Here is a 288358-nt window from a genome sequence, read left to right as displayed (position 1 = left end):
TGTGTAATTTCAGGTCCTCTTAGAAATAGATACCACCTTGGGATTAAATATGCAGAAAGAGTTTTAAGGGAAATATTTGTGAAAGAGAATGGAAAGGGAGCCTGGAAGGCTGGGAGAGCCATGAAGCCACAATTCAGGCTGGTCACCAAGTAAGGGAGAAAAGAGAGGAAGAGAGGAACAGAGGAAAGACAGAAGGAAGGAAGGAAGGGAAGAGGAAAGAAGGGAAGACTGGATGAAAGCATCTTAGACTGCCATCAGCTCTAAGGCAATTTTAGCAAGGCCATTTGAAAGCCCATGAGACAGTGTCATCCGTCAGAGGAGTCCTGCTTCTCCAGGCACAGGCTTGCCACAGTATCCCTGCTGGCTGAGGCATCAGAGGGAACAGACTATGGGAAGTTTGGTCTCAGCCTTCAGGGCCAACATAGATTCCAGAGAGCAGCAGATGGGGCCCTTGGTCAATTAACTTACCTGCCTTCAGAGATGTAAGAAGCACATTCTCATAGCCACCACATTTGGTAAAATCTTTTAGATTAACTTATATTATTCAATCTTGTAGAAACCCTCATCTACATTCACTACCCATGAACAAGAAGATTCATATGCAGCAAATAGCCTTAAATAGTCATTTAAATAGATCCATGCTTTGTGAATGTTTAAGTGCCTCTCTGCTTGCATTATATTTTTGTTTTTTAGGCTGTAACTGTATGCACGTCTAGTAGTAGAAGGACTAGGGACTATTTTGTGGGACTCTTTGGAGTTCCCTGAATATTCCTGTCTGTAAGGAACAATGTAAACTGTTTCAAGATTGTGTCAACATGATGTAAAATTGTGGAGGTAGATATATCTTTACTTTGGGGAATCTCCTTTACTTAAAAAAAGTTTGCATTCATATAGAATTATATTATACACGGGAATTTTTAAATGATTTTGATTCCAGAGCTTTGTCTATTCTGCTTTAAGAGATTGTAAGTATTATAAAATATTATTCTAAGTGATCATAGTTTAATGGGGTTCTGTTTTCAAAAATAAAAAAGGTATGATCTTAATTTTCTGATTCACGGGCATGCTTTCCATCTGCTTTCATTATGTTGATTTAAATATTATATAAAGTTTGATGTATAATTTGTTGACTTAAAATTTATAAATTCTGCCCTTTAAAAATACAAATTTACTGAGAGAAATGGCTACCTCAAGTGGGGAGAAGAAAACTTGGTAACTTGCTAATAACTTTTTTTTTTTTTGTACTAAAGCACTGACCTGTATTTACATCTTTTATCTAGTAGCTAAAATGTGCTCTGCTGGTAGGAACAGCTATTATGTTCCTACCATAGCAATGCTATTCACCCATGCAGAAGCTTCAAGCCCTTGAATCAGTCTGCCCCACAGTAACTATATTTAACCAACTTCTCAAGAATAGGCTATACCATTTCCTATAAGAATATCTGATTGCTGCCTAAGGATAAACTAACACAATAAGAGGCAGATTTTTTTGTAACACAGTACCTCACTTATGAGAGAAAAAGAGAATTGCAAAGAAAAATAATCTATATTTTAAAATTTAAGTCATCCAAAATTCCATTTAGGTATTTATATTACTAATCTGTCATTTACTTTTGTATTGTGAAGACTTATTATAGCCTATATAAATTAGTGATTTTAGCTACAAAATGATTGTCTCATGTGTGTAGTATACAAGCTTGCAAAAATATTTTGAAGTAAAGTTATGGGCTTCTTTTTCCAGCTCTACAGAATGTGAATGAATTGGTCATCTTTTAAGCCTATTACAGATGCTAATTTGCATCTATTAAAACAAATTCCTAAGCCTTGGTGTTCATTTATATTGAGATTTCACATATTTTTCTCATCTTCTTTCTCTCTATGGTGATACAGACACAAAGTCTCTGAGGAAATTTCTCTTAACGCTATTTGGTCACTCATCCATGATGGTCGTTTTTATTCTGCTACAAGACTAGTTTCAATGGAGAAGGACAGTGTTTTCCAAAGTGTGAGCTGTGGACCCATAATTCCCTACACCATAAACTCCAGGGGGGTCTTGTTAAAAATACTGTACAGGTTTCTTGAAGTCACTTCACATGTACTAAGAAAGGAATCATGGTGCAATTCAGGAATCATCATTTTAAGCCAGCAACCCAAGTAAATTTTTTGCCCAAGACAGGTTGAAATGCATCAATGTAAGGTCTGAATTCAAACCTTAGATAGTCGATAAAATAACCTTTTCAAAATATTCATTTATTTGCTTAGTTGTTGGTCTGGCACCAATAATGCTAAAATGTCATTAGAATATTTGGGTTATGTTATACATGTGTGAATCATAATTGGAACAGCTGTAGTTTAAATGGCCTCTTTCTTACTCATATTACCTCTGAGAACATGCAGTGATATCATTGTTAAATATGGAACATTTGTATTACAGAAATTCATTGCAAACTTGACATTTGGGAGGAGTAGTTTAACTGGTAAATTAATCAGTATTTTTGCAAAGTTTGGAGAAAGAGAAGAAGTATTCTACTGAATGATAAGGAATATAGCAGACAACATTTGGCTCAGCTGCCACCTACACATTTTTTTTTCCATGTCATCTATAATAGAGTCATACCATATAATAATTTAATCATTTTTGCCTCATCTAAAATATCATTAAAATTAAATTGTAATAATTTCCAGATTTGAATAACCAAAGACAAATATTTTAACATACCATTTTAAATTAACTAATGGAAGTAATCTCTCTTTCATTTTCTTTGTGGTTAGGTTTATTTTTTCTGGATGATGAAACTACCCGTATAACTGCTGTTTGTGTAAATGAATACTTAGGGATTTCAGCAAATCAGAACTCACTACAAAGAAAAATCAAATACAGCATTTGGGTCAGTTGCTTGCATTTTGGGGTGGTACTTTGTGTAGGGGCTCACACTCTGCATGTGTATGTTTTCAAGATTTCTACTGCTTCTATAGGACCCACCTTCACCTTCACTAATATGTATACAAAAATAACCTAACAGTTATGTGCAAACATGTGAATAACTAAAAAGTATTTCCAAACACAGCCAGTTTTCCTTTATATTTTTAGAGTAATAGCTAGCAAATAGTGAGCAGGAAGTTACGTGTAAGTACACATTTGAATTCATACACATTTGATTCATTGTTTTACTGCTCACAACCAAAAGAGTGTAAGATATTTTTATATATAAATTTATTTTATTTATTTTATTTTTGGCTGTGTTGGGTCTTTTGTTGCTGCGCGCAGGCTTTTCTCTAGCTGTGGCAAGCAGGGGCTACTCTTCGTTGTGATGCGTGGGCTTCTCATTGCGGTGACTTCTCTTGTTGCGGAGCAGGGGCTCTAGGCGCGCGGGCTTCAGTAGTTGCAGCACGCAGGCTCAGTAGTTGGGGCTCATGGGCTCTAGAGCGCAGGCTCAGTAGTTGTGGTGCATGGGCTTAGTTGCTCCGTGGCATGTGGTATCTTCCAGCGCCAGGGCTCAAACCTGTGTCCCCTGCATTGGCAGGTGGATTCTTAACCACTACGACACCAGGGAAGCCCCAAGAGTGTAAGGTTTTAAACTCTTTCATGATTTTGGATTCCAGAAGTACTTTGCAAAGACTAAGAAGTTGAGTGAAATTCCTTATAATCGTGAATAACAAAATCATCATAAATATCATAAATCATATCTGACTGATATAATTTATAAAAAGTATGTGGATAAACTAAAATTCATTGAGAATATACAATGTGCCAGGCACTGAGTTGTTCATGCATGTATATATCATCCCATTAAATTTCATTAAAGAAACACAATCGTACATATTGTACTATAACGTTTTACCAAGACAAATAACTTCTAAAAGATCATTTGTTCATTAAAGCACTGATCCATGCATTACTTGGTCTCCGTTAAACTGACTTAAGTATATTTACATAATGATAATATAGCAAGGATGAAAGTAAAATTATTTATATACATATTATCTATAAATATATCACCACAGATGCAAATACATATAACATTTAGTTAAGGACTTTATTAAAACTCTGTTGGGTTACAAGAAACTGGAATAATTTTTAGGTGAAACACATCGTGGAATCAAAATAAAAATAATTCAAATGTGCCCCCCAAAAGAAGCAAATTTTGACTTTTTAAACTGTTAATAAATGTCCCCAATAATAAATCTTGTCACCTTAATGCAGTAGCACAAAAATTACCACGTTTATGATAATCTAATCCATTTTTCTGCTTTGAACAGTCCTTTTGCAACATATAAACTTATCTGTACAGTTTCAATAAAGAACATACGTAAATATTACAAATATTCAAAGGCAAATGTAGTCAGCTGACATTAATTACCCTGATTAAAATTTTAATGTCTAGGGTTCTACATAATAAACACAGAAAATAAATTAGCCTTAATGTTTGTGGAATGAGTTATTTTAATAATTTTAACAAATCACATTAGAGACACATAAGAACTTAAATAAAATAATGATGCCAATCTAAATACAGCTGGAAGTTTGGATAGGAAAATCAGGATAAGTGATGACTTTAATAAGATTAAATTTTAAAGTAACGGAAAATTCATTCATTCATTCAAAAATATTTATTGAGTGCCTATTATATGCTGTACAAGTTTGTAAATGCTGAGGATAGAGGAGTCAACAAAATAGATCAGATCTCTATTCTCATTATTCCTTGGAACATACATTTTACTTAGGGGCAGTTTTGTAGATAAGATATTTTAAAATTAACGAGTAAATATGGAATATGTTAGATGATAGGAAGTGTTTTAATGAAAAATAAAACAGGTAGGGCTTCCCTGGTGGCGCAGTGGTTGAGAGTCCGCCTGCTGGCAGGGGACACGGGTCCGAGTCCCGGTCCGGGAAGATTCCACATGCCGCAGAGCGGCTGGGCCCGTGAGCCATGGCTGCTGAGCCTGCGCGTCCGGAGCCTGTGCTCCGCAACGGGAGAGGCCACAACAGTGAGAGGCCCGCGTACCGCAAATAAATAAATAAATAAATAAAACAGGTAATACAGTGGTAATCTGGAGGTGGTTCATGCCAGCTCTCTAGAATTGATTATTAATTATTATGTTTTCGGGAATTTTGCAAGCTGTTTCAAGTTTCAACCACTTGTAGCTTGAAGCAAGTTATAATGAGAATATTTTACACTGTAGAAATTAGAAATTGGGAAGTCTACAACAGGGGGCTCTCTTTCCTCTACGCTATCCCAGAGGCTGGTAAACATTTACCATTGGAATCAGATGTACTGGGTCCGGGTGGATATTAATTAAAAGGAGGGAGTCATGCAGGCATTCTTAAACAAAAATCCAAATTAAAAAGTTCTTCTCTTTCTCAATCTGTCATATAATCACTTTAGTTTCCATACTGCTGTGTGTGTGTGTGTACACATACAACTGGTGAACTGAAGAATAGTATAGTTGTTAAAACCAAGTCCTGAAGAAAGTTTTTCTAAGTTTTTAATTCAAATTTCTTTTCCCTTTACTATTTTGTCTCTGAATTTCTGTTGTCTTATCTGTGAAATGGAGATATTAACATAATCTACTGCAAAAGCTGGTTTGTAATGATTCAGTGAAATGAGGTAGGTAACTAATTGTTTAGTAAAAGTTAAATATTACCATCGTTATTAATGCTACTACCGTTCTAATTATCACTCTTACTAATAGCAAGAAAACAATTGTATATTTGAAAGTTGCTAACAGTATATTTTAAAACTTCTCATCACAAGAAAAGAAATTGTAAGTACATACATGAGGTAATGGGTGTTAACTAAACTTACTGTGGTAAACATTTCTCTCTGTCTGTCTCTTTATTTTTATATATATATATATATATATATATACACACACACACATACACACACATTAAATCATTATTTGTATACCTTAAATTAATATAATGTTATATGACAATTATATTTCAATAAAACTGGAAAAGATAGCAAAAAAACACGTTCAAGGATATAGATTGATTTTTCTTTTGTTGCCAATAGCTACAAAATTTACTTAACCAATTTTTCCAGAATAAATAGAATAATAATATAAATATTTAATTTGATAATTGATACATTAATTTGATAATTAATAATTTGATAATTAATATTTAATTAGTAATTATTTGGTGCCACTGTATGGTCAGGCAATTCAAATGGCTGTTCTCTTGCTCTCTGTACATCCCCTGCTCAACCAGGGCCTGCTTCACCTACACCCTAGTCACATGACTGACCTTCGTGCATACGTGCCCCACCCTAACTGGTGATTGTTCTCATCAAAGGGGCAGGGGAGGGCGTGCCCCTCTGCCGGTTTCCCTGGTAACTAATGAGCCAACTTGACTAATTCCCCCTATAACTGGCATCTCCCCTTCCTCCCAGGAAGGAAGACTGCTGTCCTCGTCCTCCGCACATGGTGGGGAGTCGCCCCAGGACCTTGCTTCAGACATGTAAGCTCCCCCATCCACTAAACCACTGATGTCTCTGTCGCCGACTCTGGGCTCTTACTTCGGTCTTAAACCCGAACAGCCACCATGCAAAGCGATTTACTTCCATTAACTCATTTAGTTCTTACAACCACCCAACAAGATAAGCACAATTGTTATCTTCATTTTAAAGATGAAGAAAGTGAGCTTAGGAATGTCAAGTCCGTATCCAGAGAGAGAATCCCAAAGCAGTCCTGAGGGATTTCAAATCCTGTGGTCTCACAGTCTGCATGGAACACTGGCTGAGAAATTCAGTTGCAACAGTACTTAGTAATATTTCCTAAAATAATTAGAAATATTAACTGTTGGAGTTAATTAGAGAATTAACCAAAATTAACTTTTTTTAGTATTTTTCACTTGCTATTAAAATGTTATAAACTTGTGGGTGAAAAATATTTAGTATACTTAGGGAGAATTTTGTATAGTGTATTAATGAGCACTTACCAAAGGATAAGGAATTTATTATATTATATAAATGTTTTAAATGTATTCCAGATCTGACCTAAATTCAGAAATGTTTTCTTTCAAGTCAAAAGGAATTTTAAGGACAATATTAGATTGATTGGGCTGATTCCCAAAGCTTTGCTTTCCTTCATGTTCTTTTTTCAGGACAAGTGGCAGTATTATGAATCAATACCTCAAAGACTGCAGCCTTAACTTAAACTGAAAAGTTATTTTTAAACTGTTTGTGCTTAGTGTTTCTAAATTGTAAAATACACACAAACAGAAACATACCACATAAATCACTATTTAAATATCTTAAATTCAAATGTTTACTTCATAAATCACCCTATTCTGTAGGTGGTCTTCTAAGACCAGCAGATGTATTTTGACATATTTTAAGAAAATGCTTAAAAATTCAGAAAGCATTAAAGTAAGATTTACTAATTTTTATACTTGTTCTGCCTTGTTTTATTTAAATGTATACACGTAGAAACCCTTGCACAAAATCACATACAACTTTACTATTTACCAGAGCTTTGAAAGATGATATTTTTCACGTTGAATTATTCATAAAATCCTAAGGCTAATTTATACGTGAAAGAAAAGAAAAATGTAGCTCTTGCTCATAAATCTTTATTTATGAACAGAAATCTAAAAGATTTATAATCGCTACATTATGGTGAGTTTCTATCATGATGTATTAACTTGCAATCAGACTCAAGTATAGAAGTCCTATAGTGGTAAATAAATCACAGGATATTTGGTTTGGAGAAACCTGTAGGGAGTGGTCATATTCATAACACAGGTGGTAGGAATGAGGGATCCCAATACCCCCTAGGGTTTTTAATTAGGCTGAATGAGCATTCATTTTATTGTGACATAGCCCCACCTCAACACTGTCCTTAAAAAGATATCTCATTGTAAGCCAGTGGTATAGATGTACAAATTTAACACTTAAAACCACAAATCTGGTATTGACTTATATCACTCATGTGTATGAATTCCTCCATGATATTTGGGTCCAAGAAAAAAAATGCAATTGTTTATCTTTCTAAATTAAATTAAATCCCTTAGCTTATATGACCCGAATTGTTAGAAATTTAAACCTTATGTATGTGGGGTTGCTTCTCTTTTCCATTACAATTAAACAGGAATACTGTGTTTTATACCATCAAGCTAATTTGAAGAAGAACATCTTGTTTGTAATTTAGTGTGATTCTTTGAATAGATTTAATGCCTCGGTAGTTCCATCACTTACTTGCTATGTGATCTTGAGCAAATTGTTTTACCTCTCTGTGCCTCAATTCCATAATTTTTCTAATGAAAACAATAATAGTAATTACTTTATAGGAATATTGTAAATATTAATGATTTAATACAGGTAAAGCATTTAGAAAAACTTTTTACACAAAGTATGCACTGAACAAGCATTTGCTTTTACTCATCAAAGCTAGGCCAACTTACTGGAAGCATCCATGTCTGTCCTTTGGATGCAGGCTCATGGGTTTATGATGCTTAGACATCATCTGTCAAGTTTCCACACAGTTTCCCTTCATGGTTTCTTCCACAGTTTGGGTGGAGAATATTTGTTGGGTCTAATTTTCCACTTCTCAAAAATCTTCCCCCTGCCCTCAAGACTTTGCATTTTTGTAAACCTTACATAGTTTCTCAATTATTTGCTCAGTTCTATAATATGTGCAATATTATGTATTAAGAATTTTAAGAAAGATGGGACTTCCCTGGTGGCGCAGTGGTTAAGAATCCGCCTGCCAATGCAGGGGACACGGGTTTGATCCCTAGTCCGGGAAGATCCCACATGCCACAGAGCAACTAGGCCTGTGCGCCACTACTACAGAGCCTGTGCTCTAGAGCCCTTGAGCCACAACTACTGAGCCTGCATGCCACAACCACTGAGCCCGTGTGCCTAGAGCCTGAGCTCCAAAACAAGAGAATCCACCACAATGAGAAGCCCGTGCGCTGCTACGAAGAGTAGCCCCTGCTCCCCGCAACTAGAGAAAGCCCACGTGCAGCAACGAAGGCCCAACACAGCCAAAAATAAATAAAAAATTAATTAATTAAAAAAAAGAATTTTAGGAAAGAAAGCTTCTTAAACTGTCAGTGAGAATGTATTATATATAAAATTTTCAAAAATATAATACAGTCGGATCTTCTTAAGGAGATGATAGTTCATAATTATAAAAAAGTACTGAAGAGGTATTGCTAGTAAATCCTTATTAATGTATCATTTATATATATAAGTATATGAGTATAGTTTTTACACTAACTATATTAAATGTACACAGGTGCTTTTTCCAATAGAGTTATTGTATGTAAAACTATGTCTCAGTATTCTAGAGACATTGTTTAACATACAATAACACAAATATAGTCTTTTATCATTTCCCTAGTCTTTGAGAACCATCATTTTTACAGTTCTTTATAATGTAAAGATAATAAAACACCCATGAGTATTTTATCATGGGTAAACAGTTTCATTTTCTTGAAAGATGAAACTCACTAATCCATAAAGAGTGTTCAGGAATATGTTCTTACCATTGTTCTTGTCTTGAGTTTCTTCTCTGCTCATGAACCACACAGGTGTATGCTGACTCTGGCCTTCTGCTTCCTAGAAGCCCTCTACCCTTAATCTCCAATCACCTTCAATTGTTGGTCTATCCGTCTTGCCATGTTCCCCTGGAGAAAATTCCATAACTGCAATGGGAATTATTCAGAATTCTTTATTGAAGGGCCAGGTAGCTTTCAGCATAGCTGCACAGTGATGGGACAGCAGTTACTGAAGTGGGTTTCACACAGGGTGAGACCCTTTCTGATTATGGACACCCCTTATGTCTTTATTATCTCTCCCCCTTTCCTCAACCAAGTTCCATCCTCCTCTTGAATCCCATTAGTCCCTCGCCACTCTTTGTCTTTTAAAAATTAAGCTTCCTAGGTGTTGGCCAGAAGCTGCAGGAAGCCCTCTTCTAATCATCTGCTCAGTCACTGGGGCATGATGGAGATAGTAATTATCATTCCACAGTTAAGGCAAAAATGAGTGCTCAAAAATCACTCCTGAAACATGCAGAAATATCTTCAGGATAGAGATTGCCTTCACTGTACAGAGTGTGAGAATGTTAAAGGTGGCATAGACACATTTATAGATTATTTATTTTTGTATTTGATGAATCCACACCTCTTTCCCAGGCAAAAGAATCAAGATCTCAAATTGTTTTCTTCTCCTTTTCCTAGTCTTCCAATTTGTGTCTTCCTGCCTATTTCTTCCTTTTTTTCTAAACTTACTGTAGTTATTACTGGCTCACTTTGATATCTTGTAAATTATCTTTGAAGTCAATACACAGTTGTCTGTCAACATGTGATAGATTTTTTTTCTGTCTGAGGTCAAAGATAATCTACTGGTTTTGATAAATGGTTTCCTAACATTTAAAAAATTATAATGCAACCCATAGGAAGGAAAATATTTTATGTTGTCTCTATACTTACACAACACACCCTCCCCACACACAAATGTATGTATGTATGTATAGTGTTTATGTTTGTGTACATACATATATAAACTGAAACAAAAAGTAATGAACCTGTATTTACTCTTATATTCAAACTCTACCTTCTTTGTTTTTTAGTCAAACAGACTCCAGTTTAGTTTAAACTAGTCTTTTGTCTACTGGGAAAAAAACGTACAACTTAAAAGTGGAGAATTATGTTTTATATGGGGCATTGCTGAGGACTATAGCCTGGAAACAGCCTCTCGGATAGCTCTGAGGAACTATTCCAAAGAGGTAAGGGAGGAACCAGGATATATAGGAGTTTTTGCAAAAAAAAAAAAGAAAAAGAAAAAAACCCACATGTAGTTGAACATCTAAAGATTATTGCTGGAACTTTCCTGGTGGTCCAGTGGTTAAGATTCTGTGCTTCCACTGCAGGGGGCACGGGTTTGATCCCTTGTCAGGGAACTAAGATCCCACGTACCATGTGGTGTGACAAAAAAAAAAAAAAAGGATTATTGCTAATCACAAAAAATAGACATCTCAAAGTTAGTGATTTTAGCGCTTTTCTATGTATGGGAAGATTCAAGAATGCACGAGTCTGGATTTATTGAATTTAGTCCTTCGATATGCACCTTAACTATCCTAGGTCAGTAACCTGTTTTTCTCCATCCTGAATTCCCCTCAAGCATACACTCTGGAGGTGGGTTTACAGTGGCTGATGGCTTTATGGCTGAAACCCTTTTGTTTACTGAAATGCCAGGCGACATTCTTTGTCCACACTTTTCTAGTCTAGTATAGTCTTTTACATTCTATCCTATTTTTTATAATATTGGTCAAAATTCAATACCTTGATTCCGAAACCCACTCTTTGTTACAACCTATTTTGAGAAACACTATTCCTGGTCAAATCTTGTAGAGAGAAAAAAATGATAATTTCTGTTTAAATAAGTATTCAACAAGAACTTGGAATCAGTAACTTTAAATTCTCTTAGGAGGATGATATGTAAAGGAGTGAATATTATAAAATAATAAATACCATAAAGAATGGGTATATATATTTTAAAATTCTTGTCACACCAGTATAGTGAAAGGAAAAATATGCAGTGTTTTTATCACAAAACAAACAAAAACTATTTGGAGTACATCATTTTATGAAAAGTTAACTGTGAGATTTATTAATAAGAGGTGAAGAAATTATACAATTTTGATAACGTATTTCTCTTACTTTAAGGGGTCCGTAAACAGCTCTGTTGGTCACCAGATTAGGGTTTGTAACAAAGTAGAGTCCCATTTCAGGCCAAGACCTAATATTCTTTTCCTCTGACACAAACTCCTTCCTCAATGCATATTCAAGCCACTCTGGACATTGCACTATGATGACATGACAGCAGGAGAATGTTTCTGAATTTGTTGCAGGAAGGGGGACCCCTTCCAGGGCCCGAGAGTCGGCTCTTGTCTAACACTTGGAAGTGAATTGTCCTAGGTCACACACGTGCTGACAAAGCAAGAGACTTTATTGGGAAGGGGCGCCCAGGTGGAGAGCAGGAGGCTGAGGGAACCCAGGAGGACTGCTCTGCCACGTGGCTCACAGTCTTGGGTTTTATGGTGATGGGATTAGTTTCCGGGTTGTCCCTGGCAAATCACTCTGACTCAGGGTCCTTCCTGGTGGCACATGCATCGCTCAGCCAAGATGGATTCCAGAGAAGAGGATTCTGGGAGGTTTGGTAGGACATGTCGTCTGGTGTCTACTTTTGACCTTCCCCAAATTCTTCTGGTTGGGGGTGGCTTGTTAGTTCCATGTTCCTTACCAGGACCTCCTGTTTAAGATAATTCATGCAAATGGTTACTGTGGTGCCTGGCCAGGGTGGGCGGTGTCAGTCAGTGTTTCCCCTAACAAATTCATTGCTGCCTAGAGCATTAGGAGATGAACAACTAATTTAGAAAAACATTTTGACAATAAATATAAGATATTGACTTGTAAGAGTTATAAAGAAGTTAGACTTCAGAAAGAAACATCAGGAAACATAGGTATTTTTTTGCATTATTATTTACAATTGCTGAGATATGGAAACAACCTATCTGTGGACAGATGAATGGATAAAGAAATCGTGGTATATACATACAGTGGAATGTTATTCTGCTTTAAAAAAAGGAGGAAATCCTGACATTTGCAAGAACATAGATAAGACTGGAGGACATTAGGCTAAGCAAAATAAGCCAGAGGTTGGGGAGTGGGGGAAATAGGGAGAAGTTGGTAAAAGTGTACCAACTTTCAGCTGTAAGATGAATAAGGTCTGAGGATCTAACGTATGATATAGTGACTCTACATAGTTGATAACACTGGATTGTATAATTGAAATTTTCTGAAAGTAGAACTTAAGTGTTTGTTGTAGAACTGAAGTTTGTGTCTCCCATGCACAGTGAGGCCAAACAAACCAAAAAGGTGCAGTTTGGAGCAGAGCACTTTATTGCAGGGCCAACCAAGGAGAAAGAGTAGCTTATGCCCAAGAGGCGCAAACTCCTGGATGGTTTTTGGGGAAGAGATTTTGTAGGCAGGGTTTGCAGGTAGGTCTGCAGGATGTGGACCTTCCTCTGATTGGTTGGTTGTGAAGTAATAGGATGTTGCTCCTGGAATCTCAGTCATCAGCCTTCTGGTTCCAGCCAATCTGGGGTCTACAGTCTTGTGCTCAGCCTGAACTTACCATCCTCCACCGGGCGGGGGGCCTTTGTTCCTATAGAAGAATCCAGAGATATGTGTTAGATTTCTATGCACATCCCTTGAGGAGAAACCAGGCCCCTGCCCCATCACTGCACTCTTGTTTCGTGACAGCCTTTCCCTTGTTTTTGCATCCCCTCACCCCTCTAAATCAGTAACTGAATCTGCCCTTTGGAACTCAGGGAAGGTCTAGGAGGCTAAAGCCTTTTTTCTACAAATAAGAAATGACGGACCCAGAAAGGCTTTTGTGCCTGGGAGGGCCCCACAGGGGTATAACATATGCTCAATTTAATCTTAGTGTTTTTGGAAGAAAGATCTGTAAATATTGTCATCTATTTAACTTAAGCACGACAGAGGAGTTATTGTCTTGATAAATGAAAATTCTTAGGCAGTGAGGCTGAGAGAATTTTTCTGTTCTAGTGTGACCAAGATTCTTCTTTATCTCGTGTTACTCAAGTATTGTTGATCCTCTTCTATATTGTCCACATTTTCTTTCTCACACCAAATGATTTAAACAGAAAACGTTATTACCTTGAAACAGGACATTCACACTTATCAGTGAAAAATTCTTTCTGTGCATATCTAATTCCTCAAAGAACACTTTAACCAGGACATCTTCATCAGTATTATTTTTAAAATGGTTTTATTTTCCTCCAACATGCTCTTCAGAATACATTTCTCCCTCTCCCCCAGTTATTTTGGTATATTGCTGCAGTAAAGTGGTTTTCCTTTTCGCTGCATATATAGTCTGCGTGTCCATGGCCCTGATCTCTAATAGGGTTATTCATTCCCTCTGAACTTATTTTATGTTTCCTCCAAACACAGTGTTAATTTCCAGATTGAAATCCCAGCCAAAATGAGATTTCCTTCTTCCTCTCCCTGATGCCAAAAACTCGTCCTCTGTGCACCAGTGCTGAAGCAAATCTCAGACACAGAGTTTTGGGTGAAGTAGAAAAGAATAGTTTTATTGCTTTGCCAGGCAAAGGGGGACACAGTGGGTTTGTGCCCTCAAAACTGTGTGTCCCAACCCGAGGGGATTTGGTGAAGAGTTTTAGAGCAGTAGTTCCAGGGCCAGGTTGCTGATAAGGATTAGGGTGTGTGCAGAGCCTGCATTCCTTTAATTTGGCCTCAGGTGATCTCCTGATGAGCTTCTGTGGTTCTGGAGTTATCAAGCTGTGACCTCTCTGGAATGCAGAATGCTTCATCAAGTAGTTAACATCTTCCGTTTGTTAGAGGTTTTTGTTCTGCAGAAGAGCTCAAAGACATTGTTAGGTGTATCCCTTGAGGTGGAAGCAGGAGCCTGTCCCAAGGCTGCACTCTTGTTTCTGGACTGCTCCTCCCTTGTCTCTATATTCCCTCCATTCTCTGGTTAGCAACTGTTTGATCCTGCCCTCTGGAACTCAGGGAAGGTCATGGAGGCTGAAGCCTATTTCCTACAAACAAGAAACAAGGGATACAGAAAAGATTTTGTGCCCAGGAGCCTCACAGGGTGCTGCTCGGTTTCATCCCTATATTCAAGAATGTACAGAAGGGCTTACCTGGTGGTGCAGTGGTTGAGAGTCCGCCTGCCGATGCAAGGGACGCGGGTTCGTGCCCTGGTCTGGGAAGATCCCACATGCCGCGGAGCGGCTAGGCCCGTGAGCCATGGCCGCTGAGCCTGCGCGTCCGGAGCCTGTGCTCCGCAATGGGAGAGGCCACAAGAGTGCGAGGCCCGCATACCGCAAAAAAAAAAAAAAAAAAAAAAAATGTACAGAAATATGGCTGCCATGATATTTTCTGAGTTCTCTCTTCTCAGTACTCCCTCTCAATCTCTTTTCAGTTCAGAGCAATATTATGTGCAATATCATGTGTGTTATACTTTAAAAATCCACTTTATTTTATTCATTTAGATAATGCTACTCAGCCGTAATTGTTCTACAAAGAGTATACCTTAACCTCAAAATCTATCCATATTAAATGCTATAAAATGAATGTCTTGAAGAGTCTGAATAAATCAATATAATTCACTATAAGAATCTCTAAAAAGTGTAAATAAAATTCATATTAATATTTATGTGCATCAAGTACTTGGTAAAATTTAATAAAAGTCATGATAAAAATAAGTGTCATAAAGGAAGATGTTCTCATACTCAACAAATATTTATTTACAGATTTATAGAGCAGTGAAATCCAAAAGGCAGATAGTCAATATAAATATATTTTATTACATTGTCTGTTTGTAGCAGACTTGTTGCTAGATGATACATTTATATTTACTGATAGGACTAAAAGTGAAATGAATAAACAGAATGTGAAGGGATTTTTAATAAGTTTTATTGGTTTATATGACATTTGGAATTTTAAAATTGCATTATTTTACGGGCACTGAGTGCAAATTTTCCCAACAGCATTATAAATATATAGCAAAGACTTTAAAATAAGGCACAGAAATTAATAAATATTTATGGCTTATTGAAATATAATATTTAAAAACAGTAATTAAAGAAGATAATGGTGTTCATACAACCACTGACAGATCTTATTCCTTATTTTTGTGCTTGAATTTTGACTTACATTAGATTCTTATACAATTATTTTATAGCTTTATTTAAAAACTTCAGATTTTAGGTGGCTATGAAAACATATGTAATAAAGATGATTAGTGCTTCCTGATAATCCCATTATAATTCTCTATATAAGAATTTTTCATGGAGAATTTCAAGGCAAATTTCTAAGAAAGAGAATGTAGGCAAATTCCTTTTCTGAAATTTGGGGTGAGAATATGGAATGGCAGTCAAGAATTTTAAGTTTATTCAACTTTTGAGTTTGTGAGAAAAGTTTTATAGCATTTTTTTGGAATAAGATACTGAAGAAAAAGTATAGTGGGTTAAAGAGTAGGAGAAACCAGAGGAAAAGAAAATAGATTTTAGTTCCTTTTGCTCCCACAACCCAGAAGACATAAATAACTCATTTACATGTGAGAGACAGTAAGATTTACCCACTAGTACTGGAACTGCATCTAAGACGCAAGTCAGAGGACAAGGGGTCTTAATATTCACACCTTAGAAAGAAGAGTCAAGGAGCTTCCAAAAAAGTAGAACCAAATTGCACCCTCCCAGCCTTCCCCCCACATCTTTATCCACCAGTCTGCTAACTGCCCAACCTGTCCCCCTCATGGCAGGCCCCCCAAAATAGCAAAAAACATTTTTGTGTTTAGTAACTTCTAGAAAACAGAGTATATTTTTTATAGCAGAATGATTAATAATAATAATGAAACTGCCTTATCATTGAACTGCCCGATTTATTATCTTGTATCAGGGAAAAAAAATCCCCTATTAGAAACATTTTGAGGGAATAGTGGAGTACAAAGTTAGTTCATGATCATGCCTCACAAGTAATCTTCATGTACAACCTAGTAACCTGTGTCCTCTACCAGGAACTCACAACATCCAAAGAGAAAACTAGCATCACAGAGGGAAATGGACAACATTGTAGATGAGACGAGGACACTGGCGCTCAGCAAAATATGACTGGTCATGTATGTAAGAGGATCTTTGTATTGCCTTTTATCCCGTTCTGCTCCACACCAGGGGATCTGGGTAGAGCTTGGGTCTCAGAGCTAGGCAAGGCCCCCTTCATGCCAGAGATGGCTGTGCTGTAGAAGCTGGAGTTAAGAAAACTCTAAAATAGATTTGAGATTAGAATTTTAAACTAGTCTGGATTAATTTTGAATAAACCACATAACCAAAAAATAATGAAATTTAAGTATTAAGTGGACCACTTCTTGGTGCAAATGAAAGGTTGACATTAGCACAAGAAAGGGATGGTTTATGGAGAGTGGCATTTTTGTGATACTTCACTAAGTTGAAACTACCCAATAAACTGATTATATATATTTTGAACTTCAGAATTCAAAGTGATTGAATGGATGGCTCTATGATTAAAATTTTCCTTGAATATCATGTATGTCTGTATTCAAAACAAAAATGAACATTAAAAATTAGTGTCTTATATCTGGAGGTAAATTCCCCTGATGTTTTGTAGTCACACATTTCTTTTGACTTAAATGGTGATGTTGCCTTTGACTTTTAAATCAAATACTGCACTTCCTTAAATGGAAAAAAATGATGGAAGATTTATGACACTTCATATATTGTAAGATAGTTCACTTCAACCTTGTAATTTTTTACAGGTAAAATTTTAAGTAAATGCTTTATTGTACTTTGCCAAATTTATGTTTGAAGCAGCATTTTATGCAGATTATTTCTAGTTGTGAATTATTCTGTCTGATACAACTTGCTTCAACTTATCTGCAATCAATTTTATTGAATTGCGGAACCATCTAGATATGTTATGTTTGATTGCAGCTAGATAATGTTTTTGTTGAAAAATGTTATTTTTTTGTAAGCATTACTTACAATTTTCCCAAGAACAAGCAGTGCCATTTATATGATATATATGAAATGATATAAAGTTACAAGCCTTAAGTTATCTTAGACATTTTACCACCCTCAAGACATCTTATTTTTGATTCACTGTTTTCATTAAGTTCCCTTTTCGACAATAGTGTTTAACTTTAATGTCATTTATTTTTACTTCCATCTGCTCTGAAGGGATTCAATTCTAGTTGGTACCTAGTTATTTTCTTTCAGTTCTATCTTGATGAAAAGTAAACATAAATATATTTTACCACCCAGAAAATTTTACAAAAATATACTGGAAAAAAAAAGCTGTGTGGCATAGAGAAGTGTTAATGTACAATTTCATTCTATATGAAATTATTAGAAGGAGATATTCAATGCACATAAAAATGATCTCTGTTTATGCATAAGTAAGAGTAGTGAACCAAACTGATAGAAAGTTTCAAGACTCCTATTAGGGACTTCCCTGGTGGCACAGTGGTTAAGAATCTGCCTGCCAGTGCAGCAGACACGGGTTCGATCCCTAGTCTGGGAAGATCCCACATGCCATGAAGCAACTAAGCCTGTGTGCAGCAACGAAGACCCAATACAGCCAAAAATAAATAAATAAATAAATTTTTAAAAAGACCCCTACTAAATGATAAATTGAAATTATTTTTGCTTAGAACATTTTGTTTCTCTGTATAAGAGAATATTTCATATATATATATATAATATATATTTCAAGTATATTTCCTATCTATTAGAAGAAAGGAGCCATATTGAAATGGATCTTTAGATGAAAATATGTTTCAGTTTATAATATAGTTGGGGGAAAATGCTGTATTTTAAGTAACAGAAAACACACATCCTATATTCATGTTCATATTTTGTAAAAGTTAAACATAACTTAAAATATGTAATTGATGAGATGAGATGATTGATTACTGTGATAAAATAAACTCTATTCAAAAATCAGGATGACACTCTCAGGCCCTCAACAGCCACTTCTTGTGTTCATTTCTTAAAAACCACTTGTGAGTAATTTGGAGGTATAGGAAACAAAAGAAAGACTCACCAATTTCCTCAGACACCATCAAACTGTCATTGTTACAGTTGGGAAGGCAGATTCTCTGAGTTGCTGACCCAACAAAGATATTATACATTCTTGCTAGCAGAACTGAAATTTTTGGTGGGGACAGAACTGAAATCTTTCAATGTACTCAAAAGCAGTAAATGGCTCATGATTTCTAGTCACTTTAAATTGTCTTTGGCCCCTTTGCTGGATCCTGGCAATTAGACTTAAGAGAAATTATATTGGAGGATCTGGGAAGGAATTTGCTTTTTCATAAGAGAAATGGGCTCCCAGAGAAGCAAGAGACAATTGGAGCTCACCCTGGAGACATAGACAGTTCCGGTAGCCATTACCGGAAATTGCTCCTACCAGGAAGATACTGGTCCTGGCAAGCACCATTTTGGAATCCTCCCTCTAGCTTATCAGCACCAGAACTGGCCCAGACCACCAGCCTGTCAGCACCAGTAATCGGGCACCTCAGGCCATGCAGCTAGCTGGGCTGGGATGCAGCCCCACCCACTAATAGGCCTGCTGCCTTAGGACCCCCTGAGCCCCCAGCTGCTCTAGGACCTGGCCCTACCTACCAGAGGGCCCAGGAACCAGCCTTGCTTATTAGTGTCCCAGCACTAGTGCTGGGACATCCTAAATTCCTGCAGCCAGAAACCCCAGGTCCCAGCCCTACCCATCACTAGCCCTAGGACACTCAGGGCCCAGGCCCCACCCACCAGTGGGCTCATGCCAGCTCTGGAATCACCTATTACAGAGGCCAGAGACCCAGGCATCTACCTCCCCCCACCAGTGGGTAGGCCACAGCCCCACCCACCAGAGGCCACACCAGCTTTGCGCCCCCCTGATCCCTCCAGCCAGTGACCCCAGGACCAGGCTATGCCCATGTGCCAGTTAACTCTAATCCCCAGATCCCCTGAGCACTGGCCATGCCCAAAAGAGAGCTGACACCAGCCCCAGGATGACCACACCCAGAAGCCTGCTGCGCCAAGAACCAGCTCCACCTACCAAGAGGCCAACACCAAACTGCAGGGTCCTGCAGCCAGAGACCTCCAAACATGGCTCTGCCCACCAGCAGGCCAATACTGGCTCCAAGACACCTTGGACCCTTCAGCCAGCCACCCCAGGGTCTACCCTCACTCACAAGCTGGCTGAAACCAACTTAGGGACAACTCAGGCCCTACAGCCAGCCATGTCAAGAACTGGACCCTCCCACCAGCAGGCCAACACTAGATTTGGGACCCCTGTCCCCACAACTGGCAACCCCTGGACTTGGCTCCAGGCAGTGGGCTAGCACTAGACCCAGTATGTCCCAGAGCTCTGCAGCCAGTAGCCACCCCACAAGGCAGGGCCTGGCAACCATTCAGACCAGAGGCCAGTCATGCCTACCAGAACAGTCATAGTAGTCAGACAAGTAAGAGAAATAAAAGAATCCAAAATAGAAAGGAAGAATGAAAACTGTCCCTATTTACAGATGACATGATACTATATATAGAAAAGCCTAAAAATGCCACCATAAAACTACTAAAGCTCATCAGTGAATTAAGTTGCAGGATACAAAATCAATATACAGAAATCTGCTATATTTTTTTACACTAACAATGAATGATCAGAAAGGGAAATTAAGACAACAAGCCCATTCACAGTTGCATCAAAAAGAATAAAATACTTAGGAATAAATCTAAAGAAGGAGGTAAAATCCTATACTCAGAAAATTATAAGACACTGATGAATAAATTTGAAGAGGAGACAAGCAGATGGAAAGATATACTGTGTTCTTGGATTGGAAGAATTAATGTTGTTAAATGACCCTACTACCCAAGGCAATCTACAGATCATGCAATCCCTATCAAAGTACCAAAGACATTTTTCACAGAACTGAAACAAGTAATCCTAAAATTTGTATGAAAATACAAAGGACCCTGATTAGAAAAACTAATCTCAAGAAAGAAGACAGAGCTGGAGGTATCACAGTCTATGATTTCAAACTCTACTACAAAGCCACGGTAATCAAAACAGTATAGTACTGGCACAAAAACAGACACATAGATCAATGGAACTGAATAGAGAGCCCAGAAATGTACCCAAACTTATATAGGCAATTAATCTATGACAAAGGAGGCAAGAATATACGATGAAGAAAAGACGGTCTCTTCTGTAAATGGTGTTGGGAAAACTGGACAGCCACATATGAAAGAATCATACTGGACTAGTTTCTCACATCATGCACAAAAATAAATTCAAAATGGATTAAAGACTTAAATGGAAGACCTGAAGCCATAAAACTTCTAGAAGAAAACATAGGCAGTATGCTCTTTGACGTTGGTTTTAGCAATATTTTTTTGACTAAGTCTTCTCAGGTGAGGGAAACAAAGCAAAAATAAACAAATGGGACTACACCAACTAAAAAGCTTTTGCAGGGCAAAGGAAACTATCAACAATGAAAAGGCCACCTACTGAATGGGAGCAGGTATTTGCAAATGATACATCTGATAAGGGGTTAATATCCAAAATATACAAAAACTCACAGTTCAATGTCCCCCAAACCCCCACACAACTCAATTAAAAAATAGGTAGAGGATCTGAATAGACATTTTTTCAAAGAAGACATACAGATGGCCAGCAGGCACGTGAAAAGATGCTCAACATCACTAATCATCAGGAATATGCAAATCAAAATCACAAAATCACACCTGTCAGAATGGCTGTTATCAAAAAGACAATAATAAGTGTGTATGAGGATGTGGAGAAAAGAGAACCCTCCTATACTGTTGGTGGGAATGTAAATTGGTGCAGTCACTCTGGAAAACAGTATGGAGATTCCTCAAAAGTTTAAAAATAGAACTGCCATATGGCCCAGATATTCCCCTGTTGGGTATTTATTCAAAGAAAATGAAAACAATAATTTGAAGAAATATATACACTACTATATTCATTGCAGCATTATTTACAATTAATTACAATGGCCAATATATCAAAGCAACCTAAGTACCTATGAATAGATGAAAGAAGATGTGGGATATATATATATATATATATATATATATATATATATATATATATATATATATAAAATTCAGCCATAAAATATGAATGAAATCTTGTCATTTGAGACATGATTGGACTTAGAGGGTATTATGCTGAGCGAAATAAATCTGACAGAGAAAGACAAATACAGTATGATTTCACTTATATGTGGAATCTAAAAACAAAACAGATGAACAAACATAACAAAACAGAAACAGAGTCATAGATTTAGAGAACAAACAGGTGGTTTCCAGAGGGGAAGGGAGTGGAGGGAAGAGAGAAGTAGGTGAGGGAGATTAAGAGGTGCAAACTTCCAGTTGCAAAATAAATGAGTCACAGGTATGAAATGTACAGTGTAGGGAATATAGTTAATAATTATGTAATATCTTCCTATGGTCACAGATGGTAACTAGACTTACCATGGTGATCATCTGGAAATGTACAGAAATGCTGAGACACTATGGTTTATAACAGGAACTGACATAGTGTTGTAGGTCAACTACACATCAAGAACAAAGAGGTAACAAACCCACAGAGTAAGTGATAAGGTTTGTGGTTGCCAGAGATGGTGGATGAGGACAGAGGGAATTGGATGAAAGCAGTCAAAAGTTAAAAACTTTCCAGTTATAAGATAAAGAAGCATTAGGGATGTAATGTACAACATGATAAATATAATTAACAAGGCTGTATGTTATATATGAAAGTTTAAGAGAGTAAATACTAAGAATTCTCCTCAGAAGGAAATCATTTTTTTTCCTATTTCTTTAATTTTGTATCTATATGAGATGATGGATATCCACTAAACTTATTATGGTAATCATTTCATGATGTTTGTAAAATAAAATCATTATGCTGTACACCTTACACTTACAGTGCTATATGTCATTTACCTCTCAATAAAACTAGAAGAAAACAAAATTTTTTTAAAAAGAGTGATTAAAATAAAAAAGTAGAGAAATTGATAGTTTCTTCCATAACGAGACATTTTGCCTTCAGTTACAAAGCCCATAGAATGAACATGAAAGAGTGTGAAAAGCAAAAGTCAATATGTTATAGGTGCCAAATGTTCAGAATGAGTCAGTCTTTGGTGGTTGCTTCATTAAAATTTCAGTTGAAAAGATAGAATAAATTTGATTATGATTGCCATGAAATTTGGGGGCAAATACAATGGGATAAGTAGTAAGAAAAAGCAACACTTGTGTCCCCCAAAATAATATGTTGGAGTACTGTCTTAGTCCTTTCAGGCTGCTGTAACATAATATCATAAACTGGGTGGGATATAGGAATAAAGAAAGGAAAACATTATTTCTTAATGTTCTGGAAGCTGTAAGTCCAAGATCAAGGTGCCACCAGATTCAGCACCTTGTGAGAGCTCACTTCATAATTCATAATAGCCTTCTTTTGTGTTCTCACATGGCAGAAGGAGCAAGGGATCTCTGCCGGGTCCCTTGTAAGAGGATTAATCCAGTTCATGAGAGCACCACCCTCATGACCTCAATACTTCCCAAAGGTTCCACCTCCAGATACTATCAGAATGAGGTTAAGTTTCAACATGTGAAGTTTGGGAGGATAGATTCAGTTATAGCAAGTACTAAACCCTAGTACCTCAGAATGCGACTTTATTTTGAGATAGAGACCTTACAGATGTAATCAAGTTAAAATGAGGTTATTAGGATGAGGCTTAATACAATATGACTGGTATATTTATAAAAAGGGGAAAATTTGGACATAAACACAGACGAGCACACACGGAGAACTCATGTGAGGACTGGAGTTATGCTGCCACAAGCCAAGGAACCACCAAAAGCTGGAGCAGAGGCCTGGAATATATCCTCTCTAATGCCTTCATAAGGAGCATAGTTCTACTGTTGCCTTGATTTTAGAACTCTGGCCTCCAGAACGGTGAGACAATATATTTCTAATTATTTTAAAGCACTGGTTTTTGGTACTTTGTTATTCCAGCCCTAGGAAACGAATACAATATTTAAGTATTAAAAGTACAGTAATTTTTATTTAATCAAATAACAGATAAAGTGAATTTTTTTTTTTTTTTTGCAGTACGCAGGCCTCTCACTGTTGTGGCCTCTCCCATTGTGGAGCACAGGCTCTGGACGCGCATGCTCAGCGGCCATGGCTCACGGGCCCAGCCGCTCCACGGCATGTGGGATCTTCCCGGACCGGGGCACTAACCCGTGTCCCCTGCATCGGCAGGCAGACTCTCAACCACTGCGCCACCAGGGAAGCCCAAAGTGAAAAAATTTTTAAATAAATCTTACTAGAAAACATTATTTAGTTGAGCATATTACTCCATATGTAATGAGGGTAATAAATATAACAAACTTTCTAAAATAAGGCTCACATTAATTCTCAGTCTTCTGAAAGTCTATAACAGAAAATCAGCCTTTGTTCATTAGATTCCCAATAGACTTAGGTAGCAATGTAATATCTTTAAATTTCAGTCCATTCACAGTGTACCCTTTAGATCAGTTTACTTTGATATTTTTATAATGCAATCACCTAATCTATTCTTAATCCATGCTTTCTTATTCATTCAGCATAACAATATCACATGATTTATCTTTTGAATAAGGTAATACTTTTCTCAAATTGTATATGAGTCACAGATTGCTTTCTTCAGCAGAGGGAAATGTGAGCTCGTTTCCTGCCAAAGTAACTGCATAAAAAAGAAGCATATTAAGATGGAAGATTTACTTTTTAAAGAAAATGGCATTAAAGGCATTTTTGTTATGAAGGTTGAAAAGGCAAAGATCTAATGTTCATCCATTTAAGGATGACAGGCTAACAGCTAAACAAATAATGAAGACGTCGTACTCTGTTCAACGTTGGCTGGAATAAATTCTGGGGGAGTTTACCAGCAAATCATGTGATTCTACATAAATCAAAAATGTTCAGACAGATTATTTTGTTCAGTTTCCTTGACAGTGAAAAATTCTACTACATTGTGTTACCATATTAAGCATATTAAATTAATAGACATGCTTTGCAAATTAATTATTAAATTATAACAAGTGAAAGAACAGATCTATTCCAAAATTGGGATAATCAAAGCTACAATGATATTCATAATAATTTAAGGATTTTATTAATTGGCTATATGCTATTTCAAACTGTACTGAAGAAAAAAAAAAGGCTGAACCCTCAAAGACTTTTACTTCCCTTGTAAGTTTTTTATGTCCAGTATAGTTGTTTCTCTGTCAGATGCCACAGAATACAACATAGCATAAACAAGATTTTGTGGTTAAATAAAGTTAGAAATGCTATGCACAATATGCTGCACTGCAAATTCACAAAACATATGGGCATATCAAAAGCAAGGAAACATTCTACAGTGAAAACTTTTGTAATCTCATTTAACCCTAAGGTTTCCAAACTTATTCTATTAAGAAATACTAATTTCATGAAACACCTATCAATATCACTAAGAACTGTTTCCCCAGATATGAGAATGTGATATATGAAACTTCAAGAAACTGAAGTCCTTTTTACTGAGTAATAACAGATCATCCCCATAAAATGGATTTACAGAAAAAACTTAAAATTACATATGCCATAGATAGATATTGCCGTAGTATATTCTAGGCCAGGGATCAGCAATCTTTTTAGTAAAGGGCCAAATAGCAAATATTTTAGACTGTAGTGGGAGCTATTCAATTGTCAGAACTACTCAACTTTGCCATAGACAATATGTAAATGAATGACTGTGCCATGTTCCAGTTAAACTATTTGTGGACAGAGAAATTTGAATTTCACATCATTTTCATGTCCCCTAAATTTTATTCTGAATTTCTTTCAACCCTTAAAAAATTTCTTAGCTCACAGTACAACAAGTACAAAAAGTAGCAACAGGCCAGATTTCACCTGTGGGCTGTAGTTTAACAGCCATTATCCTAGAATATTAATCCAATGGATTTTATTTCCCATTTATTTGTGCCTTTTAGAAAGAAATGGAACATTCTTGCATTCAGGCTTAGATTATTTGGGCCAAAAGTTCATGTTCATTTAGGAAGAACAAAGAAGAAAAATGGAAGAGAATGTGATATGATGTATACATCTAAATTCAAATCTATATTTTGCAATGCCATGCTATTGAAATTATAGTGTGGTTTAGTGAATTACATTTATGTCTGCCTATTCCTTGCTAGGTATATATTCAGGCAAGGTCTATTCTTTTATTTTCTTAACATATATGCAGTCTCATGACTTCATGAAAAATAAAATAATACACTGTACCATGGAAAACAAAAGAAAGGGAAATGTAATTTGTGACTTTACTATAATCACATTTAAAATTATGTAGAAGAGCTATTTATTACATGTTAGAAAAATCAGTGTGGAAAAAGATGCATTAATTATACTATGAGTCCTGTGTATTTTTCTGGGACTTCATACTTTAACTCAACCTTATGTTTTAAAAATAATCCAAGTTGAAAACTCTTATTAATAGTGTGTTCATTTTCATTCCTCTGTAGTATTCCAGTATTTTAATATATTATTTATTTATTCCTTCTCCATTACTGGTACTTGTTTGGTTCTCATTTGGTGCCAATATATACAATATTTCTATGAACATTTTGTACATGGATTCCGGTATATCAATGCAAACATTCCTCAAAACATGTATATCTAGTATGAGACTACAGGATATGTATACAGTCTTTGACTGTATTGAAAATAATTTAAAATGAAAGTTTCCCATAGTCGTATGAAGTTATCCTCACAAGATTAGCAAATGCATCTCTCTTTTCCCTCAGCTTGCTAACAATCGGTATTTTCATAACTCATAGTTTTAAAAATCAGAGAGTCCATCTCTCACTATATATTTTTTTCTTGCATTTAATATATATATAGGTATTTCCTAAGTTTCAGTAACAGCTCTATGTAGAGATCTTACAAGCTTATTTCATCTCAACAACATTGTAATGAGATGTTCACTGTCCTTAACCATTTTTATAGATGTAGCAAAGGAAAATAAAATTTCAATGAGGAGAGAGGGCTCAGCAATATCAGAGACTGTCTCTAGGCCCAGAAAGATGAAGTCTGAAAAGAGTCCCTTGGCTTTGGCAACAAAACTTTGATGATCTTTGTTAGAGCGTTTTGATGAGACCTGAAACCAAATTGCAGCAGGCTGAAGAGGGGATGGAAAGGGAGAAAGAGAGCATGTAGGTGACACTTTGAAGTTAGGCCATGGGGAAGAGGAAGAGAGTGAGAAGATGGGCTTGGAAAAAAAGGGTGGATCTCTCTGTTGCGGTACGCGGGCCTCTCACTATTGTGGCCTCTCCCGTCGCGGAGCACAGGCTCCGGACGCGCAGGCTCAGCGGCCATGGCTCACGGGCCCAGCCGCTCCGCGGCATGTGGGATCTTCCCGGACCGGGGAACGAACCCGCGTCCCCTGCATCGGCAGGTGGACTCTCAACCACTGCGCCACCAGGGAAGCCCAGAATTCCTTATTTTTAGTCCTTTTTCCGTTCCAGGATCCCAACCAAGATACTACATTACATTTAGTTGTCATGTCTCCTTAGGCTCTTCTTGGTTGCAAAAAATTCTAAAACTTTCAATGTTTTGGATAATCTTGATAGTTTTGAGGAATATTGATCAGGGATATTGTAAGATGCCCTTCTATTAGAATTTTTTATGATTAGACTGGGGTTTCTTGAGAGGAAGGTCACAGAAGGAAATTGTCAGTTTCATCACATCACATTAAGGGTACACACTATCAATATGACATCTATTGAAGTTAACTTTGGTCACCTGGCTGGCTTAGTGTTTGTTAGGTCTCTTCCCTGTAAAGTTACTCTCCCCCCGCACTCTCTTGATAATATACTCTTTGAAAGGCAGTCACCGTGTACAGCTAAGGAATGGGAAATTATGCTTCCCCTTCTTTAGAGTGGGTTACCTACATCATTGATTTGGGATTCTTCTGAGTGGGACATTTTTCTCCCCTATTCCATTTATTAACTCATTTAATCATTTATTTATATCAGGATGGACTCATGGATATAATTTTATACTTTGAGTTATAATCCAATAGTACTTCATCTATTTTGTTCAAATTGTTCTAGTTTTGGCCATTGGAAGTTCTTTTAGTTGACTCCTTGTGCCCTTTAACATACTTCCATCGTTGTGATTTTTTTGTTTGTTCATTTGTTTGTTTGAAGACTTTCTTACTCACCTGTGCTTAAAGATGCTCCAGTATCATCTTGTTTATTACTTGTCCTAGTCCTATAATCAGCCATTTCTCCCAAGAGTGTTGTTCCTTTCATTGGATAATGGTATTAGAAGCTAACTTTAAGGCAGTAGGCATGTTCATTGCTATTGGTTGTCAATTCTTTGAGGCTCTCTTAGCTGACAGAGCAAGGGGATATATGTGTGCACACTAACCCGTGTATATAGACATATTTATAAGTATGTCAATATATAACCATCTGTATCTATATTCAGTAAAATATGAGTTCTTACAGATGTCTTCAACTCTAAACTGTTACCCTGTGAATAACTCTAGCTTTCTCCCCTTGCTTTTCCCACTCGACGGTGAGAAACTTGATTCTTACTATCTGCCTTTCATTTATTTAATTGTTCAGTTTCAGCATACAAGTATATCAGTGTCTGAATTGTTAACCCACAAGGCCATGGGAAACAACTTTATCCAGTAAAGTGTGGTACTTAGGTGAAGTCCCTTTTGTCTTTAATCTTACTGACTCGATTTATTTCCAGAGTTAACTAAGTCAGCACATTTCCCCCTGACCCCTTCAGTGAGGTTGTTTCATATATTTATAGTACAGTTAGATTCTCTCATCATAGTCTGCATTCTTTCCTGGGATCCTATGGCCTTCTAAATGATGTTTTTAAATTTCATATATTAAGGATCACTCCTTATGTTATAAAGTTCTATTGGTTTTTAGAAATTAATAATGTCGTGTGTCCATAATTATAGTATCATACAGAATATTTACACCACCTTAAAATTCCATATGTTCCAACTTTTCATCTCTCCCTCCCTCCCTTCCCCTGAATCCCTTGAAACCACTGCTTCTATAGTTCTGCTGATTTTTTTCTTTACTGATTCTATAGTTTTGCCTTTTTCAGAATGTTATATAATTGGAGTCATAGCTTAAGTATCCTTTTCATACTAGTTACTTTTAATAGAAGTACGCATTTAAGGTTTGACTATATTTTTACCTGGCTTTATAGCTCATTTCTTTTATTGCTGTATGTTTTTTTGTTGTTTGGATGTACCACAATTTTTTTAAACATTTATCTATTGGAGGACATCTTGGTTGCTTCCAGTTCTGAGCAGTTATGGAAAAAGTTGCTGCAAGCGTTCATTTTAGGTTTGTGTATGTGGATGTAAGTTTTCAACTCATTTGGGTAAATACCCAGGACTGTGATTGTTGGATCATATGATGATACTATATTCAGCTTTGTAACTGTCAAACTGTCTTCCAAACTGTACAACTTTGCATTCCTACCAGCATTGAATGAAAGTTCCTGTTGCTCTGCATCCTTACTAGCCTTTGGATTGTCAGGTTTTTGGATTTTAGCCATTCTAACAGTTATGTAGTGGTATCTCTGAGTTAATTTGCAATTCCCTAATAACAAAAGATGAACATATTTTCATATTCTTATTTGACATATACATATATATATATTCTTTGATGAGTTTTTGCTCATTTTAAAATTCGGTTGTATGTTTTCTTATTGCTAAGTTTCAAGAGTTCTAAGTATATTTTGGATGCAAGTCCTTTATTAGATATGTATCTTGCAAATATTTTTTTGTCTTATGATCCCGTGATAAAGGCTGCCTCTCTCTCTAAATTTACTTAAGTAACAGGAAGGACTCAATAAATTTTTCCTAAGCAAAATGGTCTATTCCAGATGATTGGAACATCTATGACTAAGCATAAAATAAGGGGCAACCATTTAATATATTTGTATAGGGACTAATAGAAGTGGAAGAAGAAAATGTTTAAAATAAGTATTGATACAAATCTTTATATTGAATGCACCATTCGAGTTTTTATTAAGGGACAGGAAGAACAGCCATTGTGGGAGAAATATTACAGGCTCAGTTTTTAGGGGATGATAATAGATCTATGTGAATATGTTTAATATGTTTAATTTAAATATAGAAATGAAGCTCAGAATGTGATAATAATAGAAATGTACATTAGGTAATCATCCCCTCAACGTGAAATTTTTAAACTCTCTTTTTAAATTTTTTAAATCTTAGTCTACATCTTGTCTTAAATTTCTTTCTAAGGTCTACTTAAAAAAAGAATCAACAATTAAAGCTTCTCAATAGCTTCATATAATTTTAATCTTAAAGTCTATTTATCATAGACTACAAGTTAAAAAAAATCACAGAAATTGAGTTCATCTTTTCTCAAAATCATTTTGATAATTTCCTTATTATGAATCATGATAGCATTCTGTTTTTAAATATTTCTTTTTCACAAAGTAATATTCTTTTTATAAAGACTAATATGTATACTAGCATATTCATTTGAGCCAAAAGGGAATTATATCAATTTGTGCTTAGCTTAGATAATTATTTCATTTACTTTATAATTATTATTTTGAGTATGGAATATTCATCATCCAAGAAAAAGTTAAAGCCCATGAAATTCAATTATCATTTGCGCTTCAGATATGCTGCAGCTAGTGGATTGAAACTGTTTTCTATTTAGTGTGTGTGTGTGTGTGTGTGTGTGTGTGTGTGTGTTTAACTTTGAACTTCATAGACAGAAAATACTACCTTAGTACATGTTGTTAATTCTCTTTGTCTTATTTCCCTAATGATAACAAATTAATATCCTCAAGGAAAGCATATAGAAAAGTGCCAACATTTCAAAATACAAAAAATAAATACAATAAATGTGAGACATAAAATAAAACTATAGCAGTGTTTTTGATAATGGAGGTTATCTCTATGTATGGTACCACATGAAGCACCAAGAAGGTAGTCTCTGATTTGAGGAAGAAAATTTTAATGCAGGAAATACAGAAAAAATCCTATTCAATCCCTTTTCCACTTCATATAGGGGTTCTCAAATGCCTTCAGGTATGTTTTGTTTGGCTAGGGAAGTATTTCACTTTGTTATCACTATAAACATTATCAGGTTGGGACTGTACTCCCCAAGATCTCCAATGGCTTGAGCATTCCATTTATCTCTGTGGCTTCTTCAGACATAAACCTTGCCTTTTTGACACCTAAAAGCAATTGGGACAAATGTTACCCAATCCCACGTGGGAATTTTTCACCTTCTATTACCACACCATTTATACCTCCTTTACTTTCTATTTGAGACTTTTTTTTTTTTAAAGAAGGAAGTCTTGGGGCAGAAAAGAAAATTACCTTTTCAAAAATTAAGATTTTGGTGGTATTCGTCAATCTTCCACCTTTGAAATGTTTTTTCTTACTTTTTACTATTTCTATATCTCTTCTTTCCTCTCAATTTCTTATATTGAAATGAACCACACAGATGTTTTCTTACCAACTTCTTACCCATTCTCTCCTCTTTATTCTGTTTATTTTTTACTTGTTTTAATGAAATTGCTAAGCCTTTAAATAAGTTGAAAATTTGCTCTCATTTTCTTCCCATTCCATGGATTTTACTGGTCTATATGGTGCTTTCATAACACCAGCACAAATCTTTGAAATGTGAAAACATTAACAACTCCTGTTTTTCATATAACTTGGATTATAATGAATAATTTCACTTAAAATCAATAAAGAAAAAAGGTAAGAAACAGCAATTTATAATTTATCAGTTGACCATCTCACTGAGTTGGTTGGTATAATATAAGCTTCTTACCTGTGCTTACTGCCAAATGATCTCTTACCATCCATAAAACATTATATGTACAATGAATATAACACAGCAGTTTTCCTCTCACTCATTATTAACATCAGTCTATTAAATTAGAAAGACCATATCTTTCTTCCCCTTTCACATCCATACTTCAGAGCTAACCCCCACCTTGCTCTGCAGAGGGCAGGTAAGATTACATACATGACACCGCTCCATGCCCCCATCAGAGTTGTTTACAAGAGAGATGCCAGATTCAACCCGAGTAACTCCCTCTCACATAATATGAAGTCCGTAGATGAAAAAAATGGGTTTGAATGCCGTAGGTTCTACACAGAAAAATATCATGCAGACTTAGGGTCTAAAGCTACCATTTTAGAGCATACTTGGTAAAACCTAAATAGGCAGGTACATTTGCCAATAAAGAAGTTATGCATAGAGAAATAAAGGAAACAAACTTGCAGGGAGAGTGAGAACAAGAAAGCAAATTTGATTTCTCATCTTCCCCTTTACCAGTCTAAAGTTTTTTATGAGACTTACTTGTAATTCCTTCCCTTATTTGTGGAGGATATTTCTTAATTACTATGAATTCTCCAGTAAGAGGGATATCTTACAAAACAAAATTGTCTGAAATGGATAATCACAATGTTCAGCTGGTTTCAAATTGAAAATGATAGGTAAAATAGAAAATAACTAATAATATTTGGGGAAAACAATAATATAGATGTTGCTTATTAGAAGGCGTTCCCTAACTCTAGTCCTGAAATATATCTTCCTCCTGAAAAAGTGGGCACTTTGCTTAAATCAGTTATGAGATATTCCATAATCTATGTCACTCCTAGAGACTGTAGAAGGACTAAAGTAGACATGATAGAGGGTGACCAGTTGGCAAAACTCCCTTGGCCTTCAGTCATCTCCCCTTTTTCTTTCTTCTTGGCTGTGTATCTCCTAATGCTCAGGGAATTTTGAGCAGGTAACAAGACACAACACTTACCGAAACTGTTCCCAGGAAAACTCTGTTCTGATGCTTACTGAGATCCTAAGCAAATAGCATGAAAACAGGAATAATCCGAAACCATGGTTTAGCTTAGTGTCAAAGACAGGTGCCTAAACTGAAACTGCAAGGACACATACTCAGCCCTTTCTCATCCTATAAAGACCTTGCTAAATTCACTAATTGTTCACAGTTATTTTCGTGTTTTTTACTTTGCATATGCCTTATGATTTCTAAGTAATACATGTGTCATCAAAAAATATATGTTTTATTCCTTTCCCAAAATGACTCTACACATAGACATTTTAATGATGAAGGAAAAGGAGTCAATTAAATGGTTTAACAGTAAAAGGGATGTCTCTTAGTATAAATATAAAATATTATGACATTTTAAGAAAAATCCATGCAACTTTGGTAGACAGCACATAAAATAATTCTTACAATTTGTACACTCCTAATTATGTTTTAACAGCTAGTGATATGCTGCTAATATCTACAAGGAGAATTTCCTAGATCTGTGTGGTCCTGTTTATTACTTTAAAGAAACAAACAAAAAATCAGGAAACAATAATTTCACTCAAAACTTATAAACTAAAGAAAACACTTGCAGAAGTTAAGGAAATAGGCAGTTGCAAATCTGCCTATTCAGACCTGTTAGATCTATTTCCCATATTGGGTCAGAGGTCAAAACACTCTCTTATCTATGATTCTACCATAGATAAGGTTCAAATGGTTGACTTGTTAGATAATTCTAATAGTTTCTAAGTAGACCTAAAGTTACTCCTTTTTATGGTACTACATTTTGTCCTACAAAATTCAATTACACTCAAAAGCAACAATGAATGATAATACTCCTAAGGCGAAGAGTAATGGGTTCCCTCCCTCCTCGGCCCCAGGGTATATTGCCCTGTTGTCAAAATATGAATTGTCTTTTCCCATCCGGCACCTTTTTACGGGGTCTCTCTTTGAGAAAGAATGATTCCCTTCCTTACTGATGTCAGACCTGGGTATGTGACATGCTTTAGACAATAAAAGGTGAAGAGGAGTGAAATGTGCACTTCTGGCTTAAAAGTCAGATGTAGTTCACCCTTATTCTTGTTCTCACAGTGCCATTTCTCATATGTAAGCTGCTCCCTTAGCTCTAGGCCCAGCCTGAAGATGATGTGAGGCAGAGCTGACACTGAACTAGAAAGGCCGTTCAATGTAGAAAAGAAATATTTTTTTTATGGGTGCACTAGTAAGACTTTGTTAACTATAGCATAACCTAGACTAAGTAGTCTGAGAGATGCCCACTCCAATTAATTAGCTTTGTCATAGCAGTGATTGGTTTATGAATCCACATCTGATTCTATTCAGAAACTCTGCTGGAAGCCTCCTGGGGAAGATTCCTTTGTTCCAGTTAGAAGACACTGAAGATAAAGGAAACGGCCCTCTGTCCTTCTGGTGTTTCTGATGTAGTGCCTGTAACTGCTAAAACTGTCCCACATAATCACGGAGGAAGGCGAAACCCAGAGGATCCTAGCAACCAGAACCAGGGCCCTAATTGGCTGGCCTTGAGGTCTATCTTATCTCTAGACATAGTTAAAGTAAAATAATCAATCCTTTTATTTTTCAAGCCAATTTGATTCAAGTTTGACATTTCCTTTTTAGAGTACGATAAGAGAATTACATGCATTCTAACTAGAGTAATGGAAATTTATATATAAATGCAAGAGAATAGATCTTTAAAATGTCACTTTTAGGTCTGTTGTTACATGTTATAATGTAAAAATAACAAGAAAAATCTATTTTTACAAAATACCACTTTACCTCAGTTCCTATGCTTGAGGGTCTCTTGTTTCCATTGTAGCTGGGTGCATAAAATCTAATAACTACGAGAAAGCAGCTTTCAGAGAAGCTTAGCAGCATTGCCAGATGATTTATTTCTGAAAATAGTGTGCAAAGTCACTACATCTCTGTTTCTTTCTTTTTGTTCTTTTTTGAGGTAAAACACTTTAAAGGTGTTCCTGTTTCATAATCAGAGCATTAAGGATTTTGTTGGTGGAACTTTTTGTGAGGATTTTCAATTTTGCAACAGCCAATAAGTGATTGGCAATGAGTCTTGCAGAGCCCTGCAACTCTGAGAACATACAGCATTGCACTTGGCAGAGGTAGATGCTATACTTCAAAAAAATTTCCTGAGTGAAAAATGCAAATTAGCGTAATAGTTTTCTGACTTCAAATTAATTTAACAAGTTGTTGAATATTCAAAAAACAGATAAAATGAAGAACATAGGTTTTTTTTTAAGCACAGAATTCATCTAAATTATGGCTTTCTATATACCATCTAATTTGTTTTATATTTGTATAACACATGGTTGTTGGTGAAGTTGGTGTTTGTATATTATATACACACTCATGCACATTCCCTGTGGGAGAGTGCAATATGAGTAATTTGGGCATCCTTAAGGCCCTGGAGATATAAGATGTAGTTCTTTGTGAAAGAATGCTTGTTCCAGTGTATTTGGAAATGGGTTGCAAGGAATATGATGCTGGGAAAAGGCACCTTAGAGGCAATTAGCACCAGTCATCAGCAGGCTGGTGAGCCACTGGAGGAAAGGAATGTGCTGTTCATTGGAAATAAACCACAAATTATGTCTGTTTTAGTCTATAACCATGAAGCGTCAATGTCAGCTTCAAGGGTGTGTGAGGTGTGCTGTTACACAAGGCTCCACGTTTAGAGGCCCTATGCTTGACTTAATGTCCCACGGTTGCCATCTTGAAATTCTGGGGCCCCACATTCTCACTTGCACTGAGCCTTTATAATTTTGTAGCTAGTCCTACCTGACTTTGACATGCTTCAGTTTTAAAATGTAATGCTCAAGCAACATCGTTGAAGGTAATACTTTAAGGTCTAAAGGATAAAAAGAGATTAGTGCATTCAGTACTGTCCTAATGGTATACCAATGTATATATAGGACCTAATACTTACCTAATGGTAAGATGGAGGTTAATTAATGTTTGTATTATAATGTGTGATGTGAACTTTTGTAAGAAAGCATATATTCCAGGTTCTTAGATGCCATTCTGGTCAAGAGAAGTGATACACTTACAAAAGGTATCCTGATTTTTTTTCCCCCTGTTACATACATTTACAGTAATAAGCTTACTTTATTTTTTTGATGTAGATATCCTCTCAAGTAAGGGTTTTTAGTAAGTATTTTATTAACTAAATATTTATTAAATTATTTTTGTATTAATTTGCTAGTGTTGCCATAACAAAATACCACAGACTGAATGCTTTAAACAACAGAAATTATTTTCTCGCAGATTTGGAGGCTGGAAGTCCAAGGTCAAGGTGTGGACAGGTTTGATTTCCCCTGAGACCGCCCTCCTTGGCTTACAGATGGCTGCCTTCTATCTATGTCCTCACATGATCTTTCCTCTGTGTGTTAGAGCCCCTGGTCTCTCTCTGGGTGTCCAAATTTCCTCTTATTATAAGGACACCAGTCAGATTGGATTACAGCCTACTCCAATAGCCTCATTTTAATTTAACACCTCCTTAAAGGCCCAGTTTCCCAAAGCAGTCACTTTCTAAGGTACAGGGGCTTCAACATACGAATTTGGGAGTGGGGAACACAGTCAGTTCATAACAACTTCTATGCGGCAAATACTTTTGTATGCTCTAGAAATGGAAAGAGAATAATAGTGGAAATTGACCTATAAAATAATTATGATACAAAAAGTTTAAGTGACTCTGCAAGGTGGGCATACAATGGAGGAAATAATTCTTTTTCTTGGAGAATCTAAACAAGAAAGTCCCTAAAGACAGATGAATACAAATACATCAAATAGGAAAAGCATCCACGTAGTAGAATTTACAGGAAAAAAAGCAGAGTGTGAAAGCTTTGGAGTTTTTAAGTGTGTGGCACTAGATTCTCTCATTAAAAATGTACTGCAGAAATATAAATATGAGATGAAAAGCAGGGAAGGAATAAAATATAGGTTAGAGTCAAAATTTATTCAAAATTTACCTGGAAATGGGAGACTACATGCTGTAGAAATAAGAGTAAGGCTGTGTAGTCAGAACATCCTAAATTCAAAATGAATTGATACCACTCAGTTGTGTAAAATTGCACAAATATTTGAATGTCTATGAGCCTTGGTTTCCTTTACTGAATAAAGCACAACAGTGGTACTGTGGCAGAGGTGCCACTCCTTTCAAACATCCATTCTCCTACCTCTTCCATAATAAGAACTTTATTTTTTAGGTTAAAAATTGCTGCCCAAGTAAAACACTGCTTTCTCTAGGTTCTCTTGCAGTTAGTCTGGTCCATGTTTAAGATTCAGCTGCTCTCACGTGCAGTTTTCTGGGAGAGCTCTTAGAGGAGGGCATGTGCTTTCCACCTCTGCTTCCAACTTTAAAGTATAAGGCAGACGTGATGGCTGGTACTCCAGCAGTCTCTTGGACCATGAGGATAAAAGCCATATTTTAGGGATTATAGATTGGAGAAATGGAAGTATAGGGGACTCATGAACAACAGGGTTTGAACTGTGCAGGTCCATTTAAATGCAGACTTTTCCAATAGCAAATACTACACTACTACATGATCCACAGTTGGTTGAATGTGTGAATGTGGAGCTGTAGATTCAGAGGAACCTTGGAAACAGAGGGCCCATTATGAATTATGTGTGGATTTTTGACTGTGCAGAGGCTTGGGCCCCTAAGTTCCCAGCTGTTCAAGGGTCAACTGTAGTCTGGGTCCTGTAGAGTTTTTGGAGGCAAGCCAATATAACACACTTGGTTTGTCTACAGCTACACTTCTTTTAGGTGTAGAGACATAATATTTTATTTGTATTAAGGCTCTGTTCTTTTGCATTTTCTAACACTTCAGTAGTATTGAATCCTTGTAACAACAGTGTTGTTACAAGGGTGCATTAAGAATAAAAATGGCTAGTATACAAGTTCTTTTACTGTCTTTATTGGTAAAAGGGGACATCAAATTCTGATTTTTTCGTTTTTAAAGTGGGACACCAGCATGATAGCAAATCAGTTAAAGAAAAATAACTTTTGTAATGCTCAAAAATATAACCAAGTGGGAAAAGAAGAGGCAATGAGATATTTAGAATATCTCAGAGTCTAAGATATAAAAATATAGAATAACATATTTTTAGATGGATCACTCAGGAATACACAGAAGGAACCAGCAAAAACTTCAGCTCCTCAGGCAGCAGGGACAAGGACCAAGTCTGGGGAACAACAGCATTAAGACTAGAAACATCCATTTGGGATTCAAATTTTGTGACTGGGTTTAGGTAGGTTAGAAGACTTGTTATATTTAAGGAACAGCGAATGTGTGTCTATTACTCAAGTAAACAATCTTTTGAAATATTAATAGGCATGATTTTCTATCTGAATAATAGTTCTTTTTTGATGATCCAATATTCTGGAAGCTGCCTAATTATCATCTTTATTACCCTCTGATCATTTAATATATCACCAAAAAATAGTACTCTATATTTGATTAGAAATTCAAGATGAAATTTTGTTTTACGTATATGTATTTAGATGCCTGGGTAATTTATTGCTAATAAATAACCCTTAGGTTGCCCTAGACATTGAAAAAATTCCACAAATACCTCACAAAATTAGTGATAAGATCAAGAGAGACAGTCAGAGAAATTGTATTGTAAATTGGAAAGTACTAAAGCAAAGTAAAATATCTCTATTACTACCTGTCTCTCTAAAATGCAGTTTCGTCCTTGTAAACGTTGACTAGTCCAATTTGTTGTATATTCGTGATTGTCAAATTATTCAATGCCTATTAAAGTGACATGAAATAGTATGCGATGTCATGCAACTGCTTGGGATGTTTTTTAAATATGTTGACTATGATTTACTCTGGTAGAAAATATATTAATTATTTTGTTTATCTTTAATGCAATATATTATACTCACCAAGCTTGAAAAGGGAGAATGTCAGTTAATCTATTCAGTGGTAATGATTTACAAGATTTAGAGTAAAATACAAATACTAATACAATAGTACTACTAGCCTTTGGTTACAAGGAGAGATTTTTATCAACCAATGAAAATAAAAGGGATTGTTCTATCATTCCTCAAAGGAAACTACTGATTAATTTTTTTTTTTCTTTTTACTGAAAGAAGAAGGAATCTTTGAGAAATTATTTGCAAAGCAAGCAGGAAGATTACCCTCTGCCTGTATATAATAGGTAAAAGGGACATTTCACCAAAGGGTTGCACATTCAAGAACCCTTTAGAAAAATAAAATGGAAAAAATCAAGACACAGCAGCATCAATAAACTTTATAAATTTAAGATTCTGCACAACATATATTAAAATCATTTTCAGAAGTACTGAAGGACACAAAAATTAGATCAATTGGTATTCAACAAAATTAAGAAATTCTGTGCTTCAAAAAACACCATCAAGAAAGTAAAAGGACAACCTACAGACTTAGAGAAAATATTTGTAAGTCATATACCTAAGGAATTTGTATCTAGATTGTAAAAAAGGACTCTTACAACTAAACAGTAAAAACAAAAATAACTCAATTTTTTAAAATGGGTAAAGGATCCAAATAGATATTTCTCTGAAGAAGATATACAAATGACCAATAAGCATGTGAAAAGACAGCATCAACAGCCTCAGGGAAATGCAAGTCAGAACCACAAGGAGAAAACCCTTCACACCTGTTAGAATGACTATACTCAAAAAGGCAGATAATAACAAGTCCTACAGAGGATATGGGGAAATAGGAACCCTGGTGGGAATTTCTTTTTTACAAAAGTGGATAAGGTTAAAATTCTCAGCATTCAGGGAAAATAAAACAAGAAGATAATCTTATTTAAATGTGAAAGCATGAATAGGAACACCAATTTTAAATAGATCTTTCTGGGCAGCTAGTTTGAAATACAAAAAAAAAAGTTTTAATTTAGATAATTAGTTGAAATGATATATATGAAGAATATTCAAACTGAAGATTGGCCTCCCCCCAAAAAAGTGCAGGGTCAAAAAGGGAACATGTTTAAGAACTATGCAATAGAAAATGAAGGTAGAATCAGCTCAGATTACTCTTATCTGGAGACGAAAGATTTGAAATAATTAGTAGGGCAGCTGTTAATAGAATTTTTTTGTTGTTGTAACAAGCTGTTGGTGACAGGGATCTGCACATTTGGTGAGGTTCTATAAGGTAAACTTTAGGAACAAAGTTTACCTTATAACAAAGTTTACCTTATAATGGCAGGATACTGCTCTTCCAGTTTATTAAAGGGATTTAAAAAAATATTTATTTATTTATTTGGTTGCACTGGGTCTTAGTTGTACCATGTGAACTCTTAGTTGTGGCTTGCATGTGGGATCTATTTCCCTGACCAGGGATCAAAACCAGGCCCCCTGCTTTGGGAGCACAGAGTCTTAACCACTGCACCACCGGGGAAGTCCCTAAAAGGATGTTTTTAAATCTAACTTTCCAGCCCTCATTTTCAGTAAATGCTCATTTGCAAGAAAGCATTGTCTTTCTTAAACTTCTCTTCCTTGGCCAGACTGGAGTGTTGGTGGATTCATAGCCTCACAAACTATCCAGTCTCTCTGCCTGGTTCTTGATTATATGTCAATGGCTCAGAGCTAAAAGTGGAATAATAAATAATGAATCATCCTGACAGGTAGAAATGCATACAGTGATTTATAATGGTATTTGTTTATGACAAATTCTTTCCAGATTTGTCCCTTACTCAGTTGTTTTGATTGAGTGTTAAGTCTCATGAAGAAAAACAACACTGCTTAGAAACATTAAATTTCTTTTGCAGAATGTTGATGTCATCTAGTACTTTGTTACATGACTGAAAATATTTGGAATTTATATTACTTATAACTTGATTAAGAAGCACAGTTCAAGAAACTATCTTCAAAGAAAAGGCAACTAATACTTTTCAGTTTATTTATTTATTTTTTAGTTTATTAATATATCATAGTAGCTAAGAAAAATGGAGCATTTGATCATGCTGCAACTATTGTATTATAATTAAATATGAAGTGCTTTTGCCCTGAGTAGTATTAGTACTAAACAAAGATGCCTTCCTTCACAGTTCCCAGGTGCCAGTTGAAATAAATAATGAGATATACATTCCCTTATGTGTTAAGGGAAATCATAAAAATGTGTTTGTATTAACTAGAAATCTTTCCATTTGACAAAAATACATCTTGAACTAAATTAAGCAATAAAAAGGAGAATTGGGTGGCTGTGCAAAACTAAACCATGAAAAGATAGAGCTGAATAACAGTCAGGTTCAGGGCTTCCCTGGTGGCGCAGTGGTTGAGAGTCCGCCTGCCCATGCAGGGGACGCGGGTTCGTGCCCCGGTCCGGGAAGATCCCACATGCCGCGGAGCGGCTGCGCCTGTGAGCCACGGCCGCTGAGCCTGCGCGTCCGGAGCCTGTGCTCCGCGACGGGAGAGGCCACAGCGGTGAGAGGCCCGCGTACCGCAAAAAAAAAAAAAAAAAAAAAAGAGTCAGGTTCAATTGGTTGAGGGGCTATGAATAGTTACAGGATTTCTCCTTCATTTCTCATCTGTGTTGTTCTACGTATTTTATCACCTTTCTCTCCTGGTACAGAGAGATAGTCCAGTCCTGTTTTATGTGTGTAACAATGGCAACTGGTAGCTCTGGATTTTACTAAGGCAGCTTAGAGACACAAAGTAGAGAAGACTTCTCTCTTGAAGCGCTGATATAAAATTCTGGGGATAGACCCTGATTAGCTTTGTAGGAGTCATGTTACTCAGCCTGTGTCAATTTCTGTGGCTTATAATGTTTGGCCCAGCTTAATTATATGGAATTCATCTGAAAAGTCAAGCAACCCAGAAAAAGAAAGCAGAATTGGAGGACTTAGTTTTCCTAGTTGCATCATTTACTGTAAAACTGCAGTAATGAAGACAGTATGGTCCTGGCATATGGACAGACATATGATCAATGGTACAGAACTGAGGGTCAAAAAATAAACCCTTACATTTATAGTCGGCTGACTTTCAACAAAGATGTTAAGAAAATTCAGTGGGAAAGAAATTGTCTTTTCAACAAATTGTGCTGGTACATTTGGTTATCCACATGCGAAATAAATAAAGTAGAAATTGAAGCTGTACTTTACGCCATACACAAAAGCTAACTCAAAGTGTATGGCAGACCTAAATATAAAAGCTAAAACCATAACTCTTAGAAGAAAATATAGAAGTAAATATTTATGATCTTAGGTTTGGCAATGGTTTCTTAAATATGAAGATATTAGTGCAAGCAATAATAGAAAAGAATGATAAAGTAGACTTCATCAAAAAGAAATATGTTTTCTGTTCAAAAGCTACCATGCAGAAAGTGAAAAGATGACAGGGAGAAAATAATTGCACTATATATATATATATATATAATATATATATAATATATATATATATAATATATATATATATATGTATATAAACTATCTTTTTATTATCAGTGGGAAAACACCCAAATCACAAACTGGAGGTAAAATACAGATGAAATGGAAAACATTATGTTGTCACAGTCTCCCCCTTTGGAATGCCACTTTACTATGGAAGTTATTTTACTGGGGCAAACAGAAGATTAAATACTGTATCTTTGATCAGTTTGGAGTCTCTAATTTTTGTAAAATGGAGAATACAAAATTTTCCAATAAACAAACAAAAAGAGCAGCAAAAATCCCTGGTAAAGCTCTGCATTACCAATTAAAGATGGCAAGGGGAAAAAAAAGATACTAGAAACTGGTGGCAAACCAAAGTAAAGGATGAAGGCTTTGGTGCTTTTTCTAAACTTCTGTCCTAAAGTGGTGTTTGTCAATATTTTTCAAGATAAAGATTACTATGAATTTGCCCTATCATCCCAATTCATCTCTACCTTTCGCTATTTCTCTCCACTTCCAAGAAATAAAAGGGAAGCATAGCTCTGTCTGATATCTGTCGTATGACATATATATATATCATAACTGAATTATATCCAGATTAAAAAAACCTCTTACAAGTTAACAATAAAAAGTCAATTCAATTAAAAATGGGCAAAAGAACTCAAGAAACATTTTTTTTTCTAAAGAAGATATACTATGGCCAATATACACATGAAGAAGATACTCAATTAGAAAGTGAAAATCAAAACCACAATGAGATATGACTTCACACTCACCAAGGTGACTATAATAATAATAATTAAAAAAACAGGTGTTGAAAAGATTGTGGAGAAATCAGAACCCTCATGCACTGTTGGAGGGAATATGAAATAATACTATTCCATTGGAAAACAATCAAAATGGTAAATATTTTCTTATCATAAGAGCCAACCATTTTACATCTAAGTGTATATACAAGAGAAATGAAAGCATATGTCCACACAAAGACTTACACTTGAGTTTTCATTACAGCATTATTCAAAATAGCCAAAAAGTGGAAACAACACAACTATCCATCAGGTGATGAATAGGTAAACAAAAGGTAGTATACTTGAATAATAGTCACCAATAAAAAGAAATGAAGTATTGATATATCTTACAACATGGCTGACCCAAAAAACATTATGCCAAGTGAAAGAAGCCAGACACACACAGACACAAAAACACATAATGTATAATTCCAATTGTATAAAATTTAAAAAGAGCAATTATAGGGCTTCCCTGGTGGCCCAGTGGTTGAGAGTCCGCCTGCCGATGCAGGGGACACGGGTTCATGACCCGGTCTGGGAGGATCCCACATGCCGCGGAGCGGCTGGGCCTGTGAGCCATGGCCGCTGAGCCTGCGCATCTGGAGCCTGTGCTCTGCAACAGGAGAGGCCACAGCAGTGAGAGGCCCGCGTACCGCAAAAAAAAAAAAAAAAAAAGAGCAAATATAAAGAGGCAGAAAGTTAGTGAGATTAGTGGTTGCTGAGGGCTTTAAACATGTTTTTTAGGGTGGTGGAAATGGTGGAAATGTAGATTATTACAATGATTGCACAACCTTATCAATATACTAAAATTCATTGCACTATACATTTAAAGTCAAAGTCAAAGTCAAAATTTATGATACATTAATTCTAACTCAGTAACACTGTTTTTAAAAAAGCAAAGGAGATCTAAATGAAACAATTTTTACAGTATCTATTGCCACAACAATGTGCTAATATGCCACAAGAATACCACCTCAAATGCACTGGCTTAAAGCAATAACCATTAATTTAGGTCATGAGTCTATAGGCCAACTGTGTGGGTCTTCTGGTCTCAGGTTGCCTCATTCCTTCATTTGTGGTCAGCTTGATCCAGCTAGGTGGCTGTAGATTTGGGCTGTGTGCTCAACACCAAGTGTGAGCGTGGACTAACTTTCAGCTTGTCTAGGATGGCCTCAGATTTGCATTCTTGTTCCTTCTGCACGTTAGTCCAAGCATATTTTAATGACAGAGAGAGGAAAGCACAAAGAGAAGTGGAAATACATGAACAGGTTTTAAGCTTCTGCTTCTGTCACAACTGCAAACATCTCATTGGCCAAAGCAAATCACGTGGCTAAATTTAAAAACAACGGTGTAAGAAAATATACCCTTATTTCCTTAAAGGAATGGAGGAAGTTGAAAAGTAACTTAAGAAAGCTGATGATAAGACTGGAGAGGACGACTCAGGACAGGCGACGTGGTGACAAATTAAGGAAAAAAAAAAAGCTCTCCCAAGTTAACTTTCAGGTAGATTGCAAAATAACATCACAAAGTATTTTCTTATTCATAGATCCCTCTCTCTCTCACACACACATACACTTACACATACACAGTAAAAACAGAGTAAAAAGGCAAAATTATGTGCCAGAGTAGTCATTTCCAGGGAGAGTATCTAAATTTTAGTTTTTATTGTATTCACATCTTCTTCAATAAATATATGTTTATATGTTTTTAAAGTAAATTTTGTAATTATTTAGTAATTATATAGTAATTTAATAGTAAATAGTAAATATAATTAAAATGTTTTCAGATTTTACAAAAAAATATTTTTGCAATGATTTTAAGTAAAAAGACTCAAAATATAGTTACCCTTAATGACTAAAAAATCACCTAAAATATTAGACATGGAAAGAACTTCAGCACTTCTGAAATCCAATAACTCAACTTATAGGTGAGGAAACTGCACCAAGAAACTTGAGATTTAACTTAGGTAAGACAACTAAAAATCTTTCAAAAGGGCCATCTAAATTCCCAAATCATTGATTGTTTTTGTTGTCATTATAGTAGTTTATTTTTCCTGTACTCTGACAGGCTATTAGGATTAATTTTTAATTAGGCCTATATAAGGATAGTAGGAGTTGGTTTACATCATAAGATCCATCTTCTATATTTTTCCAAATTATAATGGTCTAATAAACTCTAGATAAAGCAGATCGTTTTATATCTTGAAGTTCATACTATCATTTTTATGTATTTTCTTAGTATAATTAAAATGATGTAAGTAACACCATGTCTCTTTCATTTCCCACCTAAACTGGCAGAGAAACCCAATAAAAAAACTTAGAATATAATCTTCTATTTAAAAAAAATTTCAGCACTGGGTCATCGAAACATCTGATACTATGAAAATCACTAAAATCAATGGCTAGACATTAAACAGTGAAGGTGGTCATATAAATATTTATGCTTTTAGGCATTTTTCCTTTTAGAGACTACCAAGAAATCATTAACTGATCACATTCCTTAGCTCTGGTAACTCAATGGTAATATTAGCTTTCTGCAGTTTGGATGTTTTAGACAGCATTTATGATTTTTTATTCAGCATTACAATAACATTCATTCAATGATTCATTCATTCATAAATTCTGAAAATATTTATGGGGTATCTACCATTTTTCTGGTACTATGCGAGGATCTGGGTCATGAATATAACACACCCCTTAACCCATGGTGCTTATAGCCATCACTTAAGGACTTCATTAAAAAGAAACACTGTATTTGTTTAGCCAGAGAGACTTGACTTTCAGGGGAGGAATTTTGTTAGGTAGTATTTCAAGGAGGCCAACACTACTTACAGTAAAGGTAATAATAATTATATGTGTGTGTGTGTATAATTACAATATTAAGCCATTAATAATAAACCTGTATTCAAAGTAATCGTATATATTTATAAATTTATACATATCCAATCAAATAATTTTAACTTTAGAGTCTTATCTCTTTTGGGGCTTGGACTTGTTTTTGTATGTTAGAATCAGATTTAGATTCTGATTTTAAATTGTATTAGAATTTTGTATTTGCAATAATTTTTTAAAATATCTTTTTGCAAAATATGTATTGAGTGTTCTCTCAGTACAGCACCTAATGTGACATAAGTGAACATTTCAACTTTGTCACTCAAGCATCTAGAATAATATTTATGATGACATCAATGTGTTTTTTCTTTTTATTTTTTTTAATTGAAGAAATGAATGACCTGCATTCTAGGCATACCTTTGACTCTTAACATTGATGAAGTTATTTGTTATTAAAGCAGTGAACTAAGGTCCCTTCAAATCTTCATGACCATGGCTACAAATCCAAGAAAAAAGTGAAATCTAATCTAGGAAGTAAATTAGTTGTTTCAAGGTTCCAAGTGAAAGTTTCTTTGTTCTTTCATTTCATGATGCTTGCAGAGTTCTCTTCTCAAATAACACAACAGGAGGTCCCATTACATGGACAGATTCCTTTTTGAGCAATGGCCTAGGCATTGGATAATTGCTCATAAGATAAAGATCTACATTATGAACACTACATAAATCTTTTGTGTAATATTTTACAGATTATGTTTTGTACTTTATTATCTTTGAGCACCCTACGGATATTTTTCAAAACACTTACCTCCCCTTATATTTTCAGGGACGTAAAGTATATAAAGGCTTCTCTGTTGGATGTCCATTATGCAATTCGCATTTAAAAATACTTTTCCAGTCCTTGTTTTGATTTATTTCAAGTCACCTATGTATCCAATGATAAACCAGTTGGTTGCTGACCTTTAAAAATTCCCAGAGCTTTAAGAGAAAACCATAGGGAAACTGTCCAAAATACTGCTCATTTTATTATAAGACTACAGCAATTTTCTTTTGCAAACAATTTGTAAGACTGCAAGCATTTTCAAAAACATTATATAACTAGAATACATACTATTTTAAGTTATATATTTTTATATGTTCCGTACTTCTGTATTCTACTTTTCTGTGACTATTTTATGTATGTATGTATGTATGTATGTACGTATGTATATATAATTGAAAAGGTAAAAAAGCAGTATTATACATTGATGAACTATATTTAAATAATATCAAAAATAGATGACATCTTAACTTGTAAAAATATTTTTTTTAGAAAACAAAATGAAGAGATTGACTCCCAGAATGATGAAATAAGAATCTCTCTCAGAGAGGTGATCCATTCTCTCACAAAAATAATGGAAATACTGGCAAAACAACTAAAATTAAACACTTCATAAATTTGCGAATTGACTGAAAAATAGGAAAAACAATAATGAATCGCTGGTACATGCTACAACATGGGTGAACCTTGAAAGTATTATGTGAAGTGATAGAAAGCCCCTCATAAAACCACATGCATAATGGTTCCATTTCCATAAAATGTCCAGAATAGGCAATTCTATTGAAACAGAAAGTAGATTATTGATTTCCCAGAGCCAGAAGTTGGGAGCGGATATGAGAATGAGCATGTCTGCTAATGTGTATAGTGTTTCATTTTGGAATGAGGAAAATGTTCTAAAATCAGATTTGGGTGGTAGTTGCACATCTCTGTGAACAGAATGTTTTTAAATTGTACTGTATACTTTAAATAAGTGTGCTATATCGTATGTAAATGTTATCTCAATAAAACTGTTAAAAGAAAAGGAAAAAAGCAAGATGATATTCCTAAACTAGCAGGACTTTAAGAACTTTATCACATATCAGGAGATGATATGCATATGCATATGCATATTCTGACTTTGAGATCTCATTTCCATAATAACTATTTGCATTCATTTGATATTAATCCTTTGATAGATGAACACATTGACACTTTCTTCTTTCCTCAGCAGCCCTGATGCTAACAAGGCACTAATTTTTTTGTTGTTTTAGTCTGGATCTGAACCTTCCAGTCCTTACCCATAGTGTATTGCGGTGTTCTTATTTGTGTAGTTAGCTACCCCAAATCTGTCCTCCATTGAGATTCTTTTGAAATGATGCTCATAAAAGTAGTGTTTTCAGCAGACCTTGTATATAAATACTATTTCATTTCTACTCCCAGGCAATGTAAGGAATGAAATAGAATAATGGATTTATAGAATCTTAAGGAACAATCTTTTATATTCCAGATACAGAGCTTTTTATATATTTTGTGTAAAATCATCGGGCTGTATTATATAATAGGTTTAAGAAGACAGTTTCACACACATAAACAGAATTTTAAATACAGTGCCCCACAAAGCACTGTTTGACAAAAAATTTTTAAGCTAAAAGAGAAGTGTTCTAGGCTTAAAATGTGTTTATGAAAAAAATGGATCAAACAAAATTGAAATGCTTTTTTCCTTGGGGACTCAATAATGGAAAGTAAAATTGTAAAACAAGGCAAACCAACAGCAAATTTTTCCTTCTCTTTACCTTTTACCTCTTCATTCCTACTACTTGATAAAAACTACTAGCAATAATTTTACCTCTTTCTTCTACCTTCATATTTCTAAAATGCATGCTACATAGCTATCCTGCTCTTATCTTTTCCTAAAATGTGTTTGTTTATGTTGACCTGTCTCTCACTTTCATTCTCACACACATACAGTTCTTCTCTCCACATGTGATTATTGTTACATCTTAATGTGTTGTCAAATAAATATCCATTGCTTACATTATTATGACTATGCAAATTCTTCTTGTTGCTAAGCCACATAGTAAAATAAGATTACATTTTCTTTCTTATAGATCTTTTTGCTTATATTACAGTTAATGATTGTGTGTGTGTGTGTGTGTGTTGCTTAGTTTTCTATATACTCTTTTCCTGTTTAGTCAAAACTTTCAAGCTGGGCTGGAAAACTTCTCTGAATGTATTTAAACATCCAGTATTCCATAAATCCTTCTTATCCTCCTGTCTATCCTCATCATTTTCCCTAGAACTGCCAGGTTAGTAAGCAATTGGTCTGTTTTTCCAAATATTGCAAGTAATAGTTTTACAAAATATTTTGCCCAACATGTGTCAAGCAATTTCCATGTAGGAATTTAGGTACCAAGGCTCCTTCCACCTCTGGTGCCCTCATTTTTACTTATATGGCCTGCAGTCATTCCTAAATGAAAACAGAGAATGGAGAACCACTGACAGGAAGTGTTTTCTAAGCCAGAAAGTGTGGTGTATCATTTATACCGCCATTCTGTTGGACGCAGCCCAGTCATATAGTTCAGCCAGACTACGAGAGGGTAGGAAAATACATTAGATGTGGGCCAGTCAATGGTAGGAAAGCAAATGTGAGCAGAGCACTAGCTTTCTTTGCCTCCCTGAATTTCAATGGACACCTATACACTACCAAACGTAAGGTAGATAGCTGGTGGGAAGCAGCCACATAGCACAGGGAGATCAGCTGGGTGCTTTGCGACCACCTAGAGGGGTGGGATAGGGAGGGTGGGAGGGAGACGCAAGAGGGAAGAGATATGGGAACATATGTATATGTATAACTGAGTCACTTTGTTATAAAGCAGAAACTAACACACCATTGTAAAGCAATTATGCTCCAATAAAGATGTAAAAAAAATAGTAATAAATAAAAAATAAAAAAAACAATACAAGCATTCCAGAAGATTAAGCAAGTAATTTAGAAGGTGGTTGTGAGGAAACCTTGATCTTCTTCAGTGCTATAATTTAAACCAGAAACCAGTGAAGCAACATCTGTAGAATTTCACATGTAAGAGACTGTGACACAAGAATTTCATAATAAACTAAAACTAAATTGGAAAGCAAGACACATTTTCAAGTACACAAACTCCAAACTCTTTGATTTACTCTTTTGGCAAAAATCCATTTGAAGATGCATACTAACTAATTAAAGATGAATTAATGTAAGGAATTCAGGAAATGGGAGACTAAAAGTAAGAAAATACTGACAATGGGTGTTGTCATCAGTTAAATGTGTAATTAAATTAATGAAATTTATATAGTTATTAACTAATGAATTTGTTCTAGTTAATTAAATATAATGTTATTATGCAGTAATATCACTTTAAAAATAATAAACCCAGATAAAAATCATTGAAAAATATGAACAAGCATGTTAGGGGTTTTGAAAGACAGAAAAAAGGCTGTGATGGTATAATATTTTTCTTATCATTCACATGGGATCAACAGATTGAATTTAGACCTTTGTATATGGAAAACAGGTTTGAGCATACTATATAATGTTAAATATGTTAGCACTTACAGATTTAATTCAAACAATGTATTTAGTAAATCAGGCAGTATTATAAAAACAATCAAAAAACAACATATGTCTAATATAGAATATAGAAAGCTATTAAAATATATTTAATAAAGAAAATAGAAACCTGTTGTCCATATTTATTCTTTATGAATAGTATAATTCAGATCATATATCTCAAAGTAAATTAAACCAATTGACCATCTTTAGCTTTTAACAGGAAATATAAACTCATAGTATTAAACACACACACACACACACACACACACACACACACACAGAAATTGAACTAAGAGCCATGCTTGGAACACAGTGCCTCAAGAGGCTGAAGTTGAACAATGGACAGTGTTCAACCTTGAAATGCAAAATCAAGGGAAACAGATAAAGTTTTTTGTTTTGTTTTGTTTTTTTCGTACGCGGGCCTCTCACTGTTGTGGCCTCTCCCGTTGCGGAGCACAGGCTCCGGACGCGCAGACTCAGCGGCCATGGCTCACGGGCCCAGCCGCTCCACGGCATGTGGGATCCTCCCGGACCGGGGCACAAACCCGTGTCCCCTGCATCGGCAGGCGGACTCTCAACCACGGCGCCACCAGGGAAGCCCACAGATAAAGTTTTAAAATATGAAATACTTGAATTAAAAGAGAAGTGAAAGTTTATCAGGACAAAGAAGGTGACTTTATAATGATAGAAAATATGATAGATCACAAATGTAACTTTTTCTGGTTATATCGTAAATATATGCTATATACAAAATCTTTATATAAGGAATATCCAAGTTTAAATGACAGAAAAACTCAATGAAATAAAAGGTTAAAAAAAGCCTATCGATTTTAATTTGCCTCTTTCAATGTATGATAGATTCACAAGTATATAATTTTTTTTTTTTTTTTTTTTAGCGTTTACACTGTATTCAGTACTCTGCTATGTCAGGATGATGCAGTGAGCATTTTATTTCATGGAGCATATTGTCTAACTGGGGAAATGATCATTAATTAAATAAGTAACACGTTGCAATGTATACTTTCAAAAGGATGTAAGAGCCACAGAGGAATGGAACCTAGTTAAAAGAGAACAGATAACAAAAGCACCTGACTCAGAATACAGAGAGAGTCTCAGAAGTGCTTTTGTTTATATCTGAAAGATGAGTTGTAACTAAAGGCAAAAGATGAAGACTCTTTATAGTCGGAAAGAAAGAACTGCAGGTATACGCTCCAAAGCTGGAACAAACATACAAATACACCCGAGGACAAACAAACAAATCCGAGGAGCTGATGGAAGGCTGGAGTCAAGTGAGTTATTCAGATAAGGCAGCAAGGTGAGCAAGAAACAGAGCATGTGGGGCCGCATGGTTCTAGTTAAGTTAGTTTTGCCTTTATCCTCAGAGGCATGAAGAACTTGATGAAGGATGAATAATGCTCAGTTTTGCATCTTGAAGAGATCACTGAACAACACTGAATGGAGAGGGTCTCAATATGTGCAGAGACTCAGGTAGGAGGCCATCATAGTAGAGCAGTGAGGAAGGATGTTTGACTTCACAATGGAGATGAAGAGGTATGGCGACAAATTAGAGCTACTTTTAGTGGAACTGGAAATGCATTGGGTTTTGGAGGCAAAGGAGAGATGCGTGTCTGAAGAATGGAGCCTTGAGGAATGTACTTTTGCAACTCAGAGATATACATCAAACACTGTGGATCTGTGGTAGAAGGCACCATCTACCTGGCAGAGTGAAAGGCTCTTCTGGGGGCTGGGAATATGCAGGAAGTGCATTGAATTTGGTTTGATTCAGCTTGAGAGGCATAGAAAGTGTAACAAGAGAAGTAAATACCTAAAATAATGTGGCAAAGTGTAAATTGACAGCTAAGTGTAACAGAAAAGAAAAACCAAGAAATGGAATTAATTGTATGTAAGAATTCAGTATATCAAAAATATATCATTTCAAAACATTAAGCAAGGATGGTATATTTATTTATTTATATATCTTTTTTGCAGTACGCGGGCCTCTCACCGCTGTGGCCTCTCCCGTTGCAGAGCACAGGCTCCAGACGCGCAGGCTCAGCGGCCATGTCTCACGGGGCCAGCTGCTCCGCGGCATGTGGGATCTTCCCGGACCGGGGCACGAACCCGTGTCCCCTGCATCGGCAGGCGGACTCTCAACCACTGTGCCACCAGGGAAGCCCCAAGGATGGCATATTTAGATAGCAAAACTCCCATCATCAGTTAATAATTTCATTTGTTGAGGGAAGAAGCATTGAGATATTTATATTAACATCACTCCATTACACTTTTAAATATTAATACAAGGAAAAAAAACCTTCCCAGAAATTATTGGGAAAAAATATCTGCATAATAAAGTTCTCTTTAGATGGGAAAGGTCTTTGTAAGCAAGGCACTGAAAGGAAAAATCAGAAGGAATATTTTAATACATAAGAAATATTTTTAAAATAAATACAGAGATGCTGTAAACATCACAAATTTAGAGGTCTAATGGAAATATCCAATTAATCTACTAACCATGTTATTTATTTTCAAACAGCAATTAAAAAGAAATTAAAGTATAATTAAAAATAAAACTACATATATATCCACAAAAACTTACTTGAAAAAATAATGATTTGGGTAGTTATCTTCTGAAAATCATATGTGAACAAATTAGCAATGCAGATTTTGCATTGCAGTGGAAGGTGGAAAATACTTTACTTAGGGCAGCATGAATATTTTCATGGAAATTTCATGAGTTTTCCAGCCAAACAGACACATTTCATTGTAATTTCAATGAAATTAATAAACATTTGTACCTATATAACTTGACACTCATCTATGTGATGGAACATGTAAAAAGTTTTGTAAGTAAACATTTCATTTGCTTACAAAGTCAATTCAGTGTTTATGTAGCTGCAAATACCATAAGCATTTCACACCTCTAACTTCAGCTGTGAGGGTGTGATACAGGAAAGAACTCTGAAAATGATTACTGAAGATTGGAAAAAAAAACACCCTGGGTATTAAGAAATCTGGATCCTTTTCCTCACTTTATCCTTTTGTAACCTTGGCAAAGCACTTAGCATCTTCAATTCCAGCCATAATCATGCAAGCTGAAGGATCAAAATACATTTTTCCTAAAGTCACCAGCTGTTGCAAAACTCAATAATTTTCTGAAGTTACTTAGGGCCTTAGTGACCTCAACACCTGTTTATAACCTCCAATTTAGGGTTCTTTCTAATAATTCTTCTGACTTCCAGAAGTTGATAGAATTTCCCTTTTTTCTTTGTGCTTTTTTTTTTTTTTTTTTTTACTTCTGTTGTGTATACTTAGCCGCAATAGTCAAAATTATTGCTAAATCAATAATAGTCTCTGCATAGACTGTGCTTAGGAAGGTTAAAATTCCATCAATGCCCCAACAGATTCTGTGTTGGCAGCCATTGCATAAATGCATCCATACTGGGAAAACAAGAACAATGGTCAAGTAGGACCCACACCAGCCTACTGGAGCAGTGGCCCTTGAGAGGAACACTGGGAGGCATAAATGGTCTCAGATGTAAAGCTCTCTCTCTGCCCATTGCATTCTAGGCGAGCACACAGAAGTCTAGCTGAGCCAGGCTACCTACTAAGACTTTGGAGGAAGGACTCTTAAGAGTTGGGGTGGGTGCTTAAGCTATTATACATGAAAAGTGGAGCACTGACCCAGCTCCACTGGGTCAGTATTTTGATTTGGAACCTGGACACACTGGCAATACTTTATTGAGAAATCTTAGCTTGTGCTCTATCACATAGCTCAGTGAATGTGATTACAAGTGGCATTAGCCCTTCAGCCACAACTTGTTTCCACGGAGTTTTCAGAAGAACAACTCCTTTGTGGGTAGTCCCGGATGCATATTGGATTTTCGATATGCATATTCTGTATGGATGTGTAGCTACACTATGTATGCTAGCATAGGTGTATTTGTGCAGAGGTGTATGTTGGAGTGGGGAGGGGTGACTGAGAAAATGAAACTTTCCCTTCAACCTGAGATACACTGGAGAAAAGATGGTGTTCTCTGAAAGCTTAATTGAGGTCTTTACCGAGGTAATTCTTTTTTTTTTTTTAATTAATTAATTTATTTATTGTTGGCTGTGTTGGGTCTTCGTTTCTGTGCGAAGGCTTTCTCTAGCTGCGGCGAGCGGGGGCCACTCTTCATGGCAGTGCGCGGGCCTCTCACTGTCACGGCCTCCCTTGTCACGGAGCACAAGCTCCACACACGCAGGCTCAGTAGTTGTGGCTCATGGGCCTAGTTGCTCCGCAGCATGTGGGATCTGCCCAGACCAGGGCTCGAACCTGTGTCCCCTGCATTGGCAGGCAGACTCTCAACCACTGCGCCACCAGGGAAGCCCTACAGCGGTAATTCTTTTATTTTTATTGAAGTAAAGTTGATTTACAATGTTGTATTAATTACTGCTGTGCAGCAAAGTGATTCAGTTATATATACATTCTTTTTTTTAATATTCTTTTCTTTTGTGGTTTATCATAAGATATTGAACATAGTTCTCTGTGCTATACAGTAGGACCTTGCTGTTCATCCATTTTATATATAAAATGGATATCCATTTTACATCTGCTAACTCCAACCTCACACTCTATCCCTCCCCGAACCCCCTCCCTCTTGGCAACCACCAGTCTGTTCTCTATGTCCATGATTCTGTTTCTGTTTCATAGGTAGGTTCATTTGTGTCATATTTTAGATTCCACATATAAGTAATATCATACAGTATTTGTCTTTCCCTTTCTGACTTACTTCACTTAGTATGATAACCTCTAGTTGCATTCATGTTGCTGCAAATGGCATTATTTCATTCTTTTTTATGGCTGAGTAGTATTCTATTGTATATATCTACCACATCTTTATCTATTCATCTGTCAATGGACATTTAGGTTGTTTCCATGCCTTAGCTATTGTGAATTGTGCTTCTATGAACATAGGGGTGCATATATCTTTTTGAATTATAGTTTTTTTCTGGATATATGCCTTGGAGTGGGATTGCTGGATCATATGGTAATTTTAGAGGTAATTCTTATCTCCAATAGGACATCACGGTTACCTTATCATTGTTTTTGGGGGCCTACTGGCTGTATCTTCACATCTTTTCTAACATCACTTTCAGCCACCCCTCTCATTCATCTAATTTCAGCCGCACTGGCTTCCCTTCTCTCACTTTTTCTTCCTCCAGAGTTTTCTCTTTAAAACTACCAAACTTGAAATACTCTACTGTATGATCTTCACATACTTCCTTCTATTTGTCATTTAATTCTCACCTCACATGTCACCTTCACAGGGTGTCCCTACCAGTCTCTCCAACCTCTAATGTTCTTTACTGTGCTTTTTGCGATCTGAAACAATCTTCAATATTTATACATTTTCTGTCTCCACCTCCAAAAATAGTAATTTCATGAGGAAAGTGATGATATTCACTATTTTATCCCTGTGATCTGGAAGTGCTGAGTCTTAGTTATTCCGTATATTGTTTATTGTCTGAACACATGAGTAGGTGTTCTAGAGGATAGTGAGGGGCTGAGGACTCAAATAGGGATGGGATGACCTCACCTGAATATAAACAGTGGGGTTCTTTACCAGCTGAGAAAGATTGTACAACATGAGGCTGACAACTGTCACCCAGCGTTTGCATCCACAGGAGGCCAACATGACCAGGTAGCACACGTAAAGGAGTAGGAGTCCAGTGCAGAGCCTTGGGGTGATTGGTGACTTTCATCTCTTCTCAAATCTCCCTTAGGGGGAAGCGAAGTGAGAGGTGACAGGAACAGGAGCTACAGCAGGAGGAACCAATGGAGATATCAAAGTTCTTCCATAGCCAAAGAAGTACAAAGCATTCTAAACCACTAATAATAAAGAAAAGAGAGGGCAGAGTCAAAATGGCAGTGTGGGAAGACACCGAGTTAACGTCTCCCCACATCTAGGGCACCTGCCGGCTATTGGTGGGGGACACTGACGCCAAGGAGATGGAAGGAACCCCCAAGTAAACCGGTAGGATGTGGGGGGACAGAGAGGGGAGGAGAAGCGGAGGCCAGACAGGATCGGTGCCCCTGAGGCCAGAGAGATCAGGGGAGGTAGACAGGAGGGGCCCTCCTGGAGGAGTGGGAGAGGAGTGGAGGGCAGTCGTGCGGCCCACTTGGCCCGGGGAGCCTGCTGAGCTCCCAGGCTGGTCCCCTGCCCTCCAAACCCCCTCCAGGCCTCGTGGGCCCTGGGGCATAGGAAGGAGGCCTAGGGGAGAAGAGGAGAGGCAGGTGGGAGGGGCCCTTCCAGACAGGAGGAGCAGGAGAGGAAAGGTGGGCATTTGCCCTGCCCCCTAGAGCCCAGGAAGCCTGCTGGGCTCCCAGGTGAGGTCCGCTGCCCTCTGAGACAAATGGGGGGGTGGCACGCCTGGGCCCCTTCTGTTCCTTGAGCCTAAGCCCCACCCCCCACAGCCCCCAGGGCCTTTTCCAGCCCTGTGGGCCCTGAGTGTAGGCCCCGCCCACCACCCAAACTTTGCCGTTGTTTAGGCCCTGCCTTCCACAGCCAAGGCCTTTTCCCCATTTTTTTTCTTTTCTTTTTTTTTTTCTCTTTTCCCTCCTCCTCTTTTTTTTACTATTCTGTACTGTTGTACCTTCCAGTTGTTGATTCATCTATATTTTTATTTTTATATTCTTTCTAACATATCTGTTAGGTTCCTAGTCTAATTTTATTTTTTACTTTGTTATTGTTCTCTGTTTTTGTTTTTGCTTTTTGCCACCACACATGTCTTGCGGGACCTTGGTTCATGAGCCGGGGGTCGGGCTGAAGCTCCTGTGGTGGGAGCTTTGAGTCCAAACCACTGGACTAACAGAGTACCTCAGACCCCAGGGAATATTCATTGAAGTGAAGTCTCATGGAGGTTCTCATCTCAACACCAAGACCCAACTCTACCCAACAGCCTACAAACTCCAGTGTTGGAAACCTCAGGCCAAACAACCAGTAAGACAGGAACACAATTCCACTCACAGTAAAAAAAAAAAAAAAAAAAAAAGAGACGGCAAAAAATATGTCACAGATGAAGGAGCAACGTAAAAACCTACAAGATGAAATAAATGAAGAAGAAATAGGAAATCTACCTGAAAAAGAATTCAGAGTAATGATAGTAAAGTTGATCCAGAATCTTGGAAATAGAATGGAGGCATGGATTGAGAAGACAGAGAAGTCAAAAGCCTTACAGACAAGCGAAAGCTAAGAGAATTCAGCACCACCAAACCAGCTTTACAACAAATGCTAAAGAAACTTCTCTAGGCAGGGAAACACAAGAGAAGAAAAAGACCCACAAAAACAAACCCAAAACAATTAAGAAAATGGTAGTAGGAACATACATATCAATAATAAGCTTGAATGTAAATGGATTAAATGCCCCAACCAAAAGACACAGACTGGCTGAATGGATACAAAAACAAAACCCATATATATGCTGTCAACAAGAGACCCACTTCAGACCTAGGGACACATAAAGACTGAAGGTGAAGGCATGGAAAAAGATATTCCATGCAAATGGAAATCAAAAGAGAGCTGGAGTAGCAATACTCATATCTGAAAAAATAGACTTTAAAATAAAGACTATTACAAGAGACAAAGAAGGACACTACATAATGATCAAAGGATCAATCCAAGAAGAAGATATAACAATTATAAATGTTTATACACCCAACATAGGAGCACCTCAATACATAAGGCAAATGCTAACCACCATGAAAGGAGAAATCGACAGTAACACAATAATAGTAGGGGACTTTAACACGCCACTTACACCAACGGACAGATCATTGAAGCAGAAAATAAATAAGGAAACACAAGCTTTAAATGACACAAAAGACCAGATAGATTTAATTGAAATTTATAGAACATTCCACCCAAAAGTGGCAGAATACACTTTCTTCTCAAGTGCACATGGAACATTCTCCAGGATAGATCACATCTTGGGTCACAAATCAAGACTTGGAAAATTTAAGAAAATTGAAATCGTATCAAGATCTTTTCTGATCACAACGCTATGAGATTGGAAATCAATTACAGGAAAAAAACTGTAAAAAACACAAATATATGGAAGCTAACCAGTGCACTACTAAATAAAGAGTGCACTAAATAAAGAGATCACTGAAGAAATCAAAGAATAAATTTAAAAAAACATAGAAACAAATGACAATGAAAACACAACCCAAATCCTATGGGACGCAGCAAAAGCAGTTCTAAGAGGGAAGTTTATAGCAATTCAATCTCACCTCAAGAAACAAGAAAAATCTCAAATAAACAATCTAACCCTACACTTAAAACAACTAGAGAAAGAAGAACAAAGAAAATCCAAAGTCAGTGGAAGAAAAGAAATTATAAAGATCAGAGCAGAAATAAATGAAATAGAAATGAAGAAAACAATAGCAAAGATCACTAAAACTAAAAGCTGGTTCTTTGAGAAGATAAACAAAATTGATAAACCCTTAGCCAGACTCATCAAGAAAAAAAGGGAGAGTACACAAATCAATAAAATTAGAAATGAGAAAGGAGAAATCACAACTGACACTGCAGAAATACAAAGAATTATGAGACTATTACACACAACTATATGCCAATAATATGGACAACCATGAACAAATGGAAAAATTCTTGGAAAGATACAATTTTCTAAGACTGAACCAGGAAGAATTAGAAAACATAAACAGACCTGTCTCAAGTAATGAAATTGAAACCATAATTAAAAATCTTCCAACAAACAAAAATCCAGGACCAGATGGCTTCACAGGTGAATTCTATGAAACATTTAAAGAATAGCTAACGGGCTTTCCTGGTGGCGCAGTGGTTGAGAATCTGCCTGCCAATGCAGGGGACACAGGTTCGAGCCCCGGTCTGGGAAGATCCCACATGCCGCGGAGCAACTGGGCCCGTGAGCCACAACTACTGAGACTGCGCGTCTGGAGCCTGTGCTCCACAACAAGAAAGGCCGTGACAGTGAGAGGCCCGTGCACCGCGATGAAGAGTGGCCCCCGCTTGCCACAACTGGAGAAAGCCCTCGCACAGAAACAAGACCCAACACAGCAAAAATAAATTAATTAATTAATAAACTTCTACCCCCAACATCTTCTTAAAAAAAAAAAAAAAAAAAGAGTAGCTAACACTGATCCTTCTCAAACTCTTCCAAAAAATTGCAGAGGGAGAAACACTCCCAAATTCATTCTATGAAGCCACCATCAGCCTGATACCAAAACCAGAAAAAGATATCACAAAAAAAGAAAATTATAGACCAATATCACTGATGAACATAGATGCAAAAATTCTGAACAAAATACTAGCAAACAGAATCCAACAACACATTAAAAGGATCATACACCATGATCAAGTGGGATTTATCCCAAGTAGGCAAGGATTCTTCAATATACGCAAATAAATCAATGTGATACCCCACATTAACAACTTAAGGACTAAAAACCATATGATCATCTCAATAGATGCAGAAAAAGCTTTTGACAAAATTCAACACCCATTTATGATCAAAACTCTCCAGAAAATGGGCGTAGAGGGAACCTACCTCAACATAAAAAGGCCATATATGACAAACCCACAGCAAGCATCATACACAATGGCGAAAAGTGAAAGCATTTCCACTAAGATCAAGAACAAGACAAGGTTGCCCACTCTTGCCAGTCTTATTCAACGTAGTTTTGCAAGTCCTAGCCATGGCAGTCAGAGAAGAAATAGAAATAAAAGGAATACAAATTGGAAAAGAAGAAGTAAAACTGTCACTGTTTGCTGATGACATGATACTATACATAGAAAATTCTAAAAGTGCCACCAGAAAACTACTAGAACTAATCAATGAATTTGGTAAGGTTGCAGGATATAAAATTAATGCACAGAAATCTCTGGCATTTCTATATACCAACAACGAAAAATCAGAAAGAGAAATTAAGGAAACAATCCCATTTACCATCACAACAAAAAGAATAAAATACCTATGAATAAACCTCCCTAAGGAGGCGAAAGACTTGTACTCAGAAAACTATAAGACATTAGTGAAAGAACTTAAAGATGACATAAACAGATGGAGAAATATACCATGTTCTTGGATTGGAAGAACCAATACTGTGAAAATGACTATACTACCCAAAGCAATCTACAGATTCAATGCAATCCCTATCAAACTACCAATGGCATTCTTCACACAATTAGAACAAAAAATTTTATAATTCATATGGAAACACAAAAGACCGTGAATAGCCAAAGCAATATTGAGAAAGAAAAACGGAACTGGAGGAATCAGGCTCCCCAACTTCAAACTATACCACAAAGCTACAGTGATCAAGACAGCATGGTACTGGCATAAGAACAGAAATATAGATCAATGGTACAGGATAGAATGCCCAGAGATAAACCCATGCACATATTGTCACCTAATTTATGACAAGGGAGGCAAGAACACACAATGGAGAAAGGACAGCCTCTTCAATTAGCTGGGAAAATTGGACAGCTACATGTAAAAGAATGAAATTAGAACACTACCTAACATCATACACAAAGATAAACTCAAAATGGATTAAAGACCTAAATGTAAGACCAGACACTATAAAACTCTCAGAGGAAAACAGGAAAAACACTCTTTGATGTAAACCACAGCAAGATCTTTTTTGACCCACCTCCTAGAGTAATGGAAATTAAAACAAAAATAAACAAGTGGGACCTAATGAAACTGAAAAGCTTTTGAACAGCAAAGGAAACCATAAATAAGACAAAAAGACAACACTCAGAATGGGAGAAAATATTTGCAAATGAAACAACAGACAAAGGGATTAATCTCCAAAATATACAAACAGCTCATGGAGCTCAATATCCAAGAAACAAACAATCCAGTTAAAAAATGGGCAGAAGACCTAAATAGACATCTCACCAAGGAAGACATACAGATGGCCAAGAGGCACAAGAAGAGATGCTCAACATCACGTAATTATTAGAGAAATGCAAATCAAAACTACAATGAGGTATCACCTCACGCTGGTCAGAATGACTATTATCAAAAAATCTGGAAAGAATAAATGCTGGAAAGGGTGTGGTGAAAAGGGAACCCTCATGCACTGTTGGTGGGAATGTAAATTGATACAACTGTGGAAAACAGTATGGAGGTTCCTTAAAATACTAAAAATAGGACTACCAGATGACCCAGCAATCCCACTACTGGACATATACCCTGAGAAAACCATAATTGAAAAATAGACATGCACCACAATGTTCATTGCAGCATTATTTACAATAGCCTGGACATAGAACCAACCTAAATGTCCAACAACAGATGAATGGATAAAGAAGATGTGGCACATATATACAGTAGAATATTACTCAGCCATAAAAAGAAATGGAGTTGAGTTATTTGTAGTGAGGTGGATGGACCTAGAGTGTCATACAGAGTGAAGTAAGTCAGAAAGAGAAAAACAAATACTGTATGCTAACGCATATATATGGAATCTAAAAAAAATTTAAAAATCGTACTGATGAACCTGGCAGGAATGGCAGGAATAAAGATGTAGACATCAAGAATGGACTTGTGGACACAGGGTGGGAGCGGGAACCCCACAGGGTGGGGGCGAAGCGAGAGTGGCATGGACATATATACACTACCAAATATGAAATGGATGGCTAGTGGGAAGCAGCTGCATAGCACAAGGAGATCAGCTCGGTGCTTTGTGACCACCTAGAGGGGTGGGATAGGGAGGGTCAGAGGGAGACCCAAGAGGGAGGGGATATGGGGACATGTGTATGCATGTGGCTGATTCTCTTTGGTGTACAACAGAAACTAACAGAGCATTGTGAAGCAAGTATACTCCAATAAAGATCTATTAAAAATAAATAAATAAAATAAAATAAAATGTTTGAGATCAGCAATGTTCAGAGGAAGCATATTACAGCTGACCAAGCAGAAAGGACTTTGGAAATCTCTTTGCCTCCTCTCTGTAATCCCATTGTCCAATTCTCCTCTCATGAGGCAAGAATTTTACCTTCAGGAAGGATGGTTTGGAAATTTTCATTACATCATATCAGTGATTTCACCAGATGTGGTCTTTCCTCCCTTACTTGCTAAATGGCATGATATACAGTTTTTACGTGTATCTGAAGGCTCCAAGGAGGGTCCTGAATACTCTCGATGTAAATAAAGAGTAGACAGGGATGGCCCCCCTTGTTCTGGATGGGGAGAGCTGCCCCAGGATGCTCTCATCACTGATCTCATTTGCATCGCTGCCTCCTGCCCAGTTAGAAGAAGTACCTGAAGGCCTCCTGGGCTGTCAGGGAGGGAATTTGATCACAAACTCTCTGGTGACTTGAGAGATTGAACTGTTTGTATACTTACTGGCTAATGGCACATTATCTTCTACATAGTGTCTGTTCAGATCTTGCCTATTTTTTAACTGGTTTGTGTTTTCCAGAGTGTCTCTTGAACAAGGGTCAGAAAACTACAGCTTGCTGACTGCCTGGCTATTTTTGTAAATATGTTGAATCAAAAGATGCCTGTTAAGAACCCTCCTATATTGTTGGTAGGAATGTAAATTGGTGCAGCCACTATGGAAAACAGTATGGAGGTTCCATAAAAAACTAAAAATAGAGTTGCCATATGATCCAGCAATCCCATTCCTGGGCATATATCCAGACAAAACTCTAATTCAAAAAGATACATGCACCCCAGTGTTCACAGCAGCGCTATTCACAATAGCTAAGACATGGGAACAACCTAAATGTCCATTGACAGATGAATGGATAAAGAAGATGTGGTATACACATACAATAGAATATTACTCTTCCATAAAAAGAACGAAATAATGCCATTTGCAGCAACATAGATGGGCCTCAAGATTTTCATACTAAGTGAAGTAAGCCAGACAGAGAAAGAGAAATACCATATGATAACACTTACATGTGGAATCTAAAATATGACACAAATGAACTTATCTACAAAACGGAAACTGTCTCACAGACATAGAGAACAGACTTGTGGTTTCCAAGGGGGAGGGGACGTGGGGGAGGGATGGATTGGGAGTTTGGGATTAGCAGATGCAAACTATTATATATAGAATAGATAAAAAACAAGGTCCTACTGTAGAGCATAGGTAACTATATTCAATATCCTGTGATAAACCGTGATGAAAAAGAATGTATATATATATATAACTGAATCACTTTGCTGTACAGTAGAAATTAACAACACTGTAAATCAGCTATACATCAATAAAATAAATTTTTAAAAAATTAATAAAAATAATAAAGAAAACTGTTCTCAAACCATAGAAGTTTTTCAGTTATTAGCTTCTGTCTTCACTAAGTAACACAAGAACATATTATTTTATAGTTTTCTTTTTTTTTTCCTCCTGGTGATCTTTAAAACAATGTAAAAACTAAAGGAGTTTAAACAAAAATATTCAAGCAGCTGAACAAAGCCAAATGATTTATTTCCATAACTCCAATGGAATGGAAGTAATTAATTGCTGAGTAAGAATGATATTGTACATTTACATCATGAATTTTTAATCACCAGTTGCGTCTTAAAGTTCCTATACGTGTCACAGCTCACTTACCATTTTGGTAGCATCTTTGGAAGATAGTTTTTTATATCTATGGCTATTCATTGATCTCTTGTCAATTTACACTAGGTTACATTAGCCAGAAAATGCTAAAAAGCATAATTCCGCAAAGTAGGAGAAACACTAAATACTTAGTGTTTAGTGTTTCGAATAATGGAAGTAGGAGAAACACTCAATACTTAATTTACATATTAATTATATCATTTTAGTGCAAATTGTAAGGTTTTGCCTTTTAAACAGGGTCTTCTCTGATTCAGTTTTATGTATTTACAGAATCCCAATGAGCAATTAATTGAGCAAGTTTTCTAGGTTTACCTACTGTCTGAATATATTGATACCCACTGATTTCTTTTTTTTTAATTTCAAGGGTAATTTACAACATTTAATTATAAGTTGGTAAAGAAACATTTCCATGTCTGATTATAACTTTTTTCTTTTTCTTTCCTATATTTAGTTTAAAATATTAATATTTTTCTGACACTAAAATAATCATCAAGAATTTTGACCCATCATATAATAACAATATAATTTTCATCTTTAAATTCATATTTGTATGTCCTTTTCATAAATTCATGTTCTACTATAACCTAAATGTGGTGGGAATAAGATAGTTGAACAATAAAAAACCCCTAACTGCTATGGAAGAGATAGGAATTTGTACAGAATCTAGAATGAGAGGACTTCCCTTGTAATACTCGATTTAGAACCTTCTCTCTTCTCAGGAGGTATCAGAATACTCTTAAAACTCTGCCTCATCAGCAAAATCCAGGGTAGAAAGATTAGAGAGAACCATCCCTGAAAACATAAAATTGAAATTGAGCAGAAAAGAAGGTAAACATCTTTAAAATATATTCTTGAGCTTAAAATATAAACTTTGAGCATTTCAGATAGAAAATGGCAATTCTTTCATTTTGCATAATAGCTCAGTAACACTGCAACCATCAAAACTGGGGGGAAGGGCTTCCCTGGTGGCGCAGTGGTTGAGAGTCCGCCTGCCAATGCAGGGGACACGGGTACGTGCCCCGGTCCGTGAAGATCCCACATGCCGCGGAGCGGCTGGGCCTGTGAGCCATGGCCGCCTGAGCCTGCGCGTCCGGACCCTGTGCTCCGCAACGGGAGAGGCCACAGCAGTGAGAGGCCCGCGTACCGAGAAAAAAATAAAAATAAAACTGGGGAGAAAATGCAACAGGAGAGAGAAGGAAAAGACCAAGAGCCAAGATGATGAAAGAAAAGCAACTTAGACAGAAGCTGAATGTTACTATTCCTCACAGCAACAATTCAACATTTGGTGGCATATTTCAAAAATGCCATTCCTGTCATTCTTAAATAAGCTGTTTGCTTTCTATGAAGATACAAAATAAAGATCACCTAGAGTCAGGTACTTTGACAGCAGAAACCATGTTAGTCTTTTCAGCACTGACTACGTAAAGCAGAGTGCCTGGCCTGTAATATATATTCAAATATATTTATGGAATAAACGGAAAAACAGCACTTGAATGAATGGATGAATTAAAGAAAGAAAAAGAAATCCAGCAGGTATTGGAAAGAGAAATATTTTTCTTCATCTCAACTTATCAAGATTCCAGTGCCACAAATTGGCCAATATAGATAATAGGACACCCTTATGGATGTTCTGTGAAACGAGTATTTTATTATATAAGATTTTGTAATCCAGCATTTCTATTCATTTTATCAGAAAAGATACATATGAGTTTCTTGTTTATTTTAATATTCTGTTTAATATAAATAAGATGATATTTATTTATTAAGAATTGATATGGCATGCCTCAATAATAAGAAGATGCAGGAAAACCTTCATTGCTCTTGAGTCCAATAGTTGGTTTCAGTTAGTGGCTCTGCCAGTTAACTTGATATGTGCCCTTTGGTAATAATTCATCATTCTTAGACTCCAATTCTCACCTGAACATTCATTTCAGTTATTATACTCTTCGTCTCTGGTTGTTCTTTATATTTTCTAACTCTTCGTTAAAAACTTCTAACTTCTTGCTCTGTGCATCCATTCTCTTCCTGAGTTTTTTGATCATCTTTACAATTGCTCTGAACTCTTTCTTGTGTAGGTTGCCCATCTCGACTTCACTCAGCTCTTCTTCTTGGGTTTTATCTTGTTCTTTCATCTGAAACATATTCCTCTGTCGCCTAATTCTGTCTAAGTTGCTATTTGTATTTTTATGTCTATGGTAAATTAGTTATGATTCTCAAACTTGGAGGAGTGGCCTTCTGTAGGAGGCGTCCTGTGCTTCCCAGCAATGCACTCCCCTCTCATCACCCAAGCTGTATGCTTTCGGGGTCCCCCCTAAGAGGGCTACATGGGTCCTTCTGTTGTGGTGGGCTGACTATGCGGGTGCTCTGTTAGGCCCCTAGTCCGGTTGGTTGCCAGGTCCTGCCCTATGTGGATGCTGCTGGCTGCTGTTTAGCAGAGTCTGGTTACAAGGTGGCTGGTTGCAGAATCCTAGGGCGCCCTTGGGGCTAGTGTGGGCTCACTGGTGGCAGGGTCCTGACGACTCCGGGGCTGTTGCCCACCCACTAGCAGATGAGGCCAGACCCTGCTGTTAGCTCTGGGCCATTGGCAGGCAGAGCTGGTTCCTGTAATCTGGCTGCAGGGCCCAGAGATCCTAGAGCTCCTTTCAGATCGTTGGTAGTGGGGGCATTGGTTCCTGACACAGTTGGGTATGGGGTCCTGGGTGTCCCTGAGGTTGCGTTGGCCTGCCAGTGGTCCAAGCCAGAGCCCCGCTGGTGCCAGGGTAGGGTCTGGCCTGTGTTGCAGGCTCATCGTTTTCTTTCTGGTGGCTGCCTCCTAGTGGATGAGGCTGGTCCAGAGGCGTGTGCGGGTTTCCTGGTGGGAGGGGCCAGTGCCTGTCCACTGGTTGGGTGGAGCTGGGCAAGCCCAGATGCAGCTGTAGTGTCTTTAGTCTTTAGGCAGCCTGTCTGCTGCTGGGTGGGGCTGTGACCCCGCCCAGGTAGTTGTTTGCCCCGAGGCGTCCCCGCACCGAGCTTGCAGGCTGTTGGGTGGGGCCGGATCTTGGAGCTAATGAGCCAGGATGTCAGCCGCCGCTGAAGCTCCCCAATGTGTGTCTGCCGCCAGTGCCTGTGTTCCCAGGATGAGCCCCAGACGCTTCCCGCTGCCTCCCTGGAGACTCTCCAAGACCAGCCGGTAGGTCTGGCCCAGGCTCCTATCAAATTACTTCTTTTGCCCTGGGTCCCGGTGCGCATGAGATTTTGTGTGCGCCCTTAAGGGTGAGGTCTCTATTTCCCCCAGTCTTGCGGGGCTCCTGCAGTTAAGCTCCACCAGCCTTCAAAGCCAAATGCTCTGGGGGCTCATCTTCCTGGTGCGGGTCCCAAGGCTGGGGAGCCTGACATGGAGCTCAGAACTCTTGCTTCTGTGGGAGAACCTCTGCAATATAATTATTCTCCAGTGTGTGGGTCGGTCACGCACGGGGGCGGGGGGACGGGATTTGATTATATCGCTAGTGCGTTCCCCCCCACCCCCACCGGTCTTGTGGTTCCTTCTTTATGTCTTTAGCTGTAGAAGATCTTTTCTGGTAGGTTCCAGTGCTTTTAATCAATGGTTGTTTTGCCGATAGTTGTGATTTTGGTGTGCTCGTGAGAGGAGGTGAGCTCAGGCTCTTTCACTTCAGCAAAATGGGCCTCTCGTTCGATAATTCATTTATAATCAGACATTTTATTCCTTATTGAGGCATAAACTATAGTGATTCTTTGTAAGGGCGTTGAAGTATGATTGCCTGAGTTTAAATCCTCTACAGCTCTCTATGCTTTAGTTTCCTCACCTGTAAAATAGGGAGAATAGAAAAGAACTCAGGTGTGAGGATTAAGTATGTTAACATTACAAAGCATACCAGCTGACTCACGTTAGGTACTAAAAAGTTAAAAATCGTAATTACAATAGTGAAAATGACAAAAATATCACTACTACTATAGTAAGCACCTTGCATGGTGGGCATTTTTCTAACTAATTTACACAGATAAAATTAAAGAATGTTACAGGCCTATAAGATATGTACTATTAATTTTCCTAATTTGCAGGCGAGGAATTTGAGGTCTGAAGAAGTAATTTCTCCCGAATTACCCTGTTCATATATATTGTGGTCAGAAGTGGGATTTAATCATTGTCATCTAGAAACTATGCTTTTATCTATTTTCCTATACACCTTTCTCCTGTGGTCTGTGCCCTCAGCTGGTTCACAGTCTAGATTAGAGAAGGGGGGGGTCTAAAATAAGAAATTACAGTAGAAAGTAAAAACGCACACAAGGTTATGTTTAAAGCATAGTCTTCAAAGGCATATGAAAGAAAGTTAACTGTCAGGTGGGTCTTACAGGATGACGGGCATTGTCCACATGAGTAAGAAGGGCATTTGTATACCAGGAAGGGAGACGTACTGTGCAAGGTACATGCAGGTATACGCTGGATGCCAGAGTAAAGGCCGAAAATGCTGTGAGATGAGAGCAGAGGAGGCTAGGAGAACCACTTGGTGATATGACATAAAGGTCTTTAAGATTCATGAAAAAATATTGTACACGCTACACAGAACAATACATTGGCAAAATCTCGTAATACTAGCATAAGAAATGAACAAGTGTGTTCTTGTTTCCCTTTTTTTCAATTAGCAAGCAAACAATACTGTCTATTATTATTATGCAACTCACAACAAAGTGGATGGGATTGGATGGTCTAGGACTGAGATAAGAGTAAGAAGACAAAGCAACTGTTCAAATAAAAACCTAAAGCAATTTAGAGCAATTTAGGCTTTAAAATTAATATGTTTTATACCATTTCTCTGTAAGATTCTCTGTGAGAGATTGGAAGGAGCCTTGGGTCACTCTGAAGTTTCCAGTATGAATGTTTGGATGGATATTTATAGGAGGAATATAGAATAAAGATGTTTTGGAAAGATGAGTTAGATTTTGGAAAGATTCTGGAAAGATGAGTTAGATTTTGAGCATTTGGAACCGTAAATTTTTAGAGACTGTAAGTATGGAAACATGAAGTACCTAGCAGGAAACAAGTTTTGAATCCTAGGGAAAACAAAATAAGAAAAAAAGGTGACGATTGTAGAATAAATGATCTATTATGTACATAGCTGTTATGTCACATAGAGTAACTCTAATAATTGGAATTACTAAAAAAAATATTGTCACCTTCTATTTAGCATGAACTACTAAATTATCCCCGCTACACAGCTATTTTACTTTAACCAATCATTTTCATTGAAAAAACAGATGAGAGTGTTGAACTTTATCTGAGCCTGGGGTTTCTAGAAAGCAGAGATGGCCAAGAACTGCCCCTACCCTTTTGTGTTCTGGAAAAGAGCTAACAAAAGGACCATCCTGCCCTGGCATATTCTGCAGAGTAACTGCCTTCACCCTTCAACTAAGCTTTGGTCTTCATCATTCATTATGATCCCCGTAAGACTCACTCATGACTCCCTTGTTTATCTGCTCTTTATGCCTAGTCCCTCTTCCTTTTCTTTCAAATGATACTTAATATCAAGAGTACTTCCTCGGGCTTCCCTGGTGGCTCAGTGGTTGAGAGTCCGCCTGCCGATGCAGGGGACACGGGTTCGTGTATTGGTCCGGGGGGATCCCACATGCCGCGGAGCGGCTGGGCCCGTAAGCCATGGCCGCTGGGCCTGCGCGTCCGGAGCCTGTGCTCCGCGGCGGAAGGGGCCACAGCTGTGAGAGGCCCGTACCGCAAAAAAAAAAAAAAAAAAAGAATTCATCTCCTTAACTGTTTGATGCTTTTCATCTTTCACGCAGCAGACAATCGATAGTTATTAATTTCCACGGAGAGTAATGGATCTGGATTCACCTCTTAGTTTACCCATTTATTAGCCACATAACACTCAGAAATTTCTTTATTCCTGAATGTTCTTACCTGGAAATTAAGCTTGTACCTTGCCTCAGGTTTAAAGTTTCTTTTGGGAGTTTAAATCAAATGATCTACACTAGAGAGCATGCCTAAATCCTCCCCAAATGAGGATCCTGTTATGTCCAAGACGGTTTGCATGGGACAGTAAGACAGAAAGACATCCTCATTCCATCAATTGTGAAAGTTCACAGTCTGATATTAATCTTTGCTTCCTCCCTTCCTTCATCGCTCATTTTCAATAAGTCACCATATCAGGTTGGTTCTTCCATTTCTTTTCTGACCTAATGCAACAATCTTAGTGTAGTGCTCATAATTTTTGGTTTACTAAAATAGCATTCTAACTGCTATTTCTACTGGAAAAAAATCTCCCTCTCATCCCTATCTACACACTCTTCTCAAAGATGATTTTGTTTGAATGACCATATGAATTTGTCACTCTTCTGCTACATGTTTTTGTGTCCATTAACATTTAGGAAAAAGTTGACATTCTTAACACAGCATTAAGCCCCTTCATGATCTGGCCAATGCTAACATGTTTAGCTTCATTTTTCACAATCTCCATGCCCGTCTTGTCTATGTCTGCAAAATCGAATCAATGACATCCTATACTACAGTCGTAATAAACCACTCTTGAGCCTCCAAATGAAAATTGTTACAACTCTAATTTTACAAAGAGAGAAAACAATCCTTTCCAATATTCAACTGGCTGACTCTTATTGGTCCTGAAAATTTTTCGTGGATAAATTACTCCTCTCAATTTATACACTTATCAAACGGCACTGTTATTTTTTGTTGTTGTGGTTTCTCCCAATAGACCAAACGTATGGAAAGTAGAGCTATTTACTTTACTTATATTTAAATACATAACACCTAGGTGCTTATCACAAAGTAGATGCATTCTGTATAAGAGAGATGTCATGATCTAAAACAACAGGTTAACAGAATAAACCTTGATCCACCTTTCATTAATCAATAAGTAAATTATCAAGTTCATTTTTTGTCTGAATAATATGTTCAGAAAACACCATCAAAATCCTTTACTATACATACAAATGTTATTCACTATGTAAGAAAACATTCAAATATTTTTCAGTTTTAAGCTTACATACAGAAGCTGCATAAGTTTTGACCTAATTTATGTAAACACAATTACATTGTCTCTGTTTGTCTGCACTATGTCACATAAAGGACACCAAATGGATTTCACTAAATTTGGAGGCTATATTTGATATTGTTTGACTTAAGCTATATATTGAATAAATTAGCATCCAGTTTTTGAATATATGAGTAGAAACACACATTTAGGTCATCATGATTGTCCTGAGAAGTAGAACAGCTATTCATTTCACTCATGTTCAGTAACCGTCTACCCTGCGAGGCAGCATATCATATAGGTTCTTAGCAGGCTTCTGCTAAGTCCTACAGACTTTTGTTTTAAAACCCCAATCTCCCATTTCCCAGCTCGGTGGCCTGCGCAATTTAGGTGCCCTCTTTTTGCCTCCAGTTCCTCATTTTAAAAATAATCGGACCTATACTCAATTTATGGATTTATTCTGTGGGTTAAGTAAAATTGCACATCTGTGGTGCAGAACACATGCCTGCCACATAGTTGTAACAGGGAAGAACCTTTGTATTCTATTACAAGTTAATCACTAAAAGGGTGTTGCCTGTAAGCTTAAATTACACATCATGGACCATCTCTGGGATCCTTGCCTCCCAGGTCATGAGCATGAAGCTAAAACACCTTTGTTTAGCTCACAGGAAACATCCTGACCAGGTCCACCTGTGAGTGACTGCAGGGAGGAAGAAATGAACACATCCCTTCCAGAGGCTGACCAGAACCAAGAAATTTTTGACTTTGCTCCCTCCCGTTTTAGTATAAAAGAAGCCTGAATTCTAACTCAGGCAAGATGGTTCTTTGGGGCATGAGCCCACCGTCTTTCGGTCTGCTGGCTATTCCTTGCCCCAGCAACTCATCTCTCAATGAACTGGGCTGTTGTGTGGAGAGCAGCGTGAGCTTGGACTTGGTAACAGTAGCTACTGATTGTTGTTTTGGGGTTGGATTGTTCTAGGGGATGGGTGTCCTGAAAAAATCCAGCCCTCATGTACTGTATACCCTAAAGTAAGGACAGATAGTAATAACATTTGCACATACTAATGCAATATTTCAGTGTTGCAAAAGAGAATATAGTTCTATGGAATCTTATATTAAGGTGAGAGGCAATTAATTGAATTCCAAAAAGGCTTCTCTGAGGAAAATATGAATGACCTGAGAACTTCATTTGATGACGAGAGAAGGAAAAGCATTCCACAGAGAGGTGGCACCATAGGCAAAGTTCCTGTGATGGGAGGGAGACGATGAGAACTAAATGAAGACTATAGTGGCTGGAGGAGAGAGAGCAAAGGAAAAGTATGGGGCTGGATGAGGTTAGAGAATAAATAAGAGCCAGAAAATGCCATTTCCACCAGGGAAGTGTGCCAAGATCAGATATGATTTATTTGAACGATTAATCTGACTTCACTGTGGAAAATGGATTAGGAAAGTGGCTGGAGGAAATATTGATAACCCTGTTAGGAGGTTATTGTATAGTCCAGGAAGGAAATGGTAATTTGTGGATTAGGTCACAGGTACTAAATATGGCAAGAAATGAATGGGTTGAAGAGATATTTAGGAGGCAAAAGTTGTTATTTGTTAATGAATTGTGTTTAGAGGGCAAAAGAGCGGGAACAATCTGAAGTGATGCAGGGGGGAAAAATAACTACAAGAGAGGATACTCGGGTGTGGCATCCTTTTTAAGGTATAAATTTAAGTAGCGGTACAATTTCACCCATGTGTTTAAATAAGAGGATTAAAATGTGCTCTTGTTGTCTGAACTTTGAGACGTTGGACACATTTTTCCATAGAGAATACATTTGATTCTTTTAGTCATGAAGTTAGGAAGCTTGAAAATCATTTATCTAAAAATGAAAGGAAATAAAATGCTATGATACACAATCAAAAAGAACCAAGAAAAAAAGTCATTAATTACATTACAAATGGCATTCCAATATGGACGAAAGCTTGCGAATGTACATATCTGACTTATTCTTTTTTTTTTTTTTTTTTTTTTTTTTGCGGTACACGGGCCTCTCACTGTTGTGGCCCCTCCCGTTGCGGAGCACAGGCTCCGGATGCGCAGGCTCAGCGGCCATGGCTCACGGGCCCAGCCGCTCTGCGGCATGTGGGATCTTCCCGGATCGGGGCATGAACCCGTGTCCTCTGCATCCGCAGGCGGACTCCCAACCACCGCGCCACCAGGGAAGCCCTGACTTTTTCTTTTAATAGTAACTATGCAGATCCTCATCACGACTGTGATCCACAGTAGCGGGGTATTTTGCCTATTCATTTTAATGCAGAGTGATTTTCATTAAAATGCTGTAATGGTTTGAGAAGTAAAGAGCTAAAGTTAAGGGCTTCCCTGAGGGAGCAGTGGTTGAGAGTCCGCCTGACGATACAGGCAGGGGACACTGGTTCCTGCCCCGGACCGGGAAGATCCCACACGCCGCGGAGCGGCTGGGCCCATGAGCCTTGGCCTCTGAGCCTGCGCGTCCAGAGCCTGTGCTCCGCAACGGGAGAGGCTACAACAGTGAGAGGCCCGTGCACCGCAAAAAAAAAAAAAAAAAAAAAAACACTCGGGAGAAAATGCAACAGGAGAGAGAAAGAAAAGACCAAGAGTCAAGATGATGAAAGAAAAGCAACTTAAACAGAAGTTGAATGTTACTATTCCTCACAGCAACAATTCAACATTTGGTTGCATATTTCAAAAATGCCATTCCTGTCATTCTGAAATAAGCTGTTTGCTTTCTATGAAGATACAAAATAAAGATCACCTAGAGTCAGGTACTTTGACAGCAGAAACCATGTTAGTCTTTTCAGCACTGACTACGTAAAGCAGAGTGCCTGGCCTGTAATATATATTCAGATATATTTATGGAATAAATGGGGGAAAAAAGCACTTGAATGAATGGATGAATTAAAGAAAGAAAAAGAAATCCAGCAGGTATTGGAAAGAGAAATATTTTTCTTCATCTCAACTTATCAAGATTCCAGTGCCACAAATTGGCCAATCTAGATAATAGGACACCCTTACGGATGATCTGTGAAACGGTTATTTTATTATCTAAGATTTTGTAATCCAGCATTTCTATTCATTTTATCAGAAAAGATACATACGAGTTTCTTGTTTATTTTAATAATCTGTTTAATATAAATAAGGTGATATTTATTTAGTAAGAATTGATATGGCATGCCTCAAGAATAAGAGGACTCAAGAATAAGAGGACTCAAGAATAAGAAGGAAAACCTTCATTGCTCTTGAGTCCAATATTTGGTTTCACTTCCTGGCTCTGCCAATTAACTTGATATGTGCCCTTTGGTAATAATTCATCATTCTGAGACTCCAATTCTTCATCTCTGAAATGGGAATACAAATACGAACTACTTTAGAGGGTTGTTGTGAGGAATGAATGTGATAATATTGGTAAAATAAATAAATACAATACATATGTACGTGTATATCAGGAGTTTAAATGCAGCCATAGTTTTGTTGCTAATTTTAGATGTCCATGCATGAGACAAAGTTGATTGAAGAATAGTGGGCTTTTAAAAATTATAAATTTATAGCCATTTCCATGCATGTTTCATTTAAGTGGTAAAAAGCCTTTAAAAAAGAGTGATGGGGCTTCCCTGGTGGCGCAGTGGTTGAGAGTCACCCTGCCGATGCAGGGGACACGGGTTCGTGTCCCGGTCCGGGATGATGCCACATGCTGCGGAGCGGCTGGGCCCGTGAGCCACGGCCGCTGAGCCTGCGAGTCCAGAGCCTGTGCCCCACAATGGGAGAGGCCACAACAGTGAGAAGCCCGCGTACCTCAAAAAAAAAAAAGGTGACAATTAGGTTACATCGTTTTTTTCTTCCCAATTTCTACATTTGCAAATGTTAAAATAATGCAATCCTTCAGATGTCTAATGTGAGGGATCAGGTATAGCATTTAAAAGTAAGAATATACTTTACAAATCATGCTGTTAAAAATCTATCTAAAATGCCGTCATAAAATGAAAAATTACCTTCATAAACCCTATACTTCAATAGGATTTGTAAAGGTAATTTGTGCCTAAAATACTTTGAACGAATTTTACCAAAATAAACCTTAATATAGTGAAGACATGAACGAGTAAATCTATATCCCAATTGAAATATTTTTAATTTTAGAATGGGCAAAACACCATTCCCCAAAATTTTTATTTAATTTTTTGAAAAACTTAGTTCAATTTTCTGAAATAGGACAGCTTCTCAAATTTGATAATCTGTCTTCCTTAGAAGGTACCTGCTTCACACCCCAAGTGTCCAATCACCCTAGGTCAGCAATCACAAGGATCTCATAGTACCCACTGCACATTAAGTAGTTATAATTGGTCTGTTTCCTTGTGTATCCTAAATTCCTATTTGATCCAAGCTATATATTTAATCTAATAAATTAGGCTCAAGGCAGTGCATACTGGTTATAGTTGTAGCCTCTATTAGAATCAATATCCTTAATTTTGTATTGTAAACTAAAAATTTAATAATTGCAAAATAGGTGATAGGTTTAGGTACATTAAATTTTGGTCTTATTTAAACCTCACGTGATCATTCATTTCAGTTATTATACTCTTCGTCTCTGGTTGTTCTTTATATTTTCTAACTCTGTTAAAAACTTCTAACTTCTTGCTCTGTGCATCCATTCTCTTCCTGAGTTTTTTGATCATCTTTACAATTGCTCTGAACTCTTTCTTGTGTAGGTTGCCCATCTCGACTTCACTCAGCTCTTCTTCTTGGGTTTTATCTTGTTCTTTCATCTGAAACATATTCCTCTGTCGCCTAATTTTGTCTAAGTTGCTATTTGTATTTTTATGTCTATGGTAAGTTAGTTATGATTCTCAAACTTGGAGGAGTGGCCTTCTGTAGGAGGCGTCCTGTGCTTCCCAGCAATGCACTCCCCTCTCATCACCCAAGCTGTTGGTCTAGGGGTCTCCCCTAAGAGGGCTACATGGGTCCTTCTGTTGTGGTGGGCTGACTATGCGGGTGGTCTGTTAGGCCCCTAGTCCGGTTGGTTGCCAGGTCCTGCCCTATGTGGATGCTGGATGCTGCTGGCTGCTGTTTAGCAGAGTCTGGTTACAAGGTGGCTGGTTGCAGAATCCTAGGGCGCCCTTGGGGCTAGTGCGGGCTCACTGGTGGCAGGGTGTTGCCCACCCACTAGCAGGTGAGGCCAGACCCTGCTGTTAGCTCTGGGCCATTGGCAGGCAGAGCTGGTTCCTGTAATCTGGCTGCAGGGCCCAGAGATCCTAGAGCTCCTTTCAGATCGTTGGTAGTGGGGGCATTGGTTCCTGACACAGTTGGGTATGGGGTCCTGGGTGTCCCTGAGGTTGCGTTGGCCTGCCAGTGGTCCAAGCCAGAGCCCCGCTGGTGCCAGGGTAGGGTCTGGCCTGTGTTGCAGGCTCATCGTTTTCTTTCTGGTGGCTGCCCCCTGGTGGATGAGGCTGGTCCAGAGGCGTGTGCGGGTTTCCTGGTGGGAGGGGCCAGTGCCTGTCCACTGGTTGGGTGGAGCTGGGCAAGCCCAGATGCAGCTGTAGTGTCTTTAGTCTTTAGGCAGCCTGTCTGCTGCTGGGTGGGGCTGTGACCCCGCCCAGGTAGTTGTTTGCCCCGAGGCGTCCCCGCACCGAGCTTGCAGGCTGTTGGGTGGGGCCGGATCTTGGAGCTAATGAGCCAGGATGTCAGCCGCCGCTGAAGCTCCCCAATGTGTGTCTGCCGCCAGTGCCTGTGTTCCCAGGATGGGCCCCAGACGCTTCCCGCTGCCTCCCTGGAGACTCTCCAAGACCAGCCGGTAGGTCTGGCCCAGGCTCCTATCAAATTACTTCTTTTGCCCTGGGTCCCGGTGCGCAAGAGATTTTGTGTGCGCCCTTAAGGGTGAGGTCTCTATTTCCCCCAGTCTTGCGGGGCTCCTGCAGTTAAGCTCCACCAGCCTTCAAAGCCAAATGCTCTGGGGGCTCATCTTCCTGGTGCGGGTCCCAAGGCTGGGGAGCCTGACATGGAGCTCAGAACTCTTGCTTCTGTGGGAGAACCTCTGCAATATAATTATTCTCCAGTGTGTGGGTCGGTCACGCACGGGGGGGGGGGGGATGGGATTTGATTATATCGCTAGTGCGCCCCCCCCACCGGTCTTGTTGTGGTTCCTTCTTTATGTCTTTAGCTGTAGAAGATCTTTTCTGGTAGGTTCCAGTGTTTTTAATCAATGGTTGTTTTGCCGATAGTTGTGATTTTGGTGTGCTCGTGAGAGGAGGTGAGCTCAGGCTCTTTCACTTCAGCAAAATGGGCCTCTCGTTCGATAATTCATTTATAATCAGACATTTTATTCCTTATTGAGGCATAAACTATAGTGATTCTTTGTAAGGGCGTTGAAGTATGATTGCCTGAGTTTAAATCCTCTACAGCTCTCTATGCTTTAGTTTCCTCACCTGTAAAATAGGGAGAATAGAAAAGAACTCAGGTGTGAGGATTAAGTATGTTAACATTACAAAGCATACCAGCTGACTCACATTAGGTACTAAAAAGTTAAAAATCGTAATTACAATAGTGAAAATGACAAAAATATCACTACTACTATAGTAAGCACCTTGCATGGTGGGCATTTTTCTAACTAATTTACACAGATAAAATTAAAGAATGTTACAGGCCTATAAGATATGTACTGTTAATTTCCCTATTTTGCAGGTGAGGAATTTGAGGTCTGAAGAAGTAATTTCTCCCGAATTACCCTGTTCATATATATTGTGGTCAGAAGTGGGATTTAATCATTGTCATCTAGAAACTATGCTTTTATCTATTTTCCTATACACCTTTCTCCTGTGGTCTGTGCCCTCAGCTGGTTCACAGTCTAGATTAGAGAAGGGGGGACTAAAATAAGAAATTACAGTAGAAAGTAAAAACGCACACAAGGTTATGTTTAAAGCAATAGTCTTCAAAGGCATATGAAAGAAAATTAACTGTGAGCTGGGTCTTACAGGATGACAGGCATTGTCCACATGAGTAAGAAGGGCATTTGTATACCAGGAAGGGAGACGTACTGTGCAAGGTACATGCAGGTATACGCTGGATGCCAGAGTAAAGGCTGAAAATGCTGTGAGATGAGAGCAGAGGAGGCTAGGAGAACCACTTGGTGATATGACATAAAGGTCTTTAAGATTCATGAAAAAATATTGTACATGCTACACAGAACAATACATTGGCAAAATCTTGTAATACTAGCATAAGAAATGAACAAGTGTGTTCTTGTTTTCCGTTTTTTCAATTAGCAAGCAAAAAATACTGTCTATTATTACACAACTCACAACAAAGTGGATGGGATTGGATGGTCTAGGACTGAGATAAGAGTAAGAAGACAAAGCAACTGTTCAAATAAAAACCTAAAGCAATTTAGAGCAATTTAGGCTTTAAAATTAATATGTTTTATACCATTTCTCTGTAAGATTCTCTGTGAGAGATTGGAAGGAGCCTTGGGTCACTCTGAAGTTTCCAGTATGAATGTTTGGATGGATATTTATAGGAGGAATATAGAATAAAGATGTTTTGGAAAGATGAGTTAGATTTTGGAAAGATTCTGGAAAGATGAGATAGATTTTGAGCATTTGGAACCGTAAATTTTTAGAGACTGTAAGTATGGAAACATGAAGTACCTAGCAGGAAACAAGTTTTGAATCCTAGGGAAAACAAAATAAGAAAAAAAGGTGACGATTGTAGAATAAATGATCTATTATGTACATAGCTGTTATGTCACATAGAGTAACTCTAATAATTGGAATTACTAAAAAAAATATTGTCACCTTCTATTTAGCATGAACTACTAAATTATCCCCGCTACACAGCTATTTTACTTTAACCAATCATTTTCATTGAAAAAACAGATGAGAGTGTTGAACTTTATCTGAGCCTGGGGTTTCTAGAAAGCAGAGATGGCCAAGAACTGCCCCTACCCTTTTGTGTTCTGGAAAAGAGCTAACAAAAGGACCATCCTGCCCTGGCACATTCTGCAGAGTAACTGCCTTCACCCTTCAACTAAGCTTTGGTCTTCATCATTCATTATGATCCCCGTAAGACTCACTCATGACTCCCTTGTTTATCTGCTCTTTAAGCCCAGTCCCTCTTCCTTTTCTTTCAAATGATACTTAATATCAAGAGTACTTCCTCGGGCTTCCCTGGTGGCGCAGTGGTTGAGAGTCCGCCTGCCGATGCAGGGGTCGCGGGTTCGTGTCTTGGTCCGGGGGGATCCCACATGCCGCGGAGCGGCTGGGCCCGTGAGCCATGGCCGCTGGGCCTGCGCGTCCGGAGCCTGTGCTTTGCGGTGGGAGGGGCCACAGCTGTGAGAGGCCTGTACTGCAAAAAAAAAAAGAAAAAGTCACCTCCTTAACTGTTTGATGCTTTTCATCTTTCACGCAGCAGACAATCGATAGTGATTAATTTCCACGGAGAGTAATGGATCTGGATTCACCTCTTAGTTTACCCATTTATTAGCCACATAACACTCAGAAATTTCTTTATTCCTGAATGTTCTTACCTGGAAATTAAGCTTGTACCTTGCCTCATGTTTAAAGTTTTATTTCTTTTGGGAGTTTAAATCAAATGATCTACACTAGAGAGCATGCCTAAATCCTCCCCAAATGAGGATCCTGTTATGTCCTAGACAGTTTGCATGGGACAGTAAGACAGAAAGACATCCTCATTCCATCAATTGTGACAGTTCACAGTCTGATATGAATCTTTGCTTCCTCCCTTCCTTCATCGCTCATTTTCAATAAGTCACCATATCAGGTTGGTTCTTCCATTTCTTTTCTGACCTAATGCAACAATCTTAGTGTAGTGCTCATAATTTTTGGTTTACTAAAATAGCATTCTAACTGCTATTTCTACTGGAGAAAAATCTCCCTCTCATCCCTATCTATCTACACACTCTTCTCAAAGATGATTTTGTTTGAATGACCATATGAATTTGTCACTCTTCTGCTACATGTTTTTGTGTCCATTAACATTTAGGAAAAAGTTGACATTCTTGACACAGCATTAAGCCCCTTCATGATCTGGCCAATGCTAACATGTTTAGCTTCATTTTTCACGATCTCCATGCCCGTCTTGTCTACGTCTGCAAAATCGAATCAATGACATCCTATACTACAGTCGTAATAAACCACTCTTGAGCCTCCGAATGAAAATTGTTACAACTCTAATTTTACAAAGAGAGAAAACAATGCTTTCCAATATTCAACTGGCTGACTCTTATTGGTCCTGAAAATATTTCGTGGATAAATTACTCCTCTCAATTTATACACTTATCAAACGGCACTGTTATTTTTTGTTGTTGTGGTTTCTCCCAGTAGACCAAACGTGCAGAAAGGCAGAAAGTAGAGCTATTTACTTTACTTATATTTAAATACGTAACACCTAGGTGCTTATCACAAAGTAGATGCATTCTGTATAAGAGATGTCATGATCTAAAACAACAGGTTAACAGAATAAACCTTGATCCACCTTTCATTAATCAATAAGTAAATTATCAAGTTCATTTTTTGTCTGAATAATATGTTCAGAAAACACCATCAAAATCCTTTACTATACATACGAATGTTATTCACTATGTAAGAAAACATTCAAATATTTTTCAGTTTTAAGCTTACATACAGAAGCTGCATAAGTTTTGACCTAATTTATGTAAACACAATTACATTGTCTCTGTTTGTCTGCACTATGTCACATAAAAGACACCAAATGGATTTCACTAAATTTGGAGGCTATATTTGATATTGTTTGATTTAAGCTATATATTGAATAAATTAGCATCCAGTTTTTGAATATATGAGTAGAAACACACATTTAGGTCATCATGATTGTCCTGAGAAGTAGAACAGCTATTCATTTCACTCATGTTCAGTAACCGTCTACCCTGCGAGGCAGCATATCATATAGGTTCTTAGCAGGCTTCTGCTAAGTCCTACAGACTTTTGGTTTAAAACCCAAATCTCCCATTTCCCAGCTCGGTGGCTGCGCAATTTAGGTGCCCTCTTTTTGCCTCCAGTTCCTCATTTTAAAAATAATCGGACCTATACTCAATTTATGGATTTATTCTGTGGGTTAAGTAAAATTACACATCTGCAGTGCAGAACACATGCCTGCCACATAGTTGTAACAGGGAAGAACCTTTGTATTCTATTACAAGTTAATCACTAAAAGGATGTTGCCTATAAGCTTAAATTACACATCGTGGCCCATCTCTGGGATCCTTGCCTCCCAGGTCATGAGCATGAAGCTAAAACACCTTTGTTTAGCTCACAGGAAACATCCTGACCAGGTCCACCTGTGAGTGACTGCAGGGAGGAAGAAATGAACACATCCCTTCCAGAGGCTGACCAGAACCAGGAAATGTTTGACTTTGCTCCCTCCCCTTTTAGTATAAAAGAAGCCTGAATTCTAACTCAGGCAAGATGGTTCTTTGGGGCATGAGCCCACCGTCTTTCGGTCTGCTGGCTATTCCTTGCCCCAGCAACTCATCTCTCAATGAACTGGGCTGTTGTGTGGAGAGCAGCGTGAGCTTGGACTTGGTAACAGTAGCTACTGATTGTTGTTTTGGGCTTGGATTGTTCTAGGGGATGGGTATCCTGAAAAAATCCTGCCCTCATGTACTGTATACCCTAAAGTAAGGACAGATAGTAGTAACATATTTGCACATACTAATGCAATATTTCAGTGTTGCAAAAGAGAATATAGTTCTATGGAATCTTATATTAAGGTGAGAGGCAATTAACTGAATTCCAAAAAGGCTTCTCTGAGGAAAATATGAATGACCTGAGAACTTCATTTGATGACGAGATAAGGAAAAGCATTCCACAGAGAGGTGGCACCATAGGCAAAGTTCCTGTGATGGGAGGGAGACGATGAGAACTAAATGAAGACTATAGTGGCTGGAGGAGAGAGAGCAAAGGAAAGTATGGGGCTGGATGAGGTTAGAGAAATAAAAGCCAGAAAATGCCATTTCCACCAGGGAAGTGTGCCAAGATCAGATATGATTTATTTGAATGATTAATCTGACTTCACTGTGGAAAATGGATTAGGAAAGTGGCTGGAGGAAATATTGATAACCCTGTTAGGAGGTTATTGTATAGTCCAGGAAGGAAATGGTGGTAATTTGTAGATTAGGTCACAGGTACTAAATATGGCAAGAAATGAATGGGTTGGAGAGATATTTAGGAGGCAAAAGTTGTTATTTGTTAATGAATTGTGTTTAGAGGGCAAAAGAGCGGGAACAATCTGAAGTGATGCAGGGGGAAAAAATAACTACAAGAGAGGATACTCAGGTGTGGCATCCTTTTTAAGGTATCAATTTAAGTAGCGGTACAATTTCACCCATGTGTTTAAATAAGAGGAGTAAAATGTGCTCTTGTTGTCTGAACTTTGAGACGTTGGACACAGATTTTTCCATAGAGAATACATTTGATTCTTTTAGTCATGACGTTAGGAAGCTTGAAAATCAATTTTCTAAAAATGAAAGGAAATAAAATGCTATGATACACAATCAAAAAGAACCAAGAAAAAAAGTCATTAATTACATTACAAATGGCATTCCAATATGGATGAAAGCATGCGAATGTAAATATTTGACTTATTATCTTTTTTTTTTTTTTTTTTTTTTTTGCGGTACACGGGCCTCTCACTGTTGTGGCCTCTCCTGTTGCGGAGCACAGGCTCCGGACGGGCAGGCTCAGCGGCCTGACTTATTCTTTTAATAGTAACTATGCCGATCCTCATCACGACTGTGATCCAGAGTAGTGGGGTATTTTTCCTATTCATTTTAATGCAGAGTGATTTTCATTAAAATGCTGTAATTGTTTAAGAAGTAAAGAGCTAAAGTAAAGGGCTTCCCTGGGGGCGCAGTGGTTGAGAGTCCGCCTGCCGTTGCAGGGGATACGGGCTCGTGCCCCGGCGGCGGAGCGGCTGGGCGCGTGAGCTGTGGCCGCTGAGCCTGCGCGTCCGGAGCCTGTGCTCCGCAGGGGGAGAGGCCACAACAGTGAGAGGCCCGTGTACCACAAAAAAATTTTTAAAAGTGAGCTAACGTAAAGACTGCAACCCACTGAAATAGCCTACATTTACCAATTGGAAAAAATTCACCCTACATTTATGTCTCATACTAAATATAAATTGGAGTCTAAATATGCTGTGTATAATAAAATAATATGTAGTGTTAGGGTAATAAGTTATAATTGACATAGTGCTTTCACATAAGTTATTTATGTCTTATAACAGTATTATAAATAGTTATTTTTGACATAATTTTAGAGATTAAAGGACCAACAAGAATTAAAACATCTAAAATCAAGGAGCATATTGTCCCTTGAAACTAAGCCTTCTGCTTTAGATCAATTATTATTATTATTATTTTTGCTGCACCAAACTAGAACTTGTGATATCAACAGGAAATCATAGGCTGTCTGTAAAAGAAACAGTTTAAGTCCATGATTTATAGTTTACAAGGCTAGCAAATGCTCAGCCCTCTTGGACCCTTAGACATCACTAATTAATCATATTCTCTCCTGCTGAACTTGAAAGAAGCTGTGCTCACAACTTTTCTCATTGCAATTTTGTTGGCAATAACTATTACTGGAGCAGAGTTGATGAGGGTGGAGTCTGTCTTCTGTAGCACAAAGAAGGTTGAGAAAATTTTAAGTACAGATTTCCTCTTTGCTTAATTGAGTCTTAGAAGTTTAATTTAAAAATATTCTAATATGAATGATTAAGGGCAATTTAAGAGAATTTAAGTGAATCTTTTCAAAATTTTCCATTTTCTTTAACAGAAAAAAGGACACCAAACTGATAAAGATCACATATCTGACATCTAAGATTATGTAGCGTTGTGACAGCAAAGGTAGGATTTGCACTCAGCTCTATTTGACTTATGAATGAATATATAATTTGCTTCTTACTTTGCCTAGAGGAGAAGTGCAAGTGCACAAGCACAGTAATTCTGCAGTATGTCTCCTAGGTTGTTTTTCACACTTAGCAATATTGCTTCATGCCAGAGGCGTGTAGAGAATGGATTTGGCAACATTCACCATAGTTAAGGCTAAAAGTGGCATATTCAAGCCAAAATGGAAAATTTGCTATGTTCTAATAAATATAAAGACTATCTACATTTTTGAATTCCAAACTTTAAAACTTTCCTTGCTTGCATTTTATTTATAGTAATGGGCAGGTTGACTTTACTGCAAATTTAAAGAGACTATAAGATAAATGAAATCTTAAAACATTTAATTCCACCAAGTCACTCTTCAACACTGTGGTTTCATTCAGTACTGTGTGAGTAGATTTTAGATTAATGAGAAGTATTTACTTTTCAATTCACTCTTTCTTAACAATACTTTTCAGGACTTGGCTGATTTCCAAGAACCAATATTCTAAGTATTTTTAAACATTTTCTAAAACTAGATCAAGTTTACGGAGGTATCCAATTCTAGCGCCTCATATGCGTGTTTAATGAAATGCAAATATAGAGGTTGTGTTTCTTTGTGTACCAACTACAAAAAAAAATGAGTGCATGACAGTAGGCTAATTGGAGATCAAAATATTATTTTATTATGCTAGCCTTGCAAATCAATACTTTTTTTAAACAGAGTCTATCTCAGCATCTGAATCTAACTTTGCTTAACTTCTTTCTCTTTCCCAAGTGATTTTTAATTGCTAGTAAAGGGAAATTTGAGTTGCCACCTTGTACTTCCTTTCCTGTCTTTAAAGTTTTCTTGTATATAGTTGTGCTGTCATTGTTATTACCATTATTAACATTATTACTCATGCGCTAAAATAATGTGCTTAATGCAAGCACACACGTAGTGACCAGTTATGACCGGTTTTAATCTAGCATAATAAGAAATACAAATGCAAACTCACTCAAAGCAATGTAGCTCATATTTTGTGTTCAAAATAATACTGCTGACAGTGTTAGCATGTTCACATTGAGAACAATTAGGGGTAAAATGACAATGTGTGAACTACTCTCCAGTCCAAAGAACAGTGTCCTTTATGAGCAAAAACATGTAATAATAATAACAACAACAACAATAAAAATAAATGTAAGAAGGCAGTATCAATAATGAATGATTGAGTGGGCAGCATTGAAGAGCAGAGGGGCTATTTTCAGAGAGGGAATCTACCAGGTACAGAGAAACTCAATGATGAAACTGTATCAAAGATGAAGGAGTAATCAACTGGACAGTATCACTGCTTGGCCAGAATCATCATCTGGAAAACTGCAGATCGTTCTGTTGTATGTGTGTCAGTGGCAGGGGCAGAAATGGGAAATATGTAGGTTACCTCAAGATTCAATGACTCATTTCCTTACTCTAGTCCAAGAGGGTTTGAAATCCACTGAGAAAAGTTGGGTGGACCAGAGGGAGGCTAAAGGAGCTGAGAACCCAGAGAGTCCAAATTCTTATATTTTGTAGTATTTTAAATGAAGAACTGATTGTCCCCCACCCCCTTTTACCACTAATTTTTGAATGATTTTATGTAGCTTGTTCTGTTCCATGTTACACAACTCTGAGAGTACATTTACGGACCCAATAGAAGAATAGAAAGTACTTGTTTATCTTTGTCATCATTAATCCTTACAGGACTGGCAGCCGTTCTTCAAAATACACTCCCAACCTCATGTCTAATCTATACTCAGTGGTGTTTTAATGGCATTCACAATCAGCCTTCTTAGACATTGAATGATTTGTCACTCTTCTCTTCTGCTCTTGTGGCTTGAGGGGACCTAATGCCAAGATCCATGGTGCTCACACAGGTTGGTCTCACATTGCTACAGCTGCTGCTGCTTCTAAAGAGAGGCTGTGCTAGCCAAATACTGCCTTGAAGCTGAGCTAATTTGGTAAAACCAATCTCCAAATCTATGTTATTGTTAAACTGGAACTGAGCTGAGCTCTCTAGAACCCTTGATAAATCCATACAGTATTGTGTGCTTCCTCATACACCCAACTTCTCAAGTGAGAGAATTTTGGTCGTTAGGTTTTACTCACTCCTTTCTCATACTTAAGATAAAATCCAAATACTTCAGCAATTCATAGAGCTCTTCAAGAATTTCTGCCTAGCTCTTTAGTCTTAATTCTGTCTAATAGTATTTAATAGGACAAACATGCTAAACAGCTTATAAGTTCCCATATATACCATGAACTTTCTTATCTCCAAGTTTTTCAGACTGTTACTTTTACCAAGAATATTTTCTCAACATTTTTTCATATTGTATGATCAATATATTTTATTTTTAGAATTTTTTTAAGTTTACAGAAAAATTGAGCAGACTACTGAGAGTTCCCACTATCCTATTATATTTTTTAAAATGTTTAAAATGCTAAAAATACAAAAAACCATAATCTTCAGAATCTCCACCATCCAGAATTAACCAGTATTGATATTTTATTATTTTCCTCTAGACTTTTTAAAAAGAAAAATCATTCTAGTTTCTGCTTTTTTTGTAAATATGATACAAGGACACTGACAATTATTTAAGCAATTTAGAATATACAGATACAAAAGTAAAACATAAAGCAACACCCCAAATTACAGTACAAGTGACCACTCTTAATATTAGGTGGACTTCATTTTATATCTTTACTTCCAATATAGTAGATACTAGCCATGTATGATTATTGAGCACTTGAGTTGTGGCTAGTGAAAGTGTAAAATTGCATTTCTAATTTTAGTTAATTTCATAAATTTTAATGTAAATAGCCCAATGTGGCTTATGTCTACTGTGTTGGAGAGAGAGCTCTAGACATTATTCAGTGTATATATGCAGAAAAAAACAAAGAAACACTTCCAAAATAGAAACACTTCCAAAAAATGCTGTAGATATTATCTTGAATATTGTAGCATACACTTTATGTTTGATAAAATGAAAAGGGGAAAAATTGTTGATATTCAAATAAATGTGTCTACTAAAGAAGGAATACCACTTTCTGACAGATCTCACTAAGGTTAATAATGTTTGAAAGTTATTAAGGTACTATAGTCAATTACGGTTCTTCTAAGCTTTGTGGTTTAATTGACTCCTTACTAAAAGTGATGATAATAGCAATTGCCTAATTCTCCAATCTCCTCTGCCCTCACTATCATTTTGCTTAGTTATGTCATTATTTTAACGTTGTCCAAGTTCATATAATTTAAATTCTGTTTTGCATCAGAAGTAAATTTTTCAGTAGCAACATTATTTCTGAATGAATTTAATGCTTATAACTAGTCAGTTATTATCACTGTTTTTCCATTTCTAAGTGCTTTAATTCAGTCTTGATTGAATAATAGTTTTACCAAGAGTGATTAATAGATACTGTGTTCGTTCATTTAAAAGAAAATAGTTGAGAATGTCTATTTGTTGCTGTTTATTTTAAATAGCGTTTTGATTAAGTAAACTGTTCTAAAGTTCTATTACAGTATAAACAACCCTAAAACTTAGTGGCTTAAAAGAATAAACATTTAATCTTCTTTCCTCACCATTCTGTGGACCAGGAATGCAGATTTAGAGTCTAGCAGGATGGGTATCTGGGGCCTCATGGAGATGATGGTAACTGCTGAGGCTGGAACACCTAAGATGGCTCTTCACTCATATGCCTGGTACCTCAGTGATACCCCACTTGGTCTCTCTCTCCAAGATAGCCTGGACTTCTTACATTTCAGTAGAACACTCAAAAAGGGAAGAAGTGGTAATGTCATCCCTTATGTAGGCTAAGTGTTTGTCATCCCTTATGTAGGCTAAGTGTTTTTTTTTTTTTTTTTTTTTTTTTGCAGTACACGGGCCTCTCACTGTTGTGGCCTCTCCCGTTGTGGAGCACAGGCTCTGGACGCGCAGGCTCAGCAGCCATGGCTCACGGGCGCAGACGCTCTGCGGCATGTAGGATCTTCCCGGACCGGGGCACGAACCCGTCTCCCCTGCATCAGCAGGCAGACTCTCAGCCACTGCGCCAGGGAAGCCCTAGGCTAAGTTTAAATCTGACACATCATCACTTGCCCTCTTGCTCAAAGGGGTGATGGCATAGACTCCACTTAGAGGAACTAGCATTTGTGCACAGGGAAGGGATTGATGGCAGCCTAATTTGACAGATGCTCTCATGTATACTACTAATTTCCAGTCACGTTTTTCTTCAAAATTTGTGGGTCTTCCCACGTATTACTTCATTATATGTGGTTAAGAAATTTTAAGTCAAGCTGAAATCTTCTCATACCATGCTCCCTGCCCCACATACACATTCTATTTATTTTCTTTTTTAGTATATGTATTTGACAAGTTAGTCTTTGATCCTTAAAAATTAATAGATTAATTAGTGTACATAGCTCCATCTATTCTGGAACTCAGCACTCTTACTGCCTGCAAAGTCATTGTTTCCATACATGCTGGAAATTCTCTTGCGTTATGTCTTTGAAGAGATCTCTATTCCATTTGTTGATTCCCTGACTGTTGGATGGTATCTCTAAATGCTTTAACCTTTATCTTTTTCAGGTGTATGTTATTATTATCTTAATCTTTTCCTATATGATTCAATTGTAGTGCCCTTTTCAATTTATTCAATAAATGCACAATCATGCTGTTTTGGCCCTCTGTTTGCAGTCCCCCTTCTTATCTCATTCTGCTGTTCTATCATCTCCTCTAATTGCTCTTCATATTAAGATAATGTTCTAATGAATTTATTCTTTGTATCCTGCAGTCATATAGGATTATCTTCTCTGAATTGAGATACGTTTTTGTCTAGTTTTCTTTCTTTATTTATTACCCTGCAGTCAGGGTAAGTTACTTTCTTCCTGTAGAATGCATGCATCACTGCCAACCTGTTTATTTTCATCTTGCTTAGGTTTAACTCTTCCCTTAAATGTCTGAGAACATCCTCATTCTACCCTCAAGTTGTGATTTAAGAACAATATATTCCTCTTCTACCAATTTTCTGTTGCCTGAAGGAATGGCAGAGGAGAAAATTTGGGGGAGGTAGTATGCTCTGTTCTCTCTTTGAGATTTTGTTAAAGCTCTTGCACAAATATTCACACTAATTATTTGGTGGAAGGATGAATAATTTTTTGCGGGGATACCCTTGGGCTTAAAATCATTTTGTCATTTTATTCTATAACTCTGGAATCACCTCCATTGTCCACATTCTCTGTTTTTCTATTTTACTATTTCCCCCTAGAATTTTTTCCACTTTTCCTATGTGAAGAGAAAACAAATACACGTAACTACTTAGATTTACCATATTGGAGGTATAGATGAAAATACTGAGTACTGTGTTGACTTATTAGTGTAGGTGCTAATGGATGGAAATAGATTAGAGCTGTTCCTCTCTTCCATATTCTCAGCTATATAATCTATGTCTTTACTTATTAAGTTGAATAATCTCCATTTTCTTGTACAGTTGCTATTAATTAGCTATTGGGGGAAGAGGAAGGAAATCCTACAGGAAGTGTTAATTCACTATTTTAATTCAGAAACACCTTTCTGCATTTTAGCTGAATAATGTTGGACCATCTTTCAGAAATCATGCTAGTATTACATCAGATTCCACTCAGTATGGATTGTGTAGCCCCTTTAGTTTCCCACAGTACAACGAACCACTGATTTTCTATTTGTTTATCTGTCTTACACAGTATATACTGTGAATACTGTAGGGCCGAGGTCTTACTTGTCTCTGATTGCCAGTGCCTACTATGTAATTTAGACTATGTTAGTTTCTCTCAATCTCTCTCTCTCACTTTATCTCTCAAATTTCCTGTTGCCACTTCCCTACATTTCCAGGAGGGAAACAGCAGGATGACTGACACCATGGTGGTGTTCCAGTCTGTCCCACCACTCTGCCTCTGAGGCCTTTCCTTGGAAATAAGTCATGTACCTTACATTTTTGCTTTCCGAAGATTATGGAACTTTTCCATGTAACTAATAAGATTGCCTCAGAGAAAGCCTGGAGATAGACCTTTTGCACCAATTTTGGAGTTTACAAAAAATATACAAATTTTAAGTAAATACAGTTACTTTCAAGCTAGGTTCCAACTATATATAGATACAGATATATACAGATATATATATATCCAACTATATATATATTACATACATACATATACATACATACATAAAATACATATATATGTATGTATGTATTTATATATATTTTTTCCTGAATAAAATATTTAAACTGAGGCGTCTCCACAAAGTAAGCTCCAAGACATTCCGACGGATGATAATGGAAATTACCCATTAATATATTTGTTATTGTTTTGTTTTACTTTTCTCCAACTGTTTATTTGGAAAATGTTCAAACTTATAAAAACGTTGGAAGAATAGTGCAATGAACATTCAAATATACTTCGTTTAGATATACCGATTTGCCACATTTGCATTCTGTCCCTCTTTCTCACGCCGCCTCTTTCTCATTCTCTCTCCAAACTACTTGAAAATACTTTGCATACAGCATAACCCTTCCTCCCTAAAATTTTAACGTGTCCTTGTTAAAATTAAGAGTATTTTTAAAAAGAACCATAATTCCATTTTTTACATCTAGTTTTTCCTCAAAGTTTCAACCCAGGTGCAAAACTTATACTTAGCTGTTTTTGCCTTTTAAATTTCTTTAAATTTAAAATAGTCCTCCAGCTTTTTGGTTTTGTTTCTTTAGCATACTGACTTAAAAAAAAAAAAAAAGAGGGCTTCCCTGGTGGTGCAGTGGTTGAGAGTCCGCCTGTCGATGCAGGGGACGCAGGTTCATGCCTCGGTCCGGGAGGATCCCACATGCTGCAGAGCGGCTGGGCCCGTGAGCCATGGCCGCTGAGCCTGCGCATCCGGAGCCTGTGCTCCGCAACGGGAGAGGCCACAACAGTGAGAGGCCCGCGTAGCGCAAAAAAAAAAAAAAAAAAAAAATGAGTCCAGGCTAGTTGTCATGTGGACATTTTGAATTTGTCTATTTGTGTTCTCATGCTTAGATTCAGGTTAAATATTTCCAGCAAGATTAATTTATAGGAGCTATTGTGTAGTTAATGCATTACATCAGAGGACATATAATGCCATAAAACTACTACTATCAATGCTGAGTTAATTACTTGATTAAGACAATGATCACTGGCACTCTTTATTTAAAGTTATAGTTCCCCTTTATGTTCAGTAAGTAATCTATGAGTGATATTTTGCAACTATGTGAATATCCTCTTTCCCTACAATCCCATATCCCAATTTTAGCATTCATTGATGGTATTTACCTAGATAAGTTATTACACTGGAGATGGCAACATGGCTAATCCTATCTGTTAACTGGAATTTTTCTCAAAGAACTACATCCCCTTCCTATTTCTGCTCCTTTTGAATATCACAATGGACTTATTTTTAAAATTAATATATTATAATCTATTACAATATTTATACTTTTCAATGCTCCAACTATATCAAATTTGGTCAAGAGGAGCCCCTTTAAGTATGTACCTCTGTCCTTTTGATATGACCCCATTAGTGTTTGAGAACCTCTTTGCTAGTAGGGTGCCATTTTTTCTAGTCTACTCTAATGGATAAAGCTAGGAAATATACTTTTAAAATAAATTCATGTTGATATTTCCAATTCAAACTTAACATTACATCATTTTTCCTTAGCTCTTTAAATGCTATATTTCTATTTCTTTTTCTCTCATAGCGAAAATCTTGATCGCTTACAATAATATATTTATTTATTTGTCATCTTATATTGTAAATTCAACAGTTTAAGAATTAAAATAGTATTACAACTAACAATAAACCTATTAGATAAAGTTGAACATTTCCTTGCGGTTCTCTTTCTTCTTAGAATTGATCCCACTAGGATTTTATAGTTAAGACACTGTTTCCAAAGGTACTTGAATTAATTCCTCTCCCTGTGTGGCTATATTATCAATTTAACGTATAAGTTAGAGTCATTTGTTTCTCTTTGTATTTAATTTTAGGGTTTGCTTTTTTAATCTTTTAAAATTTATTTTTTGAATATAGAGAACATTTGCATAGCTCAAATTACAAATTATATTTAAAAATTCTTTGCCCTTCTATCTAGTCCCATTTACACCCAATTGGTAACCATTTTTAGGAGTTTCTGTCTCTTTCCTATGTTGTTGTTTTTTTGTTTTTTGCAAGAATAAGCAAATATATGGTATCTATTCCTATTCGCCCTTCTATTTTTGTACAAAAGGTAGCATACTATATACAATTTGCAACTTGATTTTTTTTTTTTTTTGCTTAAAAATATATCCTCAAAACCACTCCATGTCAGTTCATAGACATGTTCCTCATTCTTTTTTATGGCTTCATAGAAATTCACTGTGTGTCTATACCACAGTTTATTCTGTTCTTTTCCACAAATAAACATTCTAGTTATTTCTCATTTTGCTATTGCTAACAGTGTAACATCGAATAATGTCCATTTTCCCCTCATATGTAGAGATATAGCCTCAGTATAAATTTCTAAAAGTAAGATTGCTCTGAACTATGAGCTTCACAAGTGTTCCTCTGTCCCCTGCCCCACCTTAGGTGGGACAGCATGGCTAGAGTGGGCTGGAGTTGGGTATTTCCCTTCTTCCAGGTCTCTTAGGCTCTGATAATACCCCAATAGGTTAGACCCTGATTGACTAGTTTCTCCTGAGGGCAGACCTTGTTAAAAGCAGAGTACTCTGGCATATTTCAAAATAGTTTCTTTTCCTCTTCCTCTGCCAGAAACATGAGGGGATATTTCTCTGATATTTACTATGAGAATCTGGTCAAGCTCCTGGTGGTAAATCTACAAAATTGTGGGAGACCACCTATGACTGAGTCCCCCTAGATTTTTTAACTCTCAGAGTTTTCATACTGAGCCTCCACAATTCATCAATTACAGTTCAGACTGGACTCTTGTGTTTTCTTGATCTGTTTTTCTACTCTTATCCCCAATACTACACTTAAGTAGTATAGCATTAATATAGTATTTGTTGCGGACCCAGCCCCTAATTCAAATTCCCGGGTGGTAGCAAACAGAAAATAAAAAGGCAGTAGGTAACACCACCTTCTCTTTTCTTTAAATAAGATTGTATAAATTTTGTATCTGTGTACCAGTCCGGATATGAATCATGCCTCTGATTCTTTTTACCTGTGACGATAAGCTTCTCTTTTCAGCATACCACTCTCAACCCCAGGCTAGACTCTCTTTCCCAATGTGGAAGCCACTCTAGATTTTTTTTTACTCTGTCTACCTATCGCATATCTCTAGGCAGAAAACATCTAGCAGCAGCTACAGCTGTTTCCAACCAAAACAGTTGCACATTTATGAGGAGAGAAGTTGTTTTCAAACACGTGAAAATGTAGCAGTTAGATATAATCTTTGCTCTGCTGACTGGGAAAAAAAGGCAAAAAGCTTTTTGTACAATTTTAGAGCTTTGGCTATAATTATGCACATATAAGATGTCAGACAAAATCACCCCTGGAAGCAAAAATAAATGAGTCTGAATCATTTATTAATTAATCATTTATTAATCTTTTTTTTTCTTTTGCCGTTTATTGGAAAAGTAACATTTCCAAAGCTGGTTAATTCATTTAAATTATTATAACTTTGAACAATACTAAGGAAAGAGGTACATTTTATTACTGTTTATTACTATAAGATTATCCTGTTAACAATCAAAGCAATTCTCCATATAAATTGTCTATAGATAAATGCTGTAACTGACAGTCTTATTACCTAATTCTGTTATATGAGTCGACAGTGCTTGTGTATTCTATGATCCTAATATCATAATCTCACAAAATCATAAAATTAGAAGTGATGTTAAAGATAATATAATCTAAATGCCTTATTTTATAAGAGGAATTGGTATCCAAATAAGTTACTAGATCAAGTGATTTGGTCTTACAAGATCACAAAGCTACTTGGTAAAATGTTAGGACTAGAACATGAGTTATCCAATTCACCACTTAGTTTTCTCTCCACTAACTCACATCACCTTCCTAAAACCCTCAGACTAGGAAATGTTTAAGTTTATTCCTATAGAATAATGGTACGAACATAGACTCTCGCCTCCTACTGGCTGTGTGACTTTGGAGGAGTTACTTAACCATCCTGTGACTCAGTTTCCTCATTAGAGAAGGGACAAAAATTAAACTTACTATTTTTTCACTTAAAAAAATAAGAAAAATCAATTGCAGTGACAGTGTATTTTACAGTGCTTTCATGAAACTTCTCCATATGTTTCCAGATATTCCAACCCCTTACTTTCACAGACAGTGATGCCTTTATTTCACAATTTAAAATATCAGTTAAATAATGAAACCACTCTCATTTACTTGTCGTAAGACCAATAAAGTTATATTCTCCAGAAATAATTTTATTTCTCCTGTCCCTTCTCTTACATTTAAATGTAGCACATTAGTTGTACTTTGGAGCTTAACATGTTCTTTTTTTCTGGGGAGTGGGGCAGTTTCTAAATTCAGTTTTCCCCTATTTTCTCTATGTGGCATTTAATCCTTTCTATTAGGATCTTTCCAAAATAATTTAAACTTTCAAAAATCAAACAAACAAACAAAAACCCCTAAGTGATCACAAATACCACATTTCAGCTGTGGACCATTACTGTCTTTCTCATACCTAACATAAGAGTTTTCCACTGTTTCCTTGTCTATTTTGTCATATTCCATTCATGCTACAAGTGATGAAACTTGGATTCAGCCTCAATCCCTCTGCTGTAACTCTTTTTCCTTGTTTAATTCAGTGCTCAGTCTGTGCGTGATCTCTCAGCAGCATTTGGCGTAGCTGACCAAGTCTCTTCCTTTATTTCTCTCCTGTTTTAGGGGGTGTTTTTTTGTTTTGTTTTCATACCAATCTAGTCAGAACACCTAGATCTCCTATTTATTATACTCTTCCTGTATTTGTCCATTTAACTGTCATAGTTTTCAGAATTCTCTCCTATAGTCTTCTCTTTCCCCTTAACATACTCTCCTTGGGAAATATTATTTCTTCCCATGGTTTTAATTACCAGTTATTTCCCATTGTCTCTATCATGGCCTGATATAATTCCAAGCATCTGAACCAAGTATCTTTGAAATATTTCCTTGAATATCCCTCATTGTTAGCTGAATTTTCAGACAAATTTCAGGGAGGTTCTCTTTTCCATGCTAGCCTCTCAATAATTTCTTTTAACAAGTCAGAGAATGATCAGATCTCTTAGAGATAGACAGATACAATTTTCAACAATGTTCTTTTGTTTCTTCTCAAAATAAAAGTAAGTAAAATCATATTACTTGCATTGGTTATTCACAACACATTTGATGAGGTCATGCTTCCTTAACAGGTACAAAGTTCACAGGAAGATGGAAAGAGCCCTCCACGTCAGTTCTGGGGGGATAGATGTAAATATTCATGCGTGATCAGCATTAGGGACACAATCAAGTCAAGGATTCGAACTTTGAGGTAACTCATTTCCTCTTACATTTAAGATGATTACAGCACCAGCATAAAATTACTACTTTTCTTATTAAGAAACTAAGGGATATTGTCTATATTTTTTTAGTAGATGTAGTCCAAAGCAATAAGTATGAAAAATATTATGGCATAATATAAACATATGAAGACTCAAGACAGTCTCATTATTTTATTTTCTTTCCTGATTTCATGTAGATTGTCATTTACCTTTTAGTATATTGTATAGCCTAACTTCCAGGTAACAATTTACTAAGTCAATAGGCTCTCAGATGAATAAAGTATTGTACCCTGGCAACCTTCATCTACTGAAAGAAGATTGGTATGAAGGCCTCTTTCCACATTTTAGTATTATTAGATCTCAAACTGAACCCATGGTCTCCTCCCACTTCTCAATCAGATCCTTCTCGAATCTCATGCAATAGCACAAAAATCTATGGAATACCAAGATACTCTATCAATAAACCCAGGTGCTATTCTAGGGTCTTTCATTTCCTTTGTCCCTTAGTTCATTCATTGATTCAGTCGTTTATTTTTAATTTATCTTTGCATTTTTTCTGTCTCTTAATTATGCTTTTATCCACCATAATTTAGACCTTATGAAGATAATTGTAAAAGGGTTACTTTAGTTGGTCACCCAAGTTCACCACAGCACACATAACCTTAATAATATTTTAATGTTCTTCTGTAACACTTGATTATGTACCTCAAGTCTTTCATTTTTTTAATAAGTATTAATGTGATTTAGTGGGTAACCTTGGTTTTTTTTTTTTTTTTTTTTTGGATGCATTGGGTTTTCGTTGCCATGCACGGGCTTTCTCTAGTTGCGGAGAGTGGGGGCTACTCTTCATTGCAGTGAGCGGGCTTCTCATTGCAGTGGCTTCTCTTGTTGTGGAGCATGGGCTCTAGGCGCACAGGCTTCAGTAGTCGCAGCACATGGGCTCAGTAGGTGTGGCGCACGGGCTTAGTTGCTCCGCAGCATGTGGGATCTTCCCAGACCAGGGATCGCACCCGCATCCCCTGCATTAGCAGGCAGATTCTTAACCACTGTGCCACCAAGGAAGTCCCTCAAGTCTTTTAAATGCTTAAAAGACTTTATGGTGTAGAGTAATTTTCTATTGTAGATCTTAAAATGCCTTGCAGACTCTCATCCTTGAGTACCATAAAGCTACATTTCTTTTTTAAATTTATTTTATTGATGTATAATTGATTTACAATGTTGTATTAATTTCTACTGTAAAGTGGTTCAGTTATATATGTATATTTTTCATATTCTTTTCCATTACAGTTTATTATAGGATATTGAATATAGTTCTCTGTGCTCTACAGTAGGACCTTATTGTTTATCCATTCTATATATAATAGTTTGCATCAGCTAACCCCACACTCCCAATTCATCCCTCCACCACCTCCCTCCCACTTGGGAACCACAAGTGTGTTCTTTATATCTGTGAATCTGTTTCACTTTCATAGATACGTTCATTTGTGTCATAATTTAGATTCCACATATAAGTGATATCATATGATATTTTTCTTTCTCTTTCCAACTCATTTCACTTAGTATGATAATCTCTAGGTTCATCTAGATTGCTGCAAATGGCATTATTTTATTCTTTTTTATGGCTGAGTAATATTCCATTGTATAAATATCAGATCTTCATCCATTCATCTGTAGATGAATATTTAGGTTGTTTCTATGTCTTGGCTACTGTAAACAGTGCTGATATAAACATAGGGATGCATGTATATTTTTGAATTATAGTTTTTTTCTGGCTATATAACCAGGAAAGGGATTGCTGAATCATATGGCAACTCTATTTTTAGTTTCTTGAGGAAACACCATACTGTTTTCCATAGTGGCTGCACCAACGTACATTCCCCTCAGCAGTGCAGGAGGGTTCCCTTTTCTCCACACCCTCTCCAGCATTTGTTATTTGTAGACTTTTTTGATGGTCATTCTGACCAGTGTGAGGTGATACCTCATTGTAGTTTTGATTTGCATTTCTCTAATAATTTGTGATGATGACCATCTTTTCATGTGCCTATTGGCCATATGTATGTCTTCTTTGGAGAAATGTCTATTTAGTTTTTCTAACCATTTTTTGATTGGATTTTTTGTTTTTTGTTATTGAATTGTATGATCTGTTTGTATATTTGGAAATTAAGCCCTTGTTGATCACATCATTTGCAAATATTTTCTCCCATTCTTTAGGTTGTCTTTGTTTTGTTTATGGTTTCCTTTGCTATGCAGAAGCTTGTAAATTTGATTAGGTTCCGTTTGTTTATTTTTGCTTTTATTTCTATTGCCTTGGGAGACTGACCTAAGAACACATTGGTACAATTTATGTCAGAGAATATTTTGCCTATGTTCTCTTCTAGGAGTTTTATGGTGTCCTGTCTTATATTTAAGTCTTTAAGCCATTTTGAGTTTGTTTTTGTGTATGGTGAGAGGATGTGTTCTAACTTCATTGATTTACATGTGGCTGTCCAGCTTTCCCAATACCACTTGCTGAAGAGACTGTGTTTTTCCCATTGTATATTCTTGCCTCCTTTGTTGAAGATTTTTAACCAGAGACAAATTATGGCCACAGGCATTAGTTTCTGCAAAAATCCCCCATGAAAAATGTGTTAATTGACCATAGATGTGTGGGTTTATTTCTGGGCTCTCTATTCTGTTCCATCGATCCATATGTCTGTTTTTGTGCCAGTACCATGCTGTTTTCATTACTGTAGCTTTGTAGTATTGTCTGAAGTCTGGGAGGGTTATGCCTCCTGCTTTGTTCCTTTTCCTCAGGAGTGCTTTCACAATTCTGGGTCTTTTGTGGTTCTATATAAATTTTAGGATTATTTGTTTTAGTTCTGTGAAAAATGTCATGGGTAATTTGTTAGTGATCACATTAAATCTGTAGATTGCTTTGGGTAGTATGGCCATTTTAACAATGTTAACTCTTCCAGTCCAAGGGCATGGGATATCTTTCCATTTCTGTGAATCATCTCCAGTTTCCTTTATTAATGTTTTATAATTCTCAGCTTATAAGTCTTTCACCTCGTTGGTCAGGTTTATTACTAAGTATTTTATATTTTTGGTGTGGTTTTAAAAGGGATTTTTTTTTTTTTTTTTACTTTCCCTTTCTGATATTTCAGTGTTAGTGTAAAGAAATGCAACTGATTTCTGTATGTTAATCTTGTATCCTGCTATCTTGCTGAATTTGTTTGTTTTAGTAGGTTTTGTGTGTTGTCTTTAGGGCTTTCTATATATAGTATCATGTCATCTGCATATAATGATAATTTTACCTCTTCCCTACCAATTTGTATACATTTTATTTATTTTTCTTGTCTGATTGCTTTGGCTAGGACTTCCAATACTATGTTGAATAGAAGTGGTGAGAGTGGGTATACTTGTCTTGTTCCAGATTTTACTGGGAAGGCTTTCAGTTTTTCATCATTGAGTATTATACAGGCTGTGGCTTTGTCATAAATGCCTTTTATTATGTTGGCATATGTTCCCTCTATACCCACTTTGGTAAGAGTTTTTATCATGAACGGATGTTGAATTTTTTTTAAATGTTTAACAGTGGCTTTATCAGGTGAATGCTTGAAAGTACTCAACATTAAATTCAATTTACTTTCCATGTTTGCAAACACATTGTTAGCAAGTCTTAAATATTTCAAATCAGCTAATGCAAAGTACAGAAGGTTTGTTCTCAAATAACTCTTCTGAGCTGACACGAAGACTGAAAGGAGGCTGTGACTTGAGTCCAGGTCTCTAACCAACAATCACTGTATCATCACTGGTGAACTCATGTGAGGGAACTTCAAGGTTGAGAGGTGCAGACTCCTTCCTGATCCTGCCAGGTGCATCATACTGTGACCCATGACAAGGGCAGTAATAACTACCAAAATCTCGTGCATTTGCAATGGGTACACAGCCATGAGTGCAAACACCTGTCAAGATGAGTGCAAACACCTGTCAAGATAACCCATTCAGGTTTCTTTACTCGTTCTAAATCATGATGTATGTCCCTCAACTAGGAAACTTCAATTGCAGTTTCCTCATCAACTTCCTTCTTGGTTCTATAGTGCACAAACATGGGTTTGCCTCTCCATCTGAAAGCCATGTTCTTGCCCTCTGGAATATCAGATAACTTGATTTCAATTTTCGACATGGCCAACACATCAGCAGAAGCACTCATGATGGAAACAAACTGAGAGATGACATCTATCCTCACTGCTCTCTTTTTTTTTCCCTAACATCTTTAGTGGAGTATAATTCCTTTTCAATGGTGTGTTAGTTTCTGCTTTACAACAAAATGAATCAGTTATACATATACATATGTTCCCATATCTCTTCCCTCTTGCATCTCTCTCCTTCCCACCCTCCCTATCCCACCCCTCCAGGCAGTCACAAAGCACTGAGCTGATCTCCCTTTGCTATGCGGCTGCTTCCCACTAGCTACCTACCTTACGTTTGGTAGTGTATATATGTCCATGACTCTCTCTCGCTTTGTCACAGCTTACCCTTCCCTCTCCCCATATCCTCAAGTCCATTCTCTAGTAGGTCTGTGTCTTTATTCCTGTCTTACCCCTAGGTTCTTCATGACATTTTTTTTCTTAAATTCCACATATATGTGTTAGCATACGGTATTTGTCTCTCTCTTTCTGACTTATTCACTCTGTATGACAGACTCTAGGTCTATCCACCTCATTACAAATAGCTCAATGTCGTTTCTTTTTATGGCTGAGTAATATTCCATTGTATATATGTGCCACATCTTCTTTATCCATTCTCACTGCTCTCTTTTGAAGACTTTGTACTATCTAACACTTCAGCATGACAATAGTCAGAGAAGTCAGGCACTTTGATGTCTGTATGGGAATAACAAACAAAAGCAGAGACATTGAGGCCCCCAGAGGCAACCAAAGGCCAGCCCATGGCCTGGCCACTCAGTGACTCAGTGGTCCACAGGAAGGACCACTTCACATCGAGCACTGGTGACTCTGAGGTGGTGGACACTGCAGCCTGCACCAGGAGCTGCAGTGTGCCCACCACCCTGAAGGATGTGGCCAACAGGATGGGTGCAAACAGGGCCCGAGCCTGGATGTTGAATTTTGTCAAATGCTTTTTCTGCATCTATTGAGATGATTATGTGGATTTTGTCTTTTTTGTTGTTGTGGATGTGGTGTATCACATTGATCGATTTGTGCATGTTGAACCATCCTTGTTACGCGTGGATTAATCCAACTTTGTGATTGTGTATGATCTTTTTTTATGTGTTGTTGGATTTGGTTTGCTAATATTTTGTTTAGAATTTTTGCACCTATATTCATCAAAGATATTGGCCTGTAATTTTCTTTTTTGGTAGTGTCTTTGTCTGGTTTTGGTATCAGGGTGATGGTGGCTTCATAGAATATCTTTGGAAGTGTTCCTCCTCTTCAATCATTTGGAAGAGTTTGAGAAGGATCCGTATAAGTTCTTCTTTGTATGTTTGATAGAATTTGCCTGTGAAGCCATCTGGTCCTGGACTTTTGTTTGTAGGGAGTTTTTTTTTAATTACAGATTCTACTTCACTTCTAGTGATTGCTCTGATCAAATTATTTATATCTTCTTGATTCAGTTTTGGTGGGCTGTATGTTTCTAGAAACGTCTATTTCTTCTAGGTTGTCCAATTTGTTGGCATATAATTGTTCATAGTATTCTCTTACGATTTTTTGTATTTCTGCAGTATCAGTTGTGATTTCTCCTCTTTTGTTTCTTCTTTTATTTATTTGGCTTCTCTCTCTTTTCTTCTTGGTGAGTGTGGCCAGAGGTCTGTCAATTTTGTTTACCCTTTTAAAGAACCAGCTCTTGGTTTTATTGATTTTTTAAAATTATTTTTTAAATCTCTGTTTTATTTATTTATTCTCTGACCGTTATTGTTTTCTTCCTTCTGCTGACTAGGTTTTTTTTCCTTCTGCTGACTTTAGGTTTGTTTGTTCTTCTTTTTCTAATTCTTTTAGTTGGTAGGTTAGGTTGTTTATTTGAGATTTTTCTTTTTCTTGAAGAAGACCTATGTCACTATGAAATTCCCTCTAAGAACTGCTTTTGCTGCATCACATATGTTTTGTATGGTTGTGTTTTAATTGTCATTTGTCTCAAGGTATTTTTAAATTTCCTCTCTTATCTCATTGTTGAATCACTGGTTTCGTAGTAGCATGTTGTTTAGTCTCCATGTAATCATTTTTTTTTCTTATTTCTTTTTCTGTAGTTTCTAGTTTCATGCCATTGTGGTCAGAAAAGATGCTTGAAATTATTTCTATACTCTTAAATGTGTTGAAGCTCATTTTTTGCCCTAGTATGTGGTCATTCCTAGAGAATGTTCCACGTGTACTTGAAAAGAATGTGTATTTTTGGGTTTTTTGGATGTAATGTCCTGGAAATATCAACTAAGTCTAACTGTTCTATTGTATCATTTAGGATCTCAGTTGCCTTATTGATTTTCTGTCTAGAAGATCTGTCCATTGATGTGAGTGGTGTTGAAGTCTCCTACTGTTATTGTATTCCCGTCAATTTCTCACTTTATGTCTGTTAGTATTTGTTTTATGTATTTGGGTACTCCTATATTAAGTGCATATATTGATGCATGTAATATCCTCTTCTTGTATTGATCCCTTTATCATTATATAGTGTCTTTCTTTACCTTTCTTTATAGCATTTGTTTTAAAGTCTGTTTTGTCTGATATGAGTATTGTGACCCCTGCTTTCTTGTTATTTCTGTTTTCATGAAATATCTTTTTCCAGTCCCTCACTTTCCATCTATGTGTGTCCTTTGCCCTAAAGTGGGTCTCTTGTAGGCAGCATATTGTAGGCTCTTGTTTTTTTATCCAGTCTACCACTCTGTGTCTTTTGATTGGAGCAGTTAGTCCATTGACATTTAAGGTAATAATTATTGATAGATATGTATTGCCAATTTAAATCTTGTTTTCCCATTGATTTTGTATTTGTTCTTTGTTCCTCTTTTCTTTTTCTTTTTCCTTTTGTGGTTTGGTGATTCTCTTTTGTATTATGCTTAGGTTCTCTTATTTTTTGTGTGAATCTATTGTAAGTTCTTGATTTGTAGTTACCCTGTTTTTCAGGGTATGTTAACCCCTTCCAATATATCTACTTGCTTTAGACTTGTAGTTATATAGGCTCAAACACATTCCGAAAAAAGTCTACATTTTCTTACTCTCCTGCTCCATATTTTATGTTTTTGATGTCCTCTTTTACATCTTCGTGTTTATCCTTTTGCTGTTCATTGGGGTTATCATTGCTTTCACAGAATTTTTTTAATCTCTTTACTGGCTTATTTAAGTGATTTAATTTCCAAATGTGATTTTTCTTTCCTATAGATTCTTTGCTTTTAGAGAAGACTTTTCAATATTTCTTTTAGGACAGGTTTAGTATTGCTGTATTCTTTTAATTTTTGCTTGTCTGAGAAATTCTTTGCCTCTCCTTCTGATCTACATGATAATTTTGTTGGGTAGAGTATGCTAGGTTGCAGATGTTTTCCTCTCAGGACTTTGAATATATCTTGCCACTCCCTCTGGCTTGCAACCGTTCTGTAGAGAAATCAGCTGATAGTCTTATAGGGGTTCCCTTGTAATTAACTCTTTGTTTTTCTCTTGCTGCCTTTAGAATCCTCTCTTTATCTTTAACTTTTGCTATTTCAATTATAATATGTTTTGGTGTAGGTTTGTTTGGGTTCATCTTGTTTGGGACACTCTGTGCTTCCTGAACCTGGATATCTGTTTCCTTCTTTAAGTTTGGGAAGTTTTCAGCCATAATTTCTTTGATTCCCTTTTTCTCTTTCTTCTCCTTCTGGGATCCCAATTATGCATAGATTGGCACAATTTCTCTTACCCCATAGGTCTCATGTTGATTTCACTGTGTTTCATTTGTCTTTCTGTCTGCTGTTCTGACTGTGATTTCCATTATTCTATCTTCCAGATCACTTATTCTTTCTTCTGCATTATTCAATCTGCTGTGTATTGCCTTTAGCTCAGCTTTCATCTTGGCAAATTATTTTTTTCTGATTCCTTTTTATAGTTTCTAGTTCCTTTTTACAGTATTCTGCGTTTCTATTGATAGCTCTTCTTAATTCCTTCAGTATTTTCATTATCTCCTTTTCAAACTGGGTGTCTATTAGACTGAAGAAGTCTGTTTCATTGTTTATTCTTTCAGGAGATTTCTCTTGATCTTTAATTGGGAATAGTTGCTCTGCTTCTTTATTTCACTTAAATTTCTCTTACTCTTTGAATTTAGGAGAAACAATTATCTACCCTGGTCTTAGAGGGCTATTTTTATGTGGGAGCATCCTTGTGTAGCTTGTGTGGTTTTAAAATTTTGGTGTGAGGGCTGTTTTTAGTATGGATGCCTACCGCCTGTTTCCTTAGCATGTGGTGGCCATTATCCACTTGATAGGGAGTGTGCAGATGCGGCAGCTGGCACCCACTCCCAGACCCCATGGCAGTGGTGGTGGCTGGAGCCCAATTCCAGAGCCTACAGTAGTGGGGGCTGGTGCCCACCCAGGGAGCCCATGGCTGTGGCCTGTATCTTGTTTTTTTATCCAGTCAGCCACTCTGTCTTTTAAAATCTTTTTTTTTAAATGTATTTATTTTTGGCTGCTTTGAGTCTTCTTGCTGCGTGCCGGCTTTCTCTAGTTGTAGAGAGTGGGGGCTACTCTTTGTTGTGGTGCACGTGCTTCTCATTGCGGTGGCTTCTCTTGTTGTGGAGCACGGGCTCTAGGTATGCAGGCTTCAGTAGTTGTGGCACACTGTTGCCATTTTGTAAATTGTTTTCTGTCTTGTAGTTCTTTTGTCCCTCATTTCCTCTTTTAGATTTGTTTGTGTTTCGTTAGGTTGTTTTTTAATGTACAGTGACATGTTCTGATTTTCTTTTATGGATACTATAAATGTTTTGTTGGTGGTTACCATGGGGCTTACATAAATCATGTTATAGTTGAAGCAATCTATTTTAAGATAATAATTTAATGTTCAATCAAATACAAAAACATTATACTCTTACTTTTCCCTATCCACACTTTGTTATACTTACCACAAATTACATCTTTTTATTTTGTGTATTCATTAACATATTATCATTTTTTTAACTTTTGTCTTAGTTTATATAGTAGTATTAAAAGTGATTTATGCACTACCAGTACAGTATTACAGTATTTTGTATTTATCTGTGTTTTTACTTTTTCATTGAGCTTTCATGTTGCTGTTTAGCTTCATTTTGTTTCAACTTGATTGACTCCCTTTAGCATTTCTTGTAAGGCAGGTCTAGTAGTGATAAACTCCCTCAACTTATGTATATATGTAAAGTCTTAATCTCTCCCTCATTTTTGAAGGACAGTTTTGGTAGATAAAGTATTTTAGCTTGGCAGGGTTTGTTTGTGGTTTTTTTTTTCCTTTCAGCACTTTGAATATACCATCCTACTCCTTTCTGGCCTGGTACGTTTTACTGAGGAAATTGCTGAGAGTCATATGGGCTGTCTTCATCTGTTTGAGCTGAACACCGTAGATTGGGTAGATTATAAACTACAAAAATTTATTTCTCACAATTGGGAGGTTGAGAAGTCTAAGATAAAGCCAGAAGAAATGAAGAATGTCCCAGGGTTTTTTTAAATAAGGGCTCTAATGCCATCTATGATTGTTTTACACTCATGACTTAATTGCCTCCCAAAGGAGCCACCTCCCAATACTATCAAATTGGGAATTAGAATTTCAACATATGAATTGTGAGGTGACACAAACATTTAATCTATAGCATGGGGATTCCCTCATATCTGAGAGTTGCTTTTCTCTTACTGCTTTCAAAATTATTTTTCTTTGACTTTTGACAATTTGCATATAATGTGTATTAATGTGGATTTCATTAGTTTCATCATATTGGACATTATTACATAACTTTCAGTTTATTTCCTTTTGGTGATTGATTTTATTTTCTTATTTCTTTTAAAAATTTTTAAATTTTTTATTATTATTTTTAATTGAAGTATAGTTGATTTAAAATGTCATGTTAGTTTCAAGTATACAGAACAGCAACTCAGTTATACATAAATATATATATACACACACACATATACAGATAGATACAGAGATATATAGATATAGATATGTATTCTTTTTCAGATTCTTTTTCCTTATAGGTTATTATAAAATATTGAGTATAGTTTCCCATGATATACAGAAGGTCTTTCTTGGTTATCTATTTTAGTATACAGTAGTGTGTATGTGTTAATCCCAACCTCCTTATTTATCCCTTCCCTCTTTCCCCTTTGGTAACCATAGGTTTGTTTTCTCTGTCTGTGAGTCTCTTTCTGTTTTGGAAATAAGCTCATTTGTATATATATATATTTTTCCTTAGATTCCACATATAAGTGATATCATATGATATTTGTCTTTCTCTGTCTGGCTCAGTTCACTCAGTATGACAATCTCTAGGTTCACCCATGTTACTGCAAGTGGCATTATTTCATTCTTTTTCATGGCTGAGTAATATTCCATTGTATATATGTACCACATCTTCTTTATCTAGTCCTCTGTTGATGGACATTTAGGTTGCTTCCATATCTTGGCTATTGTAAATAGTGCTGCAGTGAACATTGGGGTTCATGTATCTTTTTGAATTATGGTTTTCTCTGGATATATGCCTAGGAGTGGGATTGCAGGATTATGTGGTATCTCTTTCCACATACCACAGGACCAGGCACATAGTAAGCATTCAGTAAATATTTGTGGAAAGAATGAGATGCTGGGCTCTCCATAGGTTCTCTGATTCATCAACATTTCATTTTTTTGCAGCCGTTTTCTTTTGCAGGGTTGTTGGAGGGAAGGGGGTAGGCCTTCTGCAAAGGCTCTTGTCCTTTCTGTTGAATGCTTTGTTCCATTGGGTCAGCCCTGAATTTAGAGTGCTTGGATATGTTTGTAGCCCTGAAGTGGAGAATGGATTCTTCCACAGGGTTGTGTAAGTATCCCTTCCGCAATGGTTTTCTGTACCCCAAACTTCAAATTACCTTTTAAGCACTCTTTTGAAACTAATATTTTACCTACGCTGTGTTGTATATGATGTTATTCAAACCTTGAAACAATTCACAGTTAAGATAATGAGACCCAGAGAGGTTGAGTCATTTGCTTAAGACCACAATAGCTAATCAGTGATAGAGCTGAATTGGACATGAGGTTCTCGCCACCTGTGTCATAGGCAGAGGGAAGAATGAATTTCCATTAGGCTGTGACTTGTTGATACCCATGTACGGAGAACTGAGAACTGCAACAGAAGTCTCAGAGTTAGTTATCAGGAAAGTGCTGGGCAGAGCACAAGGGTGATGTGTTCCTTTTTGCCCCGAGATAGTCCTGCACATGAATGTGACTTTGAGTGTGTCAACTTATTCCTGATCTCTACCCTGAATTTTTTCTAGGGTGTGCTGTAGGTCAGTGACTGCAGTGGCTAATGACTAATTCTTGTATATCCAGGTGGCAGGCAACATTCCTAAGTTGGTGTTTGGCTGCACCCTGCAGGTCTGCAAACCTTGTAGTTGCTCAGAGACAGTGACAAAGACATCAACCCATTATTAGATAAGGGATCTTACAAGTGTGCAGCAAAAAGTCCTGGAGCAAGACCCCATTGTGGAGGGCAGATAGCAGGCAGGACATGGCAGGAATCTTCACTCAAATGAATGTTGAATTTTATCAGAAGTTTTTTCTGCATCCTTTCAGATGATCATGTGGTTTTTATTCTTCAATTTGTTAATGTGGTGCATCACACTGATTGATTTATGGATATTAAAATATCCTTGCATTCCTGGAATAAATCCCACTTGATTGTGGTGTAAGATCCTTTTAAGTATTGTTGGATTCAGTTTGCTAGAATTTTGTTGAGGATTTTTTTGTCTATATTCATCACTGATATTGGCCTGTAATTTTCTTTTTGTGTGGTATCTTTGTCTGGCTTTGGTGTCAGGGTGATGATGGCCTTATAGAATGAGTTTGGGGTGTTCCTTCCTCTGCAGTTTTTTGGAATATTTTCAGAAGGATAGGTGTTATCTCTTCTCTAAATGTTTGATATAATTCACCTTTGAAGCCATCTGGTCCTGGAGTTTTGTTTGTTGGAAGTTTTTAAATCACAGATTCAATTTCAGTACTTGTCATTGGTCTGTTCATATTTTCTACTTCTTACTGGTTCAGTCTTAGGAGATTGTACCTTTCTCAGAATTTGTCCATTTTTTCCATGTTGTCCATTTTATTGGCATATGGTTGCTGTAGTAGTCTCTTATGGTCCTTTGTATTTCTGTGGTGTCCATTGTAACTTCTCCTTTTTTATTTCTAATTTTATTGATTTGGGGCCTCTCCCTTTTTTTCTTGATAAGTCTGGCTAAAGGTTTATCAATCTTGTATATCTTTTCAAAAAGCCAGTTTTTAGTTTCATTGATCTTTTCTATTGTTTTCTTTGTCTCTATTTCATTTATTTCTGCTCTGATCTTTATGACTTCTTTCCTTCTACCAACTTCGGGCTTTGTTTGTTCTTCTTTTTCTAGTTGCTTTAGGTGTAAAGTTAGGTTGTCTATTTGATATTTTTCTTCTTTCATGAGGTAAGGTTGTGTCTCTATAAACTTCCCTCTTACAACTGCTTTTGCCACATCCTATAGGTTTTGGATCATTGCGTTTTCATTTTCATTTGTGTCTAGGTATTTTTTGATTTCCTCTTTGATTTCTTCAGTGATCCATTGGTTGTTTAGTCATATATTATTTAGCCTCCACCTGTTTGTGTTTTTACACTTTTTTTTTTTTTTTTTTTACTGCAGTTGATTTCTAATCTCATAGCATTGTGTTCGAGAAGATGGTTCATATGATTTCAATGCTCTAAAGTTTACCAAAGTTTGCTTTATGGCCCAGCATGTGATCTATTTTGGAAAATGTTCTATGTGCACTTGGTAAGAATGTTTATTCTGCTGCTTTCAGTTATAAGGCTCTATAAATATCTATTAAATACATCTGGTCTAATGTGTCATTTAAGGCCTGTGTTTCCTTATTGATTTTCTGTCTGGATGATCTGCCCATTGATGTAAGTGGGGTATGATAGTCCCCCACTATTATTGTGTTACTAACAATTTCTCTTTTTATGGCTGTTAGCATTTGCCTATATATTGAGGTGCTCCTATTTTGGATGCATCTATGTTTATAATTGTTCTATCATCTTGGATTGACCCCTTGATCATTATGTAGTGTCCTTCCTTGTCTCTTGTAACAGTCTTTATTTTAAAGTCTATTTCGTCTGATATGAGTATTGCCACTTCAGCTCTCTTGATTTCCATTTGCATGGAATACCCTTTTCCATCCCCTCACTTTCAGTCTGTATGTGTCCCTAGATCTGAAGTGGGCCTCTTGTAGACAGCACATATACAGGTCTTGTTTTTGTATCCATTCAGTCAGTCTGTGTCTTTTGGCTGAAGCATTTAATCCATTGACATTTAAGGTAATTATTGATATGTATGTTCTTGTTGTCATTTTGTTAATTGTTTTATGTTTGTTTTTGTAGGTCTTTTTTCTTCCCTTCCTCTTTCGTTCTCTTCTGTTGTGATTTGATGACTATCTTTAGTGTTGTGTTTGGTTTCTTTTTTTTGTTTTTGTGTGTATATCTATTGTAGATTTTTGGTTTGCAGTTACTATGAGGTTTTGATATTGCAGTCTATATATATACAAGATTATTTTAAGTTGCTGGTTTCTTAAATTCAAATGCATTTCAGATATCCTGCATCTGTACTCTGGTCTTCTCACGTTTGCTGCTTTTGATATCATATTCGTGTGTGGATGATTTCCTACCTTTACTGTCTGTTTGCCTTTACTGGTGACTTTCCCATTTCATAATTTTCTTGTTTCTACTTGTGGCCTTTTCTTTTCCATCTAGAGAAGTTCCCTTATCATTTGTTGTAAAGCTGGTTTGGTGGTACTGAATTCTCTTAGCTGTTGCTTTTCTGTAAAGCTTTTGATTTATCCATCAAATCTGAAGGAGAGACTTGCTGGGTAGAATATTCTTGGTTGTAGGTTTTTCCTTTCATCTCTTTAAATATGTATGCCACTCCCTTCTGGCCTGCAGAGTTTCTGCTGAAAAATCAGCTGATAGCTTTATGGGGATTCCCTTGTATGTTATTTATTGCTTTTCCCTTGTTACTTATAATATTTTTTCTTTGTTTTTAATTTTTGTCAGTTTGATTAACATGTGTCTCAGTGTGTTCTTCCTTGGGTTTATCCTGTATGTGGCTTTCTGTGCTTCCTGGACTTGGGTGACTGTTTCCTTTCCCATGTTAGGGAAGTTTTTGGCTATTACCTATTCAAATATTCTTTCAGACCTTTTTTCTCTCTCTTCTCCTTCTATGACCACTATAATGAGAAATGTCCCAGTGGTCTCTTAGACTGTGCTCATGTCTTTTCATTCTTTTTTCTTTATTTTGTTCTACAGCAGTGATTTCCACCAGTCTGTCTTCCAGCTCACATCACATCACATCACATTTGTTCTTCTGCCTCATTATTCTACTTGTTGATTCCTTCTAGTGTATTTTTCATTTCAGTTACTGTATTGTTCATCTCTGCTTATTTGTTCTTTAAAGCTTCTAGCTCTTCATTAAACATTTCTTGTAACTTCTTGGTCTGTGCCTCCATTCTTTTTCTGAGATCTTGGATCATTTTTACTATCTTTACTCTGAATTCTTTTCCTGGTAGATTGTCTGTCTCCACTTCACTTAGTTGTTCTTCTGGGGTTTTATCTAGTTCTTTTGTCTGGAATATATTTCTCTGCTGTCTGATTTTGTCTATCTTTCTGTGTTTGTGGCCCCTGTTCCTCAGTCTGTAGGACTGTAATTCTTCTTGGTTCTGCTGTCTGCCCCCTGGTGGATGAAGTTGGTCCAGGGGCTTGCGGAGGCTTCCTGGTGGGAGGGACCTGTGTCTTCCCACTGGTGGGTGGAGCTGGGTTTTGTCCCTCTGAGGGGCAGGGCAGTATCAAGGGGTGTGTTTATAGGTGGCTGTTGTGTCAGGAGGACTTTAGGCAGCCTGTCTGCTGATGAGTGGGGCTGTGTCCCACCCTGTTGGTTGTATAGTCTGAGGAGTCCCAGTACTAGAGCCTGCAGGCTGTTGGGTGAGTCCGAGTCTCAGTGCCAAAATGGCGACCTCTGGGAGAGCTCACACTGATGAGTATTCCCTAGGGCATTCACCACCAGTATTTGCCCCCACAGTGAGCAATAGCCAACCCCTGCCTCCCCTGGAGACCCTCCAATAGTCACAGGTAGTCTGGCCCTGAATCCTATCGAGCCACTTCTTTGCCGGGTCCCAGTGCATGTGAAACCCTGTGTGGGACCTCCAAGAGTGGAGTCTGTTTCCCCAGTCCTGTGGAGCTCCTGCACCAAGCCCCTCTGGCCTTCAAAGCCAAATACTCTGGGGGCTTCTCCTCCCAATGCCATACCCCTGGGCTGGGGAGCCTGACGTGAGGCTCAAAACTCTCACTTCTGTGGGAGAACCTCTGCAATATAATTATTTTCCAGTTTGTGGGTCACCCACCCAGGTATGGGATTTGATTATATTGCAAAAGCGCCCCTCCTACTGTCTTGTGGTTTCTTCTTTGTCTTTGGATGTGGAATATCTTTTTTGGTAGGTTTTAGTCTTTTTTGTCAATGGTTGTTCAGCAGTTAGTTGTGATTTTGGTGTTTTCATGAGAGGAGATGAGCTGAAGTCCTACTTTGCTATCTTGTCCCTCAAATGAGATACTTGTATGCATTTGAAATTAAGAAGATATACCCAACATAGCATAGCTTTCTACATAAAAATATCCATGGGTAATTTATCTGAAATTTTAGTTTGATCTAATAGAATTATTTGTCCTAATAAGTCAACGTTTTTCTGCAGTTGTTAACTTCAGTTCTGCCTTTCAAAGTAGTGAAAAAAAATTCTTCCTTTAGTTACTCTAAAAGTTCTGGAAATGTTTGAATTCACTTTATCTTCCTCTGTGCAGTGTCTGAGAAAAGGACTTTCTAAATCCTAATAATGTTCAGGTAACCTGCAGAGACAACCCTAAATTATTAGGCAAATATAATCAATTAATAGTCTTTGAGTTTCATGGATAGCCATGTTACTTCTGTTTTTTTTCTACCATGGACTGGACTGTGCCTGGAGCTCTGAGCATTTCTGGATCTTTTTAATGAAATAGAGTATTTTTCAGATCTGTTCTGCCAATGCTCAGGTATAAAAACATTCTCCCTGTCCACTTAAAGCAGTGAAGAGGCTTCTATATATTCTTTGATTTTCCTCCCTATCTAGAAGAATAAGCAAACTTTTCAAATTAAAAAATACACATAGACACATCAAAATTAAGTTCCAGGCAGTATATCATTAATATAAAATGTTAAGAAATATTTGTTTTTTCTCTGATGTGTTTTTTCTTTCCCTGAATCTTTGAAACAAACAGGAAAAGTTATAATTAAAATTGCATTTATTGAACACCAACATATGTTAATTCTGAATTTATTCCCATTGCATCCTAATTAAAATAACTCTTTTATCTTCAAAGGGAGAAGAAATCAGAGAAAAGGAAAGAGTAATAAAATATTGAATACATCATATTGGCATTCTATTGAATTATTTTTAATGCAAAGAGGAATAGTTAATGGTAATGAATGTTTAAGAAGGAAACATTAGGTCTTTCTGAACTTTTTCCTTATCTTTTAGTTTCTGCTCTGTGAAATTCATTACTAGTTTATATTTTTTGGATTATACCCTAGAAGTGTCTGGTGTACACTTATGTAATATCCTCAACTGTCAACTTTAAGCAACACAGGGCATAGTCTGTTAATGGCAGAAAATATACAATGAGAATTTCAACTATATTTGTAAATGCATCATTGATAATAGAGTCAAATGTTTCAGTAAAGCTGCCCTAATAGTAATTAATTTTCAGCAGTATTTAATTCAGCTGATAATAAGAAAGAAATACAAAAATTTACTGCAAGGTGAAGAATGTTGTTAAATAGTTTCAGAAGCAACTGGTACAATATTGACTTCAACACTAGGTGGATCAATAAATACCAGTAAAAACTTTAATATACATAAAATTCTTTCAGTTTTCCTTTAGAACAAAATGAGTTTAGGCTAAATTCAAGTGACATTTTTTCAACTATTGCCTTTTGCCAATTATTTTTTAATGTATAATTTCAAGAAAAAGACAATTTTAAAATAGTGAAAATCAGATTGTGATGAGGAAGCATGTGTAGCCAACATAGACAACAGTACCGTGTTCTTAACTTCACTAGGGTTTGATTGTTTCTTTTCAGTAACCATGTTTACCACAAATTGGGAACTCGTCTGATTACTGAAGGCTTGGCATCATTTAATTGTGATGTTCCCTACTCAGAGGGCATTATCTCTCGGTCTCATTGTACACAACATCCCCAGTGACACTGTAGATTCTTCCTTTCTCAATTATAACATCAGCTAATTTCTTTTACAGTCTCCCCATCATTCATGCATGCAATACTGTTCAACATTTACTCAATCATTTTAATTTAAATGAGGGTTAGTGAGAGAGCCCATTATTAAACAAAATTGCACTGCAATATAATGATACTTTGTTAATCCACACCTCTTTCTCTTTCTTCATTTCCTTACCAGGGAGGAATCTGATGTCATTTCTCAATACAGGTCAGCTCTGAATGGCTAGGTGATTATATAATGGCTTGCTTTGGGTGTTTTGTCTTCATTCCTTTGAAATACTGCTAATGTATTCTGTATTTTCCTCACTCACAAATGTATTCCATCAACAGTATTTGATGACTGTAGATTCTGCAGATCTTGTGCCTATTGCTCTGGAAGAAAGGACGAGCAAAATCATTAAAGCAAATATTCTCAGTTAGGAATCTAGTTTTCTTTTTCTGATATGTAAAATTTTAGGTATTTTTATCTGTGTAAAGTTTAAGTAGGTTGATCTGTTTAAAGCAGGTTATTTAAAATAAATATAGGCAGGGGTAGGAATTATGAGACAATTAGAATTTTCAGAAATTTTAATTAACTATTGATAATGCTACATCTCAGAGGCTATAAGGAAGAATGTTATATCCTGGAAAGATATAACCCCCCTCCTCTTGATATTTCTTCTGGGAGATGTTTCTGCAACATATATGATAGTAAAGATCTATCCTTTTGAGTTAATTTGAAGTGTTTAATACATGCTTCTATTTTTTTTTTAACTATTGAATTGTATACTTTATTTATTTTTGGCTGCTTTGGGTCTTCACAGAGAGCGTGGGCTCTCTCTAATTGCAGCGAGCAGGGGCTGCTCTTTGTTGTGGCACGCAGGCTTCTCATTGCGGTTACTTCTCTTGTGGAGCACAGGCTCTGGGCGCATGGGCTCAGTAGTTGTGGCTTGTGGGCTCTAGAGCGGAGGCTCAGTAGTTGTGGTGCATGTGCTTAGTTGCTCCACAGCATCTGGGATCTTCCCTGACCAGGGATTGAACCCATGTCCCCTGCATTGGCAGGCCGATTCTTAACCACTGCACCACCAGAGAAGTCCCATGTTTCTATTTTTGCTGTTACTTTATGAAGTAAAATCACCTAAGTTATTGCAAAACATATTTTTATTTATCTTAGTTATATTTATTGTAAATTTTCAGAGCTACTTTGTGAGAGTTCAGGTACTAATAGTGTAGCTAATGTAAAGAAAAAATAAAGCGCTCTATAAATTTCCCAGTGACAACTGGATGATGCCTAGCAATGCTGGGCATCTTTTCTTGTGCCTGTAGGCTATCTGTGTGTCTTCTCTGGAAAAAATGTCTATTCAGGTCTTCTGCCCATTTTTAAATTGAGCTGTTTTTCTCTTTTTTGGTATTGAATTGTATGAGATGGTTATATATTTTGGATATTAACCCCTTACTGGTCATATCATTTAAAAAAAAATTCTCCCATTCAGTAGGTTGTCTTTTCATTTTGTCAGTGGTTTGCTTTGCTGTGGAAAAGCTTTTAAGTTTCATTAGGTCCAATTTATTTATTTTTTGCTTTTATTTATCTTGCCTTAGGAGGCATAGCCAAAAAATGTTGCTATGATTTATTCCTAAGAGTGGTATGCCTGTGTTCTCTGTAGGAGTTTTATGATTTCAGGTCTTACACTTAGGTCTTTAATCCATTTTGAGTTTATTTTTGTGTGTGGTGTAAGAAAATGTCCTAATCTCATTCTTTTGCATGTAGATATTCATCTACATGCGAATCAAAATGCAAATCAAAACCACAATGATATCACCTCACACCAGTCAGAATGGCTATCATCAAGAAGTCTACAAATAACAAATGTTGGTGAGGCTGTGGAGAAAAGGAAACCCTTGTACTGTTGGTGGGAATGTAATTGGTTCAGCCACAAAGAAAACAGTATGGAGGTTCCGCAGAAAACTAAAAATAGGGCTTCCCTGGTGGTGCAGTGGTTGAGAGTCTGCCTGCCGATGCAGGGGACACGGGTTCGTGCCCCGGTCTGACGGGTTCGTGCCCCGGTCTGGGAAGATCCCATATGCCGCGGAGCAGCTGGGCCCCGTGAGCCATGGCCGCTGAGCCTGCGCGTCTGGAGCCTGTGCTCCGCAACGGGAGAGGCCACAACAGTGAGAGGCCCGTGTACTGCAAAAATAAAAATTAAAAAAAGAGATACAAATTACTGTTTATAAAATAGATGAGCAACAAGGATATATTGTACAGTACAGGAATATATAGCCTTTTTAAAAAAATTTATTTTATTTATGGCTGTGTTGGGTCTTCGTTTCTGTGCGAGGGCTTTCTCTAGTTGCGGCGAGTGGGGGTCACTCTTCATCGCAGTGTGCGGGCCTCTCACTAACTATCGCGGCCTCTCTTGTTGCAGAGCACAGGCTCCAGACACGCAGGCTCAGTAGTTGTGGCTCACGGGCCCAGTTGCTCCGCAGCATGTGGGATCTTCCCAGACCAGGGCTCGAACCCGTGTCCCCTGCATTGGCAGGCAGACTCTCAACCGCTGCGCCACCAGGGAAGCCCCTAGCCTTTTTAAAATAACTCTAAATGGAGTATAATCTATAAAAATATTGAAACTATGTTTTATACCTGAAACTAATATAACATAAATCAACTATACTTCAATTACAAAATAAAATAAAAGCCAAACAAATTATGTCATGATTGGAACTGAAAGTACTGACATCTCTAAAATACATTGAAATATTTTTTACATTTATCTTAATGAGAGTTTATTAAATATTATGGATTTATTAATATAATAAACAGGTACTAAATAGGTAACATATCTTCACCTGGCACTGTATATCTTGAGCCACAATTCTTTTTCCTCGGGTATCTGAACTTTTGTTCCTATATATAAGCAATCAGCGTTGTAGAAAAGAACTATTATAAAATTCTGACTTTATTTTCATTGCAGGCAAAAGTTCTTATATATTTCATTTCTCTTCCCAGTGTTGGTACCTCTGTGTTTTATTTGCCTATAAATTTGAGGTTCAGAATAATTTTCAATAGTTCTAATACTAGGTCTTCCTTTTCATTAACACTGATTGGCACTCAGTGTGACCTTTCATTGTACTAAGGAAAGAAGTTCTTATTCAAGGAACATTTTTTTTTTTTTGGAACGCCAGTTCAGATATCTGGTGATTCTTTTCTCTTAGCTCATTGTGACAGAAGGAGTACTTACTTGTTCCCTATTATTGAACAATAATAATATATTTTATATGCTTCTATATCCATTAGTTTCCCTCAGAATTCTGCTGTAGACCAGCTCCTTTTTTATTCTGCATCCTTTTCCTTTGGTATTCTCATCATTATTTCCAACATGTCCTTTAGAGAAATGATTATGTTTCCCATTTTGGGCACCTGCACTTCAGCACAATACCTGGAACAGGGCCAATTACATACAAAGTATTAAATAAATGTATGCTGAGTTGAGCTTCCAAAATATGAATTGTGTTAAAGTTATTGAGGCAGGTCACTTGTTTAATCATTTTGGCAAAGAAAATTAGTGTACTAATCATAAGATAAATAATAGTCAAGAAAATTTTTTAAGACAGAGAACACCTGTGTTAAGAAATGACTTTAGCAGGCCTTATTAAAGGAAATCAAATCCATTTAAAATGTAAGAAATCTAATCAGTACCATCCAAACTCTTATTTCCAGGCTAATTTTTATTTGCCAGTCAGTGATTTTATTCACTTCAAAAATATCTTTAGTTTTATATTAGTGCTTTAATAAACATTTACATGTAAATCCACATGAAATCATGAAATCTGTCAGTAAGAGATTATTGATACTGAAATTTAAGTAGAATCTTGAGTCCAAGATTTTTTAAGAAATAGTGTATCCAATAAGAGAATTCAAAGTAGAAAAATAAACATTATTTTTGATTAGAAACAATAAAGGGGAAAAAAATTGATACTATTTCCACAAATAAAAATATTATCATTTTCTTAACAAGTCATTTTCCCAGTGACTTTATTTTAGTAAATTGGATTTATGTATCTAAAAGTTATCTGCCTGCCATTCTCATTTCTGCCTCCTTCTAATCAGCTACTGTGATCTTTTATAACAGCCTTGGGAAGTATAAATACTCAAACAAATCTATAAATAATTTATCATTAATGCATGTGTATATATTACTAATGATAATATTAATACTAATAAAGTATACTTTCTATATAATAATGAAATATGTATATAATATATATGTATATATATTTAGTATTTATGTACAAATAAAGTATACTGTTAATATATGCAAATATACAAGCACATACCTATGTTAATTTTGTATATTTGTGTATATTAATGTATATCAACAAATATATACAAATACATGCATATTAAAGCTAGGAAGACAATAAGCAGTTCTCATTTCCTACCTGTCGTGTACTTAGAAGTTGATATTATTTCTGTGTTCCATCACACTTCTAGTTTCCCTTTGTACTCAGACAGCCACTAATCAATTTATAGTTGTTTAACTTATCAGATATACAAAACATTTATTCCTGAAGTATCTATGCATTAGTGGTTCTGACTGTTTTGAGTTACAGTTTTCCAAAAACTTTAACCACTGGCAATGGGAGTGCTAAGAAACAACGCAGAGGATCCCCCTGGATTTCTTATTAACTAACACTTAGCTTCATTTTGGAGGAGCACCCAATTTCCAATGATAATTAGGATCAATCATCAAGTCAATAAAGCAAAACCATTCTTTGGGGTTCAGTGGCATGTGTAGCTTAAAGTAGCCAGGTTGTAGTTTCTGTTTCCAGCTCAATGAAAACCTTGTTTTGTCCTGTGGGGAATATCTCACTCCTTTGAGAATTAAGACCTCTAAACCATTTTCTAGTGGGAAATTAGGGGTAATAATGAGAAGAACCATTTTATATTTTACCCCTTAATTTCTAGGTCTGTGGCTAAATGGCATACATTATATAGTCTATATATATATATATATATATAATATCAGAGCATAAAATGTATCTCATAAGAGCACACAAACTTCATACGATATTGTCATAGGCAACTCTGGCTTTGTAATAGAGTTTTCTATGGGCTGTTCCAATGTTATATGCAGCCAGTTGCTTCAGGATGATTGGAGTGTGGTAAGACCAGTGAATTTCGTGGGCATGAGAACACTGACATACTTTTCTTTGTAAAATGAGTTACTTGGTCATAAGTGATTCTATGTAATAATATCCTAGAAGGTAAATAAAGTGTCCCTTAAACTGCAGATGCCATTGCTGGCAGAAGCATTTTAGGCAAAGAATGCAAATCCAGATCTAAATGAACTATTTATTCCATTCAGGGCCAACTGCTGCCCCTTTCATGATGGAAGGGATGCAATATAATCCATCTGCCATCAGGTAGTTAGTTTGTTCCCAAGGAAAGCAATCATATCAGGAGATTAGTGTTAATCTTTCTTATTGGTAAGTAAAAGCCCTTGTCATTCACTAACTTCATTCGTTACTTCTTAGGCTTATTGAGTAAGGGCTAGGGTAAATAGTAAGAAAGGTTGTACGGACATAATCAAAATGGGTTCTTATGTTCAGTACATTAATGATAGCCTCCTCTGCAGTGGTTGCCCTTGATGAAACCATGTGAACATTCACATAATCACAAATATCCTCACTCTCTCAGCTAATTTTCAGAGGTCTATACACATGTCATCCCCAGATCTCTTTATCATCAATTTACAAATTTATTTCTTCCTTGAACTTCTAGACAAACTTTTGGCTACATCTATGGGTCAATTGTAGATCTTCACTTCTAGTCATTTTTCTGTTTAGGCAAAGGGAACTACTAAGTGAACTTTCAAGAAGACTTGTCCACTGGTAGGATTTCTTTTTGCTAAAAGCTTTCTGAACCATCCTTGAGCGAAGCTGTAATGTCACACCATTCACATTCAGGTCATGACAACATAGTGTTTTACTTTACATAGAAACTAGGGCTTCACTTTTTCTTCTTTCATCAATGAGTCCTAAGGAACTCAAGGTTATAGGTGTGAGTTACAAAGAAGGTCAATTGTAGCTGGAGATATGTTATGAGATTGTGAGAAATTTCTCTTAGAAGTTATTTGTGCCTTCAGAAACTTCTCAGTACTGATCTGGTATATATTATTTTTATTTGATGATTTTTTTGTGTTCACTCTTATACACAAAAAATTATGGTTTGATTCATTAGACTTCTGTTCACAAAATATAGGGAATTTTTTTTCTCATATACAACTCGAGTAAAGTTTCAGAAGTTTGCCAATTTATTTCACTTTCAGGATCAATTGGCAACTGCCAAAGATCTGTTTCAAACCATTCTGATTACTTCTTCAGGCTGCTTTCCATTATGGTAACCACTCGTGTCTGGTGGTCATTTGCTATGTTATGGCCTCCATTGCTCCAGGATCTCACCATTGCCATTTAATTCAGAAAACCTGTTTCAATGGCTATGTCAGAGAGAGAGACATTTTAGACAGAGGGCATGCATATATAAAACATTAAGGCAAGAGATAATATGATGTGTTTAAGGAAGAAAAAGTAGTTTTCTACTTATATATTAAATTATTATGTTAGAAGTACATATAAAGAGTAATGACACATGATGCTGGAAGCAGATAAGCGTATCTCGAAGAACCTCATGTGCTAGACTTAAAACAGTTCAAGGTTCTCAAATTGTAGAATCATATCTGAGTGCTCTCTTAATGCCAGATATAGTAAGAAAAAATACCTTCTTATTTTTCAACACAGAATAAGAGGAATGCCATGGAATGTGTATTGAGTGGAAGAGATGAAATATACTTTGTGAAATAATTTCTCTCAGCAATAGCTATTTATCTAGGGCCAAGAATTATAGGAATATATATTTTAATATTTTTGTGGTTTTTATTAGTTGGGGTAAAATGGACATTTCTTAGAATTTTAATAAATCTGTAGCTCTCTAAGGAAATAAAATCCTAGACAATAAATATTGACAATATCAAGTATTTGGTACAAATAGATCTCTTACAAAAATATCTGTTTTGAGCCAAATATGTTATTTATAAAGTATTTTACTATTCATTGACTATACTTCAGTAACAAGAAAAATTGAGCTTTTATTTTAACATTCCTGGCATATGGGGATTGAATTTTACACATGTGTCAAGAACAGCAGTTATGGAATTGTCTACATACAAACTAGTGAAAAAAAGGTAGTCAAATTCACTAAACCATTGTTTATTTTGAAAATGGCCATTTGCTAATGTTTGACTGACAGCCACTTTCATATAATTAGCTGCTAAATTAAGCACAATGTGTTTTTATTCAAATGGGTTCCAAGTAAAAGAGCAGTAGAAGAATACATGTCAGGAAGACAGAACATAGCCTCTAACAGAATATAAGAACTGTAATTTAGGTTAACATTTAGTATTCATAATTTATACTGACTTAAGTGCCTTGTTTTATGACATATTATTTCCATAATAAGTTTTGTATTTTGTATCTTGTAGAAATGTTGAATAGTTTGCTATCCCCTATATTAGTGCATCCATTACATGCAGCTAGAAGCATATTTCACAGAGTAGTTTGACTAAAAGTCATTCATAATACCATTTGCCTCAGATTTACGTTTTGGTTAAATTCACTTTTGACTTAACATTTCCAGTAGATTTTGCTCAACTTTACGGACTAAAAGTGTTTTAAATACAATGTATTTTTGGAAACACTAACATCTAAACAAAATTCTCAATTAGTGGCTCCTAATAATTTTTAAATTAATTTTTATTGGAGTATAGTTGATTTATATACAATGTTGTGTTAGAATCTGCTATACAGCAACATGATTCATTTATACATACAAATATATCCACTCCTTTTTAGATTCTATTCCCTTATAGGTCATTACAGAGTATTGAGTAGAGTTCCCTGTGCTATAAAATAGGTTCTTAATAGTTATCTATTTTATATGTAGCAGTGTGTATATGTCAATTCCAATCTCCCAATTTATTCCTCCCTCCTTTCCCCCTTGGTAACCATAAGTTTGTTTTATATATCTGTGACTCTATTTCTGTTTTGTGAATAAGTTCATTTGTACTATTTTTCCAGATTCCACATATAAGCTATATCATATATTTCTCTCTCTGATTGACTTCACTCAGTATGACAATCTGTAGGTCCATCCATGTTGCTGCAAATGGCATTATTTCATTCTTTTTTATGGCGAAGTAATATTCCACTGTATATATGTACCACATCTTCTTTGTCCATTCCTCTGTTGTTGGACATTTAGGTTGCTTCCATGTCCTGGCTATTGTAAATAGTGCTGCAGTGAACATTGGGGTGCTTGTATCTTATCGAATTATGGTTTTCTCTGGATATATGCCCAGAAGTGGGATTGCTGGATCATATGGTAGCTCTGTTTTTAGTTTTTGCAGGAACCTCCATACTGTTCTCCATAGAGGCTGTACCAATTCACATTCCCACCAACAATGTAGTAGGGTTCCCTTTTCTCCACACCCTCTCCAGCATTTATTGTTTGTAGATTTTTTGATGATGGCCATTCTGACCAGAGAATGAGGTGATACCTCATTGTAGTTTTGATTTGCATTTCTCTAATAATCAGTGATGTTGAGCATCTTTTCATGTGCTTTTTGATCTGTATGTCTTCTTTGGAGAAATGTCTATTTAGATCTTCCACCCATTTTTTTTATTGGGTTGTTTGCTTTTTTGATATTGAGCTGTATGAGCTGTTATTATATTTTGGAGATTAATCCCTTGTCGGTCACTTTGTTTGCAAATATTTTCTCCCATTCTGTGGGTTGTCTTTTTGTTTTGTTTATGGTTTCCTTTGCTGTGCAAAAAGTTTTCAGTTTAATTAGGTCTGATTTGTTTTTGTTTTTATTTTCATTATTCTAGGAGGTGGATCAAAAAAGATCTTGCTGTGGTTAATGTCAAAGTGTGTTCTGCCTATGTTTTCCTCTAAGAGTTTTGTAGGATCCAGCCTTGCATTTAGGTCTTTAATCCATTTTGAGTTTATTTTTGTTTATGGTGTTAGGGAGTGTTCTAATTTTATTTGTTTATATTTAGCTGTCCAGTTTTCCCAGCACCACTTATTGAAGAGACTGTCTTTTCTCCATTGTATACCCTTGCCTCCTTTGTCATAGATGAGGTGACCAGAGGTGCGTGGGTTTATCTCTGGACTCTCTATCTTGTTGCATGGATCTATATTACTGTTTTTGTGCCAATACCATACTGTTTTGATGACTGTAGCTGTGTAGCATAGTCTGAAGTCACGGAACCTGATTCCTCCAGCCCAGTTTTTCTTTCTCAAGATTGCCTTGGCTATTCATGGTCTTTTGTGTTTCCATACAAATTTTAAGATTTTTTATTCTAATTCTGTGAAAAATGCCATTGGTAATTTGATAGGGATTGCACTGAATTTGTAGATTGCTTTGGGCAGTATAGTCATTTTCACAATATTGATTCTTCCAATCCAAGAATATGGTACATCTCTCCACCTGTTTGTCATCTTTTATTACTTTCATCAGTATCTTATAGTTTTGTGAGTACAGGTCGTTCACCTCCTTAGGTAGGTTTATTCCTAGGTATTTTATTCTTTTTCATGCGATGGGATTGTTTATTTGATTTCTCTTTCTGATCTTTCATTGATAGTGTGTAGGAATGCAAGGGTTTCTGTGTATTAATTTTGTATCCTCTGACTTTACTAATTCATTGATTAGTTCTAGTAGTTTTCTAGTGGCCTCTTTAGGATTTTCTGTGTATGGTATGTCATCTGCAAACAGTGACAGTTTTACTTCTTTTCCAGTTTGGATTCCTTTTATTTCATTTTCTTCTCTGATTGCCATGGCTAGGACTTCCAAAACTATATTGAATATTAGTGGTGAGAGTGGACATCCTTGTCTTTTTCCTGGTCTTAGAGGAAATGCTTCCAGTTTTTCACCATTGAGAATGATGTTTGCTGTGAATTTGTTGTATATGGCCTCTATTATGTTGAGGTAGGTTCCCTCTCTGCCCCTTTTCTAGAGAGTTTTTTTTTAAATCATAAATCAGTGCTGAATTTTGTCAAAAGCTTTTTCTGTGTCTATTGAGATGATCATATGGTTTTTATTCTTCAATTTGTTAATGTGGTGTACCACATTGATTTGTGTATATTGAAGAATCCTTGCATCCCTGGGATAAATCTCAGTCGATCATGGTGTAAGATCCTTTTAATGTGTTGTTGGATTTGGTTTGCTAGTATTTTGTTGAGGATTTTTGCATCTATGTTCATCAGTGATATTGGCCTGTAATTTTCTTTTTTGTGTGGGGGGGTGTCTGTGTCTGATTTTGGTATCAGGGTGATGGTGGCCTCATAGAATGAGCTAGGGAGTGTTCCTTCATCTGCAATTTTTTAGAAGAGTTTGAGAAGGGTAGGTGTTAGCTCTTCTCTAACTGTTTGATAGAATTCACCTGTGAAGCCATCTGGTCTTCGCCTTTTGTTTACTGGAAGTTATTTAATCACAGTTTCAATTTCAGTACTGTCATTGGTCTGTTCATATTTTCTATTTCTTCCTGGTTCAGCCTTGGAAGGTTGTACCTTTCTCAGAATTTGTCCCTATCTTTTAGGCAGTCCATTTTATTGGCATATAGTTGCTTGTAGTAGTCTTTTATGATCCTTTCTATTTCAGTGGTGTCTGTTGTAACTTTTTCATTTTCCATTTCTAATTTTATTGAGTCCTCTCCCTTTTTTTCTTGATGAGTCTGGCTAATGGTTTATCAAATTTGTTTATCTTCTGAAAGAACCAGCTTTTAGTTTTATTGATCTTTGCTATTGTTTTCTTTGTTTCTATTTATTTCTGCTCTGATCTTTATGATTTCTTTCCTTCTACTAACTTTGGGTTTTGTTTGTTCTTCTTTCTCTAGTTGCTTTAGGTGTAAGGTTAGATTGTTTGATATTTTTCTTGTTTCTTGATGTAGGATTGTATTGCTATAAACTTCCCTCTTAGAACTGCTTTTGCTTCATCCCATAGGTTTTGGATTGTTGTGTTTTTGTTGTCATTTGTCTCTAGGTATTTTTTGATTTCTTTAGTGATCCTTGATTATTCAGTGACATATTGTTTAACTTCCATGTGTTTGTGTTTTGTATAGTTTTTTTTTTCCTGTCGTGATTTCTAATCTCATAAGGTTGTGTTTCAAGATGTTGCTTGATATGATTTCAATTTTCTTAAATTTACCAAGGCTTGATTTGTGAGCCAAGATGTGATGTATCCTGGAGAAAGTTCTGTGTGTACTAGGAAAATGTATTCTTCTGCTTTCAGATGGAATGTCCTATAAACATCAATTAATTTATTTGGTCTAGTGTGTCATTTAAGGCTTGTGTTTCCTATTAAATATTATGATCTATCCATTGGTATAAGTGGGGTGTTAATGTCCCACACTATTATTGTGTTACTGTCAATTTCCCCTTCTATGGTTGTTAGCATTTGCCTTACATACTGAGGGGCACCTATGTTGGGTGCATATATATTTACAATTGTTATGTCTTCTTCTTGGATTTATCCCTTGATAATTATGTAGTGTCCTTCCTTGTCTCTTGTAACAGTCTATTTTAAAGTCTATTTTGTCTGATATGAGTATTGCTTATATCAGCTTTCTTTTGATTTCCATTTGCATGGAATATCTTTTTCCATCTCCTCGCTTTCAGTCTGTATCTTTCCCTAGATCTGAAGTGGGTTTCCTGTAGAAAAAATATATTTGGGTCTTGTTTTTATATCCATTCAGCCAGTGTTTGTCTTTTGGAGCATTTAATCCATTTACATTTAAGGTAGTTATCGATATGTATGTTCTTAGTGCCATTTTCTTAATTGTTTTGGATTTGTTTTTGTAGGTCTTTTTCTTCTCTTTTGGTTCCTTCAGAATTTGTGGTAAAGCTGGTTTGGTGGTGTTGAATTCTCTTAGCTTTTGCTAACCTGTAAATCTTTTGATTTCTCTGTTGAATCTGAAGGAGAGCCTTGCTGGATAAAGTATTATTGGTTGTAGGTTTTTCCCTTTCATCACTTTAAATATATCATGCCACTCCCTTCTGGCCTGCAGAGTTTCTGCTGAGAAATCAGCTGATAACCTTATGGGGATTCCCTTGTATGTTTGTTTATTTTCCCTTGTTGCTTTTCTTTGTATTTAATTTTTGTTAGTTTGATTAATATATGTCTTGGCATGTTCCTCCTTGGGTTTATGCTGTATGGAACTCTGTGCTTCCTGGACCTTGGTGACTAATTCCTTTCCCATGTTAGGGAAGTTTTTGATTATAATATCTTCAAATATTTTCTCAGGCCCTTTCTCACTTTCTTCTGGGACCCCTATAATTCGAATGTTGGTGCATTTAATGTTGTCCCAGAGGTCTCTGAGACTGTCCTCATTTCTTTTCATTCTTTTTTCTTTATTCTGTTCCATGGCAGTGATTTCCATCATTCTGTCTTCCAGGTCACTTATCTGTTCTTCTGCCTCAGTTATTCTGCTACTGATTACTTCTAGTGTTTGCTACTGATTCCTTCTAGTGTTTTTTTCATATCATTGTATTGTTTGTTTGTTTGTTCTTTAGTTCTCACAGGTCTTTGTTAAACACTTCTTGTATCTTCTTGATCCATGTCTCCATTCTTTTTCCAAGATCTTGGACCATGTTTACTACCATTACTCTGATTTCTTTTTCAGGTAGATTGCTGTAGATTGCCTATCTCCTCTTCATTTAGTTGTTGTAGGTTTTTATCTTGCTCCTTCATCTGCAACATATTTCTTTATCATCTCATTTTGTCTAACTTACTGTGTTCATTGTCTCCTTCCCACAGTCTGCAGGATCATAGTTCCTCTTGCTTATGGTGTCTGCACCCTGGTGGGTGAGGTTGGTCCAGAGGCTTGTGCTATTATTCCCTTGATAGGGAGTTTGACTGGTGTTGTGGTGACCAGAGCCTGCCCTGGATATTGAGCAAGCCCACTTCTTTGCTCTGTGGTTGTCACTGCCCTTTTCAGGGGTGGGGTCTGCTCCCTAGTTGTTGGAGTAGAGGCCCCCAGAGCTGTTTCTTAGCTGTGTTTCTGATCTGTGGTGCAAGGTAGGTGGGATTGGAGCACTCCCACTGGGAGAGAAGCCACTGAGTATTCCTCCTCTGGAGTTGTTCACCTGTGAATGTGCTCTGTGTGTCACCTTTTATCCTTCGTGCAGGCTCACAAAGTACACTGTTGTTGGCACTGCTCTTGGTCCCACCTTAACCGTGGTCATACTGGCAATTGGCCCTGGTGAGTCTCAGGCACTGTTTTCACCAGGCCACTGGCACAGATCCATAAGGTCAGATCCCAGGACTTCAGTAGTTGTGCATCTGGACCCGCTGTGGGAGCTATGGAGGCAGATCAGATTCTGGCCTGGCCCAGCTCGTAATATTTTTGAGGTTATCCTGATGTGTCTGCCCAAATATCAGTGCTTTACTCCCTTCTTGATTACAAGTGTAACTACAAATGGAATGAAGTAAATATGGAAGATTACCAATTGCTGTTTGCATCCAACTCTGCACTTAAAGATTTTTTCATTTATTATCAAATTATTACATTCTGCCAACATTTGAAATGAGATGCAATGACACAAAAAATCAGAGCATTTATCACTAAAAGGCAGGCAGGCTGCTTCTACTGGTTAGAAAGAGTGCTTGTCCTCTAGAAGTTCAACATGATTACTGAACTTAATCTGTTTCAAGTGGAAATGTTTACATGTTCGTTATCATTGCTCCCATCTGTGCTTCCTGTTATGTGACTTTAAATCATAAAGTTTTCAAGTAATAGCAAAATTATAATAATTTACTTGAATTTTTCCAGCTTGTGCATCAAAATTTTTTTACCTTTAATAGGCAGGTTGTCCCTGTGTTTGTTTTACAGCTGTTGATACCACAGTCAACAAATCAATTATATTTAACATTATCTTAGTTTCAGTGGCTTATTCCATAATTCAATATTTTTACCTTATTGTCCAATTTTCTTAATTCAAAATTTAATTTTTACTAAACCAACATTTACTTGGAATTCTAAACAAAACAATTCTAGTTGAACTTTGAGGTAGTTTTTTATAATAAGGGATATTATCTGATTGAATATATTCTGTTTTACCTCATAAATGGATTATACGAAAGTCTCTATAGTTAAATTTTATTGCTTAAACTTCTTTATACATAAATGCAGGAATAGCTTTCTTAAACATTTCATTTCCTATTCTATGTATTGTTCTGGAATTTATTTTCACAAATATGTATATATCACTTCATATGTATCAGTAACTGTTCTAAGTGCTTTACAAATGTTAGATTTAACGTTCAACCCACTTTCACTAACCTGCAAAATTTGGTCCCATTGCTCATTTTCTAATATGCGAACATTTATTTTCCTTCTATTTGGAATCTTTATATAAATATATATATATATATACATATATTTATACACAGATTATATACATAAAACCAATGCTATACCATGTTAAAATAAGATTTTCTTTTCTCGAGGGAAACCAATAGTTTCTCTTAAGGAAAACTAGTTTAAACAGAGGTACTGCTTAGTAAGATTACAGCAAGCACATTAGTATAACTTAATTAACTAAATATATTTAAATGTTTGTCATTATCTTGTGTACTAACTTCCAGATATAATGATAGATGTCATTTTAATAATCTGAGTAATTAAAATATTCTGTATTTTAGTCAACTCACTGAAAAAATACAAATTTCAGCACTGTTCTGAGACAGCTTCATTCTGGTAGGTCTGGTAAGCAGTTTTGTGAAAAACATTTGCCAGTCAGATGTGATATCCAGGAAAACACAGGTGACATTCCAATCTGTTAGTAAATAATATATTTTAAAATAATATATTTTAAAATGTACTCTAATATATTTTTAAATGTACTCTAAATAATTACTTTGGGTTATAATTTTAATCCATTTAAGATTTTAATTATTTAATATTCTTCTAATGTCAAGTGAGTAAAGAATGAATAAAACAGGGCAGTCTATAATGATGTGATATAATGATTCTTGATTCCTCAATATTCTTTCATATTTCTATAATTATTTATTGTATTTATTTTTTACTTTTCACACATGAGTAAATTATTTTGTATAATTCAGCCTAAACTGATCTAGAATATTAGCATAATCTAAAATAAAATGGAAATTCTTAAAAATTCTTCATTAGAACCAGTTTATAATGTATAACTTTAACAGTTTAGCAGCCTGAAGTACTAAGAATACTTAAAAAAATTTATATAAAAACATTTCTCTACAATTTCCCCAAATAATAATAGTTTGTTGCAAAAACAATTTCAGTTTTTTTAAAACAGCATATATGTATAAAATTTTTATTTTGTTGAAAGCAAAACCATAAGTTGCTGTTTAATTTTTAATAATCTCATACACTGGGTTACTATAGAAGTGAAGGTGGGATAAAATATCTCATATTCTTTAACTCCCTCAATCACCCTGAAGTAGTTGCTTCTAATAAATAAAAAATACATACATCTTGTAATTCCACCTTCACTTTATAACTCAGATTGTCTCTATTGAAATCATGCTTAGATTTCTTTGCTACTTTATTTAAATTCCCAACTCTTAAAAATGATTGTTTCAGTTATTGATAGATGCTAATGAACCATCCCCAAATTTTGGGCTCTATAATGATTGATTATTTCTCATGATTCTGGGGGTTGGTTGGGAAGTGTCTTTCTTGCTTTCAGTTAGGCTGGGAGCAGGTCTTTACTAGATGAGATTGTGTGACTGGGCTTCTTTCTCTTTATCTCTTAGGTCTTTTATCCTTGGTTCTTCATGGCAAGATGGATGCAGGGTGGTGTTGCAAATGGGTATAAAGTAAGGTTGTGAAACATTGTCATTATTGGCCAAAGCAAGTTACAATGATAGGCCAGATTCAAGGAGCATGGAAATAGATTTTACTTATTTGTGGGTAGATCTGCAAAGAAACTGTGGCCATATTTAATGTACTCTAGTAAACTAGCCTTTATTGTGGCAATATTACGTCTTCACTTTTACTTTTCTTTATATCTGAAGGTTGAAATCTCAAGGATTCCCATTGCTGCCAAACTAACTGTGTGATATTGGTGAGTTAATAACCTTTTCCAATTCAATTTTCATATCTGTAACACTATAGATATTAACTATATATATGTCCTTCAGTTATTCTGTAAATGAATTAAGATAATGAGGCATAGAGTGCCTTGTTCAGTACCTGTCATATGAGTTCTAGATAATGGTCCTTAGCTGTTTCCGATAGCCTTTCTTTCAGTTCTCAAGCAATTGTACTCATAAAACAAACATGTTATGAACTATAACATAACCTGGCATGTATTTATTCTTACCTGGCATGTATAAGGCCTGTTATTAGAAAGAAAAACCTTTTTAGGTATCATATTTATAAATTAATATTAATGTTTAAACTTTACTCTTTCTAACAGCACTTTCCCAATTTGCTGAATAAAATCAAGTATCTAATATTTGCTCAGTGCCAATGCATTGTTTACTTACAAATTTAAATATGAACCAGCTTGAATCTTTCCCTCTGCATCACTGCAATCTTCAGAGTAATGGGCTCAACATCACTTGTGTAGGCCCAACCTTACCCTGTGCCATATCTTTACACCAAACCCTGGGCTCAAGGATGTCCTGCTGTTAAATTTATGAGCCTTGAACGGTTGCCTCTCTGGTTCTACTAATTAATGATTAATTATCATTATTGTGGTTAAGTCTGACTAAATTCTATCATGTTATTATGGACCCAATTTCCAAAGATTAAGCCTCTAGATTATTCAGACTATCAGTAATTATGTACCAGTATATTTTCTCATCCAAACCTAATTTTCTATTTTTCTAAAAAGGATCATGAAATCCACACCCTTATATACATACATAAAGATAGATATGCCTACATATGGGTACAGTCCTCGACTGTCTGGCAACCCCTTATTTTTATTTAAAAATTTAGTCTTAAAAGTTAAATATTTAGATTCCCTTTTACACATTTCTTGACTTTCCTACTCCCACTACTTTCAACAGATATCACCCAAGAAACTAGAGTATGTTACTCAGTGCTCCAGTGTTTTTCCACTGCCTTTTTAGAGACTGTATATAACACCATTTTATAGTCTGCTTTCTTCACTACCTGTGATCCCTTTGTTTATAGGAATCTAATTTTACCCATCTTAAATCAACATTTCTTCGTCTAAAACTTTTTTACAAACTAGAAGCTCAATAAATGATTAAAGGAAGAATGGTTCTATTAGCATTTCATTTATCATTTTAAATGTTATTAGGTAAAACTTCTAGTTTAATCAATATGTACTACAAAATAGATTTTGTTGAGTAGGAAAATACTTTATCATTCCTCAATTCCAATAATGGAATATTTGAGAAAACAAAATGAGAGTTTAACTAATGTGACTACCTTAAAGGTATCCAATTGCTTTATTCTAATCATTGTAATCATTGCTTTGTAATCAAGCTGTATTTGTTGTTGTTGAATAGTGAACTAAAGGTGTATCTTTATTTAAAAAAATGTATTTTGAAATTTATAATATAAGCCAATAGTCCAGATTTAAAATAACTATTATATATGCAAAAGTATAACTTTTGTGGTAAGAAGTAGCAATTATTCATCACATAATAAAATACATTATCTCTACTCACTCTGATGGCTAGGAAATTACATTTTTTACACAATTATGACAGTCTAAATCATATGATACAGATAATGTGGTAGTGAATTAGAGTAAACAAAAGTATTCAAATTTTTAAGATTTCAGACCAATGAAATTATGCTCAATATACCTGTGGATATTCTACTGTCCTAACTAGAATATGATGAATCTATGCAAAGACTAAATAGAAAAATCACATGCAAAAATTGGAAGTGATTAACATTAATTTTAACCATTTGGTTCATTAGTATATATTTATTTTTACTGAAATAAACTGGACAAAAATCAATGGTACACACAGCAACTTCGATAGATTTCACAAACGTTATGCTGAGGGAAAGTAGTTGGACACAAAGAAGTACAGACTGCATAACTCCATTACATGAATTCATATAGGTGAAACTAATCAACAATGAAAACAATTTTTTAATTGACTTTTGCAGGCAAGAAGTAGGTGAGGGGTAAGAGAATGGCATGCCATGTTGACTGAATTCACTTGTTAGAAGAAATATTCTGGTTTGATTTGAGAAGATCTATGTCTTAATAAAGAAGATCTATGTCTTAATAAGATGGAATTCACAGTTAAGATATGCACATTTCATTATATAGGTATATATATAAGCAAAAAAATATAATTTATGAGGGGTTAGGTGTAAGGTGAAGTTATAGGAGATACAAGAAAGGCAAATGATGGTAATTGTAGGTAGATGATGGGTAGATGTAGGTTGATTATGTTTAATTATTTTTTATATGTCTGAATTTTTCTGTAATATAAAACTTTAAAATGTGTTATATAAAACTTTATTTAAAAATTAAATATTTAATTAAATAAATATAAACAAATATTGACTTCTTCCCCACTATGAAACACTGCCAAAACTTTGAGAAGTGGTGTTGTCCATTATTATGGTAAATAACAGACTTTGTTCTTATCAACAGTTTGTTTCAGTAATGTGTGGGGACCCAGCACCAACATGATGCATATTAGGTGCTCAGTGAACATTGTTTTCTTCCCTGTCAGGCAAATAATTATAATATGATTGAAATATGTTTTTAGTAAGGTTTTTAACAATTGTATTATAAAATAAAACCCAGTAATAGCATTTAAGAATATCAACAGAATTCAGGATTTGAGTAAAAGATATGTTATTGAGACATTAAAGCGTAATAAATATCCAGAAGTAATCTAGAAATTTACTGTTTTCATAAAGGGAAGTTTTCTCCAAGATAATGTGATTATGCAATTGTGATAATGTAATTATGCTATGTAGTAATTGAAAAAATAATGGAAATATGATTTAGTGGGAGTTTGAAAATATGAGCAGAAAATCAATAAATACCTGAATCAATTCTTATCAGAAAAAGAACAAGGGCAACAAAAAACACTAATGAATAGGGTAGATATTAATCCAATTATACCAATAATCACATTGGCTATCAATTGTCTAAATGTACCAATTAAAAGACAGAGATTTTCAGAGTGGATCAAAAACTACTACCTAACTATATTTTTCTATTGAAAACCTTTTAAGTACAAAGATACATATAGATTAAAAGTAAATGGGTAGAGAAAAATATACTATGCCAACATTAATCAAAAGAAAGCAAGAGTAGCTATATTAATTTCAAACAGAGCAGACTTCAAAGTAAAGAAGATTACAGGGATAAAGAAGAGCATTACATAATAAGAAAGTGGTCAATTGTCCAAGACGACATAATTCTTTTTTTTAAACTAGCTTATGGTTTTATTTAGGTAAAAATTTATGTGCAGTGACATACGCAAATTAAAAATTTTCCATTCAATTACTTGACAAATGCATACACCTGTGTAATGCCAATCACACAAAGGTAACCAACACTCTGGGTTTTCTTAACAAGACATAATTATTAATGTGTATATGCCTAAAACAGAGTGCCATACTACATGAGGCAAAAACTAATAGACAACAAGGAGAAAGTGATAGTGATTCCACTACCACAGTTGGATGTCAGTACCCCTCTAACAGAAAGAGACAGATCCCATAGGCAGAAAATCAGTAAGGATATAGTTGAACTCAACAATACCAACAGTCAACCGAATGTAATTGACATCTATAGGCTACTTCATCCAACAACAGAATACACCTTTTTCTCAAGCTCACATGAAGCATTCACAAAGATAGAGTATATTCTAGGTTATAAAACACACTTTAACACATTGAAAAGAACACACTAACACACTGCAAAGAACAGAAACAGGATATTTGTGCTCAGACCACAATGAATTAAACTAAAATGAAATTAACAGAAAGATACTGATTCTAAACTATGTTGGTATTAAACAACACACTTTTAAATGACACATGGGTCCAAAAATCTCAAGAGAAATTTTAAAAATATTTTGAAATAAACGAAAATAAAAACATAATTTATGAAAATTTGTGGGATGCAATGAAAGTGATGCTCAGAGGGCACTATAACTATTTAAAATTGAATCAATAATTAATAACCTCCCAAAATAGAAAGCACGAGGCCCATGTGGGTACACTGGTGAATACCACAAGGCATTTACAGGAGAAATTATATCAATTTTCTACAATTTTTTTCAGAGGCTAGAAGCAGAGATAATTACTTCCTAACTTATTTGGTGAAACCAGCATTACCCTAACACCAGAATCAGACTAAGGCATAAAAAAGGGACACTGTAGACCAATATCTCTCTTGAATATAGACACAGAAATCCTCAACAATATTAGAAAATCAAATCCAAAAAGTTTAAAAAGAATTATAAACCATGACTAAGTAGAATTTATCCCAGGTGTGCCAGGCTGTTTCAACATTTGAAAATCAACATGGTAAAAAAGAAAAATCACATGATCATATCAATAGATACAGAAAAAGCATGTGACAAAATTTAACTCCTATTCATGATAAAAGCGCTCAGTAAACTTGGAACAGAGGAGAACTTTCTCAACTTGATAAACACTATCCACAAGACAAACTACAGCTAACTTTATGGTGAGAAACTTGAAGCTTTTCTATGAAGATCTGGCACAAAGCAATGACATCTTCCCTCATCTCTCTTTATCAACTTTATATTGAAAGCCCTTGCTAAAGCAATGAGGCAAGAAAATGAAATGAAAGGTATATAGATTGGGAAGAAAGAAAGAAAAATATCTTTGTTAAGATATGGTATATATATATATACACACACACACACACACACAATGGAATACTACTCAGCCATATAAAAGAACAAAGTAATGCCATTTGCAGTAACATGGATGGAACTAGAGATTATCATACTAAGTGAAGTCAGAAAGAGAAAGACAAATACCATATGATAGTATTTATGTGTGGAATCTAAAATATGACACCAAAAAATGAACATATCTATGAAACAGAAACAGACTCACAGATATAAAGAACAGACTTGTGGTTGCCAAGGGGATGGGATGGATTGGGAGTTTGGGATCAGCAGATGCGAACTATTATATATAGAATGGATAAACAACAACTTCCTGCTGTATAGCACAGGGAACTATATTCAGTATCCTATAATAAACCATAATGGAAAGGAATATGAAAAATAACATGTATATCTATAACAATCACTTTGCTCTACAACAGAAATTAACACATTTTAAATCAACTACGCTTCAATAAAATACATTTTTTAAAATGTCTGTTTACAGATGACATGACCATCTATGTAGAAATGCAAAAGAATCAACAAAAATCCTTATGGAACTAATAAGCCATTATAGCAAGGTTGCAGGTTAGGATACAAAGTATACTAAAGTCAAATGCTTTCCAAAATAGTGACAATAAACAAATGGAATAAAACACAATGGCATTCATATTAGCACCTGCAAAAATGAAATAAATATAAATCTAACAAAATATTACAGTATCTATATGAGAAAAACTATAAAACACTGATGAATGAAATCAGAGAAGAACTAAATAAATGGAGACATGTACTACGTCCATGGATAAGAAGACTCAATATTGTTAAGATGTCAGTTCTTCCCATCTTGATCTATGGATTCAATGCAATCCTAATCAAAATCCCAGAAAGTAGTTTTATGGATATTGACAAACAGAGTCTAAAGTTTACATGGAGAGGTAAAAGATCCAGATAGCCTTTCCCTTTCTTTCTTGAAGGAGAACAAATTGGAGAACTGACTATACCCAACTTCAAGACTTCCTAGAAAGCTACAGTGATGAAGACAGTTTGATATTGGCCAAAAAAAAAAAAAAAAAAAAAAAAGACAATTAGGTTAGCGGAACAGAATAGGGAGCCCAGAAATGGGCCCCCTTAACTACTGTCAACTGATCTTTGACAAAGGAGCAAATGTAGTGTAATAGAGCAAAGGCAGTCTCAACACATGCTGCTGCAACAACTTGACATCCACATACAAAAAAAAAAAAAAAATCTAGATATTAACTCAACATGGATGATAGACCTAAATATAAAACAAAAAACTATAAAACCCCTTAGAGGATAACATAGGAGAAAACCTACATGACCGAGATATGGTGATACCTTTTTAGATACACCACCAAAGACACAATCATAAAATAATTGATAAGCTGGACTTCATTAAAATTAAAACCTTCTATTTTACAAAAGATAATGTTGAGAGAATGAGAAGGAAAGCCACAGACTGGGAGAAAATATTTGCCAAAGACATCAGATAGAGGAGTGTTTTCCAAAATATACAAAGGACTGTTAAAACTCAACATCAAGAATGCAAACTACCCAGTTAAAATATGTGCCAAAGATCTTAATGGATACCTCAGCAAAGAAGATACACAGATGGCAAATAAGCATATGAAAAGATGCTCCAGTCATATGTCATCAGGGAAAAGCAAATAAAAATGAAGAGATACCACTATACACCTATTAGAATAGCCAAAGTCTAGAACACTGATTAACACCAAATGCTGACAAGGATGTGGACCATAAGGAGTCTCATTTATTGCTCATCAGATGCAAAATGACACAGATACTTTGGAAGACCATATGGCAGTTTCTCACAAAACTCTATATACTCTTGTCATAAAAACCAGCAATTGTGCTCCTTGGTATTTTCCCAAAAGAGGTGAAGTTTTATCTCCACACAAAAACCTGCACATGGATGTTTATAGCAGCTTAATTCACAACTGCCAAAAGTTAGAAGCAACTAAGATGTCCTTCAGTAGATGAATGGATTAAAAAAACTAAAAACAAACAAAAAACTGTGATACATCAGACAATGGAAATGAGCTATTAAGCCCTGAAAAACATGGAGAAACCTTCAATGCATATTACTAGGTAAAAGAAGCCAATCTGAAAAGACTACATACTGTATCATTTCAACTATATGACATTTTGGAAAAGGCAAAACTATAAAGACAACAAAAAGATCAGTGGTTACCAAGGGTTGGAGGGAGAGATGGAGAATGGACTTGAGACACGGGGAGGGGGGAGGGTAAGCTGGGACGAAGTGAGAGAGTGGCATGGACATATACACACTACCAAACGTAAAATAGTGGGAAGCAGCCGCATAGCACAGGGAGATCAGCTCGGTGCTTGTGACCACCTAGAGGGGTGGGATAGGGAGCGGGGGAGGGAGATGCAAGAGGAAGGAGATATGGGGATATATGTATATGTATAGCTGATTCACTTTGTTATAAAGCAGAAACTAACACACCATTGTAAAGCAATTATACTCCAATAAAGATGTTAAAAAAATTTTTTTAAAAGAGAAATGAATAGGCAGAACACAGAGGATTTCTAGGGCAATGAAAATACTCTGCATGATATTATAATGATGGATTAATATTTACCCAAACCCATAGACTGTACAACACCAAGAATGACCCCTAAGGTAAACTATGGACTTTGGATGCTCATGATGTATCAATAATATATAGGTTGATTCTTGGTAAAACTTGTACCACTCTGGGGAGTGATGTTGATAATGGGGGAGACTATGCATGTGTGGGAGCAGAGTGTATGTGGGAAATCTCTGTGCCTCTCAATTTTGTTGTAAACCTAAAACTGTTCTAAAAAATGAAGACATAACAAATTATTATCTATCTCTGTATCTGTCCATCTGTTTACTCATGTATATATCTCTATTTTTATATAAACTTAATCTTTAAAGGCAAATTATAGTAAAGAAATCTTTGTACTAAGTCAGTACATGATATAAATTTTTTTATTAAATGCAAATATCATTTAAATGGTTTTAAAAAATGTGCTAACTATACTGTGATTCCAAATTAGACCTTTTATTTCATTTATTCACCCATCCATACACCTACTAATTTCCGGCAGCATGTAAGCATAAGTAAAAATTTACAATTTTGTTATGAAATGTAAATACCATCATTTTAGGGTGGCTGAACTTGAGGAAATATTAAAAATATTTTTTGTATTTTTCTTATCCTCTTCATAGTGAGTTTTAGCCATTCAAAAATTATATATTTTTTAACGACTGGAAAAAAAACCCAGAAAACTTGTACCTACATTATATTTACTCAATTAATGTTAGATAATTGAATGTATTGTAAACATACTTAATACTCATACCCTTATATTACAGAATTACCTTTTTTAGAAATCTGATGAGTTGACCATGTGAAAATTAGTAGATATTAGTTTCATGTTTTTTGGCTTTCCAAAAAACTCCAAATTATCAGATTAATGTGGTGTGGTAGATTGATTACACTGCTGGCTCCTCTACTTCACACCATGCTGTATCCATGCCCTTTGTCATATGGTGATACTGTTCTTTACCCAAAACAACAACAACAAAAAAGAGAAATATATTTTCCTGCTCCTTAATTTTGAATTAATCCTTGAGACCTGTTTTAGCTCATAACATATTAGCCCATGTAAGGTAAATAGATGTTCAAAAACACCTTCCTGATTGGGTTTGTCCACTCTTGTTTTCCTGTGGTTACGATGAAAACTTGTACCTCCTAGTCTGCAGGACAATGAGAGTATGTGACAAGGTCCTGAGTTCCCCTAGTCATTCCAGCAAGAATGCCTTAGTCAGCCATGCTAGAGGTTCTCCCCAAAAGCAAACAAGCCCGTTCAGTCAACCGAGCTGCCTAGATGACCCATAGTTGGCAACAGATATACGAGTGAGCCCAGTTTGATCAATTAAGCCCAGACTAATGAGACTTATGAGTTAACACATGTTTAGTACTACTGAGAGTTTGTAGTCCTTTATCATGCAGCTTTATTGCAGTAGCAGATATCTGATACATATCGCATATTGCTAAGTGTTCTGCATTTAAGTTATAAAATCATATCTTGTAAATCTTCTCTGAAATCATGTGTGTAGTAAATTGACATTAACTCATTGCTTTGAAAGGACCACTTTTCTTTGTCAGGCATATTTTTCTTCAATCTGAAATCTATCTATCCAGGTATGTGTCTGTCTAACTTTCTTTCTACCCATTTTTTTCTCTCTCACACACAAGAAACTAATGCAGAATTTAAATCACAGTTTTCTCTGCAACTTGACTTTTCTTGCACTTTCTCTTTAAGAAACTTATGTAGAGATTTAGACACTTGAAAAAGAAATAGAAGTTATATTCTTCAGTTTCTCTAAGAAAGTAAAAGTATATATAGATATACATTTAGTGAAAGCTTTGTGTTCTTTTCATTTTATAATGCTATAAATAAAGAAAAAACAATGTTTTACCCAGTTCTGAAATGTGCAAGATTTAGTATGGCAGAAGGCATTTTATTGCTTGTGGTGGTTTTCTTAAGTATTCTATGTTAGCTCTAACAGCTACAGCTTGATAATTGTGAATATAATACCTACATTTACCCTAAGCATTAGTCATATAACATTCTATCTGAAAATATTTTTACAACATATTAATTTTTTTATAATACGTCTTCACAGAAGTGTGATCATATAGTTTTAATCTGTGAAAATTAGGTCATAAAGCTGCTATGATAAATGTATTAAATATATGTTTTAACATTTATTAAATATATATTATACAGGTAACAACAGATAAATGTCATTTCCCCAATTTTAAATAAACTACATGATCTTATTTCTAAAATTGCCTTTATCTTTTTGCTTTGTTATAGAAACAGATCCCTTCTCATGCTTTAGTTTCTATATCTTGAAGGAAAAAGATCCCTTTTGCAGCAATATAACAGTGATTGTAATAGCGTTCATTTGTAACCACTATGGACCATTGTTTTGGAGACCTGCACCTATTACACAACATTTTTGTTGCATTTCATATTATTTTGAATCAACTACTAAGACTCTCTGTAACAATAAACGATTTCTATATAACTTTTGAAGTGAATCTAATTTAAATATATAAATATATATAATATAAATATATTATTTTAATAAAATTTAAAACAAATAAAAAGGATCAGCCTGAATCTTAATTCAGAGACCTGACTCCTAAATTTTCAACTATAAGGGTATGAAGAATTTCTGTAACTCTAATATTTCCTTATTATGCAGAAGAATCAACTGACTTTACAAAATACCTGTCTACTTTGCATCTTAGATTTCCATGTAGTCAGTTATATTTCTTTTAAACAAACAGAGGAATTAGCATGTAAAGAATATAAGTAGGTAGGTGGTAACATGCACCACAAAATATATGCACTTGTAGAGTACAATAATATGACTTTGGATTCTCTTGCCCAAACTTTTCTATTTATACTGTCTTCAGGATATCTGAATTCACTCTGATCTGCCCAGCTGTGTCTCTTATCCCTCCTAAGAGATTTTTGGATCTCAGAAAGGTATCCTCATTGAACAGAGGCAAAAAATTCTCTAACATAAATTGTATCAATGTTTTCTTAGGTCAGTCTCCCAAGGCAATAGAATGAAAGCAAAAATAATCAAATGGAACCTAATTAAACTTATAAGCTTTTGCACAGCAAAGAAAACCATTAACAGAACGAAAAGACAACCTATGGCCTGGGAGAAAATATTTGCAAATCATGCAACCAATAAGGGCTTAATTTCCAAAATATACAAATAACTCATACAACTCAGTAACAAAAAACCCAAACAACCCAATCAAAAAATGGGCAGAAGATCTAAATAGACATTTCTCCAAAGAAGACATACAGATGGCAATAGGCACACAAAAAGATGCTCAAAACATCACTGATTATTACAGCAATGCAAATCAAAACTACAATGAGGTACCACCTCTCACTGGTCAGAATCGCCATCATTACAAAGTCTACAAATAACAAATGCTGGGGGGAGTGTGGAGAAAAGGGAACACTCCTACACTGTTGGTGGGAATGTAAATTGGTACAACCACTGTGGAGAACAGTATGGAGCTTCCTTAAAAAACTAAAACTAGATTTGTCATATGATCCAGCAATCCTTCTCCTGGGCATATATCTGGACAAAAACCATAATTCGAAAGGGTACATGCACCCCTATGTTCATAGCAGCACTATTCACAATAGCCAAGACATGAAAACAACTTAAATGTCCATCTACAGATGAATGGATAAAGAAGATGTGGTATATATATATATTATATATATATATGCACACACACATATATATAGACATATGTACACATACACACACACACAATGGAATACTACTCAGCTATAAAAAAGAATGAAATAATGCCATCTGCAGCAACATGGATGGACCTAAAGATTATCACACTAAGTGAAGTAAGTCAGCAAGAGAAAGACAAATATCATATGATATCACTTATATGTGGAATCTAATATATGACACGAACATATCTACAAAAGAGAAACAGACTTACAGACACAGAAAACAGACTTGTGATTGCCAAGGGGGAGGAGAAGTTGGGGAGGGATGGATTGGGAGTTTGGGATTAGCAGATGCAAACTATTATATATAGAATAGATAAACAACAAGGTCCTACTATATAGCACAGGGAACTATATTCAATATCCTGTAATAAACCATAATGGAAAAGAATATGAAAAAGAACATGTATAATTGAATCACTTTGCTTTACAGCTGAAATTAACACACTGTAAATCAACTATACCTCAATAAAATAAATTTTTTAAAAATCCTCATCTACTGCAGTGGAATTCCAAATATTGTGGAACATGCTGTGAAAGATGCAGTGGTTAAAGTAGGTTTTCTGTGCCAATACCTGTACCATTTCGCTAATTTTTAGAACTAGTACTATGTATTTTGTATTTTACAATCACAATTAAGGTAACTATTTATAGATTGTATATGATACACAGAGATTCAGTATACCTCTAAACTTTGTTTAGGGGAGAGTCCCAGACTCATTTTTTGGAATGAGTAGGGAGTTGTTCTGCTATGATTTCTTAACACAAAGCTTTACCAGCTTCTTTCTGATGTTCTTTTTACTCTGTCTTAATTTATTTAATTGAGAGATCAGTTCTTTTAAAACAAAATTTACAGTCATTTAAATACTCTTTGAAGATACTTGCAAATATTTCCTGACTGTCCTATTTTCCCTCTGTTTTCACAGGTTGGAAAGTATATCTAAGAAAACAATTGAGGTAATTTGCATTTCCTTATTACAAACAACATGATGTGGTTATGGGCTGAACTGTGTCCCTCAAAATTCAAGTGTTGAAGCCATAACCTCCATTACCTCAGAAAACGATTGTATTTAGAAATAGGGACTTTAAAGAGGTGATTAAGTTAAATGAGGTCATTAGGGTGGCCCTATTCCAATCTGACTGGTGTCTTTGTAAGAAGAAATTAGAACACACAGAGATTCCAGGGATATCCTTGTACAGAAGAGAGGCCATGTGAGGACACAGGGAAGGCAGCCATCTACAAGTCAAGAACAGAGGGCTCAGAAACCATAACTGCTGACACCTTCATCTTTGACTTCTCGTGTCCAGAACTGTGAGAAAACAAATTTCTGCTGTTTAAGCCACTCAGTCTGTGGTACTTTGTTATGACAGTTCTAACAAACTCAGACAGATATATTTTTCCTTTAAATACAGGAACTATGACTACAAATTCATGGTAACTTTGTAGCTAAAATTCCAAGTTTCTCCATCCCTAAGAGGATCTTACTAGAATTTTAACATGTAGGATTGAATTGAATTAATTCTTATACTCTCATCATAATCAGTTCTTCCATAGTGGGGGACTATTGGTCAGATCAAGTCCTAAAGATAAATGTTTCTTTAGCAATGGTGAATATTTTATCCCTTTTTTATTAAGATTTTTTTCAATATCTCACAAGAACATCACCATTGTTGTTCTAGATATTATATTCAGGATATTGTATTTTTTTAAGCAAAATGATAAAGAATATTGCCAAACACAATAAAATGTGAAGAGTACTTGAATTGCATTATAAGTGATAAAATAAAAATATGGCAAGTGTTTAGTTATGGCCAATATTTAAAAATGTAACTCAGGTCCTAAATACTTCATATTATTCCCAGTAAAAATGCATGGTCTAAACATTTGCTTCAGGTAAAATATAATTTTCTACATCAAATCATTTCTTTTAAGAAACACTGTCCCATTTTAGTATTAAAATTTCAGAATAAAATTTGTGGAGATTGTTATAATGTTTTGTAGCAACTTCCATGACTTCTATAGATTTTTTTTAAAACTCAGAAGGGTAAAGAAATTGAAGCATTTTTATTAATTGCTTCTGGTTAATCAGGAAAATTCAACACGTTTTATTTCACATTTTTGTCTATTCTTAACGGCATAGGAATTGTGGCTGCAAATTTTCTTACTTGAGAGTTTTAGTAGTTTTCATCTATATAGTAAGTTGCCTGTCCTTTGTTGAAACTGATTCTGTGCAGAAAAAAACTTTATTCTTCTGGATTTGCAATGGTGGTAAATGACAAAAATTACCCTGTAGATTAATGCACTTTTAAATACTCTAACTTGAATCATAAAACACTTAACTCTAAAAGGCACTTCAGAAGTTGGCTATTAAATTATTTGTCCTCTGAATAAGATGCCATATGTATTAGAAGCAGATGGATTTCTAACCTGTACTTATTCTTCAGTTTGTTTAATTTCTCCTTAGACATTAAACCAAAACAATCTACCATTCTAGATACTCACAATCCTCCCAGTCAAGGGTCATTCTTAGGATTAACCTTTTCAATTGGACAAAGATTTCTTTTTGTTTGGTTATATTTAACTGACTGATGACAATTCTAATTTCAAGTGATAATTTGGCCAAATCCTTTCTTTTTCCTCACGTGTGTTTCCTTGGTTTCTGCAACAAGTTTTCTTATTGGTCAAATTCACTCAAACAGTATCCAGATAATTACAGAGGTTTGAAGAATATGTTACCACACCATTATTTGACATCCAAATTGTGAAATATTTTGTCACATTTGCATCTCAACAAAGAGACATTTGTTATTGTTTGCTCTTGACAACCTAGATAGTGATTTCCATCTGAATGCGAGATTAGGCAGAGGCTTTTAAATATAATACAATTAGGTCAACTTCTATTTTAGCCAATTAGAATAGTCAGAAGAACATAGCTCCCCTCTGTGAACAAAATTAAAATAATTCGTGTTGTTCCCTTGTTGAGTAAAGTAGTGTTGCTCACCCAAAGTATTATGTTTAAAAGAATTATATAAGGATATCTGCAGTAATGTTTAGTAAGTACAAAATGGGGTACTTGCTTCTAAGAAATTGTTTAGTAAGTACAAAATGGGGTACTTTAAACCAGTAATATTGTTTTTAAATGAATAAATAAAATGTAGAATAAAATATGATACTTAAAAAAAGAAATTAGAACAATGGCATTAATTACGTGATATGTCAGTAATGGTGTTACTGTGTTTACAAATTCTTATTTATGAAACAGTATTTACACACCAACAATCTTATTTCCCCCTAAAAGATCCCCACTTTTTCTTTGAATGTATCATTTTAAAAGTCCCATTCTTTAAACATGATAACTGAGCAGATTCAAACTTAATATTAGTACCTTCATTAGTTCACAATATGTGGATCCAAATATAATTTAGTGACTGAATGATCTTTCTTTTAAATAATGTCCAACACACGGCTGCCTCTCTTACTGTATTTAATTGCTTGGAGGTAGTTCCAAAAACTCTTATACAGAACTAAGAAAAATTTGAAAGCTATATGGTCCTGCCACATTGTAAAAGAAGGTTACAATAAGACAAAATTAAGTCGTGATACTGAAATTGTATAAAAGGCAAGATTTTTAGTTACATCCTTGAATAAGTGAATTTACCAGATCTATTGTGTGAGTTTACACTGAAAATGGATTATATTATAAAACAGTCTAGTCAGGTTGGGTTGTTGGTACATTTTTCATCTCTTTTAGACTCCCTAAGTTGCTAATCCAATTATGTAGCTTCTGAAATTGACAGATATGAATGTAGCACAATTTAAACCTCATGGGCTTCGTCTTGTTAAGTGGCATTGATGGATAAGTAAACAATAATACTTTTACTCACTAGTTCATTTAAGTACCCTACATATACTTAAGTATCCTTAGCCACTGGTTTAGTTTCCTTAATATATTCTGAACTCATAAAGGCTAAATATTTCAATCAACTTCTTTCCGTGAGGAATAAATTCTACCTCATAACACTGTTCTATTCGAATTAGAATATTCTGATCAAACTAGTTTACTCTTTATTTCCACATGGACAAAAGTTTCCGTGTGTTGTAGAATTTCAAATTGAGATTTAAAAATATCATTTACTCTTAACTTATGAGTAGAATTTTCAAATTGCCATGGACTACCACCTATGGCTATTCCTGTAATAATTTCAATATTTCACATATATTTTATTATGGTCTTTTACTTGTAAAACATCTCTGTCTTTGCATTGTAAACTAAAATATGGAAAAAGTTGTCCTGATGACTCAGTAAATAATTGTGTTTACCTATAATCTGTTGACAGTTCCTAGCTATTAAGTAAAACATACTATTCTTAGACATTAATTTAAATAAATTTAGTTTAGTCTCCTTTGTATGCTAGATTCACATTTCAAAGGTGAGTAAATTGTAAAATATTCAGAATACCTAATACAGATTTCACTACTGTGTTACCGCTACATTCTCCTTTTTGGGACAGGGTCCCCTCTGTCAGAAGAAGTCCAGTCAGTTTTGACCAGAGGAGGTACTGACCCCTCTCTGACTCCCAGCACAAAGCTTAAAACACCACCCACAGCAAACAAGATCTTACAGTGAGGATAGAATGTCACTAACCTTTTTGCTCTGTTCATAATTATGCCATCTATATGAATTCCTTAGTTTACTGAGGCCACTCTGATTACTACCTGTCCCTCTCACTCAGTTTCTTAGATTGCATTTGAATCTTTTTACATCCTCCAGCTTTGCCTTTTGACTTTCCCCTGTTGCATATTAGGAATCCTTCTGAAATGGGTTCTTTGATTAACTGTACTATCAGTAAGGAAAGGACATTTTCTCACCAGCCCCACTTAAAAAATCTTAGGGAGGAATTTGTATTAATATGGCTTGGATTATCTTTATATCTTTGGCCTAAAAATATTATAGATACTGATTGGTAAGGCAGAGAGAGCCCCCTCACCCCCCATGGTCAAGGTGCTGAAATAAGCAGCCCCACCTCAAACTTCTGGAAAGAGTCAGGGAGGACAAATTGTTCAAGGAAAGGGAGCTTACTTAAGAAGTATAAATTAAATGGAGTTGGAGAGACCAAAACATACCTATTTGCTACAGTATTCATCTATAATTTTTATGTTCAAAAGTTATTAAAAACAATGACTGATGTCACTTTAAAGATGAACATCCTTCTTAAATATATATAATTTACATAATTTCTAAAACATATCCAGTTAATTAAGGGAAGAAGCTGTTATGCATTTGGTGACAGTATTAGATGGTACTTAAATATGTGTGTCCTTTTAAATGTCATTTTCTTCTAAAATTAATATAGCTTACTTTTTCATAGATTAAAATTATAGTTTAGTTTTATGTGGGTATTAATAAGCACTAAGAACTGTGCTATTCATTTTATATGCATTGCATCATGTAACCATAACAGCAAATTATGAGCACGTTAAATAGACACTGACATCTATTTTTAAAATGTATCCAATAAAATATAAACACCCTAGCAATTTGATGCCAATCATCATACATTTAAAAATAAACAAAATTTTTATTAATAGTTGATGATGGTATGTTTTAATTTTCTCCTTAAGTCATGTTTCCATTTTTTCCTCACAGAATTTTATTCTACTCTACTATATCTGATTGAAAGTCTTATCAACCACCATACTTTTCTGAAACACAAAAACATACCTAAATTACAGTTCATATCTAATTTCAGTAAAACAAAATGTTCCTACCGGATTTAACTTTATAATGATTATGAGTATGTAATCATTCAAACATGTATACATATATTACAAATTTGTATAAATGGTTATTTAACACAAGGGGTACAAATTTTATTCTAAATGCACCTCTTAGTGAGAATAAATGGCGACAGGTATGGTGCCTTAATCAAAGGAGGCATCTGTATTTCCCGATGTCTCTTTTAATGACCTAAAGTTTTTGCACCCAGAGTCAATGCAAGGGAGTTAAGATTCCATGTGGGTGAGGGGTGTGAATTTCTCTCCCAAAAAGTAAGAAAGGATATTGTGAAATAGGAGATAAGAAAGAACCCATAGGGGGGCCTTAAGAACCTTAAGAAATAGGAGATAAGAAAGAACCCATAGGGGGCATTTTCTCAGCCAGGTCACTTTTAGGAAAGAGTACTTCAGGGGATCAGCATCAGGAAATTGCTTTCTCTGCAACAATTCCTGGCTGAGTTTCCCTTGGAATAACTGCATGTTTCCCTAGGTTTACCCCGTGTGTAGATTGCTGTTATAATCATATCAATTTGTCAGATGAGGAAACAGAGGTAGAGTTTAGGAAGATTTCCCAAAGCTACACATTTGAGCATTTAAGTCAACATTTGAATTAATGTCTGTCTATCTGACCCCTAACCCTATGCACTTAACCACTAAAATACATTAATGCCCACCCAACACTAATAATGCCACTGTAACACATTCATTATTAAAAGAAAGAGTTAAAGGACTTTTAGTACTACTGTTATTAATCAATAGTTTGATAAATAACACTTCACACCTTGCTTGTAATAGAGAAGAGTGGGATAAAGGGAACCACATTTCAGAGATATAAGAGAGATGTGGTGATCAGAATGAGTGCATCACTCTTCGGGGCACATTTCCTTCTGTCATTAAACAATAACAACAAATGCATATCTACAAACACATCACTCACTTGTATTCCTTCATTATCCAAAATGCAGTATAGGAAAGGGAGTGTGCTTATGTGTATGGATATGTATATGCTCCAGTGTCTAAGGAGAAAGAAGACAGAAAGAACTGGACAAGGAACTGTCTCTAAATGTTCACTCGAAGCCTTTTTCCTTCAATATTTTTCTATCATAGAAACTATAGTAACCACAGTAGCCATTTTGATTTCTGGTCTGGTTAGCCAAGGTGTTTCATAAATCCAGATGGGTATACAGACTGAAAAGTGCAAGACCTTGGAGCTCTGTAGTCATTGAGCAATCCCTGGAAGACCATTAATGTGAAGAGTGAGGTAATTAAAAGTTGTGGTTCCATGGCCAAAGGTTAAATTCCCCAAAGCCCTGAGAATTATTAATGAGTAGTTGGGCAAAGTGAAAGTGTAACATTGAGACAAGAGGCAAAGAGAACCAGAACAATGACAGATTAACGTTGCAGCATTACTGTAATCAGGAGATTTATCAAATGGTTGGAAAATGCAAGCAGTAGGTGCATGGGGTAACAGGGAAAGTGACAAAGACTGAAAGAACCTACAAACATGAATTCAAATAGAAGTGAATAATAAGGAAGAGCAGCACAATTGACACATTTATTCAACACAAACTTATTGAAGATTACTGTGTATGAAGCACCATGCAGGGGCTGGTCCTGCAAAATCAATCAAGACGTGGGCCTTTCTCTCCAAGAATGTATGTATCAGAAAACAAAACAAAACAAGAAAAAACAATCAGACAACTCCAGGACACTGGACAATAGGCTACAGATAGGTTTAAAAAAAACTATGTACATTTTGTGGGGAGTATGTTTATTTTTGGTTACATTCCAGACTTTTTAGGATGAGTTAAATTAGATGTAAGAGAGCCAAATGGTCTTTCTGTGTGAGTTTCTTATGCAACAGCTCAGTAATGTGAAACATTATGACATGAATGAGAAATTACAAGTAGTTTGGTATAATTGGAGTGAAAAAGCATTGTGTTGAAACTGTGGATTGGGTTAATTAAATTAGCTACTCAAATGGTGGATTTTATTAGTTTGTTAATCTATTATTGAGGATTAGGCATTCATTTTAGGTGTGGGCCAATGTTTAACACAGTTTTACACAGTTTATCCAGAGTGATAAGTTATGCCTCTCCAATCGCTGCCCATACCCATAACACTTACATATGTATACTCACCCAACGTATTTCTTGTTTCCAAAATCTACATATAAAATACAAGTGTGTATGTGTGTGTGTGTGTGTAGTGATTACGTGGACTTGTGTCAATCATCTCTTATTTATCTGCTGCTAATTCAGTCATCTCTTATTTATCTGCTCTTTTTCCCCTCTTTATCTAGTTAAGACAAAAGAGAAGAAAGAAAAATTCAGCCTTGCAAGTATAAATGTTTTCCACATTCCTTCTTTTGGATAAGAAAAAAAGGAGATTAAGAGAACAATCAGGAAAGATGGCCTTTCAGTTCCTGCTTTGGGACTTGACAGAAAGCATACAGAAAACTGCCAGCTGAGTGCCCCCCCATCCCCTTCTCCAAATCCCTTTGAAATGGCAATAGAGATTTCCAAAAGGAGTGCTTTCTTAATAGCCAAGAATCTCAAAAAGCCACTATGTGAATGAAACTCTTCAGGGTCTCTTAAGGACTCCATAGTCCAGATCAGGACTAAAGATATATATATATATATATATGGATATGTATGTATGTATTTATATTTATATACTCAAGAACAATTCTAAGCAAAGCTACAGAACATGTAGAAGTGGGTCTTTCTGGACGAGCCTGTAGAGACTTCAAATTTGAAATACCTACATCAATTCTAAAAGTAAGAACATAAAGGACTGTCATCATGGAAATAAATGGAACGAATGTCTGTGAAACAGCTGGGCTGGTTGCATCCTCCCTTTTTGTCTCTCCTTGTCCTCCCACTTTTCTCTATAAAAAGAGTATTTGTCAGTGCTTATTCTTTTCCCCAAGGTAAGCAGAACAGCTCACTGAAGAACTGAATGATCTCTGCAGAGGACTAGGCTTTCTACAATGGATATTGTTTTCCTGGAGTAAATCCCTTCTTATTTTTTTACATGATGGCAAGCAGAGGCAATCTGAATGCCTTACCACTACTTTTTCACTATAAAGTGGTGCTTGCTAATCCATATATAACATACAAAATCCTATAAAAATATACAAGTTCTCACTTACTTTGACTATTCCATGGGAAATAGGCCTGCCCAACTGAAGAGGAAACTCACACCACCTACTGTACACAAATGTGAATAAAAAAATCAAGACTCATTAGCCTTTTAGGAGAAATTTAACAGCTCAGAAAATGACCAACATGAGGAAAAAGATCTAATTAAGGAAAAGAAAATTTAAATTTAAATAAAATTATACTTGATAACTGGTGAGATTAGAGACATTTCATCCTGGGGAAAAAAAGTTACTACAATAATACAAATAACAAGAACAACAATAAAAAGAAAAACATCTTTCCAAAAAAGATGTTTTTAGATTTTATATAACATTAGATTTTATCTAATTTTATCAATTAGATAAAATCCTTTTGGAAAGGCATATTTTCTATTCAAAAACATCAATCCAACAATGTAATTAAAGAGAAGTTTGAAATATTTTTTTTCCTTTAAAGCTTTTCAAATTCTAAAATATGTTAGCCTTAAATAAATTCTAAACTAACATCTTAGGTATTCAAGCTTCAGGAGTTGTATTTTTTTTTCCCTTTCAACTTCCTTTTGGCAAATTTTATGTTTAAAGTCTTTTAAATCAGCCTGCACATTTTAAAACTTGTAAGCAAAAGGATTTAGAGCTGTCATTCGGAATGTCATGTCTGTTGTCTGTGGTTCATGAATAATTGACACTGAGATTACCTAGGGAAATTTGCAATTAGCCTCATTAACATAAGAACGAACAGTAGGCTGCTTGGTGAATGCTAGATTTTAACTTAGGTATTTACTCAAGAGATAAAAAAAAGTTTATAATAGGACCTCTAATGAAAAATTCATTAGTTCGATTTGCTATCCCAAGGGTTTCCCAGTTACTTCATGAATCAGTCATTGAGAAAACCAAGAATACACATTCAGTTATTAATTTATACTTTCAACTACCTGTGAATGTACAAATAACAAAAGAGATCAATCTCCAGGTAACATATAATGATTCAACAGCAGTGATGCAAAATAAGTACCATATAGATCACTGCTAATCTGGCTGTTGATTATTCAGAGTTGAAAATTAGGTTCTAAGAAATGTACAAAATATTAATAAAATAATATCAAAAAATTTATTTGTAACTACTTGGAATGAATTTTAAATATGTAAAACTCAGGTGATAATAAACATCTTTATGATTCAATTTATTCTCTTTAAGGTTGATGCTTAACTCACAAGATATCAAATATACTTCTATAAAAAATTTTAAAAAACTCACAAGAACATTAATATACATTTTAAAAAGCACTAATTTTACCATTGCATCAAAAAGAATCAAATACCTAGGAATAAACCTACCTAAGGAGGTGAAAGATCTGTATTCACAAAACTATAGGATACTGATGAAAGAAATCAAAGATGACGCAAACAGATGGAGAGATATACCATGTTCTTGGATTGGAAGAATCAATATTGTGAAAATGACTATACTACCCAAAGCAATCTACAGATTCAATGCAATCCCTATCAAATTACAAATGGCATTTTTCACAGAATTAGGACAAAAAATTTTACAATTTGTGTGGAAACACAGTAGATCCCAAATAGCCAAAGCAATATTGAGAAAGAAAAACGGAGCTGGAGGAATCAGGTTCCCTGACTTCAGACTATACTACAAAGATACAGTAATCAAAACATGGTACTAGCACAAAAACAGAAATATAGATCAATGGAACAGTATAGAAAGTTCAGAGATAAAGCCATGCACCTATATTCACCTAACCTATGACTAAGGAGGCAAGAATATACAATGGAGAAAAGAGTCTTTTCAATATGTGGCACTGGGAAAACTGGACAGCTACGTGTAAATGAATGAAATTAGATCACTTCCTAGACCACACACAACAATAAACTCAAAATGGAGTAAAGACCTAAATATAAGGCTGATACCATAAAACTCTTGGAGGAAAACATCAGCAGAACACACTCTGACATAAACTGCAGTAAGATCTTTTTTGATCCACCTCCTAGAATAATGAAAATAAAAACAAAAATAAACAAATGGGACCTAATGAAACTTAAAGACTTGTGCACAGCAAAGGAAAACCATAAACAAGATGAAAAGACAACCTCAGAATGGGAGAAAATATTTGCAAATGATGTGACCAGCAAGGGCTTAATTTCCAAATATACAAACAGCTCATACAATTCAATAACAAAAAACAAACAACCGAATCAAAAAATGGGTGAAGATCTAAATAGACATTTCTCCAAAGAAAGCATACAGATGGCCAAAAACACATGAAAAGATGCTCAACATCACTAATTATTAGAGAAATGCAAATCAGAACTACAATGAGTTATCACCTCACACTGGTCAGAATGGCCATCATAAAAATCTACAGACAAATGCTGGAGAGGGTGTGGAGAAAAGGGAACCTTCCTACACTTTTAGTGGGAATGTAAACTGGTACAGCCACTATGGAGAATAGTATGGAGGTTCCTTAAAAAACTAAAAATAGAGCTACCATATGATCCAGCAGTCACACTTCTGGGCATATATCTGGAGAAAACCATAATTTGAAAAGATCCATGCACCCCAATGTTTATTGCAGTACTATTTACAATAACCAAGACATGGAAGCAACCTAAGTGTCCATTGACAGAGGAATGGATAAAGATGTGGTACATATATACAATGGAATATTACTCATCCATAAAAAAGAATGAAATAAAGCCATTTACAGCAACATGGATGGACATAGAGATTGTCATACTGAGTGAAGTAAGTCAGACAGAGAAAGACAAATATCATATGATATTGCTTATATGTGGAATCTAGAAAAATGGTACAAATGAACTTATTTACAAAATAGAAATAGAGTCAAGGATGTAAAAAACACACTTATGGTTACTCGGGCGGGGGGAGGGATAAATTGGGAGATTGGGGATTGACATATACACACTACTACATATAAAATAGATAACTAATAAGTACCTCCTGTATAGCACAGGGAACTCTGCTCAATATTCTATAATAACCTATATGGGAAAAGAATCTAAAAAGGAGTGGATATATGTATATGTATAACTGAGTCACTTTGCTGTACACCTAAAACTAACACAGCATTGTAATCCAACCACAATAAAAATTTTTAGAAAGCACTGATTTTTGCCCAAATGTAGTAAGAAGAAGAAAAAAATAAAATGGGTAATATTGAATAATGTGCACATAAAAGTACAAAAGTATGTTTCCACTCATTTGTATATTGATACATTTGTTATGATAACTGCACAACACTTTGGAAGTGTCTTTTAAAGCTGCACACATTTTAGGTTCAGTTTAATGCAGCATTTTAAAGTATTTTTTCTAGTTCCACTTTAGTATGAGTGTAAAATAAGATACTGAAGATGTTAGAAAATATTACAATATAGTTTTAAAATTTTTAAAGAGAAGATGTCTGTATAGAGTGTAAGGGGGAAGCATTTCTGGAAGAGTTCATATTCCACAAAACGTATGTTGTGGACATGTGTCATCCAAACAATAAAATTATATGTGAAGAAATTCACAGAAAAAAAATCATTTCATCTGAAATATTTTCTTTTAAAATTATAGGAAGTGCTAGGAACCAACAAAGATCCATCAGAGACTGAATAAACTAGCCAAAAAATAAAAAGCCAAAACAGCAGGGTTCAACACTTCAACTAAACAACTTTTAATCTATCAGTTATTCATTTTTAACATTGTTTCACATAATATGTAATTTCCTGGTACCAAGAGAATAAGAGAAGTAGTATTAATCAAAGTTCTCTGGAGAAACAGAACCAGTAGTGTGTGAGTCTGTACATACACATACCGTGTGTGTGTGTGTGTATATAGAATATGTGTTTCAATGAGACTTCCTAGCAAAGGATGCACTGTAAAACAAAAATATTTTGTAACCCAGTTTTGTGAAAGGTAAAAATAACTACATTTAAAAGTATACTTTAGAAATTCTCCTCAAAAGAATCCTGTATTTGAACTCTGTTCATAGTTTTATTTTTTTAACTGTTTAGACAAACTGTTGGAAATTAGAATAATTTCCTGCATTAAGCTTAGACAAGTATAAATACAGCCCTATACAGTTTCATAGCTTCCGCTTCCCACATTTGTGTATATTTGTGACAGTGGGTATATACAGCCTGAAAGTGTATACATGTATCATAACATGTAGATTAATATATTGTGAAGTATTCAGTAACCATTATGTATAAGGTAGATAAAAATTAAAAGGGTTTAATTTCCAAGAAAAAAATAGAAAAATGGTTTTTAAAAAATAAAGTTTAGGGCTTCCCTGGTGGCACAGTAGTTGAGAGTCTGCCTGCTGATGCATGGGACACAGGTTCGTGCCCTGGTCCAGGAAGATCCCACATGCCGTGGAGTGGCTGGGCCCGTGAGCCATGGCTGCTGAGCCTGCGCATCCGGAGCCTGTGCTCTGCAACAGGAGAGGCCACAACAGTGAGAGGCCCGTGTACCGCAAAAAAATAAAAAATAATGTTTATTAGAGCATAAAATTATATATACATATAAAATATATACATATTATATATACTATACATTGTATATATATTTTATATACATATATATGTATACATGTATGTATGGAGAGTCAAGTAGACATAAAATTAACCACCACATAAGTCTACTGCCTTTTTACCTAAGTAATATGGAAACTTCTGTGGAGGTCTTTACAGTTTACTCCAGATATTCCTCACCTCCTTGTCTAATTCTGTATTTCATTCTATATGGCAACATATGTTGCCAAACCTCTAACAGAATTCTAGTCAGTATTTAATATTATTGTTATTATTTTAAGACTAGAAGTAAAGTCTTAAGTTCAGTTACAGAAGATAAATCTCTATAGAGACATTGCTATTAAGAGCCATCTTGAGTCTTTCTATGTATACTCAAAGGTCTCACAAGATATATGTTTCCAAATAGCAAATGTATTTAAAAATTTAAAAGTTCACATACTTTGAAGAAATAACTCTGAACTTCAAATTAATCACAACTGTGTTGAAGATAGCAATCCTGTATTCATCCAATTATCAAAATTAGTAATTTGTTCTAAGCAAATTATGCTTCTTATGATACTTCACTTATTTCCTTCATTATAAATTTGTTCACTGTGATTGGTGGAGCACTTAAATGTGGTGGCATGGGGAATATATTTCTAAGCACTTTCTTTCAATCTTGAGGATATAATAGATTTTTAATCCTCCAGCTTTTCCCCTTTACTAGTAAAAAAAAAGCCCTGAGTTTTAGCTTACAGAACAAGTTAAATCATTTTTCCCCTATAGGAAATAATCTGAATCTTAAACATAAATCATGTAGAAGTTCTATTTAAGAGTCCCCTCTTTTAGAGCCTCTTAATGGAGGATATCAACACTTGCTTTATAATTTTGAACTAATTAAATCAGTCTATTTGATTAAACCAGAAGGTCTATTTACCAAAATATTGTTCTGTTCACTAAATAGCTGTAGTTCAACACATTTGCTTTCGACCAGTATTTTATCTTTTTACATCTAAACCCAGAGGTAAAAATATCCCCGAAGGTCTGAATTATAAATGTTCCCTTAAATGGTGTTAATTTTACTCTTTATTTCTTCCTTCAGATAAGTTCAAGAAAGCTTAAAAGACATACCAGTAACTTTCTATTTAAATTTTCTTTTAAAATATAGGTGTTACTATATTTATCCATGCACATTTTGCCAACTCTTGCATAAACTGAAAATTTACAGATAAAATCCAAGTGCTTACATTATAGCAGCATTATTCAGTTGATTGCCACCACATTCCAATATTAATCATCAGTTGTATATTAAATGCCATATTCATTAACTTGAGGTCTATTAACTAAAATTTCCTGATAATTGTTTTAGACTTCATTGAAGTAAGTTTTTGCATTATTATCACATTTTTAAATTTGGCTGGAGTTTATTTTAAAATATATATTCAGAATTCATCACCATTAACTATTTAAAACTTTAACCTCATGGAGTAAAATAAATATGCAACTTAGTAGTTTTATTATTTATACTATCACTTATTCTAGGTCACATTTTATGAAATAAAGTGTGCTTCTGCCATCAGCCTGTTCAGACCATCACCACCTCTCACCTGGGTGATTGCAGTAGTTTCCTGTTTACTTCGAGCCAGTCTTTTTTCCCCACAATAGATAGCCACATTAAGAAACCATAAATAAGATCATGTAATTTCCTTAAATTTCTTCAATGGATTCATATAGTACTTAGAATTAAACCCTAATCCTTAGCAGGGCTTACATGTCTCAACCCGTTTATTTTTCCAAATCAAACAATAGTCCCTTGATTAGTACACAGGTGTCCAGGTCTCCTTTTTTGTTACTGGAGCAACCCATGCTCTTTTTTAGCTTAAAGATTTCCTGTTGCTACTTCTGCTTTGGAAGCCATAAATTCCCTCAAGTTCTTCCTTTGCCTTTGTCTTGTCCTATCCAAGTCTACCACATTCTGCCCTATTATAACTCCCATATCTATTCCAAACACCCACATTCCCCAGCAGGTTATCTTAAGAGTATTTTGCTCTTTTATAAGAATCACATAATCACTTATTTGCATATAAGACATTATTTTTCAGTCTGCCCTGAAGACAGTAAGTACTTCTGAAGACCTTCTGACAGGTCTTCAGAAGTATATTTTAGAAGGATAAAATAAATTGATGAAATAATATTTCATAAATTTCAATAATTCTAGATTGTGATTTATTTACGAGTATTTTTATTTGGTAGAACAATATTTTATTTCATTTAGTTAAAAGAAATGAAGGTAATTAAAAAGAGGCTTCTTATGTATTTAGCGGCACTATGGACTTACTATTATTGATCATTAAATTGGATTCATATTCATGGAAGCCAAAACAAACTAGAGAAATGTTTTTTGTTTCTTTTATCGGTGGATAAAAGCATGCCGATTCCTTGTAAGAAATACTTGTCTTCTTTCAAGTAAAAATTGATAGAAATTGCCATGTTGGTGATTACACGTGGTAGCACAATAAAAAATTTCAACAATGTTTTCCAGAAAAAGCAGACAGTTTTCATATCACTAATACAGACTACAAACGCAAGGAGTGAGAGACTAAAAACAACTTAGCAAACAATTCTAGGGGTATGGGAAATTAAGGAAGTTGAATAATTGTTTAATAAATATTTATATTTATTAAATGCTTAAGTACTAGTGACACTGCAGTAAACAAAAGCTGACAAAGTTATTCTCCTGACACATCAGCGGAAAAATCGAGATCAAATTGTTGAGGGGTAGAGGTTGTTAATGTACTTCTTGCTGTACCACTTTCAATGAAAAATCAAAGTGTAGCCATAGTTCCATTAAGATTTTTTTTAACCCTATGAAGTTTGGGGCAGAGAGAAAATAAAGCATTAATAAGTATGAGAAAAAGATAACCAAGATCTGTACTTAAACTGTCAGTTTCAACTTTGAAAAAGCAGATATTTGATAACTGTCAGTTATGATATACGCTTCTATACCACATTCTATTTTACCTAAGCCATAATCTCCGTAAGAGTATCTTGAAATCTATTCTCATTAATTATTTGTTCTGTATTAGTCAACTATAGCCACAATAAGGCTATATAACAGACTGCTCTAAAAAAGTGGCATGCAAATCAAACTTTGATTTCTCACTCTTGTGGTGGTTTGGCTGGAGCTCAGTTGATCTAAGGCTGTGATTAATTCTTGACCATGGGTTTGGTTCAGGTCTGTTCCTTGTCTTTTTCATTCTCCTGGGACCAGTGGGTTTTCTGGGGCATGCTCTTCTCATGGCAAGGACAGAAGTAGAACAGGGCAAACCCAACCACACAAATACCTTTCAAGCCTCTCCTCATTTCTTCTATCAATCCATTTGACAAAGCAAGTCACATGGCCAAAGTCCATAGAGGAAAGAGGAAGGGAAAAAATATTTGTGGAACAATGATCTAATCTACCACAGAATCTAATAGCCTGGCTAATGGACTGTTCCAAATATTTCATATATTTTACAGCCTATACTGTACTGTTCTTGTAGTTCCTGTTACTGCAATAAGCTAAAAAGTTTAGGAGTATCTGGGCAGCCTAAACTATATAACATTTTTCATGAGTCATAAACAAGCCTTCAGAGAAGTCATTTTTGCTTTCTAAAAGACATATCATTTAAAAATTTTGTTTTGAGATGTTCAGATAAACAGTTATAAGAAATAATACAGAAAGATTCATATACCTTTACCCATTTTCTCCCAATGGTAAATAACCCCTTGCAAAACTGCAGTATAATATCACAGTCAAATGACATTGACACTATCCAACAACCTTATTCAGATTTCACTAGTTTTACATGCACTCATGTGTGTATGTGTGTCGATGTATGTATATGCAATTTTATGTGTAGATTCGTATGAATACACCACAATAAGATATAGCATAAGAGTTTCATTACAGGGATTCCTTGTGCTGTCCTTGTATAGCCACAGCCATCTTGCTTCCTACCAACTCCTGGCAACTATTAATTAGTTCTCTGTTTCTAAGATTTTATCTGTTTAAGAATGCTATAGAGGGCTTCCCTGGTGGCGCAGTGGTTGAGAGTCCGCCTGCTGAGGCAGGGGACGCGGGTTCGTGCCCCGGTCCGGGAAGATCCCACATGCCACGGAGCGGCTGGGCCTGTGAGCCGTGGCCACTAAGCCTGCGCGTCCGGAGCCTGTGCTCCGCAATGGGAGAGGCCACAACACTAAGAGGCCCGCGTAATGCAAAAAAAAAAAAAAAAAGAATGCTATAGAAACGGACTCATAGTATATAGCCTTTGAGGTTGGCTTTCTTTTTTCACTTAGAATAATTTTTCAAATATAATAAATATTTTCAAATGACCAATGGATTAGTCTCCAAAGTTTACTAACAGCGCATGCAGCCTAATATCATTAAAACAAACAACCCAATCAGAAAACGGGCCAAAGACCTAAATAGACATGTCTCCAAAGAAGACATAAATATGGCCAAGAGGCACATGAAAAGATGTTCAACATCACTAATTATTAGAGAAATGCAAATCAAAACTACAATGAGATAGCACCTCACACCAGGCAGAATGGCTATCATCAAAAAATCCACAAACAATAAATGCTGGAGAGAGTGTGGAGAGAAGGGAACCCTCCTACACTGTTGGTGGGAATGTAAATTGGTACAACCACTATGGAGAACAGTATGGAGGTTCCCTAAAAGTCTAAAAATAGAGCTACCATATGATTCTGCAATCCCACTCCTGGGCATATATTCAGAGAAAAACATGGTCCGAAAGGATATATGCACCCCAGTGTTCATTGCAGCACTGTTTACAATAGCCAAGACATGGGAGCAACCTAAATGTCCATTGACATATGAATGGATAAAGAAGATATGGCACATATATACAATGGAATATTACTTAGCCATTAAAAAGAATGAAATAATGCCATTTGCAGCAACATGGATGGACCTAGAGATTGTCATACTGAGTGAAGTAAGACAGAGAAAAAAATATCTCCTGATATCACTTATATGTGGAATCTAAAAAAAGTGATACAAATGAACTTATTTACAAAACAGAAAAAAACTCACGACTTAGGGAACAAACTTATGGTTACCAGGGGGAAAGGGTTGGGGTGAGGGATAGTTAGGGGGTTTGAGATTGACATGTACACAGTGCTATATTTAAAATGGATAAACAACAAGGACCTACTGTATAGCGCAGAGAACTCTGCTCGATATTATGTACCAACCTAAATGGGAAAAAAATTTGAAAACGAATAGATACATGTATATGTACAACTCAATCACTTTGTTATACACCTGAAACTAACACAACATTGTTAATCAACTATACTCCAATATAAAATAAGAAGTTAAAAAAAGAATAATTCCCTTGATATCTATCCAAGTTGTTACATGGATCAATAATTTGTTCCTTTTCATTGCTGAATAGTATTCTGTGGTGTGATGTCACAGTCTTTTTAACTATTCACCTATAAAAGGACAATATTTCTATGGTTTTGGCTATTATAAATCTATTATTAACATTAATTATACAGGTTTTATGTTAGCATAATTTTTTGTTCCTCTAGGATAAATACCCAATAGTGCAATTGCTGGGTCAGATGGAAAACACATATTTAGCTTTGTGAGAAACTTCCATATTGTTTTCCAGAGTAGCTATACCATTTTCATTATTATTAGAAATATGTGAGTGATCCAGATTCTCTAACAGTCATATATTTTTATGCTGGGATAATGGGGCATTATTTTGCAAAATATGGGTAAAGTTTCAGTTTAACACTCATTTTATAGGAGTTGAAGTAATATGCATTTCTAAGAAAATATTTAAAACAAGGCTTTAAGCAGTGTTCAGGTAATAGGAAATTTCTCACAAAACTCAAGAACACTTTAATTCTATCCTCTTAAAAATCTAATCTTGCCTTTTAATTTCAGGCATTATATGTTGCATTGTATAAAATAATCAGGGGTTATAGTGGTTTCATATGGTTTTACACACATAGCCTGATGATGATAATAGTTTGAGTTAACTATGATATAATAGGTTACACTAATCGCTGTGTATTTTGGGAGGTCTGTCTCCAAAAGGAGTGTTTCCATAGTTGGTATAAGTAAAGAATGTACAAACTAAGGGCTGTATCTTTAATGTTATAACCATTAAGGCAATCTGTTTCCCTGGTTGAGTGACTCTGGTAGTAAAGGAGTCTGTGGATACAATAATTAAAGTATCACGTTTTGTCACTTCTCTCATACACCAAAATACACCAAGTTTGTATGATCCTCATGTATGTGATATAAAAGTAACATAATTGCTTTTAAAAAGCATAGAGCAGTCCATTATTTCAGGCTGAGTAAAATCTATTTACCATCCTCAGGCCCTGAATTTTCTTCACCAAACTTAAAATCTTGACTCCTACATTTGTTTTCCACTAGTCTACCTCATTTTGTTTTTATCTGATGATGACCTATAGTCTCTAGGATGCAGTCTAAATTTCTAGCCAGCTCTGTTTTCAAAAAAAGTTTATTCTGTGTTGAGTGCTAGGAGAATACCTCATTTTTGTTTTGCCCTTCATGGATTAACAAAGTCCTCAAACCTCAATTCCATTAAATGAGGGGTTTCAGAATCTATAGTGGGGAAATACGTTCACTAAATTTGAATGTGACCATGGAGAGGATGGTGGTAGTAGTGGGGGGGCAGGTACAGTATATTTACAGAGGTGGGGCAGTGGGTTTTCTTAATTTAGTTGAATCATCATCAGTTAACTATTTTATCAGTGTAAGGTTTTATGGAATGATTTACCACCTTCAAGGGAGCAGAGTGACAGATCAGAAGTCTTTTGGACATTTTCCTATTCTGAACCAATGCTTTGGACTACAATCTCCCAAGTTATTCATAAATGAGATTAGAAAGATATGCCTTTTAGTAGCCATTAATCAACAATCTTTCTGCAGTAGCTTGCAAGCAGTAGCATTATAATGCTTACTATCAGATATATTCCTAGGTGTGTATCCTGGGCCTAGTCAAAGGAAGTGAAAAATTCCAAGGAACAGTAAACTTGACCTTTAAGGCAGCAAGTTTTCCTCAAGAGAATTATGCAGAATTTATCAACCAATTATTACCTTTACTTCTTTTAAAATAGGCTTTTTTTCCATGTGCGTGTTTTTCCTCAGTTGCCTTAAAACCATAACCAAGCAAACAAACAAGGATCATTTTAGCTTAGCAAGAATAAGCTCATAATAAAATTAAATGTGACAGTAAAATGTATGGCTTAGGAAAATAAGAATCCAAGTCAGTTACAGTAAACCCCCTTATTACCCAAACTCTTGTAATGAAATTTTGGATATGCCACTAATAGTTTCAATGTAGCTAAAAGAATAATATTCCAAATTTGTAAAATCTGAACATAACATAATCAGAGGTAACAGACTGTTATATCAAACCATGATTATAAAGAAATTGACAATAATTCTAGTATTTGCCAATCATGTTCATCTGAACAGCATATATACATACCAAGAAAAATAAAATCTACATATAAGAATGCTTTAACAAATTGAAAATTTGGCAAACTATGGAAGAGGTGGATTTATTCTTTCTTATTTTACTAATTTTCTGTATGTATGTGTGACTCATTATGTCACCTTCCCTTCTATCTTTTTACTCTGTTTTTGCCTCTGAATCTTACCTTGTCTGGTGCTAGGTTAAAGGCTACTCTGAGAGACACAGTCAAGTCCTTAAAATCTTTCCAGGACACTATTATCTGCTCCCACCATCAAGTATCCATTGTTCATTGTTGAAACTCAAGATATGTCTTTAGAATCAAATTCGAAAGAAGAAAAAGGCTTTACACAGCACGTATACTAGTAAAGTTGTTTAAAAATTAATCCTTAAGAGGCTAATGGAGATAAGGTGAGTAAAACTGTTAACTTAGCAATCAGAAGAAGGTACTATTCCTACTCTGTATTTTGTAAAAGAAAAATAACTCTTTTTGAAAACCTGATTTTTTAAAGTGACGTTTTTAGAAGACTAATCAGAATAACATTCTCATGCTGACGTCAACCTGTAAGAAGGTGACATGTTTTTATTGTGAAAGGAGATTTCTCCCACCATTTGAAAAAAAAAAGTAGCAAATTATGATAACTAAATGTTATATAGAAGAGCTTAGAAGGTAGGGAATGAAGAAATAAATTCATAATAAGGATTGAGATAAGGGCCTTAGAGGAAATTTGTTATCTAGCATTAAAATATCTAATCAGTGAAGAAAATTTGTATTGGCCATTCAAACTGACCCAAACCTGTAACAACACTTTTTGAATAGGTCCAATCTATTACAGACAAGTTCTCTTGTAGAAAATAGCCTTATACAAATGTATTACCTGCTCCTGCATTACAAGAGTTATTCTTTAGTGTTAAAAAAAAAAAGGGGGGGGTGTGTGGGAGGTAAGCGTATATTTACCTAACATTAACAACTTAGGATAAATTTCTAAAAGATGTGCCAAAGGGAATTAACATATCTAAGGCTCTTGCCAACAGTGTCTTATTGTCCATATAGAAACATGAAATGGAGAGCATTTTCTGCTGCTTTGAGTAAATTAAATTCTGAGGTAACTGGTCATCAAAGCACAGTAAAATACAGTTTTGATTTGCTTATCGTAAGAAACTTGGTAGTGCTCCAGGATACAATTGCTAAATTTTTATGTCTCTGCCACTCCACCCCTTTTTAGGGGAACAGATGCCATCTCTCACCTGCAGTCCAAAGAGGGGTGAATGATACAAACTGAACCAATCATAGTATCCTACCCTTCAAAATTTATGAACCAGGGATAAGCAAGCCAGTCCAATCAGACTCCTTCACCATATTTCTCCATCCATTCACCAAAGCTAGCAGAAATACTTCTTATTCCTCTCTGAAAGAAGGAATGAAAGAGTGAAAGAGAAAGGATTTAACCACAGAACTGTTTGTAGTCCTATTTTTCTGCAAAATGTAGAAATCTCAGTTTCAATGGAACAGATGGAAGCTATGAATTAGACATAGGCCAACATGAAATACAGAGATGGAAAGCAAGAACAAGTGCGAGAGGGAGGGAAAGAGAAACATGGTTTGAGTTATAGATGCAGTCATTTCAAGGCCAAAACGTCTCCTGATCTTTCAAGTTTGGTGACATGAAAGAGTGTATATTCCTGTTTTTTGTTTTTTTTTTAACTTACTGCATTGGTATCTCTATCATTTCCACCTAAAATAATTCTAAAAAATATCTTTGCTTTAATGAGTATGATTTACTATATTCTGGTTAGCTTTAAAGATAGTTTTATTTCTTTGGTCTTTTTAAATCAACATATAAATAATTACTACTTATTTTTTAGGTTTGGAAACTAGATATATATTTTAGGGAGTTAGGTTTGTAACACCTATTTTACATTTTAATACAGGTCATCCCCTTTTTTATTGAAAGAATATAGAAGTTATATTTTCAAGTTTATTTCTTAGCATAAACAAAATTCTAGAGTAATTCACATTTTCCTAAACATGTTATATCAAAATAAAGTAAATTTTAATAAAAATCTTAGAAACACTAAAGTATGACCATTATGCCAATAAAATATGAAAAATATAAGAGTGGGTTTGTTTTGTTGTGTTTTCAGCTTGAAGTAGGTTGGGTACCTGGAGTCCCGTCCACTGGTTTCACCTAAAATACATGTATCGATAGTAACCTCAGTGTCATCTTAATGAAGTCAGGACATCTGTGAGACTTGGAAAACAATGACTCTATACCATATTGTTAACCAGATATCACACTTGATCTTTAGAAATTTATTACAGAATTGTACCAGACTTAACTAGAAGAGTAGGTCTTGCCTTCCAAAAAATTCTCCATGATGAATTTAGGTATACAAACCTTAACTGGTGTTATATGGCACTACAAACAAAATATTTCCCTGAAAGCATCAACATTTTTCAAGGGATGGGAATAATTTTGAATTTATGTGGACTTTAAAAATTCTATTTTTGGCTCAGATGTGTGAATCTTGGTGGTTTGGCCGAAATTGTACAAGTACTATTTTGATAGTTAACTGTCTCTTTATTGAATATCTTCAGTCAATATAACTTATAAATATCTATTTTAGTATTTTGTTTATATATGTGTGGTTATGCTTTGTTGCTTTTCCACTTCAGAAAATTTTTTGTTAACATATGTGTTTTGGAGAAAAATTGGCTTTGGTATTATTTTTGTTTATATTTTGATGTATATTTAAATGTAAATTGTTTTTTAAGATAAAATAGTTATATACTTAAAAGAGGAAGCTTCGATGTATATCAAAAATAAAAATGTTTAATAAGGAAAATTAAAAATATCCTGAAATATTTGTGAGGTTTGGCATACATACATACTCTAAGTTTTCTATACCACCCTTGACAATAAAGAATATTATTTCATAACCCCAACTACAGTTATTCAATGAGTAGTAAGTAGTAATCCATATAATAGTATAGGAGGCACTTACATTCTTTAGAATGATTTTTTTTTAATTGGGAGATACAAATGATTCTTATCTTAGTATGTGTTATGAGTGAGAGACGGCTTGGAAAAAGAAAGATATGAAAATATTATTCTTACAGTAATATTTAACATCGATCATTAGCATTTTCTTTTAGCTGAAGAGAGAATTGTGAATTATAAACAATACAGGAATATCAAAATCAACGAAACCAATAAAAAATTGTTTAAAGCTTCCTAGGAGATTAACATAATATAACTGCCTTGGATAGTGAGTCTAAGATCATGACACTTTTGATGAAATCCTCTATTGAAGAGATGTCAAACCTTTGGGTCAGTAATCATGCTAATATCAAGAAATATCATTAAAATATGTAGCTAACAGTAATAAAATACATTTTAAATAACTCTTGGATAAAGTGATATCAAAGTGTTATTTTAAAAATAGATGGCTCAGATATTAAGGATTTGGCCATATTACTAGTTTTTGCTAAGTGCTTTGAAGAAGATATTTCTGAAGGATACATCTCAAATCATGTTAATTCTGCAAATGCTAATAATCAAAACTAATAGTAATTTTATGAATTTTTATGAATTCAGAATTCTTTTGTCTATTTGCTTATTTCATTTTCCCAGAATACCTTTATCATCTGGGTGTGTGTGTGTGTGTGTGTGTGTGTGTGTGTGTGTGTGTGTTCTCCCTGAACTCCTTTTGGGAAATGCCCTTCTTCTATTCCAGGATATGTGAAAGGCTTTCAGTCAGGATATCCTACCACCTTCTGGCTAACTAAGCTGTTAAGATATCTTCTCCTGTAAGTTTAAGCAAAATTCTATTAATTTCCTGTGGCTTGTTACCAAATTACCATAAACCTGGTGGCTTAAAACAACAGCAACTTATTCTCTCAAAGTTCTGGGGGTCATCAGTCTGAAATCAAGGTGTCAGCACTCCCTTCAAAGACTCTTAAAAATTCAAGTTCTACTAAATCTGTGCTCTAAAAGTTACATATTACATGGAACGATAAAGTTGGAGCAGATAAATCAAAGCCTACACAACTTTCTAAGCCAGGCACTGACCAAACAAATAATCGACACCTTGTGAGATAAGTTTGATCAGGCAAGCATCTCAAATGCATAAATGAAGTGGAGTGAAAATAATGGCACTTTTTCCACCAGAGTAAGGCTGGTGGGTGCTGACAATGTAGAGGGAGTGGAGTTATGTGCCAGGGTTTCTATTCTTCAGGTGTGCATGGGAGGTGAGAAAATGAACTGAGATCTTAAACTAGTACACCCAGAGTATAGGTACTCATTTTTTGATAGAGAAAAAAGTATTCCTGCTGCTAATACAGTCTTCCCTGATAAACATTATAATTCTGTTTCAGCCATTCCTATTGCATTGCATAGAAAAAATTATCTATGTACAAATGTCACTTAGGCATTACACTGTCACCATTTAGCTTTTTATCAATTGCATCTGTGCTACTTAGAGACACAAGTATTATCTTAGGCTGTACAAAAATTTCTAGAAAAGCTTCATTTTGTTTCTCCCCCATGTCTAGCTGTTCATCCCTTTTTATTATTATTATTAGAGATACTTCATATATTTCTAATTTTTTTTAAATTTTGTTTTCCTTCTTGGAACCAAAAAACACTAGCATATTCTAAAAATATGTATATATGTAGAGAGAAAGAGAAAGAAAATGAGGGAGGGAGAGAGGACTGTCCTCAATGCTCCAACAGATAGATCCCTGAGAATATTTTGCACTGAAATTTCCTCTACTGATTTTTGTTTGGTTATTCAAAGGAGTAATAAGGCCGTTAACAGTGTTTAGCTTTGAAGTGAAATGACGAGATGTGCTTTGGGAGAATGAATTAAAAAACATTAACAATATTAGTGTATATTTTTAATTGGTTACAGTAAGAATGCATTTTGATAAAATTAAAACAGTTCATAATAAAAGATCTTTAAAAAAAAGGCAAATATCTGAAGTAGATCTGTTTCATGTGAACGCCTTCCAGATTTGTATTAGAAATTTATTGGGAATACTAAAAATATATGGATCCAATTAATATCTTAAATCCTGATTCTGTCTTTGTCATTCATTTATTAAATTACCTGGAGGAAATGATCTTATGAATTGGTAACTCAGTTTTCCTGTTTGTCAGTAAAGAGAGGAGGCTACATAGTTCTGTGGTAGGCAGAATGGCCTTCCAAAGATGTCTGACTGCCAGGCCTCAGGAGCCATGAACATGGTTGCCCTTATAACGCAAAAGGGACTTTAAAAACTTACGCTTAGGATCTCAAGATGGGAGATTTTTCTGGATTACCAAAATGGGCCCAATACAATCACGAGTCATTAAAACTGGAAAACCTATCCGGCTGTGGTCAGAGGGAGATTTAACTACCCAAGACAGACCCAAGAGAGATTAGATGTTGCTGGCTTTGAAGATGGGAGGAATGAGGCTAAGGCCCAAGGAATGCAGACAGCCTATAAAAGCTGGAAAAGGCAGGGAAATGAATTCTCTCCTACTGCTTCCACAAAGAAACCCTGACCTGCCAAAATCTTGATTTTAGCCTAATGAGACCTGTGCCAGACTTCTGACTCACAAAACTCCAAAATAGTACATTTGTGCTGTTTTAAACTGCTCAATTTATGACAATTTGTTGTGACAGCTATGGAAAACTAATGAAATTCTAAGACTGCTTTCAAATATATTTTAATAAAAATATCCTTTTCTAGCTTAAAATTGTCTTTTCCACCTTCTTTCTACTTCTCTTTACAGTTACTTTTATGGGATATAACAAGTAGATTTTTCTTTAGCAATATCAAATTCCACTAATATAAATGTAAACAAAATGTACCTCTCAGAATACTGATTAACACATTCACAAGCCAAGCTAATATTTTAATATGTGCAAACATATATTTCTGTATGGAGAGTTTTGTATCTTGGACTCTTTGATAACAAGGTAAATAAACCTGAAAACTTAACATACTGCTCCAGTGTTCTCATTTACATATAAAATGAGTAGTACATTTTGCCAGGTTTGTTGTATACTGGAAACAGTAAATTCAACTTCTAAGTAGTTTGTGTTTACTGATATAGTTTAAGCATATGAATGTAAGCTTCAAGAGGGCAGGTAGTTCATCTGTATTTATTCCCAGCAGGTGGAACAATGCCTGGCATGTATCAGGTAACCATTAATTAATCTGCATAATTAACTTATTATAAGTATAATCATCATCATATGTATAGCTATATACTTACAAGTAGGTGCATATATATTTATCTGCAATTTGCTTAAAATACAATAAATACTTGATTATAATATTTGATATTATTTTACATATCCTTATGAGTCACTGAAAGATTACTATTACAACACTAATAGCATTTACTTTTTAATTTTTATAATTTAAAATTTTTTTTAATTTTTATTTATTCATTGGCTGTGACATGAGGCTGAACACGCCCCGGCATTGAAAGTGCGAAGTCCTAACCACTGGACCTCCAGGGCATTCCCTGAAAGCATTTATTGAGTACAAAACTGAAGTCGAAGTTGTATAGAAAGGAGGAGAAATGAATGAATCACATTAATTTTAGCTCTTTTTTCTAAAGTTATAGTCATTTAAATTTCTTCCTTTTAAAGAAGATCTTTGTGATAAAACACTCCATATATTCAAACATGCAACTGCTGTATTAAGAGATATTTAAAGTATTGCTGCAAAAAAATTTTTTTTAATTTTAATTTTTTCTCTATTAAACTCTCAGAACCATGCTAATATATTGTGGGTTGGCCAAAAAGTTCATTCAGGTTTTTCTGTAACATCTTATGGAAAAACCTGAACGAACTTTTTGGTCAACACAATACTCCTTCTAAGGTAGACTTAATTTGATTAATTTTCTCATCAGTCAGTCAAATAATTATTACATACAAAGAAAAACATGCCTGGGACTTCCCTGGTGGCACAGTGGTTAAGAATCTGCCTGCCAATGCAGGAGACACAGGTTTGAGCCCTGGTCCGGGAAGATCCCATATGCCGCGGAACAACTAAGCCTGTGCGCCACAACTACTCTGAGCCTGTGCTCTAGAACCTGCAAGCCACAACTACTGAGCTCACGTGCCACAACTACTGAAGCCCGCGTGCCTAGAGCCCAAGTTCCGCAACAAGAGAAGCCACCACAATGAGGAGCCCACACACCGCAACAAAGAGTAGCCCCGGCTCACCAACGAAGACCTAACGCAGCCACAAATAAATAAATAAATAAATAAATAAAAACATGCCTTTAAGTCCTTTCCATATTTATTTTATTTGTTAATTGTCATAAATTGGGTTATAGGTTAGAATTCGGGTCAGATATAAAGGAACCTGTCAGTTGACCTTTCATATTCTTCCCCATCTTTATATTGTTCTTTTACTTTCCTTTTCCTGCAATGGTTAGGTAAGTGGACTAAAACCGAACACGCAGAAGCAACTCTGGAGGAGAAAGAGTGAAGAGATGGAATGGGGAGCTGAAGAAGGGGAGCCTCCGTTCCTGCAAGCAGTGCTCTGAGTCATCAAGCTGCTATTGCAGCTTTGTCTGTTCTGATCCTTTTTATGCCTGATGAATTGTCCTCAGGTGAGGGCACCTATTTAAACCAAGTAAAAATGATTTTCTTATTAGTGGCTAATGGCAACTGGTATATTTTACAACCCACTCCACCATCCATGCAGTGATTTTGGAATTCTATGAGGTTTTGTAAGCCTTCTGAATTTTGCATTAGTACTTGTGCAAAATAAGACAATTTAAAGATCTCTTGGACCACAGAATTTAAAATTCAACCATTCTGAAACACTGCAGGGAGTCTGGAGAAGAAGGGAAAATGGCAAAAGAGAAATGTGCAACTTCAGATAGATATATCTTTTAAGAATAAGCAAAATTTACATTTTACAATATTTTTAATCTCTAAAGCACTTTCTTAGTTTATTGTACAACTTTGTAAAGTAAGTAAGGGCCTCAGTCATAATACTCATTTAATATTTATATTTGAATATTGATTGTTCACGTTGGGAAACTAAGTAACACTGATTCAAATACTTATGTCTCTATTTCAAAGAGCAAACGTGTATTAAGAGGAAAAATTTCCACTCAGACCTTCATAAAGACCTCTGTACAGAAGGCTTACTTAGGGTCTCTCTTTATAGTGAGTTGAAAACAACTTTGCATTGTGTTTTGCAATTATCTAAATGTTTTTCTCAAAAAATTAGATCAATTTTAAAGTGTCACTAGTGACATGGTTTCTTAGGGTTTTGCACATGTTGAAAGATCGCCCAAATAAACTTGTTTGTTTATAGAAAAAGATATTGTAAATTATCCCGAGGAGAAGGTGGTCTACTACCTTTAAAACATAATATTTTGATCTGTCATATTAAAATTTTAGATAAGGAGAGAATGTTAGGCTGATAAGATATCAGCTTGGTACAATTATTTTGTTTCCTCAACAAATAACACTTATTTCTTTACTGGTAACTTACAGAGAGAATGGGAAACTCTCAGGTTATCTAATTACTGAAAATAGAGGGAGTGTGTTAGACACAGGATTATGGCTCTTTGATGTAGAGATAGTCTCATAAAATCATCAGTTCTAGGATTACTTTATAGATGATTATAAAATGATCATTTGTGGAATTGCTTACAACAGCATTTCTTTTCATAGCTCATGTTTGCTTTCAGGTCTGCCAATGTTTTTCAAAGAAAAAAATCCATGGAGTTATAAAATAACTATCATTTTGGTCATAAAAATTCAACAGTTTGATTTTATTCAATTTAAGTATTCCACCGTGTTTAGCTCAGCTCTATTTTAATAAACCTCAAAAATTCATTGGAACAAGAAATTAAGAAAATAAAAGTAAATACAAAACAAATCAATTACTAACTTACCATTTACACATTATATTCAAGCATTTTTCTGGCCATATATTATAATGACTTGTAAAAATCCTCAGGTATTCAGTTACATTGCAAACAATAGTGACCCAAACTGTTCTAGTCTTACTTTAAGTAGTTTAAGAAAGCATCATGATTAAATTTAAATTATCAAATATTTTAAAATAAAAGTAAATGTGAACCTCTAGTCAACTTACTAAGATCCCAATACTGAGTTATTATTTAGAAAATATATAATAACATAAAAGAATACTTTAAAACTGAAATAAACTGAAATTTCTTCCTTATACAATCATCACTAGAAATGCAACTTTTTCTCTGTTTTAAAATAGTAGGAGAGAGTGAGTATAGGTTACAGAATAAGGCTATTTGACAAAGTTATATAAATTAAAATAGAATAATTACTGAAATATTTTAATACTACTAACATGTCAGTTAATATTTTAAATTCCTAAATTATACACAGAAATGAGGACAAGTATTTCATAATACGTTTCCAAAACATTTTTTCCACACTATATGGTATGTAATGAAAGGAAATAAAAGAACGTGTAATTTTGAAGACGGTTTTCGTCTCAAATTATTTGTTGATTAAAATCTCTTAATATTGGGATAGCTTAATAACACTAAGTCAGTAATTTAATAATTCTGTATTGTTAGTGTAAACATTCTCTGAAGTAAAATAATTCTTAAAATAATTTTAAAGACAAATAGAAAATGTGTACGCATGGATAAATGGATTCATAAAAGATGGAAAAATCACTACAATTTATAAATTTCATTGGTCATATCTTCAGGTCACTTTGAAACTTGCCTGACGTCACCACTATTCCACTGCAGTACTTCCAAGATCACACTTTTCTCACATCCCCTTTGCAATCACCTGAACTATGCTGAAAACTCCTTTCTCTGTCTGGTAACAAATAAAGACGGTAGCATTCCTGAAACATTTTACCCAGATAATGTTTAAGAATCAGTATTGATGTTGGTATAGATTCTTATCACGTGACATGGGTTATTGTTTTTGTTTTGGTATGTTGTTCATGGTCATGAACTCTTATATTTTGAATATCCAAAGGACTATATTGCATTTATTATTAGGGACTAAGCCACAGAAGCATTCTATACATAAGAGTTTTAATTTATATTACATTCTACCAAGCAAGTTCTGGAGTTGATGGGACTTGAAGGGACCCAGAAAATCACGCAAATCCTACACGGAATATCTAGCACTACTAGGTACACAGTACACAACCTCTTCCTTTCCCAACATGTTAAACTACAGACACCATTCCAGATTTGTAGCCCTGACATTGCATTTGACTTTTACCTTTTTCTGTAGGTTTTTAAGTTTGCCTTATTAACATTGGATAATGAGATAAATTCCTTGCCTGCTTAAATGGAGTGACATGGAAACTCAAAAATAATTAACTTAATGTTATCTGTGATCATTTGTGAATTAGACATCAAGAAAAACGGGTATCCACCACCCTGTGTAAATCATCTCTGAGGTTCAATTCTAAATGCATGTTTACCCTAGATACATTCAGTGAGGAAAAGGAAGCTATAGAAATGTTTCAATTGAGTTCCCAAACATATTCAACAAGTGTGCTAGTAAAAAAAGATCCAACTGTAGGAAGAATAAGATCAACACAGTAGAACTGGTAATTAATGCTAAAAAGTTAAATACCAGTATGTAAGAAATAGTGGAAATTAACAAAGTAAAAATTTTTCCAGGTTGTCACAGGTCATAAATTACCATATAGAAGTTAGATTTTTCCCCCAATAAAAATATTTCATTTGAAAATGTGGATTCTAATTTCCCTCTCTCACCATCTGTTCTATGGCAAGCTGCTTGGATTACCTAGAATTCTTTCTTTCACAGAGCAGAAATCGTGCCATGACCCAATTAGCTTTTACAAATTGAGAAACAATAAGCCGCATCCCTGCTTTGATAAAAAATGTTTTTGCAAGTCCTATGTTCTTGATGATTCCATTTAGTAATCTAATCCTATTTAAAAATCCCATGGTTCTGAAGAGTTACCATTTTCACTGTTACATATGCTGTAAAACAATAAAAACTGTGAGGGCTTCCCTGGTGGCGCAGTGGTTGAGAGTCCACCTGCCGATGCAGGGGACGCGGGTTTCTGCCCCAGTCCGGGAAGATCCCACATGCTGCAGAGAGGCTGGGCCCGTGAGCTATGGCCACTGGACCTGCGCGTCTGGAGCCTGTGCTCCGCAACGGGAGAGGCCACAACAGTGAGAGGCCCGCGTACCGCAAAAAAAATAAATTAATAAAAATAATAATAATAAAACCTGTGAGAAGGACATCTAGTAGATAGGTTTGGAATACATGACCCATAAAAATAAGGTTTTCTTATTATGTCAACAAAATTATATTGACTCTCATTATAGAAGAATGTTTTCATTTTTGTAATAATTTCCTAAAATCCATAATGAAAAACATACTTTTGAATAGCCTACAAAATAGGTATATTTTCTTTAACAATCTACCGTAAATCTCTTCACAATTTAGAGGCCAGTAGAAAACTGTTGTTTCTCATTCCCTATTGGATTTGACATCATATATACGTCTACAGATGGTACAGGCTCTTTCACAAACATTATTACAAAAAAGAAAGTGAGCAACAGTAAGATCCACAACATGCAGCGCACCAAGAGAAGAGCTCTATAAATAAAGGGCTAGATTGTTTCTGGGTTGAAAAAGGTATATAGTATCCTTTTCTAAATCTATTCATTATGTTGACTGTTTTACAACCACATTTATGCAATTTATTTGACCATGGATTTTTTTGAATTATAATGCACTGATAGAAAACCCACAGGAGTTCACATAATAGAATGCCTTTTTTCTAATAAAGTAGGTGGCCTAATGTCATCTCACAAATGGATTATAATTACTGCGAGACAGGATCACAGCTGGAATTTATCAGTTAGATACTGTGGACCACAATCTATCCTAGATCTACACTCCACTTGCTCCCTGCAGCTCTCAGTTTTGGAGGCTGAATTTGATGAACTAGAACAATAGGCTGTCCTGCTTGCTGTGATTCTTCTTACTCTGAACAACCACAAATTTGAGATAATCTGAACAAACACTTTAACTACAAAATCCTATGTAATATTAAGTAACCACGTTGAACTGCAATGCTGTTGACCTGTTTCATAAATGCTCATCGCCCTCCCTGCTTCCACCACTCATTTATAATTTGCTCGAGAAGTTAGTTTTTATATTTCCTTAATATTCATGGTGTTTGATCTCTGATTTTTTTTTTTTTTTTTTTTTTGCAGTATGCGGGCCTCTCACTGTTGTGGCCTCTCCCGTTGCGGAGCACAGGCTCCGGACGCGCAGGCTCAGCGGCCATGGCTCACGGGCCCAGCCGCTCCGCGGCATGTGGGTTCTTCCCGGACCGGGGCACAGACCCGTGTCCCCTGCATCGGCAGGCAGACTCTCAACCACTGCGCCACCAGGGAAGCCCCAGCCATTCTTTTCACAGCAAACAGAATGATTCCTCAAAATGTTGTTATATATTAGGTCCATATATTTAAAATCTTATTTCGTAGTATTTGTTCAGTACTCACCAGTTCAGGTCTGAAGGAGATTCCTGAAAGTGTTGGAGGATGGAATGACATTTTGTTTAGCTGTCCAGGGCTTATTTCCCCTCCCCCACCCCATCCCAACTGGGCCAGTAAGAGCCTCCCTGAGGTAAGCATTCACTCTGTGGGATAATAAGACTGATGTGTAAATGATGAATTATAGGACAAAATGAACCCCCTTGGTTAAACAAATTATCTCAGCTCAGAAAAGTGGGCTAATTTACTGAAATCCAGAGTTTAAAATATGTTTCTACTACTACTAAGATAGTTCTATAAATATTAACAAAAAAATCCCGTTAATAAAGATGATTGTATCTGAAAACTATTATTTTTTTAAATTAGAGTATAGTTGCTTTACAATGTTGTGTTAGTTTCTGCTGTACAACTAAGTGAATCAGCCATATGTATACAGATATCCCCTCCCTCTAGACCTCCCCCCCCCCATCCCAAGCATCTAGGTCGTCACAGAGCACCATGCTGAGCTCCCTGTGCCATACAGCAGGTTCCCACTAGCTATCTGTTTTACACATGGTAGTGTACATATGTCAAACCTAATTTCCCAGTTCGTCCCACTGTGTCCACACATCCCTTCCCTATGTCTGCGTCTCTATTCCTGCGCTGCAGATAGGTCCATCTGTACCGTTTTTCTAGATTCCACATACATGCGTTAATGTACGATATTTGTTTTTCTCTTTCTGACTTTGTAGAGACGTGGATGGACCTACAGTCTGTCATCCAGAGTGAAGTAAGACAGCATGCCATTTCTGATTATTTTTGTAATAAAACTTGTGTCAACCGATTTTAAAACAATCACTAAAGAAAATTAATTGGATTTGATGAAAGAAGACAACTCAGGTTCAATAACGTTAGGTAGTGTCTCTTCATAAGTAAAGTTTCTTTTTTAAATTTTGATTTATATTTATTTTTCTGGCCATGTCGCGGCATGTGGGATCTTAGTTCTCTGACCACGGATCAAACCTGTGCCCCCTGCAGTGGAAGCGTGAGTCCTAATCACTGGACCTCCAGGGAAGTTCCCACAAGCAACGTTTTTTAATTGTAGTCGCAGCTGTAATGAAAAGTAAATCCTTTATACTATTCAGAGTGTTGAAATAATTTGTACATATATGTTAAATTGTGTGTGTGTGTGTGTACGTACATAACATATACATAACATTTACCCTCCCTATCAGAAAGTTACCTTAACAACGGAAGCTGATGCTTTGCATTAGCAGTTAGGACCCTCTATGATAACTCTAAATTCTATATCCTACTCCTGGCTGGATTCCAAGCTGGGTAATCCTGTTCCCCTAAATCTTGAAGGTAGTTTCAATCAGATGTCACATGCTTCTTTACTTTCCGTCATGTACAGCTGTGTAGCGTTGAGCATTTTATTTCTGAGTGTGTTGCAGTAATCCCTTTGTTTGGTTTGTCTTTTCATAAGTTGCTTAGAAAATATTACAAAGCTTGTTGGAATCTTCAAGATGAAAGGTTATGAAACCATGAATGTCAATGTCAGAACCCATTTAAGAGGATTATGTTTATCGCTGATAGGTTTAGCTTTTGTTGAAACCATAATTACTGTTTATATAAAAGCCCTAATTCATCGTCAGTTTGTCAATAAGCAAACATACTTTTGTTGTCATCAGAATGTATAAAATTTTCATCTTTGCTTATTTTTGTCATGGTCAGGTAAATAATAACTTTTCTCCCTACATGGATTTAATGTTTATGGGTAAATGATAAGGGCTTTTGAGTCAGAAATCCTTATTCAGATGATTCAGATACTGCCCACTGTAGCCTCCAGGAAGTACCTTAAGTAGAAGTGGAAACCATTCTCAAAGGAGGGGTTTCCTATGCACCACCAGAGTTTACTTGGTAGAAGGTACAGGTGGAACTTCTATAGGTTAAAATCAATTCTCCCTAGCATCTTTCCCCTGTACAGTTCTCTTCTGTCAGAGGAGCAAATTAAAATCTCAATCCTAGTAATCTGCCCTGAAGAATCACCTCCATACAAATGAAATAACATATTAGCAGGTTTTTTATGGTGGCATTATTTGTAATAGCAAACCATTGGAAATCTCTTAAATAATCATCTATTGGGGGCTTGAATAAAAATAAACTACCTGTGAATAAATGTAAATAAGAACACATTTAAAAGGAAGTATAAAGCAGGCATAAAAATGCAGGTCTTTGTGAACTGATATGCAGTGATATACAGGATATATTATATATTTTGTTAAGTACAAAATCAACATGTAGTATAACATATTTATTATGCTGCTTTTTGTGAAAGAAAAGAATGATATACACCTGTATACGCACATACACCCCTACCCTTAATCTAGGTCTGAATCCTAGCTCTAGTATAGTTCTTATATAACCCTTACTAAGTCTCTGGCATTCTCTTCCATAAATTGAGGTGGCTGAAATACAAAATAATTCAAAAATTATTTGTGGTTTAAAATTATGTACTAAATATTTTGAAGAGTTTCCTGGTTAGTATATATGCAACCTAGAACTAAGAAAAAGTACAGACAGGATTTTATCTTCAGTATTCTTAGAGCACAAAGATAATAGGAAAAACTAATTTCCTTTAATGATATGTAAAACAAAGTATTCCAAAAACATTTTTTATATATGTCAAATAAAGAAATTGATTTTCTATTGTTGAATATGGGAAATCATCCTAAGACCTAGGGTTTTATTTTTCTTTTTTCCTCCCAAAACATCATATAAGAATGACTAGAATTTAAGAAGTCTGCAAATTTAAAGTTTCACATCACTAGTACATTTTAAAAGTCATCTATTCTTCCTTTATAAGGTAAAGCCTATGGAATACAGGGGAGAAAAAATCACACTGTTTGGAAGGAATTCTTTGGTGATTAGAACTGTTATCCAAACTTCACTCCAGTTTAAAAGAAGCTTAAGATCTATCAGGAATAAGACAAGTCTACAACTTCAAAGGACGGCATGCAAACCTGAATACCAAGTAAAATGCACAATTGGAAGGAATGACCTTGGGAGAATAAAGAAATACCCGATTTATCTGTCATTGTGGGTCAAGACAAGAAATGCAACAAGACACTCCTTTCAAAGTCCCAGAAGAGTTCCTTCCCAAATAATTGATATCACACAACAAAATATGTTTTGCTATAATTGCTGCAATAATGTGAGCGATAACTATAGCATAAATAAATATGCATCTATTCAATATTTTAGGTTTAAAACATTTTTGTATGTAGAGCTATTTTTTAAAGTGCATTACTTATTCCTTACTTGTAGCAGAATATTTTCTAAGTGATTTAAAATCATCTTATTCAAATATTATAAGTTAATTAGATAGGCAATATTACCGTTATTTTACAGATGAGTAAATTGAGTTTTATGGAATTGAAGTAATTTCCAAAGGTCTGATAGGTAGTAAATAGCACAGCCAAAATTCAGAGTTCATGACTCCAAAACCCAAGTACTTTGATAAGATTTATTACGCTGAACACATGTATAGCATAATACATCATTGTATATACCACAAAGAAATAAGTCATTTTCTAAAAATCATTAGGGAAGGATTAGTGTTTCCTGTTCAAGAGGAAAATTTTTATTTTTAATAATAAAGTATAGCTCACTCTCCTAGTTGTGTGGGTATGTATCAGGAATATTAACTCATTTTTCTAAAATGAAATAATTTATTGAGAATAACTAATTAAAAGTAAAACCTTAGCAACATTATATAGATGTAAATTACACATTAACCCAAACATACTCTACATACAGAAACTTAAAGAGGTAATAAATTTACTAAATTTTTTTTTGTATAAACACCTAGTTTCTTTGCATTAAAGATCAGATAATAATGGCCAGTTAATAGTCATCTGTATAAGTTTCTCTTGTTTTGGTTCTTTTTAAGTTCAGGTTTGTCTTCTCTGTGCTATATGGAATCTTCTTTAACTACCCACCTCTTCCCTCAGATACCAATGTCTTTTAGAATCCTTTGATATAGATGCGAACAGTCCCTAATCTTTACATTTACAGAAGTCCACATTTGCCTTTTAATCGCAGTATTGCTCTCTCGCAATATAGTCTTTGTAAAGCTGGTTGTCTAGCTTAGAGTAAATTTTATTTGTCCAGCTATTCTCTGTGACCTAAATGTTTGTCACTTTTCTATTTTCTTTCCGTGCTCTGCATTTTCTATCATCCTTCAAAGAGAATGGTATTATCCTGTTTCATCTAAAAGGATGGTCATCTGTGTTTTAGGACATGAGCTGAAAACAAAATGCATAATGTAATGGTCCTCTGAGAAAACTTGCACATCTCCTTATACCTTACCACACATGTCCAGAGCAGCTCCAGGTGTTGGCTGCCATCCCTCATTATTAAAGAATTAATGTATCATGTACCTCCTAAAATGGTGATGCCCACTAGAGTCACAGAGTGTGAGTTAGCATTAGGGGTGGTGCTCTAGTGCAGTGTAAGGAAAGGACCCTGAAATAACTGACATTTATGAGCAACTGATTCGTTAGAAATCATTTAAAGAATCAATATTCAATTAAATCCATGAAATCTCTAGACTCTAAGGAAGCGCTGCCCAATAGAGCTTCTTGTGATGATAAATGTCCTGCAGTCTACTCTGTTCATCTGGTAGACAGTAACCACTTGTGGATTCATGCATGACTAAAGCGACTGAAGAATTTTTAATATTATTTAATTTTAATTAATTAAAATGTAAATAACCACATATGGCTATTGGCTATGTTATTGGACAGTGCAACAATAAGGGATCTTACAAGTTGCTTCAATTAACTTTCAATTTCAAGGATTGAAATCCTCTGAAGGATTCTCAATATAGATATGTATGAGGTTATTAAAAATCTTTATTAGATATGATATTTATTCATTTTCTTACAATTACCACAGAGGTGGCCGTTGTACTTTTTCAATGATATAAGAAATATTTTTTTCAACTCGTATTACCAAATATGTGTTCCATGAGATATTTAGTTTTGAATAAATGTCAGTGAAACTTTTCCTTCTAAAACACATTGTAATTTTTACACGCAAAAAAATAAACACTTTTTATATTTTTGTTAATGGCATATGAAAACAGAAAATAAAGTAAATTCGCAAAACAAATCAATTTGAAATAATAAATATTGATATATGCATTAATGCACTTTGCTATTAGCTACACTATAGTTGTATGCAATTGCTATCACTGAAATTTAATGTCTCTTGTCTTATATTCTTAGGAATTATACTTATGATAATAGTCAAAGTATATCATATATAGATCATATGCATCACGCAGATTAATTTTTCATGACTCGATGAATAAAAAAAGAGAGTTGCCAAAGTGAGAGACAAACATTTGGACCTTAAATTGCATTTTCAAAGGAAATGTCAATTATATCAACATTTTTCTCTGCAGAAATGTGATACTAATTGATAGATTGACAGGCATCAGACGTAGGGGAGCCAAACACAACCATTATTATCATAAAATTCTTTAAAGACAATGGTTTAGGAGGGGTTAATGGGGCTGTTAATATGTTCTACCTGTTGCTCCCTCTCTGAGCCAATTTGTAAGATCCCATCCACTGGGAAGTTGAGATCTGCAGTTTCTTTCTACTAGCCCAAGGGTAAGGAGAAGAAACAAAAATAAAGTCACAAGGTAGATGGCTTTTAAATAGAGCAGGTCCACGAGCCCAGGAGAACGTGGACCCAAGTCTGTCGTCACTAAGCAGGTAACTCATTCCTCCTTTTTGGGGAAAAATTGACTAAGCAATAGGTACAAGGCCAGGGACAATTACACTAAAGACATCCTTGGACACAGGAATAAAAGGATGTTACGGGTTAAATTGTGTCCCTCCCCCAATATGTTGAAGTCCTAACTCCTAGTACCTCAGAATTTAACATTATTTGGAAAGAGAATCTTTACAGAGGTAATCAAGTTAAAGTGTGGTCATTAGGGTGGGCCCTAATCGAATGTGACTGGGTCCTTATAAAAATGGGAAATCTGAACACAGAAATAGACATACACAGAGGGAAGACTACGTGAAAAGACAGAATGCCACATGAAGATTCACGTTACGCTGCCACAAACCAAGGAATCTCTGGGGCTGCCAGGAGCTGGAAGGGGCAAGGAAGGATCCTTCCCTAGCACCTTCAGAGGGAGCACGGCACTGCCTACACCTTGATAGTGGATTTCTAGCCTCTTGAACTGTGAGACAATGAATTATTTGTTACACAGAAGTCCACAAAAACTAATAAAGAGGTCAAAGAGAACTTCCCTAGGACCAAAGTAAAAAATCATACTTTTTGATCAGTAAACAAAACATGACCTAAGCTGTTCAAGGTGCAAACATTAAAGACTTTTGGCAGCACCTCAATCAAACACATATTTCAAATAAATTTCACTCTATTACTTTGATCCTTCCCTTTGCTGTCATGTTTTTATGAAGCTTGAAAAAGGTCTTAATGGATGTAGTCTGCTCTCTTGCTTATCCATGACTTAACCACTATGATTACATGTTTACCCTTGGAAGTGCTCAAAGCGGTTAGCCTACCAGGATGACAGAGACTAACTCATGCTATGCTTGGGGTATTTCAGGTGCAGAATTATGCTATTCTAGCCTGAGGATAGTTTCTAGAGAGATGCTTAGCAGAACAAAAGATATGTCTTCTACCTATAATATCTCATCAAATCAAAGAACCAACATGTAGAAATGGAAGGAATGAAAGGAATTGTGGAGATTTTAGCAGCCATATTCTCTAGTATCTCATATTCTAAATTATATTCTCTTGCCCCCATGTGACTTTCTATTACTGAACAATTTCTTTAGCTCTCTTCACAGTTAAACTAAAAAGAATATTCGTCAGCACGTCCCCACCTTCAAACCTCCAATTACCATACAACCGAATACAATCTGGTCTATGCCACCACCATTCCATCTAATCTATTTGTCAAAATCACCAATTATTTCAATACTGTCAAGATTAGGTACTGGAGGATCTAGTTCCCAATTAAATTTCCAACCTCATTTCATTCCATCTTCTCTCTCACTCCTTCAAATCAAATACACTGGACTCCTCCTGTTTGTTTTCTCTAACATACCAAAACCTTTTCTTCTCTCTCTCTCTCTAGAATGGACATTACATGGAAGCTCTTTCTCAAACTTCAGATTCAGCTTATATTTCAGTCACCACAGCGAGTCCTTCCTAATCGCCATAGAAAAATGTAGACCTTTTTTTTTCCACCTTATTTATCATTGTTCTTTAACCAATTCCCTCAGTGTCTACCACAACCTGAAGTTATATTTTTGTTTTCTTATTAGTATTTTATGACTTCTATTATATTGTAACCCACACAAGTGCAGAACATATATTCTTCCTAAAAACAATATAACCTTAGTTCTAATTCCATTGGATGGTACATGATATAGTAATAAGTATTTAATAGATAAATGTACTTTTCTTCTAGCTGCCATTAATATATGTCAATTTCATCAACTGTCATCCTTGCGTTGCTTAATTACAAATTTTAGATTTACATGGCGGAGAGTTCTATCTAGTCTATTATCAATCTGCATGGTCAAAGGGGGCAATTCACATAAAGGGGATATGACCCTCCTTTAATGCGTTATTTTCTTCTGGGGAAGAGAGAAATGCTCCTAGCTACAATGCGTCCACAATGAGGATTTACAACATAGGACCAAATACACTTTGGACATTTTCTACAAGAAAAGATTAAATATAGGCAATGACTTACTGTTGCCTTTAAAAATGAGTATCTGATTGAACAACACTTTTCTGAATATTAAGAACTATATGACGGATAGAAATAATAGCATTGCTGAAAAGATACTGTGTGTATATTTCAATTTAGAAGTGCAAAAAAAAAGGTGACTGCCTTCACTTTCTAAAGCTTTGTGTCCTATTGCTGGCTGTGCAGGTGGGATTCATGAGGGATGGAGAAAAATTACACATTGAATTTTACTAAGGAAAGGCCATGAAAGAATGTAACTGAGAGCAAACAGGCTCAGCACACTGCTTAATAGGAAACAGAACAGAAGCGCTTTCTGTTTGCAGGTTCCCTGTAGCTAACGGGGTTGGAGTTTCTGTCTTTTCCCTGGTGCCACCACCACTACACACACAGACTCATGTCTAAGTTTATGAGCACACATGTGCCACATTATGAGGGACTCAGAGCATCTGCTTCCATTCTTTTTCCTCTAAATCACTCCCTCCATTCACCAGCTGGAAGGATTTTTCTGGCTTTCTCTAAGCTGGCGGATATTCCATTACACATCATATCCTGTAGTTTAATGATGACATAAATACATGTATAGCCACAGACAGAGGTAGAGGCATAAGCATGGTTCTAGGTGTCAGTATGTAATCAGAAATGGTTTCATTTCAAATTCCTATTTTTGAAATAAAAAGCTTATATTCCCTGTTTCTATATCTGCAGTCCAATGTTCCCTAAGCCAGAGGGCATTTCTAGTTGAATACGGATACAATATGAAAATATGTATAAAATATACATTAATATACTTAAAATATTTAGCTTTTTAATAAATATGCATATTGTCATTTAGAAATAAATTATAAAATTAAAGTTGATTTTTAGCTTTGAAAATTTTTTCTTTAAAATAAAATAGCTTTTAAAATGTGTTTGTTCTATTGCAAGGTAAATAAAAAGTATGAATTGATTATTCTTTTTTTTTTGGTTACAACACACACATCTGTTAGACCATATTTTGGTTACTTACATAAATCCATTTCTCATTGTAACTTATTTATCCTCAGGGTATACTATCTACACATTTTGTTTTCAAACGTGTATCTTGATCAAACATTTTTTGCAAATGCTGCCTGCCCTATGAGCAGACTAGAGATATAAAAAATAACTCTAATATATACTTTCCCACATCTATACCTTTATTCTTCCCATTCCCTACATCCTGAATGACCTATCCAGCAAGACCAGTTCTAACACTTAACATAATCTAATAACCATTCATAGATCCTTCTGGCTAGAAGTTCTCTCTTCTTTCACTGAATTCTTTACTATGCTTTACATTATTCATATGTTTCTTCATCTGCATGGCTTTGCAATATATTTAAATTCTACTCCCATCATTTCAGTAATAACATCTGACTGGAACAAATGGCTTCATGTCTTCCATAGTGCCCAGCAAAGAGTACATATGAAGTAAATGTTATATTTAATAAATTATACTCTTATTAAGGTATGTCTTTAAAAGTCATAATGCTTTTCCATTACATATTAATAGGGATAGGAATTATTTCAAATAACATCTTTAATTTATAATTAAATGCATATTATTGTTTCTAACCCTACAGTTATAAAATAGAATTTTGTAATATTTAGAGTTTAACTTACTAAAAAACAAATTAAGGGAAAGGAATTGTTGGGATAATTGAGTTTCCAATAGATAATTAAATATTAACTAAAGATATTTAATTTTTAGCAATTTTTAATAATATATGTATTAAACTATATGGATTCTAAATCACATTTGAAAATTAAAATTATTTACAAATACCTTGGGTTGCTTTATCTCATAGCATCTTCAAAAGCATTTTATATTTGATCTGAAATGGCAGCTGTCAAATGTAAAAATATGCTACCTGCCTTCTCTCTGCTGGAAATATTATGTATTAAAGAGAGAAACAGGAAAAAAAAAATCCAAAATCTATATTGAATTAACACCCGTGTGGAAGATTTTATCTAAGAGAAACTTAAGAAAGGGAGTAAAAGTGAGAGGTCAAATTCATAAACAAAAGACTTTTCCAAACCTAGAAGTTATAGTCGCTTTTAAGGTCAGTAAAGCGAGGATTTAACCTTGCCACCACTGCAGTTTAAGTTATATAATTACACGCTTCAAGTTGACATTTTCACCTTGGTGGGCATAATAAGGCCATGCAGATGCAGGTGAAAACCAGTAATTTCAGCATTCTGCTTCCTCTCACGTTGATGATAATAAGATATGGCAGTGGAGCACGCATGAGCCTCCATTTAATTGTCAGTACAGTCTTTCATTTAAACAACAAAATAGTTAGCAGTAAGCTTATAAGTGTGGAAAGCATGCAAAATAGAAACGTAAGTCTGTTCCCTTTAAAAACATCTCACGTAGAAAAGGCCAAGCATTTAAAATGTGTTTCTACTACCCTTTCAAGAAGTCAAAACCAATAGAAAATACATGACTAGAAAAGATAACTGGACTTTTCTTTATAGAGAATGAAAACAGTTTGCTAAACCATCTTTAAATGCATAAATCTTTAAATGTTGAATATATAGCATAGAAAAATGTGAGAAATCATTTAAACTTGAAATCTACTTGCACTACTTTATGCAGATTTGCCTTTTTTTTTTTTTTTTTTTGCGGTACGCGGGCCTCTCACTGCTGTGGCCTCTCCCGTTGCGGAGCACAGGCTCCGGACGCGCAGGCTCAGCGGCCATGGCTCACGGACCCAGCCGCTCCGCGGCATGTGGGATCTTCCCGGACCGGGGCATGAACCCATGTCCCCTGCATAGGCAGGCGGACCCTCAACCACTGCGCCACCAGGGAAGCCCCAGATTGCCTCTTAAACTCATAAATGTTTTTTTGACTAGAACTGGGCTTCATTTGTAGAACACTACGAGTAAAACAAGCCTTAAAAGATCAGCTACTGTCAACATTAAGAATATAATCATAGCTCTAAATGTTTTATTTTCAATGGATAGTATATTTCTTTTCCAAAATTCAGGAAGAATATAAAAAGATCTCCATTTAGAAGTCCCTGCACCATTTCCCATTTCTCCCACTTCCCAAAACTATAGATAACATTTTTTTTTAATTACTTTCTCATTTAAACTTCAGGAAAATAGAAGAGCAAATTTATTCTGAAAATATTAAATATTTTTATATGTTCTACAACACTTTATGAAATCATATGGAAATCTGCATATGAACACACAAAAATAAATCAAAGCATTAGGAATGGAGGTTGCACTTAAAGGATCAAGATTTAATCAGTTTTTTTTTCCTGACTCTCTCCTCTTCGTCTCATTCTCTAACTAGTGGAAACCACAAGTTTCTGTCTGGGGACCACTTCTCTTTCTATCTTACTCCCTATGTGATCTCATCTAAATACTGCTAACTCACACATCTCGATTGTCTGACAAGTTCCTCCTAATGAAAATTTCATAGCAGCATATTTATCAACATATTTGAAACTTCCATGTTTCAAATTTTGATCTTCACTCTACTAGGCTGATTCTCCTCCAAACCAACGCCACGTCTAGCCTTACCCATTTCAGTTTGTACCAACTCAATTCTTCTTGTTACCTAGGCCCTCAGACCTTGTTGTTATCCTAGATGCCTCTCTTTCTCTCCTGCACCAAACCCTTTCCTGCTTTACTTGGCCCCTGTTACTTCTCTGACCTCATCTCCTCCTAAGCTCCCAACATTCAGCCATTCACTCTGCTCAGGCCACATGGGCTTCCTTTACTCCAAGCACATCCCCACCTCAAGGCAATGAGCACTGAAATCCCCTGTGCTTGGAATACTCCTTCCCCAGACATCTACGCAGTAAGCTATTTCACTTTGCTCACGTCTTCATTTAAATTCTGCAGGCTATCCTTATACATATACCCAGAATTTAACTATCCATCTGTCACTATCCTGGCCAAAGCCCCATTTACATCACACTTTGGTGTTATATAATACTCAAATTAGTACACTGTTTCTACCCCTGACTGTCTTTCATGTATTTTCAGATAGCAATTCCAGTGATTTTGTTAAGATGTAAATGAGATTAGAATATCAGAATAGAACTCAAAGTCTCTCTCCATGAATTATAAGACCCTGTATAACCTGGCCCTTGTGATTTGTTTCTGTGACCGTATCAACCTCCTTGTTTCTCAAATATCTCAGGTATGATCCCCTTCACTTCAGAGCATTTATGATTGCTATTTACTCTGTTTGAAATTTCTTCTCTCAGCTCCTTTGGGTCTTTATGTATTTAATTACACCTACATACATATAAATTCTGATGAGGAAAGAGTGTCTGATCCAGAGGACACCTGACCCCAGAGTCTTGCTGTCAGGGGGACCATGAACGATAGATGGGCTTCTAATTCTGCCCAAAAGCAGTTACCAGCTGGTGAGCAAGCTCGGAGGGAGAAGACCCCACTCGGAGGGAGGAGACCCCGTTACACAGGTGTCCTAACTCTGCTCAGAGGGCATCTGTGACCTCACCGAGCTTTAGGGCTGAGAACTAAGGATGACAAAGTAAAGCAAGCCCATGGTCATTCTGTCTCCAACAGTGGAACGGATCCTCATTACAGCATAATTTTGTCTTTTTCTCAGCTCACTACAGTGTTTCCAGTACCATGAACAGTGTCTGTTAGTTGAAAGACATTCAATAAAAATTTATTGAATCAAGGATTTTACATCGAAATGTGTGTTTACATGTCTATGAGATGAAGCATATTTTATAATTAATCTGGAAAATTAACACTTTGCTTTTTTATAAACTTCTATAAAAATTATTCACCTGGATTTTGCTAAACCAGTAAGATAAAGTACAAAAGTCTGTTCTGAAAAATCCAGTTCTCACATCAAAAAGAAAAGGCAGATTTCTTTTAACATGCAAACCCATCAAAGGCTTATGTTATCCTAGTGCAGATTCAAAGGGCTTCAGAACTGAGCCATTGTTATTCTGTATATTTAATTAGCTTTATACTTAATACAAAATTTTCAAAAATTTTAGCTGAGAAATTTGTAAAATATTGCAAAAAATGCAAAACTATGTTTTTGTCTTTCCCTTAATCATTTATGAAAAATAGTCTAAAACAATGACCTTTTGTTGTTTATTTCTTATGTCTTCTTTACAGAAATGCTTTATGAAACACTGACAAAAATAAGAATTTTGAAAAGGTCAGTGATGTATCACAACATTTTTGTTGCATAATTAACAGAACTTTCTTTTTATGTCTTGATGGGCTATCTTGGCTGTTAGTTGGTAATAACAACATGCTGAGATTAGGAAACAGTCAAAAGGAAGTTATGTTCCAATATGAGACACAATTGATCATTTTGATCTGTCAACATAGTAACTCAGTTCATTAGATTTTGACAATTATTTTATGCTACTTAAATCGTAGCAGCTATTGAAATAGCAATGATTCTAGCATTAATTGAATAACAAATGACGAAATAAAAGTTTGCAAGTTTCTAGAACTATGTTGCACCGATATTTGTCATTTAGCAGCAGAGCCTCTCCAATTATATTTCTCTTCAAATTAAGCAATATCAATTCAAGAAAACCAGGAAAAGATAAATACCTACAAACTGACACATGAACAGCAAAGTCACAGTCTGGAGACCTTAGAATGAATTCAGTATAGAGAATGATTATATAGTAGACAATGTTCAATAGATGAGCATGTAAAGATTAGGACACATGATACAAATGAACTTCTTTACAAAACAGAAACGACTCAGACATGGAAAACAAACTTATGCTTACCAAAGGGGAAGGTGGGGGAAGAATGAATTAGGAATTTGGGATTAACAGATATACACTTCTATATACAAAATAGATAAACAACAAGGACCTACTGTAGAGCACAGGGAACTATACTCAATATCTTGTAATAACCTATAACAGAAAAGAATCTGAAAAGGTATATATATATTAAATATATACATATAAAATGAAATCACTTTGCTTATTCCTGAAACATTGTAAATCAACTATACTTCAATAAAAATAAATTAATTAAAACATTTAAAAATCTTCATAAAAAACTAGGACATGTAACATAAAAATCCACCCTTTTGGCTTCTATTGAGAAAGGGTTTGAAAGCCAACCCCCCTTATTCTCTTATGGTGACAACTGGCTGGAGCTCCAGCCAATTTGGAGCGTCAATGTTCAGGTCACAATAGCCCTCACCACGTCCCACTAATTTTGTTGACAGTGAAAATTACTGTCTTTTTTGCATTTCTCATCTCACTTGGTTTACTATATTCTTTGAGGAAGAGTAAAAAGAATATTTTATTCATATATTTATTGGAATAGATAACCAAATGAGACAAACATTAAACCACAAGTTAAAAAAATTTAAATATAGTTTGAGAACTTTTGAGAGTTTATATGGAAATATGAACAATAACAACTTTAAAAAATATACAAACAGAATTGTGCTTCACCAAATACATTTATTTACATGTATAAATTACTGTCATTGTGAGAAATATTACAATTTCTAGAAAATAATTACGATTAAAATCTGTTTCACTAAAAAAGGATAAAAATTTCAATCAGATTTTTACAGACACATTTACTTGAAATGTAACACTGTAGTAAATTGTGATATATGTTCAGAATATTTGCTGGTCTCTTTTCCTGGCCTTCATTGCCAACAAGGTTACTCCCTAGTATTTCTCCCTCAGGTAAGAGTGTATGTCCCACTAGGATATAAGTCCAGGTTTATGGGACTGAACATTATAATTTAATGGCATTCTCTTAAGAAAAATAATACAACGTTATGCTACAAAATTAGAAACTAAATAAATATTTAATTAATATGAAAGAATAAACACAAATTTTAAATTTCAAAAAGTTTGATAATGCCATAGGCAACATAAAATCCAGAAAATATTTGTATTACCTGCCTAACATATCTCCATAATATTTTTTCTTTTTTTTCTGGCTATGTACTACAAGTGTCTTCACTATTTCTGACAGTATATTATTTTCAAATCAGGAGATAAAGTCTATAGTTTAAAAAATGAAATAACCTTAGATTCATATTTTCTTCATTTCCAAGTTCTAGAGAATGTTCTTTCAAAAAATAGAAAACAAAACAATTGATTTTATAATTAAATGATGTGAGCCCTACAATAGCACTTTCTATTCAAGTAACGTTCAAGATTATAGCGCATAGAGGAGGAATCTAGAGAAAATACATAGGAGTCTCTTTAAGTTGAGAAGACAGAGGGTACAATTTTGAAAGAGGAAAGCTGGCATTTTCAGGACAGAGTACCAGAGTGGAGGGTACTCTGTAGTCATGAAGAAGAAATCTAAAAGAATGTTGCAGAAAGTTAATCTGTGCATGCCTAGGGTAAAACTCTAACATACTGAGAAAAAGAACTGTCAGGAAGGAATAAGCTAAATAATTCCCAGAGTTTACACAGGACTAGAAGATACTCATATTTTGACCATACAGACTAGAGAGATTTCACTGAATGATGGAAGGATTCAATAGACACCACAGAAGATTCAGGCCATAGTAATAGGACTAAATTGTTCCTAGTGAAAACTCTGCTCTGGATATACACTAACCAAACTTAAAAACAAGTCTCCAACGGATAAAGCTTAACTGAAAAATACTCAAAGGCCTACAAAAGTAAACGTTGACCCTCTTTAAAGAAAGAGACAAAATCCAGGCACACAAAAACACAGTATTCACAATGTCAGGATCTAATTGTATATTACTACACATGCAAAGAAACAAGAAAATGACAGATGAGATTTTAAAAACAGCTACAATAAATATGCTCAAGGATATAAAGGAAAACATGAGCATAATGAGGAGAAAAATGAAACATATGCAAAAGAACCAAATGGATTTTTAGAGTCAAAACTCACACTGTCAGAGATGAAATCTTCATTAAATGAGATTAACATCAGATCAGTGAATTTGAAGACAGCAAAGACAGTTCAAAATGGAAACACTAAGGGGAAAAAATATACTAAAAATAAACAGAGCCTCAGTGACTTAACGGTCTCTGCATATGTCTGCTAATATGGAAAAAGCCCCCAAGTGTTGATTTTGGGGATACGAATAAATTTTGAGTTTTTTATAAATACAATATACACAAATAATGTGGATCAATTGTGTTAATAGTTATAAAAGGGGACATGTATAATAATAAGGAGCAATTCAATAAGAAGATATGACAATCCTGAGTGTGCATGCACTTGATAACAAAGATTCAAATCACATAAAACAAAAATGGACAGAGCCAATAGGAGAAATAGACAAATCTAGTATTATGAATCATGGTTTAAACACTCCTCTCTTAGTAATTTATAGAATAATTAAACGGAATAAATAAGGAGATAAAAATCTTGAAGAAACCTACCCTTTAATTTGACCTAATCTCCATTTATGGAACAATGTATTTAATAACAATACAATTAATGTTTCTTAGCTACTTCTTTGATAATAATCAATGGCGTTTAGTTTTCCTGGAATTGAAAGGCAGTGGAAACCCAATGAAAACTAGAAGATGATGTTTATTGGAAAGTGACGTTTGTTGTTTGTAGACTCAGAAATACCTTCCTTAAAGTCATTATTTGGATATTGATATGAACCTCAGATGCAAAAATGGATACACAGAATGCAACAGCCATGCAGAACTCTTTTCAGGATAAATGGCTTATAGAGTTATGTTCTAAACTGAAGTATTCATCTATAAAGGTAGGTTATTTTTCTTGAGATTAAAAAGAGAAAGGAACCATGAAAAGTCCACCCCCTCCCATAAACCAACAAAACCAATCCATCTTTCCTATAGTATGGTCTGCTTATTTATCTCAGCAGAACACCAATTAAAAATATTTCGATTAAAAGACTTGAGAAATAGGGAGGGCAAAGCAATAAATAGGGAGAAAGAAGCAAGAAGGAGCTAATTTTTATGTACATTTTATCCGCATTACTGAATTCTACTTTGACAGCTATTCTACGTCTGCTAATTTAACATACTTGTTACAATCCCAGTAGTACCACAATTCTTTCTCTTGTGTGATGTGAAACATTTTTTACAAAAAAATTTGGAAGACTACATTACCTTCAATATCCCTTCTACCATTTTTGTGCTAATAAAAACCCTAGTGGGCTTCCCTGGTGGCGCAGTGGTTGAGAGTCCGCCTGCCGATGCAGGGGACACAGGTTCATGCCCCGGTGTGGGAAGATCCCACATGCCGTGGAGCGGCTGGGACCGTGAGCAATGGCCGCTGAGCTTGCGCGTCCGGAGCCTGTGCTCCGCAACGGGAGAGGCCACAACGGTGAGAGGCCCGCGTATTGCAAAAACAAACAAACAAACAAACAAAAAACCCTAGTAGTTGGGTACCTGAAACCCCAGCTAAAGGCTACATTTCTCAGCTTCTCTGACAGATGTGTCATGACTAATCTCTATAACTACATTCTACTAATGGGATGTGAGAAATAGAAGATGCATGCAATTTCCTTTGTGCCTTAATGGGAATGAACATACACTCCTCTTCCTCCATATTCCCTTTTTCCCTTTGACTGAAGACATGATTAACCATGTGAATATTAGCAGCGCTTTAGGGAAGGTAGAACTACAAATTAAGAAGAGTTGGAGTACATCATGAATATCCCCTTATCACCACGGATTCCTTATCCTGGTCCTTGTTGGACAGAAAGAAAGGAAAATGCAATTTCTATCTTCTACAATTTTTGTAATTTTTTGTTGTTGTAGCAACAGACATAAACCTTAATAACAAATGACAAACTACATATTTTTAGCAAAATTCTCTGGAATGTTTTGCAATTTAAATTATTTGCATTAGCTTATAGGTTTTTGCTTTTCTTTTAAAATTATTTTCTTTCTCAGTTATACAATTAATTATTTTAAAACTTAAAAATGTGAGTGGAAAGATTTAAAAATTAAGCCTTAAAGATTATTTTACTCTCTACCTCCACTAAGCTATGCTCTATTTAAATTTTGTATAATCTTCCAGAATTTTAATGCATTTGAGTAAATTTATAAATACTAATTTAAATAGAAAAAGACTAACAACGTAGAACTATAATTTCTTATGCGTAATCTATACTCACTTAAAATTGGTTTTAGAAAAATTGTTTAAATTGATTATTTGGATTTTCAAATGGATAAATAATTTTCATTTAAGTCTTTTTAACAAATGCTTATATTTTTACCACTTATTGTGTATTGCAGCAAACAGTTTTGTACTTACATACATCTTTGGAGAAAGTACAAGTATTGTTGTAGAATAAATTCCTAAAAGTTCAATGGACACATTTTAAATGTTGATGGACATTAGCCAAAAACCATGGATAACTGCATTTATCCAAAATTTCAGACTTTGATACAAAAGTGTCCATTTCCCACTTATACTATCCAGTCAAAACTATAAGATCACTTCATCTTTCCAGTGTCTTTGACATAATGACCTTTTAATTTTTCCCCATTTCAATTTCATGCTCCTTATATTACTCTAGCTTTATAGAATATTTGATTTTTATTGAGTCTAAATCAAATTTTTTTTTTTTTTTTTTTGCCATATGCGGGCCTCTCACTGCTGTGGCCTCTCCCGCTGCGGAGCACAGGCTCTGGACACGCAGGCTCAGCGGCCATGGCTCACGGGCCCAGCCGCTCCACGGCATGTGGGATCTTCCCGGACCAGGGCACGAACCCGTGTCCCCTGCATCGGCAGGCAGACTCTCAACCACTGCGCCACCAGGGAAGCCCCTAAATCAAATTTTTAAATAAACTTAAAATATATATTTTTATATAAATTTTCATTTTCTTTTTGAGGTCAGAAAAACTCAAGCATTAGTATCTGATTCTTTTGCCTTTCCAAAATACTGGTAGAACTTCAACTTTATAGCATCTTCTGTATATTGTTCTATTTATTTTCTATTCTTACTGTATCAAAGTAATTTGTGATTTTCTAGAAAATCATCCATTTTGAATTTATTGCCATAGATATGCATATCATTTTATGATTATTTTAGTACTTTCATTATGAATGATTATATAGTATTTTTCCTAAATCTGATTATGTTCAGTATTTTGTTTTTAATTTTCAAACTTGATTCTTGAAAGTCATTACTTGAAAATTTAAAGGTATTTTTAAAGAATTAGCTTACTGGGCTTCCCTGGTGGCGCAGTGGTTGAGAGTGTGCCTGCCGATGCAGGGGACACGGGTTAGTGCCCCGGTCCGGGAAGATCCCACATGCCGCGGAGCGGCTGAGCCCGTGCGCCATGGCCGCTGAGCCTGCGCATCCGGAGCCTGTGCGCCGCAACAAGAGAGGCCACAACAGTGAGAGGCCCGCGTACCGAAAAAAAAAAAAAGACAGTTGCATGGCTTTCTCCAAATAGTTTCATTTTACTCCAAAGTACTCTACTTCTTAAGATATTCACCGACCATTTTTTTCTTTTTTTCAATTGCAACACTACTCTTCCTTATTCTCTTTTCTATTCAATTTCTACAAAACAATTATTGCTATCTAATTATCATAAAGCAATCATCACTCTCCAAAATGTAAACTCCATGAGGGCAGAGTTTTTCTTTCTTTATTCAAAGCTGTTTCCCAAAGCCCAGAAGAGTGCGTGGCATACAGTAGGCACTCCAAAAACATCTGCTGAATAAATGATTTTGCTGAATAATTATTTCCTGGTTCCTTAATTTAAATTTCACCAACAAAATGCTAAATTTGTTGTTGCTAATCATTTACTAGTAACAGTTCATTTATTCTGATTGTTTATTAAAATTATTGAAGACATTGTATTTCCTCTAGAAACAGACTTAACATTTTCCCTTAGGTTTTCTTATGAAATGTTCTCCATTTTAGTACTACTTCCTGGACAATTTGACATTGTAGTTCTGATTTTCCCTTTGGTAATATTTCCTAATTTCCATAAAGTAATTTATAATTTGTTTCAGTTAAATGGTTATTTAGGAAAAACTCTCTGATTTTTTATGAAAATAATTTCTGTGGCAAGTTTATTATTACTATTACTGTTATTATAGCATAATTTTATCAGAATCACAATCAATATATAAGTATATAGCCTGTAAATTGCTATTTGGGGTAATTTATTAATGATTTCTTCTTGGCAAGTATATGATTTTTATAAACGGTCCACAAACACAAAAAAAATAATTATTCCCAGGAGGGTTAAATAAATTATGCATACACATGTCTCTAAATTTCTTGTCTATTTTCATTCTGTTTTGTCATACAACCTGAAAGATGTATAAACAGTTTTTTCACTGTAATTGTCTGATCATGTTCATGTAGCTTGAAGTTTAAATTAAATCCTCTATTTCTAGAAGTTTGCTGTACAACCTTAGGTGCCATAGATACTATGTGCATTCCATCTTCTTCCTTAACAATTTTTTAACCTCCACATCTTTTCCAGCTTGGTTTTATTTAGTGTTTTTGTCCATGAAATCTATATTGTATTTTTGTGACTCAGTTTTATTTTTGTTAAATTTTCTCAGTGTTCGTTCATTTGTTTGTTTTTAACATAACCTCTCTTTTCAATATTTTCCCCTCATTTTCCTTCTTATGAACAATATAGAGCTCAGTTTGCATTTTCACCAATCTGAGGATCTCATTCTTTCTATAGAGAGATAGATGTAGAGGAGTGCTACCTGCACATTTAATGAAGTAATTGAGATACAGAGCTAATTATTTTGTTTTAATTTATGTTTTTATCTACTTTTAATTTTTCTATCATTCTCATTCTTTACTTTTCTTACTTTTACTGACTATACTGGTTACTTTCTCAAAATAGAATTTTGAAACATATTTCAGCTTATATGTTTGAAGAGTCCTAGGATGTTTCACTTCTCACGAAGGAAATGGGCATTAATCATCTGTTGCAGCTTCAGAGTTATTCAAATTATCAACAGCAGTGGCGTGGAATAAAGTACAGATAGAGGAAAAAGCCTTTAGTGGTCAAGGATCTGTGGCTCTTAGTTGTTATTGGTTAAACACAGATTATATGGATAGAACTGTCAGATGACTTCTTTTGATTACAACCATGAAAGTACATGAAGAAAAGGTAATATGAAAAGATAAATTGCAGGCTATGAACTTCTGACTCCAAAACACAAATAAAACTTAAGAAGCCTTCTATGACATATTTCAAGGAGTCCCTTGACTCCTATAGTCAAGGGATCAAATCCAGGACCTGACAATCACTGTGAAGTTAAAATGCTAACATCTCCAGGTCTTTCACTCTAAGGTAAATGCCCTAGTAATAAAGGAGAATTATTATGGGAATATTTGGAATTACACATTAGGATAAGAACTCTGCATCCCTTTTAACCTGCCTTGCCAGTGGAAGCAGTTCATACTACCTCTTTTGAACAGGTTAGCTTTCTTCCATATAAAAAGCTTTTTATTGCTTTACCAAGTTCATTTCCCTCTCAAGGGGATTCAGATACTCATTTAGATCCAAACCTACTCTTGATATTGTTTCTAGTCTCGTAGCAAAAGTCCCAGCATTCAGCAGAATATCCCAACATAAAATAGAGAAGTACAAGGTCAACACTGGGAGTGGATAGCCTCAACAGAGAAATACTTATGGAACTTATTAATATGTATCAGTGGGAGTCTGGGGAGCTTGTATTGGAATGATTTCTAAGAGTATTAGACAAAGAAGGAGAAAATACAATCTTGATTTGGGCTACATATATTGACATGGGATTCAGGATTTAATATATGGGCTCATGTACAAGAGAATAGTAAATAATCTGCTACGTTGGCTAATTATAATCTGACTTAAAAGTTGCCTAGAATCAATGGCATATTTTGATGTAAGCTATATGAAAGAAACTGAAGGCTCAAGAATGCAGGAAGTCTTGACTACGCTATTATATTCAGTCTGATCAGCCACTCCTAACCACACCTTTTGGGGGGACGTGGAAAACACACCTTTTGCCAAGTCATTAATATATTAATTATTGAGTGAATGAATGAACATATGCCTTTTGAAAAGCTGTGATGGGAGTTTACAATTTAGGAGAAATATTACTGCGGGGGAGACTAAAATGGGATTTACTTCCATAATATCAGCGAGAATATTGCAAGCCCAAAGTGGCAGAGGACAGGTGGTAATATTAATAATCAGAAAGAAAGTGAGCATAATAACCTCAGTAAAATGGAATTATAAGCAAAGGGTTTGACCAGCAGGGATTTGTGGTGAGACTGAAAAATAATTTCCATTCAGCTGACAGCTAAACTCTTATATTCTCTCTTGAACAGAAAAAAATTTAAACATATAAATAGTATCAAACAAGATTACTCCATGACTATGATAAAGAAAGACAAAAAACAATATCATACCATGATCTTATGTGAAAATGGACAATTACCACTACATTACACAGCCACAAAGTAACCAATCATCTCCTTTTTTCCTCTAACATGATTAGCTACTGCTTCTTTTCCAGTAAAAAACTCTTAATCTGCTTTGGTTCCTCCTACTTCCTAGACAAAAATTAATAAGATAACCTGTCAATCAATTGTCCTGTGCTCAACTCATTGTTACCAAGATGCTCCATATTTCTTCTGGGATGTTCGCCTTTGCTACAGTGAGGTAATGAACCACATTTGTTTAATTACAGGCATGTTCCTAGTGGTCTTTGATCCCAGGGCTTTATCAGGTAGAGTTTCCAACAAAATTCTGTTGGGATACTTAACACAGATGATGAGACCCCTCAACCTAGCAATAGTAAACAATTGACAACAGTTGAAGATAAGTAAATTTTACTGAATTAGTACATCTCAGAGCATATTAGGTAGAACAGCTTTAAGGAAACCTACTGTATGTTTTTTCCTGTTAAAAATAGATTGGACATTAATCCAGTTCCACAAATGGCAAAAAGGCAAATCAATAGAATTAATCATAACCTTGAGACAGTCTTTAGGGATAGACTAGCGATGATTTTTTTGTGGCCCTTTCCACTCTTTGGTTGCTAGCTTACTAACAGAACATTGCTGGTATGTAAACAAACAATAGGCTTGCAGATTGCTTCACTACATGAATTTCAGCATTTGGCCGAACAATAGTAAGAGACTTTATATTAATTTTTTAAATACAGTTCCAAATAAAATAAGGGCAGTAAAAATAAAGTAGCTTAACGGATCTGCTTTTGGATCCCCTCCCTTAAGTTGCAACAAATAACAAACAACAGAATTCTTCAAAGGAAAACTTGCTGACATTATTACTAAAAAGGCCAAAGGAAAATTAATTGACTCATTCTACCTAGGTAAAAAATAAAGTAATAGAAGTTCCTAATCCTGAGGGAATCTGAATGAATTCCAAGCAGGACTGTAGTACCAGTGATTCTGGTACAGTGATTCTCTTACAACGACGAATAACTTTCCTACCATTCTTTGTACCACTTCCTCTGAGTCATAAGAACACTTCAGGTGGTAGACATTAAAGTGCCCCTAAAACTCTTCCCTCAAAAAATGTGTAACTGTGACTCTTGGCCCTCTCACTCACCAACATAAGTTCCTTCTCTGTAACACCACTCTAGAAAACGTAATAGGAAGAAACTTCAATGGAAATATGACAATGAAATCAAAGTTCTTCACAGACTCTTTCTAGAAATACACAAGGACTCTTCCACACATGAATCATTAGTACATCAACTGGACCCAAACAGAAAGGACTTACCCTACTGTAGAAGATTTCATAAAAAAAGGGGGATTTATAATGTTTTCCATTAGATCTTTAGCACTCTTATGTGGCCTATCAAAAAGCTTCATAGGGCTTCCCTGGTGGCGCAGTGATTGAGGGTCCGCCTGCCGATGCAGGGGACACGGGTTCGTGCCCGGGTCCAGGAAGATCCCACCTGCCGCGGAGCGGCTAGGCCCTTGAGCCATGGCCGCTGGGCCTGCGCGTCCGGAGCCTGTGCTCCGCAACAGGAGAGGCCACAACAGTGAGAGGCCCACGTACAGCAAAAAAAAAAAAAAAAAAAAAGCTTCATAGGTTTCTGAGCTATAAACAAGCTTCAAATCTTTCACATTTTGGTGGGTCCTAACCCAAATACAACTCTGTCTTCAGTAATTCCCATGGCCACACACTGTTGGTGGACTTAGTTTTCACTTAGATCCATACAATCAGTTTTGTTTGCCTTCTCATAAGAGAATCAACAATATTCTTGGGCTGAAATGCCTCTAGGTTTTACTGAAACCATCCTTTATTCTATCAATTCCCTAATCAAGATCTAAGAATTTAATGTTCTCTTATGACTCTTTAATATGATACATAAATGACCCATTGCTAACCTCAAAAAATGAACAAGTTCTATTACTGACTCTTTTTGTTAAATACCTTATCTCAGAAAGGAAGACTCAAAAGAGAAATTGAAATTCTACTAGAAAAAAATTCACTGTTTGAAACATAGTATATCCCCAAAAGAAATATAATATATAATCCTAAAAGATTATAAGCTCTTCAAAATTTTCCTAGGTCAATGACCCAAAATTAATTTTGTAGATGCCTAAGACTGGCTGACCATTGCAGATTTTGAGTGCCAAATTTTCTGAGGTCACAACCTTTTTATATAACCTCAACAATTTTTCTGTTAAAGAACTTCAACTCTAGGAAAATAAAGAAAAAAGATTTGTTCCCTAAGGAAGGCTCTACAACTCATGGCATATATAACATTTTGTTCCTAAAAGGAAACAACAAACAAAAATAATCTCTAAAACAAAATTATCTTTAACAATAATTATGGAATGATAATTATAATAGTGCAGAAAAATGTAGACAGTGATAATCTTTATGCATAGGTTTATATACATAATAATGCCAGTAAAATTATGAAAATATGAACAAAATGAAAATTATTCTGACAAGGAAAAAAGTAATAATTACAATTTTTTGCAAAGGGTGGAAGACATATCTATATATTGGTCTGTTGCAGTAATGCATAGAAATTTAAATTTTTTTTTTTTTTTTTTTTGGCGGTACACGGGCCTCTCACTGTTGTGGCCTTTCCCGTTGTGGAGCACAGGCTCCGGACGCGCAGGCTCAGCAGCCATGGCTCACGGGCCCAGCCGCTCCGTGGCACATGGGATCCTCCCAGACCGGGGCACAAACCCGTGTCCCCTGCATCGGCAGGTGGACTCTCAACCACTGCGCCACCAGGGAAGCCCAAAATTTAATATTTTTTTTATAACTTCTACAAATTTGTAAATGGCACTTTCAAAATTAATTTTATTTGCACATCCATGTTCAATAAACAACATAGCCAGAGTGGTCAATCTATTTTTTCATGATTGATTAAAATGTATATTTTATAAATTTTATTTCTCAAAGATTCTTTTAAATAAAGCAATAGGTACACAAGTAGTTAGGAAAAGTCTCAAACATGGAAATAAGTTTGTTGATGTTTCTAAAAATTCTATTGGACAGTAAATTCCTGAAATTGCAATATTTTCCATGCTTATGCTTCTCTGGAGTTACTTCCAGCAGTTTTCAAATATCTTCATAATTGAAAATTTTCTACTAAAATAGATTCACCAGAAAATATACAACGAATTTATATTTATTTTATTAAATACTTCTAAAGATTTATTATTCTGCAAAAGTGCAGATATTAAACATAAATATAAATGTTTATTTTATAAACATAAAATAAATAAAATATTTATTTTATTAAACACTTCTAAAGATTTATTATTCTGCAAAAGTGAGATAAAATGGCTGAATAAGAGTGAATTTGACATTCATTTGATCACTTGCTTTAGAACAAGTGTCCAGTGCTTGATGTAAATAACTGAAGCATCTAAATACTGACATTTGAACTTTTTTCTGAAACTATTTTTTTTTATTCTGTTTTTTTATCTAAGTACATTTTCCTTTCCTTACATGCTGTTGTTGTATAGCTAATGGTACTCTGGACAATTTCTGCACACCAGTGCTCAAGAAACCATTTAAAACTTGTGTTTCACTGTGCAAGATTAAATCTGGCTATTGACAAACATTTTTGTGTCTGTTTAATCTCATCTAAAATTTCACACCGGAAAAAAGATATCTCGAAAACAAATATTACATATAGCAGAAACTAAAATTGGAGCTGATCCTCTTGTGTCTGCATTTTAAAATGGATCAAACACTGAAATGTTCAAAAAATACCTTTATTTGAACATAGCTTTATACTGAGCACTACCGCTAGTCTGACAAAATATTTTCACAGGTATTCTTACATTTTGCTGCAGCATTTTTCATTGATTAGGTAAAACTGAAAAGAATGATTTTTTTTTCCTTGCAAAGTTACACAAAGGTCACAGAAGAAGAAATACTTCAAAAGAGTGAATTCCACAAAGGAATAAATATGCTATCATTCTCATTTTGAATATACCATGTAAACATGGGATATATAGTACTACATAGTTGGAATTATTTGCATTATCTTCCATGAAGAATACAACCTGATTAATGGATGGATAAGTACTAAGATGAACTAATATGAACTTTTCACATATAATATATAATTTTAATAAATACATACATAAATACATATATTTGTTATTATATTCATCTATATTTAAACATATAAATATATTTACATATATACATTATATCAGAGATATATATATATAATATATACATATATATATATATATCTACCTCCACCAAAACAACAGCAATTATTTAGTATTTAGAGCAAAAAAAAAAATAAAGGTCTTCCCAGGAGAAATATTTTATCACTGACTTTATAATTACTGTTTCTTCCCTCTGGAACCCAAAGGCTATCCATTTTTTTAGTTACTAACAGGATACCTTATCCATTTGAAAACTTCAATTCTGATACTTGTTCTTTCTTGTTTGCAAGACAATATGACTAAATACTGCAAAAGACACTCAGTCGCATCACCAAGCAGTATTACCAGCTTTCCCAAATTATCCACTTAAGAAGTCTCTGCATATCCTGAAACATGGATGCTTATTTTCAGAGACAGACGAGAAGGAAAAACCTCCCTTAATCATCTGTGGACATGACATTTTAATTGTAGTGTTAACAACTAGCATAACATTACAACTTCAACATACTAGTCCTTATATTTATGTATTCTTTTGTTTTCTTTTAATCACTGCTTTGTCTGGACTATTGCACTTCTGTTTCTTTGGGACACTTTAAGTTGAGAATTCTTAGAAATCTTCTATAAGCAGATTAAATTCAGAAAAGAGCGCTGACTCAAGATTCTCAGATTATCAAAAATTATCTTGAGGGACTTCCGTGGTGGCACAGTGGTTAAGAATCCGCCTGCCAATGCAGGGGACATGGGTTCGATCCCTGGTCTGGGAAGATCCCACATTCCACGGAGCAACTAAGCCCATGTGCCACAACTACTGAGCCTGTGCTCTAGAGCCCACGAGCCACAACTACTAAGCCCAAGTGCCACAACTACCGAAGCCTATGTGCTCTAGGGCCCACGTGCTGCAACTACTGAAGTCTGAGTGCCTAGAGCCTGTGCTCTGCAACGAGAGACACCACTGCAATGAGAAGCCCACGCACCGAAATGAAGAGTAGCCCCCGCTCGCCACAACTAGAGAAAACCCACGCGTAGCAAAGACCCAATGCAGCCAAAAATAAAAAAATTTAAAAAAAATCTTGAGACAAAAATTAAAACAGCATACCAAAATTTGGGGGATGCAACAAAAGTAGTTCTAAAAGGGATGTTTATAGTGATAAATACCTATGTTAAGAAAAAATAAAAATCTTACATAAACAACATAACTTTACACCTCGAGGAATTAGAAAAAGGAAAACAAACTAAGAACAAAAGTTAGCAGAAGGAGGATTACAAAGTTCAAAGAAGAAATAAATAGAGAACAGAAAAATAGAAAAGATGAATAAAACTACACATTGTTTTTTGAAAGATAAATAAAATTGATAAACTTTTACCTAGACTTACTAAGGAAAAAAAAAGAGGACTCAGCTAAAATTATAAATGAAAGAGATATCACAACTGATATCACAGAAATATGAAGGATCTAAGAGACTACTATGAACAATTATATGGAACAAACTGGCCAACATAAAGATGGATAAATTCCTAGAAACACACAATCTACCAAGATTGAATCATGAAGAAACAGAAAATCTGAACAGACCAATAATGAGTAAGAAGAGTGAATCAGTAATCAAAAACCCTTCAGCAAAGAAAAGCCGAGGACCAAATGATTTCGCAGGTGAATTCTACCACATATTTAAAAAATGCCAATCCTTCTCAAACTCTTCCAAAAAACTGAAGAGGAGGGCACACTTACAAACTTATTTTACAAGATCATCGTTACCCTATTCCAAGGCCATGCAAAGAAACAAGAAAAGAAAACTATAGGCCAATATCCCTGATGAATATAGATGCCAATTCTCAACAAAATACTAGCAAATCAATTTTAAGAGCATATTTACAGTATCATACACCAAATTCAACAGCCCATTACTGTAATTCAATATTACACCATGATCAACTGGGAATTATCCCTGAGATGCAAGATGGTTCAACATATGCAAATACATGTGATTGTGATACACCACATTAACAGAATTAATGATAAAAATCATTTCTCAATAGATACAGAAAAATTTTGACAATTCAACAACCATTTATGATAAAAAACTCTCAAAGTGGGATAGAAGAAACATACCTCAACATAAGAAAGGCCATATATAACAAGTCCACAAATATCATCATACTCAATGGTGAAAGCTGAAAGCTTTCCCACCAAGATCAGGAATAAGACAAGGGTACACACTTTCACCACTCTTAATCAACACAGTACTAGAAGTCCTAGACAGAGCAATCAGGAAAGAAAAAGAACTAAAAGGAATCCAAGTCAGAAAGGAAGAAGTAAAATTGTCTCTGTTTGCAGATTACATGATCTATTTATAGAAAATACTAAAAAGACTCCACCAAAAAAAAAACTGTTAGAGCTAAACAACTTCAGTAAAGTTTCAGGATACAAAATCAACATACAAAAATCAGTTGGGTTTCTATACACTAACAACAAACAATCTAATAAAGAAGTAAAGAAAATCATTTACAATGACATCAAAAACAATAAACTTTTTAGGAATAAATTTAACCAAGGAAGTGAAAGCTCTATACACTCAAACCTATAAGACATTGATAAATAAATTAATGAAGACACAAATGGAAAGATATTCATGTTCATGGATCAGTTAATATTGTTAAAATATCCATACTAACCAAAGCCATCTGTTATCTTGAGACAGAAGAACACAACTGGAGGCATCACACTTCCTGATTTCAAACTATATTACAAAGATATAGTAAATAAAATTGTATGATACTGGTATAAATCTGACACACAGACCAAAGGAACAGAATTGAGAGCTCAGAAATTAACCTGTGCATGATAACCTATGCATGATCAAGTAATATTTGACAAAGGATCCAAGAATACTCAATTGGGAAAGGATAGTCTATTCAATAAATTATGTTCAGAAAAGTGGATATCCACAGGCAAAAGAGTAAAATTTGAACCCTACCTTATACCACTCACAAAAATTTGCTTGAAATGGATTAGGGGCTTAATGCTAAGACCTGAAACTGTAAAACTCTTAAGAAGAAAACAAGGGAAAATGCTCCTTGACATTGGTCTTGACAATGACTTTTTAGATATGACACCAAAAGCACAAGCAACAAAAGCAAAAATAAAAAGTGAAACTTCAAACTAAAAAGCTTCTGTACAGCAAAATAAACCTTCAACAAAATGAAAAGGTAATCTACAGAATGTGAGAAAATATTTACAAATCATATTCTGATAAGGGGTTAATATCCAAAATATATAAGAAGCTCATACAGCTTATTAGCAAATAAATAATCTGATTAAAAAATGGGCAAAGGATCTGAATTGACATTTTCCCAAAGAAACAATAATTACATGAAAAGGCGCTCAACATCACTAATCAACAGGGAAATGTAAACCAAAACCACAATGAGATATAATCTCATATCTATTCGAATGGCTTTATCAAAAAGACAAGAGATAACAAATGTTGGTGAAGATGTGGCAAAAAGGGAACCCATGTACACTGTTGATGTATTTCCACTATGGAAAACACTATGGGAGTTCCTCACAAATTAAAAATAAAACTACCATATAATTCAGCAATCCTCCTTCTGAGCATTTATCTGACAGAAATGAAATCACTATCTTATAATGATATCAGCACCTCCAAGTTCATTACAGAATTATCCACAAAGACATGGAAACAACCTAAATGTCCACTGATATATCAATGGATAAAGAAAACTCAGTGTTTTATATATATATAAACACAATGTAATATTCATAAAAATGAAGGAAATCCTGCCATCTGCCACAACATGGATGAACCTTGAGGACATTATGCCAAGTAAAGTAAACCAGAGCGAGAAAGAGAAATGCTGCATGATATATGTAGAATCCAAAGAGCTGAACCATAGAAACAGAAAGTAGATTAGTCATCATTGGGAGCTGGTGAGTGGGAGAAATGGGGAGATATTGGTTAAAGGGTACAAACTTATAAGTGATCTAATGTACAGCATGGTGACTATTTAACAATACTGTACTGTATACTTGAAAGTTGCTATAAAAGTAAATCTTAAATGTTCTCACTATAACAACAAATGGTAATTACGTGAGATGAAGGATGTGTTAACCTTATTGCAAATTTTACAATATATACGTGTATCATTGCATTGTACATCTTATACTTACACAATGTAATATGTCAATTATATATCAATAAAGCCAGAAAAAAAGATTCTTGGATCAACCATATGATGGGACAAAGCAGACAGCTTCCACACAAAATTATAAAACAGTTTTCTAAGTCAACTTGCTTATTTCCATTTGGTTTACTACTTATTATAGTTATTGTATTTTGGTACCTCTTTGTGATCACTTGGCCTCTGACAGTTGTTTTTCCATATCTTCACCATATATTCTTCATCTCATCTGGCTTTCTTCTGTCACTTAAGAGAAAGAAAGAAAAGCAAAACTCACTCAGTTTTTCTCAGAATATAATTCATGCTCTAAATCTTACTGATGCCCCAATTTTTCATCTTCCATGTGATTCTGATGACACAAATTTAATAGCTGTTCCTTTCACCACTCATAAAGTATATTTTCTTCAACAGGTTCCCTGTGATATATAAATTGTCCTATCATTATTCACCTCAACCTCAGTCTTACAAAAATTGGTTTTCACCTCCACTTCCAGTCAAGAAGATACTTTCACTGAAATAATATCAGAATTGTCAACAAAAAATAGCTCACCAGAGGAAACAAATATTGGGGCTATCCTTGCTGCTGTATCCAGTTTGTTCTCTTCAGAGACTTCCTAGCCTGATTTGTAAATGCTATTTATATCTACTCAGAAAGTCAGCCTGCATTCAGATACCAGTAATTGACTTGCCCTCATGGTAATAAACAATACTTATACTCTCAATTCTTTCTGTGCCCACTAGGATACTACATCTTATGTGAAAACCAGGCATACCTTGCCTACTGAATACACAGCTAGCCTGTGTACCTGTGCAATTGTTAGAGCCTTTCATACATCTCAAACATATGTCATCTGTTTTCCTGAACAAGATATCCCTAAATATTCAAAGAGAGGCTACTACAGTCAGCCCTCCTATCCACAGGTTCTGCATTTGCAGCTAGTGGAGTCCCAAGAGGCAGAACCCTCCCATACGGAGGGCCGACTCTACTACACCATTTTATATATAAGAGACTGGAGCATCCACTGATTTTAGTATGCAGGGGTGGGTCCGGAACCAATCTCCCATGGATACCTGGGGACAACCATACCACCTATTCAGGAGAGCTTACAATTCACTCTTTATAATGTAAGCTGCGTTTTCAATGATGCAGTGATACAACTGGAAAAAGCTGTCCAAATTTTGTCTCTTACCCTAGGAAATGTCATCAATAACAGTATCTGTTTTGGTGATGCCCCAGATCAGTTTACATTGATTAACTGGGTTGTCGTAAACTAGCGCATACCCTTTGATTCCTCTTCAAGGAAAAATGTGTGCTATATAATATTCTTATTGCACTGGTGTAAATATGTGACTTCTCTAAAATAGAAGACCAAATGGCTCTATAAAAGACTCAGCTGGAAGCATGGAGATATTTCCATGATTGGGGTTTGTGGTCTAGGTCCTGGTTTCATAGCCCCTTACACAGACAAATAAACATTTCTTTTGTCAGCTGCATGTAATGCAGCTGGCCAATGCATCCTGTTTCAAAGTAGTAATAAGAATGGGACACCACTGTCATACCAGATAATTCAACAACTTAACATGCCACAGAAGGAATAGGAAAGACAAACTCTTGCCCGACTAAAGACAACAACAACTTTCTGATCAACAAAATCTTGAAAACTATAGATCTGGGCTGAACAGAGTAATATTCTTTAGTCTGACTTCAGCTGCCCTTGGCCAAAGGAGTAACTGAGAAAGAAAGAAAAAAGCCCCTTAGAGGATCCAATTGGCAACAGGAAGAAAACAACTAGTATGCAGTGTTTCATACTGGACGTGAAAAATTTCACAGACTATCAACATCAGATGAGGACTCTTCATCACTGTGATGGGACAAGACCAAAACAAGACCATTCTAAATTCACTGCAATGATGTCTGAAAATAGCCAGATGTAAGGGTACAAGGGCACTATTTAACAACAAAATACCAAATAATTTCCTTCTACTTACATTCCTTGCACCTGAGATAAATACATTCACACACACACACACCCCACTACACACCATACTGGGGATAAATACATAGCATCGCTCACATCTTATATACCATATGGTATATACTATAATGAGGTGGCCTCAGACCTTGGAAGACATCACACTGGAGTCCCACTGTTTCTCACCAGAAGCCAGTGTCACTGCCCCGGGGCTTGAGGTCTCCTGGAAGGATACAGATTTGCCCCCTGGGTATGCGCAGTTCACTGTCTCATTCTGGCCTTGGGAAGTCCTGCTTCTGCACAGCTTTTGGCCCTGAGGTTCCCTCTCAACCTGGGCAGGCCCCTGGAGAGAGGCAACATGGCACTGTGACTCCAAGTTAGGCGATGAGGTCTGGGAGGATTGGGGTTTGCTTGATAGGTGGCATGAGCTAGATTCCCCAGGGCAAGCCTGAGATGAGAGGCCTGCGGCACCTGGGTAGCCAGGTGATTCTCATCCCAGGACTACCCTGTCCGCCCCCATGGAACTCTTGAGAAATGGGTGATCTGGCTTCTTCTGGAGAGAGTAGTGGCAGCAGCAGATCCTCACTGAATTTTGCTAATCTCTGAGCTGTTCCTGACACTCAAAGCATTCCAGCCCATCTTCCTCTGCCCCTCCATCAGGACCCTCACACAGCTGAAGCCATATAGCACTCCCTGTGAGATCTAACTTCACCTTGTTTGCCTTCCTGGGAAACTCCATGCTCCACTCCACCCACCTGCACCAGGACTGGCCCCGGTGTCTCCCATTAAAAAATTGTTTGTCTCCCTCCAACCCACATTAGCTCATTAGAGGGAAGCCTATAATTCCCTCTCCTTACAAAAACATCTCATGATTTCTTCAATGTTTTTTCATTACTACGGCAACATAATAAACTAACTGCCATTGAATACAATGGTGTTCTTTTTGATCTTTGGCCTTGGGCTTTATCAATGTTGATGACTGAGACAATGTCCCTGAAAATGTAACAGATGTATGTCCTTGTAAAGTGGTGCTAAACATACATGGGGAAAAAGATCCAAGTTTGGTTTGCAGAAACCTAATACCTCATACTTACTTCCCAGACCTAAGCCAGTTTACGGAAATGGAGCTAGGTCTCTGAAATAGAGCCCTAAGATATAACCATAACTGCATATGTTACATTTTTTCTAGACCAACCTGTGGCTACTTGCCTGGGTGTCTATTCAACAGGGAAAAGAAATAGCTGTCTGTTGGGCTGCACCCCGCAGACCAGCAGCCTTGTAATTGCCCAGCCTGGAGACCAAAGAAAGAGCCTAGAGACAGCTACAGAGACACCAATGGTTCATTGGATAGGGGAACTTACATGTCCAGAAAAAAAGGGTCCTGGAGTGACACCACACTGCGTACTGCAGCCAGCAAGAAGGACAAAACAAATCTTCACTACTTAAGGAAGATGGCGGCTACCATTTATAGGGGAACTGACGTCAGAATGGCTCATCAGTTACCAGGGAAACCAGTGGCTGGGGCAGGGGGCAAGCATGTAGGCAATTACTGATTAAGCCCTATAATCAACAGGATTGGATAACCATGTGGGTGAAGCAGGAACTGGTAGAGGGGGCGGCTATATAAAGAGCAAGAGAACAACTACTATCTTGTATGGCCTGACCGTACAGTGTCATTATTATACAGAGCACTTCCTATCGTGGAGAATTCAGTGATTCCTGCCCCCCACAACCCGCCCTTTGGGAGAAAGATATCTTATGCAAAGGTATTTCAAGGGCTTTTGTTAGAAGATCTTATCCACTGCCATGATTTCTCATTAACTATCACGTCTGGTGAAGGAATAGACTGCTTGACAAAGAGAGTCCAGACAAGGAGTCACACCCGCAGAATATTTTTACCGTGTTCTACGTAATCTAGAAGCAGCTGGTTTGACAGAATTATATTATAACCCACAGAATGCTCAGTTTTAATGCCAGCTGGCAGACAACTGCCTGAAAGATTGAAGTGCTTTTCTAAATAATTCAGTTTATAACATCACCAGTAGCTGTCTCTTCCATAGCCAGAAACATAGATCCACAAACCAAGGGATGTGGGGTGGGAATGGCCTTTCTTACTACTGTCAAATAACCCACTAGACTCCGTGGGTTTCAAGGTTTTATTGTATAAGGAAAAATTGCTTCCACCATGGAATATGGCAATGATCTCAATCACTTGGAAGCTAAGACAACACTCTGGCCATTATAGCTTCCACATGCCACCAAACCAATACATAAAGAAGAGGATGGTTAAACTGCATGACAGCTGGTTGGTCCTAATTCCTAAGCAGAAAATGAACAACTCTGGTCTATACTGGTACCAAGATGACCATGAGTGGAACCCAGAGGATTCACTAGGGCACCTGTTACAGTCTCTGCCCAGAAGTCTTTTTCAGTGGAAAAGTACTGAGGCTACATGAAGACAAAGCTAACGAGGACTCAGATCTTAAAAGCAGTTTGAGTCATTTAGCCAAATAAAGAACCAGGTCCATCTAGGTGCTGGTAGAAGGTAAAGGAAACAGAATGTGTGGTAGAAAAAGAAGCTACAAATATCAATTTAAGCTTTATAAGCAGTTACAGAAGTTTTGTTCTGTATTACTTCATTCATTTCTTCTCTTTTTACTTACTACTTTATATGGTTGAATAATATTTTTGGTTTCAGCTGAGAATGCAACTCAATTGCCAACACCCTACAGGATATGGTAGCTAAAGAGAATTTTTGTATCCTTTGTGTCAGGAGTACAAAATTTTCACCCCCAAAAAACCCAGGACTGAAAAGGATATCTTCTGTTTCCCACCCTAGAGTCATTCTCTACTTTCTGTACCCTGTTCTGTAACTGAGAAGTTGACTATTATTGGCCACATCAGTAGATTTCCTTACTTCTCAGTTTATGATGTAGTTTCAACAAAAAGAGATGGTGACAGGAGATCCACAGAATGAAAAGAGAGTTAGAGGTATTTGGTTCTCTAACTCCTATCATGTCAGATCTCTTTGCTTTGGTTGCATCTATCAAAGGGAGAGAATTCTTGCTTGGTGGCTCTCTCCATCTCTCTCTGTCTCTGTCTCTGTCTCTGTCTCTCTCTCTCTCTCTCACACACACACACACACACACACACACCCTCAGCTTTTCCCTCTCCCTCTTTCTGGCTTTTCTTTCCTAGTACTTTAAGTATTAGAGCTGGAAATAACTCCCTATTGTTACTATACCTTGGTACTGCATTAACCTTTGTGTCTTTTCTTTTTTTTTAAACTCTTCTCCACACCTTTGTAAATGCTTTAATTCTCCCCAAATTATTTATTTATTTATTTAACGTCTATTTATCCATTTTCCCCCCAAATTATTTTATTGCCCTCTTTTCCTCCAAACCATTTCAAAATTTCTGAGATTTTCGAATATGGTTTATAATGCTTTGTTCTAGTTTTTCATTTTGTTTTGCATTAGAGAATATCATCTCTGTTTCAAGAATATTCAACATGTATATCCAAATTTGCATTTGTATAGTCAACAGATATTTACTGAGCATCTATTCCAGGCAAGAAACTGCTCTAAAAGGATTACAAATACAATAATAAACAAAACATACAAAAGTCTACTCCTAATGAGCTTATATTCTAGCAGGGAGAAACATACTACAAACACATAATCAAATAAATATAAAAATTCATCTCATATTTTTATCTATTTTGGTTTAAGTCTATAATTTAAAATGTTTTTATCATGCCATTACACATTTCTCAAAACCCACAGAATGTACGACACAAAGAGTGAATCCTATATGTAAACTATGGACTTCAGTTAATAACGTATCGATATTGGTTCATCGACTTTAACAAATATACCACACTAAGGTAAGATGTTAATACTAGGGAAACCATGGAGGGAGAAGGAGGAGAGGGAACATATGGGAACTCTATATTTTCCCTCACTTTTTTAACACCCAAAACTGCTCTAAAAAATAAAGTCTATTAATTTAAAAAGTGTATTGGAACTATGCTTTCTATCTCATTTATCTTCTTTTACCTTAGAATTTCATTGTTATAATAATAATTTAATATACTAGTTAAGAATTTTTTCCAGCAAGGAATAACAAAATAGCAGTGTCTTAAGATGGAAATTTATTCCTGTCTTAGGAAGAAGAAAATTCTGAAGTGAGTGGCCCTGTCTGATAAAATGAACTTGATTATCACTGGGGACCTCCTCTTCCTTCACCATGCTAGGATGTGGTTCCTCTAATCAAAGCCAGCTATGCCCAAGATGACTACGATGTTTAATCATGCACACATTCTATTCTGCGAATGAAGGAAAGGGGAAAAGCAGCAACAACAAAGAAGGCCCTCATCTTACCTTTGTTGACTCTCTTTGGGCAGCCTGCCCAGATGTTCCACAGAACACTTGCATTTATATCTCATTGGCAAGACCTTAGTCACATGGTCACATGGCCTATGGAAGGGTAGGGAATATTAATATATTTTAGTTGGATGTATGTTAACTCAGAATAAAATTGTAGATCTCCTAAACTGAACACCTACTCATGCCTTTATGTGTCTTGGACCTGAAGATACAACAATGAACCAAATAGATAGGATGAATCTGTTTCAACTTTAAGTGAGCTTACCCTCTGGGGGAGAAAATAAATTTAAAAATTATATGGGACAAAATTATATATGGATGATAATATATATATGTTTGTCTCAATCTATTGTCCATATATATAAAAGTAAATATATAAATATGTATAAATATATGTATATAAATGTATATGTATGTATATAAATATATGTATGTTTCTTTTTATAAATATAAATATTCACTCATGTTCATGTGTAAGACATATATAACAAATAAATGTGTATGGTAATTACACAATGACTAGTTACTATTAAGCGAAATGGAGAATATAAGAGGAAATAATGAATTAGAAACTGACTGAAAGGCTGATTTTGTTCAGGCAGGGAAAGCCTTTCTGAGGAAATTACATTGAGTTCAGTCATGAATATTGAGAAGGTGGGAGTCATGCATAGATCTGGAAGAAGTTTCTAAGCCAAAAGGTCAGCGAGTACAAAGGAACTGAGTTTGGCCCATTGAAAAGAGATAAGTTTGGCTGGAGTCTAGTGAGCAGGGATGTGAGAGGAGGGAGATGACGTCACAGCAGTGCATGACAGCCAGACCATGAAAGGTCTTGTACAAACTGATAAATAATAAATAAATCATGCTAAGAATGATGGGAGGCCATAGGAATGTTTTAAGTGGAGGCATCATTATTTGAGTTATCCTTAAGAAAGCTTGAAAGCTTGCACTGACTGCTCTGTGTATATGACAGAAGAACAAGAATGAACAGAGACCATTCGGAGGCAATAGCAGTAGCACAGTCAAGAAATAATGACTGTACCAGGGACACGTGAATAGAAAGAGTTAGAAAGCATATGGTATCGCTTCCAGTAATTTTTTCAGAAATAGTGATGGTATACATTTTAAACTATTACTTTACTTTCCCGTTCCGCTACCTATTTTAAATGGTATATTTTTCTTTTACTTAATATAAAAAATAGTAAGATTACTATTGTCAGCTTCATTGTTTCAAGAACCCAAACATATCATCGGGGACATAGGTTCTTTCTTAAGTTTATAATATTATGAAATATTTTGAACATACAATAAACTATAAGGAATAATATAGTGCATACTGAGGCATCCACTGCTCATCTTAATAAATAAAATTTCAGAAATATATTTGAAGCTTTTTTAAACATATTTCAATGCTATTCTCTAAAGATCAACTGAACAAAAACTATCATGAATTGTAGTCATATATGTGGATAACATACACATATGTTAATCATGTACATGTAGTTAATAATGTATATGCATTACTAATTACATAGATATCTGACAAAAATAATATAGGTACACATATATATAATACCTTGGGATATTTTATGCATTTATGTACATAGTATGCCATGTATATATTCTTCATTTCACTGATATTAATTTTGTGAAATTCATACATGAAAATGCATAAACTATAGCTTTATATACCCACCTGATGGCCAGTGGCATGCCGGTAAATGTTTAAGAACCAGCTTTCCAGATAGACAGATGATAGATAAATAGAAACATAACATATGTTATTGATATTAAAGATGTGCAGCACACAATTTACAAATAATAAAAAAGAAATACACTTTATTGAACATTCCAAATAGTAAATTGATTCTTACAAAATGCTGCCGTTGATTTGGCTAAACTCACAACCATAAACAAACTGAGCTTGCATCTAATGAACTGGTGTAGCACTGACATGAAAATTGATATTTTCTTGATATTAACAAGTAAGAGAAAGTGAAATAATAAAGTATATATTGGAACTTCCCTAGTTTGTTGACCACCTGTGTGTGATTTCTTTGCTGGAAAAGATTATAGTTTCCAAATACTGGAAAGATATCCCCACAAAACTCGTTGTGCCATTCACGATGTAATGGTCACAGACACGACAAAAGTTTCAAGTTGAATCTGTACTATTAACACATTCATACCAATTTGTAGCATTTTCCAATTTCAAGTTACCAAGCTAATATCTGCAGTAACCAGGCTGGGAAAGCCATGCAAAACACAGAAATAAATGCTCTCCAGTGCTGGCTCAGATGTGGCCACAGAGAGAGAAGTACAAGAAGAACCTCCTGCAAAACAGAACTGGTTACAGCCAGATTAGGCACCCAAGATATATACTCTTCTTGACAAGAAACTTTCTGCCATTTCATAAGAACTGGAATTTGCTATTGACTAGTGACTGTGACATGTTTTATTCTCTCCATTTCTAAATGGAGATTTACTGTGACAACTAATACACAATTTTATGTGTGATGCAAGGAGATAACCTGAAGAAGCTCACACAGGACCTAAGGTCCTGAACTGGGAGCTGGATGCCACAAATGAATGCTTGGGAAGGGAATAGACTATGGAAGATGCTTCTGGTTGTAACCCATTAAACACATTCTATTTTCTTTGGTAATTAAGCCCTCAAATGTTTTATAGGCATATGTTCACACAGAAAAAAATATATATTACATTTCCCAGCTTCTTTTGCAACTGTGCATGGCCATGTGCATGACGTGACTGAATTCCGTCCAGTGGGATGTGAAATAACTTCCGATAGGTATGACATCCGTAATTCCTTTTCAAGGGAGGAAATGAGGCTTTTTCCTCCCTCTCTCCCATTTTGCTGTTTGGAATGGGTTTAAGGATGGAAGCGTCATAGACCACGTGGATGAGAGCAACAACCTAGGGTTGATTTAACTTCCAAGCACTTTGGGAGAAGCTGCCTAATGGGAGGAGGCTGCCTCTACAGTGTATATTCCAACAGTCCTGCCACCCTATTTCAGGAGCAGTGACAGTGAACGCCTGAGGGCAGCTGGTCATTAAATGCTGTCTTCCACTTGTCATCCAAGCACAGATTTTGTGCTACACTGATATTACCTGGAGGAAAACAGCAAGCTTGTCAAAGGGAACACAGGCAGAGGCAAGGAAAACATATTAAAGTTTTCCTCCAATCTATTCTGTTACATAAACCTCTGAAATCTCTCTTATGTGTATTATAGCAACTCAATTCTTACAGATATGTGAATTCAAAACAGCCTTTAATATCCCCAGAGATTTTTCAAGTTTTTGGATGCCGCTGGAGTCCCTGGAATTCCTGTTTATTTTCCCTCTTGCTTCTAGATTCTCTTCAGTACTGATTTGAGGGAACGAGCCAGCAGGCTGCCGGAGATTTGCTCTATCTTCACAGGAATCCGAATATACAGGTGTACACATTTTCTTTCTCTTCAACAAAGAAACAAACAAAAAAGGAACTTGCTTAAGAATTCAAAGGAAGCAGAAGAGCCTGTCATGTTTATATTTCAACTTGAGATTACTTTGATGGTAAACTTTTTTTTTTTTTGCGGTACGCGGGCCTCTCACTGTTGTGGCCTCTCCCGTTGCGGAGCACAGGCTCCGGACGTGCAGGCTCAGCGGCCATGGCTCACGGGCCCAGCTGCTCCGCGGCATGTGGGATCTTCCCGGACCAGGGCGTGAAGCTGTGTCCCCTGCATCGGCAGGCGGACTCTCAACCACTGCACCACCAGGGAAGCCCTGATGGTAAACTTTTGAGAGATGTTTCAAATACTGAAATGATCTAACTTGGACAGTTGCCTAATATTTGGTCAACTAATCCTAATTGCTATCACTCTACTTAGGCCGGCAAGTATTATAAATCTGTATGAAAAACAGACTTTAGATAATATACTATTGAGTTATAAAAACCAACAAATATTAAGGCATTTAATAAAGGCTCATTCATATAGTTTCATCTGAGTTTTGCTTTGCTTACTTGAAAAACTGTAAGTGCTATAGTATTCCTGGTTAGTACTGTGTGGCTTGTAAAAGACTGGTCACCTCAAGTATTAATGTTTGCTAGAAGTTATTTGGACTTTATGAAAACTGGAATAATTGATTTCATTTATTCAGTTTTATTAATAAAACTAAAAATTTAATTCTAATATTAAAATGTAATTTAAAATTCACTTACTTATATACAGTTGTTCAAATTTTACATTGTACTATTTCTCCATTTTATAAATCCAAAAAATAATTTATTACTTAACAATTTATTATGGTGTCATATAGGTCCAGAAAGCAAGCCTCCCACCTAAGTTAAATGTGATCTTTAATTAAACATCTCTAAGTGTTTCTGATGCCTTTAGATTTACTGTACTTGATCTATGCCCAAGTACACAGAATAAGTATTGCTTCCAATACACATGAAAGCTAATAGAGTTTTTCTATCATGAGTGTATGAGAGAAATAAAAAGTCAATCACCTTGTGAATGAATTTTAAATTTGGCAGTCAGTGGGTTTTTGAACATTATTGCGTCAGGATATTTTATTAGAAGTCCCTGCACTTATATACCTAATTAAAGCAATTCATCACTACCCTTTCCATCTGAAGAAGTTTCACTGACTGAGAGTTAATTTACTGTATAGACTATGATTTGGTAAGGCCTGAACCTTTTGTTCATGAGTTAGTTAACAATACAATTTTATTGATATTTCTTTTTAGCCTCACATGCAATGCTCCATTTTATTGGAATGAATAATTAATTAAGTAAACCATTCGGCTTCGTGAATTACAAAAGAAAAAATACTATAATGTTTGTATTTATAATCGCTCTGACAATCAAGTATTGTACAAGTATTAGAAAAAAAGAGTCCTGAATAAATAAAAGCCCATGAATAAATGAGTATGTTTCAATATGTTTAAACAGTAGAGAGAATAATTTTTCAGTTTCAGATACTGAAAATAATGATGAGGAAGCTGAATGAACAGTTCAATTTTTTAGTTGTGACTTTTAATTACTGTTGCTTTTGTTGTTTTTCTTTTCTGTGCTCAGCACCAATAGTGAGTCTTGACCGTTGCCATATCTTGCATCTGGCGAGCGCAATTTTAAGAGAAACTCTAAAATCATCAACTTATCATAAAATGTGATTATTCTAATAAAGACAGTTTAATAACCTTTTAATAGAGAAACTGGTTTGTTTAATCCCACTGAATTCTGCTGCTTTTCTATACAACCACGGAGCTCACTCTTTCATCTGTTAAACATGAAGGCTGACTGCAGAAAGCTGGGAAAACACTGGGGAGTGGAAGGTGAATAAAAAAAGATCAATGTTCTTGAGGTTTATCCAAGAGGGCCCTCAATTCCAGTTGAAAGGACTCTTAAAACATCGTACCCCAGTCTCTACTTCTCTTAAAGATTTTTGGTAATAATTTTCTTATTTATCTCATGTTCAATTTATTATGTTCTGCTTGTTTTTATATCTATACAAACTTGTATTTCAATTTTGTAAGTCATAAATGTTATATTTCTTTCAATCGCATAACGGTGTTATTCTCTCTCCACCACCCTCCTCCATAACCTAAGTTTTCTGTCTTTGTTGTTGTTCATGTTCCAAATAGACTTATTTTTTACACTCAAGCTAAGTGAAAGAGAAACTAATGGTTAGGAACCTGGCCAAAAAATGGTTGTAATTTTTTGGCTACTACTAGGCTTTATAATTAAGGTTAGATTCACAAGATTCATTCTTAGGAAGGACACTTGACCGAAGAAGGGGGCCATAAACCACCTTTAAGCAAAAGCACAAATCTGAAATCCTATGGGCAAAAATTATTGTTTTGAACACTATCAATTTCTTGCCTTCAAGATGGATGCATCAATTTTTCCCAAATGTGTTCCTTTATTTGTGTTACTTTCAATGTTTAGAAAAAATACATTTTACTGAATGCCTCTAACTTTACTTATATAGGCAAAACCTAACTTAATTGACTCTTTACAAGAAATTTGTGGTGAGATCCCCATCTTAACAGATGCAGTAACTGACACACAGAAATAAATTAGACAGTTTCTCTAGCTAGAAAAGAGCTGAACAGAGGATCAAAACCCTTGTGGTGGCAGAGGGAGTCACTGGGAACTACAACTGCTTACCTGCGCTGCAGGCGTCAAGAAATGTGTTAGCTGGGGCTTCCCTGGTGGCGCAGTGGTTGGGAGTCCGCCTGCCGATGCAGGGGACACGGGTTCATGCCCCAGTCCGGGAAGATCCCACATGCCACGGAGCGGCTGGGCCCGTGAGCCACGGCCGCTGAGCCTGTGCGTCCGGAGCCTGTGCTCCACAATGGGAGAGGCCACAACAGTGAGAGGCCCGCGTACTGCAAAAAAAAAAAAAGAAAACAGAACACTTGTATACTTACTCAGCATGGTGTAGTTGTTAAAAATATAAATGTGCCAGTCTAGGTACCTGAGTTCCAACCTTGCCTCTGCTTCTAATTTACTGTGTGATTTCCACTTAATTTACCTTTCCAAAAGTCTGTCTTTTTATGTGTATCACTATAAAATGCTGTTTCTATATCATAAGTTTGTTTAAAGAACTGAATGAAAAAATCACAGAGCATAGGGCTTATTGCAGGGTAAATGTCCAATAAGTACTAGTTGTTGCTTTCCTTTATGTGAACTAAATTGTAATGAAGTAAATATATGTTTTCTTTTTCCCTAACTTTGTGAAATTAAGTCAAAGAATGAAACATTACAAAAATACAATTCTATCAATGTGTAAAAATACACTTGAGGGCTTCCCTGGTGGTGCAGTGGTTGAGAATCTGCCTGCTAATGCAGGGGATACGGGTTCGAGCCCTGGTCTGGGAGGATCCCACATGCCGCGGAGCAACTAGGCCCGTGAGCCACAACTACTGAGCCTGCACGTCTGGAGCCTGTGCTCCGCGACAAGAGAGGCCGTGATAGTGAGAGGCCCGTGCACCGCAATGAAGAGTGGCCCCCGCTTGTCACAACTAGAGACAGCCCTCGCACAGAAACGAAGACCCAACACAGCAAAAATAAATTAATTAATTAATAAACTCCTACCCCCAACATCTTCTAAAAAAATAAAAATACACTTGAGATACAGGGTCCTAAAATTTTCCTTCAATGGATACATGATTTATAGAAGTTAGTTCAAAAGAAATATAGGGGAATGAATAATAAGAGACTGTGTTTAGGGAATGTACAAGCATAAAAAGAGGCTTAGGTAACTAAGTTCAAGGACCTCGGTACAGACCACCCACCTGTGAGCTCAGCTTTTCTCAGCTTTTCTTTTTTTTTCATTCTCAGGCAGGCTTGCTCCTTAAGAAGTGCAAGGTACTAGAAAATCCAGTCTTATATACCTTAAATTCAAGAAGAAAGAATGATTTCTTTCATGATCATTTTTTAACTATCCCTAATTAGCTCTATTTGGGTCACATTCCTGAACCAATCAATGTAAGATGTGGGATGAAATATATAGATTTTCCAAGCTTAAATGAGCTTAACCTCACACCTAGTTATGCAGTATGGCCCAATCAAATTACCTGGACTTTGGGAAGATTAGTGGTTCTCCAAACACAACTGATGATATTGTCAGAAGTTTAAATGTATGCCTGGTTGTTTAACAACAAACCAACCAACAAATTAAAACAAAACTAAGTCAAGGAGTGTCACAGCACTTGCATATACTCGAGAGTTGAATTTAAAATGGACTAGACCGGAGAGTATTGCAAATCTTGACGTAATAGATGCCAGGGGTCTGAGCTCAGACACAATAATGAAGAAGAAAAGTTTTTAAATTATAGATATTTAATATTAAGGTCAGTGAATGGAAAAGATGTTTAATGAATAAGAAGAAGCCGTCAAGAATAGCTCCTAGACTTCCAGATGGGCCTGATCTGGAGTAATGAAAACAGAAATGGAGCAGTTGTAGGAAATGAGAGCTTGATATATCCCAGAAATTAGGCTAAGTGCTTTCTTACATAAATTATTTCTATTTAATCTGCATGAAAACAGTGATGAAGTATTCAGTCTATTTGACAGAAAAGTATACTAAGCCTTAGAAAGAACTTTTATAAAACCCCTAAGACTGGAGCTAAAACTTTCTTATAGCCCTCTTTCTGTGACAAGATAAGAAATATATACATATTTCCAGTGAATATATATCAATATATCCAATGGGTAACAGAGGTAGATTTAAAATACCCTGAACAGAATATGTAAGAAAATTTTATTGAGATAGGAATGTGAAATATGTAAATAACATTTAATGCACTAGTAGCTTTACTAACAAAACTAGTCCTTCAATTCAAAAAGGCCATATTTTTCACCACTGGAAACTTTTAAAAATCTATGTATACATGTCAACATATATATTCATCTCATTCGTTAATGTTTTTGCTTCCTCCATGTGTGTGCATGGATAACTGGTGTGTACAACACTGGTGCATATTTTCATTAAATCAGTCTCAACAGATTAAGAAAACTTTATGTATTATTGGTCATTCTTAATATTCTGCATTGTCTATAAGCATCTGAAATCACAGTTATCAGTCCATAATCTTTTCCAAATAATTTTCTGAATTAATTCATGGGCAATTCTTACACGGTTCTTCTGACTGTAAACCAAGAACACATTCATATTAGTTTTGTACTTTCTCCCTTCTCCCCACATTTTAGTGAAACTGCTTTTAATCAGATCACCAAACTCCTGTCAGATCCATTCTTCTTGGGCCATGTGAGAAGTGTCCCACCCCCGCCAAGTCTCCCAAACCAAATTCCTTTCTTCAGCACGATCCACCTAGCCAACACTTCATTTTTCATAGGTCTTTTCACTTTCAAAGTCATACTATTCAATGGGAAAATGAGATAAAAACACCATCTGTGTCCCCCTGTAAATTAATTCAATTTACTAGATAAGATTGCAGGTTTATTTTAGCAGGATCACTTGTTCCTGCACCAGTCCGAAGGGCGTAGGGGTTGACAGGTTTGATAAATCTTGGCATGCTCTCTGGCATTTCTTGGTAAAACATTTCTGAAAAGCGAGACATTTCCAGATTAGCTTCATGTGGGTGTTGTCTCTTAAAATTCTGACCTTATTTTTCAGAAACTGTCGCTTAACTTCCCAAAGAGTTAGGAGATTATGCCACGATTTACAGTAAGTTAGTGGTTTCATTTTCATGGGTACTGCTGTTGCTGTTTCTATCCTTTTCCTCTGGATGTCCTAAGAACCACAAAGAAAAGGAAACTTCTTACCTATCAAATAGGCTATTATTTCTGCTCTTTTAAGTCAGTGATATCAATTCCTTGTCAAAGATAAGGAAGGTTTCAATACTGCTTTTTTATCACTGTTATTCCTTAACATCATTTAGAGATTATCATCCCATTATACCTCCATGCAGCTTTTTTTTTTTTTTAAAGAGCTGGGACTTTTAAGTTTAATTTTTTCATTGAAGTATGGTTGATCTACAATGTTTCAGGTGTACAGCAAAGTGATTCAGATATATATTATTCTTTCTCAGACTCTTTTCCATTATACCTTATTACAAGATATTGAATATAGTTCCCTGTGCAATATAGTAGATCCTTGTTGTTTATCTATTTTATATATAGTAGTGTGTATATGTTAATTCCAAACTCCTAATTTATCCCTCCCTTCTCTCTTTCCCCCTTTTTAAAAAATATCTTTATTGGAGTATAACTGCTTTACAATGGTGTGTTAGTTTCTGCTGTATAACAAAGTGAATCAGCTATATGTATACATCTGTCCCCATATCCCCTCCCTCTTGAGCCTCCCTCCCACCCTCCCTATCCCACCCCTCTAGGTGGTCTCGAAGCATCGAGTTGATCTCCCTGTGCTGTGTGGCAGCTTCCCACTAGCCTTTCTGACTTACTTTACTCTGTATGGCAGACTTGAGGCACCATGCAGCTTTAATGCAATTCTCTAAAAGTGTTATCTCCCTATTGTGACATAGATCACATGGATGTTAAACTGGATTCCTGCATTTGTTCTTAGTTCTCCACCCAGAGATCCTGGTCAAAGGAAATTCAGTAAAGCCTGTCCAATTTAAATTAGTCCCAGATTTTTAATTTTCCATTGGATATTTTTATTACTGGTTACAGTAAAATAAGTATGAATTTAGTAGACTTTTAGTCCTTGCAAGGTTATGACTAGTAGTATCTGAGAGGTATTTGCAGTTAACTGATTTCTCACTTTAATATGGAGTTAATCTGAAAAAATAACCAGTGATAATTCTTTGCTTTTTGCTTGTAATATAACTAATAGCATTCCATTAGGGTTATTCACTGGTAAAATAAACACGAGCTCCTCGGGAGAGCTGGTGGTAGGACTAGCTAATGCTGCTGCCCCTGCCACCTCTTTGATGTAGCAACCAATTTTTCTGTGGCCTGCACTGTGGTTTGTGAGATGTGCAAAGCCTCTGGGTAATCTGGTAATCTAGTGGAGGAATCAGTGAGAATGTTAGAAATAATAGTTTAGGGTGAATGTGAAATATATGCAGGAAATGGTGGAAAAAGTTAAGAAAGTCTAGACATCATGTAAACTGTGTTTTATGTTTCTTTGTGATATCTTGTTCTATGGATAAATCAGGATTTTTAAAATTTATTTTATTGTTTGGTAGCACTATTTTATTTTGCAATAAACTCTTTGAGCCGCAATAAATTAAAATATAGGGAACTTCATGTTTATTTACTAAACTTCTATTTCTTAAGAAAGTCGATTTTAACATATAATTTGCACATAATTTTTATTGGCACTTGTAGTCTACCACAGAGGCTCCAGTGATATTGATTCTATAAATGTTTGAAGATGCATCAACATCTACTCTGAAAGTTCTTACTATTTTAATGATTGTCTAGAGGTCACTGTGTAAAGTACACAACTGCTAAAATTGCATTGGCATATGACATAATTTTTCTCATTTAAATAAAATAGTTTTTTATGTGTCTGTGTGGTCCTTCCACAGAAAGAGAGTTAGGGGTAGAAATGGTTTATTTGGGGCATGGAGATGTAATGCCTGTGCAGTAAACAGAATAATACTCCCTGCCCCCCGCAAACGGCCATGTGCTAATGGTAATCCTTGGAACTTTTGAATATTTTGAATATGCTACTTAATCTGGCAAAAGGGACTTTGCAGATATGATTAAACATCTTTGATTCTTATAGGTAAAAAGAGGGAGGCAGGTGGATCAGAGTTAAAGTGATTTTAAAATGCTGTGCTTCTGGCTTTAAAAATGAAGGAAGAGAGCTTCCCTGGTGGCGCAGTGGTTGAGAGTCTGCCTGTCGATGCAGGGGACATGGGTTTGTGCCCCGGTCCGGGAAGATCCCACATGCCGCGGAGCGGCTGGGCCCGTGAGCCATGGCCGCTGAGCCTGCGCGTCCGGAGCCTGTGCTCCACAACGGGAGAGACCACAACAGTGAGAGGCCCGTGTACCGCAAAAAAAAAAAAAAAAAAAAAAAAATGAAGGAAGAGACCACAAGCAAAGGAATGCAGGCAGTCTGTAGCATATGGGAGAGGCGAGTAGATGGATTCTCTAACAGAGCCTCCAGAAAGAATGAAGTTCTGTCAACACTTTTTCAGCCCAGTAAAAACCATTTTGTACTTCTGACTTCCAAAACTGTAAGATAATAATTTGATGTTACCCTAAACCACCAAGTTTGGTATTTTGTTACAGAAGTAATAGGACACTAATAGAATCTGTGAAAGATAGGGAGAAAGGAGGATCTGCTGGAGAAAGGCTTCAGACTGCAACGCAGATATGACACCTGTGAAAAAGGTAGTATTCGTTTGCTCAGGCTATCATAGCAAAATACCCTAGATTTGGTGACTTAAATAACAAACCTTTTTTCTCACAGTTCTGGAGGCTATAAACCCAAGATTAAAGTTCTGGTGGGGCTGGCTTCCTCTGGCTTCCTCTCCTTGGCTTGCAGATAGCTACCCTCTTGCTGCCTCTTCACATGGTCATTCCTCTGGTGTCTCTCTTCTTATAAGGACAACAGTCATAATGGATTAGGACCCCACTGTGATGGCCTCATTTAACTTAATCGCCTCTTTAAAGGCTCTATCTCTAAATACAGTCACACTCTGATGTATGAGAGTTTAGGGCTTTGACATAATGGATTTGAGGGACACATTATTAATTCCGTAACAGGGAAGAAAAAGAATTGGCAGACACTGACACAGATTGCAGTGTAAATCTGACAAAGTCTCAGTAAAACCAATTGTCCAGAATAAAGATTGCCCAATAAATGAGTCTCAATTTGTGCAGAAATCATCAGGTCCTAGTATTTCATTGTGTTCAGTCATTGTCTGTGACTTCCCTGAAAGAGAGCAGGGCCTCAGCTCAAATGCTGCAGGAGGTCCCAAATGATGCAGCTGGAGACTGTTATCTGAATACATTCCTCCCAGAAAGAAAGGCACCTGTTTTTTGAAGGCAAATCAAAATGTCACATCTCCATTACTGCCACAATTAATTTTGCTCTTTTTTTATTCCAGTTTTTCTTGTGCACATATGAAATGTGAAACAATAGCTCTTAACATCTTGGCATTATCAGCAGAATAAATGTTGCCAGTTTTACAACATGCTATACGACAGATGCTCCAAATACAGAATCAGTTAACTTAATATCAATAATGGTTTATATTGTAATGGAATGCTTATAAAACTTTTGGAAGTTTATTCTTCAAAGGTGAAGTTTTGTTATTATTGTAAATAGTATTGTAACCTCAATTAAAAGATTTAACATTGAAGACAAAATTACTTGTCTTTGAGATGATAACTAGAAAACAAATATTAATATAGCACAGCATCATGATAAAAAAACCTGTTGTTAATAAATTAAGAAACCTATGGAATAGAAATATACTTGGAATTGTTTGTCATACACAAATGTGCATCTCTATCAAATACAACATTCTAACAATCAATGCAGAAGTTACAGTTGTCAAAATATACACATAGTTTATAAGTAGACAGAATAACTATACTACAAAATTTTGGGACAAAGCTAAAGTTTAATGTAAAATTATATTTTCTCTTTGCTGCCATCACCAACTGGACTTTAGAAATGTTTAAGCTTTTGAATAACTATTTATTTAATAAACTTATGTACATATTACAATGATACTGATTTTTAATGTCTTGCAAATTGAGAAATTTTATTCAAAATGAGTTGGAAAATTTTAACAAAATAGCTATTGGATACAGCACCAAAAAAATTTTTTAGCTTTTTAGTCTTAGAGAACTGTGATTGGTGGAAACAAAGCTTTCAAACAAGAAGATATTAACAGCTATTTACAGAAGGGCAAAATGATAAAATCTGCAATCATATATAAGACTTCCTGTTTTTATATATATATATTTAATTAATATCTTAGCTTTTGAGAAGAATATTTGGATGCAGCCCCCATTTCACTGGGTATATTTATAGTCTGTACCAGAATGGAATTAAATTGAGAAAACCTGTGATTTTGCAGCATTTAAGTTTGGCAAACATTTAAAATATAGACAAGAGTTTTAACGAGTTTTTCATTGTAAAAACTTGGATTAGGTATTTTGCTGAATGAAAGTAAGAGACAATACCTGTGTGAATATTTGGGCTAAAATATTTATATATTTCAATATTGAAAAAATATGATTGATAACATCAATCTAACAAAATGTAGCAGAATTTGCTCTGAGCTACCTCAACAACTATGAGGAAATTGTTTCCTCAATCAAACGTATTGTGTCAGACAGAGAAGAGTCAACTGAAGATTCTACAATTTCAAACTAACCATAAAATGTAACTTTGAAGAATATTTCAAGCAAAAATTTTTAAAAATGAGAGACTATTTATAAAAACATGGCCTTCCAAAAATTGCCAGTGATAATGTACTGTGGACGAAATAGATAAGAGACTAAGTAAACTACAAGATTATATGTGAAGGTAATAATTCTGCTTATGTTTTGTCTTAATATTCAAAAAATTGATATAAACTAGGTTTTAAAATTTTGATTTTGCTTTAACGTGCACATATCCATATATATGAGATAGTTCTAATTTTGAAAATAGTTTATGCATAGAAATATACTTCAGGTCAACGAATACAAGTCAACAAATTTATACATCAATAAATATTTCAAATATTGTATATTTTAAATTATTTAATTACTTCATTTCATTCTTATAAATAGCTCACTATAGGCAATAATTTACATGGGCTTGCCATGTATAAGGGTTTTGAAAGATATTTTTCTGATTGTCATGCTTGCAAAATGAAGAAAGGGCCTGGTAGTCAATTTTATGTATAATTAAAAAGCAATTTAGTAAGAAAATACAAGATTTTTCTCTTTACTAGACGGTAACATTGACTGCAGGAGTTTATGCATTCCCAGTGATTTAAACTTGGTTTCATTGAGGGAAATTTCCTGGTGGTCCAGTAGTAGGACTCCATGCTTTCACTGCCAAGGACCAGTGTTCAGTCCCTGATCTGGGAACTAAGCTCCCTAAGGCAGTGTGGCATGGCCAAAAACAAACAAACAAACAAACAAACCCTTGGTTTCATTGAGCAAGATAAAGTAGCTAAGACAATAAAAATAGGTATAATTTCTAACACTCAAGCCTTAAAGCAAAAAAAGGCAATAGGAAAGAATGTCCCCACTTCTTATTAATAAAATTTGAGATCATGTATTTGTGATTCAGAGGCCACTTCAGGAGATCTTAAAACTTGAAGGAAAGTACATATAGTAATTGAATAGAGTTTGGAGAAGCCTGCTACAGGGTCCAACTTTGACAATGAATGCAGTTTGTGGGATTCCCACTTTAAAAAAAGCAACTGAAGAATCAATGTCAGCAGCAACCACGCTCTGATCTGAGAGGCATCGCCTTAATTGTATCTGTCACCAGCTATATTCACCACGGACAACAGGAAGTTAAGCGTATCCTTCATTGGGACCAACTTTAGGGGAATGGCTATTCGGTGACTTTACTTACTTGTTCATTTCTCCTTTCAAATGTATAGCCTTATTTTCTTTTTAAAAAAAACCCCAATGTCAAGAATATTCAATTCAGTTGTCCTATGATCGTGGGTTAGTTAAAATTGGAAGTAAATGTGCTTTTTTTTCTCCCTAAACCTTAATTCTTCTCACTAATTCAGGCCTTGAGAATTCTTCTCTGAATAAAGAAAACAAGAAAACAAGTAGAAGATTGGAGATAACAGCGAATAAGGTTTAGGCCTTGTTGAAATTAGCCCCCCGGGCTGGAAATAAGACGGGTAAAGAGATGAGTACACTTGGGACTTATTGCTGCCTGGAATGTTCATCCTCATAGCAATTACTGAGAAAAAACAATTATACAGAGTCAGAGTCCTCCACTGTGTTTTTCTGCACATCTATTACTTTATTATGCTTAAGCGACTAGCCCCTGGACAGATAATGTAACTTTATTGCATACATGAAATAGATCCTCTAAGCTGGTTGATACGGCCTCGTTTTGTGCCATAGGGAGAAAAGGTCAGCTTTTTGTTAGAAAACACATTTTGTTGCATTCTCTTCTTATTCAAGGCAGGACAAAATGTGATCATAAAAATCAACAAATATTAAATCATGAAAATCATAGAGAATATGTTCTCTGACTTCATGGAGAATTAAGCTAGAATTCAATAACAAAAATAACTGAAGATCTTCAAATGTTTGAAAACTAAACACTGCATATTTTATTAATTCATGAACTTATAGAAAATATTTTGAATGAAATAATAATGAAAACATTACATACCAAAACTTGTGGCATATAGTTAAAGGTTTTCTCAAAAAGAAATATTGAACCTTCATTTTGTATAATAGAAAAGAGGATAAAAATAAATAAACTAAGTGTACAACTACAGAAATTAGAAAATATTATCTAATTATACTCAAGAATAATAAAGATAAAAGCATAAATAAGTGATAGAGAAAATAGTACAATAGAGTGGATTTTAAAAGGCAAATCTGGAGTTTGAGAAGTCTAATAAAGTTGAAATATGCTGGGAAAAACTGAGAAAGATCACAGAGAAGACGGCAGAGTAATCAATATCAGAAATTTTAAAAAAAAGGTGATATCACTTCCTATGCAGCAGACATCAAAAAGATAATAAATGGTTTAGGAAAAGCTTATGACAATAAAATTTAAAATTTATATTAAAAATAAATTTATAGATAAACATAGTTTACCAAACTGACACAAGAACTGAAAAATCTGCCTTGTCCTATATGCATTATAGATATTCATTACATACATAATCCATAAAGAAAACACCAGATGGTTTCACCAATGATAGCTTCCAAACATTTAAGGAATCATCACCACCAATCCTACTCAAATAATCCTGAGAATATAATATTAAATATTTTCCAAATTGTTATTAAAAAACACATAAACTGTGATATCAAAACCTGACAAAGATTTTATAACTGGAACTGGAGAAGGATTTTTCTCAAAATATTAGCACACTGAATTAAGCAGTATATATCAGTATATTATAATCAGATAATTTTGTATTTATTCTAGGAAAGCAAAGATGAAATGTCATTTGAAAGTCAACTTGTTTAATTTCTCACTACTTGAAGAAAAGAAACAATTTAATAACTAAACAAGATGTAGTAGGTGATGATAAATAAAGTTGATTAAAATGAAGTAGGGGGATGTGATCAGAGCTTCAGTGAGAGAAGACAAAATATTGCTTGAAATTTAGAAAAAGTCTCTCTGAAGAGGTAATGTTTAAGCTAGGATAGCAATGAGGAAAAGCCCCGGCCACAGGGACATCTGGTGGAAGAACATTCTGTGTAGAAAGCACAGTTCTTGCACAGACGCTTTGAAGAAGATAGAAAAGCCCATGAGTGTGGGTTTTTTGCATCAGCATTTAAACAGATACAAGTCGCTAAAAGGTATTTTCTTTTGTACACACTCTAGTTACTACCCTGATTTTCTTCAGACTATCACAACCTTCTTAAAGAATTCTAGCCTACTCTCCTGTATCTTCAATTTTCATTAACCCAATGCAATGTGGCTTCCTTACCAGTAATTCCATAAAAACTGATACTCAGGGTTCATTACCATGTTCTCATTTATTGCTAACCTATACCATCTTCCTAGGTGATCCCATTCACACATATGATGACACCAGTGAAGACTCATAATCTGAAATTTCAGCAGGACAGATTCTCTCCTCAGACTCATCTTTATGACTTCCTACTAGACTAATGACTTCCTCAATGATTCATAGGAAACTAAACACAGAAGGTTCTTTAGTGAATGTCACTCTTAACTCTTATTAAAATACAGGTGATTTACAATATTGCATTAATTTCAGGTATACAGCAAAATGATTCAATTGTATATATATTTTTCAGATTGTTTTCCATTATAGGTTATTACGAGATATTGAATATAGTTCACTGTACTCTATGGCAGATCCTTGCTGTTTATCTATTTTATATATAGTAGCGTGTATACGTTAATCCCATACTCCTATTTTACGCCTCCCCTCCTCCCTTTCCCCTTTGGTAACCATAAGTTTGTTTTCCATGCCTGTGAGGCTGTTTGTATATAGATTCATTTGCATTATTTTTTAGATTCCACATATAAGTGATATCATATAATATATGTCTTTCTCTGACTTAGTATGATAATCTTTAGGTCCATCCATGTTGCTGCAAATGGGAATAATTCATTTTTTATGGCTGAGTAATATTCTATTGTGTATATATACCACATTTTCTTAAACCAGTCATCTGTTGATGGGCACTTGGGTTGTTTCCGTGTCTTGGCTATTGTAAATAGTGCTGCATGGACACTGGAGTGCACGTAGCTTTTCAAATTAGAGTTTTAAGCACTGTTCATTTGCCCTGTTTCCTATCTTGATATAAGGCACCGCTAGTCACCCAGTTTCTCGATTCATCAATGTAGGCATCCTTAATATCTCACTTTCCAAAACCACATTATTGTTCAATTACCAAGTCCTATCATTACTAATTTGTATGTTTGTGGAATAATTATTCTCTCATTCTTTCTGACTCTGTTCTAGTTGAGTCTAATAAACATTGTTTCCTGGACAATAGCCAATCCACCTATTTCAAATAGATCCTTCTCCCATATTAATTATCCATGCTCTATGCTTTCAAAAAAGTAAGTTCTAATAATATAACTTCTTCCTTCAGATGCTGGATCCTTATCAGGGTCATCTATAAGACCCTCCAAGATCTCTAAAACTGCTGATCAGATCTTATCTGATCTTATCTGATCTGTTCAAATTCAGGTATGCATTAGTCATGCTAGACTACTTTGAGCTCAGCGAAGTGCTAGATTCATTTGTCTTAGGATCCTCCTTGTGGCTAGAACAATTATCCCTCTTTCCTACCAAACAACCAAACTCTCAACAATTTTCTTTCAAAAATCTGACCCATTCTTTAAGCACCAGCTTAAAATTCTCCTCCTCTAGGAGGGACATCTGTCTGCTCTGTATTCTCATTGCACCCAGTTCTTCCCTTCTAAGAGTCATCTCAAGTCACTATACTCCTGCAACTATGTATCTGCCTTCTCTATTAGGTAGATAAATTGATGGCAAAAGGAAACCCCTTTGATTTTAATAACTGCTCTATAAACCAGCACATAGTACAGTGCCTGGAACTGGAGTAGGTGCTCATTAAATAAAAGGAGTCAGTGAATGACTAAAGCTAATGATGCTACATTTGATACATTCATCAAAGCAGAAAAAGGTTATGTTGCAAATAGACACTGAAATTTTATTTCCCTTTTAAACATTTTCTTTCAAAAATTTTTGAAATATTTTAAACTTAGAGATAAGTATAGAGAATATATAACGCTCTCTCTATATATACTATATATAGTATAATGCTCATTCACTATTCAGATTTAACTCTGCCTTACTTAAGATTTATAAACAATAATAATAATATTATACATTTCAAGTCCTAGTGCAACCCATTCATCTCTTTTCCTCTCCACAGGCAGTATGTTCAGGTTGATGAGTTCCTAACCTATCCATACTTTTATGAGTTTATGATATACATCTGTAGCCATAAATAATATAATCCCTTGTAAATTGAGTTTTTTAATCTTTTAGGTATCATTAAATTAAATATATTTCTAAATGCTTATCTTAACACTTTTAATGTTTTTGAGATTCTGATTTTGAGAGTCAGAAATTAAAATGTAGAACTAATTCATTTTAATTTCTTTATGTTTTCCATTCTATCAATACATTATAATTTATTTCCTATGCCTTTATTTAAGGGTAGTGTTTTGTAATTTTTAACAATGATTTAATAAACAACTTATTTATATTTTCACTAATACATGCTCACGGCTTTCTCTAGTTATGAGTTAAAATGAGAGTCAATTTACACCTATACAAATTTGTAACATTCATAAATTACCATTGTATCAATTTTCTTAATTGTACAATTATACAAAGAATCAAATATTCTTTGTATTTATGTGTATGCTTTATCCTTCAGTTTCTGCAAAAGTGCTATTAAAAAGTTGAGCCAAGATTACAAATTTATGGACTTGGCTTTGTTAGTTTGTTGGTGGTTTTTTTTATGGATATTGAAAATATATTTCTAAGTACATAGAGATTCAGAATTGATATATTATCTTTGGAACTTTTCATTTTTAGTTAAGTAATAACCTTTTTTCTTAATAATCTTTTCTGTCTAAAAATCTATTTTGGCTGACAAATATCATTAGTTCAGTTTTTTTTTGATTAATTCTGTCTTAGATATAATTTTCTAAAATTTAGTTTTTAAATGTACATCTTTATGGTTTGGATGTGTCTATGGGAGGTTTCTTCCACAGATTAATTTAAAAATTTTTCTTCCACAGTTTAATTTAAAAATTAAAGTGGGACGAACTGGTCAGAAAGATTCCCTATGGGGAAATTCCACATTTACTTGAGTACAAGAGATGTCTGAGATTTTTGTTAATTTTCAAGCTACAGGTTCCCACACGATTTGAATGGTGTGAATTCAGATCACTCATTGTAGAAGGCACAAGTCTGTGGTTCCAAATTATTCCTAGTGATTCTTTTTCTATCCATGGCCCAAGGAAGTTGGTCTGCTCCAGCTGTAAGTTGCTTGGCCCTTTGGGGCACATGGTTTTTTGCAGGGAGCTTATTTTCACCCTCACACTAGCATGGTATTGGTGTAAGAATCTCAGTTTTCAGGAATGATTCTAAAACCTGTCTGCACTATTTGAATTTAATAACTGCTAAATACTCTGCATCAGAGTTTCTCCTTCATGTCTGGTCCCTGGAGATTTTCCTTTCTTGTGAACTTTTGTATATACTGCAAAATATTTTGTTACTATTTGAATGTGTTATAAATATGGCAGAGGTTTTGAAACAAATGGAAATAACAGAAGAAAAATAAATTAGTAGTTGGCATTAAAATGAAACTTGAAAATGACTTACAACAGCTAAATGTCACAGGATTCTACCTCATAATTGGCATTCCATACATGTGAAAACATTGGAGAAATTCTAGAAAAATTCAAGGTGGGAAAAATTAGCAATGTGTACTTTGACATAAGCTCATTTTTAATAATGTCAAACTTATAGAAAGAAAGGAAGCTTAACAGTGTTATTATTTTTTTAGTGGACAGGATATGTATAAAGATGATGTTAGAAAGTTATTTCAAAACTGACTTGGTAGATAAAGATTTAGTAGTAGTGGCAGTAAAAGGGAGTTGATACAGTGTTGGTAACACTTGAGAAAACAGTGGCTGATAAAGTAGCAGAAGAAGGTCAAATATTGATTATCTTATATGCACCAAGCATTGTGCCAGGTGATTTATATGGGTTATGATATTCAATATCACCATAACCTTATAACCCAGCTATTGTTCTTATCATTCTGCAGGTGAGGAATATGAATCTCATAGTTTAAATAACTTATTTAAGATTACCTTGCTAGTAAGTAGCATGTGAGGTCTGGTATTGTACCCTAAGTTTTAATAATTCCATATTTTAGTTGTGTTATATTAATACTAAATTTAAATAATAAATATAATGTGCATATTATGGAATGTTTGGGAATTAATGAATAAGTTTTAACTCATTTATAATACCTCCACCAAAGTGATAAATATAACCCCTCCAACCAAAGTGATAAAATTATCAAAATAACAGAGTATATATTTTCATTCATCACTTTCCCATGTTGATATATATATTTTTGTTAAAACTAAGAAATTGAAGATATGGAAGACATAGTATAGGTATAAGTGTAAATAGAGATAGCATACATTTGGGGGGTTTTCTTTTTAAGTAAGCTTAGAGTAAGTGTGAATATATAAATCACCTTCTTATAAGTAATTAAAAATTTACCAAGGCTAAGATCAGCTTTCTTCAAAATCATGTTTACTTCAATTCTTCCTTTCTTACTGCTTTTCTCCACTGCTTAAAATGCCAATGATCACTCACTTCCCTAGTCTTTCTGTCACATATAGACATAATACTGATTTAATTAAATTTTTCAAAAAATTAGTGACTTGAAGTGAGACACTTTTAAAATTTAACAAAGTTAATTATATTATTAAATTATTAGTGACTTCAAGTGTCTCACTTTAAGCCTTTATGTTGCACACACTATTTGATTTTAGAAAATAAATGAGAAAGATTCTTATTAATAATATATGGATTACTCTTTTTCAATTTATTGATTCACTTAGCATCTACTACAGGATTACAAAAATAATGATGGATGAGGTGCTTTCTGTCTCAGCTTACATTACCCAGGAAACAGAGTCTGAGGCAAATTTTATGGACAACTCATTGTTGAAAAAATGTGATGCTGGGGAAGCAAGAATGATGGAAAAGGAAATGAGGCTGGCAAGAAGAAAAACAATATGAGGGTTACAAGCTGGTCGCCATTTAGTATCAGGTGATTCTGACTGATTTCACCACTTTCTTAGAGGCCATGTGTCCTGCATCCCCTTTGTTAAAGATTTACTTACAATGAATTAACTTGTCTGCATTTCTAACTTGTGCATGTATAAGCAACCAGTGAGGCCTGTAGTAGCTCAAGAGTGAGCATCAAACTAGAAAGTGTCAGGATGGGAGGTGAGAGTTGCAGAGTGTGCCTATGAGCTGGGAGCTAACATGCACATCCCACATTGCTGGTGTCCTCCATTTCACGTTGCACTATGGGACCTCCATATCTCTAAAAACAAGAGAGCTTCTCTTCTTTCCTGAGAAGATGTTTACAAATCTAACCAGTCATGGTGTATCCTTCAAATTCTTAAAATTATATTGGTCATTTACAGTGTTAGTAAACAATTGACAGTCCTCACTGTTTTTGTTTTCCCCCAGCTTTATTGAGAAATAACTGACAACAGTCCCTACTGTTGAAGACGGTGAATGATGTTCATTTCCTCCTCCACTATTCATTCTAGATTTCCTTTAACCCAAGATGCCATTTTGTTTGAATTAATTTGATTTCTTTTTAGTTTGGGGGGTTTTTGTTTGCTTGTTTTTTGTTTAGTTTCTTTTTATTTCTTTATTTTTGACATGGTAGAGTGTTCAGAACCTTTGGAACCAAGAGATATTAGGTAGTTTTTGTTTTGTTTTGTTTTGTTTGTGGTACGCGGGCCTCTCACTGTTGTGGCCTCTCCCGTTGTGGAGCACAGGCTCCGGACGCACAGGCTCAGCGGCCATGGCTCACGGGCCTAGCCGCTCCGCGGCATGTGGGATCTTCCCGGACCGGGGCACGAACCCGTGTCCCCTGCATCGGCAGGTGGACTCTCAACCACTGCACCACCAGGGAAGCCCAAGAGATATTAGGTTTTAATTAACTTGTCCTTGTGTAAGTTGTGGTTGCTTCAATTTGCCCACTTGCCATTATCAATGGATGCTGAACCAAAAAAAGATGCCTTAGTACATACCATGAGATCCAGTCATATTTCCTCTGTTCCCCATTGGGTATCTCTTCAGGGAAGATACCCCATCAGGATATTCCCTTCTTTCTTCTTATTGCTCCACTGGAAGAAAAGGAGCTGATGTGACCATGCGGTAATTGTGTATCTAAATATTTCCCCAGGCAGAAGCTATCTCCTAGGAGTCATGATCTCTACCCAGAATTTCCCCCTTGGTTTCCACATTCCATATTCAGTGGATTCTGTCCAGGTATTATCTTGAGATAAGTTTCAAGTGTAAATGTGTTATTTGAGAAATGAAGGAAAGATTGGTATGGGAGTGATTAATTCAGTCAAGGAAAAGAAGATAGGCAAAAGAGAGTATATTATCAATTCATCACTTCTGTGAATACTGAAACTTAATACCAACAGTGAAATACTTGGAAATTTGCCACACAAGGTCCATGGGAAGAAAATTTGGTTCCATTACCATATTTTCATATCCACTCCAATGTAAAATGCATCTTTTGGCTGGAGACATTGTGTGGGATGTCACACACTGGGATCAGATCGAGCATTCCTGAGGTATTGTGTGGCATAGACACTGTGGGCAGGGAAGGTAATTCCATATCTGCAAAAAGTATGGACTGTTGTCAGGATAAATCACTATCCAACAGGGGAAAGTAGTCAACTATTATATATCTGCCAGCAACTGGCCTAACACTTCACTTTAAGGGTTGGAGCAATATTAAGGACTCAGTCTCTGCTCTTGACAGGTTGTATATTTTGCAGTGAATGTAGACAGATTAGTCTTGGTGAAAGTGAGTCCATACTTCTGAGCCCATGAGTATTCTCAATTCCCACCACCAAGGTTATTCCATCCATGAGCTCATTCTGAAAACACTCGGTGACAGAGTACAGAGGTGATACACACAAGGAAAGTCATCCTGTAAAGCTGGTTTTGGCAGAGCCATCTTTGCAGTCAGCAGCCTCTGGTGAGCATTCTCACGTAACCCAAAGATCCACACATTCTGTGCACTTGCCTATCAGTCTATCGCTTATCACTTCTCCAGATATCCTGCTCTTGGACCTTCCATTTTTATTCCTTCTGGGCACTGACTTACTACTCATGCCATTTGCCACTGCCCACAAATCCATGTAACTCAGGCCGTTTATCCTTTTTTATAACCCAAATGACAAAATGGACTGCTTGAAACTCTGCTGCTGGGGAGTTTGTCACATTTGTTCTTTAGGACATCTGTTAAATGAAGCTGTAATGTGGAAACAATCCATTTACAGCTAGTGTCATACAAAGAGCTGAGCCCTTTGTGATTCGTGCTCAACCTCCTTCCTTCTCTGCCAGTTGGTTATAGTGAACCTTTCATTAGGCCATAGATATGAGTTGAAAAGATGCATGTGTGTAATAGAGGGAAGTGACACGATAGTCTGGAATACCGGAGAATGCCATTTTTTTATTGCTTTGTTAATATACTCAGGTTTGATTTTGTATTATTTTCCTTTTTCTATGGATCACTGTTATACACACCTAACTGACATCATTTCCTCATTGTATTTAACTTGTGTTCTAGCCACAAAGTCACTCTGTGGCTCATGATGAGTCATTCAGGTTCCACTAGGGGCCAGAAGCATAAAAGTATTTTAAAATAATCAAACTATGTGAAAAACTCATTTTCTTATATCTTTTAAATAAATGAAAAAAGAACAGTGACCATGGAGAAAATTTAGGAGATAAGTATACAAACTTCTAAAATAATACAAATAATTACTAGTCCTGCCACCTAAATATAACATCAATTAATCTCCCTTGTAATGGCTTTATACTTCTCTCCGAAACTTTCATTTATCATCAAATTTAAACACATTGAAAATTCTTCAATTTAGTTTTTCCAGCTGACAATTTTCTTAAATATTTTATTTTAATATGTAGTAAATTATACTGCATGAGTTTAAATCCAACATTGCAATTGATTTTACCTTTTTAAATTTTTCTAAATTAATTTGGTCTCTATGCCATTTTTTTCATATATCTTGTATAAATTTTCCATGACAACTTCTGGAAACTTTATTTGTTCTTATTTTTAAGTAAAATAAGAGCATATTTGAAAAAAAAAGATACTCTCTAATTTTTAGTTTCAAATATTATTCTCTCTAAGTAATTATGCTTACTTCACATTTTTTATAAATTCAAAAAGAACAAATTTAACAGCTAAGCTAAAATTCTACTTTGTCATTTTGAAAAATTGAATCTTGATAGTCTTTCTTTTTAAATTACTTTAGTATAGCATTATTATCCATTAATCTGTTAATACTGAGTAAGAGAGAAATTAAATTCTCACCTTTTTATGACTATTTGAATATATAAGAAATGTTATTAATATATAATTAATATAATAATATAATTAATATAATGTATTTTAGTAATTATTAAATAGGAATTTACTCTGACATAATTATAGGATGAATTTCATATATTTCAAAATATATTATTCTCCAGCTTTTCACTATTTCCAAAAATCCCAATAAAGTTTCATTGTATGTGGTTAACTGAAATAGCATTAAAACTATTTATTCTCACAAGTATATCTTGATTTATTTTTATGTTCTCAATCATACAAAACATTCTATAATTTTTACTGCATACTTAAACAGTCATTTGCTTTTTCCTCAACAGACTAATAAAAATTATTAAATTAGAAAATTTACCTCTGTAATTTTTAAATATTAATTTAATTTTGCTAAACTAATTGTTCAGTTTTGTTTCCTTGGGGTCAAATGATGCTAAATTATTGATGTTTTATCCATTGAAAAGGGATCTCTCTTTCCTATAAGAATTTAACCCAATGAATATTTAAACTGAGTTTACATAGCAATGATCAGATTAGATTGAAATTGAAGGAGTTATTTAGTCTAATACCCTGGAGGCCAATTTAATATTGGTGTTTCTGTATCTGTTTTACAAGACCCTCCATACCAATTCAAGGTTTAAAATGGATTACAATGTATCTGATTCAGCTTCTTTTCTCTGGAATTTACCTTAAAGGCTTATCATAAAAATTTAAAGCTAATTTAAGAAGACATCTAAACAGGAGGAGTTAAAACAGCAGACTAGAAGGATGCAGCACATACTAGGCACCTATCAGGCACTGGTGGGGGACCATGGACACCTAAGGGGATGGGAGGAACCCCCAGGGACCTGGTAGGACATGGGGCATGGGGGGATTCAGGGGGGGAGGAGAAGTGGAGGCAGGATGGGACTGGAGCCCCTGAGGGGCGGCTGTGGGAGGGGAAGGGATCCCAAGCCTGAGGGGGAAATTGGGGGATGATTGCGAGGGCAGAGGATCAAAAGGGAGTGTGGCCAGATTTCCCCTACCCTCTTGGGCCCCCAGGAACCTGCTGAGATCCCAGGCCTGATCCTCTACCCACCAAGGCCCCTCCAGCCGTGCAGGTCCTGAGGGAGTGGGAGGGAGGGAAGGGGGAGCAAGAGTAAAGGCCGGACATATGGGACCGGCACCCCTGAGGGGCGGCTGGGGGAGGGGAGGAGTTCCTACACCCAGTGGGACCCACCCATGGTTAGGGGTCCAGCAGGAATGCGGGAGACCCTGGGAGAGATGTGGGGGGGCATGGAGGAATGGAGGGGAATGTGGCCAGCACTTTCCCTGTCCACTTAGGCACCAGGGAGGCTGTTGGGTACCCGGGATTAATCCTCTGCCCTCAGACCCTCCCTCCTGCCATGCAGAGCCCAAGGCCTGCCCTTACACCCCCACCCAGAGCCCTACCTCTATACTTGGAGACCTCCTCTGAGACCACCTCCAACTGTGCTGAGCCTGAACCCCACTCACCCACCCTCACCCAGGGCCTTACCTCCAAACTCCGGAACTCCAAGCTCCGGGGGCAGCCCTTTGGAGGTGCTGCCTCTCTGCTTCCAAGCAGGTCCTAAGTAGAGGATCTGCCCCACACTAGCCCTGCCTAGGCCCTGCCCCCAAGGCCTTTTCCCGCTGCCTAGGTCTTGAGCCTAGGCCCTGCCCCACACTCAAAGGTCACCCCCCCACCCCCACCTAGGTCCTGCCCCACCCAAAACCCTGCCCCTGACTAGGTTCCACCTTCTCCTAAACTCTGCTCCCCATAGCCAAGTTTTTTGGTTTTTTGTTCTATGTTTTTTGTTTTTCTTTTTTCCTCTTTTAGATTGGGGTTCTGTTGTACCTTGTTGTTGATTCATTGCTGTCGATGCATTTATATTTTTATTTTTTTCTAATAAATCTTTTATTTTTCTAATTTTATTTTATTCTTTACACTTTGTTATTGTTCTGCTCTTTCTGGCTTGTTCCCCCTTTTTTATTTTATCTTTTTTCTGTTGTGGTTTTGTTTTACTTTATTGCAGTTGTTTCAATTATATTTTTATTTTTTCTAATACATTTTTATCTTTGTAATTTTATTTTGTTTTTTATTCTTTGTTATTGTACTGCTCCTTTTTTCCTTTCTTCTTCTTTTTTTTTTTTTTTTTTGCCACACCATGTGGCTTGTGGATCTTGCTTCCCAGGCCAGAGGTTGGACCTGAGGTCCTGTGGTGGGAGCTCTGAGTCCAAACTGCTGGACTAAGAGAGAACCTCAGACCCCAGGGAATATTAGAGTGAGATCCTCATCTCAACAACAAGACCGGGCTGTATCCAACTGCCTGCAAATTTCAGGGCTGAACGTCTCAGGCCAAACAACCAGTAAGACAGGAATACAGCCCTACGCATCAAAAAAAAAAAAAAGAAAAAAATGGAATGACAAAAAAATATGTTAGACAAGGGAGCAAGGTAAAAACCTACAAGACCAAATAAATGAAGAAGAAATAGACAACCTACCTGAAAAAGAATTCAGAGTAACGATAGTAAAAATGATCCAAAATCTTGGAAATAGAATGGAGAAAATACAAGAAACATTTAACAAGGACCTACAAAGACTAAAGAGCAAACAAACAGTGATGAACAACACAATAACGGAAAGAAAAAACACTCTAGAAGGAATCAATAGCAGAAAAACTGAGGCAGAAGAACGGATAAGTGACCTGGAAGATAAAATAGTGGAAATAATTGCTACAGAGCAGAATAAAGAGAAAAGAATAAAAAGAATTAAGGACAGTCTCAGAGACCTCTGGGACAATATTAAATGCACCAACATTCGAATTATAGGGGTCCCAGAAGAAGAGAAAAAGGAAGCGTCTGAGAAAATATTTGAAGAGATTATAGTCAAAAACTTCCCTAACATAGAAAAGGAAAGAGCCAATCAAGTCCAGGAAGTGCAAAGAGTCCCATACAGGATAAACCCAAAGAGAAAATGCTGAGACACATATTAATCAAATTATCAAAGATTAAACACAAAGAAAAAAAATTAAAAGCAGCAAGGGAAAAGCAACAAATAACATACAAGGGAATCCCCATAAGTTAACAGCTGATCATTCACCAGAAACTCTACAAGCCAGAAGGGAGTGGCAAGACATATTTAATATGATGAAAGGGAAAAACCTACAACCAAGATTATTCTACCCAGCAAGGATTTCATTCAGATTCAATGGAGAAATCAAAAGCTCTACAAATAAGCAAAAGCTATGAGAATTCAGCACTACCAAACCAGCTTTGCAACAAATCCTAAAGGAACTTCTCTAAGTGGGAAACACAAGAGACCCACAAAAACAAACCCAAATCAATTAAGAAAATGGTAATAGGAACATACATATCAATAATCACCTTGAATGTAAATGGATTGAATGCTCCAACAAAAAGACATAGACTGGCTGAATGGATACAAAAACAAGACCCTTATATATGCTGTCTACAAGAAACCCACTTCAGACATAGGGACACATAAAGACTGAAAGTGAGGGGATGGAAAAAGATATTCCATGCAAATGAAATCACAAGAAACCTGGAGTAGCAATACTCAGATCAGATAAAATAGACTTTAAAATAAAGACAGTCACAAGAGATAAGGAAGGACACTACATAATGATCAGGGAATCAATCCAAGAAGAAAACATAACAATTATAAATATTTATGCACCCAACATAGGAGCACCTCATACATAAGGCAAATGTTAACAGCCATTTCTCCAAAAGGAGAAATCAACAGTAACACAATAAGAGCGGGAGACTTTAACACCTCACTTACACCAATAGACAGATAATCCAGATGGAAAATAAATAAGGAAACACAAGCTTTAAATGACACAATAAACCAGATAGACTTACTTGATATTTCTAGGACATTCCACCCAAAAGCGGAAGAATACATTTGCTTCTCAAGTGCACATGGAATGTTTTCCATAATAGATCACATCTTGGGTCACAAATCAAGCCTTGGAAAATTTAAGAAAATTGAAATCACCTTAAGCATCTTTTCCGACCACAGTGCTATGAGATTAGAAATCAATTACAGGAAAAAAACAGGAAAAAATACAAATACATGGAGGCTAAACAGTGCACTGCTAAATCACCAAGAGATCACTGAAGAAATCAAAGAGGAAATCAAAAAATACCTAGATACAAATGACAACGAAAACATGACCATCCAAAACCTATGGGACTCAGCAAAAGCATTTCTAAGAGGGAAGTTTATAGCAATTCAAGCTCACTTCAAGAAACAAGAAAAGTCCCAAATAAACAATCTAACCTTACACCTAAAGCAACTAGAAAATGAAGAACAAAGAAAATTCAGAGTTAGTAGAAGGAAAGAAATCATAAAGATCAGAGCAGAAATAAATGAACTAGAAACGAACACAATAGCAAAGATCAACAAAACTAAAAGCTGATCCTTTGAGAAGATAAACAAAATTGATAAACCTTTAGCCAGACTCATCAAGAAAAAAAGGGAGAGGACTCAAATCAATAAAATTAGACATGAAAAAGGAGAGATTACCACTGACACTGCAGAAATACAAAAGATCATCAGAGACTACTACAAGCAACTCTCTGCCAATAAAACGGACAACCTGGAAGAAATGGACAAATTCCTGGAAAAGTACAACCTTCCAAGATTGAACCAGGAAGAATTAGAAAATATAAACAGACCAATCACAGGTAATGAAATTGAAACTGTAATTTAAAATCTTCCAACAAACAAAAGTCCAGGACCAGATGGCTTCACCGGTGAATTCTATCAAACATTTAGAGAAAAGTTAACACCGATCCTTCTCAAACTCTTCCAAAAAACTGCAGAAGGAACACTCCCAAACTCATTCTACAGGGTCACCATCACCCTGATATCAAAACCAGACAAAGATATCACAGAAAAAGAAAATGATAGACAAATATCACTGATGAACATAGATGCAAAAATCCTCAACAAAATACTAGCAGATTCCAACAACATATTAACAGGATCATACATCATGATCAAGTGGGATTTATCCCCAGGATGCTAGGATTCTTCAATATACACATATCAATCAATGTGAGGCACCACATTAACAAACTGAGGAATAAAAAACATATGATCATCTCAATAGATGCAGAAAAGTTTTTGACAAAATTCAGCACCATTTATGATAAAAACTCTTCAAAACGTAGGCATAGAGGGAACTTACCTCAACATAATAAAAGCCTTACACAACAAACCCACAGCAAACATCACTCTCAATGGTGAAAAACAGAAAGCATTTCCTCTAGGATCAGGAATAAGAAAAGGATGTCCACTCTTGCCACTATTATTCAACATAGTATTGGAAGTCATAGCCACAGCAATCAGAGAAGAAAAAGAAATAAAAAGAATACAAATTTGAAAAGAATGAGTAAAACTGTCACTGTTTGTAGATGACATGATACTATATATAGGAAATCCTAAAGATGCCACCAGAAAACTACTAGAACTAATCAGTGAATTTGGTAAGGTTGCAGGATAAAAAACTGATGCAGAGAAATCTCCTGCATTCTTATACACTAACAGCGAAGGATCAGAAATAGAAATTAAGGAAACAATCCCATTTACCACTGCAACAAAAAGAATAAAATACCTAGGAATAAACCCACTTAAGGAGGTAAAAGACCTGTACTCAGAAAACTATAAGACACTGATGAAAGAAATCAAAGATGACACAAACAGATGGAGAGATATACCATGCTCCTGGATTGGAAGAATCAATATTGTGAAAATTACTATATTACCCAAAGTAATCTACAGGTTCAATGCAATTCCTATCAAATTACCAATGGCATTTTTCACAGAACTAGAACAAGAAATTATACAATTTGTATGGAAACACAAAAGACCCTGAATAGCCAAAGCAATTTTAAGAAAAACAGAGCTGGAGAAATCAGGCTCCCTGACTTCAGACTATACTACAAAGCAACAGTAACCAAGACAGTATGTTACTGGCACAAAAACAGAAATATAGATCAATGGAACAGGATAGAAAGCCCAGAGAAAAAGCCAGCACATATGGTCACCTTATCTTTCACAAAGGAGGCAAGAATATACAATGGAGAAAAGGCAGCCTCTTCAATAAGTGGTGCTGGGAAAAATGGACAGCTGCATGTAAAAGAATGAAATTAGAACACACCCTAGCATCATACACTAAAATAAACTCAAAATGGATTAAAGACCTAAATGTAAGACCAGACACTATCAAACTCTTAGAGGAAAACATAGGCAGGACACTCTATGACATAAATCACAGCAAGATCTTTTTTGCCCCAGCTCCCGGAGTAATGGAAATAAAAACAAAAATAAACAAATGGGACCTAATGAAACTCAAAAGCTTGTGTACAGCAAAGGAAACCATAAATAAGACGAAAAGACAACTCTCAGAATGGGAGAAAATATTTGCAAACAAAGCAACTGACAAAGGATTAATCTCCAAAATATACAAGCAGCTCATGCAGCTCAATATCACAAAAACAAACAACCCAATCCAAAAATGGGCAGAAGACCTAAATAGACATTTCTCCAAAGAAGACATACAGATGGCCAACAAATACATGAAAAGATGTTCAACATCACTAATCATTAGAGAAATGAAAATCAAAACCACAATGATGTATCACCTCACACCAGTCAGAATGGCCATCATCAAAGAATCTACAAACAATAAATGCTGGAGAGGGTGTGGAGAAAAGGGAACCCTCTTGCACTGTTGGTGGGAATGTAAATTGATACAGCCACTAAGGAGAACAGTATGAAGCTTCCTTAAAAAACTAAAAATAGAACTACCAGATGAACCAGCAATTCCACGATTGGGTATATACTCTGAGAAATCCATAATTCAAAAAGAGACATGTAGCACAAGGTTCATTGCAGCACTATTTACAATAGCCAGGACATGGAAGCAACCTAGATGTCCATCAACAGATGAATGGATAAAGAAGTTGTGGCACATGTATACAATGGAATGTTGCTCAGCCATAAAAAGGAACGAAATTGAGTTATTTGTAGTGAGATGGATGGACCTAGAATATGTCATACAGAGTGAAATAAGTCAGAAAGAGAAAAACAAATACCGTACACTAACGTGTATATATGGAATTTTAAAAAGCAGTACTGATGAACCTAGTGGCAGGGCAAGAAAAAGACACAGATGTAGAGAACAGACTTGAGAGCATGGGGGAAAGGGGAAGCTGGGATGAAGTAAGAGAGTAGCATTGACATATATACACTACCAAATGTAAAATGGATGGCTAGTGGGAAGATGCTGCATAGCACAGGGAGATCAGCTTGGTGCTCTGTGACCACCTAGAGGGGTAGGATAGGTAGGGTGGGAGGGAGGCTCAAGAGGGAGGGGATATGGGGATATATGTATACATATAGCTGATTCACTTTGTTGTACAGGTAGAAGCTAACACACCATTGTAAAGCATTTATACGCCAAAAAGTTGTGGTAAAAAAGACATCTAAACAAATAAAAACATAAATCTACCTTGAATAATGCAATTTTAACCAATATCAGCTTTTTAAAATTTAAATAATTAGGCATATATTTAAAGAAAATAAAACCTCAGATCCTTTAAATGATTACAGCTAGCAAACATTTGTGAAACCACTTTTTAAATATATTCAGATAATCCCTTTTGTTTTTTATTTTGCTAAATTAGACATAGCTTACTTATCTGTTTATTCTGTTCAGAAGAAAACACTCTTGGTTTTCTCTTTCACCATTTGCATACTTTGCTTTTGAGAATACAATGTTGAAATAATGGTGGGTTCTCTTTTGTTTACCAAAGGAGTAGGGGAGGACTTAAAGTTTGTGTCAGGAGGCTTATGGAAAAAATTCACATGAAGAAGAATGAGACAATGTCAAAGGCTGAATCATAATTGAAATATTTTCACATAAACACCTAGAAACTTCTGGTCCCTTTTCATTATCTTAGAAAAATTTTAACATGTATTGTAAGTTTATCAGGTTTCTCCTTTTTTTCTTTTTTTTCCCCATTTTTCACGTGGAGTCTTTTGTTTAGCGTTTGGTACAGTGAGAGTTCGTCAGGCTTTATGGATAATTAGACATTAGATTAGATGGATAGTAAAAGATCAGCCAAGATTTACAATACTTCACACTCCTTAAATCTGAATGACCCTAACAGGCAGGTAGATGTGATAATTTGTCCATTTTATATGAGGAAACTGAGGCACAGAGCAGTTTAACTTGATCAAGTTTACACATCCATTAAATTGGAGATTTGGAATAAAAACTAGGTAGTTTTTCTCCAGACTCCAAGTCTTCATCCTAAAAGCCCACACAGCAGATGAAGCTTCTGTCACTACCTAGTTTTGTGGTCTTTGAAAAGTTACAAAATTTTGCTGTAACTTTCTTTCTGTGTAAATTGTGAATCCTAATATTTTACCCATCTAAAGGCTTATGTCTGTGGAATTTTGAAAACATGTCCATGAAATGGAAGAAAATATAAACAATCCAAGTCTCCTGGCAAGGAGTCTTGTATGAATGGAGAAGAACTGATATGTTCTGCTGTTAGCTGTCTCATCATTCCTATGGCATCATCATTTTATAAGTTATCTTCTGAAAATTAACAGAAAATATTTTTCTAACATATTTCTACGTTTAGAAGACATTTGTCTGGCTCCAAATTAGGAATGTTGAGTACTTGTAGAACAAAGAAAGTAACTATATACTCTACTTCCTGATATGGCTTTCTCACCTACAATAGCATTCCTTGTTTGGAAATCCATGTTTTTTGATTAGCTTTATGTAATTTAACATGTATTATTCAAAATTAAAAACAATTAAGCTGACTTTATATAAGTTATGCTTACAAATTATGAGAGTTTTGAATCTTTTTTTCTATGAGGACAAGAGTAGAAATAATGTTTTTACTCTCCCCTAAAAAATAAGTAATGCAATTCTTTAGATTTTTTTAAATGAATAGGAAGCATTGAGAATTTGTGTTTATGTGACAAAATGATCACAAGATGCAAAGTGAACTGAGCTCTTATGTCAGACTCCCAAGGGATCTTTGGCACTATATCACCATTTATTCTTTGCTTTGTTTTTTTTTTTTTTCAGAAAATGAATTATGCATGAGGATAAATAACATAGGTATGTAAAGAAACAGGAGGAATAACTTTGATGACAACTTTCTTGGCATATGTAGCTACCTTCCAATGTTTCTCTGAACAGATTTCAGATAGAAGTAAAAAATAACATCTCAAGTTAAAAAAAGATAAAAAAGAAAAAAGTAAAAAGAATTTCACATAATTATCTCAAGCTAAAACATCTGGGTATGTCCTCTGGTACCTTGCTTAAATTCAATAATGAGAGCTTTTTAAAATTAAAGAATCTTTTCCTCTGCTGTCCAAATAAAGCCAAGCAGAGAAAATGACATAGTGCCCATTCTAAGCTACAGCAGGGACCAGATATCATCCTCATCCTGACATTCAGGTACCAATGAATCAGCCTAGAGTAGAGGCTAGTAAAATGCTGAAGGAAAGGCTTGTGCCAGAGAGGTTTTCACCATGATAGAATTCAGTCATTGCTCGCATATTTCTTAAAATAAAATCTAATACAAATACAAGAATAGTAGAAATAGTTAAAGATAGGTTAAAACGTGTACAACACGCTGTCAGGGTATGAGGTTAGAGAAGTGATAGACCCTAAAGCTACTTCTTATCTCACACTGAAAAAGTTCAGAATGCAAAGCATCACAAAAGAGGTGTAAATTGTAATGAAGTGACTGAGTTATGTGTGTATGGCTGATGGGAAGGGAGTGGTTAAAGTTAATTGCAAGTCATAGAGCAGTTTCCATGGAGTAGAAAGCATTGTGCCAGACTTCTGCATTTATTCAGGATTTCTAAATATGGACACTGTAGCTGTCAAAAATTGTATGTTCAAGGCATAGGGCATAGATAATTTGATTTCCTCTTCAGTTATGTTTTCATTTGTCTTTCAATAGCAATCTGCCTCTGAATTTCATGATGATTAGGACCTTAATGTCCAAAGGAAAATTTAAACCTCAAGTAAATTTATGGACAAAGTTATTGCTAAACTATTTTCCCAGTGAAGTAAACAATCAACTTATAATACCTAATTGAGGGAAACGTGACATTATCCTACAGCTATAAGCTCTAATTTGCCATCTTTATTTGATATAGGAATTCATGCATACAGAGGCAACCACACAGAGTGATGTAATCATGTAGCTTTTTCTTTAATTGTATTGGCCTTTTCATGTATATACATTTTTTTTTAATAAAGCTAACAGCATGCTTTTTTACCTTGGTTATGACATCTTTTTTGATCACAGATAAAATTGTTTCCCAGAGATAAATTCGCTTACAGATTACTTTAAGACTTCTATGAGAATACTTCGGCAGTGGAGTTCCCTGAGAGGGAGGAGATGTACATGAGAATTACCTTGTTGTGAGTGACGCTGTACCACTTTTCGCCATGAGCAGCAGTGCAGCTATAGCATCCTGTATGAGAAACAAAACATTTTGCCAAGCAGTTTAAATCACATTATTCCAAAGTTAACATGTAAATATTCCAATTTATTAAAGGACATTATTGACTCATTTCAAATCTGGAAAATTGGCCTCATATAAGTTGATAGGTTGAGATATTTATATTAAACATAACACATTTTAAAGTTGTGTTTTGGGATCAAATTTAAAATAAACATACCATTTTTTCACTGTTTATTATTTTTTAAACTTCCTTGCAGAGCAAACAGTTAAAAAACTCATCAAGCTTGGACAGAGGAATGGATAAAGAAGATGTGACACATATATACAATGGAATACTACTCAGCCACTTGAGCCATAAAAAGAAATGAAATTGAGTTATTTGTAGCGAGGTGGATGGACCTAGAGTCTGTCATACAGAGTGAAGTAAGTCAGAAAGAGAAAAACAAACACCGTATGCTAACATATATATGGAATCTAAATAAATAAATAAATAAATAAATAAATAAATAAATAAATAAATATTTGTTCTGAAGAACCTAGGGGCAGGACAGGAATAAAGATGCAAAAGTAGAGAATGGACTTGACACGGGGAGGGGGAAGAGTAAGCCAGGACGAAGTGAGAGAGTGGCATGGACATATATACACTACCAAGTGTAAAATAGATAGCTAGTGGGAAGAAGCCGCATAGCACAGGGAGATCAGCTCAGTGCTTTGTGACCACCTAGAGGGGTGAGATAGGGAGGGTGGGAGGGAGACACAAGAGGGAGGGGATATGGGGATATATGTGTACATATAGCTGATTCACTTTGTTATAAAGCAGAAACTAACAGACCATTGTAAAGCAATTATACTCCAATAAAGATGTTAAAAAAGAAAACAACTCATCAAGCTCTAAGGTGCTCGGCTTAATAGCATGGCTACTATTAAGAACATGATAAGGTAACAGACATGATACTTATTCTAACTATGTCTATGAAGTAAGCTTTTAGGATCACTTCTCTTTTTTCAGCTTGAGGTATAACTGACAAATAAAATTATAAATTATCTAAAACGTAAAAGTGATGATTGGCTAGACATATACATTGTGAAAGGATTCCGCCACCAATATATCCATCACCTCACATAGTTGTGGGGTTTTTTGTTGTTTTTTTTGTTTTTTTGTGTTTGTGAGAGAATTTTTAAGTTATACTCTCTTAGCAAATTTCACTTATACAGTACAGCATTAACAACTATATTCATCATGTTATACATTGAATCCTCAAATCTTATTCAAGAGGATAACTTCTTTACAAAGCCACAGAGAACATCAGTGGTAAAGGCAGGATCAGCATCTTTGCGACTCACTATGAATGGCTGTCTTCTGTGGGCAGAGGATATAAGTGGGAGGTGCTTCTGTTGACGCTAATGTCCTGTCCAGGAGTAATTATAGAATTCTCATGATTGCAAAAGGCAAAAACACAACACTTAACACCCATTAACCATAGAGGCAGTGATTACTTAACCAGGCAGCAGTTACAGTAATCCCTCCCTATCTGTAGATGCAGAGATCTTGGATACGGAAGGCCAACTGTACTACACCATTTTATATAAGGGACTTGAGCATCCCCAGAGTTTGGTATACTGCTGGGGTCCTGGACTCAGTCCCTGCAGATACTGAGGAAGGACTGTAATCAGAATCATCTGACTGACAGATTTCGTCAGTCCATTAGCTATTAGATGATATGCTCCTAAAGAAAATACATTAGCCCGTTAGGATTGTACTTTATCTACTTAACCAGAAAAACTCTTCTATGTATGGTGAAGAGAGAGTTCTGAACTGAATCATCAGATGGAGCTTTACTGTATCTCAAATTCCCATGTATTAATTTCTCTTAAAAACAAGAGTCTTTTGAAGGAAGAGATAACCACATATTTGGATAAGGGACTTTGCAAAGACATCTTAAATATATACAGCACATCTATCTCCCAGTCCTTCCCTAAGAGATCTGTTTTGATTTCCTGGAGCAAAGCTGCATTGGGGAGAAAACCAAATATATATATATTATTGTCTGGAGTAATTCAATACTGGCTCCAAACCAATTCTGCTCTCTTGGTTCTAGAATGTCATAGTGATTCATTGATCAGAGTGAGGGCTCATGAGGGTCAGATGATAAATAGAATTTACTCTGTTTATGAACTCACACTGTGCTTATTTCCCCAGTTTCTGAATGTGTGGTTAGAATATATATACTCAGACACTGGTAAATTACCATAGTACTTCCCTGTAGAGTGAGGGTTATTGGTTGACAAGCTAATTGGAAGCTAATGAATCCTTAAGGCTTTATAAAATGTAGGGTCATTAACAACAGCGTCAAGGAAGGAGCAGAAATGGCCTCTGTCATATCCCTATTTATTTTACCATTCTGACTTGTGCAAAAAAAAAAAAAGTCTTAGAACATAATAAAGGAGTATTCTAAATTTAATTAGGTGATGACCATCCATATTTATTTTAATTTTTATTATTTTTATTGCAACAAATTAACATGGCCCCTAACACCAATTACACAGAATTTACTCCATTAAAGATTATGTGTTTTTCTCTATCCCAATAATCAGAAGAACAGAGGAAGCATTATGCTTTCCTCCAACAAATACAAGAGTAAATCTTCACTGGTCTGCTTAAGGCTATGCACCACTGCTTCTTGGTCATAATTTAGCCTGCAGAGACCTTAATTAACTATCTTATCACACCTGACTTGCTGATAGTACCTACTGACAAGGAAGTAGCATTTGATGGATGCCAGAATATGGGAATGATATAACAGTAAGGCGTCTGATAGTTTCTGGCATCCATAGGTCTAGACATGTTAGGATACCGCCTTCAGAAGAAAGGAAAAGTTGCTTCAACTTACATTCTCTACCACCAAGTAAAAGGCATTAACGGTTGATGGGAATTGATAGTCTATTTAATCATATTGCTCTGACACACTTATTAAGTGGACAGTTTTGAGCTGCACTGAGAACATGAAAAGGCTCTCCAGCTGGCTCAGTCTTTCACCTAGGCCTTCTCAGTTTCTGAATGTGATGGCACTTAAAATGCCTGTCCAATCAGGATGATTCATGAAGGCCACCATCGGCTTGGATGGCCAAATCAGAGTGGAAGGTGCTTAGGTTTTGGAGCAAATCCAGGCTCCCTTTGAAGTGACCAGCAATCATTCTTAGCTTGTTATTGTGCCATGGTGGATATTGAACACCTGATGCTGGAACACGTGACTGTAATTCCCGGATTTCCCATCATAAACTTGGTGTTACTTGATTCCAAAACCAAACAGCCAGTAACATCCAGAAGCACTTTCTTACAATAGAATGTGGTATATGCAAGACAGATTGAGCAGGTCTTAATTTCCTTGTGTGCTTACTCCCGCCATTTCTCTCTGAACCCACATTTATAGTCTCATTAGGATCTTCCTATGGCAGTTAACTGAGGAGAACAATTTTGACCCAGAAGGAGAATGCTACTGTTAGACAAGATAGCAGGGAAGAGAATGGGAAAAGAAAATCTTGGCAGTAAGCAAAACTTCAAGAGTTATATATTATTTTCCATTTGGTCTGGAATTAGACATTACTGGAAATACAAATAGGTATTCATTCATGAGTGGTATCTAATGGTTTGTTCAAATGATGAAGAATTCAGAAAAAATAAAATTGGAGGATTGATTACAAAGCAGCTTTTGGAGGAGGAATGTGGATAGACCTCACTAAGTGGTCCTAGAAAGTGAGAATATTTATGGCTGACTTGAATATTCCTTAGAGGAGGTTGTCAATAATTGGATGAACAAGATACCCCATCTAAAGGCTGTCAATCATCTTCTTTCCACACCTGTTCTAGCTCTTGTTCAATGAATATAAAATGTGGTCATAGTGTCAGGGATAGAGGTTATGCATGGGCTCAATAGTTTGAATTTCCTCACAATAGGCATATATAATACTTTCAATGCTAAGTCCCTGATCTGTAAATTGCAGAGAATTGTTAATATGATGCTATATCCTGGGGGAATCAGCCAGCCATCTAGTAGCAGAATGAATATATCAGATATCTTTTTTTGGGAGAGAGAGTTGATTTTTCCTGACTGTAGTACATCTTTGTTTAAAAAGAACTATGTCTTTTCTGTCCACCAACCTGTTGTAAACACACCATTAACATATTACCAAATACCTCATTTACCATCAGGTTTTCACATAACAATACTAATTCTTATCAAGGAATTCATTTTACCACAAAACAAATAAGGCAACTACTGTTGTACAGGATTCACTGATGTACCAGAAGCAGCTGCTCTTAGAGAATGGGAGAACTACTGAAGAGTCAACTAGTCTCAAATAAGTGAGGAAAAAAACCCTGGTAATTTGGTTTTGTATTACAGAGTGATATTCTCTATGGCCAGAGTCTATATGTTCTGGTACTAAGGGGTGTACTTAACAGTGGCACCTCTCAAAATTATATAATTTTTATAATTACATAATTATATATATATATAAAATTATATGATTTTAAAACCATTTGAAATAATAAATAATTAAATAGAAAAGTTTACTTCCTATCTTTCAACTTTCATATCATATTTCAATAATTTGATACCCAAGAGTGCCATGCTTCCACAGGGACTTAAGAATGAGATCACTAAACTGAAAACTAAAACTTGCATCAAGTAGTTTTGGAAACCTCATGCCACCAGAACAATATCTAAAAAGATGGCATTTTTCTCTTGTTTCAGGGCTTGGTCTTTTAAATCAAAATTTATATGTATGCTGCAACAAAATCGAGAGAGGTCGTAGTATTTCTCAAACTCAGTGACTCATCCTAAACACATCTTAGGCCTGCCATTTGGTAGATTAGAAATATCCAAACTGGATGACAAGCAAGAGACCTGAACTATCAAGAATAAACATTTTAGTAACTGCCCCTCCACCTTTAAATAAAGAACATTGACAAGGTGAGGTGCTCAGACAGGGTAAAATGGACATGGAATGGGTAATGGAAAATGAATATTATGAATGCCAACCAAGTCTTGAGACTTCTTAAAGGAATGAGAATATTTGTAGTTATCTGTATTTTTCTCTTCTCATTTATTTATAAAGATATAAGTATATACTATATATATAGCATATGTATATATGTATGTATAATATATGTGTATATATGTATAGACTGTTGAGACTAACAGAAAAAGTCAGAAGTGGTGATGTGTGGTTTCTGATAGTATATCATAAAAAGTTATGGAGCATCTTTCTTGTACAATAGAGCCTTCATACTTTGAGCCCTGAATTCCTATACTGTGGGCAAGCCCAGGTCACATGAACAGGCCACTTTTTGGGTTTTATTCTACAACAGAGGTCCGAAATGCTTGCCATACTAGCGGGCCATCCTGGATATCAGCTCTTTGGAGTATTCGGATGATTACAGCCCTAACCAATATGACTAGAGTTGCATAGAGACCCAAAAGAGAACTGTGAGAAAAATAAGATAGTGTGTGAAGCTGCTAAGCTCTGAGATACTTTGTTTCCCTACCGCAGTAACTGGAACAGGATCTTTACTGGTGCTCTGTAACCAAGTGGAAGGGGGGCCTCAGTGGGTAGAGTTGACATGTTTTCCAATACCCACTCTAATGCCCTTTAAGCATATGGAGTCTGGACTCTACTTAACATTTGCTATATTACCTTACAGCTGGGGCACCAGATGTGATTTTGGTTCCTGTAATTAAATTCACTCGTGATGGGCTTCTTTGAGAACTGAATAATATAATCAGAGTAGTATAGCTCTAGACTGTGATTATAGTGATGACTTCCTAATTTTTCAGAAGACTTTCCAGTTTGGTAGTTTGGGGTTTGTCACAGAAAAGGATTCATTCTGGAGTTTCCAGCATGATTAGCTTCCTGAGTTTCAGATTCCTGACAATGGCTCTTATGGTGGTCCGTTTCTGTAATCATAGAAGCTAAGCCTAAAGTCTCTATCCCTCCTAACAATTATGTGAGCTTTCTCTGCAACTTAATAAATCCCTTACTACTGAAATTAGCTAGTTTGGAATCTGTTGCCTAAAAATAAGTAACTTGACCTCTTCTTTGACTCTTCAGGAAGACAAAAAGAAAAAAAAGCAAAACAAAAAACAAGTAAATTGTCTGGAATACACTAGATCAAGAAATATTAATTTTATTCTTTCCCATTACATTACCCTCTTGAAGATCCTTGTGAGTTCTATTAATATTTTAGTTTATTTCTGAACAAATATTCATATTTTTAACATTTCATCTGTAGAAAAATAGAATTTACATTACACATTTTATAAGACAAAAAGAAGAGTCATGGTGCACTAGTTTTGTAAAAGTTCTACTCTTTACAAATTATAATTTATGAGAGCAGGACTTATGAATAAATATGCCTGTTTCCTGTACTTCTAATAATGTTCTAACACTGCTAGTAACTATAAGATTAGAATCAAAAGAAGTTGCCTTTTCTGTTTAATAAGAATGTCATAACCCCTTTTCATCTTTCATTACTAAGGTTTATCTTTCATAATCATGTTCAATCCTATGGGTACAGGATAAAAAAATTTGAAGTAGCTAGCACAGAGAAAAGTTCATTATGAAAGGGAACTGATTGTCAATATTGGAAAAATAATCTAACAATAGATTATCATCTTGCCTTTTAATTTAACTTGGCTAAGTAGACAAACAGGTCTAAGGATCTGCAAATACCTTTAATATTTGAGGAAGAAAAAGAATTTGAAGCTAAAATCAGGTTGGATTTTTGAAGCTGTACACATCCTTTCTATGCTAAAAATTTAATGATAGAAATCTCTCTTTTATAATGGAAATTTACCTCTAACTACTCAAGAGAAAGACAAGTGTTCCTCAATCTCCTGTGAGAATCAAATCTTTATTTCGATATGCTAAATTTTACCCTTGTTTTTGAGAATGTAATAAGGAAGTATCATGAAAAAGTATTACAGTATTCTTTTAGACCATCTGTTATGTATAGTATAAAATATAAAACTATTAAAACTATTAAAACATTCACATTACCATTTTCTCCATAGTTTGAAATAATGTTAGTCTCAGATTTGTGGTAAGACTGTTAATTGTGCTTTAATTGTTCACTAGGTATAATTATTTAATTACATTTTTCTTTTCAAAGAGTAATTTTTTTCTTTTTAATGAAAAGATACACTATTGAATCTGATCATATTTCTTACTTAATGAATCTGCTTATCCCTGAAGAGGAGAAATATTTCCAAGATTTCTTGTCATTTACAAAGTACGTATATATACAATCACATAGGGAGTCTCTCTATGTAAAATCCTAAATATGTCAGCACTGTAGAACTAAGTGAAAAAAGACAGCAGCTGATGTCAGAAGGAAGTCACTACCAGAAGAGGAAAGAAGAGATTTTTGCATGCAAATTAATATTGCATCTAAACAGTCAGTGTGAATAACCCAATATCCAGTGAAAATATTATTTGTTTTTACTCCTGAAATGTGAATACTTTTAACTTTGTTCAGATTTATTTTGCTGAGAGAAGGTTGACTTTTTGAAAAGAAGCGGCAAATAATAGCCTGAAAAAATTTTTTAAGGTATGAATTTTGCCATCACACTGAAAACATTCTGAATCCTGATAGTGTTCAATAAATTCATAGATGCTGTCAAGCTGACAGTAAAAATGGCAAATGAAGGGAATCCAGTGTAGGTGGGATGGGAACGCATACATGTAGTGAGCCAGTAAGGATAGATTACATTTAGTACATTTTACTAAATAAGTCACTTGTAGCATTTTATTTCAAAATATTTAAAATATCTTACTAGATTTTTTACCAATTTAGTATGCATTGACAGCTATTTAGGTGTAATTTTTCTTTGATGAGGCATGAAAATGTCTTACATGTATACAAAATTGTATTCATTAATTCATTCCTAATAAGCTGGTCTATCAATCTTGTCTTTGCTATCATTAAGCAGGAAATATATATATAAAATAGGAAAACCCTAGAGGCAATTCCATTAAAAAGGGGACTAAAATAACAATGCACTCTATAATAGTTTTAAAATATGTCAGCAAAATATTTGACGCTTCTTCCATTAAAAACTAGAGTCTAATATCTTTCCCCTTGAATATGGGCCAGCGTTAGTCATGCTTTTTGATGAATAGAATGGGGCAGAATGAATGGGGCAGAATAGAATGAATAGAAATGTGGCATTTCTTGTCTTCCCAGACAAAATGATAAAAAGTGATACATACACCTTTAACCTGTCTTTCTCTTCTCTTCATTGTAATAATTTTACTTGGAACTCACCTGTCATACCATAAGGAAGCCAAGCAGTCATGTGGAATGGTGAGATGTAGGTGCTGTGCCCCAAATCCTAGCTGATGTTCAAGCTGACAGTCAGCATCAACGTCCAGAGATGTGAGAGTCAGTGTTTGTACTGTTCCAGCCTCCAGGTTTCAAGCTATCTCAGCTTGAAGAGATACCAGGTAAAGCAGGGATAACCCGGCTGTGTCCTGCCCAAATTCTAAATTAGTGATGTTGTTTTGAGACAATAGGTTTTGATTATGCAGCAATGCATAACTGAAACACAAGCTATCACTGGTACTACTCAATATTGTTCCGTACGTTTTTTTTTTTTCCCCCAGTTCATTCATGCTTTAGTTTATTTATTCAACAAATATTTATGGCATAGCTACCAGAGGCTGGGTGCAGGTTGAGGCACTGCAGGAGGTACATCAGTGAATATATATATATATATAAAATCTCTTCCCCCACTGAAGGTATATATTAGAAGCAGAGATAGAAAGGGTATAATGTTCAGCAGCTATGAGTGTTAGAAGGAAAAAAAAACGGTAAGTAGAGAGTGCATGACAGGGTGATGTCATTTAGATAGGGTGTTGAAAGGAATCATCTCTGAGGGTTGACATTTCAGAAGACACAAGGAAAAAAAGCAGGAAGCATGTCACTTTAATATCTGGAATAAAACATTACAGGCAAAGGGAAGAGAGAACATTTAGGAACAAAGAGGGATATAAGTGTGACTAGAGCAGAGTTAGCAAGAGGAAGAGGAGATAGAAAAAAATGTCTCTGCCAGATAATGTAGGGATTCCTTGACCATCTTAGTGGATGACCTATATCCCAATTAATACATACATTGAGACTTATTCTAAATGTAATGGGAAGACTTTACAAGGTTTTGAGCAAGCAACTGGCATAATATTATGTAACAAATTTTAAATTTATTACATAAATTGGAGAAAACAACTGACATAAACATTAAAACTCTGGGATTTATGGGAAAAATAGACTGTAGGGCTGCAATATTTGCAGTAGAGACCTGTAAATCGATCACTATGATACCCCAGGAAAGATGGAGCAAGAGGTTGGGGGATGGTAGCTGACATGCGGGTGAGAGATAGTCAAATGGAAAATGGATTTTGAAAGGGAGAAATAGAACAAGATTGCCAATAATTGGATGAACCAATGCTACAATCAGAAAAAATATTAAGTGATATTAATGCTAGAATAAAGATGCAAGTGTAATTATTTGCAGATGACGGGATTGCTTATATAAAAATTCTGAAAATTAATAATCACCAAATTGAATAAGATAAAATATTTTTATCCAATTTTGTATATGTAGAAATTGAGGCTTAAAAAATTGATTAATTTGGTGTAAGGTCACACACAAGTGGTAGATGAGTTCAGACAAATACAGGACTTTGGAATCTAGGATACAATTTTTTTCTATTACTCCTCAATTCAAAACTACAGAGAATATTTCAGTACTACCTTCTCCTGGTCAATCAACTGTAAACAAAAATTACAATCCTAAAAAATAATCAGATTTACTTATAATTTAAGTAACAGTATTTCTGGCTGTCAATTTTGTCAGAGTATTCAAAAGTCTTCAAATTTTTTAGTTCCCATTAAGTCCATGATTCTATAGCTATAAAATTCTATGAGCTATAGGTCATAGTCTAACCTAAGTAAATTATCAGAAATGTGTCTAGGCTTTATATATGTAAACATTTAACACATTATTACTTATATTGAAAATAAACATTAATTTACACTTAGGTGAGTGTTAAATAAATACTAAAAATCAAGCAGAGAAACACTGTGTGCCTGTTGGAAGTTCTTGATTTTAAACTTATGGGAAAATTATTGCCTTAATGTCATTAAAAATACTGACCATAGCAATCACCTCCCAAAATACAAATATATCCTAAAGCTTACTCACTGAAAATGTCCAAATCTCTTAAAAATAGGTAATAATTAGCTGTTGTGAAAATTCTTAAACTGGTATTAATATTCCCTGAAAATGACTGCTCTTGTGAGAGCTGTTTTCTCTTTGGAGTAGTATTACAACTACCTCCCTACATAAGCCTGGAAAAATGAAAGGTTTTTTTCTCTCCTAGAAATAGGCACTTAAATAATTATGCCCACCAAGAGATTTAGCAAGTATGTTGGTCACCTAAACAGTTAAGTCTTTCATAATTAGCCTAAAATTACAAATTCTTACCACTCCTTGGGATTTAAAAGACAAAATAAAGAATTGTATACCATAAAGCAATTATAATTTGCATAGTAGCCACATTTGAGTTGCAAAGAGCAAACAATAAAAAAAAATTTTTTTTTCTTATAATCCTCTTTTTTTTTTTTTTTTTTGCGGTACACGGGCCTCTCACTGTTGTAGCCTCTCCCGTTGCGGAGCACAGGCTCCGGACGCGCAGGCTCAGCGGCCGTGGCTCACAGGCCCAGCCGCTCTGCGGCATGCGGGATCTTCCCGGACCAGGGCACGAACCCATGTCCCCTGCATCGGCGGGCGGACTCTGAACCACTGCGCCACCAGGGAAGCCCTTATAATCCTCTCTTATTGTGAATATTTTAATATTAAATAACTGCTGGAGGCAGGGTAGAGTTTGGGTACACACAGTAGCAATGAAGTTCATGTAGCCTATGAGAAGCTTTCAGCATTGAGCCCTAGGAGACAGACAGAAGATCCAATGGTGTGGGAATAGTACTTCAAAAAGTAGGGGGGAAAACAACAAGGTCCTACTGCATAGCACAGGGAACTATATTCAGTACCCTGTGATAAACCATAATGGAAAAGAATATAAAAAAAAGAATGTATACATATGTATAACTGAATCACTTTGCTGTACAGCGGAAACTAACACAACATTGTAAATCAACTCTACCTCAATAAAAATAAATAAATAAATGCCTTAATAAAATAAGTTAAAAAAAAAAGAGTCAACAGTGGTTTTGGTGGGAATGTAAATTGGTGCAGCCACTATGGAAAACAGTATGGAGGTTCCTTACAAAACTAAAAATAGAGTTGCAATACAATACAGTAATCCCACTCCTGGGCATATATACATACAAAGCTATAATTCAAAAAGATATATGCACTCTTATGTTCACAGCAGCACTATTTACAATAGCCAAGACATGGAAACAACCTGTATGTCCATCAACTGATGAATGGATAAAGAAGATGTGGTACATGTATAAAATGTATGTATGTATACATACATTGTATGTATGTATACATTGTAGGTATACAATGTGGTACATGTATACAATGTATGTATGTATACATACATTGTATGTATGTATGTATACATTGTATGTATACAATGGAATATTACTCAGCCATAAAAAGAATAAAATAATGCCATTTGCAACAACATGGATGGACCTAGACACTGTCATATTCAGTGAAGTAAGTCAGACACAGAAAGACAAATATCATAGGGTATCACTTATATGTGGAATCTAAAGTATGACAAAAATGAACTTATTTACGAAACAGACTCATAGACATAGAGAAAAGACCTGTGGTTGCCAAGGGGGAGGGTGGGAGGGGGAGTGATGGAGTGGGAGTTTGGAGTTAGCAGATGCAAACTATTATATATAGAATGGATAAACAACAAGGTCCTACTGTATAGCACAGGGAACTATATTCAATATGCTGTGATAAACCATAATGGAAAAGAGTATGAAAAAGAATCGCTTTGTTGTATGCCAGAAATTAATATGACATTGTAAATCACCTCTACTTCAATAAGAAATAAATTTTTTAAAAATAGGGGGTAAAAAGAAAAATGAACTAGGCGATATGAAAAAAGAAAAATACCGTAAAATACAGTACAAATTTAAAGAAATTTACACATATGAAGCCACAAGCATTTACAAACAAAGAAATGACTTACATAGTGTTTTCTGAATTACCCTTATGCCAACATAGAATTCAAAAAAAATTTTTCTCTCCTCACCCCTCTTCAGTTTAATTGTCAGTAAAGAACCGATGCTTGAGTAGTTCCTCTATTTCTAAGTTCTCCGCACTAAGTTCTCCGCACAATTTTAACAGGAATGTTAAAATCCCGTCTCCATTATGACCTTTAACAACTATCATCTAGTGCTTGCAATTAAATTTATAGCAATGAAAGTTGGGATTCCCAAAGAAATAAAACATTTATTTGTGACCTGGGTGGCATGCAAACATTAACCTTTAGATATATTCCATCTATTCTGGTCCCTTTGTTTGCAAAGTAACAGAACTTATTATAGAAAGTTCAAGACCATGTGCTTAAATCTTGTAAATTAAGAAGTTCCATGTTGTGACACAATCTTCCAAAATTTATGATACTTTCTGGGAATATTCTGGATATTTTTAGAATCTGCTGCCATACTTTCTGTCTTCTGGTCTGTTAACAGACAAAAATTTTGTCATGGCATTTTTGTTGTCCATACAGATGAGAAAGCCATAGCATTAATAAGTAAAATATGTAATTTCAGGAAAGAGCTGAAAAGTTTCTAGAGAAATTGTTTAAAAGTTCTTATCACCTTAGGAACTGATTCTACTTGGAACTGTGGCTGTTCAATTAAAAGTGGTTGTGATTTCTCCCAGTAGAGTTGGTTTCTGCATGATGGATGGAAAAACACGAGCATAAGGGAAGATGCTTTATCTTTACTGTGTGTCAAAGAAAATAGAGACTGAGAAAAACTAAGACTTGTAACACATTGTAAATGGCAAAATATACATCTATTTACAGAGTGTATGAATTTGGTTAAAATCAATTTTTACATGGGGTAGAAAGTAGTGATAAATTCATAGAAAAGACCAAGAGGAGAAAAAGTACTTACAATAGGGAAAAAAGAGGGAGCCAGAAAAGTTCAAATATTGAACAACAACAACAAAAAGAAAATCGGAAGCATTAGATAAAAGATCATGAGCTCGGTTACTTATATCAGTGTGCCCACAAAATTGTTCACAAGTTAAAAAAATGCTGTCATATTTAGGACCATTGTTTCTGTATTGTACGATTCTACAGAAATTTAATAACATTATTAATCTTGCAAACATCTGTCTGGTCCTCTATTTAAAGTCTAACTTTTAATATCCCTTTGAGTTTATTATTCTATTTGTGGCCTTTGGTACTTGACAGCTATGAATAAAAATTAAATTACGACTCTACTTTTTAGAAAGTTCAGTATATGTATCAGTTATTAAACTGTTTCATAGTCTGAAATGTTGTATCTGCTTGTCTGATGCAGAATCAAATTTAGTCTGCATCTAACGTTTTATTGTGGAAAAAAAAGTCTTGTAATAGGAGGCTTATTTGGAATTTCATGAATTTGAATTTCTCCTTGGATACATACCTATTTTTAAGATGATGGAAATGTATGTTACTACTGTCTAAATGTATACAACTAATTGCAAGTGTATTTAGGCAAAAAATTAAAGACTAAAAAATATAAGATAAAGATAAATGTACCTGATCACGAATAAGGACAAAATAGTAAATTGATTCAGATTACATACTCCAGGCTAGACTTCCAGCTTACTAGCTCTGTGGCTTTGTGCAAGTTAGTGACATTCTCTGGTCCCAGTTTTCTCTTCTATTGAATGGGGATGATATTGCGGAGGATTATTTTTTGCAAAGTGCTCTGGACAATACCTGGCACATGATAAGAAATTGCTAAGCAAATTAATTGAAATTCATCATCATTTTGGACATGTTTTATTGGTATTTAACTGTAATATTCTATAGTCCATAATTTATAATAATAATAAATATAAGTAACTTCATATATTCACATGTGTAATTATTATTTGAACTAGACAATTTACTAAACTCCCCTGATATATTCATACTTCAGCGTCTTTACCATTTCCAGTTACTACAATTTTCTTCTTCTATTTTATCATTTAAATTCTAATAATTCTATAATATTTATTTCAAATAATACTTTATAATTCTTCTCTGATTTATTCTTTGTACTTTCTTTTAGAGATGTTAAATTTATACTTAACAAATTGTATCACAGTTTATTTATTAGTTGATTTATATTTATCTATACATCATGACCTCTTTGAAAGTATGGACCTATCTTATATATGACTTTTAAATTCTAGTGTTCAATAAACATGTCCCCTTAGATATTATACATCCTTAAGGTACTGAAAAATGATTAATACATAATATTTATTCTTTCACTGCCTCCAACTTAAACCCCAAGCCCAGAGTAGTGTTTCATAAATATACATTGTATTCAAGAAAAAAGTAAAATTATATTTCATCCTAGCTAGTTTCCAGTGTATTGCCCAGGGGAATATTTATCCCTGGTAAAATGAGTGAATCTCTACAGCTACATACTTCTCAGCTCACTGAGTGGATCTCCTGTCGAAGCAGCAGCTGGAATGCAGGTCAAGTCTGCCTATTCAGAACACCTGTGACCCTCAGTTTGGGGTACTAATTTAAGCCAGGATTTGTTTTCTCCATCCTTGGCATCATAACACATACATAAAGACCCTGGATATCAGAAAACATGTTACTTGTTATACTCCATCTACTGCTACTCTAGAGCAAAGATTTTCAAACTTTTTTCACCATAACCCACAGAAAAAAAATACTATAATTTTAACAGTGACAAACATCACATACACACACACACACACACACACAATTGAAGCAAAAGTTCAGGAAGTACAATTAACTTTGCTACCTCGGATGCACTTTAATTTTTTCTTTTTTGTTATACTAATTCTCATTTTTCTACTAAAGTATTTTTTTTTTTTTGAAATTTTTGGTTCTGAATCATTAAAGTTAATCACTAACTAACAGGACACATCGGGCATTATGTAAAACTTTGCTCTGGAGGACGTCATCCAAAGTCTGAGATATTTGAAGCTCCCCGACTCCAAATGAAAACTGAGTATACCACATACCCTGTATTCTAAATCGAATTATCACTACCATACCTTCAATTTTGGAGACAATCTCCCCAAAAATTTTTATATAGTGCTTAAACTCCCCATAAGGCATGAGATTAATTCGAAATTCTTTAGAGATTTTTTTAGAACAGAGTTTTCTTTTAACTTGTGAAGCTTGACTTTAGAGTCTTTGCATAACACTCATTCTAGCATTTTCAGTATTTTACATATTGCTTTTCACTTACATGTTCTGTAGAAACTTGGAAATAAATTCTTTCCCTAAATTTTACTATATAGGAAATTACCTTTTCCATTCTAAAAAAGGTGCTTCGATTGTCTTTCACACAAAAGTGAAGGAGATTGAACTCCCCTACCTCTCTCCCATCTCCCCAGTCTCCAGCTAGCCTGTTATAGCAAACAAAAGTCTTTCTCATTATGGTGACTGCATAAAGCCTGGCCGTCCCTGACTGAGAAGCTGCCAATGGAGGGTGAATAGCTAAAGCTCTTTGTCAAGAAAAGATAATTTCTCCCCAGGAGAGCGATGGGTCAGAGAAGTTGCTGGGCAGCAGCAATGGTTCTGCCCCCAGTTTGTCCCAGACTGCGCTTGCTTTGACTTGCTGCTTCCCTTGGAGGGCGTAGACTCAGAGGCAAGCTTGCAGCTTCCTGTAACATCTAATGCGCGTGGCAGGAACTGGTGTTTCCTCCACGGATAAGCATGTAGCATTCGGCATCTATCTAATTAATCTCGCAAAGATCTGCCTTTCCTGTGCTAGGAAGCAGGCATAAAAAAGTAAACATTTAAATGAGACGTGTAAATTAAGATTGTCTGCCTCAAAATTACCAGTATTATGGAAACTATATTTTAGCTGTTTTCCTGGAATTTATCATGTTGCTATGATAAACGAAACTTATGAGAAGAACATGCATATGTGGAATCATGGCAAAATGTGTTCCTTTCTCATAATGTACTATTTGCCCATATAGAAACATCTAAGCTGCTATATTGATTTTTAATTCCTTCCTTACTTTAATATAAAATGACATTTATAATAAAATTCAATAAAAGCTCAGTAAAATGAAACAATTAGGCCAACAAATGTAACATATTTTACTAATGAGGTCAGCATTTTATACATTTGCCAGTTTAATGAGTCTAAGTTTTTATTAAAAGGACAATCAAAGGAAAATGGAAAACTATCCAGAAAAGTCCTTTTAGTTTTTATAGTAAAGATTTTAGCAAATGCTATGTTCAAACTTACCACATTTTCTGATTTAGAAGTTTATCTGTGATAATGGTGCATTTGTAAAAAGGCTGACAGTTACATATATTCACAAACTATGTCAGTCTCATAACTTAAGAAATTCCTAAATTGAAATGCTGATTATCCATATGAGAGCCTTTATTCTCAATGACTATGGAAGTAGCTAAATTCAATTTTACTTTAAAAAATATGTATCATTTTTAAATGAGATTTTTTTCTTTTATTGCTTAATGATTACTGTTAGTGGTATTTGATACTATATTTACGGAGAATGGCATAAGTCCGAGCTCAAAATATATCTCTTTGTCCTCAGTGAAAGTAAATATAACTCCTAGGATAAACCAGGTAAGTACTGCCCTGTCATCTGAGCAAAGCAAAGAGGCAGTGACCTACTTTTCTTTCACATTTTGCCTACCAGCAGTATTAAATCAAATGGAACACATTAAAACCATCACGAAAGGCAGACAATAGTTTCCCTCTGATTGCCTACCTCAGCCTGGTAGCAGTGTGAAAGTTATAAAAGTCATTTGTATCAACTCATTACCATGTCACCTCATTTTATGCCCCTGCTGGATAAGTGGCAATAAGCCCTGTGTTAGCGAATTCCACATCGTCACCATTAGAACAAATCCTAATAGCACCCACCTGTCGAAGATTACCCTAGACAGTTATTGAGATTTAGGAGGGGCAGTGTACTACTGATTTAGGGCATATTCTTTAGAATGTTCTATCATTTATTCTAGAATGGAGAAATAAAGCTAATTTTATGAAGCGTGCTCATGAATCATTTTCTTCGTGTAGGATACTATAATGCTCCCAGTAGAGTGTTATTCTTGCACTTTAATTCAAGGTAATAATGTTGTTGCATCTAATGTAGGCTTAATGCCAAACCACTGCCCAAACCCCTGTGTGAATTCTTAGGTCATTAAATTAACTGAAAAACTTAACAGTGAAATGAATTCCTTGATGTATTAAAACTTTTCTCTCTTCTTTCAGTATGACAATGAACAAACAATTAGTCTTCCAAAATTGTAAGGAAACCCTTTGACTTCACAAGCGCATCTGTGGTCTGAGAGGTGAATGAGACAGAAACATTATGTAGGGATATTTCTATGGGACGTTTATGACAAATCCAGGAGCTGATCTTCTAAATGAAGACCCAGCTTTCTCTGCAATCTGCCCAGAGTGCAGTTTATGGCGAACAAAACCACTGCTAATTTAGCATGTATTTTTATAGTAGAGCGCCATTTATTTCACTGTGTCGATGACTAAAGATCTTATAATTTATCCTACTTTCTACATAGTGGTTTTATATCATTTATTAAGTTGGCGAGAGAAAACTAAAGAAAACAAACTGCACAGATAATTAAACTGGTCTTCAGGTTTACTCACTGCTACACCACTACTCATTTAATACGTAAGCACACAAATGTTCTATTTGCTTGTGTAGTGTGTGGAACACTACAGATGAGGTGAGCTGTTATGTGCAATTCGTAATGTGGCTTTCTGTCAGGAACACCAGAATGTTGCGTATAATTGTCAGGTAAGATCTACCCTTTCTAGGTTATGGTTAGGTAAAAGTTTTAGGGGGAAGAGAGAGAAAGAGAGAGAATTTAGCCACATGTACTTAGGTTTGGGTAGTGGTGTGTATGTGCCTATGTGTTTGCATTTGTATAAAAGAGAGGAAGAAATTGAGAAAGAGAGTGAGTAGATTCTGCAATCTGCTGAATATGTTCTCATCCATTAAAGTTAATAACTGTGAGAGGTCCTGGCCTTTCAGAAGTGTCTTCTAACGAGTTCCCTCTGCTGTCATGGAGATCAAGTGTCTTGATCACTTTCTACATCTGAAAACTTGAGATAAAAGTAAAACCTCACAGAGTTTCTGGGATGATTATATTACACAATAAAAATTTAATAAAAATTATCTCATATAAGAATATTATACTAAAGTTTTTATAATCTTAACTCTGAATGGAAGAAAGTCTACATTTAATTATGAGTAATTTTTGATTATATTAATTCTTCTTTCTGTTTGTGCTTATGTATTTGCAAATCAACCTGCATTTAATTAACTGTAATGTCCAATTGTACGAAATACCCAGTTTGGTTCTTTGGGTGCTTGCTTTTTAGGGAAGTGAATACTTCCATAGCACTGGAATAACTGATGATCTTAAATTCATACATGCATCTATGCTTTTTATTAAAAACACAACATGAGAGTCAAGCTGGTAAGTGAATATGTGGATCAAATTTAAGTTGAGGCAGAAAGGTTTGGACAGGTACATTTTAGTAATCAGACAAATTGGTGACCTATGACACTGAGAATGTTTTCTGAAAAATAGATATTTAGATGAGAAAACCACTGTCTATTCAATCTTTTAATACAAAATATAATACATACCAACTATGTGTGAGGTGTAGAAAATGAGGAGGCAGGATTGTTAGAATTTCATTGAGGTCCTTCTCCCCAACATGAATTTAGACATGATTCTGTCTACTGAAATTTCATTATGAAAGTTAATCATCAGATTAGGTCAGATTATAATCTGTCAAAAATCTTCTTAAAAATTGACTTTGGTTTCAGGCAAGAATAAGTTTTGTGGCAAAGATAAAACTCCCATATCCCAAGTCCATTTTTATAAACTTACTATTATAAATTGATTTCCTCTTATTATAATTTCCCCATAGAGAAGTCATCCACTTTCCAGAGAATTTGTCTTTGAATTTCTTTAGTGTTATAGTACACATTTAAAAATAATAGTGTCCCTGGTGGCGCAGTGGTTGGGAGTCCGCCTGCTGGTGCAGGAGACGCGGGTGCAGGTCCGGGAAGATCCCACATGCCGCGGAGCGGCTGCGCCCGTGAGCCATGGCCGCTGAGCCTGCGCGTCCGGAGCCTGTGCTCCGCAACGGGAGAAGCCACAACAGTGAGAGGCCCACGTACCACACACACACACAAAAATAGTATCACGTATCTATATCTGTGAGCATAATCATGTGTCTCTACTTCAAAAAGAAAGATCTAACATTTGTGGGTTGACTAATCAGATTGCTGAGACTGGAGGCATTTATACTATTGGTGAACTCAACAACTGAATTCCACCCTGTTTAAATTCCTCATAGACTCTGAGATGAGACTCAGATTTTACAAGTGTGAATGTGTGCATGCATCTAGTGCTATAATTTTCCATCTAAAATCTACACCATACATTATCAAGCTTCTCTACTTTGTAGAAATTTGACCTACCATTGCAAATTTTTGCTTTATATTTTGCCTTAGTTGCCTCAACATAAACTTATGATGATGGCAGTTTGTAACAGGCATTAACAAATTCATATGGGGAAATACAATATACACATTTTTATAAATGTGCATATGTAAATATGCACAAAGATTATGCATCAGAATGTTCGTTTTGAGAACAATAGAAAAATAGTTTGTGGAAGTCTTATAAAACCTACTTTTTAATAGCCAACCGTGGAAAGGTAAAGTAAGCACTCTTTAAAAGCTTTTAAAAATATTGCTACTGCTATTAAATAAACATTTTCAAAAATTTTTTAAAGCTTGCTGTCTTGAACTATTAAAAAATCACCAAAATGAGGGCTTCCCTGGTGGCGCAGTGGTTGAGAGTCCGCCTGCTGATACGGGACATGGGTTCGTGCCCCGGACCGGGAAGATCCCACATGCCGCAGAGCGGCTGGGCCCGTGAGCCATGGACGCTGAGCCTGCGCGTCCGGAGCCTGTGCTCCACAACGGGAGAGGCCACAACAGTGAGAGGCCCGCGTACTGGAAAAAAAAAACAAAAACAACAACAACAACAAAATCACAAAAATGAGAATATTTCTAGAGTCAATTGTTCCTCTTTCTATTGAATAATAAATATACAATTGCATTCTATGGAGAACTGCTAAGTTCTCTAAGGGTCATCTGTAGTCCAATAGAATCCTAAAATAAGAGTAGCAGCCTTTCTTTGAAAAAAATTAGATTACTTTATCTATGAAAAAAATATTTTGTTTTAGCAGTTAACTTTTAGTTGTTCTATTTCTACAGTAATTTCTATTAAGTATGCATAACATGGTTCATCTTGAAGAATACACATTAATAAGAACTCTAATTTTTTCTGTCTTTATTTCTGTGTTGCAAAAAACATACAAAACAGGAACTGAGGCTCAACCGTAATCCCATCTTTTCCTCACTTGATGAAAAGTGAAACATATATTAATCATGGTCTGATGAGTATGTCAAGAATAAACATGTCAGTTTTTATGTAATTTAGAGTTCTACAGTCATAGCAGAGATTTATTGTCACAGTACTTATTTTTTTTAAGTATTCTTGGCTATATTATATCCAAAGGAACAGGTTTTCTTGTAGGCCTCACTATATACATGGCATTAACAAAAGATTTTCTCATGCATGCATTCTGTCATAAATATTACAAACAAATTTAATGAGAATTCACAGAGCTGCCAAGCTTAGGAAAGGGCAATTTTAAAACCATGTTTTGCAATCAGTATCTCTGACTACTTGCAAAAATAGAAGGCCAAATAACTCTACGTCAAAAATGAATTGCTTTATGATCAGATAGTTCAAAAGGTATTCCAATGCTAGAAACACACAGAGTTCTGAGAAAGGAAGTTAGGCAAGGAGAGAAATAGAGGTCATGATTATGCAAACTCAAATTGTGGCTAGAAGAAAAGAGTATCAATTATTTGGGAGGGCTGGGTTTTTTGGTTTTGTTTTGTTTTTTTAACTTTGTAAAAAAGATAGGTTGTAAATAATGTGGGTTCATGTAAAAAAGGAAGGACCATTTCTTCCTTTTTCCAAATTCTCACTTTGGAGGAAATTGCTCCGACCCCTTTGGAAAATAATCATAAGTTATTGAGCTTCTATTCTCTTATTAGCAACTTTATCACATGATGGGTATAAAGGAAAAGGTTAAGAACTGATAGAAATCTAACTTCCCAGAGAGTGAGACTTAAAATAGGCAATCTGTCGCTTGACTGCTAATATATATGCTACACTTTAAAATAGCTGTTAAGAGTAGAACCTCATCTTTATCTTCTCGGAGGGGTCAAACGTTATGCTCAATATCAGAAGTACACATTTCATCACTTATTTATTCTTCTTCACCATTTTTGAATTTTGAACGCCTAAATTTAATCTTACGTTAGATTTAATTTTTGCTTAGATCAAGCAAAACTGGCACAAGTGAGCATCGGCAGTATACCAAATATTAGTTTAAAATCATCATATACACACACATATATATCACTTTGGGTTGTGGTTATGAATAAAAGGGCATGATTTAAAAATATTTAAGAAGTAAAAAAAAAATTAAAAACCATATTTAAGAAGTAACATCAAAAGGAATTTTGGGCTGATTTGATATGAAGTTTGAGACAGAGATGTGAAGGACCAAGCTCAGTCTGCATAATTGGGTGAAAGGTGGTAATTTTCTTTTAAATAGGAAACACTGGAAGACACTTGAAAGCCATTTAAGTACAAGTGGTAAACTAACCATCAGGCAAGGAAGTAGACACTAGACAGTGAGACAAGAAGACAAGAAGATGGGAGGACCCAGGATGGATGTTTGTAGAAAATTTAACACTTAATTTCAGAATAAGGGAGGATATACTTTTAAAAGATACTCTCAAACCTGCCAGAGAGGTAAGACAAAAATCAAGAAACATAAAGCAAGGCAAAAGAAGGAACTCTTTCAAAGAGGGATTTTGTAAAAGAGTTCAGTGCTTTCAGGAGATTATATAAAAATCAGAAAAGAAACCTAAAGTTCAGCAGAAGAGAACCACTGATTCTCTAGCGGTAGAGCTGTGTTCTTAGAGGGATGGGACGTAGATGTATCTATGTAGAATGAAGACTGAATTGTGAAATTCAGATAGTGAGTGATGAAAATGGTTTTGAGAACTTTTCTTTGTGATAGAGTGTATGTATGGTAATTAGAAGAAGATATGAGATCGTCAGGTCTCATGTCCATATTTGTTTTTCTGTTATATTTTTCCATTTGTTCTTTCAAGAGGAAATATTTGAGCATATTTGCTTTAGTTACTTATTGCTGCATAACCAGCTACCTCAAATTTAAGTATCTTAAGACAATAATTTATTTTTCATGTTTCTGTGGGTCTTAATTTGGGCAGGACTTGGCTGAGCGATGGATGTGCTCCACATGACCTGTGAGTGGGGTCATGGGTGACTGAGCTATAACTGGAGGGTCCAAGAAGGCTTCACCTCCCGTGCCTGGTGCCTCTGTACTCCTCATAATCTCTGTCTCACCATAGGGTTTAACTTAGGTTCTCTTACAGCTTAGCAGCTGGATTCCAAGAGGGAGTTTTCTAAAAGAAGAAGCCCTAATGTACAAGTGTTTATCAAGCTTCTGCTTGTCTCCTATTTGCTAATGTACCGTTGACCAAAGCAAATCACATGTCCAACGCAAAGTTGGTGAGAAACAGGACTATACAGGGTATGCTCTGTGAAGACATAAACTTCACTTGGAGGCCACAGACTTAATAGCCTCAATGTTTCAAAGCCAATACAAATGAACTGAGAGAGAGAGAACTGTCCATTTTTCAACAATTCAGGAAATGTGGGAAGGTTTGGGGGGATTTGAATTAGGAGGAGGCAAAGCTTCTCTGGCCTACCAGGAAGGAAGGAAGTGAAAATGGATGGAGATATAGGTATAGGCTTGTATCTTTAATCCTGGAAGACATTGTCCTTAGATGGTTTCAGTTTTCTCTCCAAAGCAGGAGGCACAACTGTCAGCATGTGTGAGGGAAAAGAAAAGAGGCTGGACATTTCAGAAGGAAAGGGCTTAAAAGGTCATGAAAATTAAGGGAGTGAGCTGGAGTCAAAAACTTAGCTTGGTTGTCAGGCAATGTTTAAGAACCACCAGAGGTTGGTAATCATGTATTTTAGCAAACATTGTCAGCCTTTTTTATGAGTCAGTGTATTTTGCTGCAAAATTTTACTAATGATGAACTAAAGGAAATTAATATAAAAATGAAAAAAATAATTGGGAAAATAAATGAGGATATATTTTAAGGAATTATTATCCTTTGAACATATAAAAATACCTTAATATTTGTTTTAGGTGTTATAGTTTACAACTCTTCGTTATTAAACTCACAACTTTTTGAAATAATAATATTTTTACTAAAGAGTCAATTGAAATTCTCCTGAATTACCAAAAGTTGCAAGATGCAAAAGTTACTCAATGATTTTTACTCTACATCTCCCAAGATGTACTCTATCTCCCAAGAATTCAGTCAAAAACTCACTTAATCAAACTCCAATTTGCTTTACAGAATAGAGACAGTGTAGCTTGACGAATAAGGTTATTATAGTACATAATGTGAAAATTTAATTTAATGAGAGAATATTATAAGGTGTTTAGCTTAGTGCCTGAACATATAATAAGCACACAGTAAATAATAGATATATTGTGGTGATTATCGTTAGTAGTGGTGTTCAAAACTGACACCAATCAAATTGCATTCATCATTTTAAGAAGAATAGAGCCCTGGAGAATAGCAAAGAATAATATCTATAGTTAGAGCAATGATAGTTTTTCCATAATGATTTAGAAAGCACCTATTATGTGTCATGTAGCCCACTAAGTACTACTAGCAGCTGTTTTTCAAATCAGTGAAATGAGATTATGTGATATGTTTTGAGTCCGTTTTGCTGGCTGTGCCTTTCCCTACCTTCCAATGTATTCAGAAATTCAAAATTGATTTGATATAACTGAAGCAGAAAATCATTAGTAAAGTACGTAAGTAAATCTGGTAAACAATTTTCCGTTCAGACAGGCACAAATGGAAAACTTACCCACAAGTAATCAATCCCCTGGTTCCTGAGCCTAGTAGAGACCACAGCTAACAGGAAAAATAATTAGAGACGCTAAAATCCTCCAAGGCATTACAAAATGAAATCTCACTTAATTTTGAATTATTTTAAATTTTCAATTATGTATAAAACCTTCACTTTCTTCATATATACACATATATGGTGTATTGAAGGGGAAACTTGATGAGTTTGACTAGTTAGTAGATGTTTTATATGACATATAAGCTTATTCATATTACATATACTGACTGCACAGTACTGACACTATGGAATTTAAAATATATTTGTGACCATAATAGCAAAGAAATATTCCTTCATTTAAGATTTTTTTTTTTTTTTTGCGGTACGCAGGCCTCTCACTGTTGTGGCCTCTCCCGTTGCGGAGCACAGGCTCCGGACGCGCAGGCTCAGTTATGTTTGGCTGGAGAATCTGCCTGCTAATGCAGGGGATACGGGTTCGAGCCCTGGTCTGGGAAGATCCCACATGCCGCGGAGCAACTAGGCTCGTGAGCCACAACTACTGAGCCTGCGCGTCTGGAGCCTGTGCTCTGCAACAAGAGAGGCTGAGATAGTGAGAGGCCTGCACACCGCGATGAAGAGTGGCCCCCGCTTGCCACAACTAGAGAAAGCCCTCGCACAGAAACGAAGACTCAACACAGCCAAAAATAAATAAATAAATAAAATTAAAAAAAAAAAAGAGAGGATGTGATTTAAAAAAAAAAAGAAAACATATAATGATCACACTATAGCAGTGATAAATATGAAGAAAAATGACCCCATCTCATAAATTGCTTCTTACGTTTTCCAAAAATACCAAAGGAAAGTATGAAAACTGATAACACACATATTGCTTACATAACAGTAAAATAAATAAGAATGTATTATGGAAAATACTTTGGGTGCCAGAGTAATTACCAAGCAACACATTGCTAGCAAGCAGCTCGGCCTCACACTCCAAGGCACTTGCAAGATTTTGAGGAGGATTACATGCTCCAGTCACTGCGAGCCACTGTTCTTTGAATCTCAGCTCCACCACGTACCAGCTGCTCAAGTCTGGGCAAGTTACCTACTCTTTGTAAGTCTAAATTTTGTTCTTTGCAAATTGAAGAAAATAATATTATCTGTGTTCATAGGGTTATTATAAATATTTCATAGTAAAAATAATTACCATTAAATATATGCAAATTTTGGAGTCAGGCACTACTTCAGATGCCTTACATATATGATTTTACATAATCCATTGAACAATTACATGGTGGGTTAGGTGTCATTATTATCACCATTTCAAAGATGACCAGCTGAAGCCTAAAGAGCATAAGTAATTCATTAACACATAACACATGGGAAGCGTTTAGCAGAGCACCTGGTGCCCCACCCCTTTGACAGCAGCTTGTTATTTTTCTTTCTGAATTTTTAGTGTCTCCTAAATTTTCTTTTGGGCCAATCATTGGTAATTGCCATCAAAATGGCTTCCATATTTGTGGATAAATTTAAAGTTTTCCCTCTTTGCAGAAAATATCAAACCCTCCCTCCCAACATGGAAAATAAAGTGAGTCAGTTCATAATTTAGAAATTACAAACTCAAATGACCTCAGAAGCTAGGAAAGTTACAAAAACCATAAATCAACCTGTATACAACACAACAGAGAACAGTTATTTATATTTAAAAAGTTACGTAGCATTGTGTGCTGTAGAAATATTAGCTCAATTCCATATAACTCTAGGAGAGAGGAACTACTATTATTCTATCTAACAGAAAAAGAAAGTGAAGCCTAGAAACAGGATATAATTTGTACCACATGTCTAATAAGGAGTAGAGCCAGGTTTTGAACCCAGGAAGCTGGGCTCTCTCTTCACTCGTCTTAACTGCAATCCTCCTCTGTGTATGTAGCAGGGACTGTGGCCAGCTAGTGAATACATGTCTGGTTAAAATCACTCCCCTCTCCTCTCTCTTTTCTTCCTCCATTTTTTTCTTAACTGTACTTGGAAAAGAAAATGTATATACTTTTCTGAGCTGCTTCATTTCAATTCTTGATTAAATTAAATTTATGTTTTGATGGTGAAAATAATACACAAAATCAGAAACTGTCTCTTTTTATCTTGAAGGAATATCACTGGCTGCTCTGAGTTATGTTTGGCTGGTGTATATATTTGTGGAAGGGAGACATTGCAAATAAGGGAATTTCTCAGGTTCTATGCAAGTTGTTTTTTCTTAAAACATTAAGCAAAATATTTTGTCTTCAAAGCCTCCAGGATAAGGCAGAATTCTCTTATTTGAATGAGCATTTCAATAGAATATCTTTTTCTGTAACAAATGTGGAATACAGCAGCAAAACCAATTAATAGTCATATTTCTTTTAATTCATCGGTAAAGCACAGAGGAAGGAGGAAGAAATATAGCAAAAAAGGTTTTCAATCTCAACCAAATTTGTGTAGCCTCCATACACCTCATAAGCTCTGCTCCTAGAGAAGCAAATGATCTAATATTAATATCTGTCATACAGAAAGGCAATCTTGTCTTTTAACGATGCCCTTTCTAGCTCTAGAGTTCAATTCTTCCTTCACACATTAAGACAGTGTCAAAAAATTATAATGACTAATGCAAGGTTGAATTTTAGCACTCCTTGTTAAATCCAAGTTTCCAAAGCATGTAGTTTCATTCTCATTTTATAGCAGTTCCCTTTCAGTCACAGAGTAAAAAAGTAATCAGGTTTTGCTGGTTTAAAAAATTAAACTTATCTGATATTCTCCTTGAAAACATATATTCAATTGTATAAAACATTATTCTTAATATATTACATTGGTTTCTAATAAAAATATCAGATATGCCATTTGTATTACAAAATTAACTTTTTTTGCTATTTGCCAAATAAAAATCAATTTCTTAAGATTGGCTGCTGGAGAGAAAAATAAAGACATTATCTCATCCAGAACAAGTGTTCTCCCTTCTCCCTTTAGAGAGCCCAAACAGAACACTGGTTAAGGCATGGAGTCTGATTAGGACATAACTCAGATTTTGTTGTTAGATTCCTTAACCTAAATTCTTTGCCCCATCCCTCTCTACCATATTGTGGGGTGCCTTCATGCTCTCTTTTCTACCTGTTACTAAAATTAATATTTAGGGATATTTTCATTTAATTAGAGAGATTTACAGATGAAAGGAGACTTATGAAATACTTCTCCTCTCCTAACACCATTCTTACAATTTCATAGTAGTTAGAAATGAAATAATATTCAAGACTAGAGGGACAAACATTTGTGTTTCTAACTCATCATTAATGTATTCTTCTCTATCACACGTCATATATGCAGAACTTAGGAATGCAGAGCTTTAAGGGCTCCTAAGTTACAACATGGGCTATTAGTCTTCTACAACTATGAATAGCATGGTAGGCGGATATCACTGCTTTGAGTCCATTGGTCACAATAGACATCTCTTCAAAAATGGCATATATTCAACATACCTAGCAAAGTGCAGCATCTGCAAGGTGGGAGGTACACAGACCATAGTCTTCCTGTCTTTTCCAGAGCTACGGGCTGGTGGGGCTGTAGGATTAGGTTTTACAGCTGGCACCTAGATCTTAATAATTATATTTATAAAAGGGAATTTTTAGCCATGCCTCAATCACTTATTTCTTAGTTCTTCTGTTAATTGAATATCAGACAATGTCATGGCTACTCATATTACATCTTTATAACTGTGAAGAAGCTAAGATAAACTGAAGAGGCCACATATTTCCAAAACTAGAAAAACATGCATTTCTAGTAGAAAAAAAGAATTTTGATTATGATTAATATTCAAGACATATCTCTATGATCGGAAAACAACAATTGTTTGAAAAAAAACTATGGTAATGAATAGAAAGCAGGCATAATAAAAATATGAAACTGTATTTTTCAATTTTAAAATTCCAACAGGATTTGTTTTAGAGTGTGCATGAAGTAATTGATATCACTGTGAAAAGCACTGAAGTACTAATTGAAAAACTACATATGTTGAGCTAATAAACACTGAGCTTTGAAAGCTTTCAATTTCCTCATCTTTGTCCGGCATCATCATGATCCTTCACCTGCAAGTATCTCTCCCAGACCTGTGCAAGGGAATTTAACAGTAGGAAAGTCAAGAAGAACAGGCAGATTCAGGAGAAAGGACTGATGGGAAAGGCATTTTCAAAATAATGAATGTTAACTATGGGAAGTACATTTACTTGCTAAAGAAATTTGAATTTGAACATTAGTATCATCCATAATGAGTTTTTTAAAAAATATTTCTTGTAAGTGTCCAAGTTCACCAATTTCAAGTCTTCCATTCAGCTTCCCAAGAAGATGACATCAGTTAACCTCAGCATATAAGGTTCCCTGATGGGGGGAATATATGATAAAACTATAAAATAATGAGTGAGACAATTTCAAGAAGAAATATGGAAAAAAGAGACCTGTCTTTAAAATTAGGCATTGGAAATCTAAAATAATACTTTCCTCCTGTTCATGACACCAGGTTTTGTTGTGTGTTACCACTGCAGTAGCCCTATTACAAGATTCTCATAATGAGACCTCTGCAGGCCTCTCTCCCCCATAGATTCACTGTGTGACAGCCTGTGGAGGTAAATATAACTCCACTGCCTTCTCGCTGCAGGGAATTCTCACAGTCAGGGAAACCTCCCTTCTATAGATTCTCCCTTCTATAGGAGTACCCTCCATAGGATGAAGCATATCAGGGCTTCTTTTGCATACTGACTGAAGATATCTTTGGTTTCCTTGCTAGCAGGTGGAGAGGGACCATTTTGAGACATCTTGCTGAATCTGCTTGAATTTTACAAGATCAGTCATTTGGAGATGTGCTCAGCTATTCGAAAAGTGAAGTAGTATGAGTATCCCAAAGTAAACACATCATATTGATTTCTGCCACATAATGGGACAAATATGGTTTTGTTCCATACATGGCATATATACAGAATTGACATTTGAGGGGTATTACCAGTGAATATATATCTTCTTTAAATACAATCTTCCTAGGAAATCATATCTTTCCTTGGCTGCCACTGAACTCAGACGTGTTTTTATTCATGACTGATGAACACACAAACACTTTTTCTGTATCCAGCTACTAAATGAATATGTTAGGAAATCACTGAATGCTAAAGATTGATTCCACACTACGTGCATTTCTGACATAAAGGGAGTGAAAAGAAAATACAGTTCAAATCCATGAGAATAAAGATTCATCCTCTGTAACCAGAGAATAAAAGTGAATGCATGCATAAGAATAACTGACCCTGCCTGAAAAACTAAGTAATTTATCTCCAAGGATGAAGAGGGATCTTCATAACCATCATCTTCACACTTTTAAAAATTATTAACTAGATATTCTAGATGCAAATGTGTACAGTTGTTAAACATTAAGTTAAATATATCTAAAGAGTGCTACCAAATTATACTTTGAAATAATTCATTCCATTAAGTTTGTCCTACCAAGTGATTACTTTTTCATCTCAAAAATATACTATTATTTTAGCAAAATTATTTAATGGGTCCAGCATTACTAATGCATATCATGAAACACTTTAGACAGGTCTAGCATACATTTCACAGAATGTTTAAAAAAGTAAAGTTTTTCATCTCTCTTTATAATCTATACATAATCACAAATGCATTATCCTAAAATAGTACCTCCCTCTTCCAGGCATCTCTGCATTTCGTGTAGCTTTAAGTATTCAGATGTTAAAATAATTCACTTGCCAAGTACAGCAAAGGGGACCAGAAATCCATGACCCAAAGCCACACACAAACCTCTGACTGAGAATCTATAAGTAACAACCAATGATGATATAAAACGCAGTTTTTACTTTTATTATCATCTATCATTGCTAAATACAAAATGCTGGCTTCTATTAAGACTGCTACTGAAGCTTGTATCTCTGCTTTCTGACTCATAATAATAGCAGATGCTGCTGTGATATTCGATAGCATCTTTATGTGGTTGTCCATACTGCAAAGCATTGTACATGATTTTATTAGAGGGAGTGGATCAACAGCCAAGTGAGGTAAATCAATCAGTTATCAACAAATGCATGATACACTTCAAAGTTTTATATCTTGCCCTGTTGTTATGGCAATACCCATCTTCAGGACACCTACTCACTTAGAAAAACATGGCAGGCAAGGGCTAGTTTTGCTACTTAAAATCTGCAGACGGTTATGTATTATTACTCTTTGGATTTACAACATGATAATGTGAGTAGGGAAGTCAGAAAAAAAAAAGGGTGATGCTTAGTTTGTAAATTTAAAGATGTTCAAATTTCCTTATTATTATGTTGCCTGGTAATATTAAAACTAGGGTTTGGTTGCCCTTTTAACCTTACTAAATGTGTTAAAAATATTTTACTTGCTTAGTCTTTCTAGGAAATTAGAAAAGATGATCATTTCCACTTTATAAAATCAAACACTGATCTCCAGAGAGCTTATATGTTTAAATCCAGTAGTTGAGCATGGTCTTTTTGATTCTCTGTACATGCTCCCAAATTTTACAAGAAACCCAAAACTAATTTTACTGACTTATCTTCCAGGAACCACTGTGTTTGTTTTATGTTCTGTAATACTACACTAAGCTAAAAAGTAATGTCATATAATCTCTGAGTAAACTATAGGTTTCTCCCTTATTCTGAAAACAAAGATTCCAAACTTGTATATTACATTTCAGCTCATCTTAGTTACTCATAAAAGTATTCTATGTTATTAATTACTGAAAAGCAACTGCTAAAATATATATTCCAAATTTAAATATTCTTTTCGTACCTATAAATGTGTGCATATGCATGTTTAATTTCTTTTAATAGCCTAACCCTTACTGTACAAATCCAATCTTATGTTCACAGCTGTCTAACAATAGTACTGGAATAGAATAAATTTGTGATTCAGCATATGCTTTTTCTTTTCTTCAAGTTTCTTTTAAGTTGACATACAATTATTATAGGTTAAGAATCACACCAGTGATTCAGACTAATTCACTTTCCTTTACATTGATATATGCTGGTTTTGGTATCCAAGTTTCCCTAACAAGTTTTCAGTTTTTAATTAGGTTGATAATGATAACAGTTGCTAGAAATGAAAATCATGTGAACAATTTATAAGTTGTCATTTTACGTCAATACTTTATATGCCTGAACTTATTTAATCATCAAAACAACCATACAAGTTAGGTATTATGTATATCTCCCTAAAGCAAATGAAGAAATGGAGACAAAAAGTGTTAGATAAAATCTCCCTGTTACAAAGCTAGTAGGTAAAGAGGCAAAAAGTGAGCAAACCCAGGTTTATTGGCGAGAAGCACAAATCTTAAACAACATGATGTTCTGCATCCAGATTTTCAATTCAACAAATAATACAATCCCTTAGAATAAAATGGATTAATATTTACATGTCACAATCAATAGATCATGGATGTCTCCTCCATTCTCAGGTGGGAAGTTCATACAATTTAAGAATGCTGGTGTGCTGACTGATGTATGGAAGGCTAAGAGCTCCAAAGTCAATTAAACACATTTAAATGGCATTTACATGGTTTTTAAAAAAATCTTTGATTCAGTTGATTTCCACAATATTTCTGGCAAAATATTCAGTAGCTACATTATACAGATGATAATATGAGGAGCAAAAGTTAGATGCCATTCCCAAGGTATAATAATAGCAAAATTCATAGCAGATCATTTTTAACACTCACCTCCTCTATAAATAAAATTTTTGTTATAATTAAGTGAGTAATACTAATAATAGCCTTAAAAGAAATGCAAATGGTGCAAATTCTTCTTCTTGAACTTTCTATGTATAAGAACCACTAATTTTAAGTAAAAACAAAAAATAAAACAAATCTGATGATACAAAAGGAAAAAGTAATCACATAACACCTTCAATCACATTAGTTTATCTTTCTAAGAAAAAATATACCTTACTTTGCATCTTTACCATTTTAAATATTAAAAATTAATAAAAATTCCAGTTGTCACATAGAATAAGAGAATTGAAGTATCTTATATTCCTTTACTTCATGCAGACAATCCCTGTGTTTATTTCAAGACTACTAATGCACCATAGAGGCTGGAGACATGATAGGTACTTGAAGTGAACTTGAATGCTCTGAATCATTGCAAACTTACTCTTGAGATAAATGTCTGTAGCTGATTCTTGGTGTTTTGGGGATGACTATGTAAATGGGAATTCTACAAATTAACTGCCTTCTAGAATGCAAAGTTTACTAAAGAGTAATAAACCTTACTAATTTGAGGTTACATGTATATTATTAAAACTCAACAGTAACTACAGCAGTTACCTACAACTTAGATTCATTAGAAAAATTTCCCATGGAGGAGAATTCTATCATCAAACTTGCTTAGACTGACTTATGTAATATGATTATAAAAAGCAGATAGATATTTAGTTGGTTTTATTATTGCTTATAATAATATAATTATAATTATAGTACAGATTCTGCACCCACTTACTGTCTGCACCTGACTGACTTATGTAATATGATTATAAAAGCAGATAGATATTTAGTTGGTTTTATTATTGTTTATAATAACATAAATATAATTATAGTGCAGATTCTGCACCCACTTACTGTCTGCACCTGGGAAGATGGAGCTCATCACTCTACTCTTGTTAGGCAAGCGCTTGCACCTAAATGTAATTACTTGAAAATATTTAATGAACACCTTTGTGTCAGGCAATAATATGAAATCTGGGGACATGATGGTGGTAGACATAGGTCCTGAGAGAGACTTTGTGAGGAAGTGTTTTTGTAAATTTATATCCGAATGATGGAAATTTATAGTCCTGGAAAGAGAGAAAAAAGTCACGAATAGAGTAAACCACATGTGCAAAAGCTCTGAGCTTGGAGTATCTAGAAATTGTTTTAAAAAAAGGCCTTATCTGATAAACTATTTATACTTAATGTTAAAGTGCTACTGGAAGCTATTAAAGGCTTTTTTTATTTTAAAAATAGTAAGACCCTGATATTATTTAAATTTCTAGCTTATTTTGAGAAGGAGATTGTGTGGAACAAGTGAGACAGCTGATCTGGGGAGTCAAGTCTTAGATTTCTTACCTTAAATATATTTATAAATTTTGTACATGGACTGGAAATGGGAGGAGAATTAAATGTGATAATAAAACAGAATTCTAAATATTTAGCAGATATCGTAAAAACCTAAGTGACATCAAATGTGTTTTGAAATTAATAAAGGCAACCAATAGGATACACACACACACACACACACACACACACACACACACACATACACACACACAATGGTATATTACTCAGCTGTAGAAAAGAATGAAATATTGCCATCTGTAGCAACATGGATGGACTTAGAGAATATCATCCTTAATAAAGTAAGATGGTGAGAGAAAGACAAATATTATATGATATCACTTAAATCTAAAAAAATAATACAAATGAATCTATACAGAAACAGAATCACAGACATAGAAAACAAACTTATGGTTACCAGAGGGGAAAGGGAAAGAGGAAGGATAAATTAGGAGTGTGAGATTAACAGGTACAAACTACTATATACAAAATAGATAAGCAACAAGAATCTACTGTACAGAAGAGGAACTACATTCAATATCTTATAATAACTTATAACGGAAAATAATCTAAAAAAATATATAACTGAATAATTTTGCTGTATACCTTAAACTAACATAATATTGTAGCTTAACTATACTTCAATTAAACAAACTAAATATTATAACTTTTTATTTTATCAAAAACCTTTATATATTCAATTTTCTAATATTATATTTGATGTTTATTTGAGAGTGCTTCTAACTGCTTTTTTAAATTATTAATACAATAAATTCTTTATATCATAGTAAACATTCCTACTTATTTCAAGTGGATTTTTTTAAAAAGAAGGACCCATAATAACAAATGAGAGTTGCAACTAAGACACAGATATGGTATGAACTTGTTTGATTGAAAGATACCCTATTTTAATAAAGTAATATAATGAGAGTAAATATGAGGAAACAATATCATATATTTTTGATATTAGTTGAAAATTAGTAATTTGGCTATTAACTATTATAGGTTAAGATTTAATACTACAGGGAGGAGCTTCAAGATGGTGGAAGAGTAAGACACAGAGATCACCTTCCTCCCCACAGATACACCAGAAATACATCTACACGTGTAACAACTCCTACAGAACAGCTACTGAACGCGACCTCAGACCTCCCAAAAGGCAAGAAACTCCCCACGTACCTGGGTAGGGCAAAAGAAAAAAGAATAAACAGAGACAAAAGGATACGGACGGGACCTGCACCAGTGGGAGGGAGCCGTGAAGGAGGAAAGGTTTCCACACACTAGGAGCCCCTTCGCAGGCAGAGACTGCGGGTGGCAGAGGGGGAAGCTTCGGAGCCGCGGAGGAGAGCGCAGCCACAGGGTTGCGGAGGGCAAATGGGAGAGATTCCTGTACAGAGAGGATCGGTGCCGACTGGCACTCACAAGCCCGAGAGGCTCGTGTGCTCACCCGCCAGGGCGGGCGGGGCTGCGAGCTGAGGTTCGGGCTTCGGTCGGAGTGCAGGGAGAGGACCGGGGTTGGCAGCATGAACAAAGCCTGAAGGAGGCTAGTGCGCCACGGCTGGTCGGGAGGGAGTCCGGGGAAAAGTCTGGACCTGCCGAAGAGACAAGAGACTTTTTCTCCTCTCTTTGTTTCCTGGTGCGTGAGGAGAGGGGATTAAGAGCGCTGCTTAAAGGAGCTCCAGAGAGGAGCGCGAGCTGCGGCTATCAGCGTGGACCCCAGAGACGGGCATGAGACACTAAGGCTGCTGCTGCCGCCAACAAGAAGCCTGTGTGCGAGCATAGGTCACTATCCACACCTCCCTTCCAGGGAGCCTTGCAGCCCGCCACTGCCAGGGTCCCGGGATCCAGGACAACTGCCCTGGGAGAACACACGGCATGCCTCAGGCTGGTGCAACGTCATGCTGGCCTCTGCCGCCGCAGGCTCGCTCCGCATCCGTACCGCTCCCTCCCCCCGGCCTGAGTGAGCCACAGCCCCCAAATCAGCGTCTCCGTTAACCCCGTCCCGTCTGCGTGAAGAACAGATGCCCTCCGGCGACCTACACACAGAGGCAGGGCCAGATCCAAAGCTGAATCCCGGGAGCTGTGCGAACAAAGAAGAGAAAACGAAATCTCTCCCAGCAGCCTCAGAAGCAGGGGACTAAATCTCCACAATCAACGTGATGTACCTGCATCTGTGGAATACCTGATTAGACAACGAATCATCCCAATTTGAGGAGGTGGACTTTGGGAGCAACGATATATATTTTTTTCCCCTTTTTCTCTTTTTGTGAGTGTGTATGTGTATGCTTCTGTGTGTGATTCTTGTCTCTATACCTTTGCTTTTACCATTTGTCCTAGGTTCTGTCTGTCCATTTTCTTTTTTTTTACTACTTAAAAAAGTTTTTATCTTAATAATTATATTTTATTTTAATAACTTTATTTTATTTTATCTTCTTCTTTCTTTCTTTCTTTTTTTCCTCCCTTTTATTCTGAGCTGTGTGGAGGACAGGCTCTTGGTGCTCCAGCCAGGCGTCAGGGCTGTGCCTCTGAGGTGGGAGAGCCAAGTTCAGGACATTGGTCCACAAGAGACCTCCCAGCTCCACATAATATCAAACAGTGAAAATCTCCCAGAGATCTCCATCTCAATGCCAAGACCAAGCTCCACTCAACGACCAGCAAGCTACAGTGCTGGACACCATATGCTAAACGACTAGCAAAACAGGGACACAACCCCACCCATTACCAGAGAGGCTGCCTAAAATCATAATAAGGCCACAGACACCCCAAAACACACCACCAGACATGGACCTGCCCACCAGAAAGACAAGATCCAGCCTCATCCACCAGAACACAGGCACTAGTCCCCTCCACCAGGAAGCCTACACAACCCACTGAAACAACCATAGCCACTGGGGACATACACCAAAAACAACGGGAACTATGAACCTGCAGTCTGCAAAAAGGAGACCCCAAACACAGTAAGTTAAGAAAAATGAGAAGACACAGAAACACACAGCAGATGAAGGAGGAAGGCAAAAACCCATCAGACCTAACGAATGAAGAGGAAATAGGCAGTCTACCTGAAAAAGAATTCAGAAAGATGATAGTAAAGATGATCCAAAACCTTGGAAATAGAATGGCGAAAATATAAAAAACGTTTAACAAGGACCTAGAAGAACTAAAGAGCAAATAAACCGTGATGAACAACACAATAAATGAAATTAAAAATTCTCTAGAAGGGAACAATAGCAGAATAACTGAGGCAGAAGAACGGATAAGTGACCTGGAAGATAAAATAGTGGAAGTAACTACTGCAGAGCAGAATAAAGAAAAAAGAATGAAAAGAATTGAGTACAGTCTCAGAGACATCTGGGACACCATGAAATGCACCAACATTCGAATTATAGGCGTTCCAGAAGAAGAAGAGAAAAAGAAAGGGACTGAGAAAATATTTGAAGAGATTATAGTTGAAAACTTCCCTAATATGGGAAAGGAAATGGTTAATCAAGTCCAGGAAGCAAAGAGAGTCCCATACAGGATAAATCCAAGGAGAAACATGCCAAGACACATATTAATCAAACTATCAAAAATTAAATAAAAAGAACAAATATTAAAAGCAGCAAGGGAAAAACAAAAAATAACACATAAGGTAATCCCCATAAGGTTAACAGCTGATCTTTCAGCAGAAACTCTGCAAGGCTGAAGGGAGTGACAGGACATATTTAAAGTGAAGAAGGAGAAAAATCTACAACCAAGATTACTCTACCCAGCAAAGATCTCATTCAGATTTGATGGAGAAATTAAAACCTTTACAGACAAGCAAACGCTAAGAGAATTCAGCTCCACCAAACCAGCTTTACAACAAATGCTAAAGGAACTTCTCTAGGCAGGAAACACAAGAGAAGGAAAGACCTACAAAATAAACCCAAAACAATTAAGAAAATGGAACATATATATCGATTATTACCTTAAATGTAAATGGATTAAATGCTCCAACCAAGAGACATAGATTGGCTGAATGGATAGAAAAACAAGACCCATATATATGCTGTCTACAAGAGACCCATTTCAACCTAGGGACACATACAGACTGAAAGTGAAGAGATGGAAAAAGATATTGCATGCAAATGGAAATCAAAAGAAAGCTGGAGTAGCAATTCCCATATCAGACAAAATAGACTTTAAAACAAAGACTATTACAAGTGACAAAGAAGGACACTACATAATGATCAAGAGATCAATCCAAGAAGAAGATATAACAATTATAAATACATATGCACCCAACATAGGAGCACCTCAATACATAAGGCAAAAACTAACAGCCATGAAAGGGGAAATCAACAGTAACACAATCATAGTAGGGGACTTTAGCACCCTGCTTTCACCAATGGACAGATCATCCAAAATGAAAATAAATAAGGAAACACAAGCTTTAAATGATACATTAAACAAGATGGATTTAATTGAAATTTATAGGAAATTCCATCCAAACACAACAGAATACACCTTCTTCTCAAGTGCTCATGGAACATTCTCCAGGATAGATCATATCTTGGATCACAAATCAAGCCTTGGTAAATTTAATAAAATTGAAATCATATCAAGTATCTTTTCTGACCACAATGCTATGAGACTAGATATCAATTACAGGAAAAAGTCTGTAAGAAATACAAACACATGCAGGCTAAACAACACACTACTTAATAACCAAGAGATCACTGAAGAAATCAAAGAGGAAATCAAAAAATACCTAGAAACAAATGACAAGGAAAACACAGTGACCCAAAACCTATGGGATGCAGCAACAGCAGTTCTAAGAGGGATGTTTATAGCAATACAATCCTACCTTAAGAAACCAGAAACATGTCAAATAGACAACCTAAACTTACACCTAAAGCAATTAGAGAAAGAAGAAAAAAAAACCTCCAAATTTAGCAGAAGGAAAGAAATCATAAAGATCAGATCAGAAATAAATGAAAAAGAAATGAAGGAAATGATAGCAAAGATCAATAAAACTAAAAGCTGGTTCGTTGAGAAGATAAACAAAATTGATAAACCATTAGCCAGACTTATCAAGGAAAAAAAGGGAGAAGACTCAAATCAGTAGAATTAGAAATGAAAAAGAAGTATCAACTGACAGTGCAGAAATACAAAGTATCATGAGAGATTACTACAAGTAACTATATGCCAATAAAACGGACAACCTGGAAGAAATGGACAAATTCTAGAAATGCACAACCTCCTGAGACTGAACCAGGAAAAAATAGAAAATATGAACAGACCAATCACAAGCACTGAAATTGAAACTGTGATTAAAAATCTTCCAACAAACAAAAGCTGAGGACGAGATGGCTTCAGAGGCAAATTCTATCAAACATTTAGAGAAGAGCTAACACCTATCCTTCTCAAATTCTTCCAAAATATAGCAGAGGGAGGAACACTCCCAAACTCATTCTATGAGGCCACCATCACTCTGATACCAAAACCAGACAAAGATGTCACAAAGGAAGATAACTACAGACCAATATCATTGATGAACATAGATGCAAAAATCCTCAACATAATACTAGCAAACAGAATCCACCAGCACGTTAAAAGGATCATACACTATGATCAAGTGGGGTTTATCCCAGGAATGCAAGGCTTCTTCAATATACACAAATCAATCAACATGATACACTATATTAACAAACTGAAGGAGAAAAACCATATGATCATATCAATAGACGCAGAGAAAGCTTTTGACGAAATTCAACACCCATTTACGATAAAAACCCTCCAGAAAGTAGGCATAGAAGGAACTTTCCTCCACATAATAAAGGCCATATATGATAAACCCACAGCCAATATTGTCCTCAATGGTGAAAAACTGAAACCATTTCCACTAAGATCAGGAACAAGACAAGGTTGTCCACTCTCGCCACTATTATTCAACAGAGTTTTGGAAGTTTTAGCCACGGCAATCAGAGAAGAAAAAGAAATAAAAGGAATACAAATTGGAAAAGAAGAAGTAAAGCTGTCATTGTTTGCAGATGACATGATACTATACATAGAGAATCCTAAAGATGCTACCAGAAAACTACTAGAGCTAATCAATGAATTTGGTAAAGTAGCAGATACAAAATTAATGCACAGAAATCTGTTGCATTCCTATACACTAATGATGAAAAATCTGAAAGTGGAATTAAGAAAACACTCCCATTTACCACTGCAACAGAAAGAATAAAATATCTAGGAATAAACCTATCTAAGGAGACAAAAGACCTGTATGCAGAAAATTATAAGACACTGATGAAAGAAATTAAAGATGATACAAATAGATGGAGAGATATACCATGTTCTTGGATTGGAAGAATCAACATTGTGTAAATGACTCTACTACCCAAAGCAATCTACAGATTCAATGCAATCCCTATCAAACTACCACTGGGATTTTTCACAGAACTAGAACAAAACATTTCACAATTTGTATGGAAACACGAAAGATCCCGAATAGCCAAAGCAATCTTGAGAAAGAAAAACGGAGGTGGAGGAATCAGGCTCCCTGACTTCAGCCTATACTACAGAGCTACAGTAATCAATGGTACTGGCACAGAAACAGAAATATAGATCAATGGAACAGGATAGAAAGCCCAGAGATAAACCCACACACATATGGTCAACTTATCTTTGACAAAGGAGGCAAGAATATACAGTGGAGAAAAGACTGTATAAGTGGTGCTGGGAAAACTGTACAGCTACATGTAAAAGAATGAAATTAGAACACTCCCTAACACCATACAAAAAAATAAACTCAAAATGGATTAAAGACCTAAATATAAGGCCAGGCACCATCAAACTCTTAGGGGAAAACATAGGCAGAACACTCTGACATAAATTACAGCAAGATCCTTTTGACCCACCTCCTAGAGAAATGGAAATAAAAACAAAAATAAACAAATGGGACCTAATGAAACTTAAAAGCTTTTGCACAGCAAAGGAAACCATAAACAAGACGAAAAGACAACCCTCAGAATGGGAGAAAATATTTGCAAATGAGGCAACTGACAAAGGATTAATCTGCAAAATTTACAAGCAGCTCATGCAGCTTAATATCAAAAAAACAAACAATGCAGTCCAGAAATGGGCAGAAGACCTAAGTAGACATTTCTCCAAAGAAGATATTCAGATTGCCAACAGACACATAAAAGAATGCTCAACATCATTAATCATTAGAGAAATGAAATCAAAACTGCAGTGGGATATCATCTCACACGGGTCAGAATGGCCATCATCAAAAAATCTACAAACAATAAATGCTGGAGAGGGTGTGGAAAAAAGGGAACCATCTTGCACTGTTGGTGGGAATGTAAATTGATACAGCCACTATGGAGAACAGTATGGAGGTTCCTTAAAAAACTAAACATAGTAATACCATACAACCCAGCAATCCCACTACTGGGCATATACCCTGAGAAAACCATAATTCAAAAAGAGTCATGTACCAAAATGTTCATTGCAGCTCTATTTACAATAGCCAGGACGTGGAAGCAACCAAAGTGTTCATCGACAGATGAATGGATAAAGAAGATGTGGCACATACATACAATGGGATATTACTCAGCCATAAAAAGAAACAAAACTGAGTTATTTGTAGTGTGGTGTATGGACCTACAGTCTGTCATACAGAGTTAAGTAAGTGAGAAAGAGAAAAACAAATACTGTATGCTAATGCATATATATGGAATCTAAAAGAAAACAAAAGTTGTCATGAAGAACCTAGGGGCAAGACGGGAATAAAGATGCAGACCTACTAGAGAATGGACTTGAGGATATGGGGAGGGGGAAGGGTAAGCTGGGACAAAGTGAGAGAGTGGCATGGACCTATAGACACTACCAAACGTAAAATAGATAGCTAGTGGGAAGCAGCCACATAGCACAGGGAGATTAGCTCGGTGCTGTGTGACCACCTAGATGGGTGGGATAGGGAGCGTGGGAGAGAGCAAGATGCAAGAGGGAAGAGGTATGGGGACCTATGTATATGTATAACTGATTCACTTTGTTATAAAGCAGAAACTAACACACCATTGTAAAGCAATTATACTCCAATAAAGATGTTAAAAAAAAGATTTAATACTACAAAATAATTAACTGTATCTACATATTCACCATGAGTTGATATCAAGAAGTTCAATAGGAGATGTAATGTCTTTATATGTATTTTGAGACCAATACAGTTGACCTCTGAATGGTGAATGGTTTAGGGGTGCTGATCACCATGAAGTTGAAAATCTCCCTGTAACTTTAAAGACAGAGCTCCAGTATCAGCAGTTTGGCACCCCCGGATTCAACCTACCTCGGATTCAACCAACTATGGATTGTGTAGCACTGCAGTAGTATTTATTGAAAAAAAAGAAATCCACTTATACGTGGACCCATGCAGTTCAAGTCTATGCTGTTCAAGGACCAACTATGTAATGTGATATCCTTTCAATACAACGATATAACGAAACACCAAAACTTAGTCTAGTCAAATAGTTGTTTAATATTCTTAATTACACTTATTTATAATGTGTTTCAATGAAATATAAACAAACGTAAGGGAAGATAAATATTTTTATAGCTAAATAAAAAGATTGAAGAAAGACCTTTGGGTTATGAGACCACCTTTCCAAGAAGAGGAGTCTATCATTTTTACCTTCCTCCCGATCATTAGACATGTTACTCAGGACCATATCTGCTTATCCTATTTGACAGGCAATTCGGATTTGATAAATCTGGGTAATAATCTAAGGTAAACAAAAAATTATTGAATCTAAGAGGACTAACCACAAATGTCAAGAGGACTCAAAAACCCCAAACAATTTGTAAAACTCAAACTACTGAAATGTCATAGTTGAACTTAGGTCAAGTTCATAATCCACACTTCTTACTCTGT

At 35.6% G+C, this 288358-nt stretch overlaps 1 pseudogene across 1 annotated transcript; it reads right to left on the bottom strand.

Moving 5' to 3' along the window:
* Positions 1-98687: 98687 nt before the first annotated feature.
* On the bottom strand, positions 98688-100052 carry LOC309822322 (cytochrome b-c1 complex subunit Rieske, mitochondrial-like; annotated as a pseudogene). The gene is made up of 2 exons: positions 99692-100052; positions 98688-99168 (listed from the first exon to the last, which is right to left on the bottom strand). The product of its transcript is annotated as a cytochrome b-c1 complex subunit Rieske, mitochondrial-like (transcript).
* Between the last annotated feature and the right edge of the window lie 188306 nt (positions 100053-288358).

This window comes from Grampus griseus (genome assembly GCF_964374135.1).
Source record: "Grampus griseus genome assembly, chromosome: 4".
NCBI classification, from domain to species: Eukaryota; Metazoa; Chordata; class Mammalia; order Artiodactyla; family Delphinidae; genus Grampus; species Grampus griseus.
This window is presented reverse-complemented; position numbering and strand designations above follow the sequence as displayed.